At 34.8% G+C, this 257,301-nt stretch overlaps 5 protein-coding genes and 1 long non-coding RNA gene across 10 annotated transcripts; 3 read left to right on the plus strand and 3 right to left on the minus strand.

Moving 5' to 3' along the window:
• Nucleotides 1-7,866: 7,866 nt before the first annotated feature.
• Nucleotides 7,867-13,890, minus strand: LOC148277717 (uncharacterized). Its single transcript, XR_015823377.1, has 3 exons — nucleotides 13,517-13,890; nucleotides 13,026-13,116; nucleotides 7,867-12,202 (listed from the first exon to the last, which is right to left on the minus strand). It is a non-coding gene; the product is annotated as an uncharacterized LOC148277717 (long non-coding RNA).
• A 25,093-nt stretch (nucleotides 13,891-38,983) lies between these two features.
• On the minus strand, nucleotides 38,984-122,799 carry Myo31DF (Unconventional myosin ID). The gene is made up of 16 exons (XM_088232494.1): nucleotides 122,553-122,799; nucleotides 63,341-63,521; nucleotides 58,794-58,915; nucleotides 57,464-57,683; nucleotides 55,502-55,702; nucleotides 49,683-50,076; nucleotides 48,979-49,136; nucleotides 48,324-48,445; nucleotides 47,470-47,620; nucleotides 46,908-47,054; nucleotides 46,553-46,779; nucleotides 45,160-45,309; nucleotides 44,137-44,334; nucleotides 41,785-42,079; nucleotides 40,335-40,489; nucleotides 38,984-39,510 (listed from the first exon to the last, which is right to left on the minus strand). Exons 1-16 carry the CDS (start codon nucleotides 122,639-122,641, stop codon nucleotides 39,342-39,344), a joined length of 2,979 nt encoding a protein of 992 aa, XP_088088620.1. The 5' UTR covers nucleotides 122,642-122,799; the 3' UTR covers nucleotides 38,984-39,341.
• Nucleotides 122,800-123,516: 717 nt separating this feature from the next.
• LOC148277719 (irregular chiasm C-roughest protein) lies at nucleotides 123,517-148,472 on the minus strand. Of its 4 annotated transcripts, none has more exons than XM_088232497.1 (16): nucleotides 147,739-148,472; nucleotides 144,082-144,203; nucleotides 136,260-136,418; nucleotides 134,795-134,978; nucleotides 134,517-134,711; nucleotides 133,307-133,504; nucleotides 133,083-133,154; nucleotides 132,747-132,867; nucleotides 132,471-132,645; nucleotides 131,735-131,894; nucleotides 130,852-131,007; nucleotides 129,955-130,053; nucleotides 129,374-129,407; nucleotides 127,237-127,347; nucleotides 125,976-126,048; nucleotides 123,517-124,215 (listed from the first exon to the last, which is right to left on the minus strand). In XM_088232497.1, exons 1-16 carry the CDS (start codon nucleotides 147,809-147,811, stop codon nucleotides 123,916-123,918), a joined length of 2,232 nt encoding a protein of 743 aa, XP_088088623.1. In that variant the 5' UTR covers nucleotides 147,812-148,472; the 3' UTR covers nucleotides 123,517-123,915. The 4 variants fall into 4 exon arrangements, with proteins under 4 accessions (XP_088088623.1, XP_088088625.1, XP_088088624.1 ...); XM_088232499.1 differs by having other exon boundaries at nucleotides 125,920-126,048; nucleotides 147,739-148,471; XM_088232498.1 differs by lacking the exon at nucleotides 127,237-127,347 and having other exon boundaries at nucleotides 147,739-147,941.
• Nucleotides 148,473-154,940: 6,468 nt separating this feature from the next.
• Nucleotides 154,941-173,890, plus strand: LOC148277720 (tRNA endonuclease ANKZF1-like). Its single transcript, XM_088232502.1, has 11 exons — nucleotides 154,941-155,309; nucleotides 156,520-156,726; nucleotides 158,195-158,373; nucleotides 161,206-161,351; nucleotides 162,268-162,400; nucleotides 166,489-166,711; nucleotides 167,445-168,019; nucleotides 169,151-169,311; nucleotides 171,063-171,204; nucleotides 172,257-172,409; nucleotides 172,998-173,890. Exons 1-11 carry the CDS (start codon nucleotides 155,201-155,203, stop codon nucleotides 173,142-173,144), a joined length of 2,175 nt encoding a protein of 724 aa, XP_088088628.1. The 5' UTR covers nucleotides 154,941-155,200; the 3' UTR covers nucleotides 173,145-173,890.
• Nucleotides 173,891-174,506: 616 nt separating this feature from the next.
• Nucleotides 174,507-196,024, plus strand: LOC148277721 (G protein-coupled receptor Mth2-like). 2 transcript variants are annotated; one of them, XM_088232504.1, is made up of 8 exons: nucleotides 174,507-175,083; nucleotides 176,937-177,138; nucleotides 179,167-179,358; nucleotides 183,253-183,331; nucleotides 186,314-186,498; nucleotides 189,723-189,894; nucleotides 192,783-192,968; nucleotides 195,875-196,024. In XM_088232504.1, the coding sequence occupies exons 1-8, from the start codon at nucleotides 174,616-174,618 to the stop codon at nucleotides 195,987-195,989; spliced, it is 1,599 nt and encodes a 532-aa protein (XP_088088630.1). In that variant the 5' UTR covers nucleotides 174,507-174,615; the 3' UTR covers nucleotides 195,990-196,024. The 2 variants fall into 2 exon arrangements, with proteins under 2 accessions (XP_088088630.1, XP_088088629.1); XM_088232503.1 differs by having other exon boundaries at nucleotides 174,515-175,083; nucleotides 192,765-192,968.
• Nucleotides 196,025-209,267: 13,243 nt separating this feature from the next.
• On the plus strand, nucleotides 209,268-210,557 carry LOC148277722 (uncharacterized). The gene has a single exon (XM_088232507.1). The coding sequence runs from the start codon at nucleotides 209,268-209,270 to the stop codon at nucleotides 210,555-210,557; it is 1,290 nt and encodes a 429-aa protein (XP_088088633.1).
• Nucleotides 210,558-257,301: the final 46,744 nt, after the last annotated feature.

A 257,301-nucleotide genomic window follows, 5' to 3' on the forward strand; every position in this document is an offset into this window, starting at 1 on the left:
TGCTAAAAACCAAAAGCTTTACTGTGCATTTGTCGATCTGCAAAAAGCGTTTGATAGAGTTGACAGAGAAAAAATATGGACGGTGTTATTGGAGTACGGAGTGAGCGGAAATCTAACACGAGCTATTGCTTCTCTGTATAAAGACAACACAGCATGTGTTAGGGCAAACGGATCATACATATCGTGGTTTGACATTCATAAAGGAGTGAAGCAGGGATGTGTGATGTCACCATGGCTGTTCAACGTGTATATCGATAACTGCATGAAAGAACTGAAAGGCTTAAGAATGGGAGCAAAAACGGGTGATTTCAATGTCAATTGTCTTTTGTATGCTGGCGATGCCGTACTTCTTGCTAACAAAAAAGAGGAACTGCAATTCTTGGAAACAAAGGTCTACGATGTATGCAAGAGAAGCGATTTGCTGATGAATGTCGATAAATCGAATGTGATGGTTTTTGAAAGAAATGAAAGTATGACTAAATGTGAAATTACTGTAAATGGAGTTATACTAAAACAAGTAGAGGAATTTGTGTACCTGGGAAGTATGTTTACTAGGGATGGACTGACTGAGAAAGATATTGAAAGGAGGGTGAGTGCCGGGAACAGAGTGAACGGCGCACTTAAATCGACCTTAACGAATAAATGTTTGTCACAAGAGGCAAAATTGGCAGTTCACAACGGAGTCCTGGTCCCGTCCCTGATGTATGGGAACGAAGTATGTACTTAGAAAAACAGGGATGAAAGCAGGCTAAATGCTGTCGAAATGCGATCTCTCAGGCGAATGTGTGGTAAAACTATGTACGATAGATGCACAAATGTTGAGATCCGTACATTATGTAAGGCTGAGACAAGCATTATCGACAAAATCAAGAAAGGAGCTCTGCGCTGGTTTGGACATGTAGAGCGAATGGACAGCGAAAGAACGGCTAAGAATATTTACATCGCGAATGTTGATGGATGCAGAAATAAAGGAAGACCGAGAAAGACATGGCATGACCAAATCCAATAAATACTTGAAGATGGACATGTCAAAAGTCGGAATAATCGGCGCGCGTGCATGAGAAGATGTATGAATGTAGAGGAAGAGAGATCTGTATGCAAAGATAGAATGTTGTGGCGTTTTATCCTCTCTGCCTACCCTTACGGGGAAACTGCGTGATGGTTTGTTTGTTTTTAGTTAAAATACATACATGTAAATGGAATTATAAGTAAAACATAGTATTCAAAATAAATTATTACTTAACAGTTATTTACAAATTAAGAGGTTTAATAAAAAGGTACACAGTTTATTACCAGTTATAAAAATATTTGGTCATAGAATTATTTTGAGCCGGTAAAAAAAAAACTAAGAAAGCAACACATATTAATAAAAAAATTAAAACAGTTTTGAATAATACTAAACGATAATATTTTTTTTCTTTGTATAGTGCCGTTTCCATCCACTTTCCATGGCTAGATTTTCTAAAGCTGGCTTTACGGTTGTAACATTGTAAATGAGATTAAATTGAAGGAAAAATTATTTAGTTTGCGTCAAAAAATTTGAATTTACCAACATCTCATTTTAAACAATTCCAGCAAGTTTATTTGGGCATAAAAAACTTTAATATTCTCCCTAAAGAAATTAAGAAAATAAAAGATTATAAGTAAATTGAAAATAATGAAAAATGTCTAAATCAACTCGGTGTGAGTCCCTCTCCACGCACAAAGAGTTGCCTCTTTTTTGGAGAAGAACAGCATTAAAATAAAGAAAATACTGAATTTATACACAATGTAATAAAAATTGTATGTAAATGTAACTTAATTAAATGCGATATATTAAATTAAATAAATAAAATTCAGCACTCACCAACGATGGCTAAGAGTAAACAATCTGGAGGTATCTGGAGTACCTGGACGGAATAAGGATCTACCAAAAATTCTCATCGATATCGCTAAGCTATCCGGAGGTCTCTGAAGCCCAGAGACGTCGAGTGCAACCCGAAGCTGGACGCCCAAAAATATTGTAGCAAAACTCAAAAGCCCTCAGATTGATGACAGTATTATACTATCTGGTTTTCGTAAAACAAATTGAGATTTTTAAAATACACATATTTATTTATTTATTTATTATATATATACGGCTTAAGCCAATTACAACAGTTACATGAAGAAACATAAATGCATGAAACTGAACAAAAAGAAACTTAAAACTATTTAGCAAAGACAAACAAGGGCAAAACAATAATTGTATACAACATATTTAAAAAAACGAAAGACCTAAAACTTTGAGCTAAACCATGCCAATCCAACTTCATCCCACACTGTTAAATCGCGAAGAGATCTACGAAAAGCCGGAAGATCTATTTCAAAAAATTCCAAGTCGTGTGATGAATTGACTAATCTACACATTCTGTATATTGGGGCATAAAAACCAAAGTTGCTCTTAGAAGATTTTATAAATAGCAGATTTTGACTTCTGGTGACACGGTTGGGAACATGAAAAGAAATTGATCGCAACAGAGATGGGACATCACTTAAAGCATTAAGTATTTTGAAAATGCATATAAGGTCCATCTCAGTTCTACGTCTCTCCAATGAAGACAGATTAAGAGATTGCTCTATTTCAAAATAAGAATAATTACCCCTTTGTAATCCGAGCAACCATGCCACTTTTCTTAGAAAACATATCGCACCTTTAGGACGATTTGTATATTTCCAATTGTTCCAAGAAGCTAAACTTTTAGACCTAAGACAAATATATTGTTTTCAATGTTTAAAATATATATTTAAGAACCAAATTATTTTTACAAGTAATTCAAATAGATCAAGTCAAAGAAGGAATCGTGTGTTAGAAATACCACATTGTAAAACGAGGCTCGCACAGAGACATGCATATTTTATAGGCCAAAAAATGTTTAATTCTTTTTAAACTGATAATATTTCATTGATTCCGAGCTTTAAAAATTTTCCTTCTTTTAAAAAACACGCACTATCCTGGATTCAAACTAAAGATATGAACTCTTTTTTTCTATTATATATTTTGTTGCCCTTTAATAATAAGGAATATTTTTATGTTTTTTTAAATATTTTTTTAATATCCTTTTTTAATAACTATAAAAAAAATACCATATAACCTTTTACAGAATATTTTATTTTCTCTTTCCTATGTTGCACAAAAATATTATAACTGTCCATTGTTAAGTATAGGAGAAAAAATTCATAACAATTTTCTTGTATACCCACGAACAGGCCATGCCTTTGTGGGATTTTTTGTTTACTAATTTTACTATTAATATGTATTTCATTGCTATGTAATTATGCTTTATTTTTTAATACCGTTTTACCTCTTATGTATATTGTAAAAAAAAATAATAATAAAATAAAACTTTGTTTCATCGGATTGTGGTCCCGTGGCTAGTGTTGCGGACTCACGGATCAGAGGTCCGAGGTTCGAACCCCACTCTACCCCAACTTGATTTCCATTTTCTAATAGTGAGTTAATTACAACTCGTTGAAAATGGTAACCATAATTGAAATATTCAGGTTTTTTAAACTAAAAAAAAAACGACTCAACGCAAAAAATCTACTTTTTGGGCAACTGCAAAATACTCGTAAGAATGTAAATTGTGACACCTTCGTATTCTTTTGTATTTTTAGAAGTAAGCACCAAAATTTAAGTTAAAAATTATACCGAAGGCATTCAGCTATGAATCTATAAAAAAAGCGTAATAAAAATAAATTATTGTAAGTTTAAACAAGACATTTATTTAATGAGTCATTATTATATTTAAAAAAAGAACAAACAAACAAATGCACTTTGATAAATAAGATACTGACATAATTTTTATTGGGTCAGATCAGGTCACCAAACACATGTTTTTATTTATTCACGAAATCACATAAACTGAAATAAGTCACTAAGGTTATCGGTAAGTCGGAACGAAACAATCAAAGTTAAATTGGTCGTTTTTTTTTTTTAATAAAGTAAACACGCCATTTGTATAGCAATAAAATCGTTTCAACCGGCTTTCGGTCACTATATTATGTTTGTCTGCGTTGCGTCCATCACGCAGCAATGTGAACACAACACTAATTGCGTCGCTACCGTACTGACACGGAATCTAAATTCTCAGAGTAATAAAGAGACGGATGTAACGGTTTTGTCCTATTCCCACCCGAATGTTGCGTTTATTATAATGCAGGAAGATGGATAATGTTCATTGAAGTCGTTTTATGATCTTAACTCATTTTAAGCTTATTTTTAGTTAAGTCGTTTTCATCCAACGCAAGTATGTGCGTAAACCCATTGTAAACAAATAACTATCGACAATTTCTCACCATGGTTGTTTATCGTGTCCGCGATCACAATGGAACATCCGTGAACACCTAATATTAAAATATTTACGTTTCGCGACGTATAATCCTGCTGCGCAATCACATATTTGAATTTCACCGGTGTAAATATGGAAAATATTCCAAAACGGCTATTTTAATTTATTTATTTATTATTTATCATGCTATTTATTGCATTGAGCCGGTGCTTGGCGTGCCAAATGTCAAGAAAAGCAGTCGCCATAGTAATTGTAATTTAATTTTAACTTTTTTGTATTAGATACTCCTTACTATTTTGCAAATGCAATATATTGTATTATTTTTTATCACTATTTAAACGCCGATTTTTCGCCTGTATTTATTTACGAGGATAAAAAAAAACAAACCGACACGAGCGTTGACTTAGAGATTACACACGAGTCGACTTATGACTGCGATAACTTAAGCATGTTCATTATTGTTCATTGTGATCGCTCAAATGCTTAGCATGTTTTTAAGCACTTCGGTGGTTATTTGTGATTGGAGCTGCAGATATGCCACGCGGCGAAGAGGCGAACTGTGGATTCAGAGCAGTATTTACAAGGGGTGGGTCCGCGGCCACAATGTGCTGAATGTGAACAGGAGTATGTCGCGGCTTCTGTTAATAATCATTATCAATCCATTGAACATGGAACCCCGGGGTCAATATTACCAGCGTAGATAAGAAAAAATGTAAACCATATTTTTTTAAATAACGTGTTTTGATTGTAAGTATTTTAATTTTAAAATATCATTATATTACTCGTATATTAGTCTGGGAACAAATTGATTTATAATATCGAATTTTTCACATCTACTTTACAGTCTCGTTAGGTTAGGTTAAAGCAAATAGGGGGTCCATATAAACACCGATTATATGTTTATTTTGTAAAAGCAGTTGTTTTTCTTAATTAACAAAATAAATAAAAAATACCGCACGATCGAAGGCGGCGGATAAAACTGGGGGGCGATCACATCGTTTTTCGTTACCATCCTTCTTCCACGCGAAAACTTTTACAAAACGGTAGCACAAGTGGATATTATTTGACTTCGTGACAGCGAATAACATCCCGGTGTTGTTGTACAAAACTTCAACAACATCGTATTGTAGATACGATGTTGTTGAAGTTTTGTAAACATCGGAAGCCGGTCGTTTGTTAAGGTGAGTTATTAATGTTTTAAAACAAATCATAAATAAACATAAATATATTTGAAATACTTAAATATTGTGTTATAAACTCAAAATAATATGACTTTTTACCGACTTAGCGATTCACAGATGACCACTTTGATAGATGTGGAATGGTTTGTATACAATTACAATTTTACTTCAGACGCTTAGTCTGGTACGAACTAATTCGTGCATTTTTGTCTTTCAAATAATGGAGATTTGCAGTTTCCCGCGGTTGGTCCGCAAGGACGCCTAAAGCTTGGGTTTCCTAGGAAAACGGTGCCGATATCTTAACGGCCGTACGAACGGTGATGCGGTGAACGGCCGCCGAAACGGTGACTAGAGAGTGGTTTCCTAGGAAAACGTTGTCATATCTGGCGGCCACGGCAGCTTATCTGTCAAAAATATGCCCTAGAATGCGATCTGTCATATTTGTCGTTATTTATGAATAGTTTGTCACAGTTTTATTTAATTTTAAACATTTTCGAAGGCATGCGACCTTCTCGTGCACGAAAATTGTATTAAAAAAAGAGTCAACTCTTTTTAAGATTTTTAAGACAGTGAATTCAAGGAGAAATACTGTTTTTCGAAGGAAAATATGAGGCGCATAATTACTCTAGTAAAACTCGATTTGGAAGGACACAAACGAGATGAGAAAATACCAGTAGAACTCCAGGGCCTATTTGCTATTCGGTACTGGGATAGTAATGAGGTATGTAATGAATAATAATTTTGGCAATATGTAAGTATCGTTTCTGTCAATTCATTTGACAATTTTAAATACGTAAATGTTTAATGCCTATAGATATTAACTTTTGATAAATCTTCCAGATTCAAGACGACTCTGCTGATATACACGAATTTAGTCACCAAACTATTTCAACATCAACATCAATTGGCATGAAAAACACCGGACTATATTATAATGAAGCCAGTGTCCAGAACAAATCTAGTTATATCCGGCTTATTTTGTATGAGAGGATTTCTTAAAGTTATAGGTGCAATAGATTTTTTTTTAAATTTATTAATAACAAATTTAAATATAATATTAAATACAATTTTTTACATTAATCAATTACATATATTTACATTAACGTTTCCCATTACGTAAAAGAAATAAACAATTCTTGTGTACATAATCGGGAGTGACGTCTTATAATAGATTATTTTAGAATAACATAAATAAATTACAAAAAAGATATTAACGATGTTTTCAATCAGTGTTACAAAAGAAGAATTATAGATGTAATTTTTTACTTCTTTCTTAAATATATTGTATTCCTGACTGTACTTTTTATTATCTTTGTTCATTTCATTAAAGAATAATATTCCTCTGTAAGTATAATGATGTTGTGCAGTAGTTGTTTTTAATTAATTTAATCCATCACAATAGATCTTCACAGGTTGCAGTGACGTCAGGAGTTTGTATACAAGGCCTACTTCACAATATCTTTGATATCCGATAATAATGCTATTAACAAAAAAGGCATTTGAATTGTTTCAAACAGATAAAATATTACTCCCTAGTTTACCTCACCCTTTAGATAATAGTAGAACTTTATTTTTCAAATTTGATCCTGTACTTACATTTTATTAAGTGTGTTTGCAATAATTGGATCAATTCAAAATAATCCTCATTTAAATGATTTCAGTATAATATTAGACGCTCAATTTCAACATTCGAAATTCATTAATGATCTTGAAAAAAAAACCTTGATCAAATTTGGGCACATGATATCATACAAAGTCCTATATCCAAGCAACATTCTAAAACAAAATGTATCCCTAGAGTTAAAAGTTTTTAATGAGAAAACAATTGGTGGGTTTAAAGTGCGTAGCGCCTAAAAATCCAGAACTGTTTGTAGAACCCGAGAGTACTCTAGATTTTAAAAGTATATTTTGTAGATGGTGGAAGATTGTAAATGGGTAAAGTGTATTTGAATTTCAGAGATTCAACAATCTTCACAAGGAACCCATTAGAGAAGATAGTGTAGATCATAAAAATTTTCTAAGAAACATGTCCCTTTGGTTAAAAACTTGGAGACTCTCAATACCTGAGAGTTAGTCTCTAGGTGTACAAAAATTTAAATCCCCCATTACTACATTGGATGCGTTTTCAATGTTGATCCTATATATATTTTCCATACATAAAGTAGAATATTTACTCTTGAGTAAATTTCAAAACGATAACTTAGAAGCGAGGTTCGGCTGTTATCGTCAAACGAGTGGAGCTTATTATTGTATTATTTATTTGCAAGTCTTAGAGAGTGAGAGAAAGCTTTGATTTAAATGTGCTGTAATATTGCTGGAGTTGAGTGAGGTTTTGGTAGGTATGTGAATATGAGAGTTAGTGTATATGAGTGTGAGGGTGGGTTTGTGGAAAGGGTGAGTGTGTGTTTGATACAAGGGGATAGAAACATCTTAAATTTATAATGTAAAAACAAATATATGATTTATAGTTTATATAATATATGTTTAGTCTCTCTGATTTGATGTTATATGTTAAACTTTTAAATAGTATTCCTTGAGTATGTTGGATTTATAGATAAATATTTGCAATTTGTAAAATATCATAATTACTTATAATCACATCTATATAATAACTAATTTTAGTTTATTTAATCCTGTAATTATTGTTATTAATATCATACTAAATGGGATATGATAAGGTTTGCTGACGATATTGCTATGGTTGCTGAAAGTGAAGAAGAACTGCAAGAGCCCTTACAACTATGGAAAGCATTCTTCAAAATAACTACAGTATGAAGATAAATAAAGACAAAACAAAGCTACTGACTGTAGGCCGAATGCAACACCAGATGAGAGTAGTGATGTCGGGAATACCACTAAAGAACACCAAGGAGTTTCTCTACCTCGGGAGCAAAATAACGTGGGACGGTTGGTCTAAGAGCGAGGTCGACAGCCGTATACATCAAGCTAGACTTGCATTTAATAAAAGGTCCAAAATAAAAGAATCAAATAATATAGACCTAAAACTAAGAATACTCCTAATCAAGACCTATTTATGGAGTATCTTGATGTATGGCTGCGAGACATGGTGCGTATCCGAAAGAGATAAACAGAGACTAGAGGCTTTTGAGATGTGGTCCTATAGAAGACTACTAGGAATTTCCTGGAGAGACCACATTACAAATGAGGAGGTTCTCCAAAGAATCGAAGGTGGAAGGCACCTGCTCAGGACCTTGTCCGAAAGGCGAGCGAGATGGATCGGTCATGTAATACGTCAAGAAGGCCTGCATGTGCAATGGAGGGGATGACCGAGGGAACAAATTCTAGGGGATGCCCACGCCAAGAGTACCTGGAGGACCTATTAGAGGACGTGCGCTGCTCATCATATGTTGACTTTAAATGAGCCGCACAAGACAGGGAGGAATGGAGGAGAAGAATGAAAGGAATTGCTGCCAGCCAATCCCAGGATTGAGACCAGAGAAGAAGAAGATCATACTCAAATAATTTTAAAAAATACATTACATAATAATTTATAAAATAAAAGGTGTATGTTTTTGATTAAATAAAAATAATATATGCAATAACTACATTTTTATTTGTAACTGATCTTGGTGCGTTCTATTCCTTCACAGGGCCAATTTTTTAGTGTTTTGGTGAACAAATCATGATATCCTGTAAACAGAAATAAGAGAAAGAAATATTTTTTTCTTTTATTTAGGAAACATTAAGTACTATTACATAGTTTTATAGTATGCAAAATTTTATGTAAATTATGTTTTTAATACCTCTTATGAATATACACATTATTGTTATTCCATTTTGTATTATAATTTTATATGTATTCTTCTCCTTTTTGTAAATCATGAGAAATGGAGTTTATACTCACATAATATATTCTCTATTGCATAATATTTATGTAAATTTAAGATCATAATGAAAAATTCTCAAACGATAACGATACTAAAACGATTTCTTGTTTAGCATTAGGTCTTATACCCATATATATGTAACTAATATAATATTTGTACTTTTATACAAATATGAACTAAACTTTTCTTTTTTAAATATCTCTTTGTAAAACAAAAGAACCAGAATTCACTTTACTTTATGTTTTCTTTAATATTCATTTATGAACTTGTAAATATTATAGTAACAATTTATACTGGAACATCAGAACTTAATATTGCTTACCATATATAAACTCTACAGATTTCTTCTGAAAAATTACAATCATTATACACTTACTTCTTACAGACACCATAATATATACTTATAACTTTCATATGTAATAATATACATAACTAATTATTCTTTTCTCACTTAAAATTCTTATCTATTTTTTATTTTTTTGTCACATTTAATGTTTATATCTTTTTAATTTATGAAAACTTTATTGGTCTTTTTATGTTAAAAAGTTGTTGTTTTTAATACTTATTTTTTATTTTTTTTAAAAAAGAAATATTTGCGTTCTTATGATTTACCCAAATATTTAATAAAATAAAATAAAGAAATAAACTACAAACTGTAAGTTCGAAACCAAAATGTCTTCAGCGTTTAACTAATAATTTATGTACCTCACAACACAGTATTGTATAACTTTTAATTCTTTAGGAATATCATCTGCTCCATATCATACAAGTATATGTCCAACCTCTTTGAATCATAATTAAATTCATTTTATTAGTCTGTCAAAATATAATATAGTATTTTACATAGTAACAACAAATATAAAGAATACATTTGTCATTACAAAGCAGACATTGTTATTAATTCATTATTACTCTATTATAGCTATGTAAGTACTCACCTAGAATTTGCATTCATAACTTACAAACCACAAAACATTACTTATATTGACAGGCTGGAGAAAGTACAACATATTTTTTAAAACATTTGAATTTCTGATGCTTTCTTACATTTCGTGAGATTACTTAGCATTAGGTCTTATACGCATATATTATATGTAACTCATATAATATTTGTACTTTTATACAAATATGAACCAAACTTTTCTTCTTTAAATATCTCTTTGTAAAACAAAAGAACCAGAATTCACTTTACTTTACGTTTTCTTTAATATACATATATAAACTTGTAATAATTGTAGTAACAATTTATACTGGAACATCAGAACTTAATATTGCTTACTATATATAAACTGTACAGATTTCTTCTGAAAAATTACAATTATTATACACTTACTTCTTACAGACACCATAATATATACTTATAACTTCCATATGTAATAATATACATAACTACAAACTGTAAGTTCGAAACCAAAATGTCTTCAGCGTTTAACTAATAATTTATGTACCTCACAACACAGTATTGTATAACTTTTAATTCTTTAGGAATATCATCTGCTCCATATCATACAAGTATATGTCCAACCTCTTTGAATCATAATTAAATTCATTTTATTAGTCTGTCAAAATATAATATAGTATTTTACATAGTAACAACAAATATAAAGAATACATTTGTCATTACAAAGCAGACATTGTAATCAATTCATTATTACTCTATTATAGCTATGTAAGTACTCACCTAGAATTTACATCCATAATTTGGAATCCACAATACATTACTTATATTGACAGGCTGGAGAAAGTACAAAATATTTTTTTAATATATTTGAATTTCTGATGCTCTTTTACATTTCACTTGAAAGACTTTTATTCTTTCTTTTTTCACTGCTGGTTTTATATTTTTAAACTTATTTGAATTACTTTTAGAATAGCATTTAAAAATAATATATTGCTTTTTTTACAATAATATGTTATTATTTTTTTAAGATGTTTTTTTAAATTAACTTAAATTTATTGTCTTTTTTTCTTTAAATATCTCTTTTTACAAAGAGATATTTAAAGAAGAAAAGTTTGGTTCATATTTGTATAAAGAACTAATATTTTATGAGTTATATGTATATATATGAGTATAAGACCTAATGCTAAACACGAAATCATTTTAGTATAGCATACTTGAGGATTTTTCATTATAATCCTAAATTTACATAAATATTATGTAATAGAAAATATATTATTTGAGTATAAACTACATTTCTCATGATATAAAAAACGGAGAAGAATACATATAAAATTATAATACAAAATGGAATTACAATATTGTGTACATTCATAAGAGGTATTTAAAACATAATTTGCATCCAGGTAAAAATAGTTTGCTCATATTTATTAGTACATTTTTGTTTTTATGATCAGTATTATTCTGGGAAGTGTTCATTTCAGGGGAGTGTCTGCCTTCCTGGAGGTGGATCTGGTGAGTCCGAAGTAAGTACTGCTGTGGGTATGGTGTCATTGGATTTTTCCATCACAATAGTGAAGGTAGATTTCAGAAAGTCTTGTCTCCCGTCTATTCTACATTGTATGGCGTTCTGGAATGGTCTTCTGTGGCAGTCAGTAAATATAAATACGTGGCTCGTGTTGAGAAGTTCTTTGTGGATAAAGGTTTTCTTTGGACTGTGGTGGATGCCTGGTGTTTGTCTGATGTCTGCGAGTCTGAGTCGTAGGTCGTTGACGAATGTCCCCTTGTCCTTGCATGTTGAGGCAGTGAAGAAATCGCTCGGAAGCCTAGTAATTTCTGCTGGCAAACATTTGAGTTCGACTCGCACAGCAAATCTAGTAGTACTATCGGGAGAGTATCTACCCTCTCACTACTCATATCTTGATCTGCACTTGGGTGAAAATAATTTTGTAGTATGTACTTATTCTGAAAATAAAATTCACAATGAATATACAGGAAAGTTATTGCAACCTACCTTATGTATCTAAATAAGAACTTATTACTGGTGTTTATGGAGTTGCTATAAAACTAGTTTGAACTTGTCTCAAATATAAATGGGAGCTCATTTACATACCATATTATTTAATTGAATTCGGTGATAAGAATCCTGGAACAAATGTATTAATAAGTCCCAAGTATGTCTTAATCGTTTTTCTGTGCCATTAGTTTACTCATTAAAAACAATGTTTTGAGTACGTCCAATGTTTGCAGACAGGCTGGATTTCCTCCCTAGGGAGTTATCTAGTTCTAAATTTGTTGCAACAGAGAGGGAAAACATTTTCGAGAAGGGAATATGGAAGTCTAGGCACTTACAGGGCTTATGCTCTGTCATAGGCTGGTTTAAGTAGGCATTTTACACATTGTAACATTCTCCATTCTGCCTATGTTTTAACATCACATTTCCTCAACTCTTCCATCTGTTTTCTTTTGTGAAGTCAAAGAGCTGAAACTTTTATCATTTGGGTGAGATTTATTCGCCTGAACCAATTCACCTACGACGCAAATTCAGTATTCCCTTCTCAAAAATGTTTTCCCTCTCAGTTGTAACAAAAATTGTTTATGTTGGTGACTACTCTTTGGTGTTTGTAGCTTTCTAGAATAAATAAATGTAATAATTAATGCAGAAAAAATATTATAGTAATGTTCATACAAGAATTACATTGGTATACTTATTTGTATCCATCGACAAATTTGTTGTATTCATTTCATGTTCAAAGGGCATATTTTATTTAAAATTCATCAAACTTACTCTGTTAAGATTATGTTCCAGGCATTTTTCTTGGCTCTTTAATATTCATGGAGAACTCCTTATTTTAAATCACACCCATGTGACTTTTAATCTGAAATGTTGTGTGTTATTTCATAAAATGTCAACTTCAAAATAGGTTAGGATTTGGTAAGGTAACCTAATAAAAAGTGTGATAATGTCCTTACAAGACAAAATGCGTCACATTTTACACCCTTGTAAATAAAAAAAATAAAAGGATAATTGAATCCAATAAAAGCATTTTACTTTGGATACCTTACGAAATTTTAATATAGAATTCAACCAATTATCTGCAGACACAATAAATAGGTTAGGATTCCTTGGAATCTATTACGTATAAACAATGTTATAATACATGTTTTGAATTAGAAAAATAACATTATGATAGATGCTTAGCTTTTTTCTTGTAGCTTATAAACATTTGCTCTGTTATTTTTATATGATTCTATTGTTATTTACATTTTAGTACATACCTGATATTTCAAGCGTTGTCCCGATATTTCTTCACGAACTTTGTTTCAACTCGACTTTTTAATAGTCTTTGCCCTTCCATTACATAAATCGTCATGATTTTTACAAAATTAATCAATATTTCGACATTTTCAACATTCCGCACCACGTTTGCACTCATTTTGACAGCCAAACGGTCACCGCTTCGCGACAAAAACCGTTCGAAAACAGTTCGCACCGCTGTGACGGCCGTCCTGCAAATGGCGGCACCGTTGCTTCGACGTTACGTTCACGGTCAACGCTCTCTAGGAAACCAGCGCCATTGATTTACATAGTCAACGTTTTAATGACGTCATCCGCCGTCCCGTGACGGCCGCTTTGTGACGGTACCGCTGTCTTAGGAAACCATAGCTTAACGGCGTCACGAAAGTGTTTTACACAGGCAGTTTTACTTCGAGAGTTTAGTAAACAACATAATATTATTACACAAAGTATTAGCTAATCAATACATCTTTGTTTTGTTTGCAGTAATTTAATGGCGATTTACATCAGTCGGCTTCTGTGTATCCACTAAGAAATAGGAGCAGTTAAAACCCAGGATATGAGGTAAAGGTATAACATTATTTTGGTTAGTTTTTAATGTATTTGTAGATAAGTCATGGCATCGCTTCACACTTGTCATTGATCTGTGCTTGCAGAATAACAAAATATTGCAATCCGCTAATATAGGTATGTGTTTTTGTATATTATATATATATAAATGTATATCTTTCTCGCGTAAACATGACACATTAAATTTCCAGTACGCTCTAATGAATCAAATTGTTGTTGTTTAGATAAATTAATAATGTGATTCCAATTAGCTGTATTTTTTCAAAAGTAATAAAAATGGTAAATTTTGCGGTTTCTTTCAAAACATTGCCTTCATCTAAAGGTTAATACAATTTCCGGATTTCTGCACAACTGGAAACATCTGGCATTCATGAAGCCGGAAAATTTGAGTTTTACTGAATTTCTTTTATACCAAGATATATTCGAATTGTTTAAGGACGAACTAAAAAATAAAGTCATTTATGGCAGAAAAAATGCGCGGGAGCGACAAGCGCACATAGAGCAAGTCGCTATCGTCCTGTCCGTGCCGCCGTCCCGGGGGTAATCATCGTTCGGCGGGGATATCCCGCCTGTCAGTCTCTGTGACAGTGTCTCGGAACAATGTCCCGTCCTATACATTTGTGTTTGTATGTCGGATCCAGAGACAGAACAATATTGTATCGTCACGATACTTAAAAGCGGTTCTACACAGCGCCCCGAACATAGAATGTTTAAAAAAAACAATATTTTATAATTAATAATAGGACTCTTTTGTGGAATGATCCGAATGATCGGTTCTTTAACTTAAAAATATCAAAAATCATTTTGCCTTGCAAATCCACTGACTCAATCCTAGATCCATAAAAGACACAACACCTCACAAAATTCAACAATAATAATTATTATTGTGAGTACACTTTGATTTCACTCTGACACACGCATTGATATGAGAGTCAACTTTAATTAACAGAAAACAACTTACGTTTTGAGACACCGCTAAATTAACTAAAACATCAAAACAAAACAGTTAAATCCGAGCGACGCGACAACACACGACGGAACCTTTTTGCAAACTGAACAGAAAACAGAACACTGAAGTTTGAAGTTGGCTCTCAAGCTGGAGTACAAAAAAGGTAATGATTGATAATTAGCATTAGCATTGTGAATTCATTATGCTTATTATTATTATTATTCATCATCATTCCCTTTCCGCACCGTATGGTGCATAGGGCACTGCATCGGTACACCAATTGCAGTGTATTTTGATCAATTTTGTTACATGAAGGTAGGATGATCAGTATTACGCCTCAGGTACCAGTCCAGGGACTATGAAATATTCTAGTGTAAAAACACCCCTTCAAATAAATATTTAATATTAACCATGTCGGGAATCGAATCCGAGACCTCTTGCATGGTAGGCAAATTCAATGACCGTTACACCACGAGGCCGACAATTATTATTATTATGGATAACTTATACAGCGCCCTTTTTTGTAAAATAATACATCAAGGGCGCTTTACAAATTGATTAAATAAATATATAAATTTAATTTTAGCTTTTTCAATTTGTAATTTAAGAAAAACAATGTACTTTATCACTACATGTCATGGTAAGGATTTATTCAAATTATTTATTTATTTATTCATTTATACATCAACGGTTCATAAAACCATGCACAAAGAAAAATGTTTTACTTAAATAATCACAGCAGTGCACAATAATCATGTTGTACAGAATATGAAATATAATATAATTATTTAAACTAAAAAAAATAGTGAACATAAAATAAAAAAAACAACAACAAAACAACAACAAACCATCACGCCGTTCCCCGTCCTTACGGGGAACCTACCCTTGAAGGCTGAGGATAGAACGCCACAACACTCTATATTTGCGTACAGATCTCGCTTCCTCTACATTCATACATCTTGTCATGCACGCGCGCCGATTATTCCGACTTTCAACATGTCCATCTTCAAGTATTTGTTGGATTCGGTCATGCCATGTCTTTCTCGGTCTTCCTCTATTTCTGCATCCATCAACATTCGCATTGTAAATATTCTTAGCCGTTCTTTCGCCGTCCATTCGTTCTACATGTCCGAACCAGCGCAGAGCTCCTTTCTTGATTTCGTCGATAATGCTTGTCTCTGCTTTACATAATGTACGGATCTCAACATTTGTGCATCTATCGTTCATAGTTTTACCACAAATTCACCTGAAAGAAAGAAAAGAAAAAACAAAGGAAGTAAAAAATAAAAATAACATTTATTCTTGTTTTCCTTACATTCTTGTATTTTTTAACCTCTGATGCCCGATGTACCGTATTGTTCACATAAACTAAAATATAAAATTGAAATAAAAAAAAACTTTTAAAAAAATATATTTTTTCCAGTATTTGCATAAAAAAATGTTTTTAGTTAGAATTAGAAAAATTGGGCATCGAAGGGTAAAGTAACAATCGAGTGCCCTATGCTCCAGCAGGTGTGGATAGGGAAACGGTACTGCAATTGCATTAGCATTAGCATTTAATATACTTCGCTATTTTCATTTCATTAGCACGCTAAGAAAAAAAGTAGCATTCATCGAACAACATACCATGTGCTTTGTAGATTTGGATTTTACTGGATTTTTAGTTTTTAGTTTTTATGGCACATGCAGGGTTGCCAATTTGTGGGGAATTCATCAAACTGCAGGGAATCTCAACTCGATTGGGGATTTTGTGGGGATTGGTATTATGCGGGGACTTAAACATTTTACCATTTATTAATTTATATAAAGCTAACACATCGACAGTTTGATGGCAAGTGATTCCAACATCAATGTTTAAGTATGTCCAAATGCTTGCAGACTGGCTGGATTTCCTCCGTAGGGAGTTGTTCATATTTAAATTTATTTCAACAGAGAGGGAAAACATTTTTAAGAAGGGAATATGGAAGTCTAGGCATTACAGGGCTTATAACCTGTCATTGGCTGGTTAAAGTGGCCACTTTACACACTGTCTAACATTCACCATTCTCACTCACGTGTTAAAGTTTTCAGCTCTTTTACTTCACAAAAGTCAACAGATGGAAGAGTTGAAGAAATGTGGATGTTCAAACATGGGCAGAACGTCACCAGTGACGTCATTCTAAGTAGTGCGTTTTTATTGAAATATTTTTTATTATTTTTTCCGTACATCTTCAAGAAACTTTGTCGTACAATTTAATGCTCTAATTCTTACCCTGCGCAAGAAAACATTTTTTGTATCCAATTTCCCGTAGGGCTGAAGTTCCTCATTGGGTAATTTGATTTAGATTTTTGGGAAATTTGGAAAATTGGCATTGGCAACACTGGACACACGCGGGCCGGGATTGACGCCGCACGCGCACGTGTGAAACTGCGAGACTCGAGACGCGAGATGCTCGCGCATAATTTGTAACATATCGCGGCAGATTGACAACTCCTGCTTGCGGGCAGGAATATTTTCGTATTTATTTATTATTTATTATGGATAACTTATATAGCGCCATTTTCGTAATAAAATACCTCAAGGGCGCTTTACATGGTGATTATATTGTTAAGTTAATTTAATTGAAACTTTTAAATTTGTAATTTAATTAAAATAATTTACTTTGTTGTCACGTGCTACGGATTTATTCAAATGATTTAGAGAACAAGTGGGTTTTAAGTTTTTTCCGAAACATCACTTCACTTTCACAGCCCCGCACCTCTGCTGGGAGAGCATTCCATGCCGTAGGGCCTACGACCGCAAATGCGCGTTCACCAAATTTAGTGCGCTGTTTGCGTAGAGGTATAATAACTTTTCCTCTCGCCGTAGACGTAGCTGATCTAAGCGTGAGACGCCTGTCAGCTAGTTCATCTGGAATGCATAGTTCCCTTAAATATTCCGGAGCCGAGTTGTGCAGTGACTTATACATAAGCCAACAGATTTTGTATTCGACCCTCTGTGGAAAACGTAGCCAGTGTAGTTACCGAAGTAGTGGAGTGATATGACTGAACTTAGAGATTCTGAAAATAAGTCTCGCTGCGGCATTCAATACAGATTGTAGGCGAGTCATTTTGTTCATTGGTAGACCTGCATAGATACCATTAAAATAATCGACTCTAGACACTACAAACGCATTTATTAATTGACGGGCGGAATCAACCGGCAAATTATGCGTTTGCGTATTTTAGATATTTTTTTAGGTTTTAGCGTATTTTACTGAAAACCTGCTGAAAATATTTTATTAGTTATTTATTTATTTACATACATAAGGTTATTGCACATTATTTGAGACATGAGTCCCAACTCCACGGGACTAGAAGTCCTGTGTTGAGATGGGACGAGCAATTAGTAGACACAGACGCATGAGTATATATCATCACAAATATAGGATTGGAAACATAAAAAAATATTTAAATGCCCCCCATATTTGCGCTATTTTTACAGATCCTTATAGTCATCATCATCAACATTCCCTTTCCGCACATAATGGTGCATAGGGCACTGCACTGTACGCCAATCGCGGTGTGTCTTGAATTGTATAAATGAAAATAATACTTTTATTTTATTGGTTGGTTGGAAGAAATTGCCATTTGGCTATAAGCCCGCCAATGTACAATTAACACTATGTACAAAAAGTTAAACAAATAAAAAATAATCTTGATCATTTTTGTGACATGAAGGTAAGGTGATCAGTGTTACGCTTCAGGTACCAGTCCAGGGACTATGAAATATTCTAGTGTATTTTTTTTAAATATTTCATTTCAACCATGTCGGGAATCGAACCCTAGACCTCTGCATGGTAGGCAAACGCGCTGACCACTACTCCACGAGGCCAACTTAATAGTAAGTTAGTATAATCTGTGAGGAAGTTGTGACCGACCTCAGCGTTACCAACCCTGCTGGTAGATCTACCGATTTTGGGTGAAATCTACCGATCTACAAATTTGATAGAAATATTTCAGATTTTTAAACGTTTCCGTCTTTTCCGTATATATTTTTTGAAAACTATTTATTCATTCCTAATCTAGGCGACTCACGTGATCACTTATGGATGAATAAACCAAATACTCACTTTTTTCTGTTTGCTCAGAAAGCTACTTTTTCTGCCATCTGTTTATTATTATGACAACAACAACAGCAACAAACCATCACGCCGTTTCCCCGTAGGGTAAGGCAGAGAGGATAGAACGCCATAACACTCTATCTTGGCATACAGACCTCGCTTCCTCTACATTCGTACATCTTCTCATGCACGCACGCCGATTATTCCTACTTTCGACATGTCCATCTTCAAGTATTTGATGGACTTGATCGTGCCATGTCTTTCTCGGTCTTCCTCGTTTTCTGCATCCATCAACATTTGCATCGTAGATCCTTTTAGCCGTTCTTTCGCTGTCCATTCGCTCTACATGTCCAAACCAACGCAGCACCCCTTTCTTGATTCTGTCAATAATGCATGTCTCAGCCTTACACGCTTCACGGATCTCGACATTTGTGCACCTATCATACATCGTTTTACCACACATTCGCCTGAGGGATCGCATTTCGACAGCATTCAACCTACTTTCATCATTATTTTTCCAATTCCATACTTCGCTCCCATACATTGGAGTCGGAACTAGAACTCCGTTGTGAACTGCTAGTTTAGCCTCCTGCGATAAACATTTGTTTGCCAAAGTAGATACTACTTATCCTTCGGACTTCGGACATAATACGTACTCGTTACTCGTATACATATGTTGGTTGGTATATATTACAGATATAAGATTAACTAGGTAAATAAAAGTAGAATCTAATAGAAAAATATATGGAAGTCTAAGCACTTATAGGGCTTATGACTTGTCATTGGCTGGTTTATGTGGCCACTTTACACACTGTGTAACATTCACCATTCTGCCCATGTTTGATCATCCACATTTCATCAACTCTTCCATCTGTTGACTTTTGTGAACTAAAAGAGCTGAAACCTTTATCACGTGGGTGAGATTCATCCGGCTGAACCAAATCACCTACTAGGCAACGCCTGAAAACAATTTTCCAATTGTTATACTTCTTCTTTTACCTTATATTCCCTTCTCAAAAATGTTTTTTTTTTTTTTCTTTATTTTTTTTTCTTTTATGCAGGAAACATACAGTACAGTTACAAAGTTTAATCTTTTACACAATTAGACTTAATTCTAATTCCCTCTCTGTTGAAATAAATTTTAATAAATAAAGTTATTTTTATCTTAAGGATCATTATCAAAATTTTTTCTTTGGGTTAACTAATGAGTTGATATAATGCTGGATATTCCAAATTTGTGGATTAAAGTATCACTCGTGTTTTATTTATAAAATAAATTACAATGATCTTGCATCGAGAATTTTCACTTACAAACTTAAATATTATTTTGAGTTTATAAAACAATATTCAAGTATTTCAAATATGCGATTTGTTTTAAAACATTAATAACTCACGTCAACAAACGACCGGCTTCCGATGTTTAAAAAACTTCAACAACATCCTCCAACAACAAGCGTTTATTTAACTTTTGACACATGGGCCGAAGAATGCAATACTTTTTTTTAAATATTTTTTTTATTTATTCATATTTTTCTCTTACAAACTATAAATTAATAATAAAAATAATGTGACCTCATTGGGGTTTCCCGTGCCGAGGACACTTAACAATTTAGTTTTTTTTTATTACATTTGAGAATAAACAAAGAAGACTCACTTAAAAAACAAACATAATTAACAAATATTCAGACAGTTTTAAAAACAAGGTATTTATATACATCTATATTATTTATATTACAAAACACACAATGAAAACAACAAAAACCTAACATAAGCCATACAGTTGTGGAGCAGTTGATTCAGCATTGGTATGGGCGAATGAGACAATCCATTTTACTTCTACCTAGCTCCACTATCCATTTTTTTATAGCCTTTTTAAACATTTTCTCATTACTAATTGCTTTAATAGATAGTGGAAGTAGGTTATAGATTTTAATTGAATAATACTCAAAATCCCTTTGTCTGAAAGTGGTATTAGTTTGTATTTGTTTAAGTTGTTTATGTGTTGAGGATCTAGTGATTATATTATTTGTATGTGATGTATTGTGGGGGTTATGTCTTTCATTTGAGTAAGAGTAGTGTTTGAATCTATAAGTGAGTATTGTTTTAGCGTATAATTGTTTTGGTGTCATAAGTTGTGATTTATGGAATATTTCTTCAGTAGATGTCTGTATCGGGACTCTGAGTATTATTTTAATGATCTTAAAGTAGGGCACACATATCATACATATTGTTATGTGTGTTCTAATAATAACATTGCAAATATATTTAATTTATAAATTGTTTATCACATATGTCTTGACCATTATTTTAAATTTTGATATGTTTTTTTCTTCATAAATATTTTTTTCCATTTCGTAATACTTTTTAATTGCTTTAAATAAAATTGAATTTGGTGACTTTGCCTTTTTCCTAAATGGAAGTCTAATTTTGTTCTTTTCTCTAGTATTGTGATCGTGTTCATGCTGGTTCCGATCATTTTTTTTTCCAAAATTCTGTTTTTTTATTAGAGTTTATAATTTTATGAACAAATATCATTGTATTGTAAAATATTCTTTGTTTATATGTTAGTAATTTCATTTCATTTACCATCGACTTTACCCTCGTGTATCTGTTTTTTTTCAAAATGATTCTAAAGGCTTTATTTTGTAATACAGTTAGTTTATCTATGTTTTCTTTGTTTGATAAAAATAAAATGCTACTACAGTAGTTAACGTGTGGTTCAATAATTGCTTTGTAAATAGTTTTGCAAAAGTCCTTATCAATAAATCTTCTGATCCTTCCCAAAATTGATATTTTTTTTGCAATCTTATTTATTACCATCTTAGCGTTTTGGTGAAATGTAAGTTTTGAATACAACATTACACCTAAATATTACTTCATGTTGTTTTCATTACGATAGTGAAGCGACATGTTATTTTGCTCCGATATTTATCGATATCGATGTTTATTGAGCCTACTTATGCAACGAGGATTATACAAGTAGATTTTTTTCATGAAAAAATATACAATGTGAATTAAATTAAAACCAGAAATAAAAAAATTAAAATTTCTTTCATCATTCTATTCATCATTCCTTCTATTGGTATCAAAGATCCGGTCCCCATATACGAAAAGCAGCCCCAAAACATCTTCTTCACAGGATATTTCACCATTTGGTCAATATAAGCCACAGTAAGTTTTTCATCCCCACTTTTTCTAACAAATTTTGTGCGATATCCCTGCACAAGAAAGTGGGTCCCCGAAAAGAGTAACTTCTTCCAGTCGTCGATAGTCCATTTGGTATATTTTCTAGCCTAAATGAGCCTTTGCCTTATCATACGTGCCGTCAGAAGTTGTTTCTTCTGTGGTCGAACTACTTTTCTTACAGATTTAATGAATCCTGTTCCCATTTTCGTACTGTTGAGTCATGTATCATCACCTCAGTGGCTACCAAATCTCGTTGAAGTTCATAACTTGTTTTTCTGGGGTTAACTTACTATTTCTGATCCAAGTTAAATTAATTAACAGATCAGCTAGAATTGATAAGGAAGAGGTACCTGAACTTTTTAAAAAACAAGGGTCTTGTCGTGCCTGTCCGTATTTCCTATCGGACACTAGTTTTCCGGTTTCTTCCACATTTCCAAATTATCTTTGCTTCAACTGACCCTGTTTCTCTTTTCTGTTTAATAATCTTGCTGGCTGCTCCCTGACTTACGAAACATTCATTTGCAATATCCTTCTGGGTCATTGATGTATGTTCACTTAAGGTTATAATCTTTTCCCTTTTCCTCGGCGTGATATCTATGATTTAAACCAACTCAAAAACACTGTTTAACATGCAAGCAATTTATAAAATTAGTCATTTATTGAGAAAATGTAAAAAAAAACAATTAATGATTTCTTCCAATATCTTACAGTACTTGCTTTCATTGGGTTATTCAAGCCTCTTGATTTCGCAGTTATTATATTTAATAATACGTAAAAATAAAATCACGTCTAGATGTGGAAGATCTCTCTAATTTTCGCCTATTTCAAATCTTATCCATCGTATCAAAAATACTAGAAAAATAGTTTCTCATAGGCTCAGCATAAGTTCAGCCCCGCGAGAAATTGGGTATGCTTTCTTACGCGCGGTAAAAATTAGACCATTAAATTGTGCGGTAAAATTTATTGAAAATGTATTAAAAAAATAACGTTAATAAAAACGAACTACTTTGAACGACGTCACTAGTTAATGTGAATCAACCATTGATAAGAGAGTTGTGAGAGATTTCCGGTTTACGGTACGTCAACGGACCAATCGGCAGAACTGACCGAGAAGAAGCGGAAGAGAACTTGCGACGTCGCACTCGGAGTAATTTCAGAAATCCAAAACCTAAAAAAACATAGCGCTGATACTACGATACGTAATATAATGTTTTTGGCTTGGTTTTATAGTAAATAAACAAATAAAAAAAAAACACTAAATCCTCATTGGGTTCAAACATATTTGAAATAGTGAAACCGATTTTTCTAGAATTGTGGTTTATGCCTTTGGCCTAAAAAGGGTCAACATATTCGTAAATACCGACGCGACGCTCAAATTTTTGTAGAAACTCAACCGGGCAGCGTCACAACACTACCCCATTCCTCCAGTGCACCATGAACGTAGACCCCGACAATACCTAATATAGTAATCTTTATTCTATCCCCGTAAATCGAAATCCCTTCACTTAGGTACCTACGAGGATTATATTTATAAATTATTTGGTTTTTCCTAGGATCATTAGGGGAACGGACACCCTCATACTGCTCTATAGGCGATGGTAACCGGGCTTACCTGTGCCTCGATTATGAACGCTATCTTCTTCTGAATATATCGAGACGGTATACTTAACTTCTGTACTATCTGTATCTTACCTCGGTATGTTCTACTTACTTGTCGTATCGACATCATATGATCAAAACAAGCCAATGGAATGACCGCAAACAATAAGTCCGCGTTCCTTACGTCATTAACATTTAAAGTAGTTCTCATTTATATTTTAAATAGGCTTCTGTAATAAAAAGTGCTCATTTCAAAGCGATTATAAACTTTAATAAATCCCAATGCATGACTTTTGGAAATCACCTAGCCAGTAGAGTGGTAACTTTCTAACGCCCAGATACTCTTATTTGTTAATAGGGCAGAACCTAGCGAGATTTTTTTTTTTGCACATAGGCGTTTGTTTGACCACACTGACAGTTATGTCGGAATTCAATTCGACTTCAAAATTGGCTCTTAAGAAAAAAGTGCCAACCTCGAAACGATTAAAAATTTTAATAAATCTCGGTGAACAAATTTTTTGTCACTTTTAATGCGTAGATAAACGCATCGAGGGGTTCTAGACCTGTCGGTATAAACCGATGTACTTACATTAAACTTGATGGGGGGGGGGGGTTATCGGTACTATACCTTTGTAGTCGGTCGGGAGACTTTTATCTTCAACTATGACGTTATACTGAAGCTATGTCATTTTAGAACGTAGATATGTGTACCGTGACGTACGCTTCCCCTTGATTCATATCAATGTACCTACCCAGAATTTGAAGGGTGGGGGGTCGGTAGTATATCTTTATAATCGCTAGAGGGAATTTATCTTCAACTATACCGTCAAGTCTTCTTTTAAAACTATTCCCGTTATGATTTATTTTATCTTCTTTCTTTCAATTTTCTGTCTCTTTCATACAATATTTTATTATATAAATAGCAACGCGTGTAATTATAAGTTAGTTAAATTCCTGACGATGAGGTAGTAACCTCGAAACCGGTCGAAATGAAATTAAATGAAAAAAATTAAAGTGGTTTATACAAATTTATAAACAAATAAGTGTAAAATGTCATACCACAAAGTGAAAATAGTTTTGATAACAATAATATAGCATAAATATTTTTTCCATCCACCTACCAGGGTTACATTCGACGAGAATGCATATCCGAAAAAATAGAAGGACGTTGTTTTTTTGTGTTTATTTTTTGTTGTTAATTAATAATAAAGTAATTTCTTCCCATTTATTTCTTTTTACTGGATATTTGGTAATACTAAAATTATATTAACTGACATTCGATACATTTTTGAAAATCGCCTTCATGAATAAAGTGCACCCCTGTTGGTGAGAAGAGCCGAGTTTGAAATTTGCAAAAAGAATTCTATATTTAAAAATGAATTATTTTAAGTTTTGTAATTCTATTATAAACGAGTACCTACGTACCTGCTTATCAATGAAAAGTCTTTTTTCAAAGTAATAGCAGGCAAGTCAACGTTCTGGCAGAACAAGGTATGTCGGGTCCGCTAGTGAAAAATAAAATGAAAAGTGATTTAAACAATGTCGTTCATATTGATTAAAACAAAATAAATAAGGACAAAATAAGGATATAGTGGGAAGAAAAAAGTAGGAAAGTGGTGAGGAGTGGTGGAAGAGGAATGAAGGAAAGTAGGAGTGGAATATTGCATTTGATTCGATGACGAGAAATAGGACGAGATGTATGAATGTATGTCAGGAGAGACGTGTGTGGCAGCCTATCCTCTCTGCTTACCGCTACGAGGAAATGGCGTGATGGTAGTCCGCGGAAAACTTTGTATTGTCAATCACGCGCACTCAAGCGGCATGAACAACAATCTTCCATCTCCGACAGATCAAATCCATGCGGAGAAATATTCCTAAAGACGCAACTAAAGCTCTTGTTTCGCGTCAAGATTACAAAACTAATAAATCATTATCAAACTAATAAACTTCAATCTGTTTTCAATGCAGCAGCGAGGCTTATTACGGGAGTAAAAAAATATTCTCACATCTCACAACATCTTCGAGATTTGCACTGGTTAAAAAGCCCAGAGAGAATAAAATAAAAGCTTCGCTGGACAGTATTCAAATCCCTTCATGAAATGGCTCCGAGATACCTATCGGACCTTTGTTTTAGGGAAAATATGTACATGTCGAAGAAAATCTACTCTTAGTCAGCATAAGATTCAGGAAGAGGAAAACTTGTCGAAATCCGGCGCTCCCCAAACACTAGATTCGGAGATCGTGCTTTTGCCGCCGCCGGCCTCTCTGCCTGGAACCGATTGCCTTCAAACCTACGAATCATCGACAGTCCCAGTCAGTTCAGATCCCAACTGAAATCTCACTTCTTTAGATTATCACCCTCAATTTTAATTCAGAAAATATAATATGTCACTTAAGTTTTTTTTTTTTTTTTTTTTTTATTAAATCATACAAAAAATATTTTTTTTGTACTCCCAGGAGTTACAACAAACTCATTTTCGGACAGAAAAATATTTACACATAGGTATGTTAACAACAATAGTATAGCAACAAATAGTAATAAAGTAACAAGTAATAATATGTACATAAAAACTGAAATACGATAGCAAGCAAATATATGATACAAATCATACATCCGCTTGCCATCCTTTAAACAATCCATAATAAAAATTAAAAATAAAATTGTTTGTGGAAGAGGCTAGGAGTGTATGCCTGGATAGACGTGTGTGGCGGTCCATTCTCTCTGCCTACCCCTACGGGGAAATGGCGTGATGGTAGTAGTAGTGGTAGTAGAAATTGTTATATTTACATATTGTAAGAAAGAAATATTTAAGGGAAAAAATAACTTAAAACTAAATTTCACCCTCCACGTACCTCCTCAAGTAGTAATTTTTTAAATTAATACAGTTTAGTAAGAATGTAAGTTTAAGTATACAATTTTGTAAAGCGCCCTTGAAGTGATTTTTCACAAAAATGGCGCCACATATTATTTTTACGACAAAGGCTCATCGGGTGTGGGATGCGGGAGCGGAAGTTTCTACCCCGCCGGCACTTCTTACCGCGCACGTCTTGAACGCGGACCCCGACTGTACGAGGTGCACAACCCCCGCCCTATTGCAATCAAATAAAAGTAGTAATACCTTATTAGGTGGTATAATGGTAAATAAGGTGGGCGGTTTAACTGTGTATTATACCTATATCTCGTTTGCCATGTTTTAGTTTTATTGGAGATTAGCCTATTGTCAATACTCCCCCTACCTGCAGATGCTGGGATTGGAAAACACGCCGGCCTACGAGTCACAATGTCTCAAAGTATTTTCAACGAGGAAGTTTAACCCTACGAACAATTTAATATAAAAAATGTTTTCTTACGCGCGGTAAAAATTAGAGCATTCAATCGTGCTGGGAAGCTTCTTGAAAATGGATGAAAAAAAAGATTTAATAAAACGAAATACTTTGAATGACGTCACTAGTTTTTCCGATTCAGCCAATGATAATCGAGTTGTGATAGATTTCTGTTTTGCGTTAAGTCGACTGGCCAATCAGCAAAATTCTCAGAGAAGAAGGGGAAAGAACTTGAAACGTCACATGCGGAGTAATTTAAAAAATACAGAACTTAAAAAAATTATGACGCGATAATTTTTTTAAAAATTGCTTAAGTTTAATAGTCTATTAACAAATAAAAAAATATAATAAACTATTAAACGTCCTCATTGCCGAAGAAATATGTTTAGCAAAGTGCAAAATATGTACTAAAAAGCACTATAAACGTTTTTTTATTTTTTTTAAAACTTTCAAATGCGCGTCCCAGTCTGAATGAACTTTCTAGCAACTAACATCATCATGTAATGCTTATCATGTAGTGCTTAAAAACATGCTAAGCATTTGAGCGATCACAATGAAAAATAATGAAGATGCTTATTGCAGTCATAAGTCAAACGCCTGTGTAATCTCTAAGTCAACGCTCGTGTCGGTTTGTTAAAAATCGACGTTTACTGTAAAGAAATAATACAATATATTGCATTTGCAAAATAGTAAGGAGTATATACAACAGAAAAGTGAAAATTAAATTACATCAATTACTATGGCGACTGCTTTTCTTGACATTTAGATCGCCAACCGCCGGCTAAATGCAACGAACGGCATGATAAATAATAAATAAATAAATAAAAATAGCGGCTTTAGAATATTTTCCATATTTACACCGGTGAAATTCAAATATGTGATTGCGCAGCAGGATTATACGTCGCGAAACGTAAATATTTTGACATTTAATATTAGGTGTTCACGGATGTTCCATTGTGATCGCGGACACGATAAACAACCATGGTGAGAAATTGTCGATAGTTATTTGTGATTAAGCTACTGGTCTGGTACGATTTTAATCTAGAAATATTGTAGGGTCAAAGCACCAGTAAATGACCACCCCCCAGTAAATAACCATTGGTTAATAAAACACATATAATAAGAATTGCTACATGTGTCCAGTCAAAAAGCTTTTAACATTAGAAACTATGACAAAAGCAGTAGGCGGACACATCTTTTGGTAAGAAACAAATCTATGTGTTTGAACTGTGAACTGTGAGTTTTCAAAGGGTAATAGTGCGTCTTCCCGTTATTGTTCTGAGATTGATAGTGTTTTTTTTAAGGAAAGGTGTGGTAAGTGTTTTATTTGATGCTATTTCTTATGCAATTCTTTGAATATACCTAGGGTGTTTTATAATGTTATGATGTAACTAAATCTGAGTATTATTTTTACTGGGGTAGTGGTGGTCATTCACTGGTGATTCTGCCATTTTTTTAGAGCAATATCAATTATAATTGTAATACTCGCATTTCAATAAAAAAGTAAAAGTATTTAGAAAAAATAATATGTTTTTTATTGTTTTCTTTTATTTTGTGCGTTTAAATAATGAAATTTATACATTTAATGTGGATTTTACTTCAAGCTGAACCTTAAACGGTCATTCATTGGTGCTTTGACCCAAATTAAAAGTACATTTGACGTGACCCGCGATAGTGCTGTGTCCGCTGTGTGACGGTGTATGTATTAAGAAATAGTAAATCGTGATATATTCATACACCGGTCGACAAGGGCAGTGTTTGTCAAGTTCAAATGTACGTAAAATACTCGTAATGCGCCCGCCGGCGACTTTTTAATGTTTCACCTTTGAACCATACGTAATTGTACGCGTATCTACTGATACGCGACCAGTGACCAGTGACCAGTGACCACCATAATCGTATCGGACACTGATAATAAATGATAACGGGTAGGTAGGTCAATAATAAGGACTTGATTTACGTTCTTCCGACAGATGGTGTTATCAATACTACAATACTACAGCCAACTACGGATGTAGGGAGTACCGCTTCACCCGAGTACCACTGTTACTGGAACATTTGGCATTCGATGTTCTGATCCGCTGGTTGCGAAATAATAATGTGCTAATCCTCGATCAACACCGCACAGACTCATTCTAATCCTCGATCAACACCGCACAGACTCATTCTAATCCTCGATCAACACCGCACAGACTCTTTTGTTCTAAAGTCCGTAAAATGTAACATGATTAGAATGACAGTTGTCAGTAAAAGTGACGACATGACTTTGTAGTAACGTCAAAGGAGTTATTTATATTGACACACGAAAAATCATTTGTATCTGGCGTGTTGATTAATTTTTTTATTGCAATGCTTGAAACATAAATCAACATTAATATATAAAATCAGCTTTGAAACAAAAAAAAAACTAAAATGAACCTAATTATTAACGACGTTCTTACAAGGTTACATCATAATAATATAATACCAAAGGATATGAATTTGTTAAAATTCCAAAGACAATCTCTATGCTAGAAATATTGAATGATGTAATGTTATATCATCTTAATAATACAATATATACTTTAAAAAAAATATATGTTTGCGTTCTTATGACGTACAAATATTTCAATATTAACCATATTCTTCTAGTGGTAAATACCTCCTGACTTGGAATGCTCGACACAGGCCACAACACAACACGTCTCTATAATATATGTAATAATATATCGAGGCTATACTGACATTGAAGGATATTGAAAGGAGGGTGAGTGCCAGGAACAGGGAGAACGGTGCACTGAAATCTACTTTGGCAAACAAACGTTTATCGCAGGAGGCAAAACTAGCAGTTCCCAATGGAGTTCTAGTGCAAACTCTAATGTATGGGAGCAAAGTATGGAATTGGAAAAATGATGATGAAAATAGGTTGAATGCTGTCGAAATGCGGTCCCTCAAGCGAATGTGTGGTAAAACGATGAATGATAGGTGCACGAATGTCGAAATCCGTGAACTGTGTAAGGCTGAGACATGTATTATCGACAGAATCAAGAGAGGGGTGTTGCGTTTGTTTGGACATGTAGAGCTTATAGACAGCGAAAGAACGGCTAAAAGGATCTACGATGCGAATGTTGATGGATGCAGAAAACGAGGAAGACCGAGAAAGACATGGCACGATCGAGTCCATCAAATACTCGAAGACGGACATGTCAAAAGCCAGAATAATCGGCGGGCGTGCATGAGAAGATGTACGAATGTACAGGAAACGAGGTCCGTATGCAGAGTGATATGGCGTTCTATCATCTCTGCTTACCCTTACGGGGAAACGGCATAATGGTTTGTTTGTATCTACACTCTACACAATAAAAGAACTACGAGTATCGTGCCGGGTGAAATTTTAGTATGCCCGTACCCCGTGGTGTAAAAAAACCGACGGGTTTAAAAAAAGTTTAGTAACGTAATAATGTAAGAACTCTTCTTTATCAATTTTTGTGTGTATTTAATTCGTAAAAAAGAGTCAGTTTTAACTTGAGCTTATTTAATAATATCTACGTATTTCGGAATCTAATTAAATATATGTTTTCTTAAAATTACTCAGCGGGGTTTTACAGAGAATGATCATACGAATTAGCAAGTTTATTTTCAAAATAATAAATATTGGGTCCATAGAATTAAGAATAGTCCAGAACTGCATACGAGCATCAAACAGAAGGCAAATAAACTAAAAATTAAAGGAGTAGTTTTACGTTTTGACCTATAGTCCTATAATATATAGCGAGATAGTTTTAGCATCTATCCATACTCCATACTTCCATACTAACTAACTAACTAACTAACTAACCATCACGCCATTTCCCCAGAGGGGTAGGCAGAGAGGATAGAACGCCACACCACTCTGTCCTGGCACACTTTCTTTGCTTCCTTCACATTCATACATCTTCTCGTGCACGCACGTCGATTATTCCGACTTTTCACATGACCACTTTCAAGAATTTGTTGTACTTGATCATGCCATGTCTTTCTCGGCCTTCCTCGACTTCTACAACCAGACACATTCGCATCATAAATCTTTTTGGCCGTTCTTTCATCATTCATTCGCTCCACATGACCGAACCATCGCAAAAGACCTTTCTTAATTTTGTCGATAATGCTTAACTCAGCCTTGCATTCTGCTCTAATTTCGACATTAGGGCACCTATCATACATTGTTTTTCCGCACATTCGCCTGAGGGATCGCATTTCAACAGCATTCAGTCTACTTTCGTCCCTTTTTTTCCAACTCCATGCTTCGCTTCCATACATTAGGGTTGGTACCAGAACTCCGTTATGAACTGCTAATTTAGCCTCTTGCGATAGACACTTATTTGCTACGACAGACTTTAAGGCACCATTAACTCTGTTACCGGCACTAACCCTCCTTTCAATATCCTTGTCCATATTTCCATCTCTAGTAAACATACTACCCAGATATACAAATTCTTCGACCTGTTTCAAACTATCTCCATTTACTACAATCTTACATTCAGTCATAGTTACATTTCTTTCAAAGACCATGACGTTCGACTTTTGCACATTCATTAGCAAATCACTCTCCTTGCACACTTCGTAAACCTTTGTAACCAAGGATTGCAGTTCCTCTTCGCTGTCAGCTAGGAGGACTGCGTCATCGGCGTACAGAAGGCAACTGACAGTAAGATTACTCATTTTCGCTCCCACATCCATACTTTTCAATTCTCTCATACATTTATCCATGTATATGTTGAATAACCACGGTGACATTACACATCCCTGTTTGACTCCTTTAGGGATGTCAAACCAGGAAGTTAATGACCCATTTACCCTTACACACGCTACACTATCTTTTTACAAGGAAGCAATAGCGCGGACAAGGTTGTCACTCACTCCATACTCCGATAGAACCATCCATAATTTTTTCCTATCAACTCGATCAAATGCTTTTTGCAAATCAACAAAAGCGCAAAAATATTGATAGCGATGAGCGATATTGATTTTTCGGGTTCAAATGATGACCAATTATTTTTCGTTAAAAAGTCATGTTTTTTAACAAGATAATGTCTATTTTGGTTTCACAGCATTTTAGTCAAACATAATATAAAGCCACAAAATACTTCGCAGTTATTTATTACAGTATATATAGTAAAATTGGTTGATTTGATATTACAATTTATTACTTGATAAGTAAAATTATTGTTATTATTTCTAATCATATGTATACAGTATTAAATATGTCTTTAATAACTTATATATTAATTGCTTCACTATCAAAAACCCCACCGCACGCTCCTGATAAACAGGTATAATATAAGAAAGAGAAAAGAAAATATTCTCTAAGAGATGAGAATGTACTTTTTTATTTTATAGTAATTAAAGAAAGGAAATAATAAATATAAAAAAAACAAAAATATTCCTTAAAAGGGCAACAAAATATCTTATGGGAAAAAAGAGTTAATAACTTTAGTTAGAATCCAGGATAGTGCGTGTTTTTTAAAATGAAAATTTTAAAAGCTTGGGATTAACGAAATATTATCAGTAAAAAAATAATTAAAAAATTTGGGCCTATCAAATATGCATGTCTCTGTGCTAGTCTCATTTTACAATGTGGTATTTCTAGCACACGATTCCTTCTTAGACTTGATCTATTTGAGTTACTTGAATTTTGGTTCTTAAATATATATTTTAAACATTGAAAACAATATATTTGTCTAATTTCCAAAAGTTTAGCTTCTGGGAACAATTGGAGAGGGGAAAAGTGCGATTTTTGTGAAGCGTTATTTCTAAGATAAAATTTAGAACAGTTTCTAATGGTTTAATATGGCTGTTAAAGGCTCCCCATCCAATTATTCCATAGAAAAGCGATGACTGTACAAGTGCATAATACACCATTTTAATAGTTTTTAGCTTGGCGTAAATATTCAATCGTTTGAACACGTGGGTTAAATATCTCAGTTTAATTTACTTTAAATAAGTCAACACATGAAAGATTTGAGGAAATGTGGATGTTTAAACACGGGCAGAACAGTCAATATTATGTGGTGTGTAAGGTGGTGACATAAACCAGCCAACGACAGGTCATAAGCGCCGTAAATGCTTAAACTTCCAAATTTACTTCTCAAAAATCCTTTTCCGTCGCAACATGTTTAGATCTAAATAACTCCCTAGAGGGAAGTTCCAGCCAGATTCCCAATATTGTTCAACTTAAAAAAAAGTCGCCGATTTTACATTTCATCATCCAGAACTTTCCCAAAGATTATTTTACTCTGAAAAAAATTGGCAATCTTTTATTTTGTCATCCAGGATTTTTCCCGATGTCTAGAATTTTCCCAAAGATTATTTAACTCCAAAAAGAGTAATCGAACTTACATTTTGTCACCCGGAATTTTCTTCAATATTATCCAAAATAAGTTGGTAACTTTTTATTTCTTCACTTAGGATTTCTCAAGATTGTTATTATTTCATCCCAAAAAGGCTGCTGACTTTTATTTTGTCATTTAGGATTTTTCCACCTAATTTTACCACACGTTCGCCCTAGGGATCGCATTTCATCAGCATTCATAAGAAATAAAATGCACATTTTTGCATGAATTAACACTTTATTAGATTATAAAATGACAGAATCGTAACAGTTTAAGGCACATGAATTTTGTATAGGTACGAATCAAGTTACAATGGCACTTTCTGTATCTTTTGCAAATCCACACTAGACGTCTCATATTCAAATACATACTCATTTTTATCATAAATGAATTGCGGAAAGTATATTAAGTTATTAAATAGTTAAACTATTAAAGAATAAATATTTTGTTATAGTATAGCGAGCTAAACCGCTATTCGGTTGAATAAATAAATAAAATTAAATTAGAGACGCCTAGATTGCAATTGAATTACGGACACACAATAATATATGTACATAATATCCCCGGTAAAACCTAAATGGCAAAATTTGAGAAAACAAGTTAAAAATGTAGTCATTTTTCTAGCTTCATCAACTGATAAAATCTCCTAAATCTTCCAAGATTTCGTTACAAACTTATCATGCATAAAAGTCGACTAAAAGTACTTTTAAAAAAAAAATATTCTGGCGAAAATCATTAATTCCATTCACCAGATATATTTCTAGAAATCTCAACTGTTGGAAACTGTTGAATAAGGAAGACCGGAAAAGACTTTTATCGAGTCAAACATTCAAATCGATTTTTCTCAGAATAGGCCAATAATGAATTTAAAGGATTGTATCAATATATCGACGATGTGTTTATTACAATAGAAGCTTCAAGGCATGATTATTATGGAATAAATCATTTTACAAAATCATTGACGTATGATATACAGACACGTTACTCCTAGCTAGATCTAATCTATGGCAATTATCATGTTGCCTTAGACAATTTGGAAATAAAGAGATGGCAAATCATGATACGCATGCAATTATTCATGGAAGATAGAGATATACATTTCCTTAGTTCATATTTATTTCTGTGAAACTCGTTACTACAGATACGACACTAACTGACAGCTGTCAAAATTTTAAATGATGCACTTAAAAATATCACCTACGTATTCCATAAATTGAATTGAATTTACGAATTAAACGATAAATCTGTTTTGTTTTTTAAAGTTGCGATTAAGCATTTTTCCATCACATCTGATCATGATGAAAGTCTGTTAGAGAATGAAGTAACAAATTGGAATGCCATTTTTTGCGTTTGTAACGTGTCTATTTAATTATACGTCACTGTACAAAATAGAACCCTTATGTACATACAATATTTATCAGCAAATGCGTATTTTTCCTTTTATTTCAAATAATTTAAAACTTACACTGAAATTTTTTTAATACATCAATTTTATATATTAAATATTCATCATTTGTTCCGTAGGATTTGGATGTAAATTAATATAATTATTTAATTGACAAATCACATAACATTACATGTCATTTCATTTTTTGAACAAACAAAAACATGATATTGAAATAAATTCTGTATAAAAATATGAATTTTAAACTTAATACGTAATTTATAATTAATTAAAAAATAATAAAAATAGAATTAACACCTTTCGACATATACAGTTATTTTTTAATTCATATGTATAAAGTTTGTGAAAATAACATTGAAAAATTACCGAGTACTATAAAATAAGATTGAATATTTCTGCAATATTTGGTTTATAAATAGCAATTTTATATCCATTCATTAATTACTGTAACAACATTTTATGCGGGCGGCTTTTCAAATGGTGGGCAGTGAATATAAGATAATATTTCGATGACCTTCATAATGGCAGCTTTACGATATTTTTTAATGCAATTCTTATAAAAACATTAGCACGAAACTTTGGAATTTTTCTATGCTTTTAGAGTATAAAAAAGCGTAGTCAAATACTGGAAGGCTCCATTTCTTAATCTAGAGTGCAGTGTTAGGTACAAACAAATACTGAATCTGTACAATATTTAGGAAAAGAAAAACTAAAGCTACATTGCATTAGAACTAAGTACTATGTTTTGCATACCTACAGGTTTAATATTTAATCTTAAGCAATTGAAGATCTCGTTCTCAAAACATCAAATGTCCAAAACAATATTATTGTGTTTTATTATTCTGTCTGAGTCCATACAACTAATTGTTCCTTCCAAATCAAAAAAAAAAAATCATACGTCCCTCAAATTCACTGTTAAAAATATAACAGATCAATTTGTTTGAATGAACGGAAAATATAATTTAATTAGCATTTCTACCACAATGTGGCGCCACTATCACTCATTATTTGACAGTTCAAAAGGTGTTCTGGATAGTCACGGATAGTCAACTCAATTTTACGTTTTCCCGCTTTTTACGCCGAAATGTTTAGGTCCCATTTTTTTCCATACATTCTCATTCAAATATCCCCCAATTAACGTTTTTCGTAACCCCGGTTTTACGTTGAAAATTTTTCGAAACTCATTCGATCTGTCAAAAGACGCCGATTCGCGCGCCACCGCGTTTGCCAAAAATGGTGAATAAAATCAAGGTAAATAAAAAAATGTGTAAATTGTTGCCTCAAACTACATTCAAAGTAGGTGCAGTGTAATTGACCATTTTGTTTAAGTGTCTAATTTGGACACTTGACTAAATATGCAGTTGACGCATGTTTAGGAAAAATAAAGTCTTTACATCAATAAATTACGATGCGGAAAGTTAAAAAATTTGGCAATAGAATGGACTCTCCTTTTTAGTTTTGAAACGAGAAAGGAGAGAACTTTCTCGGAACTGTTAGACTTATCTATGTTTATGTGGCTTGCAGACCCGACAGTTGGGCCTGGTTGCTGGTTGCGTACTGTGAACCGGTTTGTTTTATAAAATGATTCAACATGACATTGGCAAAAGCATACAATTTATTATGCAAAATTATTTAAAAAAATAAAATAAAAAAAAACCCAATTTGGCAAGAAGATTGTTTGAACAGTTATCATAAAAGTGTGAAACAGTTTTGCCGCGATGTAAATGACAGTTGAAATTCTGCGGTGCTATACTAAAAAAAGTGATACCATATAAATAAAATCTCCCAATATTTTGTGAAAAAATCATTTGATGCAATTTAAAAATTTTATTTTTACGTTTTTAAGGTTAAGTACCTCCATAAAATTATTTAAACATGTTTTTTTAAATTCAATAAAAAACACACATTGTAGTATTGATTGAAAAAATACAAAATATTTTTAATGAAATCATAGGTAAATATGAATAGTTCTCAATTATGATCGTTTTTACAATTTTTCTGCAGTTTTTCATTTCCTCACTTTAGCATTTTCCCCAGTTTAACACTTTTTTATCTTGCTCCCTTGAAAATCGTAAAACAGGGGTTTTACTGTATGTATATTTTTAGCAGTGATTACTGAACATTTTGACAAATCTAAATATGGATAGTTCACAACTATCCAAATTTATGAAAAACTGCTATTTTGATTTCAATCATTTATACTATTCTTCATAGTTTGCACTAAAAACCACAAAGGTCTAAAAACAGCAAATACACACTGACATTTTATTTAATATTGGAATATTCATACAATTTTCAAGCTCTATACAGTGCACTAAAATCATATTATATATTATTTTATTTCATTAAAATACATAAAAATTAAAACAGAAAAATTGTGGTATTCAGTTAAAACACTCTTCTCCTGACATTTGAGTTTTTTAAAACGAGGTCTTCGATTGTGTAACATGCTTACTTTCATAGCACCCGATCTAAATATTTGTCAGGAAAATTATATATTAAATTAATGTCAGTATAATCACAAAAGCTCAACATACATAAATATAAGAACTCGGAACACAATGCTGTCGAGTTCGCCATTCGCATCATCCTTATATCGCTTAATTCAAGCGCATTTCAATCCAATATGGCCATAAAATAACAAAATATAAATTACTAATACTGGCTACAGATAAACTTACACTTAATACTAGAATTTCGTTTTCTTCCCATTCATATTAATTTTATACTGCGTATGAAGCTTTGGCAGTTGTTTTGTCATAAACTCAAGTAAATTTATTAAATTATTAAGTAAATATAGTACAAAATCAAACATAATTTAAATCACACTTTAATCGGACGAAGAATCATTTTTTCGATTAATCTTGTATCTGCCGGCATCTTCCTATCGATACTGCGAAAATATCCCATTTAGGTTAAAACAAATTTGAGTTAATTTTAACTTTTGACATTTAAGTAAATATGTCCGCAGCTATTTGACTTACTGAAAATTCAGCTTAAAACCGGGCCCCTGTCACATTCTATACTTATTATCCATGAGTGACGTCTTCTTCTCTAGCATCTACCCTTCCTCTCTCCGCCGCTGGACGTATGCATCTTCCAGCCGCTTCCACTCGTCTCTGTCTTAACCTGTCCGCATCCAAGCACCACCAGCCACCTGGACGATGCCGTCGGTCCATCACTTCAGTGGCCTTCCGACACTCCTGATATTCGATACTCGTGGCACCCATTTCATGTTCCTCTGTCTAGTCCATTGCCAGATTACAGAGAGCTCCTTTGGGCAGCTTTTCTCGTTCGGCAACGGAGACAAGGAGACTTATGTCCTCAGATGCGGTGTGCGGTATGTGGTGGGCAAGCTGTCTAGTCCATTGCCACTTAAGTTTTGCCACACGACATATGATATCAGGACAGTTAGTTGCATTGTGCTGATTTTTAAGTAGGTTTATAAAAACAGTATGGAGCTGTATTGAAGCTGTGATGTGGAGGTTAAGACAGTTATCGAGTTCATTCATTTTTTAATCTGTTTTCAAGTGCCCAGAGACCTGTTTGTGATTTTCTTTGTATTTCACTCTTTTTTTTAAATGCTCTCTAAGAATGTAATTTTAAAATTATATTTAAATAGCCTATGCTGAAGTGCATTTCAACTATCAACTAATTTAAATGTAATACAATAAATATGTATGTAATTATATATGCGAATATAAATAAAATATTATTAAAATGCATTGAATGATAACAAATCATATGCGTGTATAAAATATGCATCGATAATTTGTAATCGAAAGGTACATAAAAATGTAAGTAACTATGCAATAAGTGTATTGATTAATAAAGACAAGTGTTGACGCAGCATATTTAAAAAAAAAATAACCAAATATGTAGAATTTTCAAAATACAAACAAATCGACAAAATGCCAGATTAAAATTTTACATATCATGCAAAGTTATTATTTTATATTTTATATTTTAAGTAATGATTGGTATTTTATATGCAACAATTTTACTGAGGTAGCATTCCTAACGTTTATATTTCTGATTACAATTATAAAACAATATCAATTACGTTATATAGACTCGTGACATAATAATATACATAGTACGTGAGACAGTTTTACTTAGGGATTTTATCATAATAATAATTTTATTATTTCATTTAAGGTAATATTAGCCAAATCACTAAGCTTATAAAAATTCTGAATCAATACTTATACTAATAGACAGAATTATTAATGTACAAATGGAACATCGTGACCTCGTCATAACCGATCACAAAACAAGTACTTATAATTTGGTGTTGGCGGAATAAAAGTCATTTTGACAGTTTTCTATTTCTCGAGGCAGCTAGACTCGGACCGCATTAGGGTGGTGGTTGATGGTGTTGTGCGTGTGAGAGAAGGGCCCCGGGCCGCCGGAGCCCTGCGCCAGCTGCAGGGGACGCGCCTTGCCCCCCAACATGCAGCGAGTGGTCTCCCCGACCTCCACTTCCACCGACAGGTCACTCCCACGCAACCTGAAGAAGAAACGACTCATTTAGAATAATCAAATTTTTATAGTTACATTGACGGGAGAGTCGCGCATAGGAGGAAAATCAACTTTGCAAAAGGGCTCAGCTTTTTCTGGGCGGATCATGTGACCCCGGGTGAAATCAGATGGTACGAATACTCCGCTCACCACCCCCACCTCTCACTTCATCGCCAATTCGGACAAAATTCTAAACTCACCATTTAAATGCATTACTCAACTTTTTGTCCACCCGAAACTCGACCATAACAAGATATAAGAAGATTCCTTGTCGGGTGCATTGTTTGTAGGTTGCAAAAAACTGTCTTTTATACAAGGTTCGTTTTTACGTTGTTATGTTGATGATTTTCATTCAACGCGTCGCATTGTGAGCGTGCAGAGTCAATACTCCCAAAAGCCCACTCTACCCCAAAATTAATCCCATTTTTTTAATAGTGAGTTATTTAAAACTTTTTGAAATAGCCCCAAAATTGAAATATCAGTATAAATCATGAGAATGCAAATTTTTATTTAAAAAAAAATTGAAATGCCCGTGACTTCTTGATTTTGAGGTACATGAGGTTAAATTTATTTTAAAATCATTGAAAATAGGTTAAAAAATATTGTCAATTTCCACTAATCACAGTTTCTCCAAATTTTCTGGAAGTATATGTACACTATAGTGTAGCAAATCAATTTTATTTTGATGTAATTCCTATTTTATCCATATATTTTTAATTTCCTCAGTTTTACACTTTTTTTCTTGCTCCCTTAAAAAACATAAAAGGGGGTTTTACTGTAGTTTCTCTTGTGTTTGATAATCGGAAGACTTACATGTGGTACCTATTGGCGACCACTCCAACCAGCTCTCCCACCAGGTCCTGGCCGGCTGCGGGGGGCACGAGAGCCACCACCAGGTCGTTGTTGGAGGCCGGGACGCCCAGCACCACCAGCTGGGCGTTGCCGCTCATCACTCGGATCACTCCCAGCTGCGGACAAATAAAATCGTCAGAAAAGGACGGAGGGAACAGTGATAGTTTTAGACACAACATCGCAACCCCAGAAGTACACTGGTATGTCAAAAATGGCCATTTCGCAGGGGAGCAAAAACCAACATTCAAAAATTTATCAATGCTCTTAATTTATATTGACATTATGATGCCCAATTTTTTATGGTATTAGCTATTTGACTGTTAAAATATGAGAAGATATCTGTGGCATCGTAATTACTGTTCTTCTTGATAATTTACTCGATTGATTTCAAAGAATACTGAAGTTTGTGGTATATCTCACTCAAAAAAATCATAAAGTGTTCTCGTAAGAGAAAAAATGTGGTTGAACGGCGTTCATAACTCAAAACAGCCAAATTTAGACTTACGAAAGTGTACTTCTAAGGGTGAGGTTTATTTGAAAATACCTATTAACTCTCTCTTCCCGGTGGGTAGCTAGTACATATTGCATCTAATAACTTTAATCTATATTTATAAAAGGCAATGTTCGAATGGTTCTCTTCGATGGACTCGATAACTATCGGACTGATTTACGTGCGGTTTTCAGATAAATGTACGTCTTTGCCGCGAGAAGGTTTAAAACTCATAAAATCTTCAATTTATTAAGTACAAAAAAAATTAGTTGGCATTTTATCGAAATCGGAGATAAATCACCAATACAGCAGAAAGTTTACCAATGTATGTTGCGTATGTAGTAAAAGAGTGATCCTCATATATAATTGTTTCACACACTCTTTATGTCTCACTCTCGATAATACGGGTATGTTCGGGAGCGAGAGAGACAATTTCACGCATCACACGCGCGAACAGCAAAGTTTCTAGTACTTCTCCCAGATGCCTGTTAGTAGCTTCTCGACTTTTTTAGGGGCGGTTCTTTCGTGCTGTGAGCATGAGCTAATGATTTTTTCATGTTTTTAGCAATCAGATTTAAAATATTATTACTTTTGACTTCAACTATAAATAATTAAAACAATTGCCTATGAATATGAAATTTTTCCCATTTAAAATCTCTCATTTTTTGCATGCGTAATGATTACACAGCACCTTTACGCACATATGATTTTGAGACAGATAAAAAAGGTTAAAACATAGAAGTGCGCGCGCAGTATAAATAAATCCCATAAATAAAATACAGATGATGTATTAATTTATGATTTTTGTATATATTTTTTTAGATAACTCGAAAGTGCTTGTTGGTCGGTAAATAAATATGGTAGAAATAAACCGAGGAGTTTGGCTAGTGTTTTATGTCAAAATTACTATAGATGATATACCTCTGAGATAGGCAGAGGCTTCTTCATCGGCTTGAATGTCTTAGGGTCCAGTTTATAGAGGTGTTCAGCTGTGACCAGCAGACAGCGCTCGGCGACCTTGTTGAAGCGATTGACCTTGTAGAGGCGGCAGGAGAAGAGCGCCTTGGCGGGGGGCTTGAGCGCCGCGAGCGCGCGCGAGTACGTCACGCAAGACGGGTTGTAGCCGCTCTGGGACAGGTAGTCGCCCTGCCAGGAGCGCTGGGCACCCCACTCCGAGCGCCGGCCCTTGAGACACCCGGCTGCCGCTATTTTCATCCTGGGAACAGAAATATGTTGGAGTGAGCGGCAAAAAATTAGCTAAAAAATAAACAAAAACAAAACTAACATTTGAGACATTGTTTCAATTTATGAGGGTACTGGATATTTGTCAATTTTTTTAAAAAGAGTCATCGACACTTTTCTGATCATGTGTTTACAAGAGGAGATCCCAGCAGAATGCTCTTATGAGGTTTACCTGTAATTTGTATTATTTAATACCAAAAACATTTACGACTTTCGCTAAGAGAAATTTCTCTTTTGTGGCCCGAAAAGTGTTCAATGTCCTGGATGAACATATTAAGTTCTCAAAAACGAAAGCAATTTTCAGAAGAAGTGTACAAGTTTGGATTTTGTCTGAGGGAAAAGACCATTGCAGGAGACTGCTGCGAGATATCGCATAGACTTATGTACTATTAAGCTGGTTGTCCAGATCTTTATTAAAATGTATGTTTATGTAATAATTTTTATTTGTAATATTCTTTAATAATATGCACGCTTCCACATTCTATTATATTGTATCCCAACACAACACAGAAGAATGCGTAGATTTTTTTAGTTCGGCATCTGTCAATGTCTGTGTTTTGAAATATCATAAACCTTGCGATCAAAAATAAACTGGAATTGGTCAAAAAAATGCAAAATTTTAATTTTCAATAAAATTCTTTATCATCCTCTTCAAAATACTCGCCATTTGCGACGATGCGTTGATGCAAACACTAAATACAATTGCCCATGTACTTTTCATAGGCCTGCAGAGGTATGGCCTTCGGCTCTGGCAGTGAATTCTTTTTTATGGCATCAATGTTCCTCTTAATAGCAATTTTAGTCTTGGGAAAAGAAAAAAGTCAGACCGGGCTTGGTCTGGAGAATACGGTGCTTGGCTGATGACATTAGTCGAATTTTTGGCCAAAAACTCCGAATTGATCAGCTCTGTATGAGATGGCGTATTATTGTGGTGTAAAATCTGTCCAGTAATGAGAACCTTCAGCCCTATGGGAAATTGGATGCAAAAAATGATTTCTTGAGCGCGGTAAAAATTATAGTATTAAATTATACGGTAAATATTCTGAAAAATGTAAGAATTTTTTTTTAAAAATAAAAATGCACTACTTTGAATGACGTCACTGGTTCATATGAACCATCCAATGATATGAGAGCTTTAAAGGATATCCGGTTTGGTCACCGTAAACGAACCAATCGGAAGAACTGTCATAGAAAAACCTCTGACAACACACGTGGAGTTATTTCAGAAATACAAAACTTTAAAAATTCATAGCGCTGATAATACGATATATAAAAAAAAATTTTTGGATTTAAAACTTTTAATATTCTATTAAGAAATAAAAAATAAAAAAAAGACACTGAACGTCCTCATTCTCAGCTGCTTTTGGATAAAATTCAGTGTTTTTGGGATTAGGCAGGCAGCGTCGCGTTTCATATGAGATGTTCAATAACACAGCAAGCTCTCGGATTGGTAAACATCGATTTTTCAACACGATTTGCTTTGCCGATTCGACATTGTTAGTATGTTAATCCTCATCTAAGCAATTCACGAACGTCTCCGAACCTCTTCATTAGTGTGCCCGTGTTTTCGACATTCACGATTTTTCAAAGGTTTTATTCAACAATTTCAATGATTTGGCACACGAATTTCATAAGCAACATTAAATTTGAGGCACGCTCGTTGTTCCAATTTTTTATCCATTGTATAAATCGCCACAAACAAAATTTTTGACTCACTCAAACAGACGCTGACAGAATACTGAAAATTCGATCGCCGTCAAACTTTGACAGATTGTCAAAAAAAGTGTTGCCAACGTGGCTGCATAAAAAATACCGATTGATGCAGCGCAGTTTATTTTTGATCATATGGTAAGTTTGTATATTGGTTGAATTATGACAAAGCACACACAAAAAAAGTCGTGCAGTAACTAAGCGACAGTTACGCATTAAAAACCAAACAAAAAAGATTACGAAATTAAAACACTGAATTATCTCTGTTATGGAAAATTTATCTATTCCAAACTATTGAACAGCATCATAAGTAATAATTACTTGAGTTGCGGCCACTGATCCCGAGGGACCGGCTTGAGGAGCAGCCAGGCCTTCCAGCGGCGGTGGGCGGCCTGCAGGAGCCCCACGGGGAGCCCCCGTGGGGCGGGGCTGGGCCAGCTGGACGGGGGCAGAGCCCCGTTGCGACTGCTCTTAAGTCTGCGCTGGAGCTCGGCGATGTACTGCCTTCTCTTGTGGTTTCTGGGAACAAACGAAATTGATTGATTTTGTAAAATTTCGAATTTCGATTTTGAACATTGTTGGCGAGTATTCTCTCGAAACAACAGCAATGATTTAATAATTAAAATAAAGTCAATTGTAAGACTAACGACAATGATTTTTATTTTGGAATGAATTTGATTAAATTATTTTTTCACTGAAAAAATCATGAAAATATAACAATTTTTTTTTTTTAACTGAGTGTTCTTTAACACTCAATCAAAACTTTGTATGTTTACTAATTAGATAAAAACGGAATATCTTTTTCCAAGGGGGATATGTTCCATGCAGTCCCGTGTGAAAAATCATACTAAAAAAAGAACAATGGTGTATAGGCTCCTTGTATAAAAATCTATTCGGAATTTTATTTATTTTTATTATTTAATATTATTGTACCCTAATTTTATTAAAAAATGTAACATAACAACAAAATACTTTAAACAAATTATAACACAGATAATTTGATATCACTATCATATGCCTAGTAAATAAAAGAGTGATGTAGATAATTCGACAAATATTATACTAATTATATTACTATTAGGCATTGTTAAATTAATGTTGAAAATGTTTTTTTAATTAAATTTTTGCACCGTTTTATTTTGAAATCGTGTATCGTAAGGATTCTGGTGTAAAGTAAATTAAAGTATGCTTAGAAAATACTTTAATATTCTACAGCATTGTAGATAGATAAACAATAAATAGGAAGGGTCCAAGCACAGTTCCCTTGTTATTTTCTTGAGTTTTACTATGTATGTTTCTCTGTTCACAATTATGTTTATTAATTGTGTTAAATGAAATATTTACCTCCAAGCACGTGCAATAACCATAGCAGCTTTGAGCTTCTTGTAGTGCATCCTGGCCAGAGCACCTCTCCACTGCTTCTGCAGGAGTATCACTATACTGGGGAGTAGAGCAGCTCGAGCTGCTTCCAGGGCGTGTAAAGTCTTCGCACTCCTGAAATGTTGCAAATCGCGAATTCAGTTAAATAAGAGCAATTTTAAAATGACAAATATAGTAAGAGAAAGTTAGAAAATAACAGAAAAAAAAAATCGATTCCGAACAATAGATGATATTCTTTCTTTTCTTCCTCAGCCTTCATCTTTCCACTACTGGATATAGGACTCTTCCATACCCTTCGATCCTTGTCTGTTGTTTGCTATTAGCAGCCATTTCGTTCCCCCCACAGCGGTTATATTTCTTTTGAGGTATTCCGATGACTGGCTCCGTTTCAGAACTCTAGGAGTTCATATTGTGGCGTCCTGCCTTGCGACATGCCCTGCCCGTTGCCACTTTAACTTTATTATATGATCCATAATATCCTCCACTTTGGTTCAGCAACTAATTTCATAATTTGTAATTCTATCTTTTAAGCTTATACCAAGCATGGACCAATCCATAGATGGTTGAGTGCATTTGAGCCTTTTTGCATTTTTCTTTGTATGTTTACCGTTTGGTAAAAGAACTTTACTACTTTGCATGAACATAATTTGACATACAGTAACTATATAAAATATCTTTTGTAAGAATAAAATAATTATCTTTGAATTTTAAACATTTGTAGGGTTCATAGTCCATAATCGATGATACACACATGCTAAAACGTTTCACATGAAATAGTGTGATGACCGAATAATGCAATGTCATCATTTTCTGAAGAATCCAATATCAGTATTGGACATGAAATCGGGGGCATCGTTGTGCAGTACATTCGCATCGTCCCTACCATGAAGAAATGAACTAAATTACAGAGGAATGTGGTTTATAAAGAGACCACAGGACCCAACGCCAGTCAGTCGGCCCAACAAGTTCAGTTCTGTCAGTCAGTCCAGCTCGACGATGTCACACAGTTCCAGCATGTAGTTCCTTATCGCCATTACACTCGTGCGACATAATTCGTTATTTATTTGCCAAGTAATTAATCAGCATTCAAACCGCAACCACGTCTTCTCTGTCAATATCTAACCGGGGAAGGAACCCCAACCGACCCTTAACTACCTAAATCCTACACATTTGGTAACTTTTTCATTAACATATTTTATTTTGTATGACTTGGAACAAAAATAGGGTATGCAGTAAAAAAAAAGTTGACATGACAGACAAAAACTGGGGTCACTTTTGGATTCAGATGCCATCACGCCAAATCAGATCTTAGTCAATGAAATTAGTGTTTCCCAGTGTAATATATGTTTGTCCTTGCCTGATGAACAGCTTGGTGTGCCCGTACTGGACGTCGGTGATGTTGCGGTCTCTCAGCAGCACCATGACCCCCTCCCGGTCGCTGCCCTGGCGGAAGTTGGGCCATGTGAACTGCGACAGCATCTTGTAGCGCTTCAGGAAGCGGTCGTAGCGCTGGCGGTTGGCGAACCCGGCTCTCCTCACGCGAACGTTCTCCACCAGACCGAGGTACGCCACTTGGTGAGCAACCTGGTAAGAGAAAATATAGTGAGATTACTTGCTTAGAGAATAAGAGCTGTCAGTGACTAATTTTCTTTCTAAGTTCAGAGCTAATTTTTTTTATTTGTCAATAAACTATCAAAATAAGCCAAACTCACCAGTTGTCTGTCCCATATAGCCGGACTCTGGATCGGGTTTGGCTTGACGCAACGCACGTAGAATGGCTCCTTAGTCTGCAGATCTGTCACCAGTGCCGACATGGAGCCGCGGAAGAGAGATGCGGCAGACGGAGGTCGCTTGGACGTCTGAAAAGAGGGATTTATTTAAACAACAGGCTGGGAGAGAAACATTTTAAAATTGTTCAAAGAGAGCAGATCAGATGTTCCAACTTACACACCATCGAAAGGTTTATCATTTCTCAAATCAGAGCTTCTGCACGCCATGTACACATCTGGGCCGCGATTAAAAATGCTATATTCATCGGTAAATATCGAGGTGGTGTAAAGTAAACTCGATGTTTATGCGCAAAAATGTGTATATTTGAATTAAAATATAAATTATCTTTGTCGGTAATAAATTGAACATGTTTAGAAAGTGAAATTGTATCCATTTTCTATTTTTCATAGAGATGTTTTAATTTCACTTTGTAGATAAATATTAACTTCACCCCTTATAGATTGGAATATTTTTCTCAAGATCAAGTGATCTACAGCTCTTTACCTGTTGAATGTGTGTCGCCCCTTCGGGCCACATATCCTGCAGGCTCTGGTTGGTGGAAGAATGCAGAAGCCTCTTCAAGTCCTGCCAAAGAGCATCTTTGTTCTTGTCCATGAAGCCTTTGATGCTGTAAGTCACATCGCCAGCGTAGTGTCTGAAAATAAAAGTGACTCTGTGATTTATCTTACTCTCATGGAAATCAAATGGTGTACTGTACGAGCAGATAAATTACTTCGCTATTGAACATAATAACAACCAACGGCGCTGACTATTATACTGTTAGGAAGGTTATTGATTATATAGATGTCATTTATGGATACCTACAAATCAAACACATTAAAGCTCACGGTGGAGTTTTAGTCCTTACACTTATGTATGGAAGTGAAAAATGGAACTGGCAGAGGAAATGTGAAAGCAGAGTGAACGCATTCACATGCAATCTCTTGCACAAATGTGTGGGAAATCAATGAAATTTAAATCTAAGACAGGCATAATTGATAAGATCAAGAAAGGGCCACTAAGATGGTTTGGTCATGCAGAAAGAACGGATGACGACATAATGGTAAAACAGATATATTTGGCGAGAATGAATGGTAACGTAGGAGGAGGACGACCGAGAAAAAGGTGGCTTGATCAAATAAACCAAAATTTCATGTCTGGTCATGTCAAAAGCAGACACAATCGAAGGGCACGTATGACACGATGTGGATGAATGTGGAAGAAGCTAGGAATGTATCTCGGGTTATACATGTGTGACGGTCTATCCTCTCCGCCCACCCCTACGGAGAAGTGCAATGATGGGAGCATCTGGTGTCTCGGTAAAGATGGATTAGTGAATAATTTTAGTATAAACTTACGTGATTCTAAAATGTTCCTTGTGCTTGAGGGCTTTGTCAGTAGGAAGCAGCTGTCGGGAAGTGTAATGTGCATGTTGAGCCAGTCGGGAGTCTAAAGCTCCCAGTAATACTTCATCTGATACCTAGAACATTGCGTAAACCAACTACTTAACACAATTTGAGCCCAACATGTGGATCGTAAAATTATACATATGTGCGTATTTATTTTTACATCATAATCATTCCCCTTTCCATACCCAGAGGTGCATAAAAAAATTAAATCAATATTTCAAGTGCAACTTTTCAGAAATCAAACCCAGGACCTTGAGGGTGGTAGGCAAAGGCGCCAACCATATGAGGTGGACTTATCTTCACTCAATTTCCCCTTCCAGGATTTTTGTCCGAGAGCACCCATCGAGTCAAAAACATTCGCTCAGGGTTTGGATCAGAGGTTTTTTCGCATAATGGATTAAATAAATGTTATTCCAATTGATTGATAGAGTAATTAAATTATGTGTCAAAAGGGCCGACATTTTTGCTTGGATATAGACAAGTGATCGTTCGGGTAATGCTTACACTTAGTTTGACATTCGGCTGTGAAATTTTAGCTGTTTTTCAATGGAATAATTAGTTTCTCTCGAAGGCATAGGATAGAATTGAGCGGAGGAGTTGTTACCTGTGTCGGATTAAGACACGCTTCATCCATGATGGAAATAATGCCCTTGTGGGGGGCGTCGACTAGTTCACAGATTACTCGGTTGTTGAAATATTGCACGGGGGTCCACTGAATACCTTCACGCTGGTATTCCTCTTGTTCTTGCCTTAATACCAATTCTGAAAAAAAAAAAACATTTGAAAAAAAACAAACAAAACAGTTTAAGAGCTGAAACCTATATTTATGCAGGTGAGATTCATCTAATTTAATTATTTCACCTACATACTAAGCAACGCCTGAAAATCTTATTTTTTCAATGACGGGTCATAAGCCGAGTATATACCTAGACTTTAATATTACCTTCTCTAAAATGTTCTTCATCTCTGTTGTAATATGATAGTATTAACAACTTCCCAGAGAGTTAAATCCAGTCCTCGTCGACAAAAATTCGGAAAAACTCAAAATATTGTTGATAAATTCACCTGGTCCATGGAGAAGCATAGAAATTTAAAAAATAAGATTTTCAGGCGTTGCCTAAGGTTTCAGCTCTTTAACTTCACAAAGATCAACAGATGAAAGAATCGAAGGAATATAGATGTTCAAATATGGGCAGAATGATGAATGTTACACGGTGTGTAAAATGGCCACTTAAACCAGCCAATGACAGGTCATAAGCCCTGTAGATGCCTAGACTAGTTAATAAGAAATATTAATAAAATACTCACCAATAAATAACTGCTGAAGCTTCTCATTACAATAATTGATACAGAACTGCTCAAAACTATTAGTTTCAAATATCTCAAATCCGTAGATGTCTAGCACCCCGATGAGCAGATTCTTATATGCACTCTTCGGGACTTCAATGGCCTTGTTAATTCTTGTGACGATCCAGGTGAAGAGGCGGTCGTACACGGCTTTGGTCAGGGCATCTCTCGTGTAGCCGGCGTCGGTCACGTTGTGCTCCTTGCTGACCAGCTCTCCGCCGGCGGACAGCACTCTCCCCACGAGGGCGGACTTGAGAGCCGACTCGGTCACCCCGAGGGCGCGGCAACACGGGCCCAGGGGACCCCCGACCTTGAGGTCGGACTCACTGTTGCCGGAGGAGAAAGTCAGCTCGCCCTGGAAACGAGAGAAATGATAATGATTTAGTGGATTTTAAAAGATTTGATTGCAGGAAGAAAAAACAGGTCACTCAAATTTACGAGGTATTAGAATTAAGGTAACATTTTAAGATATAAATAAACAAACCTATATGGTGTACCACAGGGAAAGGTTTTAGGACCAGTACTATTTCTACTATACATTAACAACCTTTTACATATGGAAAAACTACATGTTTTGCGAATGGTACTGTTGCCATATTTTAGATCGCCATCGTATACGATGCTGTTGAAGTAAGAAGGTGTTTTAAATGCTACAGATTCAATCATAAGGAAAGTGAATGCAATCGTGAGCATCCCACTTGCCCGAAATGTATGGGCGACCACAAAAGTAGGGAGTGTAAAGAACCCGCAGGAAATGAAAAATGCATCAATTGCACTACGGCAAAAAATTTACTAAAACTTAATATAGACACAAACCATGCAGCATGGAGTTACGACTGCGCAGTTTATAAGAAAAAGATTGAAAACGAAAAAAATAAATATTCTTTTTTATAAAAAAATACCAAAGTGAAATAATACTATATATGAACATAGAAAGTCTTATTTCGCACCACGAAGAAGTACAAATATTACTGGAAAAATCTAAACCGCTGATGTTAATGTTAAGTGAAACCCATGTTACGGAAGACATACAAGATTTTGAAATAAATTATAAAGGGTATACTACAGTAAGGTGTGACTCAAATAGCAGACATACAGGAGGGGTAATAATAATTATCAAACAAGGAATCATATTTGATGAAGTGACTAATGAATCGTACGAGAGAGAGTACTGGATATTAGGAATAAAGATTAGAAAAGGACCGAGAAAGGGATATTACTGTGTAATATACAGATCACCAAATTCAAGTGCTAAAAAATTCCTAGAATATTTTGATGAATGGTGCCAAAATGTGCTGATAGAAAAAAATATTAATGTGATTGCAGGTGACTTCAACATAAATCTAAATCAAAGTAATGATACCTATACCAAAAAGGTACTGAAAATAATACGACAAAACGGTATGAAACAACTAGTAACAAATGATACAAGAGTTACAGAGACATCCTCAACTTTAATTGACTATGTTATAAGTAATGATTTTAATCTGAATGTAAAAATAGTTGACGATTATAAGATCACGGACCACAATACAATTGAAATAGGATTAGAAGGCTTTAAACAAGATAATATTCATGGATGTAAATACATAAAAAACTTCAAATGTTATGATAAAGTATCTTTTCTGAAAAAATTAGAAGAAAATCAATGGTCAAACTTGAGCGAACTTTCATTCGAAGAAAAAGTTGATAAAATGATACAGTTCATTGAAAAAACTGTCAATACAGTTATACCAGAAATGAAAATAATAAACAAACCGTACAACAAATGGTACTCTAAAGACTTAAAAATAATGCGAATGGAAAGAGATAAGTACTATAAATTAACAAAGCTCACGGGAAGCCACATAGACTGGGAAAACTATAAAAAAAGTAGAAACAAATATGTCAAAGCACTAAAAGAAAACAAAAATAATTATTATGTTTGTAAAATCGAAAAAAGCAAAAATAACTCAAAAGGATTGTGGAAAAATATTAAAGGTATGATCAAAAGTGAACCAATTACCAATATTGATGAAAATATAGAATTTCCAAAGGACTTGGGAGACGACAGAAGCTTGGCAAATCGTTTTAACACCTACTATATAAAAAGCATAATTGAAATAAATGAGAGTATTCCGGTGGAAGAAGCAGAACAAAATAATAATGTGCATTTATATAATGACTTTGCTTTTGAAGAAATATGTGAACAAAAATTACTCGCTATTCTAAAATCTATGACATCCAAGGCAAGTCCCGATGGAATAACCATAAATTTGATGTGTGATGCTTTTGCTGTAATTGGAAAAACTTTTGTAGAAATAATTAATGAATCACTTAAAACAGGAGTTTTTCCGGAGAAGTGGAAGATATCTACAGTAGTTCCCATACCAAAAATAAAACAACCAAAAAAATGTGATGATTTTAGACCTATAAATACTCTACCAAAATATGAACAAGTTCTGGAAAAAGTAGTAAAGATGCAGCTTACAAAATTTTTAGATGTAAATAATATTTTATGTGATCAACAATCGGGATTTAGGTTTAAAAATTCATGTGAAATGGCCCTTAATATTGTTATAGATGACTGGAAAGAGAACATCGATAAAAATAAATATGTAGTTGCAGTGTTTTTAGATTTTAAAAGAGCGTTCGAAACTATTGACCGAAATATAATCATTAAAAAAATAAAAAATATTGGTATTAAAAACACGGAAATAAAATGGTTTGAAAATTACCTCAACAATCGCATGCAAATGACAAAGGTTAATAATGAAACGTCAGATCAACAAAAAAATGATTTGGGAGTTCCACAAGGATCTGTTCTGGGACCACTATTGTTTATTTTGTACATAAATGATATGACTTTAACATTGTCTGATTGCCAAGTTCGACTTTTTGCAGATGATACCTTAATTTATGTAGCTGATAACGAATATGATTCAGCAATAAGGAAAATAAATGCAGAATTAAAAACAGTCTCCAAATGGCTTAAAGCAAATAAGCTAAAACTAAATGTAGGAAAAACAAAATGTATGATAATGGGTAAGAAACGCTGTTTTAACAGTGGTCACAGTGTTGAATTAGATGGAGAAGTTCTTGAGAATGTTGAAAGCATAAAATATCTAGGAGTTTGGATTGACTCTAAATTATCTTTTTCAAAAAATGCAGACTATACGAGTAAGAAAATCGCAAAGAAGGTATCCCTGTTAGGAAGGATAAGGAATAAATTAGACATTAAAACCTCTCTGCTGATATTTAAAAGTATTATCGTTCCCCACATTGATTATTGCTCCAGTATTTTATATTTAAGTAATGAAGGAGATCTAAAAAGACTCCAAATAATACAAAACAAAGCGATGAGGATAATATTAAGATGTGGGAGACGAACAAATGTTAAGAAAATGATTCAACTTCTAGATATCATGACAATTGATCAAAGAATCAAATTCAATGTTGCCAATGAAATAAACAAAATTATTAAAGGAATAGTTCCGAGATATTTTCAAGATAAACTAAAAAATAATGAGTTCTTTCATAACTATGCAACAAGAGGATCTAAAAATATAAGACTGGAAAAAAAATCAAAAGCAATGTCCCAGAACTGCCTTATGTACAAGGGAATAAAACTGTTTGAAGAAATGCCAGAAAGCATAAAAAATGAAATGAATGTAAATATATTTAAAATGAAATGTAAAAAGTATATATGTGAAAAATATTAGGTAGTAAATAGTGTAAATAGTGAATATAATTAATGAAAATGTACATATGAAACAGTGAATATTATAAATTAGGATTTTAAGTGTATAATAGTGATAAATAATGTTAGAATAAGTATAAATGTAAATATTGTGTTGTAAATATATATTAGACTATGTAAATACATAGAACTAAATAAATAAATAATAAAAAAAAAAAAAAAAAAAAAAATATTTTAAGGTAAAACATGGAATGAAACATTCTCCAAAACTCATCTAAGAATCACAAAATAATTTATTGGTTTGATCTAAGTTGCTAAAAAACCGTTTAAAACCCATATGGTGTACCACAGGGAAGAGCTTTGGGAACAGTACTGTTTCAGCTATACATTAACAACCCTTTTACATACGGAAAAATCTGGAATGAAACATTCTCTGAAGGGAATATGGGGCTTATGACATGAAGAATACAGTTCTGTGTGTGAAATAGAACCAGAACCTTGGATAAGCGTTTTCTACTCGATGGCCACTCTCAGGTAAAAATCCTGAATAAGGAAATTGAGCGGAGATAAGTCCACTCGTTGTGTAATGGTCGGCGTATTCGCCTGCCGTTCTTGAGGTCCTGGGTTCGATTCCTGATCGGGTGGACATGAAATATTGATTTAAAAGGTTGTTTAAACTGCAATATTTCATAGTTCCTGGACTGGCACCTGAAGCGTAGGACTAATCACCTTACCTTCATATAACAGAATGTCTTAATATGCTGTATTTGGTTTAGAAATGCAGTGTATTTCTGGGTGTGGAAAGCGGAATGATAAATTATGACTGTTTGAAGAAATCGAAGTATTACTCCAGTGTATTTAGAGTTAACATTTTTGAAAACAGAACGCTAAATATCAGTAATTTTCTTTCAGAAGAATTTCGTCAAAAGAACTTTTATAATAATAAAAATACATATTTACATAGTTTTATTCCACTTATATTTATAATTTTTACCAGTGACTGACATCGTCTATCGACCAATCGAACCAGGTTGTGGTCCCGTAGTTGTATTCACGGGCCAAAGTTCCGAGGTTCACATCCCACCCTACCACGACTCGATTTCCATTTTTCCAGCACAAGTTATTAGTTAATACGACGTTTAGGAAATGGTCGGGAAATTTTAATATTCGAGTAAATTATTATTAAAGTATTTCTCTTTTTAAAAAAAAAAAATCTGACAATGTCGATTTAGACGAAACCCGGTCACTGGTAAAAATTATAAATAAACGCGGGAAAAGACCATATACGTATTTTTATTATCTTAATTAAACTGCAGTTCCACCAAGAAACATCATAAGAATAACTCTTGTTAAACAGTAAAAAGTACCACTAACATTGTGGTTAATTGTTATATTTTAGAGGTATAAATAAAAATAACTTTGTCTTATGAACCACTTTTTATTATTTTTGTTTTATGAACAAATGAATGAGATAAATCATTTTTTTTTAAATAATTCATTTGATGTTGTTCATGAAAAATGTATAAATTTCTTATTTTTTGGTGAATAATTGTGTTTAACACACTATGATAGCCTTTTTTTGGGTTTTTATATCAATTTTCGGAAAGAGTTTCATGTTTGCATGAAAAAACTGATAAAATCGATTTGATCAGTGATCAGTAATTTCCCATCACTAATGACATTAATTTGACAGCTGTCATTCTAATCAAGCTATATTTTAAGGACTATAGTCAGTTGTGTGAATAAAAAGTGGTTTATAAAACAAATAATTTTATTTATACCTCTAAAGAAGTACAAATTTACATTATACGGACACAAATGTAGCAATATTGTTGAAAATGTAACTTTTGATGATCGATATTTAAGTAAAGATATGTGTTAGAGAAGGAAATATTTTTTTGCAACACAACAGGTTTGAGAGCATATTTTAAAAATTATTGTGATCAAACTCAACCCGGAACCCCCGCGAGCGAGGGAAGTATCTTTGACACGCTTAATATGCTGTTATTGGGATGTTTTTGTGATCACTTTATACATTTACAAAAAAATATATATGCGAGTTTTCAAAGCCATTTTGTAAATTATTTATCTTCTTCCTTACCAGGAGGACGACAGCGGCCACGATGGTCCAGACATCTTGCATTTGCTGCTGGGAGAAGCCCAGCGATGTGAAGGAGGAGTTGGTGGCGGAGAACAGTTTGGTGTCCTGGCCGGTGGCCTTCTCCCCTCCCAGCAGCTTGTACTGCTGCCCCTTGGACAGACCCCAGCCCTTGCACTGCGAGTCGGAGCACCCACCCAGCATCTGGAATTGATTGCATTTTTTTATATTTTTAATCAATGATAGTAATAAAGAAAACTTAGATGAAGCATATAAACATAATATAATGTTATTATAATGCTTTTTAAGTTAGCTCATAACATCTTAAAAACTAATATAAACTTTTAATAAACAATATATTTTAGATCAAAACTTTTTAAGGCTTTTCATTTCTTTTATTTCCTCAGGTAACACATTGTACAAATTTGAACCCTTGTACAAGGAGTTTTAAGACTCCTCGTTTGTAATCTTATATTTTTTCCTCTAGTTTTATATGTATAGCATTGTTGGTTAGATTTGATTCAAGTCAAAAAATATGTTTTATTTTATTTTATTAACATAAACGGCAAATCTGCCTTTTACAAACATTTATAATACTAACATATTTGGATTATTTTTTTTTTTTAAAACATAAATTTCCTTATACCCAAGATTTATAAAAAAAAATTAAACCTAAAAATTATACAAGATTAATATTTAAAAAAAATAACCTAAAAATTACACAGCATATTCAGTACAAAGTTTAAATAATAAAACAAAAAAATAAAATCACTCTTAAAATTATTTATTTTTCTTTAGTAGAATTAATAATAAGATATGGTATAAAGTCGTGGGGAAATTCGACTAAAACTAATATTAAAATGATTCAGGGTCTACAGTACTCGATAGTTAAGAAAATTGTACCAGCAGAGATTTACGAACAAAGAAGTGATAATGTTCTCTTGTACAAAGCACTTAAAACTCTGCCTGTTCGAGGATTACTGTGGCTTTGCATAATTTAAGAACAATTTAATAGTAATATTTTCAAAATTCCTCTCCAACATAATGCTTCATGTATAATGATGGTTTGGTAGTACCAAATGTATGCAATAAGTATGGTTATAGAACTCTCAAATATTAAGTACCTAGCATTTTTAATTTATTGCCGAAAGAACTTAAATTTAACAAGAGCAAAATAAGAGACTGGCTACTTGATCAAAAGTTTATACATGAATAGTAGGCTTATATGTAAATATTTTAATTTTTCACATATTTTCTTGTAGTAATTTTTAAAAAAATAATAATGATTATTATTATTTGAATATACGTGTATATTCTGATCTTTCCGGCTGTTAATTACATCTGTTAATTCATTGTTTTTATAAATGTAGATAATATTATATAAGTTAGTATAAATATAATCTCCATTAACAAGCTACAGGAAGTGGTTTGGTGGGATTTAAGTTTTAGTAAAAATATGAAAATTGAAATGTTAAAACTGTAAAAATGTATAATTATATAAATAAAATTGATTTTATAAATAACATGTTATATTAAAGTATATATTTCTATATAAAAGCTTCGCCTTATTTGCCTTCGCCTCAATTGCCTCACCTCCAAAACCGCCAATGGAACAATAATGATTTTAAAAGATCACAAATCAGAACAGATTAGTAATTCATTTTGATTCAATGGTTTGAATAATAAAACAATTAGTTCACATAAAAAACAAAGAATCTACCACGTATTTTTCAAACATTTTTGTTGTATAGATTTGTATTTCTTAATGTGCTGATATCACACACTCGGTATTCGTACAATGCTTCTTCGTGAGGAGCACCCATCAGCATTATAGAAGCTGTTTTATAATGTAGTTGGGTTTTTTTTCCAACATTTCCCTACAACCTTCAATTCTGCATATTTGCAGACCACACAATCAGCTACACGACTCATTAATTCTTGAAGGAAATTAAAGCGGTATGTTACCTGATAAAAAGCGTGGAAGTTCCTCTCTCCCAACTGCTGGGACATGACCCTGGACTTCTCGAGAAGATAGTTGCTAATGTGGCCTCCGATGGGGTCTCCTTTGTAGTCAAAATGTATGTCCATATATTTCCCGAACCGTGACGAGTTATCGTTACGATTCGTCTTGGCATTTCCAAATGTTTCCAAAATGGCATTTGATTGAATAAGAACATTTTTAACCCTGGAAGAAATATTAGTGTAGAGAGTAAATTAAGATATAAGATTAAAAAATGACCGAGAAAAGATTGTAAGGGATATTTTTTATGAAAAGCTTTTTATGACTGACGAAGCCAATACGACTCCAGTAGTCCGGAAATCACACTGGCTATGTTTTCTAGAGGGAAAAATAAGTAGAATGGTGAAGAACACTAACTAGCCAATGGCAGGTCATAAGCAATAAGTGAGAACATAAAAATTAAATGTGATTTTTTTCAATGTTTCATGCTGTAACTCACCACTGTGATTGGGCCACTTGGCCTGTTGTGTTGCAAAAAAAAAAAAATGTGAAAATTAAAAATAAAATGTGACTTAATACATTTTGAACAATTAACGGAACCCCAACGATTGAGGATTCATTATAACTCTGCTCCGGAATATCTAAGAGAACTATGCATTCCAGATGAACTAGCTGACATGCGTCTTAAGCTTAGATCAGCTACGTCTACGGCGAGAGAAAAGATTATATACCTCTATGCAAACAGCGCACTAAGTTCGGTGAACGCGCATTTGCAGTCGTAGGCCCTGTGGCATGGAATGCTCTCCCAGCAGAAGTGCGAGGCTGTGAGAGTTATTTTCTAAATCATTTGAATAAATCCGTAGCATGTGATAACAAAATATTTTTTTTTAAAATAACTACAAATTTAAAAGCTTCAATTAAATTTATTTATCTATAGAATCACTTTGTAAAGCGCCCTTGAGGTATTATTATTATTATATATTATAAAAATGGCGCTATATAAGTTATCCATAGTAATAATAATAACAAAACAATGTTTTTCACAATGTTAGAAAAGACACTTAAAATAATTGAAATGATAGAAAATGGTGGTAAATTTGCAGTTCTAATTAGGGATTTAAAATTGCATGAGTCTACATAGCGATCAATTTTGCAACAAAAAGATAAAATTAAAAATCCTTAAGATCATTTAAAATCTCAAAATGGAGAAGTTTTCAAAGCAATAGGCGGTTGGTTTGATCAGTTAAAAAACCATCAAACTTGCACTGTCTTAAAATGATTGTAAACCTGTAACCATATTATAAGATTATGATAATTTGAATTAATGTATTGTACCTATCTATGTATTCCCTGTGAACTTGTGTTGTGTTGGCGGCGATGTATTTCATAATAAACTTGGAAGCTTCAGTTTTCCCTGCCCCAGATTCTCCACTGATTAGAATACAGGTGTCTTTACTCTGAAAAGAAAAATCAACTATCACATTACTATTACAACAGAGCCTGTTGCAATTACTAGTAATGGCTCGTGGTGTTGTCTCCAACAGTGGCAAATGGTGATTTTGTTTGCAAGTAAGCTATAAAGAGTATTCATAAATTTGTACCTACACAATATATAAATTTTATATTGCCAAAATGTACACTAAGAATTTTTACTGGATTTTCACTGGTTGAGTTTATAATAAGGTATGGGATAAAATCATGGGGCCATTCAACCAGAACCAATATCAAAATGATGCAGGATCTACAGTATTCCATTATTAAGAAAGTTGTACCACTAGAATTATTCCACCAGAGAGATAACAAAAGACTCCTTTACAAATCACTAAAAACTCTGCTGGTTCAAGAATTTTTTTGGTTCTGCATCATTTTACAGCAGTATAAGGAGTATTTTGTTGCCCTTAAATAATAAGGAATGTTTTTATGTTTTTTTTATCTAGAGTTTTTTAATTACTATAAAATAAAAAAGTACCTTATAATGGACAGGCCATGCCTTTGTGGGATTTTTGGTTTACTATTTTTACTGTTTTTTTTTTTTTTAAATATATTTGGACCCCTGTATTTAGTAGCCTTACGTGTCATGTACAAGGCTAAGGTACTCGGAAAAAAAAAAGTTTTTGTTTGTCTTGGAAATGGGATGTTCGATCACTGATTTTGGTTTATTACCTTTATGAGTCCAATCACCATTGTTGCAAAGTTCAAGAACAATAGCGCGTGATAACTACTTTTTACTACAGTGTGGATATCTGTTAAGGATATTCCATCTTTCCTGCATTCTGCTTCAAGATTATAGCGTTGCAAACTGAAAAATGGGCACTGAAATAACAGATGTTCTATACTCTGTGAAGAAATATCATCGCATGGACAATAGTCATCATTCCTTAATTTAAACCTATGTAGATAACTTCTCATAGCTCCGTGTCCGGTAAAAATTTGGGTCGTTTCGAAAGTACTTTGGTGATGATGACGGAAGTTTGCTGCATCAGCCAGCGTTGGGAAAAACATTTTAGTGATTTTACCTGCAGAAGAAGCGCGGTAATGATCCTCCCAACGCTGCTGCGTATTTTGTTTTATACAGCATTTAGCAAAGCTAAGGGGAAATTCTGAGAAGAAAGGTGCCGTTTTTTTACAAGTTGCGGCTCTTGCTCGTTCATCCGCTCTCTCATTTCCTACGATACCAGCATGTCCTCTTATCCAGCATATTTGAATGTTCATCCCTCTTATTTTTAGATGCTTAATTTTACTCTGAATATCTACAATGAATGGATTTACCGACCGAGTATCTGTTATAGCTTGAACGCCCGAACGACAATCTGATAATATTTTTGCAATATCCCATCTCTCTGGTGGTTTCTTTAATAACCATTCGAGAGCTTCTCGTATTGCGAGTAGTTCAGCCTGGAAAACTGAGCAGAAATTATCTAATTTAAATGTTCTGCCTATTCTATTTTTACTGTTAATAATAATAATATTTGGCTAATTAGTATAGCGCCATTTTTGTAAAAAATCACCTCAAGGGCGCTTTACAATTGTATATCTAAACTTACATTCTAACTAAACTTAAGTGATATATTATATAATAAATGGAAATATTTCAAGATTCAAAATTGAGGGTATGATAGTCTAAAGAAGTGGGATTTTAGTTGGGATCTGAACTGACTGGGACTGTCGGTGATTCGTAAGTTTTAAGGCAATTGGTTCCAGGCAGAGGGGCCGGCGGCGGCAAAAGCACGATCTCCAAATCTAGTGTTTGGGGAGCGCCGGATTTCGACAAGTTTTCCTCTTCCTGAATCAAATGCTGACCTAAGAGTAGATTTTCTTTGACATGTATTTTCCCTAATACAAAGGTCCGATAGGTATTTTGGAGCCATTTCATGAAGGGATTTGAATACTGTCCAGCACAGCTTGTATTTTATTCTCTCTAGGCTTTTTAACCAGTGCAAATCTCGAAGATGTTGTGAGATGTGAGAATATTTTTTTACTCCCGTAATAAGCCTCGCTGCTGCATTGAAAACAGATTGAAGTTTATTAGTTTGATATTTTGGGAGATTTGCGTATATTCCATTACAGTAATCTAGACGCGAAACGACATATGTAAGCATTTCTAGTTCTTTGCTCAATGTATTATTATTGCGTTTTTTAAAATTATTTTTTATTATTAACTTTTTAAAATCATTCTTATGTTGTTGAAATTCCATTTGTCGATGCGTTTTGAAGCTGCAAGACTTTTTGTGATGTTAACTATCATATTATTTTTATCATATTATGTAAATGTTATCAATTATCAAATATCTAAATTTAGTAAATGGGGTCTAGAATTTCAACCGTCCATGCGCTCAGTAGCTGCAAGACTTGTTGTTATCTAACTTCCAATTTTATAAATTTGCTTTTTATTTCGTTTTTAAAATATTACTTAAACTCTAAACTTCATTGTCAAATAAAAATTTTAAAAAAAAAAATGTAAATAGGGGCTAGATTTCTTATTGTCCATGCGCTCTGTAGCTGCAAGACGTTCTGTTATCTAGCTCATATATATCATAATTGGAGACGAGGAACTAGAATCCCAACCGTCCATGCGCTCTGTAGCTGCAAGACGTGTTGGGATATTTATTTACTGTACAGCGCTCTTGAGGTGATTTTCACAAAAATGGCGCTATATAAATTATCCAAACATTATTATTATTATTATTATTTACAAGAGCTTTAGTTGCATCTATAGGAATATTTCTCCGCACGGATTTGATCTGTCGGAGATGGAAGAAACCAGCACTTACCGTTTTATTCACCTGAGAATGAAGAGAAAGATCTGAATCTAAATGAACACCCAGTAGTTTAACATTTGTACTAGGGGTAAGATCACAACCTGTGATTTAAATTGGAGATTGGTCTAAAAGGTGTTGTCGCTTTTTTGTCACTGTCAATAAGCTCAGTTTTAGATGGATTGAGTTTGAGTCTGTTTGATGACATCCAGTTGTTGACGGTTTGGATGCATTGAGACACACGATTTTTTAAATAGTTTATATCTTGAGTTAATATGTACTTCATTGCTATGTTATTATTTTTTTTTTAATACTCTGTTTTACCTCTTATGCATATTGTAAAAAAAAAATTTTTTTAATAATATTAAAAAAAAAAAAACTAATATTTCTTTAATTTATCAAAATCATAATCACAACACTCGCTTTACTTATAATGATGGTTTAGTGATCCTTAAAATTAGTAATAAATATGGCAGTAAAACATTAAACTATATTGTACCTTACATTTTAAATTTAATTCCTTCTGACCTTAGATTTAATAATGTTATATTATGTAATAAGAATAAAATTAGAATTTGGCTTCTTAATCGAGAGATTTTATATTGATGTTCTATAAATAATGTGTTTAAATTTGATTTATATGTATATAACTTTTTTCATCATACATTTGTTTTTCTAATCGTCTTTTCTTTGTTTGATTGAGCGGATACAGTCTAACTACTGCTCCTTATTTTGACTGTCATGAAAATATATTTATTTTTAAGAGTAAAATTTAACAGGTAAACTTCACCATCAAGCCACAAAAAGTGGCTTAATGATGTTTTTGTATTTATTAGATGTATTTCTTTTTTATGTATCTCAATTTTTGTTCACGTGTACTTTTACAATTAAATAAATATATGAAGAAAAAAAAACGATTTTTTCTGTGGTTCTGTGTGATACAACATCTCTCATCTGTGAAATCAACTCAAAGGCGATTATTACTAACTTCGTGGTATATATTCTTCATTATTTTAATACAAAACTCATACTAAAGTTTATAAAACATACCACAAAGAATTCAGCAGATATATTCCCATTACGGTTGAAATGTCAAACTAGCGGATTTGTTTAAAAATTAATAATGCAAAAAGGGGCTATGTCGATCGCCACATAACTTGCTATGTGACTGCACAAAAATAATAGTGGTCATATGTCAACTGAATCATCTCAAAGAAAAATAGCCTTTAGGAAACAGTGTTCGAAATACTGTTTTCCAAATCGAGAATCTCCAAATAATTTATATAATCTGCAAGCTTACATTTGGAGGAAATAACCACAACTGCGTTTAAGATGTTAAAAATATAGCATACTTATTTGTATTAAGAAATAAGCTGGAATACTCAGGTAGTTTCTTCTAAATTTGTTGTAACAGAGGAAATATATTTTGAGAAGGGAAAATGGAAGTCTAGGCATTTACAGGGCTTATGACCTGTCATTGAAGTGGCCACTTTGTAACATTCACCATTCTCACCGCACTGTAGTGATGGACCTCAAACATTCCCCTCCGTCCGTACTGGCCAATAGTGTCTGTCGTCTCCGTAGATTTCCAGATTCTCATCAGGGTTTACATCGTTCACTAGTCACCTGTTGTCGGAGGACCCTCTGGCAGGCGTCGGCCACAGCGAACACGTGCGGGTTGACCTCGAACATCTCCCTCCCTCGGTACTGGCTCATGGTGTTGGCTCCATAGATGTCCAGGTTCTTGTAGGGGTTTACGGAGACCAGCACCTCGCCGATGTACGTGTAGATTTTGTTGTGTTGAAATCTACAAAAAAAAAACAATAAATTAAATTCTGTTACACATTTTTAAATACATTTAAAGACTCACCAAGCCAATTTACGAATATATAGCTTGGTATTGAAGATATTTTTCAAAAACCATAATATTTATACTAAATTTTTCATTGAATACTAGCTAGACTATATTTTGTAGTAAAAAAACATTAAATAATAAAAAAGAAAGAACAATGATAAGGTAAAATAAAATTGTCGGTACGAATGTTGATGGATGCAGAAAACGAGGAAGACCGAGACAAGGCATAACCAAATCCAACAAATACTTGAAGATGGACATCATGTCAGAAGTCGGAATAATCGGCGGGCGCGCTTGAGAAGATGCATAAATGTAGAGGAAACGAGGTATGTGTGCAAATATATAATAATACAGTGTAGCGTTCTATCCTCTCCGCCCACCCCTAAAGAGAAACGGCGTGACGGTTTGTTTGTTTCTTCATCTCACTCATCCGATTATCTGTGTTATAGTATAACCCAGTTTAACTATAGGGTAAGATATAAGTCTTAAGCGTCATAGGTGTGGTAAAAATTGTCGATAAAGAAAGTAAATTTAGATCGCCGGATTAGTATTGATTACACCGCACCGTGACCCGTGACAGTTGCGCCTCGTGACAGTTGGTGTGACGATTTATGATGTTACTGGCAATGTCAGAATGAGGAACTTCGATACAAAAAATATTTTCTTACGCGCGGTAAAAATTAGAGCATTAAATTATACGGAAAAGTTTCCTAAAAATGTACGAAATAATATTTTAATAAAAACGGGCTACTTTGAACGCGTCACTAGTTCATGTGAATCAATCGACGACAGGGGAGTTGTGGAAGATTTCCGGTTTACTTACCGTCAACGGACCAATCGGCAGAACTGACCGTGAAGAAGCGGAAGAGAACTTGAGACGTCACACGCGGAGTAATTTCTCATTGCAATTTTGCGATTACTGATTTTGTTTCACTAAACATATGTATTATGTTTAATTAGAAACTTCGCTGGCCTGTCTTTAAACCGTAACTTTATTATGTAATTTAATCATTGTTGACTGTATGTTTCTGTAAAATAAATAAATAACATGTTTTTGACCTATTCACACGTTGAAAATTCCCAGAGATCGGTAAAAAATAAAAATAAAACAACTTTATCTGTTCCAGTCATTCCCAAAGTATATCGACCCTCAGGAATTGACTCCGACCCGCAGGTTTATGTCAGGTACAATAATTTAACGTAGTTATGCAGAAAGCAGCCAGCCATAGAAAAGTGAAACTGAGATAATATCACCTTTTTAAAAATCGTGAATAATCAAATCTCCGCAACATTTGGAATGTTTTTGACCATAACAAATGCAAACATTAGTTTTTTTTAGATTACAAACAAGAATCTAATTATGTATTTGTCCAGTTTCAATGATTTTTTAAGTAGCGTAAGATTTTTCTAGTGCTGTGGGTGTTTTCTGCAAATTGAGAAATGCCGTTTTTTGTGATCGACGCCATTTTCAGAAAGTGAATAATATTTTTTTTGTATTAACGTGGTCTGGCTGTTTTAAAATTTACCTTACTGCACCCGACAACATCAATATATATTTTTTCAAAATGGTGGACTGGCTGCGTTCAATTAGGACGAATGAGATGTAAATGGGGGTCCCATTTAAGCAGGCCATCACCAAAATTTTGGCTTCCAGTGAATATAATAATTTACCTAACACAGATTACCTTTCATGTCATGCATTGATTTTTGTGAATATATTTGATTATTTTATTTTTTAATGAAAGAGCGGCGTTTTAAAATGGAAAAGGCGTAAGATTTCCTTACTTTTTATTAGCCTTCAGCCCTTTATAGCACACATGTTTTGTTTTGATATGCGTCTTCCAAACTTAAATAAATACGTTGTTTTTAAAGATAATATGATGCATTTGTAAATCTGAGTGGTAGACTGGTTTACCAGTGAATGTTATCGCGATTAGTGATGAAACGGATAGTGCTTTGGCCGGATACCGGATATTTGGCGAGCTTCAAGCCGGATATCAAGATTTACAAAGAGATCAATGAGTCGCATATATAAATGGTTTATAAGTGCATTCATTGAACCATTATAATGGTTTTGGGTAGTTTAACCCCTTGCGCTTTACTTTTTTCACACAGATATACCTATTTTGATTTAAAAAATATTTTTTGATCAACATTTTTTATTTGCGGGTTAAGTTCTTTTTTTTTTAGTGTATACTGGACACCGATGAATATTTTGATTTATTTATTATATAAACGGCGTAAGCCAATTACAACAGTTATTTGAAGAAACAATATGTACAAGAAACTGAACAAAAATAACATAAAACTATGTAGCAAAGACAACTGTTTTTTTTTTCTTTAAATAATGAGGGTAATTTCCCTTGTCGCAAACACGGACGACATTAATAAATCAATTTAGTGGCGTTGATTTCATAAAATTTTCGCAGGTAATTGAATATTAGGTATCCGCCGGATATTGAGCCACTATCCGGTATCCGACCGGATATTAAAATTAGGCCGGATATCCGTTTCATATCTAATTAAGAAACTCTTGTGACATAATGTGACATAGAACTGCATTCTGGTGGTATATGTACGTACCACTTTGGTCTAGGTGTCCTATAAAGGGTTAAAACCGATAAGTTTATACAAAAGGGTCGTGCATTTGGAATGTTACAGCAACCTATGACAAGGTTTATTAATGTTCTGACGGAAATTTGGGCTGATCCGGGAACGGGGTCTTTAGCGAAATTTACCAACTTCATTATACCTACAATAGATACTTATCCGTACCGATACAATATACTCGGAGTATATTATGGTAGTCGGATGCCTTCCGATAGAATTTGGACACGCAAAGCCCCATTTCACAACGTGGCAAAAATCCACACGGCACGATAAAATACCGGCTGGATTGATCACAGTGGAAGTCGATTAGTTGATCTTGGTCACTTTATTTGTCTTTTTATTGCGCACAAACAAATTGGTTAGGAGTATTTTCCGTTATTTCATTAATATAATAATTTAACGGTGGCAAACATCGTAATTTGGAAAACGCAAATATTCCGAGTGATAACATTTAATATTAGTGTTGTCACGCAAAGTGTGGCAATATTAAAAATACAGGTAAACGTCGTTTTGCGCCGGTTCGATTTCGCCGGTTGGTGCCGGCGTGGGATTCCCCGGTTCGGCCGACACCAGACAACATCGGCAGTCACTGATTCTAATAGCAGACACACTTTTACATGTTGTTTTATTATATTACCGTGTACGCGAGCAGCCTATTGTGTATGTGAAATTGTTCCCGAGTTAGTTTTCGTAGTGTTTTTAAGAAAAATAAAAATGTAGGATTATATTTTTTATTTTATTATTAATAAAATTAAAAGAATATTAAAATATTTGTAGTTTATGCTATGATTTTGCAAGAAAGGAAGCAACAATCAAAGCAAAAAAAAATAGATGTTTTTTTAAAAAAAGTGTGATAATTTAATTTAGTACCGACGAACTGGTGGGTTAGTATTTATTATTAAAAAAAACATTATTTGCTTCAAGAGATTATTATTTATTTTGTAAACGAATTTAAACTGTATTTATTAAATTCATTTGGAATTTATTTTTAATATAATATACAGGATATGTATTAAATAAACATGTTAGATTGTTCTTAAAAATTTGACACGAAACCTAACCTTATTTCTTACATTATATTTGTGTAAATTTTACGCCGATTTTTTTTTGTATATCACTATCCCCGATCGGTAATTTTTATTTGATGTTCCATTGGAATCGCTAAAACGATAATCAGGGTGAGAAACTATTATCGCGTCGGTTAAAACCGACAAGTGTGGCCATTGTGATTGAGCTGCGGGTGTGTATATAATTCGGAATAAATAAAAACTATGAATAAATATGCGTTTTCTTGAATTCCCATATTACAACCTAAAGAAATGTGGATGTCCCGTTTTGGGGGAAAAAATAAATGGTCACATGGTGTATACATGGACCAAAACTTAAAATGGAAAGACCATATCAGTGAACTAGTTAAACGAATTAGAAAATGTATATACATATTTATTAGATTAAGGAATATTTGAAAAAATCAATAATTTAAAAATAGCTTAGTACAATCTTTGTTACAATATGGTATTGTAGGATGGGGTGGTGCATATGCCAATATATTAAACCCTCTTAAAATAGTACAAAGATTAATTATGAAAGTCATTTTAAAGAAACCCTCAACATTCAATACGGAAAGTCTATATAAAATATTTAAGGTTCATACAGTAGACACTCTTTATAAAATAAATTCTATTATACAAATATATAAAAAAGAAAAAATAAAAGAATTTGAGATGAATAAGTCACTCAGATACCAACATACAAGTCCATAATAGCTTTGTCTTCAAAGGTGTAAAAAATTATAATAATCTTCCCAATGAACTAAAAACTATTAAAAATAATATATCAATAAATAAATTTAAAGTTAATCTAAAGAAATTTTTTGAACTCGTGTAAAAACAACATTAAATTTTAATTAGTATGAATGTATTATTATTTTATGTTTTTTCTTTATTTATCTTTTGTTTTTATTTTTCTTTTCATGTACTCGTATTTAAAATTATATAAACTCTTATAAATAAATAACTACAACAGTGTAAGTCACTCTCCAAGCACAAGAGTTAGTCTCTTTTTTTGGAGAGTTACAGTGATAACATTTACTAGATGTGTTAAAGTAGATATGTTTAGGATTTTACAAAAACATGTACTTTTTATGAAATTTATGAATAATAAAAATTAAAAAAAACATCTTTATATATATATATAATTCCTCTGTACGTGTGATGTCACCGTACTCCTCCTAAACGACTTAACCGATTTACGTGCGGTTTTCCGAAAAATATAGATCTTTGCGCTGTGCGTGTTCGTAGATATTAAAAACTTCAATCGAATATGTCAAAAAAAAGTTAGGAGCATAAATGTTTTATTCATCGATCTACCAGGGTTGCATGTTGTTTTTTTGTGTATAAAAAAAGTTTGTTTTTGAATGTTTACAAACGGTATTTGTTTTTTGTGGATGTCAATCAGATTCTTTCCTTGAATTCCTTATGATTTCTACGTATTCATTTCTTTTTATTGGATTTTTGGTAACACTAAAATAATATTAAATTAAATGCATTTTTAAAAATCGTATTTCTACTTAAGTACACCCCTTTGTTGATGAGACGACCGGAGTTTGACGTTTGCAAAAAGAATGCCATATTTGAAAAAATATTTTTTTTATGTTTTGGAATTCAACCATAAACAAGTACCTAGGTACCTACTTGAATTCAATATAAACTACTTTTAGTTTCGGAATTCAATCACAAACAAGTATCTAGGTACCTAATTATCAATGAAAAGTCTTTTGCCAACGTTCGAGCAGGACAACGTCTGTCGGGTCCGCTAGTTATGTATAATATATGTGCGTCATTTATGTTTGTAGCTGGTGTGGTACGATGCACGATCTCGTGCTTAGATAAATTACAGTTAGTATAAAACTGTACATTAGGAACTTGCCTAAATTCCAGTTATTCGAGAGTAGATAACAGATACGGCTTGCAAAAGTGCAATTTGGTGTGAGAAGGCACTCGTTGCTCGCTGCTCGCTGCTCACTACTCAATATGCGGTATCGAGTAGCGAACAACTTGCCAATAATGCCGAGATTGATTAGAGGCAGGTACATTTTTCATCGATTGGGCTACGGCCTGTAGCTCAATCACAAATAACTATCGACGTGCTTAAAAACATGCTAAGCATTTGAGCGATCATAATGATCATTAATGAAAATTTTTAAGTTATCGCAGTCATAAGTTTTAAATCTGGAAATATAATATATCACTTTAGTTTAGTTAGAATGTAACTTTAGGTATACAATTGTAAAGCGCCCTTGAGGTGATTTTTTACGAAAATGGCGCTATATAAATCAGCCAAATATTATTATTATTATAAGTCAACGCGTGTGTAATCTCTAAGTCAACGCTCGTGTCGGTTTGTTTTTTTTGTTTTCCTCGTAAATAAATATAGTTCTTTGGCGAAAAATCGGCGTTCACTATAAAAAATAATACAATATTTTGCATTTGCAAAATAGTAAGGAGTATCTAATACAAAAAAGTGAAAATTAAATTACAATTATTATGGCGACTGCTTTTCTTGACATTTGGCTTGCCATCCGCCGGCTAAATGCAATAAATAGCGTGATAAATAATAAATAAATAAAAATAGCAGTTTCGGAATATTTTCCATATTCCATCATTATTCCCTTTCCGCACCTAATGGTGCATAGGGCACTGCATTGGTACACCAATCTCAGTGTATCTTGATTATTTTTGTTACATAAAGGTAAGATGATCAGTCTTACACTTCAGGTATCAGTCCAGGGGCTATGAAATATTCTAGCGTGAAAATACCATTTTACTAAATGTTTCATACCAACCATGTCGGGAATCGAACCCAAGACCTCTTGAATGGTAGGCAAACGCGCCGACCATTACACCACGAGGTCGACAAGCTTTATGTGCTACTTGTTCCGGACGCGTAAAATCGAATAAATTAAAATAATACAATAATTAGAAAGGATCCCCGGTAAATGTATAGAACTGATGGCTGGGCTCTCAATAAAGATAAAATGGTCACTTTCGAGCCTGGCCTCAGTATTACCGGGGAAAAATAGCTAGGTTAAAATGAATAAAATGTACAAAAATATATTATGTAAATGTCATGTTGCGCGCGTCGCGGCTGCCGACGAAATGGCCCGTACGGGCATTGAGCGCCCGTATTTACGCCACCTGCGGCCGGCGGCATGTAGCGAGTGGCGGGGAAAGATTACCCCCACCACTCCGAGGCAGCCGGCGCGGGTGGGATGGCCGACTCACGGAGCCCGACGCGCACCGCTTTATAAGGCGGTCAATTAGAAATATTAAATCAGTTGAGTTCCTAACTCTGAACAGTTCACACGTGTTTTATTCCGTTCTCCGTCCTGTTCGCCTTCCTGCACTTCGCTCTTCGCTCCGCTCTGCCTGCTGACTGCCTTCGCCTCTCTGCACCACTTGGACCGGGTGGAAAGTCCTTTTCAGGGCTATTGAGGTTGACTTGCGGTCGGCGCAGCTGTGCTCCTACCTTCCGACTTTGTCTTTGGCTCTGTCTGGGAGGGCGGCTTCCCACTTACGCCGGGAAGCTTGACTGCGGCAGACGCGGGTGACGAACCGGCGAAACTTTCATCGTGGTAACGCGTACGTTACATTTGGTCCTTCGGAGCTAAGGATCGTCGCCAGTGGTCTCCAGTCTACAACACACCTACAGCATGCCGGTCAACAGATCGCCTGTGTCGACGCGTTCGGGAACGCGTCGAGACGCCGGCACGGAGCACGAAGAGGAGCTTCAGGAGCCCCAACCGGGGTCTGTACGAGCACATCAGGAGGAGCCCCAGCCAGGGCCTTCACACGACTGCCAGGAGGAGCCTCATCAAGGACTTCTGGAGGAACAAAAGGACTCGGACGAGGGATCCGCACCCTCGGAGCGGTCCATCTCATCGGCGACATTTCGCCGACAGATGGAGGAACGCGAGGCGCATCACGAGAGGCAGGTGAGCAGCCTCAACGAGATCATCGCCGCGCTGAAGGCCGCCAACGCGAGAGAGGACGCCAGACGAGACATGGCAACCCCCCTCACGCCCACCATCGAGAGGGACCTCACATCGCACGGGACGTCGGAACCGGCTCACAAGCCGCTGCCGCTGACGTCAGACGCGTCTAGGACCGACGCAGCCCTCAGTACGAGGGAGGCTGCCGCCGCACGCCACGCCGCACGCTACGCCGCTGATCCGGAGGATACCGGAGCGGCGTACATCCAGCAGCCGAGCCACTACGACAGCAGCCGGGCGAGAGACGGGGCCGCTTGGAAGCGCCCTGTCACCGACGCGGAAGCAGCCTTCAGCACAAGGGAGGCCGCCGCCGCACGCCACACCACACGCTACGCCGCTGATCCGGAGGACACCGGAGCGGCGTACATCCATCCACCGAGCCACTACGACAGCGGCCGGGTGAGAGACGGGGCCGCATGGAAGCGCCCTGTCGCCGACACGGAAGCAGCCTTCAGAGCAAGGGAGGCCGCCACCGCACGCTACGCCGCTGATCCGGAGGACACCGGAGCGGCGTACACACTTCCGCCGAGCCACTACGACAGCGGCCGGGTGAGAGACGGGGTGCCACGGAGGCACCCGGTCGCAGAGGCGGACTCCAGGACGAAGGAGGCCGCCAACACACGCTACGCCGCTGATCCGGAGGACACCGGAGCGGCGTACACATTTCCGCCGAGCCACTACGACAGCGGCCGGGTGAGAGACGGGGTGCCACGGAGGCACCCGGTCGCAGAGACGGACTCCAGGATGAAGGAGCCCGCCAACACACGCTACGCCGCTGAGCCGGCCTACGCCGGAGCGACAAACGCACATTTACAAGGCCGCTACAATGAGCGGCATCGGGACAATGAGGCGCCACCCGCACACAGCCGAAGGGAGGACGCCGACGTACGCTACGCCGCCGGGCCAGGCGAGCCCGTAGCGGCACGTACTATACCACTGGGGGGCTACGAGTTTCGTGACCCGGTGAGCGCGTGGGTACAAGAGGGGCTACCCACGGAATACATGCCGCCGGGTGCCACCGGCGAGCCTGTGACGAAATACAGACAGCCGCCGGAGTGGCACACGTTCATGGCGAGGCAAACCGGCGCTAGGGATCTACCGCAATTCTCCGGCGACCCGCTAGAATGGCGAATATTTAAGGCGCAATTTGATCAATCGACACAGATGTGCTCCCTTACAAACGCGGAGAACATTCTCCGTCTGCAACGAGCCCTCACAGGACGGGCCAAGGCCACAGTGTCGTCTTTGCTGGTAGATCCCCGAAATGTGCCGGACATTGTGAAGATGTTAGAGGCCGCCTTTGGACACCCGGAGATCGTCGTGGACAGAGTACTGGAGCGGATAAGAAAACTCCCTAAACTGGCCGACAACGCATCCCTGGAGGCCCTGACGGACTACGCGGTCGCGATAAGAAACGTCGTATCGACCGTAGAGGGCCTCGATGGAAGCCACCTCTCCTCCCCGAAGCTTCTGTCCGAGATGACTCAGAAGCTGCCACGAGTCGAGAGGATGATGTGGATTATGTCACGAGCGGATACCGTGAGAAAAGCTACCCCCAGGGATCTGGCACTGTGGCTAGCGAGACTGACCGGTGCAATACCGAATGCGGGTTGCATCGGGATCAGCACGGAACCCGCCCGAGTGGAGAAAAGGCGTACCCAAGAAAGGCACGTGTTTCTCACTCAGGACAAAAAATGCCTGTTCTGCGACATGAGTGGACACGCATTCGGACAATGCCGGAAGTTTCTCCGGAAAACGGTAGAGGAGAGGTGGACAATTGTGCGTGCCAAGTTCGTGTGCTACGGATGCCTAGAACCGGGACACAAAACGACCACCTGTGAAGCGGCGAAGTGCGACGAGTGCCACGGGCGGCATCATCGGTCACTACACCGCGAGAGAGTGGACAGTACGCCGAACGAGCAAGTCTTATTGACAAGGCGAACGGAAGTCCCAGTGACCTTCAAGGTAGTGCCAGTAACCTTGAAGGGCCCGCGTGGGTCAATGGAGATCCACGCACTACTAGACGAGGGTTCATCGGTAACTCTCCTCGAGGAGGATGTCGCCCGTGCAGTGGGCGCCACCGGGGCCTGCGAGGAGTTGAGACTCATCGGTGCCAGTGGGAACACGGACACGCTACAATCACAGCGTGTATCCGTAATCCTCGTTAAAGGAAACAGAGAATTTGGTGTCCAGGCACAGACGGTGCGGGTCATGGATCTGCCGCACCGCAACCGAAAGAGCACCAAGACACACGGGCCAGGCATCAAGCCGAAGATGTTAATCGGTCTTGATTACGCCACCCTAATGGTATCTACAGGCCCGCCAGTCCTACAAGAGGACGGGCGGCTAACCATCGAGACGGCCCTAGGAGCCGTCACCTACGGCGGGGCTGTGCACCCCGCCTTTGAATTACCCCCAGACGGCCAGGGTGAAAGGGACTTAGCGGAACTGGTAAAGAAGAGCTTCGCCGTTGACTCGCTAGGTGTAACCACCCTGGAACGTTGCCGCGCCGCAGATGTGCGAGCGGCGGAGCTCATGAGCAGCTCAACCACACAACTACCATCCGGACGATGGGAGACCGGTTTACTGTGGGCGAAAGACGGAGATTCTTTGCCCTGCAACCGGCAAGCAGCCATGAAGCGGCTGCACTCCCTGGAAAATAAACTACGGAAGGATCCGATACTGGCGATCGCATATCGCGCCAAGATGGCGGACTACATTGAAAAGGGATACGCCGTCAAACTAAGCCGCGAGGAGGTAGACGCCCACCATTCGCGCAAATGGTACCTGCCCCACTTCGCGGTGACAAACCCCAACAAGCCTGGCAAGATAAGGGTCGTGTTCGACGCCGCCGCCCAGTTCCAGAGGACGGCGTTGAACGACCATCTACTGACGGGACCTGACCTGCTTTCATCCCTCCTCGGAAACGTGATCCGCTTCAGAGAGGGACGAGTAGCCATCGCGGCCGACATACGGGAGATGTTCCTGCGGATAAGAATCCGGGAAGCCGACCAGCAATCGCAGCGGTTCCTATGGCGGACGCAGGACGGGCAGGAGCCCGACACGTTTGTCTTCGCGTCCATGATGTTTGGAGCGAAGTGCTCACCCAGCAGCGCGCAATTCGTGCGAAACACAGTCGCACGAGCACACGCGAAAGAATTTCCCGCCGCAGCAGAGGCGATCGAGCACAATATGTACATGGATGACTACCTAGACGCCACAGACAGCGAAGAAACAGCTGCAAGCCTGGTACGAGATGTTACCCTCGTACTCGGCAATGGCGGGTTCCGGCTCACCGGGTGGGCTTCAAACAAACCAGATGTCCTGGAAGAAGTAAAGGCCGACGACCGGGCCAATACAGCAGTCACCATAGGGGAAGAAGTAATGACGGAGCGGGTCCTCGGGATCGTATGGGATCCCAAGAGCGACCTATTTATATTTCGGCACGGAGCCGAAAGTGCAGCCATCCCGGAGCGACCCACCAAGCGCGGCATGTTGAGCGCCGCCATGAGTATCTTCGACCCAGTAGGCTTCATTGCGTGCCTCACGATACGGGCGAAGATATTGCTGCAAGCCATCTGGAGGACAAACACAGGTTGGGACCAACCGCTGCAACCGGACCACGCCGAAAAGTGGTTGGAATGGCGCGACCTGCTGGCAGCGAACGGCTGTACAATACCGAGATGCTCGCTGCAAGGGCAGAAAGAACCCGTGACACTGCACGTGTTCTGCGACGCGTCAGAGCAGGCATGCTGCACAGTGGCATACTTTGTGGGGGCCGATACCACAAGTTTCGCAATGGCGAAGTGCAAGGTGGCCCCCCTAAAGCCTCTGTCAGTGCCTAGACTAGAACTCCAGGCAGCGCTACTAGCGGCAAGGATGGCCGCCACCATAAAAAAAGAGAGTCGAGCTCTCATCACCCAAACCGTGTTCTGGACGGACTCGAGCACGGTCCTGTGTTGGCTGCGAACCGACCCACTGCGGTACAGCACGTTCGTCGCAAACAGGCTGGGCGAGATTGACGAGCTCACAGACGTACGGGACTGGAAATGGGTCCCCACCAAGGACAACCCAGCCGACATAGGGACCCGCGACAAGGGCCCACCCGACCTTGCGAGGTCGGGACTATGGTTCGGAGGCCCCGGCTTCCTGAGAAAAGGGGAAGCCGACTGGCCGAAAGAGAAGAAGTTACTACAACAACCGGACGAGAAGACGCTGGAGCGGAAACAACCCCGCCACTTCGTGGGCCACATCAGACGGACGGAGGCCCTACCCCAGGTGCAGCGCTTCTCGTCGTGGACCCGACTCGTCAGGGCGACGGCATGGGTGCTGCGATTCATCGCACGATGCCGCCGCCACGAGTCCCTACCGTCCCCAGGGGGGACCTTTGAACTTCACGCCTCAGAAACACGGGCCGCAGAAATCATGCTGCTGAAGCGGTCCCAGGAGACGGCTTTCGGAGAAGAGCTGGAGCTCCTGAGACGAAAGGCGCCTATCCCGCCGCACAGCCGCCTCCATGCAGCGGCACCCTTCTTAGACGAAGAGGGAGTCATCCGGATGGGAACGCGCATCCAAGCGGCACACAGCTTCACAGAGGACTGCAGCGCGCCGCCTATCATGGACGGGACCTGCCCATACACCCGGCTGCTGATCACGCACAGCCACCGGAAGGGTGGCCACCCGGGAGTCGAGAGGACGATCGCCGACCTGAGAGCCAGCTACCTCATCCTGCGACTCCGCGGGGCTGTGAGGAAGATAACACGATGGTGCCCGCTGTGTAAAATGCTGCGCAGCCGGCCCCAACCCCCGCTGATGGGGCAACTGCCTGAGGCCCGACTGGCCTTCAGGACGCCGCCGTTCACGCACTGCGGGCTTGACTTCTTCGGGCCGATGATGATCACCAACGGCCGAAGAAAAGAAAAGCGCTATGGGGCACTGTTCACCTGCCTCACCACACGCGCGATCCACCTGGAGCTAGCGTCGTCCCTCGAAAGCGACTCCGCCATAATGGCCATAAGAAGGATGGCCGCCCGCAGAGGCTGCCCACACGCGTTATACTCGGACAACGCTACCAACTTCAGGGGAGCGGACAAAGAGCTGAAACAGGCCGTAGACGAGCTCCTGGCGGACCCCAGAATGCTCGCCGAACTTACAGTTCGCAAAATTGAGTGGAAATTCATTCCGCCCTCATCACCTCATATGGGGGGAGCGTGGGAAAGACTCGTGAGATCTGTAAAACGAGCCCTCCACGCAACCCTCAACGAGCAGGCTCCAAGAGAGGAGACCCTCAAAACCATATTGGCTGAAGCAGAGTACACCGTGAACAATCACCCGCTCACGCATGTGTCAACCAAGCCCAACGACGAAGCACCGCTGACCCCGAACCACTTCTTGCTCGGGTCAGCCAATACACAGCCAACTCTGGCATATTATAACAAAAAGGAAGAAGGGGCCTGCCTTCATAAGCAATGGAGGATCGCCCAGAAAATGGCCGACATGTTTTGGCGCCGATGGCTGAAGGAGTATCTTCCCACCTTGGCGCACAGGAAGAAATGGCGCGAGCCCGCGCCTCCAATACAGGTCGGGGACCTCGCGCTCATCATGGACCCAAATCTGCCGCGGAATTCTTGGCCTCGCGGCAGAGTCACCCGTGCAGAACCAGCAGCTGACGGACAAGTACGAGTCGTCGAGGTGCGGACCACCAACGGCACCTACACCAGACCAGCGGTGAAGATCGCCGTACTAATGAAGGAAGAGGAACAACGCGCCCAGCAGGAAAATAGTACAGACTAGCTGCACGGGGGGAGTGTTCCGGACGCGTAAAATCGAATAAATTAAAATAATACAATAATTAGAAAGGATCCCCGGTAAATGTATAGAACTGATGGCTGGGCTCTCAATAAAGATAAAATGGTCACTTTCGAGCCTGGCCTCAGTATTACCGGGGAAAAATAGCTAGGTTAAAATGAATAAAATGTACAAAAATATATTATGTAAATGTCATGTTGCGCGCGTCGCGGCTGCCGACGAAATGGCCCGTACGGGCATTGAGCGCCCGTATTTACGCCACCTGCGGCCGGCGGCATGTAGCGAGTGGCGGGGAAAGATTACCCCCACCACTCCGAGGCAGCCGGCGCGGGTGGGATGGCCGACTCACGGAGCCCGACGCGCACCGCTTTATAAGGCGGTCAATTAGAAATATTAAATCAGTTGAGTTCCTAACTCTGAACAGTTCACACGTGTTTTATTCCGTTCTCCGTCCTGTTCGCCTTCCTGCACTTCGCTCTTCGCTCCGCTCTGCCTGCTGACTGCCTTCGCCTCTCTGCACCACTTGGACCGGGTGGAAAGTCCTTTTCAGGGCTATTGAGGTTGACTTGCGGTCGGCGCAGCTGTGCTCCTACCTTCCGACTTTGTCTTTGGCTCTGTCTGGGAGGGCGGCTTCCCACTTACGCCGGGAAGCTTGACTGCGGCAGACGCGGGTGACGAACCGGCGAAACTTTCATCGTGGTAACGCGTACGTTACACTACTAATAAGTAGTAAAAAACATTTTGTCGTTTAATAATAGGTTTTCACGGATGTTCCATTGTGATCGCGAATACGATTAACAATCACAGTGAGAAATTGTTATCACGTCGATAGTTGTTTGTGATTGAGCTATTGAAAAAAAACTGATTAAAACACCACAGTGATCTTCTATCTCTTACGTAAAAAAATATTGAGACGAACTTGCAATTGCAGACGCAGTGCCCTATGCCATTAGTTAGATAAAAAGATTATGACGTTTGACCGACAGCTGACAGAACTGCGCCTCGGTGGGAATCTATTTAGTACTTATAGAATAGTTCTTAGGACCAGTCTGTATTGCTAATGCATAAACTTTTTACTATTGAACAACCACAGAAAGGTTCCCACGATACCCGCTGAAGAACTCGACAATGCACTTGGCAAAAATCTTACAAAATTTAGGAATACATTAATGTCATTACGCAAAACGTTGCGCCACTTTGCTAGGTTCAGAAAAAGCTGACCTACATTTTGAGCAATAATAATCAAACTACTAAATTCCCAATTAAGGAAAACAATTTTTTAATAAATATTTGGAATGGCATGAATGCGGCATTTCGGACAAATGGCCCGGTTGTTTGATCGTTAGTAAAAGTAGAATTTTACCATAGTTTAATTTACCAACAATTTTGGTTTTACTATCGTTCTACTATCAGTGCGTTGTTTCACCCGCATTTTGACCATAGTAAAATGTAACCACTGGTTTTTCGATTCCAAAGCTCAAAAATAGAATATTGTATTTTATTCATTTTTTACAAATGGTCACACTGTGGAATGTGACTTTGAAAACGTCAAAACACCGAACAAATTAAACCACGTGACAACATGGCATGGGTATTGAGTAAACGCAACAAAATAACATCGGTAAACAGAATCTTATAATTATGTTTTTAAAATACAATTTAATGAAATAAAATCCGAGTTGAAATAACAATATTATAATATCTTATTTGAAATCAAGAATGATAAGAAAAATAAATGACAACTAAAATAACGTCAATAGTTAAAAATTGACAAAATGGGTTGTTTCATCTATAGTAACTAACGGTGGATAGTAAAAGTCTTTAACCATTAGTTAAAATTTTAACCCGCCAATGTTGGCGAGTAAAACTATACTATACATCTTGACTATTCTACTATATTACTATAGTAGAATAGTAAGGTGGCGTCATTTTTTTAAGTTTACCGGTTGTCGTTATTTGCTCACGTCTCTCAGTATTGGTTTTATTTACGAATACGGAATGGATTACGCTTATTATGATCAATATGAATTGGAGGGTTCTTTCAATGATAAAATTTTGTACTTATTGTCAAGAAAACGAAAACATTTTGAAAACAATTTGGCAGTATTATTCCACCAAACCTCGGACGGACAATTTTGTGTCAGTCAAATCTTGTCTTTTAAAAAAAAAAATTCGGTTAAAGTTTTAAAGAATGTTTTGTATATTTTTATAAATTATAATTATATAATTATAATTATAATGGCACGAACAAAGAACATATAAATATTATATTATATTCCTACATTATAATATTCCAGAGCTAAAATTTGCTATCTTGTTGGATCGACAGTATTTAAGTTGTCATTTAATTTTTCTTATCATTCTTGCTTTCAAATAAAATATGATAATATTGTTATTGTAACTCGGATTTTATTTCATTAAATTGTATTAAAAAAAAACAATTGTAAGATTATGTTTACCGATGTTATTTCGTTGCGTTTACTAAGTACCCATGCCATGTTGTCACGTGGTTTAATTTGTTCGGTGTTTTGAAGTTTTCAAAGTCACATTCCACAGTGTAACCATTTGTAAAAAAATGAATAAGAAACAATATTCAATTTTTGAGCTTTGGAATCGAACAACTAGTGGTTACATTTTACTATAGTAAAAATGCGGGTGAAACAACACACTGATAGTAGAACGATAGTAAAACCAAAATCGTTGGTAAATTAAACTTTACTAAAACTTTACTTTTACTAACGATTAAACAACCGGGCCTTATCATCGTAGAGTCTTTATTCAATAAAATATACACATTATTACAATATTATAAAGAAAACAAAGTATTAAAATATATTTTGTCCCGATAAACTATTCAATAATAGTTTGTCATCGGGTGCTCAGACATTAGTTTTAATTAATAATCAAATAAAAAGAGCACAGACATAATACTGTATACGTAAAAAATAATAAACATAAAAAATAGTTTAAATATAAATATATTTTTTTTAAAGTAAGAAAATAGAGTAAAATAATACAATTAAAATAAAAAAATAGCAATTTACTTGAATATATTTTAAATATAAGGAAAAAATTAAATACATTTAAAAATAGTGTGTGCTCATAAATGTAATCAAAACAAGATAAAAAATAAAACAAAGCGAATCGAAAATTTCAATTCATATCTACAGAAAAAATAAAAATAGTAAAAAAATTAAAAGTACCCATTGAAATTAAGATATAAAAAAATATAAATAAAATAAGAAAGAAATAAAAGAAAAGGTTAACCTAAGAAAATAACAAAAACGTATTCAATGAGAAAAGTTGCGTATTCACTATCGATTTCAACTAAAAATTCTTTGAATTGGCGATAATTGACCAATTGTGTCGACTATCTTGATTACCAAATCCAAAATGTAGAATTTATTCTGGAGACGTCTTCGCACAAAGCGCTTCTTGGTAAATTACGCAACGATAAACAAGTATCTCGTGATCGAAACCCTTTCTCTCCCCGGGAACACTTTTTTGCCTATCTGTTGAAATTGAAACAAGGTGATGTTTATCTGTGCATTTTCTCGTAAATACGGCTTTTGCAATATCCTCGCCACGTGTTTGACCTTTCAGTGGCAAAAATCCTTAAAGTTCTTCATTGGGACCGGTTGATAAATTGAGCGAAAAGTGAAACTTGGGCTGTGTGAGCCGCATTCCAGTGGCTAGAGAGCCACGTGCGGCTCACGAGCTGCGGTTTGCCGACCACTGGTTTAGATGACTCACCAGCAAAAACAAAAAAATATGCATGTATACCATAGAATCAAGAATAGTCAAGAAACCGCATACGAGCATCAAACATAAGGCGACTAAACTACTCATAAATGAGGAGATTTACGTTTGGACCCGTTAGTTTCTTTCTAGACGTCGCTCAGTACGCAACTCCTGATTTGAATTCAATTATGCTGCGTTGTGTTGTTTTAAAGTGTAGAAATACTGCTAGGATCTTAAAGAAACAGGATGGGATCAAATTTCATGTGTAATTAGCAAATGAATGTGTAAGTAGCAAATGCATTACTGAAAAAATTAATTATTTATCCATCTGTCAGATTGTTACAAAAACAAAATGGACATTTTGTTAGTGTTGCCAGGGTAGTCAAATTTTTTACGCTACTTTGCTAATCTAATGAGAGAACTAATCAGAATTGGACCTCTCGGATTAAACAACGCCGTGGCTTTTGACAGACATCTTTTAAGCATCAAATATTATTTAACATGATATAAAAACATCCTTTTATGTAAAATAAAATTGCTTTAATATTTTAAATTCAAAGTTCATTAATTCAATTACTCTTATTAAATGACCCTTTACTTATCTACTCTGGTTGTGTCAATCAATATTTCCGCGTACACAATAACATTGTAGAGAAATTAACAAATTGCTTTTTTTTTTTTTAACCTTACATTTGTGTTATGATTATATTTTTCCCATCGTGCAACATTACGCGGCGATATCACGAATGCGCGCGGCAAAAGTGGGGCATAGTGGGGGAATTTTTGGACACAGTCCGATGTATTCAAATATGATTCTACGCTCCTTTGGACTATTCTTAATTCTATGATGTATACTTTTACTACTCAATTCTATTGTATAAATAAGTCGGGATCGAGGTGTAATGGTTAGCGCGTTTGCCTACCATGCGAGAGGTCTCGGGATCGATACCCGACATGGTCGATATGAAGTATTTATTTAAAAGTGTTTTCACACTAGTATATTTCATAGTCCCTGGACTGGACTGAAAAAAAAACATTACGATTTAAGTAACAAAATATAAATATATTAAGATTTTTCCGCAATTTTTTTCACAGCTTAATTGAATAATATTCGGTATTATACTATGCGACTTTCACCTTCATTAACGTTGATAAGTGCCCATCAGGTAATCGTGAACGTTCAGGATACTTGATTCAGGTAATCATTAAAAACACGTGTACCTCACTGCCCACATACCGGTGTTTGCATCGCAAATATTTAACATTAAAGCCAGGAAATATGCAGACAAATATTTGTTGCACAAATTTCATGTGTGAACGTGAATTTCAACTTGGAATTTAACCGCAACCCAACAAAAAATTCCGTTCATTTTATCAATGTATCGGTTTGTGCATGTAATTATTCACAAACACCCACTAAAAAATGTATGTTTCAAAGCAATAATTGAGAATATGGTATTTAGCGAGCTCCATGAGGTTATAAAAAAAACTTAATAGACATAAAATTACACTATAACATTGTATATAACACACCTAGGGAGGTATTGTATTACCAGGTACAATGAGAAACTTCAGCCCTACGGGAAATTGGATACAAATAATGTTTTCTTGCGCGCGGTAAAAATTAGAGCATTAAATTGTACGGCAAAGTTAATAATAAATAAGTAAAAACGAACTACTTTGAACGACGTCACTGGTTCATATGAATCAACCAATGATATGAGAGCTGCGAAGGATATCCGCTTGCTTTTCGTAAACGAACCAATCGGAAGAACTGACAGAGAAGAACCTCTCGTTACACGCGGAGTTATTTCAGAAATACAAAACATTAAAAAATCTTAGCGCTGATTTATGAAATTTAAAAAAATGGCTTTGTTTAATAGTCTATTAACAAATAAAAAGACACTGAACTTCCTCATTAAGGACAGTTTTTTCAAAACACGACATTCGCTTGAAACGTCATTTTACAGGAGCGGGTTTTTTGTGATTCGGGGAAAATCCCGTAAACAATCATTGTTTTAAAATATTATACCTTACAACTTAACCTGAAGGTAATCTAATTATGAGTTTTTTTATGTTTCATTAGCACCCAATATGGGATACTTGAAATTAGGGATTAATTAATTAGGGTACGCTCGTATTTACATTTTTTTTTACATTTTTTTTTTGCACCACAACAGGCCAGGAGGCCTAATTACAGTGGTGAATTACATCACAGAGCACCCAGGCTTGAGAAAAATCACATTTTTAATTTTTGTGTTCTCACCGGGAATCGAACCCGGAACCTTCCGTGCGTGAGTCTAGCGTCTTGACCACTACACCACGGAGGCCGCCTCGTATTCTCACATGTTGATCGTGTTTTTAAATATATCATCGTCATTCTCTTTCCGCACCTAATGGTGCATAGGGCACTGCATTGGTACACCAATCGCAGCGTATCTAGATATTTTTTGTCGCATGAAGGTAAGGTGATCAGTCTTACGCTTCAGGTACCAGTCCAGGGACTATGAAATATTCTAGTGTAAAACACCCTTTCCAATAATATTGCATATCACTAGAATATTTCATAGTCTCTAGACTGGTACCTGAAGCGTAAGACTGATCACCTTAAGTTCATGTAACAAACATGATCAAGATACGCTGCGATTGGTGTACCAATACAGTTCCCTATGCACCATTAGGTGCGGAAAAGGAACGATGAGTAGCACAAAAAATATTTTTAAATTATGATTTTCAATTCCCGCAAAAACGGTCATTGCATCGGTCACGCCCTTAATACGTCACGATTCATGTTTATTTTGAACTTTGTTTGAAACCGTTAAAAAATTTATGGAACATCGTCACGAATCTTGACGTCAATGCCAAACATGTCGCGTTTTTCTAGGGATATCTTTTTTAATAATACTTTTTTTAAAGTTATGCATGAAAACATTTCTCCACAATATCCATATTGATTTTGAAAATGCATTTTTTTCTTCTTCTTCTCTTAGTGCCCTGTCAGGTATCCCCAACGTTGGCAATCACTCTGGCAAAAGACTTTCTGTCCTGTGCTGCCCGGAAAATCTGCTCCACAGTCCTGAAGCCAGTCCAGTCTCGTATATTTCGCAGCCAGGACATCTGTCTTCTTCCAGCCCCTCTGTGATCTTGCCTTATAAAATTAAATGAAGCATTATACGCATTATATGGCCCAGACATGAAATTTGACAAACTTTTATGGTGGTTAAGAGTTCTCTGTTCGTTCTAGCTCGACTCAAGCCTTCGGAGTTCGTTATCAGGTCTGTCCAAGATATCTTAAGCATTCTTCGATGCAAATACTTTTCTTAATCCATTTCAAATATTTTTATCGGTATTTGTAGTATGTGATATGTCCCTATTAGAGGATGAATCAAAACGCATCGGTTTATACAGGATGTTCTTTAAACCCTGTCACATCCGAAACCGCGATGATCAGTATGGGCAAGAAGACATATTAGCATATTTAAACAAATATTTAGAACGCAGAATTAAAAAAAAAAAAAAAACAAATGGTTGCTTACTTCTGCAGGGGAGAAGCGAGGGGGGCGTTGCCATGTAGTTGACTCCGCCCTCCCCTCTCCTCGCTTCTCCCTTGCAGAAGTAAGCAATCAATTGTTTTTTTTAATAGGTTATTTTCAAATTTCTTTTTAGTAAAAATCCTGCCAAAGAAAATCGACTGGAGATGAGTCGGTCTGTACTGGTTATTGCGTTGGCCAGGTATTAAATAAATAAATAATTGTAAAACAATAAATATCGATCCACCGCGCTGTATTTTAGCAAGCCGTGTAGATTTTTGCCGTGGTGTGAAATGGGCCAATCATGCGATATCACGCAGTGGGTTCGTGGTTTGCACGTGCACAGCTGTCCAGTCTCCGCGACTGTACGGTAGTTTAGTGTATTATTTACATAGAATTCATTGACTACTACTACTACTACCATCACGCCATTTCCCCGTAGGGGTAGGCAGAGAGAATGGACCGCCACACACGTCTATCCTGGCATACAATCCTAGCCTCTTCCACATTCATACATCTTGTCATACATGCCCTTCGGTTCTGTCTGCTTTTGACATGACCAGACTTAAGATTTTGGTTTATTTGATCATGCCACGTCCTCCTTGGTCGTCCTCGTCTCACGTTGCCGTTCATTTTCGCCATATATACTTGTTTTACCATTATTTCGTCGTCCATTCGTTCTAGGTGACCAAACCATCTCAGAGACCCTTTCTAAATCTTATCAATTATACTTGACTTAGATTTACACTCTCGCCTGATTTCATCATTCGTAACCCTGTCATACATTGATTTCCCTACACATTCGTCTAAGAGATCGCATTTCAACCGGACTAAAACTCCGAATTCATTGAATTATTTGTAAATGTCAAGTAAATTACAATTTTATGATAAAATTTAACAATTAGTAAATTGAACTCAACAAACGAATACATTCAAATCAACAACACAATTAAAATATAAAAACTAAAATTAATAAACACGAATCTAATGCTAAGCTGTCTTGTCCTGAAAATATTCTTCGATTCTATGGTAGCTCTTTGAACAGCCCGTGCTTGACAAAATCTTTTTTTGTTGGCAAAGCCTGAATTTCATACCTTGTAGATTCGTATACAGTTTGAGGCGAAATAATGAGGAACTTTAGCCCTACGGGAAATTGGATACAAAAAATGTTTTCTTACGCGGGGTAAAAATTAGAGCATTAAATTGTACGGCAAAGTTTCTTGAAAATGTACAGAAAAAATAATAAAAAATATTTTGATAAAAACGCACTACTTTAAATGACGTCACTGGTTCATGTGAATCAACCTATGATCTGAGAGCTATGGAAGATTTCCGGTCTGCTTGTCGCTTCTGGAGCAATGGGAAGAACTGAATGAGAATAAGCGGAAATGAACCTCTGACGTCACACGCGGAGTTATTTTAGAAATACAAAACTTTAAAAAATCGTATCGCCGATAATACGATATGTAAAAATTAAAAAAAAAAAAATTTGACTTAGTTTAACAGTCTATTAACAAATAAAAAATTTGAAAAAAACCACTGAACTTCCTCATTATCACGAAAAAAGAGCTACAAAGATCAAAGTGAAATGGATCAGGCAAAATAAGCGAGAAAGAAAGACGATCACGAATGCAAAAAATGGGGGCTTCTCAAAATGAATAAAATCATTTTCATTGATATTTGATGAAATCGGTCAAGGCCAACTTCGTCGATTGACAAAATCAATATTTTGAGTGGGAATGAGATTTTTCGCACGCTTTATCACCGACGTGCTCAGCGAAGTAATGCCATTCATTTAGCGCAGTGGTTTCCAAACTCAATAAGAATGTGAGCTACTTTCAGAAATTGGACTTGTCTGGTGAGCTACCTCTACAAATTACCTCTTAATAGTTTTTTATCATCGGCCCTTATCGTACCATACGTAATATTTTTATGTAAGTTTAAATAAATTAGAACATCAGATTAACAATAAAACAAAAAATGCGTACTTTAAATATTTATTTATAATCAAAATAATAATTGAAAATAGGTGTGTTTAAAAATAGTTTAAAATAATGGCATTCACTTTCCGCCAAAATTTTTTCAATTCTCGGTGAGTACCTTGTCACTTCTATCCGAATGCAATTATCAAGATGTAAATCTGTGAGTCTGTTTCTATATTTACTCTAAACAACCTTTATAGTGGAAAACGTTGACAGCCTTAACGCCATTATTACTTCCTGGCATTTATTTTTCAATTTTAATAATTATAATTTATCATCAACATAAGATTGTGTTTGTGAATATTTTGATTATTTTGTTATAATTTTTCAAGTTATTAAGTTCTATCTTCCTTCCAATATTTTACTGTAAGTTTCTCTTTTCTGTTAAATAGGCACTATCAGGTTTTGCTGGGTTCTTCTGTTAGTGCCTATTTCAATTTATGTTGAAATTTTTGTTAGTTTAGTTATGTTTATTATTACAATAAATATTTTGATGTTATTCTTGTACTTATATTTTTGTTGTCTATTGTTTGTATCCATATTTTTATTCTTTTCTGTTTATGTTGTTCTTATGTTTATTATAAATTAACGTAACTTGTTTTTGGCCGATGTCATCAAGTTTTGGTAGAAGGCCCTAATGAAGGAAAAAAAACCCTTCAAGCATTTATTTTAAATTTAGAACATTTGAATTTATTTTCGGAGTTGAATAATATTTTTTTTTAGGCAAATTTAATATCCTACGCGAGCCACCGAAAAAGCCTTGACGGGCTACCGTGTGGCGATCACTGATTTAGTGCACAAAAAAATACTTTCGATGAGAAGCAATCATCGAGTATAAATGATTATAAATTATCGTATTTTTATACGCTTATTTCACGCAAAAAAACACTTAAACGCATAAATAAAGAATTATCAAATAAATCAACATTAATATTTTTTCGTGATTTAAAAAAAATCGTGTTATAATAATAACAATGTCTGCTGGTATTTACCATGTTTTTATTGATAAAAATGACCTTAACGGTACAATACCTTACCACAGTGAACCTTACATGAAAAAAACGTATATGAGAACGGATTACTTAAATATATGTTACGAAATTGATTCTGCTGAAAATTAGAATGCCCAAGTTTAATAGTAGACTCACACATCTTTTTTCAGCATCTCTTCAACAATCGAATCTGGGTAAATATGAATTCATTCATCGAGTATGCTCGCCATACGATAAAAAAATTAGCACGATAGATCTATTCAACGAAAGAAAATACTGTTTTAAAAAATATATCAAAATTGCTATAGAGACGTCGCAAGAGCAAAAATTTTAGCCACTATTTTTTCAACAATATTTTAAGTTTGTCCAAATTTTTGTAGACAAGGCTGGATTCAACTCCCTGGGGAGCTGATAACATAAAACCAGCCAATGACAGGTCATAAGCCCTGTAGATGCCTAGAATTCTATATTACCTTTTCTGAAATGTTCTTCATCTCTGTTGTAATATGTTAATACTATTTTTTTTTCGTTTTACTTATTAATTTTCATTAATTTATTATTAATGATATATATGTACGCGTATGTGTGTGCATTAGTGTATGTGTTCATGTGTGTGTGTATTAGAGGTGGGCATTTCGGTTTCTATAAAAACAGCAATAACAGGTACAGTTTCACAAATTAAGCTGTTTCGTGAAGACGTTTAAAAAAATAACAGTTAAGTGTAGTTACCGAAGAAGAGTTGAGGAAGTGAGGATGTTTAAATATAGGCAGAATGGTGTTTTTTTTTTTAATAACCCGCTGAGCCTCTATTTTGAGGCTTGTCAGCAGGTGGGATAGAGGGGATATGGAAGGAGGTAATGAAAAATACAACACAACACCCAGACCAATTGAGAAAAAAAACTTTCTTGGATTTTTTCTTGCAACTGGCGGGATCAATTTAATCCCAGTCAGTGAAGAATTCACTTCCCTCTCTTCTCAATCAAATGAAGTACATATTATGTACTTCTGGAATACTTTCTTTCAGCACAAAGATGCTAAGGCTACCAGATTTCAGAGAGCTCCTTCGGGCAGCTTTTCTCGTTTGACAACGAGCAAATTTTCCGTGTATGTAGGCACCGCCAAGGAGACTTATGTCCTCAGATGCGGTGTGCGGCATGTGGTGGGTAAGCTGCAACTGGCGGAAATCGAACCCGCGACGCCAGTTTCACGGTTGGCCGTCTGACCAACTGCGCCACGGCGCCCGCCCAATGTTACACAGTGTGTAAAGTGGCCAATTAAACCAGCCAATGACAGGTCATAAGCCCTGTAAATGCCTAGACTTCCATATTCCCTCCTCAAAAATATTTTCCCTCTCTGTGACAACAAATTTAAATGGTGATTTGGGTTTTATTTTTAATTCAAAGCTGGTATCGAGACGCATCGATTACTTAAAAAAACTCACCAAAACACCCTTAAAATCGGCTTAAAAAATATCAAATTGTTTTTCAAAACACGATAATTTATCGAGTATATTATATTTATTCATTTTATTACATGTATATCCCTAAGTCGTATAATTTATATTAGGGGCTAAGGAAATATACAAGAAAATGATAAACTGTATATAAATTAGATTACCTCCAGGCTTAGTGGTAAGGTGTAATTTTTTAAAACAAAGATTGTTCACGCGATTTGAGGCGAATCACAAAAAACCCTCTCTTGAAAAATTACATTTCGAGCGAATGTCGAGCTTTGAAAAAAACGATCACAAAATGCAACAGTTTTCTACGATTGAGTAGCGTTTGGGTCAAGAAAAATCAATTAGGCACGTTGTTTTCTTATAGTTTTTCTGTCGAAACAAATGACGGCTGCACCCCACGTAGGTAATGCCAACAGGTAATTAAGTTCATAACAATGCTAACGCGGGCTATGATTTAATATTTACGAGAGAAGTGACATCACTCGAGCTGTTGACGACGGGCGATGCGCAATGTCACTCGGTAATCGGCGAGGATTGTGTCAGAGTCGGCGAAATATGAATCACTCGTCTTCTCCGAGGCAGCGACAACCGACCGAGGTTTGCGGTAGATATATTAAATTAATATTATATTATGTACCTCGTACTTCTAGAAGTATTACGCGCCTGTGAGTCATGGATAATTTTCTCCATTTTCTTTTCATAGTCCCTACGCAAACAACACAATCGCTCTTGTTCGGTCATTATTTTATTCGATCTTTGAATGCCATCCTTCATAATAGGTTAGGGAAAAAGTAATTTCGTATTTTTTGCTTTATTTCAATGCTTTATAAAAAGTGTAACAATCATCCGATTTAAGTCAAATATGCGCCGTTCTGTTCAATAACTTGATGTCAACGAGAATCATCTATGAATACCCCTCTCGTAGAAGCCCTTGTCCCTATTGGCAAAAAAACTCGGACAACTAATTTTCACAGGCCCCCTTTTTACCCCCAATCGCGTTGGTCACAGACAGGAACAGGTAGTAGTCACTTGGTGCCAGGTCCGGACTATACGGTGGATGCATAAGAACTTCCCATCCGAGCTCCCGGAGCTTCTGGCGCGTCATCAAAGATGTGTGCGGCCTGGGGTTGTCCTGATGAAACACGATTCCTCTCATATTCACCGATGCTGGCCGCTTCTGTTTGATCGCCAGCTTCAACCGGTCGAGTTGTTTACAGTAGTGGGCAGAATTGAGCGTTTGGCCATAGGGGAGCAGCTCATAGTAGAGTATTCCCTGCCAATCCTACCTACCTTCCTGGCCGTCAGTCCTGGCTCCTGGCTTGGTCACGGTCTGGGCCGCTTCGTTGGCTTTCGACCACGATCTCTGTCACTTTACGCCGTATCGTATAATCCGATGTGACCAATAATGAACGAGATATACTTAGTTGAAAAAAAAGGGCGCGAAATACGAAATTACTAATTCCCCAACCTGATATTTATAATTATGCTCAGTAATTACTTAGTTTATGTATTAATTTCTCAGATAATATAACGATTAAGAGCAATAATAGAATGTACATATTGAAATATTATGACCCTGTTAATAATTTAGGAATTACTTCGTTACCAAACAATATTAAGAATAGTGAATTAAATACACGAGTGAGACGTATGCTCAAATTATGGCTAATGGAAAAAAGTTTTTTGTATGAATGATAGTCTTAATTTTTATCAAAATATGGTACTTACTTGTAATGATTTACAAATATAATAATCTCTTTATGCATATTTTATGATGTTCTATGGTAACGATTAATAAATTATTTGCAAAAGTTACTTATGCTAATGATCTTGTGTTTATTCATTTTATATTTTTTATATCTTTTGTATGCTGACATACATACATGTGTATATTTCTTTTTCTTTTTATACCCATTTTTTAATATTCTTTTTTAGTTTTTAATTTTTTTATATCTAACTAACTCATTATACTGTTATATTTTATATTGTAAAAGGCATTTGTGTCGTATAATAAATGAATGTAGGTTAAGTATAAAACATTGAAAAACAAAAAATAAGAACCTGCTGACGAATTGCATGCTTTCAATTCAGTAGGATTTTGAATATTATCATGTTCATATTTTTGAAAAAAATAAATAAAATCCAAATTCATTCTTCGATGCTCCAGGACTACTAAAATACACATTCGCCCGAAAGATCGCATTTCGATAACATTCAGCCTATTTTCATCCTCGTTTTTTATTCAATTCCTTATCCAGTTTAAATAAACAAGATGCTTATTTGAATGATTGAAGTGAATAATTTCCGTTTTTTCTTATATCCTGAAAAGGTGGTTTTGAAAGAATCGCCCTGAAAAATAAAGCAAAGTATTTAGCAAAACTAAGATTTTTAATGAGGAAGTTCAGTACTACGGGTAATTGGATATAAAAAATGTGAAAATTAGAGCATTTAATATGGCGAAGTTTCTCGAAAAAGTATAAAAAATAATGAAATATTTCGACTGATATTATATTAAAAGATAAATAATTATCTACATGTAATCTGTTTGACGTTGACATATTTTAATGACTCTATTTTAATACTGACTATATAATAATATGTAAAAGTATCTCGGTGATAAGTTTAGATTGATGTGAATCATATCCTTCCGGAGCATTCGGACATTAAATAGGGTCAAAGCACCAGTAAATGACCACCCCTCAGTAAATGACTATTGGTTAATAAAACACAATATGAGAATTGCTACATGTGTCCAGTCAAAAAAAAATAACACTAGAAACTATGACAAAAGCAGTAGGCGGACACATCTTTTGGTAAGAAACAAATCTATGAGTTTTGAAATGTGAGTTGTCAAAAGGTAATAGTGCGTCTTCCCGTTATTGTTCTGAGATTGATAGTGTTTTTATAAGGAAAGGTGTGGTAAGTGTTTTATTTGATGCTATTTCTTATGCAATTCTTTGAATGTACCCATATTCTAATGTGTTGGGGTGTTTTATAATGTTATGATGTAACTAAATCTGAGTATTATTTTTACTGGGGTAGTAGTGGTCATTCACAGGTGATTCTGCTACTTTTTTAGAGTAATATTAATTATAATTGTAATACTCGTATTTCAATAAAAAAGTAAAAGTACTTTTATTTTGTACGCTTAAATAATGAAATTTATTAATATTGTCAATTGAATCAGCATTTACTTCGTAACACTTCATTATAAATTATTATGAAAATAAAAGTTTGTTATTAGTGTTACACAATTTTTAATATTTTACAAGAACACTACTACAGTTTCGGGAGAGCACTCCTCCCATCGACGGGTGATATAAAACTAATATAGTAAACACAGAATATTGTTCACAATGTCATAGAATTTAAACAAAAAATCAGTGAAACAGAGAGCAGGGTTTTTTTTCCCCATTTATCTAAGGTGTTCGCATATAAATGGATAGTTATCTAAAGTACATATATGAAAACATGATCAATGAGGGAAAGGACGTTAGGTAGAATTTATTTCTTAAAATTTAGCACATAAGGGGAGGTCGCAAAGGGAACATAGTCAATAAAGGCGAGGGGTGGACAAACGTGTGATTATTAATTAGGTTGTTCTGTAGCTGCAAGACGTGGTGGGATATTTATTTATTGTACAGCGCCCTTGAGGTGATTTTCACAAAAACGGCGCTATATAAATTATTTAAATATATAAAATAAACAAACAAACTGTAACAGACGCGGCGGATCACTGCTTCGTCCGTAGCAATCGCGCCCGTCACAAGAACTGTATTTCTATAGGCGCTGGTGTCAAACGCAGAGTGGCCGGGCGTAGGCGGGCCTCGGCCGACGAACGATAAGCTCCGGGGGAGGTATCGTCGCCTAGAGATCCCTTGCGGGGTCGCTAGCGAGTAGCGCTGGCGGCCGCAATCCTGAGTCAGGCAACCGGGTTGTAAGGCCGGTATCTCTCCGTCGGTGGGAACGGCGGGGTGTGTTCCGGGGAAGTATCCAAGGGTCCAAATTATCCGGGGTCCAAAATCCAATCCAAAGAGTATCCGAGTTCCAAGTCCAGGGGGGTAGCGGTGTTCGAATACAGGTGGCGATGAGGTCCGGTTTGAAGCGAGGTAGGGAGATGAAGTGGAGAGTAAAAAGCCTTAGTAGTGTGGTGAGATGACTGACTTTATTTTTCCCCGGCGGGGCTATATATACAACATTTTTGCCGTGCGGCGGCGGGCTAGGCCAATAGCGGGCGGTGCTAGGTTGACCAATCACGCGGCGAGAGAGATAGCGAGCACATTTGCCGGCTCTATCGGTCTCTCTCGCGCCACGTATAAGGTCCCCACCCTCCCGCTACCCGGCCGCAGTTCCCCGCCGACCGCGCGGCGATCAACACTCATACAGAACAACATAAAAACACATTATGGGCATACAAATATTTTCATGAATTCTAATCTATATGTGGGCTTCAGTATGGCGATCACCACCCCCGAAAGTGACAAATAAAAGTCTTTATTGAGGAGGTGGTAGATCGCTTACACATACTGAAGCCTCCTATGCTACATTAAAGCCCCAGGAAGGGCCGCCAAGTTGGTGCATGTGCTTTTACGTCGGCAACACTCCCCCCTGCCGAGGAGGCATCTCTGCGCCGACGTCGTCCTTGATCTGCAACACGGCGAGCTTGACGGCGGGTCGTGTGTAGGTTCCGGTGGCTGTCTGGACCCGGGCGCTCCTGACTTGTCCATCCTTCCCTGGTGTGACTGCTATGACGCGTCCCCGCGGCCATTCATTCCGCGGGAGGGCGGCGTCCGTTATTATGACCAGGTCGTCGACCATGATCGGTGTGGCGGCCTGTTGCCACTTCTGTCGCTGTGCCAATGTCGGGAGATATTCCCTCATCCATCTTTTCCAAAATGCGTCGGCTAGTTTCTGCGCCACCCGCCATTGTTTTCTGAGGCACAGTTCGGGCGGCGCGTCTCTGTAATCGGCCAGATGCGGCTGGGCCCCGCTCGACCCGATGAGAAAGTGCATCGGAGTCAGCGGAGCGTCGTCTCGGCTATCAAGCGAGACGTGGGTTAGGGGCCGAGTGTTTACTGTGTACTCGGCCTCCGCTATCGCTGTCATTAGCGTTTCCTCTCGGGGGGCTTGTTCCTTTAGAATCACCATAAGCGCCCCCTTTATCGACCGGACGAGCCGTTCCCAGGCTCCCCCCATGTGTGGCGCCGATGGCGGGTTGAACACCCATTTGATCCCTCTCCTTGTTGCCTCGTTCTGTAGTTCGGGATCGTGAGCTAGTTCCTTCATGGCGGCCGCCATCTCTTTGTCTGCGCCTCTGAAGTTCGTCCCGTTGTCCGAGTAGAGCGTTGTCGGATGTCCTCTGCGGGCCGCCATCCTTCTGAGGGCCTGCACCGTCGAGTCAGTACTCAACGACGGTGTAATCTCAATATGCACGGCCCTCGTAACCATGCACGTAAACAGGGCCCCGTATCGTTTCTCCCGGCGTCTTCCGATAGTCACGTATACGGGCCCGAACATGTCCACCCCACAGTGGGTAAAAGGCCTTACGTGATGATCGAGTCGGCCGGCAGGCAGCTGTCCCATGAGCGGAGGTTGCGGGCGGGCCTTCTGTATTCTACAGTAGCGGCACTCGTATATAATTTTCCTTATATTTGTCCGTAATCGTGTTATAAAGAACTGTTGTCTGAGTTCGCTGAGTGTCCGCTCTGTACTTGCGTGTTGCCGCGACTCGTGATAATGCCTTATCAATAGACGCGTATAGGCGTGCGCTCCGTCCAGTATGACGGGCGCCTTCAGTTGCTCGCTCACCGCGGGCGCTTCCATAATTCGCGTCCCCATCCTGAGGACGCTATCTTTATCGAGGTAGGGAGTGAGACCCAGCAGGCGGCTGTTCCGCGGGAGGCACTCCCCCCGTCTAATTGAGGCTATCTCGGCGTGGTAACTGTCTGTCTGGCTTATAAGTATCCACGCCCTCTCTGATGCCTTGAGTTCCGGGGCGATGAGTGTCGCGCTTCCTGTATTCTTTTTCCTGCAGCGGTTTATGAAGCGCAACACCCACGCTGTAGTCCTGATCAGTCTCCGCCAGGAGGAAAATCTTCTTTCGTCCGGGAGGGCTGTCATCACGATGGCACTGTTCGCACACTTTATTTCACTGCTTGTATCCGGGGTCGCCGTTATTACCTTGAGCGGCGGCCATTCACTTTTATTTTTCTTTATGAAACTCGGCCCACTGAACCACACGCCGGCCGGGGAGATGTCTGGTATCTCGCCGTCCCGAGTCCCGAGATCAGCGGGGTTCTTTTTTCCTGGTACCCACCGCCACTCTTGAGCGTTCGTTAGCTCATCTATTTCCCCTAGGCGGTGGGCTACAAATGGCGTGAAGATACGCGAATCACTCTGGACCCAGCACAGCACCGTAGTAGAATCTGTCCAGTAGTAGGTATCGCGTATATTACTTCCGCATTCTTTCTTGATTGTGGCCGCCAGTCGTGCGGCCATGAGCGCGGCTTGTAATTCCAGGCGTGGAATTGATAGCGCTCGTAGCGGGCTAACTCGGCACTTGCTAGCCATGAACGTCGCATTCCTTCCGGCGGCGTTCTCCTCCACGATGTAGGCTACGGCGCAGCTTGCTTGCTCCGAGGCATCGGAAAATACGTGCAGCTCTACTGGCTGGCCCTTGGCGCTCGATACGCGCCGCGGTATAGCGCACTCGGTATTGCGTAATATGTCCACCCAAGTGCGCCATTTCTCTGCGTGTTCTTCATTCACTTGTTCGTCCCACTCTATGTGGGAGCGCCACACATCTTGTAGCAGTATTCGCGGGCGTATTGTCAAACACCCTACGAAACCGAGCGGATCGAAAATGCTCATAACTTCACTTAGCATCTGCCGTTTTGTAGGCCTCTCTGTTGGAACCTCCCGTGACACTTTAAATTTAAATTGAAACTCGTCTGTCACCGGGTCCCATTTGATGCCGAGGACCCTCTCTGTCACGGAGGTTCCGCTAATTATTTCGCGTGCGCTTTTCCCTCTCAGACTTGAAGGAATCGCTTCCATTACGGAGGGATCATTACTCGCCCAATTCGCGAGGATGAATCCGCCCCGCCGTAGTAGTTCGCTGACATCGTGGCGCAGTTGTATCGCCTCTGTTGCACTGTCTACGGCATCCATATAGTCGTCCATGTAGAATTTATTTCGCACAGCATCCCTGGCGGCGGCCATCTCTTGCCCGTGATCTTCTGCGACTTGATTTCTCACGTACTGTGCGCTGCTCGGTGAACACGCCGCGCCGAACGTCATCGACGTCATAATCATTTCCCGAATTTCTTCTTCGGGACTATCGCGCCAGAGGAACAGCTGCGCCCTCTGGTCTTCTTTTCTTATTTTAATTTGGAGAAACATCTCCCTTATATCTGCTGCCAGCGCGATCTTTCCCTCGCGAAATCGCATTATATTTCCCATAAGCGATGAGAGAAGGTCCGGGCCGTTGGCCAACATGTCGTTCAATGACTTCCCGTTGCAGCGGCTGGCGGCGTCAAATACTATCCGTATTTTATCCGGTTTATTCACGTTCGTCACTGCGAAATGCGGCAAAAACCAAAGCCCACTCGCAGTGTCTTGTCTTTCAGCCAGCGTCAGTTCCCGGGCATACCCCTTGTCTAGATATTCTTTAATCTTTAACTTGTAAGCCGCGGCGAATTCACTGTTTTTACTGAACTTTTTCTCTATGCTTAAAAATCGATTCAGCGCTGTACGGCGATTATCCGGTAAACATATTCGATTGTCTTTCCACAGTAGCCCTGTCTCGTACTGTCCTTGCGGTAGGAAACGTGTCGTGGCTCTCATGGTTTCTGTGGCTCGCGCCTCCTGACGCGATATCTTGGCTGTCGAACTTATACCTAACGCGTCAACGGCGTAATTCTGTTTAACTAGATTTTCTAGTCTCTGTTCTGTACTAAGCGCCATTAGTATGCTGGCGTTAGTCTGGCGTGTCCGCCCACCGTGTATCACCTTTCCTAAGGCTGTCACTGAGGCGATGTATTCCCCGCATCTCCGTGCCTCTCTCGTCACTATGAGAGAGGCGTTATCTTGGCCGATGAGTAACTGCGGGCACACTTGTCGCATCCTGCCTTCCCCTTCAATCACGGGCTGTAGCGGCAGACTCAGCTTCTGTATTGTGTTTGCGCGGAGAGTGAATAAATCTTCCGTAACTCCGCGCACTTTAATTGTGACTTTTCTTGATGCACTATCTGTTACGCACATTCCGCCGGCACCGTGGATTTTTAATCCTCGAGTCTCTCCCGGCGCGCCGATGTCGTTTGCTATTTTTGCGTCAATCAATGTCACGGTTGATCCCTCATCCAGTAACGCGTACGCGTTCACTCGTCCTCGCGGACCACTCAACATGACGGGAATCACTTTTAGGAGGACCGGTTCCTCCCGAGCGTAGGTGCTCGTCACTATATTATTCGTCCGCGAATTGTGGCCGTAATCGTAGTTTCTTTCACTTGAACTCGCGGCGCGGGTTTCGTTCGCGGTCGGTCTGTTTCCCCCGGCGCCCGCCGCTGCAGGCGTGTCGCGGCGGGCACTATTATCTGGCGCGCGTATATCGGCGCTAGACCGAGCTTCACTGATATCGGCACTATTTCTGTCGTGTAATGTCTTGTGATGTGTTCGGCGACATCCATCGAGGCCGCACTTTTTTACATTTCTACACTTTATCGCCCGATGAGTATTCGATAAACACGAAAAACACAAATTCTTTCGCTTCACTATGTCCCATCTTTCCGAAATACTACACTCTATGTATTCCTGGCACGTTTGTAGTAAATGTCCTCGTCCGCACAAAACACATGACGCTACACTTTTCCCGTTTCCCTCTGTTGAAATCACTGTATGCACTTGTTCTCGCTTCTGTGGCTTCTCGCGTTGTTTTCCGCTGTACACTTGCGGCTCTATCCCGCCGCCTATCATCGAAGATTCCGTTAAATCTTCCAAAAAGAGCGCGAAATCCTTCGCGGAGGGCCTCACCCGGTTTCCTCTTCTGCTGTACCACCAGAGAGACTTCATGCACAGCGGTAACTTGCTCACTAGTTCACTTAGTAGTTGTGGCGTAGACATGTAATCGCCACCGAAGCCTTCTAAGGTCGCTATCGCGTTCCGAACTGCGCTAGACAGATCTACTAATGCTTGCGTAGATCCGTCGTTCTGTATGCAGCGGAGCCTTCTCACTTTTTCCAACAAGGAAGACGCTACAATGTCCGGCTGGCCGTAGTGTAGCTCCAACGTCTTCATTATCACCCTCACTTGGCTTGGATCCACTAGTAATGACGACACAGATTCTCTTGCCCGTCCTTTTAACGCACGCTGTAGACGCAGGAGGTTTTCTGGATCCGAAAGGCAGCACATCTCCGTCGACCGAGTGTACTGCGATTTGAAAGTAGCCCATTCCTGCGGCTCTCCGGCGAAGGCGGGTAGGTCCTTGGCAGTAGATTGGCGCGTTATCATGGCGCCGACTCTGCTAACGTCCTCTGGGGCTGAAGTCGGGCTTCTTCCTTGCGAAGCCTCTAGTAGAATCGCCATTTTTGACAGCACCGTCATGATGCCGGCCATATCCGTAGCACGCGGCGCGGGCTCGGGATTCGTCTCCAAGGGCACGCGTCGGTCTTGATCGTGTAGTGAAGCACGGAGCGTTCGAACCTGCGTCCTCAGCCGCTGGACTGTATCTTCGGATGTGTCCGACTCGGCTGAGTCCTGATCTGTAGCAGGGTCTTCTCTCGGTTCCGTGCCTCCTCGACCCGAGCGGAGTGAAGGGGTTCTCGAAGTCATCTCTAGGCGCTCTGCGATGAATATCCGGTTCTTCTCGAAGGACCAACTTGTAACAGACGCGGCGGATCACTGCTTCGTCCGTAGCAATCGCGCCCGTCACAAGAACTGTATTTCTATAGGCGCTGGTGTCAAACGCAGAGTGGCCGGGCGTAGGCGGGCCTCGGCCGACGAACGATAAGCTCCGGGGGAGGTATCGTCGCCTAGAGATCCCTTGCGGGGTCGCTAGCGAGTAGCGCTGGCGGCCGCAATCCTGAGTCAGGCAACCGGGTTGTAAGGCCGGTATCTCTCCGTCGGTGGGAACGGCGGGGTGTGTTCCGGGGAAGTATCCAAGGGTCCAAATTATCCGGGGTCCAAAATCCAATCCAAAGAGTATCCGAGTTCCAAGTCCAGGGGGGTAGCGGTGTTCGAATACAGGTGGCGATGAGGTCCGGTTTGAAGCGAGGTAGGGAGATGAAGTGGAGAGTAAAAAGCCTTAGTAGTGTGGTGAGATGACTGACTTTATTTTTCCCCGGCGGGGCTATATATACAACATTTTTGCCGTGCGGCGGCGGGCTAGGCCAATAGCGGGCGGTGCTAGGTTGACCAATCACGCGGCGAGAGAGATAGCGAGCACATTTGCCGGCTCTATCGGTCTCTCTCGCGCCACGTATAAGGTCCCCACCCTCCCGCTACCCGGCCGCAGTTCCCCGCCGACCGCGCGGCGATCAACACTCATACAGAACAACATAAAAACACATTATGGGCATACAAATATTTTCATGAATTCTAATCTATATGTGGGCTTCAGTATGGCGATCACCACCCCCGAAAGTGACAAATACTAGTCTTTATTGAGGAGGTGGTAGATCGCTTACACATACTGAAGCCTCCTATGCTACATTAAAGCCCCAGGAAGGGCCGCCAAGTTGGTGCATGTGCTTTTACGTCGGCAACACAAACCGTGGTTGAGTGCCGGGAACAGAGTGAATCAACCTTGGCAATTAAATGCTTTGTCACAAGAGGCAAAATTAGCAGTTCACAACGGAGTCCTAGTCCCGACCCAGATGAATGAGAGCGAAGTATGAACTCGGAAAAACAGGGATGAAAGTAGGCTGAATGATGTCGAAATGCGATCTCACAGGCGAATTTGTGGTAAAACTATGTACGATAGATGCACAAATGTTGAGATCCGTACATTATGTAAGGCTGAGGCGAGCATTATCGACAAAATCAAGAAAGGAGCTCTGCGCTGGTTTGGACATGTAGGACAAATGGACAGTGAAAGAACGGCTAAGAATCACAATGGAGTCCCGGTCCCGACCCTGGTGTATGGGAGCGAAGTATGGACTTGGAAAAACAGGGATGAAAGTAAGCTGAATGCTGCCGAAATGCGATCCCTCAATATTTACAATGCGAATGTTGATGGATGCGGAAATAGAGGAAGACCGAGAAAGACGTGGCATGACCAAATCCAGCAAATACTTGAAGATGGACATGTCAAAAGACGGAATAATTGGCGCGCGTGCATGAGAAGATGTATGAATGTAGAGGAAGCGAGATTTGTATGCAAATATAGTGTTGCGGCGTTCCACCTGTGTAGTTTTATCGTGTCGTGTGGATTTTTACGGAGACAAAACTTTGGTTAATTTCGTGGCGAAATATTGTTTGTATCGGGATTCAGGATGCAGAATATGGATTTTACACACATTTACTTCCTGTTGCGATTTCAGTCCGAGCGCTTCTTTCGAAAAACAAAAATTACTTTCATTTTGTTGATAACGGTAACCGCGAAAAATATTTTCCACAAAAAGTAGTGAAGATTGATAAAGACCGAATTTTAAAATATGGATTATGCGAAAATTAAAACTATAAACTAATGTTTCACTATTGAGGAAGTTAAGTGCTACGGGAAATTGGATATAAAAATGTTTTCTTACGCGCAGTAAAAATAACAGCATGAAATTGTGCGGCGAATTTTCCTGAAAATGCATGAAAAAAGATAATAAAAATGGTTTTAATAAGAACGAGTTATTTTGAATGATGTTACTAGTTCTTCATTGAATATGACAATGAGTTCTTCCGAATCGACCAATGATAGTGTTGTGATAGATTTCCGGTTTACGGGAAGCCAATTTACCACTCAGCAGAACTCAAGAGAACTAAAGAGCTGAAACCTTTATCATGTGGGTGAGATTTATAAAGTGGCCACTCGAATCAGCCAATGACAGGTCATAAGCCCTGTAAATGCCTAGACTTGGATTATTTTCCTGTTGATTTTAGTGAAGTAAAAGAACAGAAACCTTTATAGCCGTGAAGAGATTCATCTGACCGAATTATATAAAATACAAGACAACGCCTAAAAAGAATTTTCCAATTTTTATACTTCTTTTCGGACCAGTTGGTTTTAATACAATATTTCAAGTAAATTCATTTATTTAAATATAACATATATATTACAAACATACATTCAATACGTAAATATTAAAAAAATACAAAAAACACATGTCAAAGTCGTAGGAGAATCCTGCTCCGGAAAACCCCTTCGGATACATGGAACATATCAATATCCAGAGCGACGTTGTTCAGCATAGCGGTAGCCCTTCCAACAGGCATAACCATCGGCAGGTTGGTCCTGTATATCGGAATATGAAACAATCTATGGTATGTTAGGTAATTATCAGGAACATAAAAACCAATGATCATCATAATCTCAGGATTATCGACCATAACGCGCAACAATCGATAAAAATATGTAGTCGAATACACATTCATTCTAGTCTCTAAACTGGTTTAACCGAGCATACCCTGGAGAAACTTGGTCGGGTAGAGCCAAGGATAATACCCGCACTCTCTCATGTAAAGATATCTCAGAAACTTATTTTGGACTTTCTCTATCATAAGAGAATACTTCAGTTCATGTGGCCCCCAAATCATCGAGCCTCTCTCGAGTCTACTTCGCACCAAGGAGTTGGTAAGAATTATCAATACGCGGGTATATTAAAAAACCCTGGCAGTACGCAGAACGAATCCTAACATCTTCAATGCATTATTACTGATTGTCTCTATGTGTTCATGAAATGTCAGAGTGCTCACAAATCTAACGCCCAGATCCTTAACATTTAATGTTCGTATCAGATTCTGGTCATTCGTTTTGTGGCGAAAAAATTGAGTTTTTTGGGCCCTAGTGAAAGACATGTCCGAACACTTGGAAACATCAAATCTAAGTTAGTTACGCCTTCCCTATTCACATATATTAGATATATCCGCTTGGAGAAGACGAAAATCGTCTAAAGTTGTCAATTTTAAGAAAAGTTTTAAGTCATCCGCAAATAACAGAAAATGCGAGTTCAAAATTAATTTTTCAATATTATTAATGAAAATAGAGAACAACAATGGACCCAGGTTAGAGCCTTGCGGGACGCCCGAGAAAGTATGGAAACTCTCCGACGCAAAAAGACCATACGAGACGTATTGGCTTCTATTTTGGAGGTAGCTCGCCATTAATTTTAACATACCATTCGAGTGAGTCCGAATGTTTATAGACAAAAGATTGACAGGCACTAACACATTACCATAGGCTTTTAAACAAATAAATAAAAACGTGATTAGAGGTTACCCAGTCTGACTACCATACGTGAGTTTTCGAGTGCAATTCCCGAAGAGAATATTTATTAAAAAGGTTTGTCTCTAGTTTTCAATGAAATATTTCACAGCCCTTGGACCGACATCTGAAGCGTAAGACTGACATCTCGCATTATTAAGTACTATTTACATCACCATGTGCCCAGGCGGTTGAAGAATACAGTTCTGAGTGTGAAATAGAACCAGAACCCTAGACGGTGGCTGCTCTCGGGTAAAAATCCTGCATGAGGAAATCGAGCGGAGATAAGTCCGGCTCGTTTTGTAGTGTCGAAGCATCCCTCTGCCATTATTAAGGCCCTGGGTTCAATTCCTGGCAGGGTGGATATGGAATATTGATTTAATGGTTATTTAAAGGGAAATATTTCATTGTTCCTGGACTGGCACCTGTAGCGTGAGACTGATCACCTTTCCTTTAAAATACGCTGCATTTTATTTAACAATGCAGTGCTCTACGGTTAACTGGGTGCTGATTAACTTTGATTCTTCTTCAGCTTCTATCCTGGGGGTCGGTGGGCAGCAAAGCCCCGCATCTCTTTCTCCACTTCGTTTATCTTGGCGACCCTTTTCAGCTCTGTTAATAATAATCTAATCCATATTATGGTGGAACATTAATTATTACAGCGATAAATAAGTGATAAGTTTTGGATAATAGTAAAAAACTAAATTAACGTAAATATGTTTCTTTAAGTAAGTAGTAGTTTCGGTCTAAGTACGGCATATTTATTCCGAAATGTGGCTTTATCAGCGTTAGCCTGAATCTGTTTCCGCAATTATTTATATCCAATTTGAAGTGCGTTACCATGTTTTTCTAATTACCAGTACATTCCGTAGTACACTATTATAATATACGGACACGTAATGTATGCTAACCTATTCACTAGCGGCATACTGACAGTTTAAGTCCATTTTCACTGGCATAAATAGATCTTAGCTCGGAACACTGTCAAATATAGTAAAAATCGGAACCACCGATGGTTAAATTTTATGCAGAAACATCCAATTATACTAATCGGTTATGAGTTATGACGAAATAAAATATTCCGGATTTTATCCATTATTATAATAATGCAGTAAATTGAGAAAAAGCTCAATTTAATATTCATATTATTTATATATGAATAAAATAATAACAATTTATACAAAAAAAAAAAAATTGATGGGAATTAATATATTTATTTATTTAAGGAAATCATACAGTACAGTAAATCATACAGTATGTACACGCTTATATGACGCGTAATTAAAAGATGAATCATGTTACAATTGCATTTATATATTTTGATAAGAAATTCTTAAAAATAGAATTATTGTATAATAATACATTTATGTTTATATAAATTTCCTCATAATATTTCAATCATGTTTTAAAATTAAAATGAACAGCAACCTATTATAATATTATTGATATTTTTTCGACAACAATTATCTAAATTTACAAAACTATAAAGCTTCATTAATTATCTCACAATACATACTTGTATGTCAATAAATACTTACATTGTTATATTTTCTCCGAAATTCAAATATAAATACCTAAATTACCTATTAAACACTTAGCCTCGCCCTTAACCATTGGTTTTCCCCTCAATTATGATTAATGTACATGTTCATAAGATTATTTTTATTTTCTACTTAAGTACCTTGAATTATATAACTATATAAGGACATTCAATCCAAATAATCTTCACATTCGTTTGAAAATGCCCTAATAAGGCGAAACAATTGTCACGAAGTTTATATATTTATATTTGTAAAAATAAAATAAACTGTTCAGTAGACTCAAATCAGTGTTTGATTTCTAATTATAAGTTTAAACCATACAGTCTTTATATAAATACAAGGTACAAAAGAACAAATTAAAAAAGTAAGACCAATTACAGATTTCACATCAATTTATTATGAATGTAGGAGGAGAGAGGAAAAAGTAATTAAATTCTAAAAAAATAAATATATGATAATATAAATACTGAATAAAAAGTACATACAAGGGAGAAGACATTGTATAGCTCCAACTCTACATTCCTCCCCTCTCTCTGCTTCCATGAACATTTATATTTCTTAATAAAAATTCACAACCAACAATAATTAATTAGATGCAGGTAGTAGATGTACATATGAATAAGTAAAAAAATAAGAGTCGAAATTAAAAGTCAAAATTAAAAGTTATAAGATAAGCAGAACATAAATTTAAAATAGCTTTGACAGATCTGATAAAAATATGGTATTTACGGTGTAATAAACTCTTTCTGCTTTTTCCTTTTTCCCATTGAGTAATAGTTTTGATTTGAGGTAATTTATAAACAAATACTTTTATTTCTATTTTTACATATTTTTAGCTTTTTAATCTTTTTTTTCTATTGAATATGTTCTGTAACTTGAATTATAAAAATAAAACTTTTATTTTATTGGTTGGTTGGAAGAAATTGCCATTTGGCAATAAGCCCGCCAATGTACAAATAACATTATGTACAAAAAGTTAAATAAATAAATAATATGCCGATGTCACTAAAACTGTCATTATAGGTAATCTGTATTCTTCGAAGAGTGCTATTTTTCATATAATTAGTCATTGAGTTAGGAATGTCGAAAAGTACAGATTGACGAGTTCTACGGACAGGGACTCGATATGAAATGCTTCTTACAATTTCTGGGCTATCAATTAGGTTATTTACAATTTTATAGCGAAAGCTCATATCCAGCATGGTACGCCGAGTTGCGAGATTTCAAACCTTATGAAAATTAGCGGACTCAGTCCTACTTGAAAATGAAACATTATTTTTGAAATCTTATTGTCTAAGAAAACTGTTTTGAATATGTTCATTGAGTATGTATTTATCAATAAGTTCATTTTAAGTTGTACTTTTGTAATTTATCGTAGGAGGTAGTGTTCCAGATAATAAAATATTGGTACATTCGTTATTTTGAGCGTTTTAAAGTAACTTTTAACTTACTTAAATAAGTTTCAGTTTCGGCCGAAACTAGAGCAGAAGCCGAAATTCTGAAAATCTTGTTTCGGTCGGTCACTATTATTTGTCTTAAGGCGTCAGTCATAATTATCATAACTCGATGGTAATGTGCGCGTGTGAGGTTTGTTTGGAGCTTTCTGTGACGTCATGTGTGTCTGCGTGACCGTGGGCCGTGGAGACGCGAACGCCAAGCCACTGCAGTCCACCGCTACTGGTGATTAAAATTTTAGCTATTTTTATTTCATATTAGCATGCTAACAAAAGCAATAGTATGTTAAGTGCTAAATTTAAAAATGAATGTGAGCTTTAACCACGCTTGTCTACTTTACGAGGTATCAGGATTCAAGATTATCTCTGGTTCTGGACGTACATTGCTGAAAGTTCATATCTAACGCGAGAGGACGACCAGAAGTTGTAAGCCGACAAAGGCCCAGCGGCTGATTGTAAACACCATATGCTCAAACAAGAAAGCAGGTGGTTTGATGAGATTTCGAAATTTTCATTCGTAAGTTCACAGAAATGTTGTTATCTTGCGCTGGAAAAAAGCTGGCGATCTTTTCTTTGGTGATCGAGGATTTTAATTGTGCTGACGATTGCTTTTTGACGCTGTAACCTGCTAATTATATATTTATTTTATACAATGGCAATGTTTTTACTAGCCCAAGCTTTAAAACCTTTGGTCAAATTATCCCTGCATCTAGCCGTTCGGTTTCAAAATTGACAGTTGTGTCAGAATTAATTTGGCCTTCAAAATTGACATATTTATCTTAAATAGGCTTTTAAAACTCAACTCGTCTGGTCTTAGTATTAATATAAAAAAGACTCAGATTATGTGCAACAAACCCTGTCCTGACCCTGATCAGCCTCTAAATAATTATGGACAGAGGATTGAGAAAGTTGACAGCTTTAAATACTTGGGAGTTCACATAACTGAGGATGGAAGCAAGCCCGCCTAAGAATTTCTGGAGCAACTGCTTATATTTATAGACTTTTTCTGTAAGATGATTGTCCATATCTACAGCACCACCGAGGATCAAATTCGTTATCAATTTGGTATTGCTCGTGTTGATAAGGAGTCCCATTGTTTTTGTCTTTTCTGTAAGCTCTTTTAACATGACGCGCGCTTCATTCAGACCTTTTGATATCAATACGTTGTCGTTTGCGAACCGAAAGTTTGTTAAATTGATATCATCCACTTTAATACTTTTCTTTTGACGATTCAGGTTTTTAAAGGCATATTCCAAAACAGCTGTGAACAGTTTTGGGGATATTGAATCTCCTTAAGCAAGGGTTTTCTAGGACAGCGGTGCCCGTATCTTAACGGCCGTAGTGAACGGTGATGCGGTGGACAGCCGTCGTAACGGTGACTAGAGAGTGGTTTCCTAGGAAAACGGTGTTAAACGGTGTTGATAACACCGTTTCCTAGAAAACCACTCACTCTCTAGTCACCGTTACGACGGCTGTCCACCGCATCACCGTTCACTACAGCCGTTAAGGTAGGGCCCCGTTGTAATAGGAAACCCTAGCTTTACCTTAAACCCTTTTCTATTGAAGACTGATTAGTGGTCTGGTCATGTTTTACACTGGCTGTTGTATTATCGTACACACAGTTTAAAAGTTTCGTATATCCATGATCTATACGGCACTGATGTACGGGTGTCGTCTTTATCGATGGTGTCGAATGCTTTCTGGAAGTCGACAAAAACCAGCACTAAGGGTCTATTGTATTCTATTGTTCTTATATTAGTATCTAGATAACTACTAAAGTCATTCACTAAATTGAATAATGAACTACAATCTTCTTCTACTTACTGCGTTAACAATGCTTAGCATTTCATTAAGTTTATCATCTGCTAATGCTATTGAACATTAATTTCACGATGCCGATGTTAATTACTCCACCAGCCGACCAGCCTAGAACTGACGACTGGTGACAGACAAATTGAATATAACCCGGCTTGTGCTATACGTCATCACACATGATGCATTGCGACTGCTGGCGCTGCCCCAGCGCTGTGTTGTGGTTAGATTGCCTAGGGAAATACCGGTAACTGAGGACTGAGGACGCGATACACATTTTAAATTCTCAATATTAACCTGATCCTGATACGGACTCGAGGCCTTTCAAAACGTACAAGGCTTTTGTATGTAGGTACCGATATATTTTTTACACTCAACAGGTTCATAACTCTATTTTTACAATTTTTAGTGTAATACCTATAATATAAGTAAGTGGTGAAATAAAACGGATTAAAAACTACAGGCCTGTTATATATGCTGTACTTTGTAATACTATATTTTAAATATTTGAAAACTCAAATTTAAAGGTCAGATCACAGAATAAGGAATAGTCCAGAAGGAGCGTAGAATCATATTTGAATACATCGGACTGTGTCAAAAAAAAGCAATCTGTTAATTTCTCTAAAATGTTATTGTGCACGCGGAAATATTGATTGACACAACAGAGTAGATAAGTAAAGGGCCATTTAATAAGAGTAATTGAATTAATGAACTTTAAACTTAAAATATAAAACAAATTTTATTTTAGATAAAACGGATATTTTTATATCATGTTAAATAATATTTGATGTTTTAAAGATAGTGTCAGGCAAATGTCCACCACAGAGTTGTTTAATCCGAGGTCCAGTTTTCATTAGTTCTCTCATTAGATGAGCAAAGTAGGGTAAAAAAATTTACTACCCTGACAACACTAACGAAATGTCCATTTTGATTTCTTCGACAATCTGACAGATGGAAAAATAATTCAATTTTTAAGTAATGTATTTGCTACTTACACATTCATTTGCTAATTACACATGAAACGTGATTGCATCCTGTTTCTTTAAGATCCTAGCAGTATTTCTACACTTTAAAAGGACACAACACGGCATAGTTGAATTCAAATCAAGAGTTGCGTACTGAGCGACGTCTACAAAGAAACTAATGGGTCAAAACGTAAAACTACTCATTTATGAATAGTTTAGTCGCCTTCTGTTTGAGGCTCGTATGCGGTTTCTGGACTATTCTTAATTCTATAGGTCAGATATTATAAACATCACTTCCAACATTCCAAAAGTAGCAACGTTACTGATGATTTTCTCTTCCTTAATCTCTCCTCCTTTCCTTTTTCCTTTTTCCTCTTTCTTCCCTTTTCCCATTGAGTAATAGTTTTGATTTAAGGTAATTTATAAACAAATACGTTTATTTCTATTTTTATATATTTTTAGCTTTTTAATCTTTTTTTTTCTATTGAATATGTTCTGTAACTTGAATTATAAAAATAAAACTTTTATTTTATTGGTTGGTTGGAAAAAATTGCCATTTGGCAATAAGCCCGCCAATGTACAAAAAGTTAAATAAATCAATTTAAAAAATGATTTAACTGGTTATTCTATGAGGATAGTTAGGTAAATATCGGACATAATGGTGATTGCAATTTCAATTTGTTTTTTTTTTTTAAATTCCATGAGAAATAGATGAAAAAACTTACGTAAAAACTCGCGAAAATACATTTTCTGTCATGCTCCGTCAGCCTGCAACCCTTTATTTAAAAATCTTTTCATAATCCCGGATAAAATAAATTGAATGATTAACACTCTAAAAGCTTTTTTTTATCCCCGTGTATGTTGTATTCGTTCCGACGTTTCGGCTACCATTGCAGGAGCCATCTTCAAGGTAAACTGTTTGTTTTGTGGAAAAAAATATGTGTTTATATATTAGTCATTTGTACCGTGTCGCAGTCGGTAGCAGGCACATTCCGTGCCATTTTTGTAGTGTGTAGTGCCGGGAACCATGTCGAGTTTACTTTAAAAGTAATTATAATTTCAATGTAACTCAATTAAACTTTGGGAATATTTCGAAACGCTTAAGTCACCTGCCTTCATTCAAATTTTCATAGGAGTTTTGGCACACGACCGGCCCAAAATAATTTTTTAAATGTTTTAATTTATTTGTCAGTTCGGAGAAATTCTTTGAACTGGACGCACGTCGCGTTAGTTTGAATTGTATTAAAAAATATATTTGTAAATATATAAGGGGAAATGTGTGACTGTTAGGACGTCAAATACCTAGCGTCGGCGGCCGACTGGTTTAAGTCTTGGGCCATAAGTAATAACATTTTTTTTGCAATTTACGAGTAAAATTAATGGGATTCTGGTTTGTATAGAAATGTTCGTTTCCCACGTCGCACCCAGCATGACAAAACGTTGCAACTGACAACATTTTAGGCAAATATTTGTACTTTTTTTATTACAAAAAAAACTAAATTTACTAAATTGAGTTGTTTGTCGATTCGATGCGCTAATTTATTGATCTAATTTATGCTACGCACAGAAGAAAATGTCCGTTAAAAGTAACTGAATAAGCTTTATGTTGGTTATATTTTCATATGTTTCAAAGCGTCACACCCACAGTCCACGGGTCACCCTTAGAAGTAAAGTATTATTACTCGACCAGAAATAGTTCCTCTTCAGAGTTATGTTTCATTCAATAGCACCAAGAAGCGTTGTTTCTGGAATCAGCGTGTATTTACTGTCTACTGGAGTGTCACTATTGTTGAGCACTTTTATTTCCAACTTGGAGAGAAGCCAAATTACGAATTACGTTCACTCAGCTAGTAAACGATTACTAATCTAGCGTATATTTTATTTTGCATTACTCAACAAGAGATATTATTTTTAAAGCTCTCTTTTGATAGGCAAGCCCGTATCGACAATTCAAACGCATCATAAATGGATGGTGTTACGGGATGACAAAAATGTGTTTTTTTAAATATTTTATTTATTAAAATTTATACAAAAATTAACAGTATCGAGATCGCGCCAAACGAATAATAAATAAAAAATAATCGGCGCGTTTCTAATACAAATAAAAATAACAGGAAATTATCATTAAAAAAAACAAATATCTAAACACGAAAATAAAACTAAGTACTAAAGATGACAAAAGTAATACTGCGAATTTATGAAAAAGGACAAATAAAGTTTAAAGTTTTGATTTTCGTCGAGGAAGTCCTTTAATCGTCCGCTTCTTTGCTCGAAACTATAGTCCTTAAAATATAGCTTGATTACAATGACTTTGTAGTAACGTCTAAAGAGTGATTAATATTGAGACACAAAAAATCATTCGTGTTTGGCATGTTAATTTATTTTTTTAATACAATGCTTGACATATACATCAACATAATTAAGTACATAAAATCAGCTTTAAAACATAAAAAAAACTAAACTAAACCCAATTATTAACGACGTTCTTACAAGGTTACATAATTTTGCAAAAATGTTGATTGTGGACAAATTGATCAATGTAAATCGATCGAATAAAAAAAATAATCATTTGTTGTTGTTCATGAAAAAAAGTATTTAATGTCTTATTTTTTCGTAAATAATTGTCTTAAACACACTATAATAGGCTTGTTTTTGCGTTTTTATATCAATTTTCGAAAAAAAGAGTCTCATGTTTGCATGAAAAAACTGATAAAATCGATCGGTACATGATCAGTGATTAGTAATTTCCCTTCTTTGCTCGAAACTATAGTCCTTAAAATATAGCTCGATTAGAATGACTTTGTAGTACGTATAAGGAGTGATTTATATTGACCCACGAAAATCATTCGTATCTGGCATGTTTATTTTTTTATACAATGCTTGGCATATAAATCAACATAAATATATAAAATCAGATGTAAAACTAATAAAAAAATTAAATAAACAAACAAACAAACCATCACGCCGTTTCTCTGTGAGGGTAGGCAGAGAGGATAGAACGCCACAACTCTCTATCTTTGCATACATATCTCGCTTCCTCTACATTCATACATCTTCTCATGCACGCGCGCCGATTATTCCGACTTTTGACATGTTCATCTTTAATTATTTGTTGGATTTTGTCATGCTATGTCTTTCTCAGTCTTCCTCTATTTCTGCATCATAATTAAAATAAACCTAATTATTAACGACGTTCTGACAAGGTTACATCATTTTGCAAAAATGTTAGATATGGGACAAATTGATCGAATAAAAAAATAATTAATTTGACGTTGTTCATGAAAAAAAGTATTTAATGTCTTATTTTTTCGTAAATAACTGTCTTAAACACACTATATTAGCCTCGTTTTTGCGTTTTTGTATCATTTTTTTGGAAACAGAGTCACATGTTTGCATGAAAAAACTGATAAACTAGATGTAGTCGGTACATGATCTGTGATTAGTAATTTCCCATCACTAGTGACATTAGTTTGGCAGCTGTCATTTTAATCAAGCTATATTTTAAAACATAAGATCAATGCATGATTAAGTTTCCTCCAGATATTTGTTATCTTGTGCAATTATTTATGCGATTAATCAACCCAAATTGGCTCAAATAGAAATACTAAGTGTAATCCTTTTTTATCATTTAAATCATCTTTTCTTGATATCAATGATACAATTTAGATTAATTTTTTTTTTGTTGATCTTATCGGTGGTCTATAAACGGCGAGTATATTTGTAGTTTTTTCTTTGAATTATTTCCATTACAGGACTTTCAATTATTTAGCAGGTATTTTTAAATTACAATTATTAAAGCTAAATTAAATTATCGAAGCTAAAGTGGCAGTGCATAACGGAGTTTTAGTCCCAACACTTATGTATGGAAGTGAAACATGGAACTGGCAAAGGATGAAAGCCGAGCGAACGCGGTTGAAATGCGATCTCTTGAATGTGTGTGGGAAATTAATGTATGACAGGATTGCGAATGACGAAATCAGGCGAGAGTGTAAATCTGAGTCAAGTATAAAAGATTAAGAAAGGGTTTCTGAGATGGATTGGTCACGTAGAACGAATGGACGACGAAAGAATGGTAAAACAAGTATATATGGCGAAAATGAACGGTAACGTGAGACGAGGACGACCAAGGAAGACGTGGCATGATCAGATAAACCAAAATCTTAAGTCTGGTCTTGTCAAAAGCAGACAGAACCGAAGGGCGTGTATGAAAATATGTATGGATGTGGAAGAAGCTAGGAACGTATATAATCAATATCATATATTTTATTTTTAAGGAAAATATTTTGTAATTTAAAAAAAATAAAAGCTTTATGTTCTAACTAAGACGTTTAAAATATGTACCTTGGGATTTACCTTCAATATGAATATGTACCTTGGGATTTACTTCCAATATGAATAGTTTGTAATAAACAAAGCTTGTTGGCAATTTTGACAAAAAAAGCGTCTTTTGCATTTTCGCAATATTGTTATCATGTTATTTTTTTTAACCTTGACACCATTTCTAATGATTCTTATGTAAAATGATCTCCTGAATCCGAATATAATCCCCGTTTTCTCTCATCATGCACCGTTTCCGGGGAGCCCCCCTCCATTTTTAACACGTTTTGATCATAACTTTATGGCCATGAATTTGATTTGGAGGGGTGAAAAGGATTATTTTAGCTGTAAATTCAAAATTTAATTTTGAAATTTTCACTTCTAACCCTTCAGGAGAAATAAAAATGTTAAAATAATCCTTTTCGTCCCTCCGAATTGTCGAAAAGTGATAAAAATGGTAGGCGATGGGGGAAAACGGGTGTCACATTCGGATTCAGGAGATCATTTTACATAAGAATCAGCAGCAACGGCGTTAAGGCCGATTTCCATGCAGACCAGTGAATTTTATATTCGTATATTAATGGAGATATCGCAACAACTGACAAAAGTATCTTATGCACCATTAAATGCGAAAAGGGAGAAAGAAGAAATCACTCATTAGTGTAATTAGGATGTCAGCATTTATGAATTATTTTAAATAATGGCGGAATAATGTGAACGGAATTCGCACATTGCTCACCCAGTGAGAAATTACAAGAAAAAGGTGTAAACATTACGTGTGGATAGTTGATACGAATAATTACTAATTAATTAATTTTAATTTATATGCCACTGCGGCGGTAGAAATTAAAACCTTAAGACACTTTCGCGTTATTGAAACTAGAGGGAAAAGTGAAAAAATGAATTAAGGCGACGAGACGTATTGCGCAAGCCGCTTTCTAGAGAACGCTGACCGTGGAAGAAGCAAGAATGTGACTGACCGACATAACCACATGGTTATATACATAATTATACAAAATGCAAGCGTCCGGCCATAGTTTTATATTGACCATTATGTAAACGCATACACTGAGTGAGCACTGCATCTATGGAACAATGGGGAATGGAAACCATGTACCCCAATGAGTCACAAGTCACGAAGTGTGCTCACCGAGTCGATGATAACGCGATACCTATGTTATTATGAAACATTGTACCCTTGAAAAGTTGTACATTTTTAATAATTTTGATAAATATCAATCAATCTACTTCTTTCTTTCTCTTACATTCTTTGGATTTGTTAATAGAGCTACATCCGATTTTAAAAACATGACTTTAAAAACACTTAACTGCTCATTGGTTCGTCCCATTCTTGAATACGCCTCGTAATATGGCTCCTTCATATGTTACTTATGTAAATCGCATCGAATCAGTTCAGTATAAATTGATAAGAATTGCGTACAAGCTAGGAATCACAAGATATCACTATAACTATACCGACATGGAACTTTTCCTGAATATATCCAGTCTCTCACAACGTCGATTTAATGCAGATTTAATTTGCAAGTTTAAGATACTTAATAGTTTATTTGATGTCCCGACTATTCTCCAACAAATATATCTTAATGTTCCTTCACGTAGACTCGGAAATAATGAAATTCTGTTCCTCGGTCATCATAAGACTAATTATGGTTTCCGTGCGCCTCTACCCAGAATGATTAGATTTGTAAATGAAAATCAAGATCTAAATTATTTTGATTGTACATTGAGTTTTTTTACAAATAGACTGAAGAAATGTTTCCAATAAATTGACTGTATATTTGTAGAATTAACCTGGATTCCATAATGCCTGTCTAATGTATTAACTTGTCTTTGCTTTTCTTTGTTGTATTACTTCTATTTTTTGTTACTGTAGTATTAGTGTTTTTCGTCGTATGATTTGTTTAAATTGGACAGTATCCGTAAATTTGTCAAATGAAATAAAAATAAATACTTAGTTTGGTTCTGTTAATTCTAAAATAAATCTGGCTTCGACAAGTCACGCGAATGCGTATGCCCCAGGGCCGCGATTACAATCGGAAGTTAAGGACATCATACCTTCGCCGTGACGTTATAGTTCAGAGATAAGTTTTCCCGAGCGATTACAAAGATACACTACCGACACTCTATCTTTAAGTTTTGGATAGGTACATCGGTATGTGTACCGACGGGTCTAGTGCCCCGCGGTACACATATCTACTCGCTAAAAATGTCAAAAATTTTGTCACACCAACCAATTTTTGAATATTTAACCTATAAATTTAAAGACAAACAAAATATCTCGTTACCCAGCCGGTGGCCGGTGTAGTCTAGGTATTGGTGAATTGAAATAATGATGCGTTCTGCGTGGGATTGGAACCATCGTACGAAAGAATGCAAGTATATTATTATAACTGCCTAATAGAGGCCAAATTATTCTTTGATCTTTCACGGTAACAGACGGTGGGCGGAGAAACCTATACGATATTTGGTTTCACATTTAAACTATTTATTGCATTTAATGTTAAAATAAATACATAGAAACAGTTAGCTCTATTTTATTCAGTGTTCAAATGTAGGTATTATTTATTTTCCACATCCGCTCCTGACATCACCGGACGCCTCCAGGGGTGATATTCAAAACGCTCTCGCGGCCGTAGAAAAAGCTTTGATTATTTTGAATGTAAATGCGCGAGATAAAAGTGTTTTGATCGGCCGCGAGAGCGGTTTGAATAGCACAGCAGAGGATCCGATCGCCATCCGGCACTCTCGCCTCCTCCGACACCCCCTCGTTAATCCCGTGTCCCTTAAAGGCTGTTCCACGTAGACAATACAACAATTATTTATTAGGCAACACGCTTCTCCAAGCCACAGAAGCGTGGATCCATTAACCACTGTTCGAGCGATGGCTGAAAATGCTTATCATTTATGCAAAAAATCATAATATTTTTTTTCATTTTTGTTTAGTACTTTAGTTTTTTTTAAAGGAAGTTTTTATCTTTTAAAATTGTTTTTTTAATTTTTTTAAGAGAAATACTAGAGTTCTAATTATTTACTCAAATATTTGAATTTTCAGACCATTTCCTAAAAGTATTAAAAAATTTGTGCTGGAAAAATGGAAATCGAGTTGTGGTAGAGTGGGATTTGAACCTGGGGCCTTTGGTCCGTGAGTCCACAATACTACCACGGGACCACAACCCGATTTAAAAATTATTATACATATTATGTATATTGTCACATATATTGAACATAAATGGTGTCTAGCCAAAACCTTTAAAATAATGCTGTATTTATTTATTTATTTATTTATTTCATTTTATTTGGGATTTTTACAGCTATTACATAAACAAAATAATTAGAAAAATCTTAAAAATACTAAAGCCAATTAAAAAAATCCACTGTAAATATAATGACACATAATATATAAGAAAAGAAGTTTAGTAATTGTATTTGTGTGACGTTTGTATTCATGTGTATGTGAATGTGTGTATGCGTGAATGAATGAGGGAGAGGATACATGTGCGTGTGGGAATGAAAGAGGGAGAGGGTGCGTTTGTATGGGTGCGTAAGTATGAAAATAATATATTTGCTTAAAACTTGTAAATTGTATTAAAAATGGTACAATAAAGAGCTTAGTAAAAAGTTAGAAACCTTTTTGTTAAAATTCAAATGACGAAATGATATAAATTGTTTTTTTTTTTTTTTTTTTAAGTATGTTAAATTTCAAAACCGTATTCTGAAGAAAAAAAAAGCATTTTATTTTTTAAATTTAACTGATACACATCGAATGAATAATGTGGGACGAGTCCTATACAATACAGTAGGTAATCACAAAATGCAGTAAATACGAAATAATGACAACAATAAAATAAGGATTGACAATACGCGAACGTTGATTCAAAACGAACACACAAATGCATATTATATGCACCTACATAATATATAAATAAGAATAACATATAAGTTTAATAGAAATGATTCGGATTATAAAAATCAGGTGTCACAAACAGTTGGCCCGCAGTACGGGGATACATAATTATATTAAAAGATCTTCTCACTATAAAACTTATATATGTTCAGGGATAGAGAGCAACGGAGAGGAGGATGCGGACAAAGACAATTTATTACCTATGGCAGTTTTGATAAATTTAATATTTTTGGTAAATATATCTATTTCGTTAAATTTCCTGTTATACGTATCCATAATACGGTTAATCGTAGCGTTTTTTGACGAATTTGTTCTGCATTTAGGTATGTGGAAAAGTTGTGTATAACGCGTTTGTCTCTGTGGTACCTTAAGATGAATGCGGTTAACCAATTCGGGGGAATCTATTTTATCAGATATTATGTTGGTGAGTAACACTATATCAGCTGTGGTTCGTCTATCAGCGAGAGTTTGGATATTATGAAAAACGCACGCTTGTATTGCGACTAAATGGTCAAACAATCGAGAGAGTGACGAACTTTAAATACCTCGGCAGTCAAATCACTTCTAATCTAGACCCAGATAGCGAAATTAAATGCAGAATAGAGATAGCACGATCAGCATTCAATGGCATGAAATCATTCTTTTGCGGTGATAGTCTTATTTTAAAACTGGGACGGAGGATGGTCACGTGCTATGTGTGGTCAATACTGCTCTACGGGGTTGAAACATGGACTCTCAAGGTAAACTTCATGAACCGATTAGAGGCTTTTGAAATGTGGCTTCACCGGAGAATGCTGAGAACTCCGTGGACAGATTTAGTGACCAACGTGGAGGTGCTGAGACGAGCCAGTGCCGAAAAAGAAATACTGTCCTCAATAAAACAGAGAAAACTCGCATATCATAAATATCTTACCGTAACACTTTATTTATTGTTTGCTTTACATAATTTATTTCATAAGCTTATATCTTTGCATTTTTTGTTTATATGCTTACTGTTTTTTCTTGCATACCTTTGTTATTATTATTTTTTTTTACTTTGTAAAACTATTTATCATATCCTTTTTAACTAATTTCACATTTTTTTTCTGCATATTCTGTTTATTATTTAGTATGTTAGCATGTATTTCATTTTTATTATTTGTAAATGCCTTTTGGGCGTTATTGAACAAAATAAATAAATATCTGGGCCATATCATGCGCGGAAGCAAATATGCGCTTCTGCAGCTAATCATGATGGGGAAGATCGAAGGAAAGCGTGAAGTCGGAAGGCGACATGTCCCGGCTGAGAAACATCCGCGACTGGACGGGAGTGCGCGGGGTTGAGGCGCTGTTCCAGTTGGCACAGTCAGGACCGGAATGCCCACTCTACAGTGATCGCAAACGTTGGGGGGACCTGATATGGCACAGAAAGAAGAAGAAGAATCATCACACCCTTATCTGCATCTCACGGGGCACAGGGGACTGCATTATTAATTATTACACCGAATAATCGGTTAGATCAGTCCTACGCACGTTTTAAATAACCCAGTAGTATATTTTCTCACAGTTTACAGATAAAAACGTGGTAATTGATTAATAAGATGAAAGTGATCGGCGTATTAATGATGTAATGAGCAATAAACACGATGTACTTCAAACATTCAACTCAAATATTTACATAAAGCATATAAACAATCTCTCAACATAATATTATACATAACACATATCACGACCAACGTGGCGTCCTCTCCGCGCATTTTGTTATTTTGTATTTATTTATTTAACTTTTAAGACTGTAAGAAATTGCTAGTAGCAATAAGTCTGCCATTTAACCATGTATACTTGTTTTATTTTTGCATTTATCACATTCTATATTATGGGTAATAAAGATTTATTGTTATTATTATTATTAATCTGGAAAAGAAAATCTATTGGGGATAAAGGGCGGTTTACATGTGGACAATACAATAGATATGGCAATATTGTCTTGTCCCACGCGAAATGATTTATTTTATACTAAGATGAGTTGGAATTGTCAAAAGACGAACTAAATAATAATCATAATGGATTTTACTCCCGCCGATTCCGGCAGAAGTTCTGTGCTACGGGAAATTGGATATAAAAAAATGTTGATAAAAATTAGAGCGTTAAATTGTACTGCAAGTTTTTCTAAAATAATTGAAAAATTAATCAAAATTACCTACATTCAATGACGTCACGAGTTCTGACATTTCAACTAAGAGTGTTGTGATAAATTAACGGTTTTCGGGATCACTAATCAGGACAACTCACCGAAGAGAACTGGTGTCACGCGCGGAGTAATTAAAAAAATACAAAACTTTTAAAAATCGTAACGATGATAATACGATATATAAAAATTTAAATTTTAAAATTTATCTTGATTTGATAGTCTATTAATTCTTGTGTAGCTCTGTGGTCATTGGGCTGTGGTGTAACACGAGTCTAAATTGGATACAAGACTTGATATGATAACATATTTATCCTTACTATGCGAAAAATAATTATACGAATATAAGTGACGCTAATACCAAAATAGATCTGTGTTACTGCATAAGAAAGATCACAGGAATAGAAATTATAACAAGGAAGACAAAGACGCTGTTCTGTGGCCGGTGTTTGTGTGAAAGAGACAAAATCAAAAGAAGAAATTCGTTCAATCAGTCGGTATATGGCAGTTAGCGGGAGCTTACGCTAGTCACTCGTATATTTTTATTTTTTTTTATATACGGCCTAAGCCAATTACAACAGTTACACGAAGAAACATAAATACAAGAAACTGAACAAAAATAACATAAAACTATGCAGCAAAGACAAACAAGGGCAATACAATAATGGTATACAATATATTCATAAAAACGAAAGACATAAGACTTCCAGCTAATCCACGCCAATCCAACTTCACCCCACACTGTTTTAGTCGTGAAGAGATCTACGAAAAGCCGGAAGATCTATCCCAAAGAATTCCAAGTCGTGTGATGAATTGACTAATCTACACATTCTGGACATTGGGGCATAAAAACAAAAGTTGCTCTTAGATTTAATAAATAGCAGATTGTGACTTCTGGTGACGCGGTTGTGAACATGAAAAGAAATTGATTGCAACAGAGATGGGACATCACTTATGGCATTACGTATTTATTATTATATGACCGGCGTATTTATGATTTTTAATTTATCTTGCTATAACAGACTTAAATTATATTGTAATTTTTATATATCACGGAAAAGGAATTATTTACCAGAATGTCTAAATGTTTTTTGTTTTTTGTTTTAATGTCTGAACTTCACGGTATTTTGTCTTTTGCTTGAGGTAACACGATGTTACATCACCGCGTGTAAAGGAATTTTATAACACAGCCTTTTTACGAGTTAACAAATAATAAAAAAGTATTTTAAAAACCACCGAACTTCCTCAGTATTATAATTCCTTCCCACATTACATAAAACATGTCATTTTTTGTGATGATTAATTATTGTACGACAGATAAGGAGTAAAACGTTGGTAAAACGCATACCTAAACATCGATAAATAACATTAATTTATTTAGCTCAAGGTGTGACGTTGGTAAATAAGCTAACTCAACATTGTAATCTCTTAGGTACCTACTCAAAGGTGATGCCTGCATATTGATTTATTATAACGATAAATCAGACAGCGTCAAAATATAAAGTTTTTTTTTTAAATACTGCTGTAAAAAAATAACAAAACTTCAACATAAATGTACAAAAATAAATAACAATTAGTTCAATTTTGATGCCTGATCGAAATGTTATCATCATCCCCTGCTACCCTATACAAGCGTAATGTTTTTTAAATTATATACTATAGTCCTTAAAATATAGCTTGATTAACCAAACTATTGTCACCAGTGATGGGAAATTACTGATTACTGATCACTGATCATGTACCGAGCAAATCAATTTTATCATTTTTTTAATGCAAACATGAAACTCTGTTTCCGAAAATTGATATAAAAACGCAAAAACAAGCATATTATAGTGTGTTTAAGACAACTATTCACCAAAAAATAAAGACATTTGTACTTTTTTTCATGAACAACATCAAATTAATATTTTTTTTATTCTATCAATTTGTCCATCTCTAAGATTTTTGCAAAATGATGTAACCTTCGTCTACCTAAAGAACGTCCTTAATAATTAGGTTTATTTGAGTTGTTTTTTAGTTTAACATCTGATTTTATATATGAACTTATTTATGTTGATTTATATGACAAGCATTGCATTAAAAAAAATTAACATCCCAGATACGAATGATTTTTCGTGTGCCAATATTAATCACTCCTTAGACGTTACTACACAGTTATATCGTCACTTTTGCTGACCACAGTCATTCTAATCAAGCATTATTTAAGGACTATAGGTACATGAGATATTTTTTATACAAAATAATTTAAGAGTTTCCCTCGCTAGGGAAACCTGTTCTAAGGAGGACAGTTTTGATGTCTATGTTTGAACATCTACAGTAGAATTCCGTTTATCCGAATTTAAAAAGTCGTCGGGATTGCCGAATATCCGGATCGTTATCAGGAAATAAAAAATATAGGAGATGTTATAATAATAATAAGATACTTTGAATTTTCATACAAAAAGACACATTTTCGTACATAAATATCGATGTTTTATGCTAGTTAAGTTTAGTTTATTTATGCTTTATTAAGTTAGTTCATAACATATTAAAAACTAATATAAACTTTTAGTAATATTACAATTTTTTTAATCAAAATTTCTCAAAAATATATTTTTTCAAATTAATATTATATATTTAGATTTTTTCTATTTCTTTTATTTCTTTAGGTAACTCATTGTACAGCTTCAATCCCTTGTACAATGAGTTTTGAGATTCTGTTTTTCTCCTCATTGGTAATCTTATCTTTTTTTTATCCCTTGTTTCATATGTATGACACTGTTGGTTAAATTTTATTATTGTTTTTATTTTATTCATCCCCTTAATCATTTTACGTATAAAAAATAGTTAGTTAGTAAATTAGTTTAAAATATTGGTTTCCGTTGCCCTCATCGCTATACCAGATTAAATTCACTTTTTTTTATATAGGTACCAACTTGTAAAAACAATTATACCTCGAATTCATTCATTAGACGTGCCTGTAGAAATTATAATGGACTCAGTATTGATGTAGACATTTTTAACTACACGTAGCATTTATACAGAAAATTTCTTCATGGGGTCTATTATTTGGGATAGTTGCTGAATGTGCTATGTATATGTGCCGCATGTAATGTATATGTTTGTGTATGTTTTATATGTGCGTTATGTGTGGGTGCGTGGATGACTCGGAGTGTGCATTCGGTATTTTTATTAATTTTAATTTATTACCAACGATAACCTCCATGGAAAACGCAAATGTTAACAATTATTCTTTTCTTATTTGAATTTTTTATTTATTTATTTTTTGTCACATTTAATGTCTACATCATTTGCATAATTTATGAAAACTTAATTGGTATTTTTATATTTAAAAAAAAATGTTTTTAATACTTATTATGTATGACTGTATGTTGTCTGAATAATAAAAAAATAAATAATATACCGTCTCGATATGTACCGATGAAGATAGCGTTGATAATCGCGGATCAGCAGGTCCGAGGTTCAAACCCCGCTCTTCCACAACGTGTTTCTTATTTTCTAACACGGTTATTTACGACTAAAAGAAAATGGTCCTAAAATTTAAATATTTAGGTAAATCATAAGGACCCAAATATTTATTTTTTATAAAAAAAATAGATAAAAATGGTGCACAGAGCTTTATCTGTGTTATTTTATTTATATAATATATAATGTAGGTATGAAATGTCTTCAATTTTTAAAAGTAGCTACATATTTCGTTATTAAATAATTTGAAGATAAGCTTGTATCCATCATTTGTAAGTTCCACGTAATTATAAAAAATTTTAGTGTTGAAAAAGTCACATAATTACATTTAGTATGAAGCTGTTTTTAGAGATAATTTTATATTATCAGTTATTGATAAAAGCCAACATAATTATTTTTATCGTTATCAATAATTAATATACTTCACGGCAAAAATATTACTTAGTAACTCGATAACGTTCATAAAAATGTTTAAATTTTAAATATACACAGTTCAACCGATGTAAAAATAAAAGTTTTCAAAACGCGGGGTTACCAATCAGAAAGCTGAAGTTTCAAGTCGAGCAACTGTGAGAATTCAGTTTCATTGAAAACTTTGCAACATTTTTGCAGTTTATGGTATTCTGACACGCCCCGCAAAATAGTATACCTGTTGAAGACAACACCGCTACTTACACATTTACACATATTATATTATGTAGCATGTACTTTATTTCACATGTCGTCAACGGTATGTGGGAATTTAGATCTTCTATACCTCATGTGCAAGTTGTCTATGAAGAGATCCGGCGTCAAGTCGTCCAGCAGGACGAAGTCGGCCACTCCGACCTCCGGTTGAGACGCCATGGCACTCGAAAATAAATCACAAACACTTCACAAAAGTCAAACAGCACTTTGACATATCAAAACGAAACACAACCGTTGAATACGAGCGCGCACAGTGTCAGACCCGGTCAGTGTTGCTACCACGACGCTACTCGCCACTGATAACCGAACGCGACTACACGAACTACGAACAACTTGACTCATTTTTGTGAGTCAACGGCTGCGTGCCGGTAAGACTTGTTTTCCCCACAACAGTATGCAGTCTAGGTAGCAGTTCAATTCTGCACCCGAGTAAAAAAGTTACACGACGTTTGAGCAACTCTGTGGAAAACGTCCGAACATTTTACTATTTGGTATATTGCTCGACGCGAATGATTTTAATTCCAGTGATGTCATTCGATAATACCAGCTGTTAAAATATTATTATAATAAGGGAAAATTCAACTCGAAACATTTATCTGATTTTTGTAGAGGTAATTACCGTATAATCAAATGGTCTAATGTAGAAACTATAATTTTTACCAAAGCCGGCAGGGTTTGATTTATGTTTAAAGAATTTTTCACTGGCTATAAAAATATTGTAAATAATTCGAGGAATGCTGCGTTATATTGATTGAATGTGGAATTATTGGCCCATATTTTACTTTGTAGTAGGTGCACTTCTAGGAAACCTTTTTTTTCAATTGTGAAAAATAATTGTAGTTGTTCATAAATAAATCATACTAATAATGAATTGATATTTGAATTTAAGATTTTCGTAAGAAAGCGTTCAGCTGCCCCGAATGTCATTGTTTACAACAAGTTTTAAGAATAAAACACATTATTTGAATAAAATTAAATGTATATTTGAATATATTTACATTTTCGTAAAGCATAAGAAACAAAAAGTCATATTATTTATTCAGTTGGATTCTTTATTTAGATACAGAATTTCACAAACATCGTAGTATTATAATATAATTTACGAGCATGTCTATATTGCGTATGTTGTAACTTTTTATATTGATTTTTACATAAACAAATTGTCAGAAAACAATGTTTACACAAACCGAGGATATTTTACATATTTCAATCGATTTTTTTTAGTTAAAAATAAATATAAACAAAACAAGATAACCCAATGGGCGAGACAGCTATTTAAGACATAAAATCTGTTTTTATACATGCTTATCACTTCATTAAGACTTGGTAAAAAAATAAGTGAAGAAAACTTTATGAAAAAGTTTGCTGCAAAAAATATAAACGATATTTTTAACTTTGTCTTTTCACCACCAAACAAATCATTTGATTTCATTTCAAAGTTCAGCAGTGCTCGGAAACAGGTGATCAAGATATCTCGGATTGTCGAATGACTGCAGAGATTTAGGTCTGGTTCGGTTGCTTTTTCCGGAGCTTCTTCCCGATCTCCGCGACTTGTGGACTCTGGAGAGCAAGGGAGGTTCCGGAGTCGAGACGGGGATCAAGGGTGGAGCTCCCAAAGGCCTAGACACTGTCAGGTGGGTGGAAGGGGTGCCGCGTCTTGAAATGGTCACATCGTATTGCACACGGGGCTCTAAGATAGAGTATACGTGTTCCTTCTCAAGGTCCATGGTTTCCTAAAAGTAAAATTAAAAAGTAAAGTGTAGTCACTTACTATCAATTTTATCGGATTGAAAATCCAAATTGGAAGTAAGATGGAAAAATAAGATGATAAATTATAATTTAGGTACACTGAATTTAAATTTTGAAACATAAGTAAAGTACTGTTCTCAAGAAATAAATCATAATAAGATTATATTATGCAATGTCATAGAATTAATTATCTTGATCCAAATATACATATTTTTTAATTAGTTTCCATTGGCGACTGTTTTCATTTTATTTATTTATTGATCAACTAAAGGGGTAAATTAACTAATTAATAATCATTATGAATACCGGTTTGTTTGGTACATAAACTGTACAAAATTACACAATTTAAAATTGCATTTTGATAAAAGTAAAGTCAGTAGTTTTCGAAATGTAAAATATTAAGCATAATATAAATAATTATTAGCCAAGAACCTCTCCATTCTCCATACACTAATATAATACTGTTAGTCAATAGTAAATAAGCTTAAACTTTCCACCAAATAACAAGAAAACAGTATTGCAAAAAGGTCATATCGCGATAAAAAAAATATTAAAAATTATCAGTAAATAGCTTTAAACACGAATAATTTGCATTAAAATGTTTATTTGCATTACTACAAGTAATAACACTTAATTCGTTGTGTGAAATATTAGAGGAAATCAAGTCCTTCAAAAATTAATTAATAATGCAGCATAAAAAATGAGCCCCTAATCTAATTTAAATCAAGTTAGCAATGCAAAATTCCACCAGAAATTTGATTAATAGAGTAAAAATTACATTTGTAGAAATATTTCAAGATTTTCCTTTTAAGATAGATACTGCTTATAATATATCATGGGTTCGTATTAGAAAATAGTATTATTTTTTTATATTGATTTTATTAAAAAGCATATGAATTAAAAAAAATATATTAAAAAAAACAGTTCCTTTTTAAAATTAATAAGGGTCTACGAAATACTGTAAAGTAAAAATAAAATAACTACTACTTATTAGTAGCATGAAAAAAAAAATTTAATTTATATTTTTGAATTCCGTCGAAAACGGTCCATTGCATTGGCCGCACCTCTAATACGCCACGATTTGTGTAATTTTCGAACTATGTTTGTGACCGTTTAAATTTAAATAGAACTTTATCACGTATCTTGACGTCACAATTATCGAGGCCAAAAATGTCGCGTTTTTGTAGGGACACATTTTTTAATAATATATTTTTCAAAGTTATGTATGACAACATTTCTACACAATATCGATATTAAATGGATTTCAAATATTTTTATCGGTATTCACAGTTTGTAATATTTCCTTATTGGTGCGGGTGTTGTAGTGTATTTTTTATAATTTCCTTCCATATTGTCTCTTTCTCACCTACCGACAAGCTTTTAAAATACAGGTTTAGCGGATTATTCCTTAAAAAATATAGTATATATGAATTCACTCATGCATGGGCGTTGTTTTATTTAATAAGTATGTTTTAATATTTGAAACTATCTCACATATAAGAATAAAGAGAGTTAAAAAAATATAGCGAAAGGCGTGATTTGCCAAAAACTGTATTTTCTACAAATCCGAGATACATTGATTGGCGTTTTCATTTGATTTTGTTGTAGGAACACGAAAAAGATTCAGGTGAATGTAATTTTGAGTAGATAATAAGGTTAGTGTTAGTGAGTGACGGTGAAACACACACGGGCACACGTGTCACACGGTGGTTGGAGGCTGGAGGATGAGTGCTGCCCTCCGCACCTTGAGGGCGTCGGGGGAGTATACCCTGGACGTGGAGTACACGGCGTCTGCGGGGAGACCCTCACCCTTGTTCCTAAAAATATCGTAGATTAGATACATTGAAATGTGATTTTAAACAATAAAAAAAAAAAAAATTATTGATAAACCATTACGGGTTTCATAGATTTAATAAAATATTTTTAACATTTTTTGTAAAGGTTGTCTGAGTCTTTTGCTTAGTATTGTGTGGTAGTTTATTGTACAATTTCAGTCTATGGTTTATTAGTCTCGACTGTCCTTGTCTCGTTTTAGAAGGTTGTATATGATATTTTTCTGATATTCTCATATTGTGTCCATGTTTACTACCATTTTTTTCAAGTTTTAGTTCTTCGTCTACAATTACGTCAGTGGCTAATTTATAAATAAATTTTAAGTATTCTAGTTTAAAGAGTTCAGTTACATTTAATTGCTTAGTTTGTTTAAAAAATTCTTTAGTTGCTGTTAGATAGGGTAGGTCATATACTAACTTTAATATTTTATTTTCCTGTCTTTGTAGTCTGTTTATGCCATTTTGATTTCCTGTTCCCCATTGTAGTTGCATTATATTTTTTTCCGTTTTAGGAACAAAGTTTTTGATTGAACAAAAAATATTCGATAATGTCGCCACTTTAATTTTTAATTAAATTGTTGATATGAATTGCCCATGTCAATTGTATGTCTATTGTTAGTCCTAAGTATTTAACATGTTCAATTTCAGTTATTCGTTCGTTATTAATGTAAGCTTCAACTTTATTACTTTTTTTTAAAGATTCTAAATGGATAATATTGCATTTTTTTCATTAGTGTGAGTAAGTTTGTTTTTGTCAGTCAACAGGTCTTCGTTTATGTCATTGTTTGTCAATACGTATGTTTGATTTCTATGGAGTCGTCGGCATCCATAATATTTTTATTTTTTATTTTTATTATTTTATTTCTTTTTAATTTTTTAAATTAAAAAAAAACAAAAAAAAAATTTAAAGCACGTCGATAGTTATTTGTGATTGAGTATGGTAGTAACTATTAAAGGACGTTTATTTAAAAAAGCCACTATATTGCTAACAATATCAATTGGACCAAGGGACAACTAGGTCCCAAGTTCGACACCTTCCCATATTGGAAAACTTTCATTATAATTCCATATTAATTCATATTAAATCATATTTTACATTTATTACCACCGAATATTATTCGAAGCACATTTTTTAAAATTGGGAAAATGATAAGTAGAAATGGCAACACTCACTGTTTGTTTATGTTCATCCCCAAAGAGCAGGGGTTCCCAATTCGCGTCCGCGGCGGGCCGTGGAGCCGCTCGATGTCGATATTTTTACTGTCCTCCTCTGCTAATTTCTCTCTGCATGCATATAAATGGGCAGTTGTGTTTAGTGATTAGTAATCATTAGTTCTTAGTGGAGTGGCAGTGAAATATATTTGACTACTTAACTTATATTACGCAACATTACTAACTGTGGTTAATGGATACCTACATACTAAATACCATACTATTTACTTTGCAAAATGTTATTGTTTTGTGTATCCATCGCATCATTAAAATTCCCATCAAATAATGTCGATTCTTGGCCACAAGCAAGATGTTTAGGGAGTGAAGTATTTTTGAATTTGTATTACGAAATGTTATATTATTAGTTAGGTAGGGGAAAAGAGGGACACTTGATCCCTCGGGAGACTTTTTCACCTAGAAATATTTCTTAATTTTATGAAAAAAATGCCATGTTGGCAATACTGACTACGTGCCATTTATCATACACGTCAGAATTCGTTTAGAGATGTAAAAATCAAGTGAGGGACACGTCTGACTGAACTGTTTCGCTACAATTTTCCTCAATCTTTCAACTTCGGTATCTGGTTTTTACATAAACGTGAGTGATTCCTGTATTTATTCAATCTATGTGTATATATTTCAGATTTATTTTCTGTTAACAGTTGGAGATTCTTGTTTGTAGTTATCAAAATTACGTTCTACTACTGTAGGGTTGCCATCCGTCCCGATATATCGGGACCGTCACCGTTATTGTGCCCTCTGTCCCGACGTCCCGACGAAATCTATAATGTCCCGATTTAAACTTATACAATGCAACGCTGTTAATCAACAAAAATCTTCCACGGCCGCACTGACTATGAACGTGAAAATTATGTAATTATCCGTAAGGGTTAATAATTACATTTTCAAATTAAAAAAAAAAAAGAAAAGGTGGCAAATGATTTTACCAATTGATGTTTCTAAAGAACTTCATAGTAGCTGATCTTGCCTCGATAGAGTGGAAGTCGATAGGTTCTGTGAAGGAAAAATGTTTGTTTCTTGACAATTTTTGAAATTGATTGAGTATTTAATTTCCATTTCTGCTCATAAAACCATAGTGGAAAAAGTAATATCATCGATGTTAACCCAGTAAAAAGAAACTAAAAAATGTCGTCAGCTGCCAGGGACTGTAGAATCAAGATTGCAGTATTACGTTAATATTAAGTCATAGAAAAAGTATGGCCGGTGGTACTTCTTCCGCAAGAAGCACACATAAAATGTAGAAAAAACATTTCTATTATATTTCTGAAAAACCATTATAAAATTGCAGAACGTCCCGACGAGACCCTAGTGAAATATGGCAACCCTATACTACTGGGAATACTTGATCCTTTTTACTATGGTCACTAGATCCCAGAGGCATTTCAAGTAAAATTTGACAGAAAACGAGCCATTGATTTTCTATTGCCTAAAACTGATTAATGGTTGATCAATAAAAAAAAGTTGTTTAAAGACAACTTAAGAGAACCCAAATAAATATTTTTATTTTGTATTATAATTTCATCATTATTTTCTTTCATAAAATTATAGTAAAATAATATTATGTGTATCTTTTGAAGTTAATATATCTTTTTTGGTTTTTAACAAGAGTTATATTTATGAATTTCATTGTAAGTCTAGCGAGATTTTCCATAACAATACATAGGGAAGAAATCACCCTCGTGTGGGCACAAGGAACTCTCATTGGGGGGAAATTGATCCCTCCTCACTTGCCTCACATTTTGTTTAATTCCTTATTTAAAAAAAACAGTTATCTGTATTTTATAATGGCGGATGAATAGAAAAATAAATTTGCCCTTAATGAGTTGCCAAGAAACACCAAAATCATAGTAGAACAGTTACTTAACTGAAGTGGGGATCAAGATAGTTTCCTTCTTTTCTCCTACCCATTATTTGATTATTTTTCCTAAGATTAGAAAGCAGTAAGGTAATAAAAAAAGTACGATATTAATTAAGTGTGATGATTTCATGACAAAATGGTATATTTAATTATTTTTTAGTGGATTTGTTCGTAATTTGTAGAAATGTGTATAAAATATTAGTTAAAATATTTACTTACTCATTTAGGTCAGAAGAACTGTAGTCGTTCTTGTCTGCAAAATTTAGAATTGTCAGTGAAAAACAAAATGAAAAACATTATTTACAATCTATTAGAAACATAATAATAAGTTAATTATATACATATATGGGACGTCAATATGGTAAACAGCAAACTCAGACATTTGGTTTACAATTAAATAAAAAAAGAGAGAGAAAAAAGGAGGACGTCATTTATACAATTCCCATTATGAAGTGAACAATATTTTGACTGTCCAAATTTTGATGAATAAGTAGTGAAATTAACACACAAGGAGTTTAAAAAATCTTAACAGCGGGATATGTAAAAATTAAAGTAAATACGGATGGTTAATTTGAAAAGCGGTTGGTATATTACGTTGTAAGTGATCTATAAATCAATCATCTAATGACAATTCATGTCATAAATACTGTATCTAACTATCTTCAGTTCGGGTTCAGGGAATATGTACTAATGTTCACTAATTTATTCCAATGAAACTAAAGTAACGGCGTGCGCCAAAGAAATTTATAATTTTAATTTCAAATTATATCTATCTACCAAGGTAAAATGTCTAAAGATACCTTGGGTGTTTCTACAGCGGCGGATGATGCACAAAATGGCCAACAGTAATACGGCAACTACTATAGCCGCACCAATCACAGGAGCCAGGGCAGCATTTTCTGAAACATCACAGCATAATATTACATTGGTTTAAGCTTCCTCTCTGAGTCTAATAAGATATTTCCAATAAGAAAAACACGCGCATGGAAAATAGCTCTACAGAGCAGCAAGTTAAAGGTGTTCGATATTATTTCAAAAAGGTCAACAATCTCTGGTTACCGTTGCAGCTCACCAAAATCATTACATGTTTTCTTGGTAAGATCCCCGTTTAAAAAAGACTGCGTATCAATTTTAATTTCAGTAGGTACCGAAAAATCCGTGTTTACTTTATCTATAAATACGTTTTCAAACGATTCTCAAAATTATGATCAATTAGATATGTTGACACCCAGAATAATAAAGTGGAGACCAAGGGCAAACAGAAGAAGTGTTGGAAGGCCACAAAACAAGTTAGGCTGACGACATGGGCTCGATAGCAGGTAGAGCATGGATGAAAAAAGCGGGGATAGAAAGGAGTGGAAACGTTTGAAAAAGGTCTATATCTAGCAGTGGAGTGAACAAAGCTGAAGAATAAAACAGGTAAATTAATAATAAATAAGTTTTGCTTGTCCTATCACGTTTATATACATGACCTGCTCTAAGACAGTTAGCAACGATTATCAAGATGATATCAACTCTTGGCAGGCGCAAAATCGTCTCTTGACATTATTATTATTTGTAATCTTGTATAAACCAGTGGATAAAGGAAATATTAAACAATTATACAATTGATCGGTACTGTGTTCCGTGTAGAAGTTATACCAAGGTGTCTGGTCAAATGAATTAAAATTCAAGATATAATTTAGTTTGATAAATACCGTGTAGAATAAGTACAGCAGCGTGGGCTGTCGCTCCTCTCTCGTTTTCCACTCGCAGTAGATAGGTGCGGGCATCTTGTCGTGTGCTGGACATAACGTGCAATACGTATTGGTAACATGCTCCATGTTTCTCTGGCTCCACGGATCGATAGCGTCCTGTAAAAATTAATATTAAAAACATGAGAATGATGAAAGGTTACATTATTCCTCGATGAGAACACACACTGTGAGGCTGACTTTTTTCTCTTTATTGAGCTCTGCATTTTCTTTAAATTTTCGATACATTCAAAACGTGTTTATAATATAGAAAAGATATTTAAATCCATCAGTAGTGTTGATCTTTTATTTTTATTCTCACGAGAAAGATATGAAATGATAACATCTACACGATCTCTAGGTCACGAAAAATGCTTACGGTAACATGTATGAGGATATTAAATGAAATATGATCAATTGTAATAGAAAATAACCCATAGTGAGGCGTTAACACTGAAAGTGAAGGTGGCTGAGATGCTGGACACCTTTGAAAGAAAAGTACTGCGAAGAATCTGCGGGCCATTGAGAGAAGATAACCAGTGGCGCATTTGGCACAACTGTATGTACGAAATGCGTCATATATTAGGCTCCAAGCATTTCAATACGTAAGAAGCTGCTTAGATTAAAATGGGCCGGAAATGTACGGCGAATGCCTGATTCACACGTCCTTAAAAGACTAATGAGTGGACACCCAGGTGGAAGGAGATCAGTGAGAAAACCCAGGCTGAGATGAAGCAGATGACGACGGCGGCTGAGGACAGACAGAGTTAGAGGCAAAAGTTGCAGGAGGTCAAAGATCGATATGAACTGTAGCACCATCGGAGAGATAGATATTTATTGTTCTTACCGATTTGAGCAGGAACACTCAAAGTTAGACTACCCCAATGCCAGGACGCTCTGCGTGGAGGAGGTTCTGCGCACACCAGGGAGGTCACTCGCGCATCAGCACCCAAGCGGGCTTCTGCTGGACCACCAGCTCCCGGACCTTCACCAACAGGTGGTCCTACCTAGAAAAAATAAAATACACCAAATATATAGGTAATATCAAAAACATAAACCTAAAAAATTTGTTTGTATGTATCAGGCAATTAAAAGAGAATTTCCGGAAAACTAAATGACAACCTTGTAAAGAAAATTATCAGTGACGTATTTGGTATAATGATGTAATGTACAGCATATACCAGGCCCCAAGCATCATGAAAAAAATGAAACTGCTTAGATTACGATGGGTCAGACATGTATAGAGAATGCCTGATTCACGCGTCCCTAAAATACTGGTGAACGGACATCTGGGTGGAAAGAGATTAGCGGAAAGATCCCAGCTGAGATGGGAAGATGAAATGAGAAAGGATGCAGTGCAGCTTCTCCAGGTGGCGAATTGGGAGACGAAGGATAGACGGAGTAGGAGTTGAAAGTTGCAGGAGGCTAAAGCTCTATATCGGCTGTAGCATCATTGGAGAGCGATATGACAAGCTTATACTGGTCAATTGCCCACGTAAAAAATATCCTTAGGTTCTAAAAATGAAAAAAATTCTGACAAAACTTGATATTTCAATGGCAAAAATATAATGTTTCGTTTTTACCACAACAAGGGAAATCGGATCTGCTGCGTGCCATCTTTCTCTACCAGCGATGTTGTTAGCTGCCGTACAGCGGTAGGATCCTTGTTGATGGTAAGACACATTTGGAAGAACAAGTTGAGAATCTCTGCCCACTGGCATTCCACCTCCGATATCAGATCCTACTGCTTCCAGTGGCCTGGAAAAACAAATGTGCTTTTATAAGTATTTTTTATAATATAAAATATGTTTCAGGCTTTCGGGGTCTTAATGAATCAAAATTATTGCATTGTTACTTACATGTGCGTCCACAAATACCGTGGCGGAGGATTTCCTTCAGCTCGACACTCTAACACCACTCTGGAGAAGAGAGAAGCTTGAACAGACGGCTCGGGGCCAACCCACACAACTCTAGCTGCGTCTACAATTATCAAATTAAAGTTATTAAAACCGTCAACTTCAATAAAAAACAATTGAAATAAAACATAATTTTGGTGAATTTTGTAATTTGTCATTGGTAATATAGTTTCCTATCGCTTTTGATGTTCAATAGATTTCGTTTTAATTTATGTCAAATTTATTCAGACAAGAAAACTAATCTATTAAATGATATCGGTATTGTTCAGTGTTACTCACATTTAACATCGATTTCTATACTGACAGGATCCGATTCTCCCATGGAATTTTTGGAATGGCATGTGTATGTTCCTAAAAACATCAAAAAATACATAAACACATCACAAACATTGGTATACAAATACAAATCACCAATAATATATTTTTCAAATAGGTACCGAGTTTAGGAGAAGTAAGATATATGATAAATACATATCATAACAAACTAAAAGTTTTGAACAAACCTGAATGATTACGCGCTATGGGGGTGAGCAGGAGCGTATCAGCGGGACTAGTCGGAGGAGGGTTCATAGATGCGGATCTCACCCACCAAGCAGAAGGATCGGGGTTTCCTTCAGCTAGACAGCGCAGTGAGAGGGCGCGTCCACCCTCCTCTACTGCTCCTAGATCTTCTGCTCCTGTGATGTGTGCTATTGGTGGATCTGTAATATGACAGAGATTGACATTAGTGACATAATCTCGCATTTCCGTATTTGTTTCAAACTCCACAAATAACTTTATTATCGTTTGTGGTCTACGAAGCGTTCTCTGAAATTGAAATTTTATTTTTTTGTATATCGGTGGCAAACTGTAATAAGACACTTATTTCTGAACGCCACAGCGTATATAAAAATGTGTAGAAATGTTACTAGGCCTTAGGTGTGATAATAGTTTGAAGGGGAAGTCAAATTTTATCAAATTACTATTTTCCTAATACTGCCAGTATGATAGCTCGTTCATCAGGGGTGGGATCTTTCTTAAGGCAGGGTTACATTGTTATGTCGTATTGTGGAGTGGTGTGTTGGGGAGCTATCTGGTGCATATCACTATGGTCAGAATTACACTGTTCTCGCGTGGTGTGTCGTGCCTCGTAGCGCGCCATTGATGCAGTTCCGATCCAACGAATTTTAGTCTGCGCCAGAGTGACGGAGGGGGATTTTGGCACGTCACACATACCACGACAGTGTGTTACTAGAAACGTCTCCTTTACTGATTGAGTCACCGTTCACAACGAAGAAAGCATGCTAAGCAAGCTAAGCAAACACGATGAATGATCAATAAAAATGATACAAGAGCCCTCAACATACCTTGCCGCTTCACAATACAAGACAACGATGTAATTCGCACATGATAGGAAATGATATATTAATATTGCAAAATAATTAAGTTAATTTTTTGGGTACGAGATTACCGATTTTATCAATACTAAGGCTATTTAGATTTCAGATAGTATGATATTTTATAAAAATAGGGAGGTTCAAGATAATAAAATATTTATGGTAGTTATAAATAATTACTTTACAAGTGCAATACATGTTCACATACTCGCCAAATGTTTCATAAAACTGGTAAATTAAAAATTTAAATATTTTATAAATATAACAAAACATAATACTCGTAAATCATAAACTAATTACTCGGTATAATATGTATGCTGCCAGCGACAATACTAACATGTGACATCCAGAACTGCCGTAGCGACCTTGTAGCCGGGCGTGGGATAGGCAGGGTGAGCTGACCTGCAGGATAGGAGACGACCGTGAGAGGACCTCGCTCCGACCAGCTCCAAGGCGGACCGCGCCGCCCATACGCGGGGCCTTTCAGTCTCTGAAGAATTCGTTTGGCTCCACGCGCTCATCGGTTCATCATCTAGAGTAAAGACATAGATAGCTCTTACGCATTTAAGAATGACCCCCGTTTTGATTCTTCTCACAATATTATTTTGTTCTTACCGAGATACCAGGAGATCGCAGCCGGTGGGTTCCCGTACCTGGCCTCGCACAGTACGGAGGTGCGCCTTCCTTGGGCGGCCGGAAGACGCCTTCCGGGAGGCAGGGGGGCTCCATCTAGTAGCAGTCGGGGGGGCTGTGGAGGGACATGTACAGACAGAGGAACGGCCGGGCTAGATAGGGCATCCTGAAACATATGAAAAACTCATTCATATTTTAATTACTGCATTTGATAAAGACACTGCTTTTATTTTAAATGAGTTACATGTTCGGGAGAAGGATTTTTTTTAATGTTTCAAGATAACAAGAGGAACAAGGTCGTGTGAACTCCAGCCGATATAGAACGAGTTAGTCATAGAATCATCAGACCTATCCGTGTCAAATGCGTACATAAAAGCACAGAATCCTTCCAAAAGGAGAAATAGGTGACCGATAACTGGATGCTGAACATCTTACTTCTTCGTTTCAAAAGTCGGCTCAACACGCTCGCGTTGGTCAGTGCATTGAAAAATACGTATTGGCAAGCGTGTAGAGGGGGGTATTTGTGGCTGGCATCCGTCTTTTGTCGGTTTTTCAACACAGAAGCACGCTGGCTGAAGGCTTGTCAACGCGTCCACACGTTGGCACAGCTTTTAGTACGCTACACCACGAACTACCGGAGAGGACGCATGTGATTTTTCGACGTTCGCACCTTGGCCCGCAATGACAGATAATGAACGACTCGCCAACGTGTGGGCGGTGTAGTGATTTCGTTACTAATAGGCAGACCAACGTATTGGCTAGCGTGCAAAGCCACCCCGAGGTATGATCCACACGTGAGGCACGAATTCGAAAGATACGAAAAGTTTTTATTTCTTAGGTAAAGGAAAGGACAGGGGTTCAAACTGCCAGTAGGGCAGCAGTGAGTCACATATTGCTGAAGGGTGTGATTCTATAAAATAAATGCTGCGAACGCCCAGTTGCATTCCACCGGCAACACTATTGACTAGTCCTACTCGTTAGCGTCCACATCGCGAACCCCGGCAATGGGATCGCACTCATAATAGTGTGATCACAACAGATAAAGAGAGGATGGAAGGCGAGTTTCAAACCAGAACTATCCAGCTAAGGGAAGGTAACCCTGACAAAAAAATCCACCAGAGAAGGCAACGGGAAACCACTCTGGTCAACTTTTCCCAGGAATCAATATAGCGAGTACGTCTAATAAGCAGTTGTCCTGGCTGCGAGTAGTGCAGGACCGAGATGCTTTCGCTGTAGCGATCGCCAACATCGGGGGGATCTGATAAAGCACTACAAGAAGAAGATAAAGGAAAGGGGATGGATAAATTGTGTGATATTTACAATGCGCTACAATTAAAGATTTGTACATAAAAAGAACCCGAGTTTCAATAGTTTTGTTGGCTTATTACGGCTTTTAGGCTTAAATTGCCTTACATATAACTTTGTTAAGTAATGAACAATGAGTCACCTGAGCGTCGAAGGAGCTGGCTGTGACCTGACACTGCCACAAGCCGTCATCCAGCTGCAGGGAGGCCGCCCTCACCCACAGGGAGCAGTCCTCGCCTCCGGCCGTCCCCCCGGCCGCCCCGCCCGCCCACTCGTACTTCCCGGCGTATATGCCCACCGGCTGAAAGACATCGAACAAATTACACTGGATACTCTTTTTACACCGTACTGTGAGGAACGTATCCCCGTATAAAAAGTGGTTCAGTCTATTATTTACCTAATGCATTTAGAGCAGCTCATCGAAATTGCGACTCGTAGGAGATTGGTAGTAATCTAATACAGTAGAACTCCGTTTATACGAACTTCACTCATCCGGATTGCTAAATATCCGGATCCATTATCAGGAGATAATGAGCGTATGTATGCAGGACCTCGTTACTCGTAAACGAGTTTCTTCATGAAAGCAATTTACTTTGCTGGACATGTTACAATAAGTTTTCAATGCGATTCCAATTCGCTGTACAAGTGTTATATCAAAAGCGATAAAAAAAACACAAAGGGATGGGTTTGTGATCCCGTGATAATACCGCGAGATCACGGATCAGAGGTACGAGGTTCGAACCTTGATCTACCACAAAACACAATGCTTGAAAATGATCCCAAAATCGATAAGAAAGAGTAAATCGTAAGTAGAATTAAAAAAATAAATTAATATTAAATTTATAGCTATAGTATTTAATATATATCTGTGGTATGAACCAAAACATTATTCCTTATTCACTTAAATAGTGGGTTTAAATTAAGAATACACGTATGTCAGTGTGTTAGTGCCTGTCGGTGATCCAAGTAAACAGTTTTTTTATGCTTATGTAAGCACGCACATTTTAATCAATTATACAAAAAAAATTGTTACCCGCATAAGTTTATCAAATATTTTAATAAAATGTACAAGTAATTACGTTAGTGTGTAATAGGGAAATATCACATGCTACGAAAACCGATAAAAATACATGAAATGGACTGAGAAAAAATAATCATATTTTAAAAATCAATATGGATATTGCGGAGAAATGTTTTCATACATAACATTAAAAAAGTAATTATTAAAAAATATGTCTACAAAAACGCGACATGTTTAGCCTTAGTAATAGGGAAATATCACATACTACGAATACCGATATAAATATAAATGGATTTAGAATAATTAATTGTATGTTCAAAATATTGTGGAGAAATATTTTCATACTTAAATGTAAAAAATAAATTTAATAAAAATACGTTTGTAGAAAAACGCGACGTTTTTTGCCTTGGTTGTTGTGGCATCAAGATTCGTAATATTATTGGCAACGAACAAATAAACATGAATCGTGACGTATTAGGAGCGTGGCCAGTGGAATCACCGTTTTTCCGGGAATTTAAAATTACAAATTTAAAAGTATTTTTTATGCTACTAATGATTAGTAATTTTTTTTTAATGGACAGTATTTCATAGACCCTTATTACTTTAAACATGTAAAAAAAATAACGTGATATTTCCCTATTGTGACGTCAAGATTCGTGACGATGTTTTATTTAAATTTAAACGGTCACAAACAAAGTTAGATTTTTTATGTTTTTTTACTCGACAATATTTCATAGACCCTTATTAATTTTTAATTGTAAAAAAGGTGATGTTTACCTATTCAACAGTAGCAATTTTCCATCTATTCAATTGAAAATATTTTTTCGTATGAAAATCCCATGCATTAACGTGTCGAATATTTTCTCATCAAATTTGACATCAGATCCTACCGAAAGATTTTCGTTTGTACACCTTCATTAGCATATAAATGACTTTATTCAGGAGTCACGTCGAACACGCAATCCAATTACAGACCGATTGTCTCGATAATTATTATAATATTTCAATCAAGTTTGACACGTTTTACAAAGGAGAAAACAGACGAAAGTTTTGCGTCTTGTTCTCATGTTATTGGGATAAGTTAGCACGAACCTTGGCTTTGAAAAAGCGCTCATTGTGTTAGGAGTTCAGATGGCTTCAGGTCCCACGATGCCTATCCGAATATTATGTTATAATCTTATTATGAATCACCATATCTCACAGTTTTCCACGACTAGTGAAAGTAATAAGCCAGTTGTGTTCTTGAACCTAATAGACTTCGTGCGTCATGCGAAGGATTTGGGTCTATTGTTCTCCAGCGTGCAACTGATGGGTCATTAGTCCGCGTCTTTCATATTACCTGTATATATCATCGTCAAACGAGACGAACAGAAACATAGGTTTTTAAAATCAAATATATAACCTGGAAAATATTATACTTATGTACATTATACCTACCTACGAGATCGTATCATTTTTTTCTTACGAAATCCTTGTCTGCAAATATGCATCCTTTGAAAATTAGAAAGGCTGAGACGAGCATTATCTACAAAATCGAAGAAGTGCCGCTTTGGTTCGGATGTAGGGCGAATGGACAGCGAAAGAACGGCTAAACGGATTTACAATGCGAATGCTTATGGATGCAGAAAATGAGGAAGACTGAGATGGCATGACCAAATTCAACAAACACTTGAAGATGGACGCGTCAAAAGCCGGAATAATCGGCGTGCGTTCATGATAATATATTATTTATTTGACAATTGTAGTCTGCATTACTTTACGGGCTGTCGTGTCATCACGGAATGGTGAGAAATTAATTAATAGAAAACAGATAGCTGCTAAACTGCCAATATATACAAAAAATAGATCCGTATTTAATAGTCGAATTGCTATTTTATAAATTAATGTGAAATCTTTCATAATTATAATAATTATGGTTTATTCACAAAAATAACAATTTCTTTATCTACTACATACACACTTAGGTAATAGATTTCTCTGGATCATGTCTAGTCTGCCTAACTAGGTTCAACCTGTTTTAAGGCAAACATTTGTATGCAGAATAAACAATAACATTACTATATGATTTTATATTTGAAGCACTAACTTTGTGGATATTCATTATAATAAAATAAATAAAACAACTTTGTTTTTGACCACTATTTTTTAATATTTTTTTTAGCAAACCCACCTAAACAACGGAGGCGGATTCTTTTTATAAACGACATTTTTTCCAAACAATTATCTAATTCCCTACCATCAAACATTAAACCTTCATTCTACACATTTAATAATATAGGAACGTTGTTAAAAAAAATCACAAAGACAAAGTCCATAAATATAATAAATCTGGAATATACCAATTAAATTGTAATGATTGCGATTCTTTAATAACTTTTATTTAAACATTAATTAAAACAAAATATTAAATCTTAAATTAAAACATTGGAAAAACTAAAAGAAACTTTAATATTAGAGTAAAAGAACACTTAAGATGCTTAAATATTTTATTTTTTTTGAATTCGCAAACCATCTGATAGAAAATAATCATAACTTCAATAAATACACTGGATCAAAAGTACTTCATGTTGAAAAATAAAATATTAAAATTAGACAACTTAGAAATCTTAGAAATTAAAAAAGCGATTTATAATAAGTAAAAAATAATTAATAACCAAATAAACTATATTTCTTTTAGTCCTCTCCTGTCTAGCTTCGAATATATTGATATGAAATTACAACCCTTGCAAGGAAAAAAAACTTGATTTATTGGGTCCACGTGCAGTATTTACTTACCATGAAAAAATAAAATAGGAATTAATGCATTAGTTACGTAAACCTTGACGAAGAAGCTTGTTTGCTTTGAAACCGGTCGGTGGAAAAAAAAAAATAATGGTTAAAAACAAAGTTGTTTTATTTATTTTATAATTACATTACTACCTACTAGTTATTTTATTATACTATCATACAATATTAATTTATACCATTTATTATTTAAGAATGTTTTTGAGTAAATTTTCCGATTTTTCTGTACCTAAACCAAGTAACCAATTTTTTACAAATTTATTCAATTAAATCCGGGTCATGGTTTTGCAATGCTCGGGTAACATATTGAATGTTTTGGGGCCCAGAAAGCTGAAATTTCTTTGCCCGAATTGGTCTTACATTTTAAAATTGTTTTCTTATTCCTTAATTTTGTTAAAAAGACTGTATGACTTCTATAATAAATAAATAAATAATTACGAATTAACCAAAAATAAAAAATCAATCTGTAGAAGGATTTGAAGTAGATCATATAAAAAAGGTTATTTAAATGGTATCCACTATATAATATTTCGAATTATGAATTAATTAAGTTTATATTCCCGTGGGAATGTTGTCCTAAAATCAGCCAAGTGTAAACATCATAATACATATACGTGGTGCCCTACCGTTTAGCTTAAAGGTTTATACAATTTGTAAAATTACAATGGAGGTTGGACTGGTACGAGTAGATACTCGTAACTCGCTACTTCTTGCTGTATAAATTAGTTTGCATCGGTCGATAAAGAAACATATTGCCAATTAGTCTGAATCTGAGCGTAGACTCGGGCGTCCTGACTCCCGACTTCTGGCACAGCGGTTGCGGGCTGTGGGTGCCGCTGTTGGAACAAACGCTTTAAAATTTAGTCACCGGAAGCGGTAGTCGAGCGTGTAATCATCAAAGAAGCGTTGAAATAGGGTGATATGCGTATAGCCACGGGTCTCCATATTGTTCTTACTTCTACCGCCGCGACCCACGACCCACGACTAACCGAGGAAATGAGAAGTTTTCCATTGTAAAGATACAACTTCCCTTTCCTTCGCAGATCCGCTTGTTTATTTTGGTATTTGTTATTCTTTTGTGGTTAAAACAAGTCCTCGGCGCAGAACAAATCAAAATGCACCGATTAATTTTAAAAATATGTTTAATTGGTGGCGAATAAATAGGTTTTTAATTAATTGAGTTCTTCTTTTTATAGTGCCATTCCACGGTGAAGGTTTCACATGTTTTTATTTTATTTAATTTTTAATTATTCATTTTGGTTCCCAAACAATAAACAATACATATGACATTGTTATAATTATGACAAATTGTTATTTTAGGTATTGTTCATCAATTAAATATGAACACATATGCATTTTCAAAATACTTAATGCTATAAGTGATGTCCCACCTCTGTTGCAATCAATTTCTTTTCATGTTCCCAACCGTGTCACCAGAACTCAAAATCTGCTATTTATAAAATCTTCTAAGAGCAACTTTGGTTTTTATGCCCCAATGTCCAGAATGTGTAGATTAGTCAATTCATCACATGACTTGGAATCCTTTGGGATATTTCTTCCGGCTTTTCGGAGATCTCTTCGCGACTAAATAGTGTGGGATGAAGTTGGATTGGCATGGTTCAGCTCGAAGTCTTAGGTCTTTCGTTTTTATGAATATATTGTATACAATTATTATTATTGCCCTTTTTTGTCTTTGCTAAATAGTTTTATGTTCTTTTTGTTCAGTTTCTTGCATTTATGTTTCTTCATGTAACTGTTGTAATTGGCTTAGGCCGTATATATATAGTAAATAAATAAACACAGCATGCACAAATAAAGAAAAAAAAGTTTACAATATATATTCCTTTTAATTGGCCAGCTAAATGAATTCTATTACAATAAATTATTACTTGTAGGTTATTACAAATTATTTTACCTAACTAACATGTGTGATTATTTGATTTTATAAATTGCGTTACAGTTTTCCTATTATTATTTGATGTATCGATAAAGGTATCAATATCAGCATTACTTTCTACATTATTATACAATCGTATTTTATCGGAAGCCTCTCTGAATAAGGATTTGGAGCTACGGTTGGACCACTCTCTTTAGTTTTTTTGAAAATAAAATAGTTATATTTTCTCAGTATTTTTGTAAGGTAAATTATTTTATTTAAATTCATGTTATCAATAAAAAGCGGATTCCGAGTTCCGAGACACGTAGATAAGTACCTATAGTAGAACTTTGTGTATCCGAACTCCAGTCATCTGGATTATCAAATATCCAGATCGTTATTAAGAAATAAAAAATAAACTATAAATTTTAATTTGATTGCGCAATTAATTTTGCAGGAAATATTTAAGTTAGTTTTTAATATGATTCCAATCTTTATATATATAATTCCTTTGTACGTGTGATGTCACCGTACTCCCCTAAACGGCTTCACCGATTTACGTGCGGTTTTCAGAGAAATATAGATCATTGCGCTGTGCATGTTTGTAGATATTAAAATCTTTAATCGAATATGTAACAAAAAAGGTGGGAGTATAAATGTTTTATTCATCGATCTACCAGGGTTGTATTCGAGGAGAATGCATTTGCAAAAAAATGGAAATTTTTTGTTTTTTGTACATAAAAAAGTATGTTTTTAAATGTTTACAAACGGCATTTGTTTTATGTGGATCTCAATCAGATTTTTTCCTTAAATTCCTTATAATTTCTGACCATTTATTTATTTTTATTGGATTTTTGGTAACACTTCAATACATTAAAAAAAAATCGTATTCCTACATAATTACACCCCTTTGTTGGTGAGACGACCGGTGTTTGACGTTTGCAAAAAGAATGCCATATTTGAAAAAATATTTATTTTACGTTTTGGAATTCAACCATAAACAAGTACCTAGGTACCTACTTGAATTCAATATTTGAATATAAACAATTTTTAGTTTTGGAATTTAATCACAAACAAGTACCTAGGTACCTACGTATCAATGAAAAGTATTTTGCCAACGTTCGGGCAGGACAACGTCTGTCGGGTCCGCTAGTTCTCTATATTTTTGAAAAACAATTTTTAAAAAACAATTATTTTCCTTTCTTCAACGCAATCTTTATTATTACTCAAATTGATTTAATTAAGCTACGCACTTATTTTATATACTTTACAAAAGGTGATGGAGTTCTATAATTGAGGATACCGATGAAAAATGATAGACCGGCGCCGTAGCGCAGTTGGTTAGTCGGCCAACTGTGAAACTGGCATCGCGGGTTCGATTCCCGCCAGTTGCAAGAAGAAAATCCAAGAATTTTTTTTTCTCAATTGGTCTGGGTATTGTGATATATTTTTCATTACCTCCTTCCATATCCCCTCTATCCCACCTGCTGACAAGCCTCAAAATAGAGGCTTAGCGGGTTATTCCTTTTTTTTTAAAAATGATTACTTACAAGTTATATGTATTTTATGTATCCTTGTTGAACTTTCAAATAAAGTATAAAAGAAATAATAAAATCTGGCACTCAGGCATTGTAGAGTTAATAATATAATATTATCTTTAGAACTATATTTTTCATTGATTCATACGAGTACATGCAAATCAACGAAGCTTTAAAATGAAACTTCTTGATTTTTCTATTGATATTTATTTATTTTACTGGGTAAACAAACAGTATGTACAAAATATATTGTCAATTTCTTTGTGACCAAAAAAATTGTTTACACTTTAGAAAATAATTTTAATTATGTATATATATATAACAAATGTAAAATAGAAGAAATGAAAAATATGTATTTAACAATACAATTAATTAAATATCTGCTTCTCTCGATATGCATATGACTTTTGACTTAAATTTGCACACATTGTCATGAAAAATATCAGTCTCGGTAAACCTATAATTATTTTCCTCCCATATTCTAGGTATTGTACGAGTAGATTGTTTTAAATAGTTTGTTTGTAATAGTGTAAAACCGATAGTTTGTTTTTCTTGATAGTTTATTATTGATTATTTTGGATGACGGTTTATTTAAATTTACTTCTGATATTATTTTCCACCATTTTAAAAAGTCAGAAAATATTTCGTTTTTTAATACGTAATATAGCGAAGTCATAAAATAACGCATTCATATGTTTAAAAGCGGAAGTAAATTCAAACATTCTTGCTGAAATGTAATAAATACCTTGCTATCCTTCTGCCAAGAGCAGCTACCCCTCCTGTTTTGTATTTTGCATGACAACTGAATATCCTTTCCAGGACTCACTTCCGATGGCGATGGGGTTTCTATAAATTTCTGGATACCGGCTAAAAGAGAAAAAAATATTGTTGAAAAGCTTCATTTCACACGGAAAGCTTTACATACTTTCATACTAATCATTGTGCCTAATACAGATTGAAAACTATTGGGTGTTAAAAGTTGCAACCATTTTTTTTATTATTTAAAAACGAGTACCAAGGGTGAAACTAAATAGTAGAGGTTATACGTAATTCGATTTTTTTTTTGCTTTATAAGAAATTGTGTTTCCTTTAAAGTTACATGTATAATTTGATTTAAATTCAATATTTCAAAATGGAATGTGTATGGACTGTGTCATGTATTCTGCTCACTTAGGAACATCTTGGATATTGGCACTCTCAGAACTGTGTATTTTGCTCTTTTCCAGTCAGTAGCAACCTATGGTATAGTGGGCTGGGGAGGTTGCACTGCGTCTATCATGAACTCCCCAACAAACGTCCAAAAATTAATACTAAGAGTGATGATGCGCTGTCCCCCCACTTTCTCATCTGAGACATTGTTCCAATTCATAAAGGTACTGGACATTAGACAATTTTTTTTAAAATAGTCACTGACACATTTCTGGTCATGCGGCTACAAGAGTAAATCCCAGCAGAATGCTCGTACGAGGTTTTCCTGTAATTTGAATTACTTAATTCCAAAACACGTACGACATTTGCTCAGAGGAATTTCTATTTTGTGGCCCCAAGAGTGTTCAATTTCCTGGATGAACATATTAAGTTCTCCAAAACGAAAGCTATATTCAGGAGGAGTGTACAAGTCTGAATTTTGTCTAAGGAAAAAGACCATTGTAGGAGACTGCTGCGAGATATTGGTTAGATTTATATACTGTTAAGCGTGTTGTCTAGATGCCCTTTGAAATATACATATGAATGTTTATGTAATAAGATTAATTTTTATTTTTGCTATTATTTAACCTAGACGGACCGAAGGGGGGATTCGAATCCCCCATATACCGATTTGGTTAATTTCACTTTATGTACATAAGCATTCGGCAAACTAACAAAAATGAATAAAATACACGAGTAAGTAAAATATGTGTACGTAAAAACATAAATAAAGTATTGCACAGTCATAAGCACTTCCAACGTTTTATTCTCCTAATGTCATATTCAAATAAGCGCTGGGGTCGTTTGGTCCCCCCGTTAGGATCATGCGTAATTTTTGGGTGCTTAGTGAGGGAAAGGTTAATTATTTACGTGCTTCCACTTTCCATTATGCTGTATCCAAACTCAACACAGGGCTCTTGGCCTCACAAAGTTTGGGTTACGTTATCATTGGATTTTTTTGTTATAAGTTATGTATTTGTATAAATAAATAAAAAACAAAAATGTTAAGTAGAAAGGTGAGCATTTTCGACACCCTTTGTTCGCGTTTGGTCGAGGGAAGAATGTTGCCAAAGCTGCTCGCTTTTGCGCACTGAACGGTGAAGACGCTGTGAATAAAGAAGGAGAATATATTATTGATTAATTTGTAGTTTTTTTTGTTGTCTCCTCTTGTTATATTCCAACAAATCTGTCAATAATGTATTCATCTAACTATCCTTATTTGTTTTCTCTTTTATTCCCTAGATTGAAGGCAAACAGAGGGAGCTGTCGAAAATGCTCTCATTCGTTTACTTGACATTCAACTTTAAAGGTTTATAATCAAACAAAAAATTATGTTAAATAAAACAACTTTGTTTTTAACCACTAATTTTTATTTTCCACCGATCGGTTTCAAAGCAAACAAGCCTCTTCGTCAAGGTTTACGTAACAATAATTAATAACCAAATAAACAAGATTTCTTTTAGTCCTCTCCTGTCTAACTTCGAAAATAGTGATATTAAATTACCACCCGTGTAAGGAAAAACGACTTGATTTATTGGGTCCACGTGTAGTATTTAGTGAACATGATAAAAATAAAAAAGGAATCAATTCATTAGTTACGTAAACCTTGACGAAGAAGCTTGTTTGCTTTGAAACCGGTCGGTGGAAAAAAAATAATTAGTGGTTAAAAACTAAGTTGTTTTATTTATTTTATTATAATGAATAACCACACAGTTAGTGCTTCAAATATAAACTTTATATAAAATATTATGTGCTTCGTAAAAGCAAACACAGCATCTTATAGAGCAGAAAATTTTCTTTCGAATAACGTATAAACTTTACCATTTTGCTTTATTTTTGGTGCTCATTTTTTAATTAAAAAAAAACTTACACAACTTGTATTAACACCTTATTCATTGAATTGTAAAATCGCTACTGTTTTGTATCGTCGGTCGTAGTAGGATGTTCAACCGAGTGGTTTATGCGGAAAATATAGAAACATTTTCCGTTCTTTGTATTGCGAATAAAAGAGAAAGGGCAGAATAATCATTAGAAGTTAGCAGTTAGCAGTTGTTGATAGCGTGGCCTGCGCCTGTGGCCTGCAGTACGCAGAACTAATGTAGGTTTAGCGATCGCAATAGTGTTGTGTACTTACTATAATGTCGCCAGAATAAACGATGCACGAAGCATGATTTACGTAAGTATGAGGAGTCGTTTGAATAGAAATACGATTCTGCATGTCTTTCATCAACAATCATACAATAGGCTTCTTCGTGTTAAATGTGAAATTATAGAACCCGATGCGTAGAAGTTCAGTGCCCCATAATGTATTCTCACACTGAACTTTGCATTGAGAACATTAAGCTCTTTTCAAAATAGAATAATCCACGCATTACGGAAAACTTCGTGCAAAGGTCCGACGACTTTTACATACAACTCAAATCACGAATTATGATATTTCGTATTGTATCCAGTTCTAGGTACTCGCGGTTCAGCTCTGACCAAAATTATTACTTTAATGTCGCAACAAAAATAGAGCATTATTATCGTCGGTTTGACCTTTATAGATGAATGTGTATTGTGTTTCGTATGGAGCCAACCTACGTGTTTTTTGTGTTAGTAAATAATCCGTAGCTAATCGCGGAATCAATGGTATATTTTGATTAATGTGCCCAGGAAACACAGTAGATTATACTTAGAGTATGTATATACTCTAAGAGATTATATGACTAAAGCAACTTTATTACACGATATTTTCCGACGTTCCGATTATAGATATTATTTTAGATGCGTGTAATTGAAACGAAAGTCGTGCTGTATCACATGATTACAAAGAATATTGATAGAAACGTCAAAAACCTGATTTATTATTAACAAAATACTTACATCAGATACGCTATTCCACAAAGCGAAATATTATAATGATTTAGGTCTAATTAATGCGGAAATACCGACCTATCCGATTGCGTGAACGGTGAAAACAATAATTACATACCCAGTAAAAAGTTAAAGCATTATTTGTAAAGTATATTTTACTTTACCAAAGGGCACACAGACGATTTAAAAATACTCCGTTTATGCAAAATGAACATAATTTTACCAACAACATTAAACATCACAGTCTGATGATTTTACGACAAAGACGCGTGTCTCCCATTAGCTGAGTGCAAAAAACATTACCGCAAAACAGAGTGAATTCATTACGAAATAAAGAAGCGCAAAAAAGTCAACTTACTCGTGTGAGGTAATATTACGACGAGGATCCAGAGAAATCCGCTGCTACTGATCCACTTCTTGCAAACCAACATCGTCTAAATGTTTTTTACAGTTATTTATCATAGCCAATTTTACTCTGAAAGTCCCGGAGACAGCTTCGTAAGATCAATGTGCACAAAAACCTCAGCTTTTGATAAAAGAGGGTAGTTATGAACTTTGACTTGTTGCATTCGAAGGCTTTACGCTAGGTCAGGTATGAAACCCGACAGGGTGGATTGACCAGAGGGGATTTGGAGTTAACAAAAACAAACGGCACAACTGTATTGAGTTCACCGGTCTAAATCACAGACCGTGTATGTACTGTTAATACCATTAAATGCAAATTGCACGAAATACTAATTACACCAGACGCAAAACTGTTTCTAAATCAAGAACCGCCGTTCGGAACATCACACAAAAATTAACCACTACAACACTATTTAACTTGTTGATCAACGGAACATCGAACATCCCCTATATGCCAACTTTAGCGCTTTCGGCGGTTTATCACTGGTCTCCGTAAGGATAGATAAACATTTCGAAGAAAGGGTAGCTACATCACAAATGTTCATTGAATCTCCATTTTATTGTTGCTGTTTTTTGCTCCTGTGATTCGTTTGTAATTAGATTTTCGCGCGTCAAGCCTCGTCGGTTCGCTCGGGTTCAGAGTGCCCGTTTCCAGCGACCTGTAGCCTGCTGCAGCCCCCGCAGACTGCCGCTGAGATGTGGATGGAGTACGGAGCCAGCACGGATGACTCCCCCACCGGAAGCACACTCGGCGGCGCGCGACGAAACCCCACCTTTGTCTCTTGCATCGCGTATGAACGTTTCTCAAAATATCAACTGTTCTAAAAACTATTATTCAGATAACGTGAACATAGCAACACACTAACTATCTACGCAGAACACTCTTTCCTCTATCGTTCATGCTCTAACTATAATGATTTTTTTTCATGTATTGATATATTTTACACGCCCCTTAATTTATTTAAAAAATAAATTAAGACTCATTCTTTCTGCTAGTGATACGATCCCACTTGCTGTTTAACGATGCTCATACTTACTCACACCAGAACACTTACTCCCACACAAATACACATAAACACACCTCTACACTTACTCTCATACAAATACACATAAACACACTCTTTTGTTGTACCACAATTTAATATATATGATTCTTATTTTGAAACTTCGCTGGTCTGTCTTTAAACCGTATCTTTTTAATGTTATTATATCTTGTCGACTGTTTGTTTCTTTAAAATAAATAAATAGGCGAATTTCTTTAGAAGAGAACGTGTAATTCGAGATTTACAGAGCTTATGACCTATATAAACATTGATTTGCAAATATTCTACGTACTCTATATTCTCTTCTCCAACATGTTCTCCATCTCTGTTGTAATATTTTAGATAAATATCACAATTTTTATTCTGTATTTATACCTACATCATCATCATCATCATCATTCCCTTTCCGCATCTAATGGCGCATAGGGCTCTGGATTGGTACACTAATCGCAGCATATCTCGATCAATTTTGTTACATGAAGGTAAGATGATCAGTCTTACGCTTTAGGTACCAGCTCAGGGACTATGAAATATTCTAGTGGAAAAGAACCCGAGACCCTTACACCACGAAACCGTTGTACATACATAATCGTTTAAAATAAAAGTGTCATAAATATTGTCATAGAGTGAGTATGTTTGAGAAATTCAATAATAAATATGACCAATTTTGATTTATTCTGTCATTTATTGTCTATGTAAGGGTTCTCACCTCGTATTATATGTATATCTTTAAAAATAAAATAAACTGAAATTTAACTTAAAAGGTAAATCAAAACAAAAATAACGCGTCAAATGCAAACTGAAAAAAAAATTGGCCATATCCAGCCACATCAGATGTTGCTGGTTTTGAAATAAAATATGGTATGGATGTTGCCGATTTTGATATAAAATTTAATTTCAAACTTTAATGAGTATACTTAAACGTTGGATCTTTCCATTTTAGATATAAGCAACTTATGCAATCCTAATATTTAAAAAAAAACCGTAAATGGATTTTACCGATTTTAATATCCACCGACACAAATATTTTTTTTTAACCAGCAACGCGGTTGGGAAGATGGGACACCACTTATAGCGTAAATATTTATTTACAAAGTGAATGTTTGAGAGCCAATGGTTGTACTGATATGCCTTCTCCACACAATAAACACCAAATAACGCGCGAGGAAAGTACTCACGCTTCCCGACCGTACTATATTGTTTAGCAATATTTCGTGTGTGTCCAAATGTTTGCAGACAAAGCTGGAGTTTTTTATGAAGATTGAAATTGAGAAGGAAACATTTTTAAAAAGGGAATATGGAAGTCTAGGCATTAAAAGCGCTTATGATCTTTCACTGACTGGTTTACGTGGCCACTTTAGACGCTCAGTTCTCTAGTAGGAGTCAGATGAATCTCACCCATATCAATAATGGTTTCAGCTCTTATACTTCACAATTTATTTTTTATTAATTTATTTTTAAATGCTATCTTTTTACTTACAACGTTATAATTTTAAATCTTCTTACCTGTATGTAAAGTATATTATATTATGAATATTTAAAGCATTAACTTTATGGTCAAACATTTTACTAAATGTTATTAAATATCAGGACCTGTCCTGATGACGAGACGGGTACGTCTCGAAACCGGTAGGTATAGAAAAGTCGGTAAGTGGTTATTTACAAATATTTAATTAGATTTAGTAAAGTATATCAATTTATTTATTAACTACTTAACATGTAAAAGGAACGTTATTTAAATGAAATAAAATATTATATAAGTGCTTTCTAAGATCGTCAGCCTCGTGGTGTAATGGTCTCAGCACGTTTACCTACTATGCGAGAGGTCTTGGGTTCGATTCCCGACACGGATGATATCGTGGGTATACAAGGAAAACCGGTTAGCTGCAAAAAGCCAGTTTTGCGTAAATTGAATTTTAAAGTTTGGTTGTTTATTAAAAATCAAGTTAGGTTTTTTTTTTTTTTAATATTTATTATTTATTATTCACGAAACATATGTTTATACATTACAGAATTTATATGAGATAAAAAGCAACAGAATTTTGAGAAAAAAATAATTACGTAAGATAAGAAAAATAAAATCCGCATTTAGCTGATTTTCCTTGAAAAGAAATTTGTGCTGGTTGAGTTAGCCGGCGACATTGTCTAACTGAATTTGAGTTGTATCAAATTCAACACTGTCTTCATCTTCGGATAAAGCATCTATCACATCAGCGGAAGTGGAAAGACTCTTGTACCAATGATGGAATTCTTCGGGAATGACTCCTGTTTTGCATAACTTCAACAAGTTTTTTAAACATAGTTTTTTGCTGTAGTAAGGTTTCTCTAAGGCAGATATTTTTACTTCAATAGTAGTTGTTGTTTTTACTGGTAATAAAAACTTTGGATGTGACATTGCTTTCGTAACGAAAACCAGGCAAAGACACCAAACCGTTTTTCTTTGTATATTCATTATTAAAAACATAAACTTCAATTAAAAAATAATCACTTAAAATCATTTAAGTGATTTTCTTTGTAAAGATTTAAGAATAAATGCTAAATATACGTTTTTACTCGCTCTACAATTTTCTGAAACTCAGTTGATTGATTTAATCGATTATACCTGTAGATGGAGGATAAAAATTAAAATTTAAATGTATTCATAACTCAAATATGCCAAAAACGTAGTTAACCGGTTTTCCTTGTATATTCACGATATGAACTATTGATTAAAATTTGTGTTTGTACACCAGAATATTTCATAGTCCCTAGACGGGTACCTGAAGCGTAAGACTGATTACATACCTTCATATAACAAAAATGATCAAGATGCGCTGCGATTGGTGTACGAATGCAGTGCCCTATGCACCATTCGGTGCGGAAAGGGAATGATGATGAAAATAAATATCAAATTAAAATGAATAAATTACTTAAATGACACAAATGTGCACAAACACAATATTTTTAGTGCAGTTTTATATTATTTACTATGCACTAGACATTTAATCATTTTATTTAATGTTTGCAAATAATTGGCGATTTAGTATGCCTCAAATAATAGTGCAGATGCCAATCGAGTTTAAAACCAATTCATCCCGAGGAATGCCTTTTGAGGAAAGAATTTGAATTTGAAAGTTCAGAGAGTTTTAGGTTACGTTGCAAAATGGATTTAAAAAAATAAAATTGTATATGAGTGTTGCATTTATTGTGTACAATTGGATCGGTAATCTTTTGCTTCAATATGTAAATGTTATCAACCATAAAACACATAAATTTTGTAAATGGGGTCTAGAATTTCAACAGTCCATGCGCTCAGCAGCTGCAAGACTTGTTATAATCTAACTCCTATTTTTGAAAATGAGTTTTCATTTTTTATTTTAATATCATTCAAACTTTCAAACACTAAACTTCTTTGTCAAATTAAAACATAATGTAAATGGGGGCTAGATTACTTAACGTCCATGTGCTCTGCAGCTGCAAGACGTACGGGGATATTTATTGTACAGCGCCTTTGAGGCGATCTTCACAGAAATTGCATTTTATAAATTATCCAGCGGTAATAATAATAATAAAGGTTTATAATTCATAAAAGTGGATTTTTCTGCTTTTAATAAGCTTCTATTTTATCTTTTAGTGTTGGGATCAGGAGAAATATTCTACAGTGGTCCGATCAGGAACTTTTCTAGCATTTGCTCTAGTGAAGAGGAAGTTACTTAAAACTCTTCAGGATAATCCAGCCTGTTGACATTAGTCATCGACAGGCCTCCCGTTCCACCAGAAGAGTGTTCGGCATTTTGAGTCCTACTTTAGTCTACTTTACCATGCAAAATTGATAGCTACCACTATATTATTAAGAATTTGTGAACATCAGAACATCTGCTTGATCCAAATATTTTTTCTCAAGGAAAAAGATAAAATCATAAATGGTTTAACACTTTAATAATCTTCCAGAAATCTTGTAATCAATATAAAATATTTAAAAAATTGAATTTAAATTAAAAACCACATGCGACTTACTCTATCTTGAACACCATACATGAGGAAATTGTGTTTTTGTGCAAGGAACGTATTTCAAATAATAAAAAATAATGGAAAACGAATTTCTTCTCTAAACACGAGTCTATACTCGTTATATTAAAACTCGATTTAAATGTGGCGTCGTTGATATTAGTGAGTAGATTATTCTACAATTGAGCAGCTATTACCTACTGAAAAGGAGGCTTTATTGCATTCTACTTCAAGATTACGTCGTTGCAAGCTTATAAAAGGGCCGCGGAAATATAATCGAATTGACAAAAGTCATAATTCCTCATTTTAAACCTGTGTAGGTACTAACATGCTTCTCATAACTCTGTGGCTGTAAAGATATAGGTCATCTCGAAAGAAGTTTGGTGATGATAGAAGTTAGCTGCATCTGCCAGCGTTAGGAATTTTTTTTTCGTAATATTGCCCATTGGAGAAGTGCAGTAGGTAATAGTCCTCCCGTTGCTGCTGCATATTTTCTTTTAAGCAGCGCTTGGCAAAGCAAAAGGGAAATTTCGAGAAGAAGTTGCGCACCTTGCTTGTTCATTTGCTCTCCATCCTCTTACCCAACATATTTGGATATTCATTTATCTTGTTTTCAAATGCTTAATTCTACTCTGAATATCTACAATGAATGGATTTACCGACCGAGTAACAGTTATAGCTTGTACGCCCGAATGATAATCTGAGAATAGGTAAGTACCTACTTTTGCAACACGCCACTTCTCTGGAACTTTTTCAAGCAATCATTCAAGAACTTCTCGTATTGCGAGTATCTAACAGTTGAAAAGTTATTTTTCAGGCTCGCATAGTAGTTATATACAAGCCTGGAAAACTAAGCAGAAGTTATCTAGTTTAAATAATGTTTCACAAAGTATCTAGTGGTTCTGTATCGCCCTCAAAGGGTAGTAAAGTTCGCATCAAAATTGTAAATTTGAAATTGGAATCAACGCGTTGGTGGAATACAAATGATATCAGTTTTAAAAAGTCAATAAAATAAACCCTCTAAAAGCTGAAACCTTAACAAATAAAATAAATAAAAACATTTAAATTGATTGAATCAAACATAAGTGACAATGAAAACATTAATGGTACGATCGGTACGATTTACGTAGCTAGATATCTTGGGAATTTTTTTTATCATACACTAGCAACATTTTCACTAACTGCCAAATGTTTAGGTGCGTTTCAAAACTAAACGTGTTTGTGCACGGTTGTAGTTTCGTTTTTTGAAATTAACTCGTTTTTTTTTAGTAATAATTCCATAACTGTTCTAGTAGTCAAATATATTTTCTTTATGCATTTATTACGGAAATATAACGAATTGGATATAAAACAATATATGACAATACATATCTCATTTTATTTTAAGTACACAAAATTTCAGAGTAAATCACTTTTGATCCAACTTTTGAAAGTTTCACTCATAAAAAAATCATTGAAATCACGTTGGTTTGAGAGATTATAAGATAATTACAAATTAATATTTTTTCTTTATTTTATTGAAATAAACGACACTTTGTGCCTTTAACATGCTAGGCACATTATTAAATAGACACACAAGTAAAGTTCTTTGTTGAAAAAGTAAATAAAACTATTTTTTATTTTATGTATACAAAAAAAAGACTCGAGAATATTAAATTTGACATTTGAAATGAGCTTTAAACGTTAAAAGAGCAATATCTCACAACTAGTAAAATGTTAGTTACCAACTTGTTCCAGAAACCGGACGATATTACATAGTATGCAAGAAAATAAAATCGAAAAAAAAATCTATTGATAAAGGAATACAGCCAATGTTAAATAATATTCAATCAAAAATAAGGAAATAAACGTTATCCGGAGACAATTATGTCTAGTCTTTTCCACTCATAAAATTTAAAAAAAGGGTTGCCTTTTAGGTATTATACTTTTTTGCATACTTTGCGTTATTCATAAAATCATATCGTTTTAAAAAATATACTCGATATTTAGGTCTTTTAAGGGAAAATTGATCGTAATTTCATTTTAAACAATACGAGATAATACATTATACAAATGACAGCTTTTCACTGTTTTGTATCAGTGCTCTTATTTTCTGAACGCAGTCGAAGTTTAAAAGTGCGAAAATGTGGCGCGAGGTGGCGAAAAGAAAGACGACAGCTGTCAGTTGTGAGGTATTTCACAATATTTTTGACAAGTTGTGAAATAATGTGATTTTCTTATCGGGAGAAACCCGAGCAGCAGTAGGTGGTTATTCGGTTAGTGTTTAGTGTCGCGCGGTCTCGTTGCCTTTTTAAATACGTATAAAAAATAGTTCTAGTATACTAAGGCGAATACAAGAGTAAATTTATAATTTATACCTTTTCGATATAACCCCAAATCTTCAGAATGGAATCGAAAATTCGCACAAGCAAGATTTACGATTTGCCATCGTTTGAGAAACTGATAGATGGGATTCAAGTTTCCGCGTGTATGATCTCCGATGCTCCTCCTGTTGGTAAGTTATCATACAATATTTTATTTTTGGAAAAAAGAAAATGAATTGGATCATGATAATATCATGATGCAATAATTTCACCTGTCTAGTATCGATGGTTGAAATTCATTTATTAATTTCTTACGAAGCAATCCTGCACACTTTATTTACAGTAGTAATCTGCTATCAGGTGCCATTCCGTTGAACTGCAGCTGGAATTTTAGCCTTTGTGTATTTATATTCTTTTGTTAAACTATGTGATCTTTTTATTATGGAAATAAAGATGAGTGATATTTAAATCCACAAACTTAGAATAACTAATGGCCAGTTTCATCTCTTTTAAGACATCTTCTAGATCGAGATGTCGCAAAAGTGATCTTATAATTTTTTTATTTAAATTTGTGTATTTAGGTACAACTCGTTTTTTATTTCTATAATAAATTGCATTAATCTACACACGCCCCTGAAATATGCTGAAATTTTAATCTGTATTCATTGTTTATTTTGTCTGTGGCAGCCGCTAAGCGAATTTCGTTTGTTAAAAAAAATGGATCAAAGAATTAGTATCAAATTTTGTGTAAAATATGAAATAAAGTGTGCGAAATGTTAATAAAGACCTATGGTGAGTCTGCTATGACTGAAACAAGAGTTTAAGTGGTATAAGCGTTTCCAAGATGGCCGTGAAGACGTTGAAGATGATGAACGGCCCGGATGCCCTAGCACATCGACAACCGATGAAAATGTGGAAAAATTAATGAAATGGTTATGAACAATCGCCGAATCACCATCAGAGAAGTCGCTGATGATGTTGGCATATCAATTGTCTCATGCCATAATTTTTTTTCACGCACGTGGCAGCAAAATTTGTTATTGGCAATCTGACTCTCCAAACCTGCAAAATTTTAAAATTCCTGTTATTTTCTGAACACACCTCGTCACTAACAAAATAAGTGTTTAAACTAATAAGTAAAATATCTAAATTTTGAATGCGGGGACAGGGTTAACACCCAATATTTAATATGAAATAGTTTGATGGACACTGGAATTAGTATGTTCCCTCTACTCAACCGTCACATAAGACATTATATTATGCACTTCTTTGCAAATAATATATTTTGATACAAACACAAGCATTCTCAAAAGTTACAAACTTTATTCATTCTCAACATCTGAAATATTATAGTTTTTCAATAACAGATTGTTTTTCTTCATTGTCGAGTGTCGGTTTCAGTGGACGAGGCTAGCGTGGTGAGGCGGGCGGGGGCCCTGACACTGGGGATCGGAGCCGGCAACACGTGCAGTAGCTGCGGCGAAGGCCCGTTCCCGTCGCGCGTGCTGCAGAGCCAGCACTACCGCGGGCGCTGGCACATCCTGAACCTGCGACGCCGCCTGCTCGGCAAGGGGCCCCTCAGTCAGGGCGAATTCCAGGCCAGAGAAGGTACTTTGGGCTTCTTGAACACACATAATTAAACTAAATGTCAAATGTTCAGTTCTCACTTTGGAAATTCTAATTATTTCTTTCGCAATACTTTGGGTCTTTTTTCCACTACGCTATCTGAAACAGCAGTTTAGAATTTGTAAAATTTTGCACAGTTTTGCTAGTGTTGAAAAGTATCGAACTTAGTGATACAAAGTTATTTTACCGTAAATCTGTACTTAATGACTTTTACTTATCAGCTGAGGATATTATCTACAAATACAATTCTGCCATTTTATTTATTTATTAAGGAAATCATACAGATGAAAATTTTTATTGGTAGATGATTGATGCGTTTAATAGTTTTGTGGGCAGGGGTCTACAAATGCTACGAAGGCATTTTTCACCCATACAATTTTTACCCTTGTAAAAAGTTATCCAAATTTTGAAAAAAATGGTAATCAGTTGAAGCAAGGTACAGGGAGTATGGTGGGCGGAGAGTTAAGCGGAGGCGGATTGAGACTATAGTTTTGTGTGTGAAATAGAACCAGAATCCTGGATTAGTGCTTTTGACTCGATTGCTGCTCTCAGGTAAAAATATTAAATAAGGAAGTCGAGTGGAGATAAGTTCACCCTGTAGAGAGTGTTAAGTGTTTGCCTACCATGTTCGAGATCCCGGGTTCAATAGCTGGGAAGGTCTCCATGAAATATTGATTAAAAAGATGGTTCTACACCCCAATATTCCACGTTTCTGGACATCACCTTACCTTTAGGTAATAGTTGATCGATATACGCTGCCTCTAGTGTACTAATGCAGAGCCCTAGGCACCATCGGATGTGGACGGGCTGATAATACGTTGAGTTTTTTTCGTAGACACGTGTACTATTCAAAACAAATAATAACTTTTCTCTCAAACATAACCATAATACACGCTTCTTGTATAGTGATGGTTTGGTAGTACCAAAAGTATGTAATAAGTAAGGTAATAGAACTCTCAAATATTTAGTACTTAGCATTTTTAATTTATTGCTGAAAGAACTTAAATTTAACTCACATTGTAACATGAGCAAAATAAGAGAGTGGCTACTCTCTTATTTCTCTTATCAAAAGTTTATACATGTAAATATTTTAATTTTTCATATATTTTCTTGTATAAAAAAAATAAATTCACATATTATTATTTGCTTATTTATTTATTTACATGTATATTCTGATCTTTCCGGCTGTTAATTTATATCTTTTATTCATTGTTTTTATAAATGTAGATAATATTATATAAGTTTGTATAAATATAATCTTTACCAACAAGCTACAGAAAGTGGCTTAGTGGGATTTTAGTTTTAGTAAAAATGTAACAATTGAAATTTTGAAAACTGTAAAATTGTATGATAATATTATTTAAATAAAAAATAAAATAATAAATAAATAAGGTCTTATATTGATTTATCCATGCCTGTTGCGCTATCTATTTTGAATATTTGTTTTCAGACGGTGCCTCCAGCAGCTCCTCGGAGAGTGACTCAGACTCGGAAGTGGAGGTGAGAAAGGGGCGAGGTGGCGAGGTATCTGAGCTGTTCCTGGCTGCGACGCGACACTGCAGAGCATACTTCACCAACAGATCGGGGCAGGTCCTCTCTGTGTACCGCTGTTTGCTGCATCACAAAAAGGTCAGTATCTATTCTGAATGACGTCAGGACCATAAATGTGTGCATATCAACACATTTTATGCGGGCTTCACAATAATTATTCCTTTATAAAGTCCCGCACAAAAATTATTCCTTTCTGCTCACCCATCATATAATCATCATGTGTGAAAATAAGACGGATATAATCGGCTCATTAACTCTAAACAAATCATCATCTAGTGTGTATACGTAAATGAAATGACAGCTTATCTTACTTTTTATATATGTGTGTGTAATTTGGAACATCTCGAAGCATCGATATAAAATACTCGCGCGAAATAATCAAGCAGTCTGCCTTTCCTCCCTTTAAAGAGGAGCCGGCGTAGAGGGATTTCTACCCTTCCCGCTCATAGGCACCGGTCGGGCATGCGGGTAGAACTACCCTGACTCTGAGGTTGTTTACGACTTGTTGAAAATGGTCCCAAAATTAATATATTTGGGTAAATTATAAGAACACAAATACTTTTTCTACGCAGATTTAATATTCGCATTAAAGAACACATGAAACATTTAAATAATAACAATTTTTCAGAGTTTGCAATCATCTCATAACATCAAATCACGATTTTGAAAAGGATAAAGGAGTAAACATTTTAGGTTCAAATAATAAGAAAGGACTTAAATAATATGGACATTTTTCACACTGAAAAAGCCTTCAAAAATGATATTATCTTAGTAAATAATCAAATAACTTTTCAGTACAGCCCACTTTTTGAATTAAAAATTAACCTATCGGGTAACCCCACCTCTATCCCCCCTTCCACTCAACTCCCTACCAATTCTTCAATATAAGATTAAATATTTTTTAATTATGATTAATGCATGTTTAGACATGGTAGTGTTGGCATGTCTATAAATCTGCGTGTGATTTATGTATTTTTGGAAATACTTTTTTTATACGTATATATGTGTATATATGTGTGTATATATATATTTAGAATTCTTAACAAGTTATTTACAATTTGTTTTTTAATTTTAACATTGTTCTTATATTCATATTTTTTAATCTTTTTTTTTTTTTAATGCAAAGTTTCGCTTTTTATTTTGCATTGCAGTTTGCTTTTTATTGTTTCTACATGTATATAAAATCTTTTTTTATTTCTTTTTATGTGTTGTGTATTTATAAAATTATTACTTTCTTTGTTTGTAGTTACCTGTATATTTATTTTTATACTTATAAGTATATGAAAATGTATTTATTTTTTTTGTTTGAATTCTTTACAAGTTACTTACAATTTGCTTTTTAATTCGATTACTTTTATTATATCCATAAAAATTATTTTTTTCTTTTTACTATGTAAAGATTCACTTTTTATTTTGCATGGCAGTATGCTTCTTATTGTTTCTAAATGTATTGTTTATCTTTTAAATTTTTACGCACTATGTTTGTACTCAACTGTATATTTTTTGTAAATGCCCCTTGGGCGTATTGTAAAATTAAATAAAATAAAAAAAAAAAAAAAAAAATATATATATATTTACTACGGTAATGGTGAAGGTGGAGGTATATTATAGTATTTGCATGTTGGTGTAGTGACTGTCCTGACTAAGAGATGGGTACGACTCGAAACCGGTTGACTAAAAAAGTCGGTAAGTGGTTATATACTTATATTTACTAACATTAATCAAAATGTTTGACCACAAAGTTAACGCTTTAAACATAAATAATAAATACTTTTTTTATTAAAAAAAGTTTTTTTTTTTACATACAAGTGGCTCCAGGGGCGAACTGTGTATACAAGCGATTATGCGCTGCTTACCATTATATTTAAGTAACTATAATAATGTTTTATGGTGACTTTATTAACAGAAAAATAAATAAATAATTAACATTTATTTTAAATCATTTCCACCGTTTGTATTTTTATCCTAATATAAATATAAATTTTAATAAAGCGCGCTAGCACCTGCGGTGAGCCAAGAAACTAGCTGATTATTCCAGCTTATTTTTTCAAACAAATAAGTATACTATATTTTGAATGTATTAACCCTAGTGCGGGTTTCTTCTCCTAGGTTAAACTTGCAGATTACACAAATCATTTGAAGATTCTTGATTTGGAAAACAGTACTTCAAACATTGTTTCTTAAGAACTATTTTTCTTTGAAATGGTACTTTTGACATAAGACCATAATTACTTTCATGCGTCATATTTCAGGACATATAGTGCTCCACGCGACCGTTTTTAGCACTATTAATTACTAGAACAATTCGGCCAGTTGACATTTCAATTGAATACCTAATATCGACTTAATTCATTGTAGCATTTTTTATTTATTTTTGAATGAATTATATATTAAAGTAATGCATAAAATATCCATATAATATAATACATCACAAAGTTACATTGTTTGAGTTGATTTCATGGATGAGAGTTGTTGTATCACACAGAACCACGGAAAAATATCAATTTATAGTTACATTATGTTATATTATGTACCTTCTATGTAGGTACAAATATATGGTATTTTATTATAGCTTACCTGTAAATAAAATCACCATTCGCCACTGGGTGGCTCATGTGTTAGGATTCCATATAGGCAGGAACAGGTACCCTTTTTACGATGAGATATTATAAACATGTGCTGAGGCCAAAGTTGTAATTTTATTTCGGCACCATTCTGCACTTCAAGACAGTCTGTACTGTGAAAATTTAGTTTAAGTAGCTCTTTTGAAATGCATTCATTAAAAAAAAAAACTGTAAGGCCTTTGTTATATGTTTATCGCTTATCATCACATAAAGGCGCTTTAAGGGTATATCTTTTTATGTGAGATCAGATACTCGCGGGCAATGAGTCAACATTGTTTTATTTCAGGAATGCATAGGAGGAGATGGACTAGGGGAGCGCTGGGTGGGAGCCTGTCAGGGGCTTCTGAAGTCTGGGGGGTGGGCAATCCTTATGAGCGCCGGAGGACACTTTGCCGGTGCTGTCTTTAGGGGAGAAACTGCAGTTCCTCTCAAGTAAGAGTTTTCGGTACATTTCATTGCTTTGCGGAAGTTGTCCAGCTAAAAAATAATTTACTTTATATAATTAAAATGCCCTTGAACATTTAAAATTATTTGTTACGAATAAATGTGTTAGATAGCAGAATCCAGTTGTGAATAAACCTCGAACATCTGATTTATAGTCTGCAACACTTTCACCGACTCATAAATTGAGAAGCGTGGAATCAAAACTCGCATGAATAAAAATATGCATAAATTGAGAAAAGTATGCCAAGTTACTCTTATTAGCGCCATCTATCCATCACATTTTACTTTGTTGTTAAAATTTAACTTTTAAACATAGAAAATTGCTTGGTTTTAAAAAAATTAGCGTTGGTGTCAAAACTAACATTATCCATCAGATAAAGTTAGTTTTGACACCGAGCCCCTTTTCACCAATCAGAACTCGGCATTTCTTCTTAACAAAAATGGCAGCTTACAGGGTTGGAGCACTATTTTAAAAAATGGAATAATCCGATATGCTTCTATTTTAAAGGCTTGTCAACAGCCTTATTTAAAAAAAAATGGAATAATCCGCTAAGATTCAATAGCCTTATTTAAACTAAATTGAACAATCCGCTACCCTTCCATTTTAAAGGCTTGTTAATAGCTTTTTTTTTTAAATGAATAATTTGTTAAGCTTCTATTTTAAAGGCTTGTCAATAGCCTTATTTAAAAAAAAAATCCTCCAAGCTTCTATTTTAAAGGCTTGTTAACAGCCTTATTTTAAAAAAATTGAATAATCGGCTAAGCTTATATTTTAAAGGCTTGCCAGCGGGTGGGAAAGAAAGGATATAGAAGAAAGTTACGAAAAATACACCACACTACCCAGACCAACTAAAAAAAGTCTTTGATATTATGATGTTATTAAAATGTTTTTTTTGTGTTCTAGACACAAGACGTTTCATTCATACGTGACGAGGAGGGGACAGGGGAAGGCACAGGGGACAAGAGATAATCGGGGGAACGCACCGCGATCTGCTGGCGCCTCTCTTAGGAGATACAACCAGGAGCAGTTTGCGCAGGTAACATTATTAATGTATCCATTTTTATATTTTCAGACTGAATTTTTGATTGCTATTTATTTATTTTTATTTGTAGGGGATATATCTTTTGTGTTAATGAATAATGCCCAGGAAATTTCCCATGGGTTTTGTTGCAAGGTTGCGTGTTTTATATAACTAAAAGATATCACCAACATATTTATTTTAATTTATTACAAACCAAATTATAGAAATATAACAATAGCTTTAATATGAAATTATAATGGATATGTCTGCAATACTGATTAATACATTTAACTGTGCTCGTGGAATGATTTTATGAAATTGAATTGTATGTCTGTAGTCACGTCTACAAACACGTCTGCAACCCACGGTGAACGGGAGAGGTTTTTCGGTTTGGTATACTGAAGGTTGTTGTGTGCGCGTTGATCTATGGTAGCCTGGCGGTTGTTTGATTGTGTTGTTTAGCGGCCAGGGAGTCACGTAATTTAAATTTCTCGTGTGACACAACAGGCCAAGAGGTCCAATTATAGTAATAATCTACTGCACAAAAAGCTAAGGTTTGAGAAAATCACATTCGATTCGAGAAGAAACATACTTAGTCAGTTTATTTATGAATTTGAGTTAAACATGCCAATTTGTAAATTTTAACTGTACCCAAAAAACTTAATAAACATTTTATCAGTCATCGACAAAGTTTGAAATCGACAAGGATTGAAGCTGTACAATGAGTTACCTGAAGAAATAGAAAGCATTTAAATATTTAAAATTAATTTGAAAAAATATGTTTTTGAGAAGTTTTGATAAAAAAATGTAATTTTATTTATAGTAGTTCGATGTTATGAACTAACTTAACAAACCATAAATAAACAAATAATAAAGTCGTCAAAAAGTTTTGGATCAGGCGGAAGAAACACAATTAGTCAATAAGAAAAGTGAAAGGAAGAAAAGATCAAAAATAAAATCTATAATTTTATTTTATTTATTATACATTTTTCTTTGCATTTTACAATAGGTATACTACACTGTCAAATAAGTACCCGGAAATTTGAAATAAAACACAAACAACTTATCAATCATCTAAATTTATTATATCCTCTTCAAAATAGGCCCCTTCTGAGGCAATACACTTCTTCCAACGAACAATCCAATCATCGAAACACTTTTTAAAGCTATATTCCGGGATGGCCTTCAGTTCTCGTTGCGAATTAGTTTTGATGTCTTCAATGCTCTCAAAACGGGTTCCACGAAGTGGTAATTTGAGTTTTGGAAACAGGAAAAAGTCACACGGGGCCATATCTGGAGAGTACGGTGGTTGTTCGATGATATTTGTTGAATTTTTGTTCAAAAACTCGTTCACAATGATCGCTTTGTGCGCTGGTGCATTATCGTGGTGCAAAATCCAACTGTTGTTCCGCCACAAATCTGGTCTTTTGCGACGAACATTCTCTCTCAAACGCCTCATAACGCCAAGATAATATTCTTTATTGACGGTTTGGCCCTCCGGTAAAAATTCCGAATGAACAACACCACGAATATCGAAGAAAACGGTCAGCATCACCTTGATTTTCGATTTGCTTCGGCGCGGTTTTTTCGGTTTCGGCTCATTTTTGGTGCGCCATTCTGATGATTGTTGACTTGTTTGCATGTCGTACTCGAAAACCCATGTCTCGTCACCAGTTATGATGCGTTTGATGAACGTTGGATCGGAATTTACGCGTTTAAGCATGTCTTCAGCCACCTTACTGCGATTCACTTTTTGAAGAAAATTCAGATCTTTTGGCACCAATCGCGCTGCGACTTTCGCATACCCAAAACATCAACCAAAATATGACGAGCGGTCTCATGAGACATGTTCATTTCTTGGGCTATCTCTCGCAAACTATAATGACGATTTTTGAGCACCATTTCCTTTATTTTGTCGACGTTTTCTTCAGTTGAAGAGGTCGAAAGCCGTCCTGAACGTGGCAAATCGTTCACTTCTTCTCGCCCCTCTTTGAACGATTTATACCAATCGTAAACTTGAGTTTTTGACATGGTTGAATCACCAAATGTTTTTTTTCAACATTTCCAACGTTTTGGCACAAGAAATTTCGTTTGAAACACAAAATTTCACACAAACTCTTTGTTCGATATTTTTATCCATACAGATAGTGTTTTTCTGGGTTATTATGCCGTGTTTGTGGGCTTTGTATTGCCGACGTTTCGGAGCACATTGCAGTGTCCATCTTCAGGGCTGAATGTATGAGTGTAGTTTTTAGTGTGTTTAATTGTGAGGAATTTGTACCGTGTCGCAGTCGGGCAATGTATGTGGTTAAGTGTGTGGAGTTTGTACCGTGGGCTTTGGAAGCACCGGGTACCATGAGGTTCGTAGTCGTAACCCATCATCCCTGTTTATGTTATTAGGATGTTTGTATATTTCTATGGCTTCCTTTATCAAACGGGCTTGATGATTTTTGGGCTTTCCAAGGACATTTGGCTCAAATGAGAAATTATGCCCTGTTTCTATGTAGTGCTCTGCAAGAGCTGATTTATCCGGGTAGCCCAACTTGCATGCACTCTTGTGCTCTTTTATTCTTGTCATTATGTTTCTGGCAGTCTGCCCTATGTAGACTGTTTCACAGCTTTTGCAATTTAATTTATATACTCCATCTGTTTCAAGTGGGTCCCGATCTTTTACTGATTTCAAATCAGTAAAAGTGTGTCAAGTAAAGTCAGTGATTTCAAATCAGTAAAAGATCGGGACCCACTTGAAACAGATGGAGTATATAAATTAAATTGCAAAAGCTGTGAAACAGTCTACATAGGGCAGACTGCCAGAAACATAATGACAAGAATAAAAGAGCACAAGAGTGCATGCAAGTTGGGCTACCCGGATAAATCAGCTCTTGCAGAGCACTACATAGAAACAGGGCATAATTTCTCATTTGAGCCAAATGTCCTTGGAAAGCCCAAAAATCATCAAGCCCGTTTGATAAAGGAAGCCATAGAAATATACAAACATCCTAATAACATAAACAGGGATGATGGGTTACGACTACGAACCTCATGGTACCCGGTGCTTCCAAAGCCCACGGTACAAACTCCACACACTTAACCACATACATTGCCCGACTGCGACACGGTACAAATTCCTCACAATTAAACACACTAAAAACTACACTCATACATTCAGCCCTGAAGATGGACACTGCAATGTGCTCCGAAACGTCGGCAATACAAAGCCCATAAACACGGCATAATAACCCAGAAAAACACTATCTGTATTCTGAAGGCCGTGAAAACCTACGAACCTTGATTTTTATCCATAGTAAAAATCGCAACGCACACAAAAGGTTGACTTGTTCCTAATGACGCCGTAACCAAACTAAATGACACATAGCAAAAAAAATTCACAGAATAGTGGCTGACAGTTGTGCCAACCTGGGAAATTTTTTTTTTTTAAATATTCTCAGAGGGAAAATTTAAAATGAGAATTTCCGGGTACTTATTTGACAAAAGGTACATAAGTTACAAATTAATACAAAATACACTATTACAAAAACACTAAAAAAATCCCACAAAGGCATGCCCTGTGTGGGTATACATTTTATTTTAAATTTCAAATAAAGGCTACTGGAAGAATACGGCAGTTATAAAAAAAGATAAAAAAATAAGTGTAAATATTACAAAATATTTTTTTATCAATAAAAATGAGAATATAATAATAAGTATATGCTATTCATTAAAAGATAATCTATTTAAATCTGCTTTTTTTATTCATGATTTCAACAAAAAAATTTAATTAAAACAAATTTAAATAATGAATCTCTATCATATTGCCCTTATGAGATGCGCTGAACAGTTTGGGAGCTATGAACAATAAGTTTCTTTGCCCGAGTCTGGATTTACAGTAAGGGATTTCAAGTAAACTATTGAATTCTATTTTTGACTATGCATATTTCTTCCGTCCAGTCTTCAATTGTGATCTACCTGGGAATCGAACCCGGAACCTTCGGTGTGCGAGGCAATCATCTTTTATCATTACACCACAGGGTTTGGGTTTAACCTACTCCTTGCTCGCATAATACTTTTTATTAAAAGTAACCTTTATTGAAAATGCATTGCAGCACGTGAAGGACATACTGAATCTGTGGAAAGAGGATCTGCAGGCGTGTTCGCTCATCCTGTACCGGGCTGTGGGGCCCCTGAACCAGGGGGCCCTGCTGGGGGCGGGGTCCCCGCTGCGCCCTGCCGACACCCGCCTGCGCACGCTGCCCTTTCCCACGCGCCGGCCCTCACACCGCGAGCTGTTGCGCGCACATGACATCCTGTCCACCGTGGAGATATACGGTATGGACATACTCAAAATGTTATTGATCAAACTAGCTGGTATAAAAATTGAAATAATTATGCCGGACAAATCTCACCTGCATCAATAAAGGTTTCAGCTCTTTTGCTTCTCAAAAGCCAACAGATGGAAGAGTTGAGGAAGTATGGATGTTTAAAAATGGTAAATAAAATAATTATAGTATACCACTTAAATTAGCCGACAGGTAATAAGTCCTGTAAATGCCTAGATTTCCTAATTGCCTTCTCAAAAATGTTTTTGCTCTCTGTATAATATATTTTCATGAATATTCGGGCTTATTATAATAAACTGACATTTTAAATTTTTATCCTAGTTTCGACATCCTGAACTGCGAGAATTGATTTCTTGTAAAGTAGGAAAAGTAAAATAAAAATTATGGCACGCATGTCGTCGTCAAAAAGTTAAATCAGCCACTTAATTGGGTGGCTAAGCTTTTCATTAAATGCCGGCATTTAAATGAATGGCTAGGCCATTTGTTGAATTAATTTAGATAACTCAATGTTCAACGTGCTGGCCGGTTGAAAGCTCCCCCTTTGGAAACTGCCAAATCAAATTTAATTAGAATATTTTCAGAAAATAAACGACATACACCTAATAATTTTTTTGTACTACATAATTTGAATGTTTTATATTTTCATGATTTTTACTGAGTTGTGTAAAAGCTGAATAAAACATGTTTTTACAATAAATTCTGTTTTTATTTTTGTATTTTAGAAACTGCGGAAATTTTTCAAAGAGCCATTGCACCAGCAAACACTGCCAGCAACACATACTCCAGTGACAAGAACAGTGGCCGAGCGTCACGAACTACCAAACCTAGTCCTGTGAAGTTAGACAGAGCCAAGTCCAGGGAAGTCAACGCCAGAACCATCCCTGATGGGCCTCCCATGTCCAGTGAAGATGAGACTCCGACCTTCCAGCCATCTACCTGCCCCGCCAACTGGACTAAAACTCTCTCGGAGTATGATAAATCTATAAAAAAACCCAGCAGAGACATCCTTAGACAAGATAGCGTGGAAGAAAAGACACCAGTTAAAAAAGTCACAAAAAAACTTATCAATTTGGATTTGACGGGAACTTTAGAAGATTTTGATGATTCCGTGAAGAAAAAGAACAAAAAAACTAAAAGAAAAGGGCCAGAGAAACAAAAGGGAACCGACAATAAAATACAGGTAGATTCTGTTAAAGATAGTGAAAAGGATGCAAGTAAAGAAAAGGTTGAAGATGTAAAATCAAAGCCAGGAAAAGGAGGAAAGAATCTTGTAAAAATTCCAGCCATCGTAGAAAAGGTAAGCTTATTATCAGCCACGAATATTAACCCTGCCAAAGCATTTAAAAAAAAATATTTGTGTGACTTGCGACCTACGCGTAGCTGTTTTAAAAATAATTATATCTCTAAAATTAGTCATCCTATTTAGGTAAAATAAAAAGCATTATCAAAATAAAAAATTGGTTATAATTTACAAAAGCTTTATTTGTAATTTTTCACATTTTATATAATTATACATTAAAGCTTCTTCTGATCCGGAGGTCATTTCTGTATTAGAATTGCTGTCCATATAAATTTCTCCAAATCTGTCATTGTAATTATCTCCTAATTGTGGGTGTGCAAAAAATAAAAAACAGGAAAAAATATAGCAAAAAGTATTGTTTTATATGTACTTACAATAAAATGAAAATAATCCCAAGAACAGCAATGTGATTACAACCGTCCAGTTCAGAAGATGATGAGAAAGTGAGAGTGGTGTAGATTGTGTGTTTTATTACCGTCCGTCTAATAAAACACAACGCATATCCCAAGAGTCGACCTAACGCAGGTATAAACACTAATATTACGCATCATGACAAAAATATTTATCGGAACCGAAAATAAAATTATGGGTCGCTATCTTAAAGACATTATTTACGTAAGCAAATATTTATATTGTGAATCTATTGTCATAAATTAGTGTAATCCGAAATGCACCATAATCACCGGTCTCGTACGGGACCACTGGGCGTGTAAAGGTTAATGAATTTCAGAATAATGATCTTGAAAAATTGACCATTCTTACAATGCCCCCTTAGCCAGTGGTTGTTCAGTAAAAAATCAAGCCTTAATCTATTTTTTAAAACAATAATAACATACAATTTATGCAGTACCATTTTTATGTTAGCATTGTGTTCAGGTGGATAAAAGATACAATTATAGTTGTATTTGTGTCTGAAATAGAAACAGAATCTTTGACCAGTGTTTTCATGCTCAACTACATTCATTTAGACAGAACGGTAAATGTTAGATGGATCATAAGCTCTGTAAATGCCTAGACTTCCATATTCTCGACAGCTTCATCTCTGCGAAGAAGTGTTCAATTATTTAATAGCAATTATAATATTCTGGTACATAAGAAAAAAATGTAACAATGATATTTTTTTTCCAGCTGTGGAAGTGCGTGGAGTCGGGAGAGATGGAGCTGGACCTGATGTTGGACCGTTGGGAAGGTCCTCCCAGTTTGGAGGAAGCCCTCAACATGCCAGACTTGGTGGATGGTAACACGGCGCTACACAAGGCCTCCATCGCTGAGCAAACTCGAGTCATCTCGTATGTTATTAATATTACTTATATTTAATCTTTATATCTTACAAAATGGGTTGCTATTCCTATGGGAATAAGTCGAACAGGCGAAGTGGTGTGGTATACATAATATTTCTACGGATTCATTAAATATTAAAATTAATTGTAAAAATAGGAAAGAAAGTGAATAAGAATCGAAACCAAAAACACTTTAAAGGGAGGAGAATTGTGGTGATAGCCATTCGATGGATAGGTTAGCTGATTTAATCATAGCGGGAGTGGTGTGGAGTAAGTCCGGCATGTCATGTCTTTCTGGATCTTCATTGCTTTCTGCATCCACCAACACATAAAACATATGATTAATAATTACACGTGCAGTGGCAGAACTTTGAATATAAGTAAAATTAGTAGCTTAGTAAATTTATATTTTTTATTACTAATTGAAGAGATTACTATTCTACTAAATGTTAAAACAGTAACAATACCCATACTTGAAATGAAAAATAACAACTTTATAATTATGAAATAAGCTTACCAGAAAGAAAAGATGGAGCCATATCAGTTGATAGCTACCTGCCCCCAGTTTAATAATTATTAACAATGCTTTGAGTATGTCTAGATGTTTGTAGACAGGCTGGATTTCCTCCCTAGGGAGTGATTTAGATCTTAATTGCCGGTTTAAGTGACCACTTTATGAATCTCACCCACATACTAAAGGTTTTAGCTCTTTTACTTCACAAAAGTAAACAGATGGAAACGTTGAGGAAATGTGGACGTTTAAACATAGGTAGAATGGTGAATGTTACACAGTGTGTAAAGTGGCCACTTAAGCCAGCCAATGACATATATATTCTATATTCCCTTCTCAAAATTGTTTTACCTCTGCTGCGAAAAAATGAATTGAACATAATTATTATTTGGTTTTAGTTATTCACCTAGAAGTTGTTTGTATGAAATGGGTTCGGGCGAATCTCGTCACTGTTATTTTACTTTTTACAATATAATTTGTGTGGTTGTGTAAAACATAAATGTTTCTTATGCATAAACGCCCAGAGGGCATAGTAAATAGTTTAAAAATACATAAATTACTTAATATATAGCAGCAATATATAATATATAGTAATATTTTTTACTATTAATATGTATTTCATTGCTATGTAATAATCCTTTATTTTTTTAATACTCTGTGAATAATTACCTCGTATGCATATTGTAAAAATAATGATAAAACAGCTGATTTAATTGCACCAGGACTGTTGTAGAGTAGGTCCAACAGCTCTGCATAACTATTTTCAGTTTTGTACATATTTGTTACTTCATAGGCATTTAGAATCTTTATTTCTATTTTTATATATCTTTAGCTTTTTAATCTTTATTTTCTATTGAATATGTTCTGTAACTTGAAATAAAAAATAAAACTATTATTTTATTGGTTGGTTCGAAGAAATTGCCATTTGGCAATAAGACCGCCAATGTACAAATAACATTATGTACAAAAAGTTAAATAAATAAATAGAATCAATGGACCCTTAGTTTCTGATCCAAATCCAAAAATAGCGGCCTTAGTTTTCAAAATATTAAATATAAACAAAATCAAAATATGAAGATCATTTTTATATATTTTTAAAAAAGTATTTGTGAAGCAAAAAAAATAAAATAATAATACTTGACATTGGCGTTAAGCACATAAGGTTAACTAAACAAAATTAATAAAAAGGAAAACATTTTGCATACTTAAAAGTAACAAATAATAATTGAATTGTGGTTGTTTTACGCAGACAGCTGCTGAAGCTCGGTGCGGACCCATGCGTGCGTAATGTGGCTCTGCACACCCCCTACTCCGCCACCTGTCACCAGGACACTCGGGTGGCCTTCAGACTATTCCAAGGGTTGTATCCGGACAGATATAATTACGCAAAGGTCGGTTCTATTTCTGTCTTATCAGTACTTCCTCTATTCTGAAAAGTTTAACATGTTTGAGGCATTTAAAAATAAAGTAATTTAGTATTGTTTTTTTTTTTGTTGGACCACTTTGTGGTGTAATAGTATGCGCGTTTGTGTATCGTGTCTGTGGTTCCAACTCCGGACATGGTAGACTTATTTATTTAGAAATCGTATTTTTACATTCCATTGGCATGTAAAGTGTAAATCTGATTATCTCCCATCCACGCTGTGATTTATGGGATTTGATTATTTCAATACATAAGTATTTATCTTAGGCACTGCTGCTTTCTTTCCTAATTGACAACTTTCAACTTTCAACTTCCCTATTTGATAAATAGTTAAATTGTATTTATATCTCAGAGTAATAATTCTCTAGAGAAGCTCTTATGCTCTTTTGCATAGAATAAATGTTTTCCAAATTTAGCACACACAATTCTTAACCCAAGTACCCGCGGCCCGTTGTATTGCTGTAATCTGTAGCTAAGTTCACTGTCAATAATTATAAAATGGTTTTTCTCTATATGGGTGACTATTAGGTTATTACTCTAAGATTTATATCCACTATTTTTAGTTATTTATTTTCTTCTTCTGCTCTATCCTTCCTCTCTCCACTGCTGTATATATCCCTCTTCTAATTCCTTCCGCTCGTCTCTGTCTCGACTCCTCCGCATTCAGGCACCACCGGCTATCTGGGCAATGTCCTAGGTCCATCTTTTTGGGGACCTTCCAACCCTCCTTTCATTTGTTCCGATCCTCAACTTTAATATTTGTGGCACCCACCCGGTGTCCCCCCTGTCTAGCCATATGTACTGCCGATTGCCACTTTAGTTTTGCCACACGGTTCATGACATCAGCAAATTCGTTTCTCCATCTCATCTATTCGTTTCTTATTCTATCTCGGAGACTTGCACCGAGCGTCTGCCGTTCCATGAACTATTGAAAGGATTGCTTTTTGAGCGCTCTTTATTGTAAGGGTTATCGTCTCTAGTTCATAAGTTAATTATATATTTATGATATTATCTGCTCAGGCTAATATTCCCGGCCCCCTGACATCGGAGATTTTGGAGCTGGAGAAGGAGAAGAAAGCGGCTCAGAAGAAGGCCAAGAGACAAAAGGATAAGGAAAAGTTGCAGGAGAAGATCAAGGTTGAGAAGTTCCTCCAACTTAATGATAAAGGAAAGGTAATGTTTCATTGAACTAGAACAAACTAGTAACTTGCTATTCCTAAATTGCTGTAAATTGCCTGACTAGGAGAACTTAAGGTTTTAAATATTGTTTTAACAATAAACAAATAAAACCCACGCTCGTCTCCTAGTTGAAAAATTACGGTGCCCACAAATAGCTTTAAGAGTTCAGACACTAAGTGTCAATAACCCTTTAGAAATAGTTGATAGATTTCTGGTTTCTGGGTAACCATATTTAGCGTGCTTTCATACGTACTGGATTCTCTTTTAAATGTTAGAAACACTCACCTTCTGACATTATGGGCGGTGTAGTTTAAAAAATACAAATCATAGCGATGATAATCACATTTTTTATTTATTTAAACTCTATTTGATAGTCCATGATTAAATAAAAAAAACACTGCACTTCCAAAAGAGAAGTACAAAATAGTCCAAATCATGTTGTAAGGAAAATAAGATGTATCTCTTGGCTCAAAAACTTAAAAATAATGCTTCCACTGTAGCATCATACTTTAATTCTTTTAATTGTCCACCAAACCTATGATTATTTTTTATCTTTGAATCTCATGTTTGTTTTTATTCCAGATTGCGGCTACTTCCGATAGGCGATGTTTCTCTTGCGGCGTCTGTCTACAGCCAACTCCTTTCCAGTACCAAGACTTCAAGTTCTGCTCCATCAAGTGTCTGCAGAACCATAGGAATACTCGGCCCCTCCAGCTCTCGGCTCAATAACACTTATCTCGTCCATTAGAGAATGCTAGTTTGGAAGACTACTTAGCTCTTTGGAATTCTCGCATTCTTACAATCAACCCAAATATTTAAACTAGTTGCGAATAACTCAATGCTACAAAATGGGGATAGTTGTGATAGAGTGGGATGTGAGAGAATCACGAGACCATAACTCGGTTAAAAAAGTACGTGTGAATCACTACCAAAAAACTACTACTACTAAAAAATCACTACTACTAAAGACAGTCTCGAAAGGCGCATTTTTCTTTGTTGTCCAAGGCGTTAAAACACTCGGTTTTGCCTTTGGGCTTGGGTTCACCACTATTTATGTCTGCTTGTCTATTTATTATATCAAAGTACCTATGTAAATATAAGTTGAGTTTTTTGATCAGTCACTAAAAGGGGGCCCCTGACTCCGAACTTTTAATGGGCATCGCCCTATCAGCTAGAATTCCATATTCCTTTCCCGTGCAAGTTTTCCATCTCTGTATAAATATCATCTGTATTTTTTGTCTATTATTTAGCGTAATTATGTTCGGATCTTTTGTAAACAGATTGATATTTGTTTGAAAAATAAGTAGGTATGTAAATACTAACTATAATATATTATGTTTGCTGTGTCACCTGTTTCAAAGTGATCAAATAAAAGACTAAATAGATGATAACTATTGTCAAATATGTTTGTATAATTTATAGATATGTGAATTTTAAGTAAACAATATTTTATTAAAAATATAGTTGGTTTATTTTATTTTGTTCTTTTACTACCAAATTTAGTTTTAATCACACTCAGATAAAATTCAACGTATGCCACTGTAGTTTTCTTACCGATACTGTCTTTGGTGTAGGAAATTTAAGAACCAACGTCGGATTCTATTGACTTCTATTAACCTCTACCGAGGATCCTCGGAACGTTTAACAAAATCTCATTAAACAACATTGTCAATGTGTTCCTACAGCGAAGGGAAGCATTCAGGAAGCAAGCTGTGTTTTCACTCTTGGATTACAGATGACTCACTTGTCATGTCTGCCTAGATGTTATTACCATATCTGCTGTAATGAACAATTTCTAAGATTGCTTGGGTAAAGTTCATCATCGTCATCATTCCCTTTCACAAATCTTTAAGTGCCAATCTATAGAAGCTTTGTAAGACAAAAGTTTTTTTAAATGTTGAATAAATTTAAGTATTTGTATAATATACACGTACAGGTCACAGTGTGTTATTGTTTTCTTTTTAAATTGAAATATGCAATAATATTTATTGTGTTCAATTACGTATCCATGACTCACCACTTTTTATCAATGTTAGATTCCGTGTATATCCAAGTAAGTATTTAGACCACAGGATAAGTGAAGATAAGCTTAGTTGTGAACAAATATCAAAGGCACGAACTCATAAATAATCAACGTTGAAAATATTTCTTCAGAAATGTGTCAGTCAAATAAATTCAAACGGTTTAATTAAAAGATGAAATGAAAGCAGCGAGAATGAATTTAAGCACTCTTTTCGGTTTATTTGTTTTGTCTACAATAGCTTTTGCCGAAGATCCTTGTCATTTTTATATGAGCATCGATATAACCAACGGTGAACATTGGGAGAATCATTCCATCAGTTATGACGGGTTGCTGTACACCCCCGAACACTATTTTGTATACGAAGACGAAAGTGTTTCGGCTCATGTGAGAGGATGTGTCTGCATGATCAGTACTTGCATTAGGAAGTGTTGTCCTCCCGGAGAAGTGTACCACGATGTTGGTTGCGTCACGAGTAACGACTCTTTCGTGCATCCTTTCACTCCACCGATATATGAGTTGGCGGAGAGAAAAATTATACCTGAATTTAATCGCCATTTCACCGTGCTTTATGAAAGTACTTGCCCTAACGATTCGTATACCTTGAATCCGTACACAAATAAAGATGACGAGTTTTATTTACAAACGGTAAGTTCTTATTTCTAGAAAGTAGCTTAGAGCTTTTTACATCTATTTATTTTTTCAATTGCCAATGAGGTAGTTCAGTAATTATTTTATATTTGTTAATAGACTTAGCCAATAAAAAATGTTATTATGTATGAGGTGCGTTCAGAAAATAACAGGAATTTTTATTTTAGACGTGTTCGGCGAGCTCGGAAATTTTCATCTCGGCGATCCGGAATACCTCCACTGGGACGATTGAGTCTTAGTTTCGACATCATATCTGTACACCCATGTTTCATCACCTGTTATAACACATTTTAGTAATTCTGCATCGTCGTTGACTTCATTTAGTGACACTTGAGCAACATTCTCCGCTATTTTTGTTCAAAATACAAACATTTTGGAACAAATTTTGCTCCCACACGGCTCATGCTAATCGATATGCCAACGTCATCGGCGTAATCGTAATCGTAATTCGGCGATCGTTCATAACCATTTCATTCACTTTTTCATCGGTTGTTGATGTGCTGGGGCGTCCGGGCCGTTCGTCATCTACAATGTCTTCACGGCCATCTTGGAAATGCTTATACCACTCGTAAACTCTCGCTTTACTCGTAGCAGACTCACCCTAGGCCTTGTTAACATTTCACACACTTTGTTACACTTTATTTCATATTTTAAACAAACTTTGATACAAATTCTTTGATCCATTTTTTTTAACAAACGAAATTCGCCGAGCTCATAAAAACACGTCTAACCTTAGTGACTGCCACAGACAAAGTAAACAATTAATACAGCTGAAATTTTTTGCATACTTCAGAGACATGTATGCCAATATATATATTTTTTTAAATTTGCCAGTCGGACTCTCTAAACCCCCGAAATTTAAAAATTCCCGTTATTTTCTGAACATACCTCGTAAAGTGTGATTTTTTTGAGTTTTGCATCTACCCCGCCTGTGATGTCACAAGTTCTCAATGGTGAGTCCTGCTGATCGGCGAATTGGCTTCCCGTAAACTGGAAATCTATCACAACACTATCATTGGTAGATTCACTAGAACTCGTGATATTACTTAAAGCTAGGTTCATTTTTACCGCATTTTACTGCATGTGAGAAAACATTTTTCGTATCCAATTTCCCTACAGAACTTCCTCATTATCGCATAGCATTGTTTTTGTGAAAAATCAGCTCAAGAATGTTTTTCAGGGGTGGTAAATTCAAATTACAGATAGAAGCGACATTAAAACATGATTTTTAGCTACAGGGTGCTGGGCATTTGGGATTCTAGTCCCTATTTACAGTCACAGCGATTGTTCAAACATTTGGCGGCCTCCGTGGTGTGGTGGGAAAGACGCTTGACACACATGGATGTACCGGGTTCGATTCTCGGTGAGAACACAAAAAATTGATGTGATTTTTCTCAAGCCTGGGTGTTCTGTGATGTAATTCACATCTGTAATTGGGCCTCCTGGCCTGTTGTGGTGCAAAAAAATAATTAAATTTAAACTAAATTAAATAAATTTGACAGGGAATTTAGTTTACAGATAGGACCTAGATTATTAATTATCCTGCACCAACAGAGTGCATGGATTGTTGAAACTCTAGCCTCTATTTACAGTTAAACTGATGAAATATTTTTCTAAAAAATATAATTTACTGACGCGAGTTAGATTGTCGTACGTCTTTCAGATGAAAAGTGCAGGGATGTTTGGAATTATGGTGCCCTGAAAATGATTGAAATAAATTTGTAATTATGCATTAAACAACGCCGCAACTTTGTTTAATAATGCTTCCACAGGTTCTAAAAATAAAACATTAAACTTGATCGGTTGCTAGTCCTTCAGTTTTGAGAACTAAGGGAAAGTATATTTTATAGAATGGAGATCTGTACTACCCCAAGTATCACACGGGACCCAAGCACCTTGATGTGATGTCCTACTGTGTGGATGCTTTTACCTCTTCGCCGTCCCCGACCGGAGGCAACTGGGCCACGACGTATCTCCCCATTATCTGTATAGACTATGATGTCGACATTGGGAAAGAAACGAATGAATTTATTTTCATTGCATTTCTGATTGGTAAGATTTGTAGTTTTCATTTAATTGAATTGAATTGAAATTTTATTTTATTGGGGAATTTTACAGCTATTACATAAGAATAAGTAGGAATACAGGGTGTTCTATAAACCCTGTCACACCCGAAACCACGATGATCAGTATGGGCAAGAAGACATATTGGCATATTTAAAAAAATATTTAGAACAAAAAAGAATTGTAAAAATAAAATTTTAAAATGAACCAATGGTTGTTTACTTCTGCAGGGGAGAAGCAAGGGGGGCGCGGCCGCGCGGTTAACAGTGTGTCAGACTCCCCCCTCCCCTCCCCTCGTTTCTCCGCTGGAGAAGTTGGCAACCATTTGTTTTTTTAAATATTTTATTTTTTTAAATTTTATTTATTCTAAAAAATTATTTTAATGTGCCAATATGTCTTCTTGCTCATACTGATCATCGTGGTTTCGGATGTGACAGGGTTTAAATTACATCCTGTACATTAAAAATACGAGAGCCAATTAAAAAATCCACTGTAAATCTAATAATAAAACTGAATATTTTTACTAAATATTATTAAATATTTGTATATAACCACTTACCGACTTTTCTATGTCTACCGGTTTCGAGACGTACCAGTCTCTTTGTCAGGACACTTTTGTGGGTGTATAGTGGGTTTTGCATGTTGGTTTAATTGGTGTCCCGACGAAAAGACGGGTACGTCTCGAAACCGGTAGACATAGAAAAGTCGGTGTGTGGTTATATACAAATATATTTAATAACATTAAGTAAAATGTTTGACCACAAAGTTGATGCTTTAAATATTAATAATATAAATATATATATTTTTTTTTAATTTAAAAAATTCCTCTAGTCACAATAAATTAGTGATTGACAGAAACAAGATTTTCAACCGAAACTTAAACTTATTGAATTAACAATGTATGATTATGTCCAAATGCTTGCAGACTGGCTGGACTTCCTGCCTAGGGTGTTGTTCATATTTAATTTTATTTCAACAGAGAGGGAAAACATTTTTGAGAAGGGAATGTGGAAGTCTAGGCATTTACAGGGCTTATGACCTGTCATTGGCTGGTTTAAGTGGCCACTTTACACACTGAATGTTACACATAGTGTAAAGTGGCCACTTAAACCAGCCAATGACAGGTCATAAGCCCTGTAAATGTCTAGACTTCTATATTCCCTTCTCAAAAATGTTTTTCCTCTCTGTTGAAATAAATTTAATTATTGAAATAAGTTTAAAATCCCTTCAAAACGGCCAAAATTAGGCATTTTTATTGTTAAACTTTACGAGTTCATTAAAATAGGTGTTTAATGAAAGACACACATTTTCAACAAGACAAGAGTCACTTTGTTTATTTTTTGGTTTGTTGTTATGTTATAGATATAACTTATTTATATAAAGATTCTTCAATGTGCGCTATAGGAACTTTAACTTATATACTATAAAGTATTATAAAAATATAAATATGATAAATCTAAGAACTACTTATTATGGTCAACATGTCACAAAATCCATCTTGTTTATATTTTTTTTATATTTGTTAGACACAGAATATAATAACTAATTATTTGAATGGACAACAATCCAATACCTCAAATTGTGCTAATTTTCTACCAGAGTACAGCCGAACGTAATCCGTTTCAGCCAATTTTTGCCAAAACCGAAACTTCGATCGGCCACTACAATAATTTATCTTTTTTAGAGAAAAATATTTGCGTTCTTATGATTTAAAGAAATATTTAAATTTTGGGGCCATTTTCAACGAGTTGTAAATAACTCACTATTAGAAAATGGGAATAAAGTTCGAACCTTTCATCCATGAGTCCACAACACTAGCCACGATACCACAACCTGGTTCTTGTTTTGATTCGAATTTTGTTTATAGTAATATATTATCATTATATGGTACCACATTGGTACTCCAATTGCAGTGTTTCTGGATCATTCAATACATGAAGTCAAAATGATCAGTCTTACACCTCAGACCCAGTCCAGGGACTATGCAATTCACTCATAAACGGTTTTAATTTCCAGGCTTGTCGATCTCGATACCGTTTCTTCTTATAACATTTCTGGTTTATGCCATCATCCCCGAGTTGAGAAATTTGCATGGTAAAGTTTTGATGACGTACGTCGCTGGACTAATTATTGCCTACATCTTCCTTGCCATTTCACAAACAGTTGCGGGAGATCCAAATCTTCCCAAAAGCTCCTGTTTATTTTTGGGTAAGTAACAGCTATGAAATCGCATCGCGGGGTAATTGATGAAGTCATCTGGGTAACTTCTAAATTGTTATTTTTGATTTACCTACTAAAAACGCATATTTGCATCTTCCTCCATTAATGCTACAAATAGACAGGCCGTGATTCATTCAAATCATATTTCGATGGTTCGAATGCGTGACTTGTCTATTTCATTTAACGCGGATTGAATCGGTGCAACGTAAATGTTTAAAATTGTTATATTTAGAATTGGATCAAATACTTTCATAATTGACTATTATGATCGTCTAGAGTACTTTTATATATTCAGCGTAGAATTCAGAAGGATTTTGGCTGGTTTGATATTCTAGCGCAAAATAATATCTAACTGTATAGATGCCTATGAGTTCCTTGCTCAGGTACACCTTAATGTACCTCGCCGTAACTTGCGCACCAATCCTGTCTGCTGTGGGAAATTATAAAACTAACATCGGATTTTTTCCCCTCTGCCAAGGATCCTCAGAACAGTGAACGAAATCTCATTAAACGGTACTGTCGATGTGTTCCTACAGCAAGGGGAGGCATTCAAGAAGCAAGCGGTGTTGTCACTCCTGACTCGCGATGACACACTTGCCATGTCCGCCTAGATTATGCCATATTTATACCTTTTGTAAATTTAAATAGATTTGAAGACTGTTTAGATTAAGTGTTACTCATTAATGCCAATCTGTTAAGGCTAACATAAGCCTATTGATCGGCTTTAAAAAAAAATATAGCATGAAAAAAAAAGCGTTTTTGAAGTTACCAGTTGTAGTAATTACCCTGCGATATGTACTTCGTACTTACAGCATATTATTTAAAATTTCATTTTAATTATAGGATTCCCCCAGAATGGAATAGTAACTACAGTATAAAATAGTTTCTATAATCCAAACAAACAATTAATTTGTTTAATGAGTTTTTACGATCACTGCAATCTTTAAAAATTAAAGCAAACTTTTTGAGTAAAGTTCATCAATAAGATTTTATTTATTTAACTGTGATATACACACGTTTTAAGGCGTAGTAGGTATATTATATGAGAATGAAGAAATTCAGTGGTTTTCTTAATTTTTAATTTAATTTATTAATAGACTATCAAAGTAAGCAAACAAATAATTATTTTATCTATCGCAGTACCATTGCTATGATTTTTAAAGTTTTTTTAATTTTGAAATTACTCCGCCAGTGACGTTACTAGTTGTCGTCTGTGAGTTGTCCTGACTGGTGAGTTGACTTCCGGAAACCGGAAATCTATCACAATGCATAACAACGCTGCAATTGCTCCGCAAGAACTTATGACATAGTTCATTTATTTGAATTTTTTTGTACATTTTCGAGTAACTTCGCCATATAATTACAATAAATAAAGTACGAAAGAGATTGCCGACTTTGTAGAGTTTGGACTTTGTGGATTACAAAGAGACGACGTTCTACAAAGCCCATTAGGCTGGCAGTCTCTTTCTTAAGCTCGACGTCCTTGATTTAATACCGGCTACTGAAAACGCTCTAATTTTTACCGAGTGTAAAAAAACTATTTTATGTTCAATTTCCATGAACTTCCTCATATAATATTTAATGTTAAAAATCTATCTGACGAGCAACTTCAGCATTATTCTGATATGCTTTATCATCGATTGGCGCAAAACCATAATCTGGGCTCCGATTACAATGGGAAGTTACAAGTTACCTAACATTTATCTTCAATTTTATCTACAAAGTAAATAAAGTTTTCTGTATGGAAACCAGAATATGCGTACATTTTTTTCTTCCAAACATGTTCAATTAAAATTCACCGACGAAGATACTTTAAATGTTTATTTTCGTACACAAATATCGATTTTTCTTTACAGACCGTCGAAGATAACTGTTTTAACTTCCCGTTGTTATCGGGGCCCTGGTGGAGTCCACATTGTTTTCGACCGCCCACTCCGAACAAGTGTTAAGAATTGAAATGGCGTCTTTATGTTTGACCGCGTTAGGTGTTAGTTCTTCTGTAATGCCGTCATTTTATTTCAGTGCATTCTTAACAATTCAACCATTAGTCATTATCTCAGAACTTTTTTCCATGTCCTTTCCGGGACCCCTGCTTGAACTTCTGGATCCTTTAATCCATTTACCATATTTAGTGTTCCCAAATGAAGCATCGATCCATGTCCATTTCCTTCATGAACAAACTTTTTGCCGCAATTTCCTAATTACATTAATGATAATAATAGTTTATTAACAAAAATAACAATAACTTTATCTACTACATACACAGTTAAGTTATAAGTTACTTTTCCCCAAGGTTCTGCCGAGTGATATACTACATCAAATAAATTATTTTTCTCGAGGATAGATCTGTGGCCAATATCGTAAATCGTAATATTACGGGAGAGTAATTTTTTTAGCCATTTTGTTGCGTTAATAAACTGTTTGACGTCTTTAATAACAAATATTTATAAAAAAACAATACAACAAATGTATGTGTGCATAAAATAGATAAATATACACGTTTTTTAATTGACATCAGCCGTCTGCATAATGGTAACAAGAACTAATATGAAATTTGACATTGGCTCTTCTAGATCCTAGCCACGGAGATAATATGATGCTATCATCTTTACCAACATTTTCAATAGGAGTTTCTTGCGATATGAAGTTTTCACCACCTGAATAACATTTTGATTCACGAGCTGCATGAGTGGAGTGGAGGAAGAAACATAACTGTAATTTGTCCATCATCACTTATCAAATCGGTGAAATTTGGATGGCCAGTAGCTCAATCACAAATAACCATCGACGTGCTTGAAAACGTGCTAAGCTTTTGAGCGATCACAATGAATAATAATGAACATGCTTAAGTTATCGCGGGCGTAAGTCAACGCGTGTGTAAATCTCTAAGTCAACGCCCGTGTCGGTTTGTTTTTTGTTTTCCTCGTAAATAATTACAGTTCACTGGCGAAAAATCGGCGTTTACTATGAAAAATATAACAATATATTACATTTGCAAAATAGTAAAGAGTATCTATACAAAAAAGTGAAAATTAAACTACAATTACTATGGCGACTGCTTTTGCTACTTGCGACATTTGGCTAGCCAACCGCCGCCGCCGGCTAAATGCAATAAATAGCGTGATAAATTATAAATAAATAAATACAAATAGCATTTTTGGAATATTTTGCATATTTACACCGGTGAAATTCAAATATGTGATTGCGCAGCAGGGTTATACGTCGCGAAACGTATATATTTTGACATTTAATATTAGGTGTTTTGATGTTCCATTGCGATCGCGAATACGATAAACAACCACGGTGAGAAATTGGTATCACGCTGCTTATTAGGACGTCGACAGTTATTTGTGATTGAGCTACAGGAGTATTATCGAGTAACAATTAGGCTTTTGGAGACAGCTTTAGTTCTTCAATTCCTTCGCCCTTCTCTCGATGCTATGGTTTGGATTACTGGAGGTTTGGTTTACAGCGGGTTCGGATTACAGAGACCATACTGTGCAACTGTGCATACAAATTAAAATGTAAAAAAAAAAAGTAAATATTTGCGTTCTTATTATTTATGCAAATATTTAGATTTTTGGGGCCATTTTCAACGAGTTGTAAATAACCTCATATTAGAAAATGGGAATCAAGTTGGGGTAGAGTGGGTTCGAACCTCGGATTTCTGATCCGTGAGTCCGCAACACTAGCCACGAGACCACAACCCGATTCAAATTCACGTCCTTATCACTTTTGTCATCGTCATTGCACATCATTATCATCATCACCAGTCTCCTCATCTTCACTAGCATCATCATCATCACAAATAGCCGTGATTTAATGCTTAAAATACTATGGAAATTTTATAAAAAAAGTAAATGTTCAATGTTTTCATTTCAGCTTTTTCCATTTACCTTTTCTTCATGGTGGCATTTTTTTGGTTGAATGTCATGTGTTTTGATATATGGTGGACATTTAGGCAAGTGATTTTATTTATCCATTTTATAATACCTTAATAATTTATTTCGATAAGCTATCAGAATATTATTGTGGCTAACCAAAAACTGTTTCCTCGTCATAATAATCGCAACATTATATTTTATATGTGTATTTGCATAATATTATACGATGACCTCATTGAAACCCTACTAATTTCCTTACAAAAAAATGGTATCTTAATTCAAATGTAATTAATTTTATTTGAAATATTTACATAATAATATGTTTCGTACATCGATAAACCAGGATGTTAGTTTGATTATGTTCATTTATATCTCATTTATAGTATGTATGTATGAGTTGGTGATAAACCTTATATATCCAGTATAGCAAAAAATGCACAAAAAATAATTTAGTACATACAATAATCACAAACAACATTTGAATTTAATATACATTTTACCAATGATAAATTGTTTTTAAGAATTTCTAAATCACTAGTTTAGGAAAACCCCAGGGTACACACTGCTATTATTAGTATTATAAACATACAAATTGATTCAAAATGATTTTTAAAATTTTGAAGACCTACATTGAACGCCTATTTATAATTATTTAAATATTTAAACAAAAATAACTGCCAAGTAATAAAATTCACATTTTTAATGTATTTTCTTACATATTATATATTATTGGGTACTTGAATGAGATCCCTATGTTTTCTCGTGAAAATTAATGCATTATTTTTAAAAATTAGCAAAGAATATGTCATTGACAGCATTGTCCATCGCTAGCGACTACTTTCTCCCAGTTTTCTGACAGCATAAGAATACCGTCTCGAAAGAACGACTCATCTTTTGAGGTTATCCACAAATCAAGCCATTTTTGGAATCTTCATAAGGATGAGAGTCCCGTTCAACCAGACCACGAATTATCGATCGGAACAAGTGGTTATAAGAAGAAGCAATGTCCGATGAATACGGGAGAGGGGTAGGACTTCTTATTTGAGCGTTTCTAAGTATGTTTTGACTGGCCTTGCACCATGTGGCCGAGCGTTGTCATGCTGCAAAATAACAACATAAGTCTTTTTTATTTTTTTAAATTTTACATGGCTTACCGCCTTTTATTGTACACAGTAATACAAAATTAAATATACCTACTACATAGGTTCATGTGATGATAAAATTAAAATAAAACAAATTGCTTTAAAGAACATAAATTGTTTAAACCAAATTATTTATAGTTGGAGAACAAAACTAAAATGAAAAACAAAAATAAAGATAAAATGCAAAAAAAACTTGTACATTAAGAAAAAACTAAAAATAATTAACGTAAATTTAAAGTAAAAAGTAAGATTCTATACATTTTTTGGTTTGTGAATAACTCGTGTTAAAAATATCATCAATATTCCCAAATTTATTGGCAATAATTGCCACCTTATAAATAACGTTATTGTAAATCATTTTGGTTTGGCATTATACAATTAATTAATTATACAATTTCTGGACAGTCAAATAGAGAGTTGATTATTTTATACAGTAACATTAAACCATTGAATTAAGAATAGTCCAGAAGGAGCGTAGAATCATATTTGAATACATCGAACTGTGTCCGAAAAAACCCTCACTTTGCCCCACTTTCGCCGCGTAATGTTGCCAGATCGTAAAAATAAAGTCATAACTCAAAAAATGTAAGATAATTATATTTAAAAAAGGCGATTTGTTAATTTCTCTAAAATTTTATTGTACACGCGGAAACATTGATTGACACAACAGAGTAGATAAGTAAAGGGTCATTTAATAAGAGTAATTGAACCAATGAACTTTGAACTTAAAAAATGAAACAAATTTTATTTTACATAAATTTGATATTTTTATGTCATTTTAAATAATATTTGATGTTTTAAAGATAATGTCGGTTAAATGTCCGCCACGGCGTTGTTTAATCCAAGAGGTCCAATTTTCATAAGTCCTCTCATTAGATGAGTAAAGTAGCGTAAAATTTTTGACTACCCTGGGAACACTAGCAAAACGTCCATTTTGTTTTCTTTGACAAGCTGACAGACGGAATAATAATTTAATTTTTAAGTAATGCATTTGCTACTTACGCGTGCGTTTGCTACGTACACATGAAATGTGATCCTATCCTGTTTCTTTAAAATCTTAGCAGTATTTCTGCACTTTAAAACGACACAACACGACATAGTTGAATTCAAATCGGGATTTGCGTATTGAGTGACATCTACAAAGAAACTAATGGGTGAAAACGTAAAACTACTCCTTTAATAGTAGTTTAGTCGCCGTCTATTTGATTCGCGTATGCGGTTTTTGGACTATTCTTAATTCTATGCATTGAACTAAACATTTCTCTTCTTTCATACAATGAAGGTAGGTTTAGTTCTGCTTGTAATTCTTTATAATTAATCATATATATTGGATATTGAGGGTGTAGTTAATGTGCCTTAGAAATTTTCTTCGTTGAAGCTTAACGATGAAGTTGGCTGTAGTATTGCCCGATGTAAAAAGGCTAAGATAACATCAACAGCGAGAACTTATTTAATTCCCCAATACAACTATCATCACTGTATGATAAGCTTTACTGCGATTTGCGACATGGCTCGAAATCACTTTCTTTATCGGAAGAAATTTTATTAGGAGTTGTTGGCAATTAGAATCAATGTCAATCTCACCGTCATTCAGTTTTGATTTTATTTTTCTTAAAATATAATTAGTGAGCAAAGTTTGTTCAGATTTTCTTATTTGGTGACCAATTGTTTATGGAGATCTTTATATTCAGAAATACAATTGCTGAGCCCACATTGAAACTTCAAGGCTCATTCAGAATTTGTATCATATCAAAACACCGCCAAATAGACACAATGGATTTTGCATGTAAAGTATGTGAACAATCTGTTGTTCATTACGTATTATTTATTTATTTTTAAATTGCTTAAAAATAAAACTGCGTAACTTTAAAATACCACAAAAAGAGGTTTGGATGTATATGATGTATATTTTATTAGGTGTTTGTCTGGACCTCGCTTTGGTCGTCACTCATCGGAGAGACGACGATTTGTCTACTACTCCTTGTATGGCTGGGGTGTCCCCATCGTCTTGACAATATTCAACGCTATAATGCAGTTCCACGAGAGCATTCCTGACCACATAGTGACTCCGCATTTTGGTGTGCGTACCTGCTGGTACCGAGGTAAGAATTCCTGTACAAATCTAATAGAAAATAAAATACGGCCTAGAAATCTTTTATACAGAATGAATTGTAGAATTCACCCGGAAACAAATGTCCACTGTCATCTTACCTACTATCATCTTAAGGGCAGTGCGGAAATGAAACTGTACATTTTCTTTAGGTAAACAATTGATTATCAAAACACCCAAATTACTGATGATAAATCACGAACTGCTGACAGCCGGGAAAATAGAAGTAAAAATCAAAAACTTTATTCCAAAAACGGAAAACATTCTAATGTATGAATCCTATGTAGAAACTAAAATATGTTATACGCAACTACTGTGGGGAGCAGGATATCAAAATGACATAAACAGACTACAAAGACAACAAAATAAAAAATTAAAGTTAGTATATGACCTTCCCTATTTAACTGCAACAAGAGAACTTTTTAAACAAACGAAGCAATTTAATATAACTGAACGTTTTTTAACTAGAATCATTAAAACTTATTCATAAATTAGCCACTAATGTAAATGTAGACGAAGAACTAAAACTTGTAAAAAATTGTAGTCAACATGGACATAATACGAGAATATCAGAAAAATATCTATAATAATATATAAATAAAATATAAAAAAAAAAAAAAAAGCGAACACCGGACACCATATTTACACAGCTACTGAGCAGGAACTGACTGTACTCTCTCTGTTACTCGTTATACAACGAGTAAAAACACTAGGGTGAGTCGATGGCAGCGATTTTTCGATTAACAAATTCAAAGAGAATTCAAAACTTGCGCATTGGTATGCTTATCAGCGGAAAAATACAAAAATCATGCATTGCACAAAGGGCCTAATGTTTGAAAACTATGGCCAAAATAATCGAATTTTCATTTTTTGCTAAAAACATGTAGGTAACTTTTTTTTAAACTTTTAACAGGATTGAAGATATAGAATTAAGAAGAGTCAGTTCTATGATTGAAGAACTTCATTTAAGTTTCCCGATGATAGACAAAATATAATTAAAGATATCTTCAGTTTTAACAAAAAGCATTTTTAAAATTTAAGTTTTTACCGATTACATATTGCAATTCTTCGCCCATTTTACTTCACTTTCAATTTGTCGGCCTCGTCGTGTAATGATCAGCGCGTTTGCCTACGATGTAAGAGGTCTCGGGTTCAATTCCCGACATGGATGATATAAAATATTTATTTAAAGGGTGTTTTCGCAATTAAACATTTCATGGTCCCTGTACGATTGATTATATTATCTTCATGTAACAAAAAATGATCAAGATACGCTGCGATTGGTGTACCGATACAGTGCCCTATGCACGATTAGGTGTGGAAAGGTAACGACGATGGAAAAAACATTTTTTATATTGCCGGTCAACGTGCATTACCGCCAATCTCTGAAGTTCATAGTCCACTGATCGATGACACACACGTTCAATAATTTCACCTGAAATAAAGACCAACGACCGGTAAAGCAAGTCATCATTTTATATTAAATACGATACATTATATTCTGCAAGACTAAAGCTCGGGTTTCCTAGGACAGCGGTGCCCGTATTTTAACGGCCGTAGTGAACATTAATGCGGTTGACAGCCGTCGTAACGGTGACTAGAGAGTGGTTTCCTATAAAAATGGTGTTGATAACACCGTTAAAAAATAAAACCACTCTCTAGTCACCACTACGACGGCTGTCCACCGCATCACCGTTCACTACGGCCGTTAAGATATGGGCACCGCTGTCCTAGGAAACCCTAGCTTTACAGTATTTCACATAACGACAAGAGCAACGTCCTTCAGTACAACATCGTTCCTACCACGAAGACATGAAGAACAAAGGAAAGCGAACTATTTATTTATTCATTTTTTTTCCATTATAAACAAAGATTAATAATAAAATAATGAAACCTCACTGGGGGGGGGGGGGGGGGGTAACCCGTGCCAAAGACACTTAACAATATACCTTTAAAAATATATGGTTTGGGGGAATGAGACAGTCCATTCTACTTCTATCCAGCTTCACTATCCACAATAAAGAGACTACAGGGCGTGGCAACGCCCAGTCAGCCCAATAAGTCAGCCCGACAGTCAGCCCAGACAGTCAAGTCAGATCGATGCAGTCACCCCAGTTCCAGCATGTTATTCAAGTACAGCCAGAACAACTCATCGTATCGCCATTACTCACGTATTCCGTAAAAGTTCCGTATATTTATTCGCCATGTAATAAATACACCATCGAACATCATAATCATCATCATTCCATGTCCGCTCCCTAGTTGGAGCATATGGTATCCAAGAAGAGCCTCCATGCGTCTCTATCGGCTGCCAACTGCTTTACGTCCTCCCAAGTCAGGTTCTCGTCCCGAAGTTCTGACATAAACTGCCGACAAACAGTCAGCAGAAAACGTCCAGGACGTCAAAAACCCGATGCCCTGTAAAGCAGGCAAGCGCGGTTAAGGCTCTCAGGAGGCATCCGCAGTATATGGTCTAGCCGACCGTATCGCCTCCGCTTGACGATAGTTATCACCGGAGTTTGCTGCGTCCGTTTTTTTTTATTACATCATTCCTCACAAAGTCGAACCACCGCACTTCCTAGATTCTTCAGAGACACCAATTCTCGAAACTCAGAATTTTGCGAGGTGCCACGATTCGCATCCGTAGAGAATACGTGTCGTGCAGGCGTTATATAGGTGGTATTTGGTTTTCACTGATTAAATGTCCGATCACCAGACAGCCTTCATACTGTTGAATGTGGCGCCTGCTACTCCTAACCGCACTCCCAGTTCTTTTTGAAAGCTGCCATCGAACACTCAACACCATTTTTTCTGTAAATCGCCAACTGGAGTACGAGCTTCGACATTCCCCAACATCCTAAATCATACATTGCTGACTCTACAACAGCAAAAATCCTACATCAAACATAATTATATCATACTTAATTGTTTTTTTCCAGTAGACAGTAAAAACTCTCTTAATTACTCCGATCTGCGGTATTATTCTTCTTCAGAAAGCTCAAAGGTGCCACGCGTATCGTATGATTAGGGAACATCCAATCAGAGTTAATAAGAGTTAAACATCCAAATATAAGTTTTGACAAAACTGTAGATAGTGGTAATGCACGCCGACCGTCGATATCCAATTTCCTGCAGCACTAAACTTTCTCATTCAGTGTTAGAACACCAAGAAAGCTTCCCGTTGAGCTATTTCATCAAGTCGCTTTTACGTTTCAGATTGGAAGTCGCAAATGCTCTATTTCTACACGCCAGTTTTGATTCTCATCGTTTGTAACACCGCTCTTTTCGGCAGTACGAGTTACAAAATTCTGGTGGTGAACCGGGAAACTGCAGTCCTCAATACGGGAGGCAACTCCAGAAATGATCGCTATAGTAGTGAAAAGCAAAGGTGATTATTACTTTTTATGTTGCACACACTAACAAACAATAATATTTATATTGCCAAACAATTAATCTTCTTCTACGCGACGTTGGCGATCACTTTAACGAAATCATATTATGTATCTGTCCTGCACTACTTATCAACAACCAACCAGCCAACCAACACTACACCAATTCTTCAATACAAGATTAAATAATGGGAATTATTTTGGACTCAAACTTAAATTAAAACAGTCATATAGAAACTATAATTAACAAAGCATACAAAATGACTGGATTTATCATGCGGCTGTGTAAATCTTTTAAAAACATAGGTTCATTTATATTGCTTTACATAACATACGTACGCCCCCATCTTGAATATTGCACTGCTATCTGGTCTCCTGATTATAAATTGAATATTAATAGAATCGAGAGTGTTTGAGATTTGTACAAACTCAAAATATTGTTGATAAATTACCTGGTCCATGAAGAAGTATAGAAATTTAAAAAATAAAATTTTCAGGCGTTGCCTAGTATGCAGGTGAAATAATTCAATTAGATGAATCTCACCTGCATAAATAAAGGTTTCAGCTCTTTAACTTCACAAACATCAACAGATGAAAGAATTGAAGGAATATAGATGTTCAAATATAGGCAGAATGGTGAATGTTACACAGTGTGTAAAGTGGCCACTTAAACCAGCCATTGACAGGTCATAAGCCCTGTAGATGCCTAGACTTCTTTATTACCTTTTCTTAAATGTTCTTCATCTTTGTTGTAATATGTTAATTAATATATTGTTCGCGGTTTGGCAACATTTTTTTAAAAATTAACTTTTTGAATATAATGTTAATTGCACATTGGCGGGCTTATTGCCAAATGGCAATTTCTTCTAACCAATCAATTAATAAAAGTTTTATTTTTATAACTCAAGTTGCAAAACATATTCAATATAAAATAAAAAAAGCCAAAGAAATACAAAAAAAAAGAATTGTATTTCTATATAAATTACCTTAAATCCTATTATTATTTTTTTTTTTTATTTATTAAAAAAACAACAGCAATACAAAAAAATATTTACAACATTATAAAAAAAACATATAATAAAGCCAAATAAGTTTTCCACATAAATACAATGATAAAAATCCAGTTCAGTTAGATATTCATATAGAAGTGCATGTGTGCGAGTTTTTGTGTGAGAATGTGCGGGTAAGTGAGTGGATTGTGGTTTTGGTAGGTATGTATGTGAATATGTGTATGAGTGTATATGGGTGTGAGGGTGGGTTGGGAAAAAGGAATAAAGAGGAAAGGAGGAGAGATTAAGGAGAAAGGAGATGTTTCTTCAGACGAGATTTAAACATATCGCGACCACTTCACGCATGCGCGCACGTGGGATGTCGTTCAGGGGGGGGGGGGGACATTTGGCAAACTTTTGGACACCGGTATATTATAATTCTATGGTAAAACAATATGGCAAATATTATAATGTCGCTTGAAAGAAAATTTTCTGCTTTACAAGATATTGTGATTGATTTTACGTTACATATACACTGAGGCATAATTAAATAGAGATGATGCTTCATAGAAAGATATTTTGAAATTATGTTCCAAAAAATTAGCGCTGTCGCGTGAAGATTGCCACCCAAAACGCGCTGTAGAGTAAAAAAAACTTACTGTCTATGCCAGTTTACTGTGAACTCAAAGCTGTATGTCGCCTTTTTACGCTGCTTCTTACTGACTACAAGTTAGGTTCCGGAACTGAACTGAGTTGAATAGAAAGTGCTTAGTGCTGCATCTAGTGTAAACATATAATATATATATTCGTTTTATAAGTTTTTAATATTATTTCTTTTATTAAGATTGTTATTTTTAGTGAAATTGTTATTTTTAATATTGTATCATAATACATGTAATTATTTTTATCAAGGTATTTAATGTTTCTTGTATTTTTATTGTTTTAAAAAAATATATATATTGGATCAAATATAATTATTAATTATTTAAATTAACTTTATACTTTGTTGTCTTTAATTATTATGGCTTTTAAGGCTGTGCCCGTGTTAAGCCATTGAAATACATTAATACATTAAATTTCTTAATAAAGATACCAGATTGAATTTGGTAATGTATCCAAAATAAAACAAGTTTATTGGATCATAATTCTACTTTATTTTTATAAAATTTACAACGGGTATATTGTGACGCGTTTCGTCTTGTTAGGACATTTTCAAATAAACTAACTTAAATATTAACAATGTTTAAAGATAATTGATGTTTTATGTTTGTGGATAACAAGACTAACAAGACAAAACGCGTCACAATATATCCTTTGTATATTTTATAAAAATAAAGTAGAATTATAAGCCAATAAACTTGTTTTATTTTGGATACATTTCCAAATTTAATATGGAATTCTACCAATGGTTGCATATACAATAAAAAATATACCTGTCTCGAAGATGTTGGGAAAGCGATAAAACCGGTCACTGGATATTCAAAATTTGTGGATAAAAGTATTTTTCGTCTTTTATTTCTATAATAAACTTAATATTTATTGTTAAAGAAAAGAGATTTGTTTCTTTAACACTTGGGAGTAAGCAATCATTATGGATTACTTGTACATTTCCTTGTAACACCAAAAATGTGCTACCATCAGGCTATTTTTTTTATTTTTTATCTATTAGTAATTAATTATCTATCTACCATTTTCTGAAAAGATATGTATAATATTTTGGATAACAACAAGCACCAGTGCATTACCCACCTCGCTGAATCTTACGATAGAAATCAGCGAAATGCCATAACTATTTTTTTTTATGGGTGAAATTTAAAAACCTTTATATTGAATGATTTACTGTACAGTACAGGTATTTGCATCAGTATTCTATCCTATAGGAAAATGGTATTGTCCAGGTTCTACGTATACCTGAGGCTGTTCTTGGTGATGGGTGTGAACTGGACAGCGGAGTTGATCAGCTTCGTGGTGGGAGGCTCCGACTGGATCTGGATCATCACGGACTTCGGCAACACCCTGCTCGGTGTTTTCATCTTCTTTACCTTCGTTTGGAAGAAAACGGTCAAGCTACTCCTCTTGCAAAGGTAGTATACTACATTTTTAGGTAGACTCCAAAATTACCTCACTTATTGTTGTGTGCTTAATTCCTCCGACCCTGGGACTGTAAATAAAGGTCCGCCTTTTCGCGATACGCGCGCGTTCGAAGAAAATGGAAAACCATAGAATTAAGAATAGCCCAGAAGGAGCGAAGAATCATATTTGAATACATCGGACTGTGTCCAATAATTCCCCCACTTAGACACACTTTTGCCGCGCGCATGCTTGAAGTCACCGAGTAATATTGCCAGATCGCGAAGAATATAACCATAACACAAATGTAAGGTAAAAAAAAACAAATTTGTTAATTTTTCTAAAATTTTATTGTGCACTCGGAAACATTGATTGACACAACAGAGTAGATAAGTAAAGGGTCATTTAATTAGAGTAATTGAATTAATGAACTTTGAACTTAAAATATAAAACAAATTTTATTTTACATAAAACAAATATTTTTATATCATGTTAAATAATATTTTATGTTTAAAAGATAATGTCGGCCAAATGTCCACCACGGCGTTGTTTAATCCGAGGTTCAATTTTCATTTTTTTCTTATTATATGAGCAAAGTAGGGTAAAAATTATTACTACTCTGGCAACACTATTGAAATTTCCATTTTGTTTCTTCGACAATCTGACAGATGGAAAAATAATAAAAATTTTAGTAATGCATTTGTGACCCATTCATTTGATAATTACACATGAAATGTGATTGCATCCTGTTTCTTTAAGATCCTAGCAGTATTTCTACACTTTAAAAGGACACAACACGGCATGGTTAAATTAGGAGTTGCGTACTGAGCGACGTCTACAAATAAACTAATGGGTCAAAACGTAAACCTACTAATTTATGAGTAGTTGAGACGCCTTCTGTTTGATGTGCGTATGCGGTTTCTGGAATATTCTTAATTCTATGTGGAAAACGTTTGATTTTATGTAAACTATTTAACGTAATGTTTTAAGTGTCAATCCTGGAATGAATGAAAGGGTAAGGACTTACGATTTTCTCCCTTTGGCACTGGTCCAGAACACCACTGTTTTCGATTGCATAAAATCACTTTCACGATTCGTTTATATTTGCACGGCACAGGCTGTTCGAAAAAAATATCACGCTCGCGGTCTCACGTTTTCGTTGTATGTCGCTCCGGTTGCTTTTTTGACTAGCTGTCAGGGAAGATGTAGGTACGTTGGGATTCAAAACAAGAACTACCGGAATCAAAGAAAGGAATGGCTTGACCATATAATTAAGAATAGTCCAGAAACAGCCTACGCATCAAACAGAAGGCGACTAAACCACTGTTAAACGAGTACTTTTACGTTTTGATTCATTAGTTTCTTTGTAGACGTCACTCAGTACGCAGCTCCCGATTTGCATTCAACTATTCCGTGTTGTGTCGCTTTACGCGATGCAAGAATTCTAACAAAGTCTTTTATCTACATCTGGCGTGTATTCCCACTTTTAATATTTTAATTTATTAATATTTGAGTTTCTCAATAAACCGTCGGTGATAAAGACAATAAAAAATCGGTTCTTACATGAGTATCAAAAATAACATTGTTCATTGGTTAGGAGTCATAAAGTACCCATTGTCATAAAGTTGTAAAAATCTAGCATAAATTTCTCCGGTTTATAAATTTTAAATTGCATTTACCTCGAGAAAATATAAACTACAAACTTCTCTTATATGCATTAAATTTAATCAAAATTGGTGATAGAAGAATCTGATCTGGTTTTTTTGTATAAAGTTGTTAATAATCTTTTTGATGTTTCTGATTTGGTTAAATGTATCTATTTCAATGTGCCTAATACGCCAAAGAGGCATCATATAATATTTACTTTAGATGTATTAATATATCTGAATCAAATTCGCACATTAATTATCTGTTCCCGAGAATTCACCCCCTGGGGAACAAATACACTGATGACCTGACTGAGATATATTTGCTAAAACTTTATCAAATTTCAAGAGCCAATTATTTTTTGAAATTTTTAAATAGTATTTTTAGTTTTTTAGTATGTATATTTTTTTCATTTTTAATCGTCATCATCATCATTCCCTTTCCGCACCTAATGGTGCATAGGGTACTGCATTTCTACACCAATCGCAGCGTATCTTGATCATTGCTGTTACATGAGGGTAAGATGATCAGTCTTACGCTATAGGTACCAGTCCAGAGACTATGAAATTTCTGGTGTGAAAATACCCCTTTAAATCAATATTTCATATCAACCATGCCGGGAATCGAACCCAAGATCTCTCGCATGGTAGGCAAACGCGCTGACCATTACACCACGAGACCGACTCTGTATATTAAAGCCCTTTGGGCGTCAATAATTAAATAAATATTAAACTGATACTTTACGCACAAATTATTTGCTATCTAAATTTGTATTTTTAGTTAATAAATATATCAATTTTACACGAATTTTAAACCTACAAAATTCGACTTTCATGAAGTTCAGTAGTTTTATTTATTTATTTATTATTTTTTAATTGATTATCAAATTAGAGTTTTATTATTTGAAAATATTTTTATGTATCGTTGAAACTAATAATTCAGCGCTATGATTCTTTAAAGTTTTGCAATTTTGAAATTACTCCGCGTGTGACGTCACAAGTTCTCTTCGGCGAATTCTTCCGATTGGTGAATTGCCTTCCCGTAAACCGAAAGAAATTGTGATGTCTTTCAAAGCAGTTCATCTTTATTAAATATATATATATTTTTTATGCATTTTCAAGAAACTTCGCTCGACAATTTAATGTTCTAATTTTTACCGCGAGTAAGAAAACGTTTTTTTATCCAATTTCCCGTAACATTGAACTTTTTCGGTTAATTAGACTGCAAGTCTACTGCATCTAAATTATATTACATATGTTTTCTATTTTTCCAGATACAAGCTATGGCGCTATGGTCCAACTGACCCCAAAGAGTCCATTTCATCATCACGCCTCCGTACTAATAATCCATCTTTAACAAACTCGGAATCCATACATCTCCCTGGTTGAATAGATTATTCCATTACTCAGTGTAAACAGAAATATCTGTCCTTGTTTTTTTAAATAGAATATAACATTATCAAATTACAACAGGGATGGAGAATACCTTAAAGAAGGTAATATGGAAGTCTAGGCATTTACAAGGCTTATGACCTGTCATTGGCTGGTTTAAGAGTCTAAATTGAAAAATTGTTTTCAGGCGTTGCCTAGTATGTGAAATATTTCAGTCAGATGAATCTATTTACAACAATAAAGGTTTCAGTTCTTTAACTGCACTAAAATCAACAAATGGAGATGTTCGAACATAGGCAAAATTGTGAATGTTACACAGTGTGTAAAGTGGCCACTTAACCAAGGCCAATGACAGGTCATAAGCCATGTAAATGCCTAGACTTCCATATTCCCTTCTTTAAGGTGTTCTCCATCCTTGTTGTAATTTGTTAATCTAAATAACTCCCGAGGGGGCGAAATCCAGTATTTTGTCTACAAACATTTGGACAGACTCAAATAATGTAAGAATATAAAATATATTTAAAGAAGTTGAAAATGAAAATTCTCGGTGCAAGACTCGGCCATAAAAGATGACGTTCTACGACGATCCGGTCTGACGATGTCATATGAGCGATGAAACCGGTTATTCGTAGATCAAACTAAGTGGATGAAAGTGACAACCTGACATTTACTAAAAAAATATTAGATTTTTGGAATAGTAAAATGATTTTTTATTTTATTTTTATTTTTATTATTATTAAAACATATAATACAAAAAGTACATATTATACTCCCAGGAGTTATTAAAGATACTCATTTGGGACCGTACTTAAGAAAAAACATTTTTTTGACAATACATAATATCATACATATTTATACATCCGAAATATAAAAAAAACATTAGTGTACAAGAAACATAAAACACCATCTATATAAATTACATTAATAAATATCACTATCAAAAAGATTTAAGAAATATTTTTTAATTGCGACACTTCTGGATTTTTTATTCAATTTTTCGTGTTTTAGCTCACCGGGCAGTTTATTATAGAGTTATAGTCAATATAGACTATGGACCAATTGCATAAAAAAGTAAAGTAAATTAAGTTAAATAATTGTTGCGTTTTTGTCAAAATGAATTGTTTTATTTGACGGTTTCATGCGTCTTCTTGTCTATTTTGATGCAAACGTAACAATTATTTAACTTTAAACTTTACTTTTAAAAAAAATATGCAACTGATCCTATACCATATAGACTCTTTTAACAAATTTATATAATGTATGCATTTTATATAAAATTGATTGTTGTTTTCCCAAAATAAATGAATAAATAATATTTTTCTTGACTCGTTTATCTAAATGTTAATTGAAAATAATGCTGTAATGGTACAACCAAGTTTGGATCGGGTTGTGTTACCGTGGCTAGTGTCTCGGACTCACGGCTCAAAGGTCCGTGGTTCGAATCCCACTCTAACCCCGACTTGATTCTCAGTTTCAAAAAGTGAGTTATTTACAACTCGTTGAAAGTGGCCCTGAAAATGAAACATTATATTCGGAATGGCCAATATTTTCCAAAGGCAGTAGGCTGCCGAACTTTGTTGAGCGAAACTTAGACCCATTAAAATTCCCCGAGTAACGCGTATTGTAATTGTGAATATCATGACCAAATGTGTATTTTTAATTTGAGTGAGCAGAAAAGTTTATGATATTTGAAATAGTATCGGTTATGTCATGCAGTGGCATCACCTTGAAAGGAAGTATCTTTGTCTGTCGGTAGATATCCTTGACATGGGAATCCCATTTAAGTCCAAGAATGTTTCTTAGAGCTCTGTTCTGAAGAACTTGTATTTCCGAGATCTGATTTTTGCTGGCAAAACCCCATATACATGATAGATAAGATAGGTGGGAATGAATCATAGGGTAGTAGACGGCAAACAAAACGGAGTGAGGAAGCAAGCCTCGAAGTCTATGCAATACGCCAGTTACGGGTGGTATATGCTCAAATTGGTATGAATTTCCTTGTGACAAATATTTTAGGGTCATTTTTAATTTAACCCTTGTGATGTCGTGCGAGTCTACATAAAATACGTATATTTTAAAAGTAACGAAGTCATATTTTGCTATAACAAGTCTAAATTGTATGATTATTTTTACACATTATGAAAACTAGATTATTTAATCGACATGATCGTAGAATAACGACGTATGTGCTTTTCTTCAACTTGAGAGCGGTTTAAAAAAAATTGTCACTTATGGGACAATTTAATAAGTACAAAAGTATATCCTTTGATACAATATATTATATTTTACTTTTTTTAAATTTTGGAAAATAAAGCCTGTATAAAACTTATTCAAGATCAAATATAAAAGAAAGTCACTGTTCTACGATCACGACGAAATAGTCTCGTATTTGTATGCACACTATATCGCAAACCCCGTCTGGAGTGCCACAAGTCTAAATGCGTCGAACTGAGGAAAATGATATTGAAGATTTTGACATTTCAAAGTTTTGACCGCTGATCAATATAAAACAATGTACTCAATAAAATTTATATTGTAAAATATTCAATAACAATTAGTTATTAAAAAATATGTTTAATTGTTAATTTTGACGCTTAATAAATATGTTATGACCACTGAATAGATAATCTAATATATCTGTGGTTATGACTTTAAATTAATAAATATCATGTCAGAGAGCCACTACGCAATCGTATGCGGTTTTCATTAACTTTTTAGTTATGACGGTTTGGCACAGTATATATACGATATTTTTTTTATGGCAAGTGTATATTCCAAATTCTATTAAATGTCATGGGTACTTACTCAACTTTAAACACTTTTTTTTACTTACCCTTGATGAAGGGTGGGGGGAGCGAAATACGTGTTAATTTTTTGTTTTAAAATACATGTGTGTCATCTTTTAACTTAATTGACTTTTTCCAGAGGGATTTTTTAGCCGCCTTTTAAGGGTCAACAGTAAAGCTTTATCAGCTGTTTACAACGGTCATAATAACCCTAAGTACTTTCGAAACTACCCAAATTTTCACCGGACACGGAGCTATGAGAATTTACCCATATAAATTTAAATTAAGGAATGATGACTATTGTCCATGTGATGATATTTCTTCACAGAGTATTGACCATCTGTTATTTCAGTGTCCATTTTTCAGTTTACAACGCCATAATCTTGAAGCAGAATGCAGGAAAGATGGAATATCCTTAACAGATATCCACACTGTAGTTAAAAGTAGTTATCACGCGCCATTGTTCTTGAACTTTGCAACAATGGTGATTGGACTTATAAAGGTAATAAACCAAAATCAGTGATCGAACACCTCATTTCCATGACAAACAAAAACGAATTTTTTCCGAGTACCTTAGCCTTGTACATGATACGTAAGGCTACTAAATACAGGGGTCCAAATATACATATGAAAAAATAACCCTTAAAATAGTGTGTTTTTAGTTATGTAAATTTTTATCAGAACTATTTATTATTTCTGTAGTATTAAGGAGTAAAGGAGTAAAGAATCACTAGTGCTTTTGATATCATGTGATATTGATTTATTTGTCAAATTAAAAAATATGTAAAATACTAATGATGTGAGAAGATGAGTAGTGGAGGATCAAAGCCAGTGTGATAAACATGTATTAAGTTCTTTTTATTTTTAATTACAACGATCTTCTAACAAGATATTTCACTAAATAATTTTAATATTTTTTTTACCGTTTATTAGAAAATCTAGTTTCTTAGATAGAAGTCAGTGTTAAATAAACTCCTGACGTCACTGCGACCTGAGTTTATCTATGGTGACGACGTGATCTTTAGGATAGTTATGAATATGATAATAAGCAACATCAAATACTTGCTAATACTAATACTCGCACGTGCTTAATCAACCTTCAAAATACAGTGACGTTCTAAAAAGTGGTAGTTATTAAAATTGATAAAGTAGTGTCAAAAGCTAATATCAAGTGCAAAGTAGCATACCACACTCACAAAACAGCTCTCTTCATGTTCAAATAATTTATTTTATAGAACTGTAAAAAAAACTGAAAATAATATCGATTTTGATATTAGTGATTGTTGTAACAATTTTTATGGTTTTTTGCATAGATTGATTGATTCTTGCTTCATATGCCAGAAACCACAGACTTTAGTAAACGACAAGAAATCATGTGACTTCCAATTTAAAACTATAAAATGTCAACGAGATCAGAAGATCTCATTGACATTTCTCTGAGAGAAGCGTTCATTTTCTTTCCCGTTGTCTGTGGTTTCGTATCGTCAATTCCTGGGTCAATGTCTTAATCTATGGTCGCTCTGTCCGTTTCCGCCAATTTGGTATCCCGGTCATCCATGGATTTTGTTTTTTCATAAAGCTCATAATGCACCAGGTAGGTGTTACCTGGACTCCAGAAATCAATAGAAACATAATAAGAGTTTTAATGGTAGGTAAAACTCCAATATTATGTGTGAAGAATCACAAAAAAAAAACTTTTACAAAACAAAAACTTATTTGAATACATGGGCAAAAGGTTCGATGAACATAAAAAAGATACGTTTAACAAAATAGAGGAAGAATTCATTAACATAAAAATAATAAAAAAAATTAATGGAAAATATGAGGAAATAAATAATAACTTAATAAAAATTTATCGCAGAAGTACATAAAAGTTAACTCAGAAGTGAAGAAATACGATAAAAGAATAACTGAGCTCAAAGTTCAACTTGCAAAGACCGATTAATATGTGCTTAAAAATACAGCTGAAATAAGGGGAATTAAAATTTTCAACAATGAAACTACTCTAGAAGCCTCCAAAATATTTATCGACTCCTTTGGAGTACAACTAGATTTAGAAGACAAGGCAATTATTCTCAAACCGATTGCTAATAAACCGCGTCACATAATTATTAGGTTTTACAATAAAATAAAGCAAAAAAAGAACGAATTCAAAAATATTCTAAAAATCATAAAACAAATTAGTGCAGATAGCACAAAAAATTTCACAAATGAAGCACAAACTTAGTATAGCAAGGAAATTTTCTGGAAAACAAAAAAAGCGTCAAAAGATAAAAACTGTAATTGCCCATTTTTGTGAAATTTCATGCTTTGTGAAGGGTTCCTTAAAAGTGTCATAATTATGAAAATGCTGGGATAAATCAATTGAAACTTCTCATATTTATTTGAAACAATTTAATAAGTCGTATAATAGTATTGAAAACATTGGCCTGTATGGAGAGCCACATTGCAATGTTCAAACAAATACAGGGTCAGATTGTATCCCAGAGCCGTGTAAACACGTGATTTTAATAACCACGCGTTGTGTCCCGGTCCCATTTTTTCACGTAGTTTACCAGCAGTAAAAAAGTACTAATAAAAGTCACTAGATATCAATAAAATGCACTTTTTTGGACAGCTGGTAAACCACATGAAAACACGGGACCGGGATACAACGCGTGGTTGTATAATCACGTGTTTACACAGCTCCGGGATATAAAGTGTTAAACACGCTAACGACAGATAAAAAAAATGTTAAAAATATCTAGAACATCCTTCAAGCATCAACTATTATTACATAATTTACTATGGAGCCACAGCTATGCAAACAATACACCATTTTTGCAATCTCTCGAGCAGATCCTAGAAGAACACAAACATTTAAAGCAAATTGTCTCAGCCGTAGATATCAACATAAATATTCTATGCGAAAAATCTGTTGTAATTTTCTTATACACTATGGATTTATATAATTAATTAATGTACCAATAAGAGTGAGACATGAGGCAGAAACTTGTATCGACCAGATTTTTGCTAAAACAATTCAAAACACCTCTATTACACCACTGCAGTTGGTTTAAAACCACAGTTTACCACCTAAAAAAGTCGATAACTCGTCAAACTATTTTTTAAAAACATTTTTTAAAGATCATCGAATTTTTAAATGATTCAATTTTGTATTAATTTTCTTTAGACATCTCCAATAAAAAATATGCTGCATTTTATATTTAAAAAAAAAAGAAATGCTGTCTACCTCCGAACAGGTATTTACTATATCTAGTGAGATTACACAGTGCTTAATGGCCCTTTTTTATTTTTTAAATATTTATTTTAATAGTATAATTGTACATTTTTGAATTTAAAAAAAAAATTCACTTGTTATATTTTTACTAAAACTAAAATCCCACCAAGCCACTTTCTGTAGCTTGTTGGTGAAGATTATATTTATACTAACTTAATAATATTATTTACATTTATAAAAACAATGAATAACAGATAAAAAATAACAGCCGGAAAGATCAGAATAAACATGTTTATACAAATAATAATACGTAAATTTATTTTTTAAATACAAGAAAATATATGAAAAATTAAAATATTTACACCTAAGCTACTATTCATATATAAACTTTTGATCGAGTAGCCCCTCTCTTATTTTGCTCTTGTTACAATGTGAGTTAAATTTAAGTTCTTTTGGTAGTAAATTAAAAATTCTAGGTACTAAATATTTGAGAGTTTTATTTCCATACTTATTACATAGTTTTGGTACTACCAAGCCATCATTAGACGTGAAGCATGTATTATGGTTATGTTTGAGAGGAAACTTGAATGTATTACTATTAAATTGTTCCAAAATGATATAAAGCCACAGTAGTCCTCGAACGGGCAGAGTTTTGATTGTTTTGTACAGGAGATCATTATTACTTCTTTGTTCGTAAATCTCTTAACTATAGAGTGCTGTAGACCCTGGATCATTTTAACATTTTGCTTATTTGTCTATTTTTTTACCTTCACTGTTTTGCAAACAGTTTATAATTATATTACGCTAATAATAAACGCTGATTTTCGGCACTGAACTGAACTGAACTTTTAAATAACACAATCTTCCGGCTGTACTCGGAGAATTTAGGGACGCGGTATTTGTCTCTTGTACTTAATTTTTGCGCTTACTACCTACCTCAAATAATACCCCCTCCCTCCATCCCCTCTACTTTTTAAATTAATTCTCAAACAACAGAATATTTTCATAATTTAATCATTGCTTGTTTGTCCTAATCGGTGAAGGTGCTTATTAAAATGCATGTCGTGTTGGTTTTATTTTTTGTGCAACAACTATGGTGAATATGTATAATGGGTTTTTAATTGGTGTCCTGACGAAGGGACGGGTACATCTCAAAACCGGTAGACATAGAAAAGTCGGTAAGTGGTTAGATATAAATATTTAATAACATTTATTAGAACAATAAGCTTTATGAGCCACATTCTTATTTTCTCCTGAAAATCATACACGTAAGAATATAATATAACTCGGGTCAAGAGGAATAATAATGAGACGAAATGTATATCTTTTATATTTTCTCACTAAATAATCTAGTTCAATGTATCTCTTCTTAGAAATAAATATAAATATTTGAATAGTCTTTCATTATATTTGACATTTTCTTTGACAATTGTTACTTATTAGGGGGGGTTAAAATAAAAATTCTGTCTTATTTTTACCCTCAAGATGGGGAGAAAAAGACACTGGAGTGCAGTGCTATGTTATACGTACATAAACAGGATGATAAAGCTTCAATATGAGAGAGTTTGGGTTGAATTTGCAATTAGGTTTAATAGTTTGAACAATTTTTGAGTGAATATATTATGTAATCTGTCTCATTTTTAATATTTTTAAAGTTATAAATGAGAAGATCTTTTAGTTTTTATTATAATTAAGTATTTGAATTGTTTTTAAAATTCAAAACACAAAAAAATGATAAAATTAACATTAAATCACCGTACAAACTTATTGGTTATTTTAAATACAAAATATAACAACAATATTTTGAGTTTGTCCAAATTTTTGTAGACAAGGACTGAATTCAACTCCCTGGGGAGCTGTTTATATTAACATATTACAACAGAGATGAAGAACATTTAAGAAAAGGTAATATAGAAGTCTAGGCATCTACAGGGCTTATGACCTGTCAATGGCTGGTTTAAGTGGCCACTTTACACACTGTGTAACACTCTGTTGTAATATGTTAATATAACCATAAAAATTTGGACATACTCAAAATATTGTTGATAAATTACCTGGTCCATGAAGAAGTATAGAAATTGAAAAAATAAAATTTTCAGGCGTTGCCTAGTATGCAGGTGAAATAATTCAATTAGATGAATCTCACCTGCATAAATAAAGGTTTCAGCTCTTTAACTTCACAAACATCAACAGATGAAAGAATTGAAGGAATAAAGATGTTCAAATATGGGCAGAATGGTGAATGTTACACAGTGTGTAAAGTGGCCACTTAAACCGTTCTTAAGACGTTCTTGCATTAACGGAAACTTGGCATGAAGACCATAATTCTGTTACCATTAATCTACTTCGTAGTAAGGGTTTCAATGTTATTGAAGAGGCACGGAAACCATCCATTGAAACCGTTCATAAGAAAAATAATATAACATGGACGAACCACGGTGGAATTATTGTACTAACAAAAAATCAGCTTAAATTAACAAAAATTAAAATACCACTCTACACAACTTTTGAATGCATTGGCTGTAGGGTTAGCGCAGGCAGCAACCATTTTACCTTAATCACAATTTATAGACCAGGTTCTAAAGCACCACCTCGGAAATTTTATTCGGAAATAAAATCTTTACTTGAATGGGCCATCACTCGTACAGAAGTAACATACGTAACTGGAGATCTGAACATTCGTTTCGACCGCAAGACGGATTCAGAATCTGTTCGTTTTAATGCACTTTTAAGTGATTTCGATTGTTCACAAGAAGTAAATACCCCTACACATGATGCGGGAGGTACACTTGATGTTATAATACGACGGAATTGTGATAGAAAAATCACAGTTTTTGTAACAGACATCGGACTTTCAGACCACAGATTAGTGCACTGTAAAATTAATATCCAAAAACCAACACCAACTTACAAAACACTCGCATCAAGGCCATGGAGAAAATTAAATTTAGAACATTTTAAATCCGAACTTCTGACATCGTTGATTGGTCCGGACATTGACCGTCGCTCAAACGACGTCGATCAATTGGTTGGGTTGTACAATGAGGTACTATCTAACCTGATAGACAAACATGCACCATTTACTACGAAAACTATTCGAAAAAGGAAATCTGATGCATGGTTTGACGAAAATTGTCGACTCAAAAAAAAAGAGCTAAGACGTCTAGAACGCAAATACAGAAACACACTGTCAACTTTGGACCGATCAATATGGTTAGATATGCAAGCCTCTTATAGGACATTTATAAAAGAAATAAAATCTAGTTTCTGGTGTACAAAAATCACTGAACAGAAAAAGTCTCCAAAACAACTCTGGCGAAGCCTTCAATCTGTTCGTGGTGACTGTATAGCAGAGACATCTAACACAAGCGCTACTGCCACTGATTTTGCCGACTTTTTTACAAATAGAGTCGAAAAAATCAGACTGGCGTGTAGTTCAGCGAAAAAACCTGTAATTTTAGATAATGCCCTTCAAAAATTCAGTAAATTTGAACCAACGTCTATAAATGAGGTTAAAAAAATTGTTGCAGCATTACCCAACAAACAATGTATATTAGATCCGATGCCAACATGGCTTTTGAAAAAATGCATTAACGTATTAGCTCCATTTTTAACAGATTTATTTAATACATCCATGGAGCGCAGAATTGTTCCGAGAGCCATAAAAAAAGCAAATGTAACTCCACTTTTAAAAAATTCCCAACTAGATGTGGAAGATCTTTCCAGTTTTCGCCCTATTTCAAATCTTCCCATCGTATCAAAAATACTAGAAAAAATAGTTTCTCACAGGCTCGTTAACTATATCGAGCGGAATTCTTTATTTTCCGTAAGGCAATCGGCATACCGACGTTTTCATTCCACGGAGACGGGAGTGATAAGAGTACTGTCTGACATTATAACGTCGGTGGACTCTGGTAATCTGGTGTTGATGGCTCTTCTGGACATGAGTGCTGCATTTGATACTGTAGACCATAATATTTTGCTTGAACGTCTGGAGAAAACTTATGGTATCCGTGATCAGGCACATATGTGGTTCAGTTCATTTCTTAATAAAAGAGAATATGCAGTCGTGTTCCAGGGTAAAAGCTCAACCAACTTTCGGGTGTCTACAGGAGTGCCTCAAGGGTCAGTACTCGGACCACTTCTCTATCTCCTTTACACTAAAGATATAGAGAACATTATCAAAGAATGTGGATTGTGGTCGCACTGCTATGCAGATGATACGCAGATTTATTTTTATTGCAAACCAGGCGAGAGAAGTGTGCTTGTCAATTTAATTGATGGATGCATCAAGAAAATAGGAAACTGGATGGCTGAAAACAGACTAACATTAAACCCATCAAAAACTGAACAACTGTGGGTGGCTTCAGCCAGACGACAGAATTTGATCCAGGATACGGCTCTACCCAATGTAGGGAGTGCCGTTCTACCCACCGTTAAACTACTGGGAGTTTTACTCAATTCTGACCTATCTCTTGACGCTCAAATTAGTAGAACGATAAGTTCATGCTTCTACCAGCTGAGACAAATTAAATGCATACGCAAAAATTTGCCGGTTGATGCCGCCCGTCAATTAATAAATGCGTTTGTAGTGTCTAGAGTCGATTATTGTAATGGTATCTATGCAGGTCTACCAATGAACAAAATGACTCGCCTACAATCTGTATTGAATGCCGCAGCGAGACTTATTTTCGGAATCTCTAAGTTCAGTCATATCACTCCACTACTTCGGGAACTACACTGGCTACGTTTTCCACAGAGGGTCGAATACAAACTCTGTTGGCTTATGTATAAGTCACTGCACAACTCGGCTCCGGAATATCTAAGGGAACTATGCATTCCAGATGAACTAGCTGACAGGCGTCTCACGCTTAGATCAGCTACGTCTACGGCGAGAGGAAAAGTTATTATACCTCTACGCAAACAGCGCACTAAATTTGGTGAGCGCGCATTTGCGGTCGCAGGCCCTATGGCATGGAATGCTCTCCCAGCAGAGGTGCGAGGCTGTGAAAGTGAAGTGATGTTTCGGAAAAAACTTAAAACCCACTTGTTCTCTAAATCATTTGAATAAATCCGTAGCACGTGACAACAAAATAAATTATTTTAATCAAATTACAAATTTAAAGCTTCAATTAAATTAACTTAACAGTAGAATCACCATGTAAAGCGCCCTTGAGGTATTTTATTACGAAAATGGCGCTATATAAGTTATCCACAATAAATAAATAAATAAATAAACCAGCCATTGACAGGTCATAAACCCTGTAGATGCCTAGACTTCTATATTACCTTTTCTTAAATGTTCTTCATCTCTGTTGTAATATTAATACAAAATGTAAGACTCTAAAAATCTTAAAGTGTAATTATTTTCTTGTGTATGTGTTTGAACGGTACATTTCATTTCTTTTGCTGTCAATGCAAATCCCCATATAGCCATAATCTTATTTTTTTTATAAAAGGTCTGCTTCTTGTTTACCGTTTAATGTAATTTCTCTCTCTTGGTTAGACAGAGGTTAACTAGAAAATCGCCTACTTAAGAGTAATAAATTCATTTAAATCGTTCATCTGCTTCACGAAGTGTCATTTCATCAGTTCTGACGAGCCGCATGGCTGTACAAAGGTCATTTTCAGAAAATTGTTTAAGTTTTTTAATGTACTTGTGTGGCATCTAGGTTTAATCCTTGAATTCTTGTTTTTACCAGCACACTGTCTTGTAATTACCCCGTACTGCGTCTCAATTTTATCACACAAAAAAACACGCTCTTTGCCGTAAAGTTCAAATCAACACTGATTTATGTTTGTGTGGGTAGACAGAAAGTCTGCTAGCGTCGATCGACACTGCAAGCAGCGGATGCGGCGTTAGGCGTTCGCAATATAACAAAAGTTTGTTCGCCAAGTTTGAAAGATTTCGTCAGGATAATTGGGTGTACTTTTACATATTTTTAAAAAGACATTTATGTTAATAAAATGAACATTTTCATAATGATATTACTTACTATATAATATGTAAATACAATGAGTATTTTTTTGTTATTGTTTTGAAGTAATTATGTAGTAGCAATAATGCTGTCTTTTATTTACCCGACTTTTTTCATTGTCTCATTTTTACCCTACCTGACCCTGACTTATAAAGCGCTGAGACATACTAATTTTCATTTGTATTATCAAAAAACTGAAATAGCGCATCCGAGACTTAGACAAAACAAAGAAGCAGCGCTTCTGAAAAATAATGATGTACTATTTACCGAACTAGAAATAAGAAAAACACTTTTAGAATTAGATTCCGGAAAAGCACCGGGTCGTGATCACTTCACTGCAGACATTTGCCAGATGGCGTTCAAGCTCCATCCAGAAATTCTTGTCAGCATATATAACGCTTGCCTTAGAGTTGGCTGTTTTCCACTACTGTGGAAAATAGCAAGAATAAAAGTTATACCCAAACCGGGCAAAGAAGACTACGGCAATGTCACTTCTTATAGACCCATTGGACTCTTACCAGTCTTGGGTAAAGTCCTAGAAAAACTTTTAATTAATAGAATATCATGGAAATTCAACAACTATAATAAACTGAGTCCTCGCCAATATGGTTTTACTCGACAAAAGAGTACAGAGGACGCCATGCTTGACGCAGTAACTTGCATCAAGACGGCAACAAGGGAAGGTTATCACGTGTGTGTGATATCCCTTGACATCAAGGGAGCGTTCGACAATGCCTGGTGGCCTCACATCCTCCGGCAACTAGCGCGACTTGACTGCCCCTTGAACATATTTAACATGTTCAAGGACTACCTTTCGGATAGGATGGTAGAAATAAAATACGCAGGATCCAGCTCAAAGAAAGGCTCCAATAAGGGTTGCATACAGGGATCTGCTTGCGGCCCGGTGCTTTGAAATATCGTCCTAGACGAACTTTTACAAAAAGAATATCACTGCAATGTTCATTTACAAGCATTTGCAGATGATGTACTACTGGTCATAAAGCACAAAGACATTAACGTTCTGGAGAGTATAACTAATGAAACGCTCTCCTCGGTCACTGAATGGGGAGACAAAGTCAAATTGATATTTTCAGAGGAAAAAACTAACGCCCTCTTCATAACTAAGCGCAGTAAGGCGCAGGCACCTTGCCTTTTCATGAAGGGAAAAAGAATTAACTTTGTAACAGACTGCAAAATCCTTGGAGTGGTACTAGATGAGAATCTTAATTGGAGTAAACATGTAGATTCAGTAACGAAAAAAGCGACAAAAATCGCAATCAAATTAATATTCATGGCCAAGCCAACATGGGGTCTTAATCCTGAAATATTGCGGTCAATTTACATTGGAGTAGTGGAACCGATGATCACCTATGCTGCGGCGGTGTGGTCGGAAGCGGCAAAAAGGAAAAATATACAGGCGAAACTAAATAGAGTACAGAGATCTATGGGAATAAGAATATGCAAAGCATACCGCACGGCTTCCCTTACATCTGTACAAGCAATAGCTGGACTGATTCCACTGGACTTAAAAGTTAAAGAGCTGGGAGAAATCTATAATACGAAGAAGAATCTCACCATCACTAATAGACCAGATGATCAAAGATACCAGGGAAGGATAGCGTACACGGAACTGCCGCATCCAAGCGAGCAAATAGGTGAAATCACCAGTTACCCAGACTCGTACGCAAGAGTCAAATTCCCCGTCGAAGAAATCGATGTATACACGGATGGAAGTAAAACTGAAGAAAAAGTGGGAGCAGCTTTCGCCGTGTTTAATAATGACGGAGAAGTACACAGAAAGAAGCTTCCCATGGCTGACTACTGCTCGGTATTCCAAGCCGAACTCTTCGCCATTATGAAAGCCTTAGACTGGGTCTCTAGCAAGACGAGCAACTGGAAGACTGTCAACTTGTTGTCAGATTCTAGAAGCTCTGTTCAAGCACTTGAAGACGGGGCTCCCGACAATCCGATGGTTTTCTACATCCAAAACTCATCTCGGAGCTTAAAGTCCAAAGGCATCGATTGCAAATTTATGTGGATTCGAGGCCATAATGGCCTTGCGGGAAATGAAAGAACTGATGAACTAGCTAAAAGCGCAGCTTTACACGTAAAAACCGCAAAGCTTTACACTGAATTTCCACTTAGTTACGCCAAAAGAGAATTAAGAAGTCTGACTTTAACAGAATGGGAAGAACGATACCAAAGCAGCACCACTGGTTCTGGGACCAAATACTTTTTAAAGACACTAGAAGAGTGCAAAAACTTCAGAAAATCAAACACGCCAACATTCGAGTCAACCCAAATTCTAACGGGCCATGGAGCCACACTCTCTTATCTTCACAGATTTAAATTGAAAGATAATCCGGCTTGTCCTTGCGACGCACAGACGGAGCAAAACGTAGATCATCTGTTTCACTGCCCCATGTTTGCCATAGATCGATTCTCTTTCGAAAAAGAGTGCAATAGATTAAATGTTCCATTTGAAGATTTTACACAAGTACTTCAAAACAGGTTACTCTCCGGGATGTTCGTGAACTTTGCTAAACTTATTATAGATAGAATAAGACCCATGAACAAGTAAAGATGCTGGCACTCTATACTTGTCATAACAATCTGTGATAATAACAATATTAAAATGTGAACTAATCAAAATTTCTCCACAGATACCTCCCTTTCCTGTTAAGGTTTCTCATGGTTCCCTTAACACTTGGATGAATGTCGGAAAGCGAAACTTGCCCATGAAAACAGAGGTTATAGGTACACAAAACACAAACACGCAAAATGACGCACATAAAAACGAACACAAATAACAAAATACATAACACAAACAAGTATAGTCGCATTCAGGGGCGCTGACACATGTATTTGTGTTAGTGCTTTTGATGTGATTGTAAACTAATTGACAGTACACAAACACTCACACGTAAAATCATACACAAAGCACTAACACTAAAAACAGCACAAATATATCACCTTGATAAATAATAAGCAAGGGAAAAACAATGCAACACAACCAAGAAAAAAAAAAAAAAAAAAAAAAACCAAGGCCCTAGGAGCCAATCAACTGAGGCACGTAGGGCCGATTTAATAAGGCTATTAGTACAGATTTATTAAAGCCCGCAGTGCTGATCACTAGCATATAATAGTTGGCGATAGCTGACATATTGTTTTAAATTACAGATTCTTCGCTATTCAATGTCAATCGCTTATTTATCGATCTTTTTTGTAGATATTTAAAATATTATATCTTTAAATTGTGTGTGGTTTTAGTAGCATTATTTTGAGTGACAGATACTTTTTTATTACATTTAGATTGCTTCGAACAGTAAAAAATAAGGAAGAGGCTCAAAGGAGTGAAATTTTACAGTACTAATTAATCATCTGAAGCCCGCAGGGACGATAAAATGAGGCCCTAAGGGCCGAATTCCCTAGCATGTAACAGTCCTGTCATGACCTGTCATTGGCTGGATTAAGTGCCACTTCACACACTGTGTAAAATTCATCATTCTGCCCATGTTTAAACATCTTTATTTCCTCAACCTTTATCATGTGGGTGATATTCATCTGGTTGAACCAATTTACCCACTAGGCAACGCCTGAAAACAATTTTTCGATTTCCAAAACATTTTCCCTCTCTGCTGCAACAAAGATCTAAATAACTCCCTATGGAGGAAATCAAGCCAGTCTGCAAACATTTTGACATACTCAAAACATTGTTGAATTAATTAACTGGTGAAAGAAGAAGTACGAAAATTGGAAAATTGTTTTCAGGCGTTGCCTAGTTGGTGAATTGGTTCAGCCGGATGAATCTCACCCACATGATAAAGGTTTCAGCTCTTTTACTTTACAAAAGTCAACAGATGGAAGAGTTGAGGAAATATTGATGTTTAAACAAAGGCAGAGTGGTGGATGTTACACAGTGTGTAAAGTGCCCACATAAACCCTTAAACTTATTCTAAAGAAACCCTCAACATTCATTACGGAAAGTCTATTTAAAATATTTAATGTTCATACAGTAGACACTTTTAATAAAATAAATTCTATTATACACATATATAAAAAAGAAAAAATAAAAGAATTTGAGATAAATAAGTCACTCAGATAATATTAAACTTCCTTAATTCCATACAAGTCATGGTTAAAATAGCTTTGTCTTCAAAGGTATAAAAAATTATAATAATCTTCCCAATGAACTAAAAACTATTAAAAATAATATACGAGTATCAATAAAAAATTTAAAGTAAATCTAAAGAAATATTTTGAACACGTGTAAAAACTACATTGATGAATGTTTTATTGTTTTATGTTTTTTTCTTTATAAATCCTTTTTTTTTCTTCTCATGTACTCGTATTTAAAATTATATAAACTCTTATAATAAACAATAAACAACTACAACAGTGTAAGTCACTCTCCAAGCACAAGAGTTAGTCTTTTTTTTTTTTTTTAGAGAGTTACAGTGATAACATTTACTAGATGTGTAAAAGTAGATATGTATAGAATTTTAAAAAAACATGTACCTTTTATAAAATTCATAAATTAGAAAAATAAATATTTAAAAAAAACAGCCAAAGACAGGTCATAAGCCTTATAAATGCTTAGACTTTCATATTCCCTTCTCAAAAGTGTTTTCCCCCTCTGTTGCAACAAATTTAGATAAAAAAGGTTATTCATCACTCATAAAATAACTCATGATATTTTTAAAACTAAGTTATTAATGCCGTAATCAACATCTAGAGAATTATCTAATATTTTGTACGTGTATTGGTCCGTTTTCCCCGGATCAGAATAGGGAAGAAATGTGGAGGGGGCGGAAATGGGAAAGTATTAAAGGTGTCATTTCGCACGAAAATATTTTAGTAGCCTTAAGCTCCTCGTCGCGAGGACACGCGTTCCTGGGGATACACCGAAGTGAGAACTTTATTTGTTACGTGAGTCGGAATTCCATTGGTAAGTTTTATACAAATAAAATGATTTGAATGTGAATTAAATTCGTGACCGGTTTTATCTAATATTTTCCCTCGGCACAAGAGAACAGAAGGTTATAGAGAAATTTATTCTTAATTCTGTCCATTGCGTATTTGGAAATACAATAAAAAAACATGAAAAAATATTTTCATATAATATATACGTGTATAAAATGAAAACTAACAGAAAAGAACCATATTGCCGTTTCTCCGTGGGGGTATGCGGATATGATAAAACGCCATTAATTTTCACATGCACGGGCGCCGATTATTTCGACGTTGACATTTCCATCGTTAAGTATTTGTTGGATTTGTCTTTTCCGGTCTTCCTCGTTTTCTTTATCTATTTACATTCGAATTGTAAAATTGTTTATTTATTTAACTTTTTTTACATAATGTTAATTGTACATTGACGGGCTTATTGCCAAATGTCAATTTCTTCCAACCAACCAATAAAATAAAAGTTTTAATTTTATAATTCAAGTTAAAACATATTCAATAGAAAATAAAGAAGCTAAAGATATATAAAAATAGAAATAAATATATTTGTGTAAAAATTACCATAAACCAATAGTATTACTCAATGGCAAAAATTAAAAAAGAGGAAAGCAAGAGAGATTAGGGAAGAGAAAGGAGATGTTTCTTCAGACGTGATTTAAACAGAGATAATGTAGTAACATCTTTAATGGTTTATCCGTTATTTCACTGGCCATTTGCTCTACATGTCCAAACGAATGCAGAGCTCCTTTCTTGTCTTTGTCTCTAATGCTTATCTCAGATTTACAAAATGTACAGATCTTAACACGTGTCCACCAATCGTATTGGGTATTTTTTTTTCAAATTTAAAGAGAGCACCAAAAGTTAATGAAAATGATCATACGTCATACGAAGATAAATTAGGCGTTCTATAAAATGTTGTGTTTGCTTTAACGTAAGAATATTATTTTATTTGATTACAAGCCTTCAAACGGAATTTCAAATAAAAGAAAGTGAGCATTTTTGACACATTCTTCTAAAAGCGTTCAGTTGAGGAAAATGAATAAGAAAACAAATAAGGAGATTATATTACTGACTGATTTGTCGTAAAATAATGAAGGGGAATTATCGGGGTTGGAATTAATTAAGAATAAGAACGCCTTTCTCGAAAACCGCCATGAGAGTTTCATTAATTTGATTTTTTTTTAGGGTAAAAAGAAATATTTGCGTTCGTATGATTTACCAAAATATTTCATTTTAAGGGCTATTTTTAACGAGTTGTAAATAACTCACTTTTAGACTAATGTAAATTTATTTATTTTAATTATTTTTATATTATATTACATACACAAAATTATAATTTATACATTGTTGCTTTGACTATTTAACTAGGGTTATTTACCTCATTCTAAAACAGTCAAAAAATTTATAAAAACAGTCATTAATATATAGAAACAGTTATAAAGATAGTTGAAAAGGTGAAAAACAATGTTAAAAATGGAGTAAAAACATGGTAAAAAATGTAGTTAACACTTTATATCCCGGAGCCGTGTAAACACGTGATTATATAACCATGCGTTGTGTCCCGGTCCAGTGTTTTCACGTGGTTTACCAGCTGACTAAAAAGTGCATTTTATTGACATCTTGTGACTTTTATTTGTACTTTTTCACTGCTGGTAAACTACGTGAAAACACGAGACCGGGACACAACGCATGGTTATTATAATCACGTGTTTACACGGCTCCGGGATACAAAGCACAAAAAAAGGAGTGAGACCCTGTATATGTCCGAACATTAAAATGCGCAATGTGGCTCTCCATAAAGGCCAATGTTGGCAAAACTATCATATAAAAATGATTTATTTAATTGTTACAAATAAATATTAGAAGTTTAATTTGATTGATTTAACCCAGTATTTTTATAATTATGACACTTTTAAGAAACCCATCACAAAGCATGAAATTTCACAAAAATGGGCCGGGCACAGAGTATATTCTATGTGTATTCGGCCGGTGCTCAAAGTGTTAAAACATAGTAAAAATGTAGTTAAAACATAGCAAAAAAAAATCATAAACATTGGTAAAAACGTACTAAAAAACAAAGTAATCAATGTAGTGAAACCATAGTAAATAATGTAGTGAAAACATAGTAAAAAACATAAAAAAATAAAAAATTTAAAACGCAGTAAAAATTTGAAGTATAAACAGAATATATAGTAAGATACATATTTAATGTCATAGTAAAAAAAATAATTGTGTACAAATGTATAGCAAAAAAAACATTTAAAAAAACATAGCAAGATACCGAGTAGAAAGAGAAAAAAAAATGAAGTAAAAGATGTTATAAAAAAAATGTGTATGTATATAGTAAACAAAACATATTTCTTAAAATAAAAAAAAAAAACATAGTAAATGAGAAGCAAGTTGGGATAGAGCGGGATTCGAACAACGGACCTTGATCTGTAAATCCGAGACACTAGCCACAAGACCACAACCCGATCAAACTATACCTAAAGTGTGGGTGATAAAATAAATTGTGTCAGTTTTTTTCCAAATGAAGAGAACAAAATGGCAAATCACAACAAATTAGACAATGATGTATTCTCCTTCATTATTTTACAACAAATTAGTCAATGATGTATTCTCCTTCATTATTTTACAACAAATGAGTCAATGATGTGTTCTCCTTCATTATTTTACAACAAAGCAAATACCTTGCAGAGCAAAAAAAATATTTCGAAAAACGTTAGGTGCTAGTTTTCGATTCTTAAGAAAACGTGCAAAATTTATTTTAACACAACATATTATTAATATTAACAAATTACAACAGGGGTGGAGAATACCTTAAATAAGGGAATATGGAAGTCTAGCCATTTACAGGGCTTATGACCTGGCAATGGCTGGTTTAAGTGGCCACTTACACACTGTGTAACATTCACGATTTAGCCTATGTTTGAACATCCATATTTCTTCAATTCTTCTATCTGTTGATTTTAGTGAAGTTAAAGACCTGAAACCTTTATTGTTGTGAAGAGAGAGACCAAAATAGTATCATTATACAAGTGCCCACTTAAACCAGCCAATGACAGGTCATTAGCCCTGTAAATGCCTAGACTTCCATATTCTCTTCTTTAAGGTATTCTCCATCCCTGTTGTAATTTGATAATTTTATATTCTATTTAAAAAACTATAAGGACACATATTTCTGTTTACACTGAGTAATGGAATAATCTATTCAACCAGGGAGATGTATGGATTCCGAGTTCGTTAAATCCGGCGTGATGATGAAATGAACTCTTTGGGGTCAGCTGGACCATAGCGCCATAGCTTGTATCTGGAAAAATACAAAAAAATACTCTGCAATATTTCGCTGTCCCTAGACCAGCACCCGAAGCGTAGGTCTGATTACCTTTGCGGAAAATGTTCAACCGACTTTGTCGGAGAAAACATTTTGGACCCGGAAGATTGGAATGAAAGTTAATTTTTTTACAACAAACTTTTAAAAATTAAAAAAGTTTTTTTTATGTATCGTGACTATCAGCGTTATAATTTTTTAACCCTACGATGACAATTTTTCTAATGTTTATTTTCTAAGTTTTGATGTTATATTTTATTTTATGTGGACAATATGCTACATCGGGCATTAAAAGGTTAAAAAATACAAGAATGTCAGGAAAACAAGAAATAAGATTTTTATATGATAATGAAAGTTGCGGAAACTATTATAACTTCAAATCTTAAATAAAAATCAAACGAATCACCCTTTGGACTTTAGTTAATATTTCAGTTTTGACAGAATACGCGCAACTGACATTTTGCTTCAAATTTTTTTGGAGAATTTTACCCTGATGGCGATTTTTTAAAATAAATTATAATGTTTACAATATAATAAACTAGTCGCCGAGCGATACACATGTTTAAAATCACTTTTGTCCACCGATTATCGGTATGTAGCAGATCGTCTACATTTGGCATTAAAGGGTTAAAGTTTCGTTATTTTGAAATTACCAGACCTCAGAGACGTCACGATTTCTACTGATTGCTGAGTTGGCTTTGTAATCCAGCTCTTATTTGAAAACGGTATACGGGACCCTGCGAAACAAAACTGAAAACATGTCTGACAGTAAAAATAAGCTAATCTTATTTCTGGTGAATTTCATCTAAAGCGGAATTCACGCCTGTATATAATTGTGCAAATTGTTCGTGCATTAGTTCGTTTTCATTTTTCAATTCTTCCAACTCAATCGTTAGTTTTCGATTTTCATGTAAAACGTGTACGCATCTTGTTTCCTCTGATCCGCGAGTGGGTTCTGTATGCGATTCAGTGGTGGTCGAAAGGTCTCGAGGCCGGGCCGGAGGAGGCAGCGGGTGACTGAAATGTTCTTCACCGTGACCGAAGGTCGTCTCCAGCGCTGCGTTGCCTGCGAAGCCCAGTTCCGGTCGCAGAGCAGGTATCTCGAAATGCGAAAATTGTGGTATTATTTCCGGTGGTTGGAAACGTTTCGGGGTGAGGGTCCTTTTAAAGGAAAACAGCGTGGATTCGAGTGCATCTAACTTTTTGCTGGCAACTAAAAGATCTCTTTTTAATCTGCTGTTTTCTGATTGCATTGAATTTACGCTGTTGTCACTCTGCGGGGCCGCAAGTAAAAGGCTGCGGCCCGGCATGTTTTCTGTGTCCGAAATGATCTTGTTTAGTTTATCTTTAGTTTCTTCGAATATATGGAATATGGCTTCTTTCTGCGCGGTGGACGTTGAACAAGGATTTTCTGTCGACTTAACGAGTTGAACTAATTTTCCTCCTTCTTCGGTTTTAGTTCCGATTATGAGTTTGTCCATTTGTCCATCGAATGCTATCGCCGTTATGTCATTTCCTGTTCTTTCGATTTTTGTTGTATACACTTCATAATCCGGGAAAAGCTGTTCTACATTTATAGCGAATATGGATCCAGTCTTGTACAGATCTTTAGCGAGAATAATGAGTTCTTTTCCTTCCGAATCGAATGCCAGTTGAGTACTGCGGAGTCCCGGCTCAGTTATTATTTCTTTCTCTGTGATCGATTGATGTCTCATAACAACAGTTTTACCTTGGAATATTGAATATCTCATTCCGTTTACGTCCACAAATTCGTGGATATTCGGTATCGTTATTTTTTTTATCACCGGTATCAAAGTCTCATTCCTAACGCTGAATGTTTGAGATTTCATGTTTAGGATAATGTTGCCGTTAATTATTCCTATCCTCCCCGGAGCGTTTTCTAATTTAATTACCGATTTACATACGTAATAATGATTGTTTATTTTGATCCAACTTTCTTCACATCTGCCATACACATTTTCGCTAAAACAATTCGTTTTAAACGATTTTCCACTTTCTACATCCGCAGCAATGTTCACGGAAATACGGAGTAGTAGAAGTACGATGGAGTATTTGAGGTGTTTAGAATTTAATAACGCCATCGCGAATATCTGAAAAGAGAAAAAAAACCTTTTAAAATTTCAAACGAATTTCGCCTTCGCCGTATATTCGATGAAATGAAACTCAGAATAAAAGACAAGTTGTTTGACGTTGAACATTCTAAATATGTATAATACTTATTGAACACCCATACCCTTTTGTTAAATACTCCCGCGCAATTTATGTATGAAAATCACTTTAAAAAATACATTTTTATTGTAACCTATTTAACATCGACGCCGACGGTAGAAAGGCATAAATTCCTAAGCGGCATATAGCCAACTTTACAGAAGAGCCAATCAAAGAGTCTTTTTTTTGTTGATAAAAAAACACGCATTTTAATTTTTTATTTTAATTACATAGGAATTACGCTAAAATAATATAAAAATAAGCTGCTACATATCGCTTAGAAATTTTAGAATTTCTACTGTCGATATGTAGATTGGATAAGATAAATACTAGATGCAAAGATAATATGAATATTTAGACTATAAATCGTCGCCGTCCAGGAAAAAGTCACTAACCCAAAATACATAATTTTAAGATATCGCTTTTAAAGTTTGGAGTTCAAGAAAAAATGAGCTTTTTATGTTTTGAAAATTTTATGTACACAATATAATTAATTTTTGTGTTTTTAAATAATTTCATTCGTATTTTTTTCCTTCTGATAGATAAAAAAATATCTGAATGGTTTTTAATGAGGCAAGGTGGCGGAAATTTGATAAAGTGACTTTTGGTTGTTCATAATCTGGGCACTGCAAGCTATAAGAGTTATTGAAAAAAAATGTGAATCATTATTATTTATTTATTTATTATTATAACTAACGGCCGTTGCCAATTTGTACAAAATTAAAGTTAAATACAAAGTTATATAACATAAAGAAAACATAGTTAATTGTTATGGTTACACCTAGTTAAAGTAATGTATAGGAAAAAAAAAGAATATAGGTTTACAGTAAAAGAGTGAAGTGTAGAAGTAAAGTAGCAAAAAAGATATGGATTTTAGGTTTGCAAATCTTATACAGGCACACATTTTTAGGCACACAAATTCAGCAAAAATACAAATAAATAGACATTAATTTGAGTATATTATACAAACAGACTGAATCTCCGGTTCATCGGTTATTGATGCAAAGTCAGTAGTACTTACTTCCTATGTACAACCGAATGAGCATGAACCCAGATGGGTAGCAAGTATAACTACTTTATGTTGTGTTGTTGCACTTTAATGTTGTGGTTACAATTAGTTTTTTATTGAATTATCATGTTTATTCTCATGTTTTAATGTACACATAATAAAATAAAGTCACATAGTGAAAAACAGATGATTCGGATTTACGCAACTTTATTAAAAGTTAGAACTTGATGACGTTTGTATCTTAAAGAATATAATTTAATTTTACGCTTCGATTAACATATTTAACTCAAAATTGTACTTTTTAGGGTTAGTGAGTTTTGCCCGAACGGCGACAAAATTTATTTCACGTTGCTAGCAAATAATGATTAAAAGTTTACTTACTTTACTTGTGTTGTGCTGTGCTCACTGTATCTGCTAGAATGAGCAATTTCAAGGAAATGTTTGAATTCGAAAACAATTAGCAAAATATAACTTTATTTAGATTAATATTCCAGAGATAAACGTATTTATTTAATCTTATTTTAAACAACCAATAATAGGGTTGTGCCGAATCGATTACTGAGATGCTGTTATTTCTCTGTTTTATTTGTTTTTTTTATATTTATTTATATATATGCCCAATGGGCATTTTTCAGGACATATATAAACATATAAAATTATTATAAAGGAAAGTAGAAAGACACAATGGTATACTATAGTAAACTTGATGGGAGTGGAAGTCGGAGAAATGTGTTTATAATTTAATTTGATTCAGTGATCGTTTGAAAGAAGACAACTTGTTATCAAAGAAATCAAGACTGGTAGTTGAGGATGAGGATATTGCAAACGCTGTCAATAAATGCACAAAGAAACAGCATCTTACAATCGATGGAATTGTTTCCATTTCAAGAGATGGGACAAAAAGTGTGATCGGAGAGAGAAAAAATTTTGTTTCTATTTTGAAGGCAAAAATTGCTCACGAGATACTTGTTTATCGTTGCATCTTTCACCAAAAAGCGCTTTGTGCGAAGACATCTCCAGAAGAAATTCTATTTTATGGAATCGGTAATTAAGATTGTCAACACAATTGATCAATTATCGACAATTCAAAGAATTTTTTGTTGAAATGGAGAATGAATACGTAAACCTTCTAATAATAGGAAAAGAGGAAACCTTTTTATACGAAAACAAATTTGGCTAGCAAAAGGATTTTTTATTCTCGTACCGCTGATGTTTGGCTCGTTTGACTTTTGAGTTTGTCGACCACTGCGCTAGAACATCGTGTAACGGGCTATATTGAAAGATTGTTTGGTTATTGACCAAAGGAACATTATTTTTTGAACAACTATGGTGAAGGTGTACGGTGGGTTTTGCATATTGGTTTAATTGGTGTCCCGACGAAGGGACGGGTACATCTCGAAACCGGTGGACATGGTTTACACAAATATTGAATAACATTTAGTAAAATGTTTGACTGCATGTTTGAAGTTAAAGCTTTAAATATTCATAAGAGGTATGCTATTTTAAACGGCGCCTGCCTGTCCATAGAAGGTACTTTATCGATTAGTAAATGTCGATTTAACTGATTAAGCCAATAGCATTTAATGAACTTGGGGTTTTCACTCGGCTAATTGTCATCATCGTTTCACTATCTGAATCCAGTGGTGCATAAGGAACTGTGTTGCTACTTCAATTGCAGCGTATCTGGATCATTTATGTTACATAGAAAATTAATTTGAAGTTGTTTGTACGACAATCGCGGCGTATGCCGATAGTTTGCGTCTTTAAAATAATAAACGGTTTATTTGATGTCCCAACTATTAAGTAGGCTTATAACTAAGATCTTCTTCTTCTTCTTGCGGTGCCTTATCAGGTCCCCCCGACGTTGGCGATCACTACAGCGAAAGCATCTCGGTCCTGCGCTACTCCGAGGCCAGGACAACTGCTTGTTGGATGTACTCGCCCTAAAAGTTCCTAGAAAAAGATGACCAGAGTAGTTTTCCGCTGTCTTCTCTGGTGTTTTTGTTGTAATTTGTGAATTTAAAAAAATTTCTTATACAATACTATAAAAAATAAGTTGTACGTGTGTACTTATTTAATAAGATTTATTCCTAAGAGATTATTCGCAAAAGCTGAGAGAGTACCTGTCATGAAAAATGACAATTTTATTGTTTCGGTAGTAAATATTATTCCCGACGCATGCGGACCATAGGTGTGTGGTTTGTCGCATTACTTGAAAACAAAGGCAGTTTCAATATTTCCCGATGTCTGAGTGTTCTCAATCTCGCATTTATTTGTATTTTATTGATGAGGTTAGTATTTACTTTATAGTTTAATATTCTATAGATTCAACTAAATTTTTTTAAATACCTAGATTATAAAAACAATAAAATGCTTGCAATTATAGCCAATCTGCTAAACAAAACGGATTTTTTACCCTTGAAAATAGACGCACTATTTCTGAATAATGCTATTTATATAAATTATGAAATAATAAAGTAGACTCTTTTAACCTACTCTCCAAAATTAATCTGAATGTCCCCTTGTGACAAGAAATAAGTATTTATTCCATCTGCCAGTCTGTAGCACTAACTATGCACTACGCTCTTTCGTCTATCGTTTTTGCTCTAACTATAATGCTTTTTTTTCATTAATTGATATATTTAACGTGCCCCTTAATTTATTTTATATTAAATTTTGACTCATTCTTTCTGGCTGCGATACGATCCCACTTGCTATTTAATGATGCTCACACTTGCACAAATCTAAATGCTTACTCCTACACAAATACACATTAACACACCTCTACACTCACTCTCATACAAATACACATAAACACACCCTTTTGTTGTACAACAATTTAATATGTATGATTTTTTATTTAGAAACTTCGCTGGTCTGTTTTTAAACCGTATCTTTTTTATGTTATTATACCATTGTCAACTGTTTGTTTCTGTAAAATAATTTTAAAAAAAAAATAGATAAATTTTATATCGAAAACTACGCGACGCCGACGTTTTGTCCGAGAGTCAAAATGAAAAAGAGTTTACTGTTGTTGCTTGTAATTATGATTTGAACGAAGGCTAGAAATTTGGGACTTGTATAAAATGTACTTAAGGAACTTTTTAAAATAGATTCTATTGTGTTTATAACGTTTTGATATTGCAGACTCCATACGCTTGAGGCAAACTCAAGATTACTTCGAATCAAACTCATATAACATAAAAAAGTTTCAGGATTTTTAAAGGGTTTGGTTACTCTCTTGAATCCCAGTAGTCCAGATGGCTTACGAGTTAATCTGTATGATGTTTTAAATTTTGTTTTGTGTCGAAAAAACCCCGAGACCCATAATGCTAACCCTACTTAATTGTTAGTCACCGAGAGTGTAGTAAAAAATATTGGGTTAATTTTATTTATTTATTTTATTTTATTTTATTAACTGCCTTTTACAAAAAATTATAATACTAACATATTTGGCTTAATATTTTTTTTTTAAAACATAAATTTCCTTTTACCCAAGATTAAACCCAAACACTGTAGAAGATTTATTTAAAAAAATAACCCAAACATTATACAACATATTCAGTAGAAAGTTTAAACAATTCAAGAATAAATGTAAAAAACAATAAAACAAGAAAATCATAAGTACTGTTTCATACAGCTGGGTAAAGTGAACAAAAAATTACATAAATTATGAAATGCATAAGTAAATAAATATAATTACCATTCACCGTCTTTAAAAAAGTTCAAAAGGTTTATTCCATAGGAACAATACCCACACTAAATATATCAGATACGTGGGAATTACTAGAAAGGTAGAGTAGAGTAAAGTAGCACTTTCCAATGTGTAAATGCATATAATTTTTATAGCACCGACTCAATAAAGTATGCATATCAGTCTGCAATTTATCACAATCCTCTATTTTATTATTTTTATTATATATCAATATCAATACACTTGGAAATTTGAAATTATCATTTAAAAAATTAATAGTACACCTTTTATCGTCACCTCCTTTATACAAAATGCTGAATGTTACACAGTGTGTAAAGTGGCCACGTAAACCAGCCATTGACAGTTCATAAGCCCTGTAAATGTCTAGACTTCCATATTCCCTTCTTTAAGGTATTGTCCATCCCTGTTGTAATTTGTTGGGATTAATAAACTGTTTATACGCGGATTATATCTCCGAATTTACATAAATAAATACGTGACCTAACATAATTACTTGGGTGGATAGTATCAATTATTAATCTAATTTATTCATCATTAGATTATTCGGCGTAGTGGCCATAGTTATTGGATGGTGTAAGAAATGTTTTAGAAGCTGAACCATTTTTTGTACAATTGATTTGACCAAAAAATATGTGTAGCCTTTCTGAGTACGTCGGGATACTGCGCAAGCTAGATTGGTCAATGTGAGGGGATTTAATTTTTTTTATTCTAAAAATGACCATATATTCGGGAAAGATGTTCTGTCATGTGCTTATTAAAAATAAAAATATTATCAAAAATCATTTACATTTAAAATGGCCACAAAACACTTGAACTTGAAAAAAAAGAAGTACAATTAGAGTTTATTCTTAATGTTAATTAGTATGATAATGTTTTGAAATATTGATGTAAAAGTAAGAAAAACGTAAAATTACCTCTTTTCAATAGTATAAAAATAGTTTGGATAATTCTTTAACCCCATTTTAACAACCCTTTTTTAAATGACTTCTTGGAAATATTTTATTGGGATTTTTTTAAAAGCTTACCGTGAGGAATGTTCCTCCGAAGTTTCGCGGTCTGGCCCTGAAAAACTATGTATACACTATTTTGTGTTATTGGTGTTATTAAAATAAGTTAATATTAAATTAGAAGTGTTGTCTATGTTTATTTTCAACAAAAACTTAAAAGTGGCTTTTAATTACTACTTTCAATGTTAGTAGTAAACTACGTGAAACATGTGAAAGTAAACCGCGAAAAATGTTAAAAGCCGGGCGCCCCCAGTGGTTAAAACTTTAACCACCCGCGTAATATACAATATAAATGTATGGCAAGGGCAACAAGATGTCATTACAATAGGTTTTCTCATTATACTAGGTTTTGTGTTAGTGATATTATTGTTTCGTGGGTTCGGTGGGTGGTGTGTGATGGAGTGATGGGGGTGGAATGTGGTGTGTATGCCACGTGTGTTATGAGAGTAGATTTAGTAGATATAAATAAGGTTAATTATTATTAATCTCGATGAGGCTCAGCTTCCTTTTGTAGCGGAGAACCGAGTCCTTTAACAAGTCAAATAAATAGTACAGTAGTATAAGATCGTAGAAGAAGTCAGAGAACTATTGTATAGTGTATTTCGATCTAATTTAATCTCTTCAGCCTGGGTTCAAATATACACGAATCCTAAAATTTTCTCACTCAAGTACTCACCGAAATAAAAAACAGGGAGTTAATTTTTTATTTCCTTTTTTTATATATTATAAAAAAAAGGAATAACCTGCTAAACCTCTACTTTAGAGGCTTGTCAGCAGGTAGGAAAGAGGAGATATGAAAGGAGGTAGTGAAAAATTCACCACAACACCCAGACCAATGATCATAAACAGAGAACACTCCGTTTTCATTTAACATTAATTGGTTTAAAAAGATTCCCTGTTATTAAGTCGGTGTATATTTTTTTGCAATAAATTTATAAATAAATATCAATGATAATGCTAAAAAAAAAAACAAAATCGAGAAGAAAATCTTTCATGGATTTTTTTCTTGCAACTAGCGGTGAACTCGCGATGCTAGTTTCACAGACGCCTGTCTGGTATCTGTATCCTGGTATCCCTAATTGCCTAAATTTTTTCTGTTTATGTTGTTAGCATTTTTAGACGGAAAAGTTCGTTTTTTAGTTTGACAGCTGGCTTCTGGCTGATTTGTTTGTATTGGAGCGAATTCCCGCCTTTCTTCAAAATGATATTAAACCCTTTAGGGCGCAATTTTTAAAATATCAATTTCAATAATATTTTACAGCATGTTTGAAAATGTTATATGTATTTACAAATAAATTTTGTTTTGACATGATTTTAAAAAAAGTTCTTGGGAAAATCATAATTTTTCACTTACCTCAAAATTGACCACAGCGAATTTATATTAAAGATAAGGATATAAACTATACATAATAAATAATAAAGATACGCTGCGATTGGTTTACCAATCCAGTGCCCTAAACACTATTAGGCGAGAAAAAGGAATATTGAAATAATGAATAATATACTGTTTTCAATAAAACTAAAAATATCCACGTCCATGTTTATTTATTGTCATAAATGTTATAAAATCTTAAAAATTATAAACTAATTAAGAAACTAACAATAATAAACGAATTTTGGAGATAAACAAATGAAATCAACAATATATTCGATGATTCTTAAGTTATAAGTTATGATGTTGCGCCTTGAATCCGCATCCTATATTATGCAAGTTATGTGCAGTTCTGTATGTAGGCACATAATAAATGTACACTGTATGGTCAACTATAGTTGTATTATATATTATACTAGCGGAACCGACACACGTTGCCCTGCCCGAACGTTGGTTTGCGTGCTATTAGCATGAAAAAAGTCTTTTCATTGATAAGTAGGTACCTAAGTACTTTTTTGTGATTAGATTCCAAAACTAAAAATTGCTAATATTCAAATATTTAATTTGAGTACTTATTTATGGTTAAATTCCAAAACCTAAAATAATACATTTTTTAAAAATATGGCATTCTTTTTGCAAACGTCAAACTCCGGTCTTTTCACCAACAGAGGGGTATATTTATGTACGAATACGATTTTTTTAAATGTATTGAATTTAATATTGTTTTAGTATTACCAAAAATCCAGTAAAAACAAATAAATGGGTAGAAATTATAATGAATTTATGGAAAGAATCTGATTGAGATCCACAAAAAACAAATCCTGTTTGTAAACATTCAAAAACGAACTTTTTTTTACACACAAAAAAACAACATCTTTCTGTTTTTTGTAAATGCATTCTCCTCGAATGCAACCCTGGTAGATCGATAAATAAGACATTTATGCTCCTTACTTATTTACATATTAGATTGAAGATTTTAATATCTGCGAACACGCACAGCGCAAAGATCTATATTGTTCTGAAAACCGCACGTAAACTGGTTAAGCCGTTTAGGAGTAGTTCAGTGACATCACACGTACAGAAAAATTAAGAATAAAGATGAGAAAAATAAAGATGTGCAATATATTATAATGTACAACTGAGTGACCAATCGGTCATGTTGGATATACAGATCTGGTGGCTTCCAAAAAGAATTTTAAGGCTTTAAAAAGTTTTGTAATCATTTCGGCGAATTGATCATGTCCAATCAATTTAATCCCAGTCAATAATAAATTCACTTCCACAAAGATGCTAAGGCTACCAGATTTCAGAGAGCTCCTTTGGGCAGCTTTTCTCGTTTGACAATGAGCAAATTTTCCATGTATGTGGGCACCGCCATGGAGAATTAAGTCCTCAGATGCGGTTTGCGGTATGTGGTGGGCAAGCTGTGTGGCCAATATTCAAAAATAGATATATTTTAAAAAATATGTATTATATTTACATTTTTACTAAAATTATAAGTTGGTTATCATTAATTATTGTATTTTATGTATAATTTTTATGTGACATAATTTACAATATCAAAATTATGAGGAAGCTTCTAATTGGATTTTATGATATGTATTTTTAATATAATTGTATCTTATAAATTTAAGAATTTCTGTTGGCTTTCCAATTAAATTAAATTAATTACAGACGGTGAACTTTCATTTATAGCTTTTTAGTACGCACTTTTGCAACTTCACACCAATTGCTTAGTTTTCAGATAACTTCCCGTCTACAGTTAAATGAGCAATAAAGACTAAATTCAATACAATGTTGTAAAAGATTTAACCCCAATTATTGGAGGTGATCTTTAAAGCAACCACTTTTGTCATTTGCCAAACCCATAAGATTTTATTGAATAAACCTATTTTGTAGAGATACACACGTTTCGTGAATTTTGTTGATTTATGACTAGTTTGTATGCATTAAAAACAAAATTTAAATACCTAATATCTTAAGTGGGTGGTTATATTTTTTCATTAATATTTAACTTGTTTATGATTAAATATTGTTTTTTCTTGTAATGGTAATACCGAATACGCACCTCTGTTCGAAGGAGCTCAAGGCGTCCAGGAGCTCTCTCCCTAGAAATTCGGTAATCAGTCTAAAGTTCGTTGATTTTAATTACTTGGCTCCGTTGAACTTAGCCACAATCATTGATTATATTTGTTCTAGTAATTAATAAAGTAATTAAGTAAAACGATGTAAAGTTACAAGTCTAAAAATGAACTTCAAAAGTTCGAAACAGAAAGACGGCGTTTTTATTTTAGCAAAATTATACAGTCCACACTTTAACAGCAGGCATGTACAAAAGAGTGGGCCGATGTATTTTTTTTCCGAATTTTGAAATGAAAGAGGTCTAAAAGTTGCCTTTTGGATTACTTGGGATGCAACAATTATATAAAAAATATTTGATAATGCTTATGGCCCTCAACCACAGCTTAAAGTTTTCGAAAAAGTCAATTTTTCGCACTAAACCGGCTGTCATTTCGTATTTCAATCAGTCAAATTAAATTTTATAATATGCATTAAATCTTATTATATAAGCATCCAAGGGCGTGAGTTGCACTTTGTTTTGTAATAAATGGGTAGCACTGTTTAAAAATGCCATTGTTTTCGTCAATATTTGTCAGGCGCTTAACGGAATCAGTTCATCAATCAAAAATTAACATCTTTGTTGTAATATGTTAATGTTAACAAACCATATTTGTTGTAATATGTTAATGTTAACAGCTCCCCAGGGAGTTGAATCCAGTCCTTGTCTACAAAAATTTGGACAAACTCAAAATATTGTTCAGAGTGTTTTTATTAGTTTCCTCTAAAATTGGATTCGACGTTTTATATGCTTACGCTATGGATTGAAATCATTTTGTGTTCCATTTGCAGTTATTTAAGCTGATGAAAATCCTTTTTAACAAGACACGTACCTTCCAAAGCACTCTGGATTGAAATTATTTCAAAGCGCCAAGTGTATTTAAACTCTTAAAGACCGGTGTCTTAATAAAAAAAGAACGACTTCAGAATCCAAACATAAAGTACATTTTCGGTCTTAGGAAATATGACCACATTTCTGATTATCGTAGGCAACTGAAATGGCTCAAAATTAGACAGCGGAGAGACTTTCACTCTCTCTCACTTCTGTTCAATGTTTCTCATAGTCCTAACGCTCCTATATACCTGTGTGAAAAATTTCAACGCTTATCAGTTCATGGTTTACCTCTTCATTCTAATTTTCAAAGCACTCTCTTAGTACCCATCCACAATTCCTCTTTCTTCTCTAACTCATATAGTGTCCATGCGGCTCGACTGTGGAATCATCTCCCACCCAACATCAAAGATGTTACTACAGTATCTCTGTTTAAATTACGTCTAAAGAAACATCTCATTTCTCTTCCTTAATCTCTCCTTCTTTTCTTTTTCCTCTTTTTTCCCTTTTCAAATAGATTTTTTTTAAATATATACTTTTAGCTCTTCAATCTTAATTTTTTTTGAATATGTTTTGTTACTTGAACTATAAAAATAAAACTATTATTTTATTGGTTGGTTGGAAGAAATTGTCATTTGGTAATAAACCCGCAAATGTACAAATAACATTATTTACAAGAAGTAAAATAAATAAAATAAAAAAATAAAATAAACAAAATAAACAAAATAAACAAAATAAACAAAATAAACAAAATAAAAAAAATAAACAAAATAAACAAAATAAACAAAGTAAACAAAGTAAACAAAGTGAACAAAGTGAACAAAGTGAATAAAGTGAAATAAATAAAATAAATAAAATAAATAAAATAAATAAAATAAATAAAATAAATAAAATAAATAAAATAAATAAAATAAATAAAATAAATAAAATAAATAAAATAAATAAAATAAATAAAATAAATAAAATAAATAAAATAAATAAAATAAATAAAATAAATAAAATAAATAAAATAAATAAAATAAATAAAATAAATAAAATAAATAAAATAAATAAAATAAATAAAATAAATAAAATAAATAAAATAAATAAAATAAATAAAATAAATAAAATAAATAAAATAAATAAAATAAATAAAATAAATAAAATAAATAAAATAAATAAAATAAATAAAATAAATAAAATAAATAAAATAAATAAAATAAATAAAATAAATAAAATAAATAAAATAAATAAAATAAATAAAATAAATAAAATAAATAAAATAAATAAAATAAATAAAATAAATAAAATAAATAAAATAAATAAAATAAATAAAATAAATAAAATAAATAAAATAAATAAAATAAATAAAATAAATACAATAAATAAAATAAATAAAATAAATAAAATAAATAAAATAAATAAAATAAATAAATAATTACATAAATGGCTTTTTGAACATTTTCTTGTTATTGATTGATTTAATGGACATGTGCCCACTTTGACGATTGAACGTCAAATTATGTAAAGAGCTATTTAAAATTCGGAAAAAAACAATTTAGTTTGGTTAGTTCAACCTAATGAGGATGTTCAGCCCTACGGGAAATGGGATATTAAAAAACATATTCTTACGCGCGGTTAAAATTAGAGCATTAAATTTTAAGACAAAGTTTCAAGGAGAAAAAATAATGAAACAGATTTAAATAAAAACGAACTGTCATTTGCTCTCCAGAATTAACCAATGATAAGAGAGTTGTGCTGGATTTCCGGTTTACGGTAATTCAACTGACCTATCAGCAGAACTCATCGAAAATAAGGGGAAGATAACTTGAGACGTCACACGCGGAGTACTTCAAAAATACAAAACTGTTAAAAAAATCCTAATCCGATTCTTCAGATTTTGTAATATGATCTTACTGACATTTGGAGTTGAAATTCTCAGTAACACTCCGAGAGAATATTGAATTATGTTCATAATAACAATTATTCTAGAAATACCTTCAAACAAATAATGACGGTACTATTAATGTTATCAATAACAACGCTTGATCTTTGAGCCACACGGGATATAAGATCATCATTAATGGCACTGAATAAATTCTCTTGTATCTGTGGTTAAAGGTCTACATTTATTGCAACAGAGAGGGAAAACGTTTTTGAGAAGGGAATATGGAAGTCTAGGCATTGACCAGGCTTATGACATACCATTGGTTGGTTTAAGTGGCCACATAACAAACCGTGTAAAATTCGTATTGTAGATTACATTTTCATGTTTTTTAAAGTTATTATTTATTCAAATACAAAAATTGATTGACAGGTTTAAAAATATTTCAGCTTTTAAGGTAAAAAATTGTGTTGAGCTGAAATGCTTTATATGAAAAAATATGATATATCAGATATTTTAAATAACAATGGCAAATAAAAATCTTAAATTTAAAAAAAAAATGTTAACATAAAAGTGAAAAAGCTATTTAAATTAATTGTTAGAAAAAACAAAACATGAATAGAAGAAAAATAAAAAAGAACGTAAGACTGAGAAACAGATTATAATTAATTAAAAAAAATATTACCGTTAATAATTTTTTTTTTTTTTTAAATTTTATGATTAATAATATTAACATTTATAAACACCAAGAGAAATTGAAAACAAGATAAAATGTATTATTGCAAAAAAATTTACATAATTAAAAAAATTATCAATAATGTTTCTAATAAAAAATGTGAATCAAATAATGGCTAAATGTAATTAAATATTTGTATTTAACCACCAACTGACTTTTCTATGTGTACCGGTTTCGAGATGCACCCGTCTTTTCGTCCATTAAACCAACATGCAAATCCACTATACACCTTCACCATAGTTGTTGCACAAAAATATAAAACCATCACAACATGCATTTTAATAAGCACATGCACTGATTATGATAAACATGCACTGATTAGATTATGAAAATATTTTATGTTGTTTTAGAAATAGCTGAAAAAAGAAGAGAGGAGGGAAGAAGAAGCTTTAGTTTAATCGGTTTAGGGTGACCATTACAATGGTACATCGTAGAACGGGCTATATTGAAAAGTTGTTTAGTTATTGATCAAAGGAATATTATTTTTTAAAATACATCCTAATCAGTGCATGTGCTTATTTAAATGAATGTCGTGTCGGTCTCGAAACCGCTAGACATAGGATAGTCGGTAAATGGTTATAAAACAAATATTTAATAACATTTAGTAAAATGTATGACCACAAAGTTAATGCTTGAAATATTAACAATAAATAATAATTACCCTATTAAATAAAATAAATCATCATTAGTTTAATACAAAATAAAATTAAGAAATTTTTAAGGTTTAAAGGTTTTCAACCAACTGCGCCACGGCGCCACATTATATTATATAATAATAATTCATGAAAACGTTATTAAATAACCACCATTATTTAAAACAAAATATAATTATTCAATAATAATAAATAAAAAACAAGTATACGAAATAATCTAATAATTTATACAGACAGGCATGGAATAAAATAAATAAGGGCAAAGATTTATATTGAATAATTCAACAGTATACCCTAAATACACTTTTAAAACGTCAAATCTTTGTGGTAATCAAAGATTCAAAGTCTTCCTTCAGTACACTATCTGAAACAACTCTAAATGAGGAACTTCAGTCCTACGGGAAATTGGATTCTAAAAACGTTTTCTTTCGCGCGGTAAAAATAAGGGTTTTAAATTGTAAGGCAAAGTTTCTTGAAAATGTACGGAAAAAAATATTTTAATATCGGCGGTATGATTTTTCAAAGTTTTTTTTTTCTGAAATTACTCCGTGTGCGACATCTCAAGTTCTCTCTCGCTTCTTCTCGACGAGTTCTGCTGATAGGCCAGTTGTTTTACCGCAAACCGAAAATCTTTCACAACTCTCTTGTTATTGGTTTATTCATATGAACTAATGACGTCGTTCAAAGTAACGAACTTTTATGAAAATCATTTTTTAATACGTTTTCGAGACACTTCGCCGTACTAATTTTTACGACGTGCAAGAAAACTTCTTATATCCAATTTCTCGTAGCACTGAATTTCGTTATTGGCAAGGAAAATGTACCCGAACTCTCAAGGGTTCTTGTCCGTCAATGCTATTTTATGGATCATATTTGAATTTGAAATGTTTAACTACAAAGTTAATGCTTTTCCGAACTTTGTAGAATTTTGTTTAATCTCGAGTTTCCGTTTTTTTATCAGTTAATTCTATTATTTAAATAACTTTTTTCTTCTATTCCAGTTCCTATACGGAACTCCATGTAATTACTTTTCAAACTATTGCTTATTAAATTCTACTACTGATAAATATTCCAATTACGCAAGTTTCTGTCTTCAACTTTTCTCCCAAATTATATCTTTATGTCCTTTATGTAAAGTTTCCCTATTTTTTTTTTAAATTTCCCAGCCTCGCTTAGCAAATCTTTAACGAGAATGATTTTCAATTTTTCCTGATACCGTTGTTCTGCTGCAATGGCCTAGTTTCGTAATTATTACCCTTTACTTTCGGATTGCATCGTTCTGTGTTTTGTAAAAAAATAATTAAAGTCGTATAATCAAATATGTACGCTATAACTAATACTCGGTCGGTAAATCCATTAATATTCACATATTCAGAATAAAATTAAGCATCTAAAAATCATGCTGATGCTGATGATGCAGTTCTGTTAGCAAGCAGCAAGGATGATTTGCAACATGTGATGTATGTCTGGAGAGCGAATTGGCGATGAACGAAAGTAAGTCAAAAGTGATGGTATTTGAAAGGAATAGTGAGGTTACTGACTGTATAACAAATGTAAACAACGAATGTCTCGAACATGTAGAAAAATTTGTGTATCTGGAAAGGATGTTTTCAAGAGATGGAAGAGTAGAAAAAGATGTTGAAAGGAGAGTGAATGCGGGCAACAAAATGCTACACTAAGCACAGTAATTGCTTATAAAAAATATGTCAATCGAAGCTAAACTGGCAGCGCTCAACGGAGTTTTAGTCCCAACACTTATGTATGGTAGTGAAACATGAAATTGACAGAGGAAAGATGAAAGCCGAGTGAACGCGGTTGAAATGCGATCTCTTAGACGAATGTGTGTGAAATCAATGAATGACAGGGTTATGAAATCAGGCGAGTGTGTAAATTTGAGTCAAGTATAATTTAGTGTAATTTAGTCAAGTATAAACAAGTATTAATTGATAAGATTAAGAAAGGGTCTCTGAGATGGTTTGGTCACGTAGAACGAATGGACGACGAAAGAATGGTAAAACAAGTATATATGGCGAAAATAAACGGCAACGTGAGACGAGGACGACCAAGGAAGACGTGGCATGATCAGATAAACCAAAATCTTAAGTCTGGTCATGTCAAAAGCAGACAAAACTGAAGGGCATGTATGACTTGTATGAATGTGGAAGAAGCTAGGAATTTATGCCAGAATAGACGTGGGTGGCGGTCCATTCTCTCTGCCTACCCCTACGGGGAAATGGCGTGATGGTAGTAGTAGAAGTAGTAGTAGTATCTAAAATCAGATGGATGATTATTCAAATATGCTGGATAAGAGGAAATGCTGGTATCGTAGGAAATGAGAGAGCAGATGAACGAGTAAGAGCCGCAATTTAGAAATTAGAAATTTACCTTAGTTTTGCTAAACGCTGTATAAAACAAAATACCCAGCAGCGTTGGGAGGATCATTACCGCGCTTCTTCTACAGGTAAAATCACTAAAATGTTTTTCCCAACGCTGGCTGAAGCAGCAAATTTCTATCGTCATCACCAAAGTACTTTAGAAACGACCCAAATTTTTACCGGACACGGAGTTACCAATATCGGTTTAAATGAAAGAATGATGACTATTGTCCATGCGATGATATTTCTTCACGGAGTTTCGAACATCTGTTATTTCAGTGCCCATTTTTCAGTTTACAACGCCATAATCTTGAAGCAGAATGCAGGAAAGATAGAATAGTCTTAACAGATATCCACACTGTCGATAAAGTAGTTATCACGCGCCATTGTTCTCGGACTTTAAAGGCAATAAACCAAAATCAGTGATCAAACATCCCATTTCCAAGACAAACAAAAACAATTTTTTCCGAGTTCCTTAGCCTTGTACATGACACGTAAGGCTAGTAAATACAGAGGTCCAAATATATTAGAAAAAAAAAAATGTACGTTACGAGCGCATAACATATGGTATTTCGATTCGTGAAAAAATGGCTGTAAGCCGTTGCTAAGATAATAGTGTAAAAAACATTGATCAAACCAATCCTCAATGCCTCAGAAATCTGGGTTATGAGAAATAACATTCAGGGTCGTTACAATAGGGAACTATATGACATCAACAGAGCGCCCGACATGATCAGCTCCATCGAGGTGAGGCGCTCGAGGTGGGCTGGCCGTATAATTAGGATGGACGACGACAACCCCATAAAACGTACAACTCTCTCCGAGCCACGGGGACGATGAAGATCAGAAAGGTCCGAAACGGGATGGATGGACTGCATCAGCGTGGAAGTAGGGAAGTGGAACAAGAGTGGAGGAGACTCCTGGATATAGCCAAGGCCCACCCAGGGCTGTCGAGCATATGATGTTAATGATGATGAAATATGAACTTAAGTTTCCGTACAACAATGTTTTCAGTATGTCCAAATTCTTGCAGACTGGCTGGATTTCTTTCCTAGGGAGTTATTCATTTTGTGACAACAGAGAGGGAAAACATCTTTGAGAAGGTAATATGGAAGTCTAGGCATTTACAGGGCTTATGAAATATCATTGGCTGGTTTATGTGGCCACTTCACACACTGTGTAGCATTCACCATTATGACTATGTTTGAACATCCACTTGACTTTGCCTTGACTTTTGTGAAGTGAAAAAGCTAAAACCTTTATCATGTGGGTGAGATTCACCCGGCTGAACCAATAACCTTCTAGGCAACGCCTAAAAACCATTTTCCAATTTTTATACTTCTTCTTTTACCAGGTAGTTAATTTAATAATGACAGGTCATAAACCCTGTAAATACCTAGGTATTACCTTTTCAAAAATGTTTTTCTTCTCTGTTGTAACATATTTTGATTTTCCGTGTCCATGCAAATGAAAAATACAGTTATGTGAGTAAAACAGAACCAGAATTTTGAACGATCATTTTCAACTCGATGGCTTCTCTCAGGTAAATTAGTAAACCTCTATTTACGCATCTTTTATCAAAGTATTCCGGTAACAATCTAAATCAAAAGAACGAAAAACGAATTTAAAGGAAAATAACAAATTCAAAAACACATTTATGAAAAGAAAAAGTGTAAATAACACAGCAAAATTATAATTTTAAAATATAGAAGGTAGAATCAAATTCTTAGGACCCCTTCCAGCTGACTTCTTCCGATTCTTAGAAGCCACTCTTTCAATTCAATTGAGAATTTATTTTTGAAAGAGTGAGCATCTTTCGAGGTAACTTATCGTAGCATCGTGGTTGTATAAAACTTGAGAGTATTGGAAATATTAGAATGTCATGAATAAACCTTAGTATCTGAATTTCCATAATAAAATACGAGAGATAAATTTAGAAAACTGTGGACGGGAAGGTATAGTGGTTCTTTGCCGGTATTTTTAAAATTTCCATAAAATAATAAATACCCGGTATCGTAAAATGAGAACAGAAATTGCATCAAGTTTAGTCCGCCTGTATCTCAGTTGACTTATGAATAATTACAGTTTGGTATTATTCCCCCATTTTGTGATAGTACAAAATCGACATTTAGAGTAGTTTATTGTAGAAATAAAAGACGAGTGATACTTAAAGCCACAAATTTGGCGAAACCAGTGCCCGGTTTCATGGCTTTCGCGACATCTTCGAGACTACTACCTTTATTATAAACTTACTTATATGTAACTAGCGGACCCGACAGACGTCCTACCCGAATGTTGGCTTTCCTGCTATTGGAAAAAGACTTTTTATTAATAATTAGATACCTAAGTACCTGTTAATGATTGAATTCCAAAACTAAAAATTATTAATATTAAAATATTGAATTTAAGTAGATACCTAGTACATAGGTTCTTATTTATGTTTGAATTCCAAAACGTAAATAATTAATTTTCCAATATGGAATTCTTTTTGCAAATGTCAAACTCGGCTCTTCTCACCAACATGGGTGCATTTTATTCATGAATAGGATTTTCAAAAATGTATTGAATGTCCGTTAATATTATTTTAGCATTACCGAAAATTCAGTAAATAAAAATGAATGGGGAGAAATCATAAGGAATGTAAGGAATTAATCTGATGGAGATCCATAGAAAACGGATGTTGAATTCAAAAATTAACTTTTTTTAACACAAAAAAACATCATCCTTTATTTTTTTTGTACAATATGCATTCTCGTCGAATGCAACCTGGCAGGTCGTCGAAAAAAATGTTTTTACTTCTAACTTTTATGGTTTTACATATTCGATTTAAAATAAAAAAAAACGTCTTTCCATTTTTTGTAAATGCATTCTCCTCAAATGTAGATCGACGAATAAAACGTTAATGCTCCTTAATTCTTTTTTACATATTAGATTGAAGATTTTAATATCTACGAACACGCGCAGCGCAAAGATCTACATTTTCTTGAAAACAGCACGTAAATCGGTTAAGCCGTTTAGGAGGAGTTTAGTGACATCACACATACAAAAGAATTATATTTATATACAGATAATATCACCCTTTTAAAAACTTCTTTTTTTTTCCAAAATTCTTATTCAATTTATCTCCCAAGAAAATAATAAGGCCCTTTGAATAAAAAAATATTATGAATTCCGGCAAGAGCGGTCCATTGCATTGGCCACACCGTCATGATTCGTATAAATTTCGAACATTGTGTGTGACCGTTTAAATTTAAACAGAACATCGTCACGAATTTAAACGTCACAATCATCAAGGCCAAACATGTCGCATTTTTGTATGGACATATTTTTTAATAATTTATTTTATATTTCAATAAGTTATGTATGAAAATATTTCTCTACAATATCCATATTGATTTTGGAAATACTAGTAATTTTTCTAAATTTATTTCATATATTTTTATCGATATTCGTAGTATGTGATATTTTCATATTAGTAAAAAAGTAGGAACAATATTGTCGGTCGTTGTGTATTTAATATTATTGCATCGTAATAATCACACTTATCCCGCTTTAATTTCCAAGTTTATAACCTTGCTTATCTATGTAAAATATGACATAAAATGCAATCGTATCATGACGTCATTACGATAAAATGCAGTCGTTTAACAATTTGTTTTATCTAGCCAGTTGGTAAAGATAAATATTCATTCCGCGCTGTTATGACAGTATAAATGACACGATGGATATTATCTTTTATTTAGAAACTTTAAACGATAAACGAGAAAATGTTCATTTTACTTTATTTTTTTCATCAGTAGCGTTTTTTATATTATACAGGTGAACGTCGTTTTACGCCGGGGTTCCGTTCCGAGAGACATCGGCGTAAAATAAATCGGCGTAAAATGAACACAAATATAATGTTTAGGTTCTGTGTCAAAATTCTAAGAACATTTAACATGTTTATTAATACATTTTTAGGTTAATTTTTGAAATATAAATCTTGTATAATTTTTAGGTTTATTTTTTTTACAAATCTCGGGTATAAGGAAATTTATGTTTTTATGTAAGTATTGTAAATTTTTGTAAAAGGCAGATTTGCCGTTTATGTTAATAAAATAAAATATCCTTTGTATATTTTAAATAAATTATAAATTAATAAATACAGTATAAATTCGTTAACAAAATAAATAATAATCTCTTGATTTAAATAATTTTAAAAAAATAAATACTAACTCACCAGATCGACGATACTAAATTGAATTCTCACACTTTTTTGAAAAAAGATTCTAATTTCATTTGCTTTGATTGTTGCTTCCTTTCTTGCAGAATCATAGCATAAACTACAAATATTTTAATTTTAGTAAAAGTAAAATAAAAAATTTAATCGTACCTTTTTATTTGTCTTAAAAATAGAACACAAACTAACTCGAAAAAAATTTCACACACACAATAGGCTGCTCGCGTACACGGTAATATAATAAAACAACGTGTAAAAGTGTGTCTGCTATTAGAATTGCGGCGCCTACTACTGTCGTCTGGTGTCGGCCGAACCGGGGAATACCACGTCGGCACCAACCGGCGTAATTGTAAATAGGCGTAAATCGAACCGGTGCCAAACGACGTTTACCTGTATGTCCGTGTTCGGGAGAATGGAGAATACAGAACTAGAACCCTGGATAAATGTTTCCGGCTCAATGGCTGTTTTCCGGTAAAAATCTCCGTGGTTGCGCAGTCAATGGTGTATCAGAATCCCCCCTCACCCTCTTCGTTTCTCTCCTGCAGAAGTAAGCAACCATTTGCTTTTTTTGATATTTAAAAAAAAAAATATTCTTTCTAAAAAAATATTTTAATGTGCCAATATGTCTTCTTGTTCATACTGATCACCGTGGTTTCGGATGTGACAGGATTTAATGAACATCCTGTATGTGGCATAAATTATATATGTGGTATAAAAACATTATCACTCCCTTTCCGCACCTAATGGTGCATAGGCCATTGGTACACCAATCGCAGTGTATCTTGATATTTTAAATTTTTTTAATGTATATATTTTTTTTCATGAAGGTAGGATGATCTGTCTTATGCTTCAGGTACCAGTTACTGTGAAATATTCTAGTGTAAAAACACCCTTTTAAATAAATATTTCATGTTAACCCTGTCGGGAATCGAACCCGAGACCTCTTGTGTGGTAGGCAAACCCACTGACCACTGTAGCAACACATACGTCGGTCTCGTGGTACACCACGAAAGTATTTTATTAGTTGTTATTAGTCGTGTCAGATTATTTCCAAATAAAGAGAACATAAGGACACCACAAAAAAGGCAGCTTTAGACCCTCGATTTAACACGAACAATTCTGAAATTTATGCCACATATATAAAAAACTTCGTGTTTTTATGCAATATATATATAAAACATTCTGAAATGCTCACTTTCATTATCAAATAAAATAACATATGTAACGTAAAAGCAAACACAATATTTTGTACAGCAGAATATTTTTTTTCAAATGACGAGCAGTACCCTTTTGGTGCTCATATTTAAATTTGGAAAAAAATAACACAACTTATGTTTGAAGGGATGAAAAAAAGAAAATGAAAATGTGATTTTTGATTTATCCACTTAGTCGGCCTCGTGGTGTAATGGTCAGCGCATTAGCCTACCATGCGAGAGGTTTCGGGTTCGATTCCCGACATGATTGAAATGAAATATTTATTTTCAAGGTGTTTTTCGCACTAGAATATTTCATAGTCCTTGGACTGGTACCTGAAGCGTAAGACTGATCACCTTACCTTCGTGTAACAAAAATGATTAATATACGCTGCGATTGGTGTACCAATGCAGTGCCCTATGCACCATCAGGTGCAACAAGGGAATGATGATTCGTTCGGGGTACCTTGGGAAAGCGGAGGGAAGAGGATAAGTTTTATCACTTCTATCCGTTCCATAAGGACACTACGAGCGACGATATGTCCTCTTATTTAACCTCATTGGTGAGTACCGCCTCATTTCATGTGACAAAGATCAAATCGCGGGGTGACTACTCGTCATTTAAAATCGGAATTCCGAAAAATGCTGTAGATGCAATTTTGCAAAGCGAAAATTGGCCGCGAAAGTCGTATATTAAAGAGTGGGATGCAAAACCGCGAGATGCGCCGCGACTTCCCTCGGTAAAGTGACTAGATCGCGATAGTACAACAGATGATAAACTGAATTTTTATTACATGAATATTCGCGGGTTGAAAACGAAACGCGAAGATTTTTATAACAGTGTTTCGGCCTGTGACCTTGATGTTATAACATTAACCGAAACTTGGTTGAACGATGGCGTTTTCGACTCTGAATTATTTGATAATAACTTTACAGTAGTAAGGCGAGATCGTGGTGGCCACAGGCAGGGTGGGGGATGTTTATTGGCTGTGAGAAATAGAAAAAACTTGCAAGTCGAGCGTTTTTCTGTTTTAGAAACGTCCAATGAAGATCTCTGGGTAAAACTGACATACGATCTCGATATTACGTTCATTTGTGTATTATATTTCCCTCCGGCGAGTGAGACGAATATATATCAACTGTTCTTTGACAGGGTATTGTCCAGTTTAGAGCTACTTCGGGACAAAAGTGTCATTATATTGGGGGACTTTAACATGCATTCAGCAAAAAACATAAAAAGTATAGAGGCTAACCTCACTTTTTTGTGCTCGGTGTTGGGTCTTTCGCAGTATAATTATATTTTGAACTCTAGGGGTAGAACGCTGGACTTAATATTCAGTAGAAGAGTTGTTGGTGTATTTCGGTCATTATCACCTCTTACAAGAGAAGATAATTATCACCCCGCACTTGAATTTTGTTACAATCTGATTGCAGATCGCCCCCGTCGATCCAGAGTTCCCGCGGAGGGTACGGTTAGTCAAAGAGGATGGAATTTTCATAAAGGCGACTTTGACCGACTGTACTCTCTCATGGACGGTATCGACTGGGGCGAGATGTATAAAATATCAGATGTAAATGAAGCGGTACAATATTTTTATTGTATTGTTGAAGGTGTATTTGATTCCTGCTTCCCTAGAAAATCTCAGGCTACTGGTGGGAGGCGATATCCGAAGTGGTTTTCTAGGGATATTGTTAGAAACATACAGACTAAGCATTTCTATCATAAAAAGTGGAAAGCTTCTGGCTGTCGCGGTGATTATGAGATGTTTGGGTGTTACAGATCTGTCGTAAGACGTAGCATTCGATTGGCGTACCGGGAGTTCATTTCCAGCATGGAAAGCAACATTCTTCATGATCCTAATACCTTTTGGGACTATATAAGGTCACAAAAGGCGGATGGTGGGAGTGTTGACTCCATGACATGGGGTGAAAAATTGGTTCGAGGTGCAAACATAGCTGAAGCGTTTGCAGGTCATTTTAAAACAGTATATAGCAATGAACCTCCGCTTCTAGATGTTAATATTGCTAAACAATGTTCACAGACCGGTGCACAGTTTATTGATGTTCAAAATATCAATGAGAAGGATGTGGCCGACACTATCAAAAAATTAAGTAATACTAATTCTCTCGGACCAGATTTTATTCCGACATTCTTCCTAAAAGGTTGTGTGGAACTGATCAAAAAACCCCTCTGTTTTTTGTATAATCTTTCTTTTAATACGGGGGTCTTCCCAGAAACATGGAAGACGTCAAAAGTAACACCTATACATAAAAGTGGATCTAAGTCATCAGTAGAAAATTACAGACCTGTAGCTGTTCTTTCTGCACCAGCGAAGGTATTTGAAATTATCATATGTAGAATCGTCACTTCCCGAGTAGAGCCATTTATTATTGATGAACAACATGGGTTCAGGAAAGGCCGCTCGGTTGAAACCAATCTAATGGTTTTTACAAACTACGTCACGGAAGCTCTGGATGCAGGACATCAGGTAGACTGTTCATATAATGACTTCGCCAAGGCCTTTGATACTGTCGACCATGATGTCTTATTAAATAAGCTGTATGAGATCGGTTTCTCGGATGGTATGTTAAAATTAATGGCGAGCTACCTCCAAAACAGAAACCAATACGTCTCCTACGGTCTATTCGCGTCAGAGTATTTCCATACTTTCTCGGGTGTCCCGCAAGGCTCTAACCTGGGTCCATTGTTGTTCTCAATTTTCATTAATAATATTAAAAATGTAATTTTGAACTCGCGTTTTCTGTTGTTTGCGGATGACTTAAAACTGTTTTTAAAGGTGACCACTTCTGACGATTTTCGTCTTCTCCAAGCGGATATATCTAATATATCTGAATGGGGAAGGCGAAACAAACTTGGGTTTAATGTTTCCAAGTGTTCGGTCACGTCCTTCACTAGGGCCCAAAAAACTCTTTTTTTTCGCTACAAAATGAATGACCAGAATCTGATACGAACATCGAATGTTAAGGATCTGGGCGTTAGATTTGTAAGCACTCTGACATTTCATGAACACATAGAGACAATCAGTGGTGATGCATTGAAGATGTTAGGATTTGTTCTGCGTACTGCCAGGGTTTTCGAAAATACCCGCGTACTGAGAACTCTTTACAACTCCTTGGTGCGAAGTAGACTCGAGAGTGGCTCGATGATTTGGGGGCCACATGAACTGAAGTACTCTCTTATGATAGAGAAAATCCAAAAGAAGTTTCTGAGATATCTCTACATGAGAGAGTGCGGGTATTATCCTTGGCTCTACCCGACCGAGTTTCTCCAGGGTATGCTTGGCTACAACAGTTTAGAGACTAGAAGGAATGTGTATTTGACCACACATTTTTATCGATTGTTGCGCGGTATGATCGATAATTCTGAAATTATGATGAGCATTGGTTTGTATGTTCCTGATAATTACCTAAGACAGCGTCAGCATAGATTGTTTCATATTCCGATATTCAGGACCAACCTGCCTATGGTTATGCCTGTTGGAAGAGCTACCGCTATGTTGAACAACATCGCTCTGGATATTGATCTGTTCCATGTATCCGAAGGGGTTTTCCGGAGCAGGATTCTTCGACTCCTTTGACATGAGTCTCTTTCGTGTATTTTTTTTCCTTTTTTATAATATGTACGTATTGAATATATTTTTGTAATGTATATGTTATATTTAAAATAAATAAATTGAAAAAAAAAAAAATGATGATATATCCACTTAAAATAAATGAAATCTTTCTGCGAGGTAATTGTCTGAAACATTTTTAAACGTGAAGGCTAGAGAAAAACAAAGCGATAAATTCGGCATAAATGAATAACGAATTTGTGACAACGACTTAAACCTAGATTTGTGTTTATTTATTTATTTTACTGACAAGAATTTACATACATCTTTATGTATATAATTTCTCTGTACGTGTGATGTCACTGAACTCCTCCAAAACGGCTTAACTGATTTACGTGCGGTTTTCAGAGAAATATAGATATTTACGCTGTGCGTGTTCGTAGATATGAAAATCTTCAACTTAATATGTAAAAAAGAAGTAAGGAGCATTAATGTGTTATTTGTCGATCTACCAGGGTTGCATTCGAGGAGAATGCATTTACAAAAAAATTGAAAGATGTTGTTTTTTTGTGTATAAAAAAAGTTTGTTTTTGAATGTTTACAAACAGCATTGGTTTTTTGTGGATCTCAATCAGATTCTTTTCTTAATTTCTTATAACTTCTACCCATTTATTTGTTTTTACTGGATTTTTGGTAATACTAAAATAATATTAAATTCATTACATTTTTAAAAATCGTATTCCTACATAAGTACACCCCTCTGTTGGTGAGAAGACCGGAGTTTGACGTTTGCATAAAGAATCCCATATTTGAAAAAATATTGATTTTATGTTTTGGAATTTTAATATAAGTACATACTTAAATTCAATATTTGAACATAAACAATTTTTAGTTTTGGAAGTTAATCACAAACGAGTACCTAGGTACCTACTTATCAATAAAAAATATTTTTCCAAGGCAAGCCAACGTTCGGGTAGGACAACGTCTGTCGGGTCAGCTAGTATTGAAATATATTGCAAATAAAAGACCCAACAGAATGAAAAAAAAAACAGTTGACAATTCATATTTTTTTACGTTTGCAGTTCACAATTTGTCGTCCAACTTGACAATAGTCAGTTCTAATGCTAACAAATTGTGAGTTTACTGGTTTTCAATGAAACATAGTATGTAATAAAGGTACAAAAATACAAAATAAAAATATCACTAAGCTTTAAGGAGAAATCAGAAATATATTTGAACGTAGTTATGCAGAAAGCAGCCAGTCCACAATTTAAAAAAAATATATATTGGTGTTATCGGGTGCAGTAAGGTCAAATCTGTGTTCTGCTAAAAACAGCCAGGCCGCTTTCATACAAAAAGCTATAATAATCACCTTCTGAAAATAGTGTCGATCACAAAAAAGGCATTTACCAATTTTCAGAAAACACCCTTATGCTACTTCTAAAAGTCATTAAAACTGGTCAAAAACATAATAAGATTCTTGTTGTAGCGTCGTCTCTATAGCCCGAGTCCGGAATCTGTATGAATGACAAAGTTGACGCTCTTCAAAGTCGATTAGGCCGGAAGTCTCTTTTTAAACCTCATTCTTTATTTAATGCCAGCTACTGTTCTTCTCAAAAACAAATTTTATCGATAAAATCGAAATTTAAAAAAAGAATTTATCAAATAAAAACAAATAATATCCTACCTATTCTAATTGTATATTGGATTGAAAACATTGTTTCATTTTGAATATTTTACATTTAGCGTTTTGCTCATCAAAGGCTTGTTATTTGTAATATAAACCACATTTCAAGGCAATACTGCGAAACTTTAGATTTAGAAATCGTATTTTTTAATGAATTTTTATCAGCAATGTTTTGAGCATGTCCAAATGCTCGTAAACAGGCTGGATTTCCTCCCTTTAGGAGTTTATTTACATCGAAATTTGTTGCCACAAAGAGGGAAAACATTTTTATGATGAAATTGTGAAAGCACGATGTTTCCCAGATTTCAGTAAAGAAATTTAAACTTTTCCTTGATACGTAAATAATATAATGTATCCTTGAAAAGTTTATATTAAAAAATATATACTGTGAAATAAAGCTACATCATTTGTAAGTAACTGCGGGAAGCCAATTACCCCAAAATAATTATACGCAAATCAGATCAGTCTTTGTTCTCGGTATAACAATTAATTTATTGTCCAATGAGAAGCCTTTCAAAAATCATCCAATCACGATTGATTAATTTTACCCTCAATAATAATTATACCACGAAAATAAAAAAGTAGTATTTTGGCAAAAATTATAAAATTGTTTGTGTTACCAGTTTTAATTTAGTTGTATGTGTTATATATTTTATTACGTCTAAGAAACTAAACATTATTTTCATGATTTATACTAATTTATTAAACATTAAATTCAACTATTCTCCAAACGCTTTTTTTCTCTATGTTGTTTAGTGCAGATAAGTGTAGTTATTTTAGTTTTACTTTCGTTTTTTAGCTTCTGTTTTTTAGTATACCTACGAACAGATTAAGCTTTTGCGGGTTTTTGATATCATATATTCATACTTAAATCGTATGTAAAATATTTATGATAAAATATTATTAAAAAATATATTGTACATATACATTTTTGGTAAAAATATTTGATGAATTATCTATAGACTGTAAACTTACCAATAATGAACATTTTGATACTATGATTAACAAGTCACTAAAACTCTTGGGTTTTGTTAGCGGGACATCTAGTGACTTTACTAATATGTTCACGGTTAAAACACTATATTGCTCACTTGTTCGTCTTCTTTTAGAATATGCATCCGTGATGTGGTCTCCCTTCTATATGGGTCGGATAAATCATATCGAATGCGTGCAACATCGTTTGCTAAAAAAAGTAGCATGGATGATTAACCTCGAGAGGGGAGACTACACATTCGGAGAAATGGAGTCAATGTTAAAAATCTCAAGTCTACAAAAACGTTGAAATAACATTGACTCCATATTTATGTTTAATTTATTGAATGGCTCAATTGATGTACCATCGTTACTGGAACAAGTGGCATTCAATGTTCCAATCCGCCGGTTGCAAAATAATAATGTGCTGTTCCTCGATCAACACAGCACAAACTATGGCTCGCATGCACCAATGTCCCGATTGTGTCGTATTGTAAACTCGAGACAAGATCTGAGCTTTTTGAGTGTAAGTCTATAAAGTAAATCACTAAGACAGACCGGATCTTGTGTTGAGGTAGTAATTTTTTTTAGTCCTAGCTTTAATTTTATTTAGTTGTATTTTATTTTATTAGAGAAATTGTATTTACCACCGTTAGAATGGACTGTACAAGTCCGTCAAATAAATAAATAAAAGTAAAAAAAAAATCAAAAAAACAAAAAAAAATAGTGAGTCAAAAAAGTACTGACCCTAAAAAAAATATTTTGAAAATAATATATAAGTAATGGATAAAACAATAAACTTATAATATAAAAAATCAAACACTAATTTTAGTCTACTGAACACTTTATTTTATTTTTACAAATAGAAAAACAAAAATTACGTGACAATTGTTTCGCCTTATTAGGACATTTTCGAACTAATGTAAAGATAAGATGGATTGAATCTCCTTATATAGTTATATAATTCAAGGTAATCAAGCAAAAAATAAAATAATAGCATGTACATTAATTATAATTGTGGGAAAAACCAATAGTAAACGACAAGGCTAAGTGTATAATAGGTAATGGGGAATTTGGGTATTTATATTTGGAAAAAAATTACAACTAAGTAAGTATTTATTGACATACATGTGTGTATTGTGAGATAATTAATTATCTAAAAGCTTTATAGTTTTATATCTTTAGATAGTTGTTGTGAAAATTATATTAATAATATTATAATAGGTTGGTGTTCAATACTAATATAAATACCTAAATTCCTTATTACATACTAAACACTTAGCCATGCCCTTAACTTTGAATTTTTCCCACAATTATGATTAATGTGCATGCTATACTTAAAAATATTTTTTTTTACTATATTATATTACACACACAAAATTATAATTTATACTAAGTTCCTTTGAATATCTAACTAGGGTTATTTACCCCGTTCTAAGACAATAAAATATATATATAAAAACAGTAATCAATATATAGAAACAGAGATAAATATAGTGGACAAAGTGAAAAACAAAGTAAAAAATGGAGTAAAAACATGGTAAAAAATGTAGTAAAAACATAGTAAAAATGTAGTCAAATGTTTTTTTTACTGAAGTACCTTGAATTATATAACTACTTTATGAGGACATTCAATCCGTCTAATCTTCACATTCGTTTGAAAATACCCTAACATAGCGAAACAATTGTCACGAAATTTTGTTTTTTTATTTGTAAAAATAAAATTAAGTGGACTCAAATCATTGTTTGATTTCTTATATTATAAGTTTAAATTTGCAGTTCTACAAAATAAACACCAAATTAATCAATCGATAAAATAATACATAATAAAACCCAATTTTGCGGACGATAAGAAACATCGGATTTTAAGACGCATCCAGGTTTTTGGTTAAATTTCCAGAGGAAAAAAGGGCGTCTTATGGCCAAAAAAATACGTTAATGTTAATTCTTTAAAAGTTTATCCGTTTCTCTAACAATCTAAAATTATCAAGTGTCAGCGTTTCCATACTTCCAGCGAATGCAACTTATATGAATTACCAACATACTGAATACAATATCTGAATACCGGATTCTCACAAACACCCTGAGAGTACCATAGCGAACTAAATAAAATTAATGGTTTTTTGTAATGAGGAGCGAGTGCTTTCACTGTTTCAAGTGAATATATTACGTATGTTTGTATTTTTAAAACATGTCCCACGATGAGTTATTCGTGGAGGTATGAGAAATCACACTGAATGTGAATTAAAAAAAATATATATAACTGCTTCGAAGTATTTAGTGATGTTGTCTTTGTTTTTAGCTGCGGTGAGGCACTAGGTTGGTGCATGCAGCCAGCCCAGACGACCGCGCTGTACCCTCCACCCGCGCCCTTTACCGTGGCTCCGCCGGGCCATGGCCCCCCGACACTGCTACAGGAATCCGTCTATGTCAGCTCTATCCCCAAACCGAGGTAAGGGTGGCAGGTTCCCGTCAAGATATGGCATAAGGCCGGTGCGTGCAACCTGTCCAGTGGGCTGCAAATGAACCATCACTGACTATGTCAGGGCTAAAGTGGCCTGTAGAATGACTTGGAGAGGGGTCAGTTGAAACGCAAGCTAGTTTATTCCATTCCTTCCGCTTTCATGATATTTTTTTCCATGACTTTTGTTGCGGAGCTCTCTAGAAATCGGAGATCCTTGGTGCATATCCCTGTGACGATAGAACTAACTAACTAACTAACCATCACGCCATTTCCCCGGAGGGGTAGGCAGAGAGGATAGAACGCCACACCACTCTGTCCTGGCACACTTCCTTTGCTTCCTTCACATTCATACATCTTCTCATGCACGCACGTCGATTATTCCGACTTTTCACATGACCACTTTCAAGAATTTGTTGTACTTGATCATGCCATGTCTTTCTCGGCCTTCCTCGACTTCTACAACCAGACACATTCGCATCATAAATCTTTTTAGCCGTTCTTTCATCATTCATTCGCTCCACATGACCGAACCATCGCAAAAGACCTTTCTTAATTTTGTCGATAATGCTTAACTCAGCCTTGCATTCTGCTCTAATTTCGACATTAGGGCACCTATCATACATTGTTTTTCCGCACATTCGCCTGAGGGATCGCATTTCAACAGCATTCAGTCTACTTTCGTCCCTTTTTTTCCAACTCCATGCTTCGCTTCCATACATTAGGGTTGGTACCAGAACTCCATTATGAACTGCTAATTTAGCCTCTTGCGATAGACACTTATTTGCTACGACAGACTTTAAGGCACCATTAACTCTGTTACCGGCACTAACCCTCCTTGTAGTAAAAATGGCGGATGGCGAGTAACCGAAAAATCTAAAACCTCTTACGGTGAACTGACCCACTCGATAAACTTGCAATCATAAATATTGACAGGCTGGTTAGAGGTTGTTTTCTTAAATGTTTAATATTCTGCTAAATGACTCGAAAATATGTCTTAAAAGAAATAAAATTTCGTTGTTATGGCAAAAGTGGTGAGAGGACAGACAGTTCCAATTTGGTTTATTATTTATGTATAATTTAATTTTTTGATTCTCTGAGCTTCTGCGGCAGGCCGTTAAAGAATAGTTCTTTACCCGAAGACCTCGTTCTCGTTTGCGTATAAGTACGTTTTGTTTTATGTTTGAGGATCTGAAACAGACTACTTAAAAAAAAAAAAAAAAAATTCTACACTTATTACGTTGAACATTGTTAATACTTTTTTCTGTGGGTGTACGGGTGGGCACTTTCAACTTCCAAGAAGACGTTTAAATTGGCTCTATGTGCAATATTAATTGGATAGAGTGCTTTCTTGCTTGATTCTCCCGATGCCATAATATTAAATTTTAAATGGTACGAGCACAATGCAAAGTACGACATTTTGGCTATTAGCTGGGTTTATGATGCCTCTTATACATCTTAAAACATGTGTTAAGTTTTTTTGGTTTATTTGTTATTTGTATTACGTGTTCGTTCCAACGTGAGAGGGAATCAATGTATAAAAGCCTAAATATTTTATATATCCACCCATTGCGGGATATGACATTTGCAAATGTGTTTTGTACATTTATTGTGATGAAGTTTGTTAATTGAATCAGATTTCGGTTATCCTTTAATTGTTGTAAAAGCAATACGTTGAGTCATATCCAATTTTATTCAACATTTTTATGACGTAAAAAATGTTCTGTTAGGATTTTTTTCAGCAAAAACCAGCTTTGTCCCCATTTAAAAATTGTATATGTATTTATTTTTTCAATATTTATGGTTACTTTCTTCTGGATAAGTCTTGGCAGCTTCGTTGTCGGCTGATGAAGATTTGTCTTGCATCATTATGCAGTGGATCAATTTTTTTTTTAAAATTTTTCAAACCCCCTAGCTTGCCACATAATCTGGACTGACAGAAGATTCTCCATTTTCTTTTAGGTGTTTTTAGAGATTAATATCGATTATAATGAAGGTTCGAATAGCTGCTTTGTTTAAATTTCTAGTTTTTGCAACATACGACACATTTTTTTTTACAATGCGATCTGTATACTTACATCACAGAAATACTTTTGTCTTCAACTTTGGGTTGAGTGTCAGAGTGAAACCGTGTTGTTGAAGATCGTGTTATAGGAGGGTTACTTGTTTTATTTTTCTCTTAAAAACAATGGAAACATAACATACATATGTTTATTTTTTAATAACTTTTTTTTTTAAACTAAATTACTCTGTTTTAGTCGAAGTTTTTAAACACTATTTTTCCTTTGAAAGCATTAAAACCATAAAATAATTATTTATTATTTTATATGTATAGACTATTATGCCTCCCTCATTTTATATTAATCAACATTAATGTCTGAACTTTGAAAGTTCAACATGTGTTTTGTAAACACGCCTCCGTCCCTCCCGCCATGACCACCTGTTGTACCCACCTTATATTGGTTTGTGATGATGTTCCATCAGGATCGTCCGGCGCTGTTACCTGACCCAGGTAGTAACCCTCGCCCTGCTGCCGGTGATGGCGCTGATAATTCAGAATTCGTCCTCTATGTTGAGGGTTTCCCGGGACTACAGAGACGCTGTCTCCATCAAAAACGAGGTAGCTACATGTTTGTTCATTTACACTTTTGTTTTTATAGGATTCTGTTGGAATTATTGATTTTTCGGATGTTTTTAAAATATATATATATTTATTGGGGATGTCAACAGTAATACATGTAACAAATATATAATAAATAAAATAAACAGAGAATTAAACCAATGACAGATATCCACAGAAATACATTGAACACACGTACAATATATACTAGTGTGTTTGTGTGAGTGTAAGTGAGTGAGAGGGTGGGTGAGTGGGTGTTATATTGGAATGAGGGTGGACATGTGTGTAAATATTATTGCGCGAGTGTCAAGTGTCAAAAATATAAATATATATATAAAATATTAAGAATTAGAGATAAAATAAAATAAGATAAAATAAGACTTTATTATTGAAACTAAGTATAAGACAAAAAAAAATGTTTTAAGACGCGCATGTTATTTTTTTACAATCAAATGGATTAATAAAGGGAAAGTTCAAATTATATTCACGAATAAAACGTATTAGTGGAGAGTTCTGGGCATAGTTCGTACAAACTGCTGGCACATGAAATAGAGAGCTCGACGTGTGACGGGTGCGGTAGCCGGGAACATTGAATGATAAATCCGACATAAGAGCCGGACTATCAAGGCGTCCACTAAGTATGTCATGAAGCACCCCCGTGTCTAATAGTAGACGGCGATCTTCTAAATTAAGCAAGTGGTGCTTTTTGCAGGAAGACATATAATTGAGATCGGTATTTCTGCATCTCCAGTTAAGATGTCTAAGAAATGTCCATTGAATTTTCTCGAACCTTTCTTTATGTGTGACATATTGTGGAGACCAAACAGAAGAGGCATACTCGAGCAAACTGCGAACACAAGCAAAGTAGACCATTTTAATACACGCGATATATTTAAATACCTGACATGTACGAAGTTTAATTTAACTAGGCACACCATATTTTAGTCGCCATGTTTTTCATTGAGAAAGTACATGATTTGATTTTTTAATTTGATTCCTAATGATCGTCAATTAGTCTAACGTAAAGTATAAAATACATCAATAAATTAATTATAACGGGTACAGCAGTGAGTAATAAATTATGTACAAGCTGTTCTTCAAGTAACTCATCATCGGGTTTCATTCGTCTTTCATTTCCATAATAAATTATAATGAACTTCCTCCAACAAACTTGAATATTTTAGAAATACGATTTTTGAAATTTTCATTCCTCTCCCTTAAACAATTCACACTGTATCCTTTGCAGCTTCTGTAAATTTTCACCGACAATTATATTATTTAAACAGATTAACTATACTGAAATCCTAGCTCATCTTTTTAAAATAAAAAGCGCAACTTCTCAATTTTGTGAATGTTGTCAGAACATCGGTGAAACAAATTGACGCTGGAAAGGAAAGAGTTACCAAGCGACATGTAGCAACCTTACGGAAGAGCCAATTAAATTATTTATTAAAAAAATAAATAATAAAGATTCAAGAATTTTTTTTTTTATTAAAATCCATTTAAATGATTTAAAGTTCATACAGTAGACAATATTTATAAAATAAATTCCATTATACAAATTTATAAATAAGAAAAAATAAGAGAATTTTAAATAAATAAGTCACTCAGATATTAAAATAATATTAAAATCCCTAAATTCCTGGTCAAAATAGCTTTATTATCAAAGGTGTCAAAAAATACAATAATCTTCCCAATGAACTAAAAACTATTAAAACTAATATATCAATAAATAAATTCAAAGTAAATTTAAAGAATTTTTTTGAACAAGTATAAAAACTGCATTCAATTTTAATTAGTACCAATGTATTTGTATTTTCTGTTATTCCTTTTATATACCATAAGTTTTTTTTTTTTCATGTACTCGTATATTCAAAATATGATTATAAATAACTAAAACAGTGTTAGTCCATGCACAAGAGTTAGTCTCTTTTTTTGGAGATTTACAGTGATAACATTTACTGGATGTATAAAAGTAGATTTGTATAGAATAAAAAAGAACATGTACCATTTATGAAATATATTGTGTAGAAATCACGCCAAAATAATACGTACGTACGAGATTTTTTTATCAATAAAAAAAATAATTAAAAGAAGATAAAGACAAATTTAATGTTTGATCAAATTGAAAATTCTGCTGCCAAATCAAATATCTAATATAATAAATTTGTGTATATCAGTGTATTTTTATAATGAACATTATATGTAAATATATGTATGAAAAAATAAACAAATAAAATAAAAAATCTACCCTTGATTCTCATTCCAATCACAAAATTGTGTAAGTTATTTAAAAATGTTGTAAATTAATAATTTTAAAATAAAATAATGCACTTAATTTTTTGCAATAATTACATAAATTATTCATTGGGATTACTTATTTAAATATTTATACACATATATATATATATACAATGTACAATAAAAGGTCAGACGTGTAAAATATGAATATATACATGAATATAAATATATATATATATATATATAAATATATATATATATATAAATATGTAATACAAAATTAAATAAACCTACGACATCGGTACATTCAAAATTATACACTGTATAAACCAAATACAATTGCAGGACAAAATTAAAATGGAAAACAAAAATAAATAAACAAAATACACTTGTTTATGAAGAGAAAGCTAAATAAAGTTTAACGTAAGTTTAAAGTTAAAAGTGAGATTCTAGAGATTTTTTTATGTATGAATTACTCGTGCTAATATATGATAATTATGTAAAACAAATACGGATAAGTGAAACGAAATATTTGTTTAAAATTAAACACTACGTATAATGTAATGTAATGTATGGATAATTTATATAGCGCCATTTTTGTGAAAATCACCTCGAGGCGCTGTACAATAAATAAATATCCCACCACGTCTTGCAGCTATAGAACGCATGGACGGTTGGGATTCTCGTTCCTCGTCTCCAATTATGATATACAAGAGCTAGATTATAGCACGTCTTGCAGCTACAGAGCGCATGGACAATAAGAAATCTAGCCCCTATTTACATTTTTATTTTTAATTTTTTTATTTGACAATGAAGTTTAGAGTTTAAGTGATATTTTAAAAACGAAATAAAAATCTAATTTATAAAGTTGGAAGTTAGATAACAACAAGTCTTGCAGCTACTGAGCACATGGACGGTTGAAATTCTAGACCCCATTTGCTAAATTTAGATATTTTATAGTTGATAACATTTACATAATATGATAAAAATAATATAATAGTTAACCTGTCCGGGAGTATGGCCGTACATGGTCGTCCAAACAAAATTTTCATCAATGGAGTATGGGCGTACATGTACGTCCGATTATTTTCAGAAATATTATTTGGGCTTGTAAAACCGATGGTTGACAACCCATGAAATAAAACATCGATAATTTTGATATAAATCATATTTACTGGTATAATTTATTATTTTTATTCAAGAAAATATGTTGCTTATAGCATTGACAATGATATAAAATTATAAAAAGTAAAAAAAAAACATGAAAAAAAACTCACTCCCCAGATACAGTTTTGTCGGCAGAAACTCACTCCCGGACAGGTTAACATCACAAAAAGTCTTGCAGCTTCAAAACGCATCGACAAATGGAATTTCAACAACATAAGAATTATTTTAAAAAGTTAATAATAAAAAAATAATTTAAAAAAACGCAATAATAATACATTGAGCAAAGAACTAATAAGTATGGCAATAAAGTGAACATGTAACAGCACAAAAAGTAAAATATAAAAAACTAAACAAAGATAGCATTCCTTAACTTATTATTAAGGTTAACAACAGGTATATATATTATAGACCACACCTCTTCTTTTTCTTCTTCTTCAGACCTCTGTCCTCCACTGCTGGATACTGGCCTCTTCCATATTCTTCGATTTTTCTCCTCGGTTGCTACTTGCAGCCAATTTTTTCCCCCTACAGCAGCTATGTCATCGGACCATCTTTTTTGAGGTCTTCCGACGCCTCGCTTATTTTCCCAAGGTCTCCAGTTTAAAATTTTAGGGGTCCATCTTGCGGGGTCTTGTCTCGCAACATGTATATTTAAAGATTATGTATTTTATTTATAAAGACATGCATATTTTATAGGCCCAAAATTTTAAAATTATTTTTTTACTGATTTCATTGATTCCAAACATTCAAAATTTTCCTTCTTTTAAAAAACACGCACTATCCTGGATACAAACTAAATATATGAACTCTTTTTTTCTATGATATATTTTGTTGCACTGTAATAAAAAGGAACATTTTTATGTTTTTTAAAAATATTTTTTATTTCCTTTTTTAATTACTATAAAAAATACCATATAATCTTTTGGAGAATATTTTATTTTCTCTTTCTTATGTTACACAAAGATTATAACTGTCTATTTATTATGGGATCAAAACTTCATTGACATTTTCTTGTATACCCAGGCTTTTAAAAAGTTTTGTAATCATTTCGGCGAATTGATCACGTCCAATAAATTTAATCCCAGTCAGTGAAATCTTCTCAATCCAATGAAGTACATATTATGTACATCTGGATTACTTTCTTTCAGCACAAAGATGCTAAGGCTACCAGATTTCAGAGAGCTCCTTCGGGCAGCTTTTCTCGTTTGACAACGAGCAAATTTTCCGTGTATGTGGGCACCGCCAAGGAGACTTATGTCCTCAGATGCGGTGTGCGGTATGTGGTGGGTAAGCTGTATACCCACGAACAGGCCATGCCTTTGTGGGATTTTTGTTTACTATTTTTACTGTTCATATGTATTTCATTGCTATGTAATAATCCTTTATTTTTTTATTCCTCTTTTTTTTTTTAGAAAAAGAAATAATTGCGTTCTTATGATTTATCCAAATATTTGATTTTGAGGGCCATTTTCAACGAGTTGTAAATAACTCACTATTAGAAAATGGGAATCAAGTTGGGGTAGAGTAGGACTCTGTTTTACCTCTTATGTTTATTGTAAAAAAAATAAAAAAATACACATATTTATATTGTTTTCAATGTCCTGCCCATTGCCACTTGAGTCCTGTAACGCGATCCATAATATCCGTTATTCTGGTTCTGTTCCTAATTTCTTCCTTTCTTATTTTATTTCTTAGGCAATGATCCAAGCATGGATCTTTCCATGGATCGCTGTGAGCTTTTGGGTTTTTCTACATTTCTTTGTGTGAGAGCCATGGTCTCTAATACGTATGTAGTCACTGGCAGTATACACGATTCGTAAATTTTCCTTTCCAGACAAATCGGAATCTCTTTATTTTCAAGTATATGCCTAAGTTTTCCAAAAGCTGCCCAACTAGACCACACACGAGTTTAATATTATAACACAACTGGTCAGACATTTTGATTACTCAACATCAAGTGTAATCATTAACTAAATCTGCTTACCGCCTGAACCCCACCTTGCCTCACCCCCGCCGCCTGGTCCTATCAGTACGTAATTACTGTTCTATATTCAGCACTTTGGTTTAGTTAATAGTTAAAGCTAATGGTGGTTAATCAAAATACCTGTGGGGCTAGTCTGAACCGCTCTCGGGCCCGTAGAAAACACTTTTGTATGTAAATACGCGAGATAAAAGCTTACTCTACGGTCGCGCCGTGAGCGTTTGGAATATCACCCCTGAAAATAATGTTGTCATATTAAACTCGTGAGTGTTATAACTGCGCATTGTATTTTATACATATAATATAAAAAATGTTATTCCACAAAGTAATGCTGAAACATAACTAGTAGAAATAAAACATTCTGATTTGTATTTGGAACGTTTTGCGACTTTAATCATCACTAAAAACACTTAATTAGGTTGAATTGATCAAACTGTGTAAATTATAATAACAAAAATACGTAAACATTTAGTTTTTTTCCACTTTTATTTATAATTTTTCCCAGCGACCGGGTTTCGTCGGGACCGAGATCCTCAGACTGTTCCAGACGCCAGTCTGACGATGCCGGTCCCGACGAAACCCGGTCACTGGGAAAAATTATAAATAAAAGTGGAATAAAACTGTACACGTATTTTTATTCTAATCAAAATGCAGTTTCACCAAAAAATATCAGTAGAAAAACTCAATCTTTCAAACCGTATTAGTTTTTTCCGTTTTTTAAACAGTTTTATACGCCATTAAATATAAAAAAACAAAAAACTTATCGGGCTCAAGAGAAAGACGTATGCTGAAAATCTGGCTTTTAGAACGTGGTTTTTTATATTGAAACTTTCTTGTGTTTTTCTTTTTTATTTGGACATTTTTTTTTTCTACGTGTAACGTATTTTCGATGCACATGGAAAAAGATTGTTGCTTTTTTTTTCCATCGTAATAAGATTTTTTATATGTTATAGAAATAAGATTATGTATCGAATATATGTAGAATATATGAAGAACTACCAACCAG

This window comes from Micrasema longulum, unplaced genomic scaffold (assembly GCF_059751315.1).
Source record: "Micrasema longulum isolate JH-2025_06_02 unplaced genomic scaffold, ASM5975131v1 h1tg000988l, whole genome shotgun sequence".
Taxonomy (NCBI): domain Eukaryota; kingdom Metazoa; phylum Arthropoda; class Insecta; order Trichoptera; family Brachycentridae; genus Micrasema; species Micrasema longulum.

Coding starts and splice junctions, on each gene's coding strand:
- Myo31DF (XM_088232494.1), bottom strand. CDS start 122,641: ATGGCGTCTCAACCGGAGGTCGGAGTGGCCGACTTCGTCCTGCTGGAC. Junction 45,310..46,552: donor CACACCAAGCTGTTCATCAG/GCAAGGACAAAC, acceptor GCAACATTTCAG/GAGTGCGAAGACTTTACACG. Junction 39,511..40,334: donor GTCGCCAATAGGTACCACAT/GTAAGTCTTCCG, acceptor TTTCTTCTTCAG/GTTGCGTGGGAGTGACCTGT.
- LOC148277719 (XM_088232497.1), bottom strand. CDS start 147,811: ATGTTGGTTTGCAAGAAGTGGATCAGTAGCAGCGGATTTCTCTGGATC. Junction 133,155..133,306: donor CATAGCGCGTAATCATTCAG/GTTTGTTCAAAA, acceptor TGATGTTTTTAG/GAACATACACATGCCATTCC. Junction 124,216..125,975: donor ACTCCCCCGACGCCCTCAAG/GTGCGGAGGGCA, acceptor TTTTACTTTTAG/GAAACCATGGACCTTGAGAA.
- LOC148277720 (XM_088232502.1), top strand. CDS start 155,201: ATGGAATCGAAAATTCGCACAAGCAAGATTTACGATTTGCCATCGTTT. Junction 156,727..158,194: donor CGAATTCCAGGCCAGAGAAG/GTACTTTGGGCT, acceptor ATTTGTTTTCAG/ACGGTGCCTCCAGCAGCTCC. Junction 166,712..167,444: donor GTCCACCGTGGAGATATACG/GTATGGACATAC, acceptor TTTGTATTTTAG/AAACTGCGGAAATTTTTCAA.
- LOC148277721 (XM_088232503.1), top strand. CDS start 174,616: ATGAAAGCAGCGAGAATGAATTTAAGCACTCTTTTCGGTTTATTTGTT. Junction 175,084..176,936: donor ACGAGTTTTATTTACAAACG/GTAAGTTCTTAT, acceptor TATATTTTATAG/AATGGAGATCTGTACTACCC. Junction 192,969..195,874: donor AAGCTACTCCTCTTGCAAAG/GTAGTATACTAC, acceptor CTATTTTTCCAG/ATACAAGCTATGGCGCTATG.
- LOC148277722 (XM_088232507.1), top strand. CDS start 209,268: ATGGCCAAGCCAACATGGGGTCTTAATCCTGAAATATTGCGGTCAATT.